The sequence below is a fragment of the Mytilus trossulus genome, chromosome 2 (assembly GCF_036588685.1).
Source record: "Mytilus trossulus isolate FHL-02 chromosome 2, PNRI_Mtr1.1.1.hap1, whole genome shotgun sequence".
Taxonomy (NCBI): Eukaryota; Metazoa; Mollusca; class Bivalvia; order Mytilida; family Mytilidae; genus Mytilus; species Mytilus trossulus.
The window spans coordinates 9,210,999-9,499,356 of NC_086374.1; the positions used below are offsets into that span (position 1 = coordinate 9,210,999).

The following is a 288,358-nucleotide window of genomic DNA, read 5'->3' on the forward strand; positions in this document are numbered from 1 at the left end:
AAACAAACATTTTATTTACAAACTAGATTTGGATGGCATCGACTATTACACATTTGCCCTGCTTTTCTAAAGGTATATCTACCAAATTCATATTTGTTTTTACCACAATGTCAACATTTAAAAAACCTTGTCCTCCATATCGAATCATATTTTACGGCACGTCTCAGAAAAATAGAGTTTTCAGCACAAATATCTGAAGGTACCAATGAAGGGAAATCAGCAACCTCAAACTGATTTCGTGTATTAAAGATCCCAGCAGGAGTCCATACTATTTGGCAAGGCGATATCCTTCTTCAATCTTTTTGTGAATAATGACCATTATTTTTTTTTATCTCCCTTTCCTGGAACCACTAGTGGAATTGGTTTGAGATATATGTTGCATTTTGTTTTTCCTCTGCAATTTTCATTTACTTTTGAGCATACGTTTTCTTCAACCCAAGCAACATCTGTGCTTGTGCCGAGCTTATTTGTTAGAAACATAATGAGGTTCAACACTTATATAAAATATAAAGGAAAAAACGCATCACTTAAGATTCACATAGTAGATCAGGAATGAAAACTGTTTACTTAAACTTTCAAGGAATAAGAAAAAAAGTGATAATTTGTCTATGTTAATTTGTTTCATCATCTTTGGAGCTTTTAATTATTGATAATCCCTGAAATCATATTAGGGAATTTGTACAATACTAATTAAAATTATCAGTGATTATGTAAAATCACTGGTCATTTTCAGGGAATCTGTATAATCACTAATGATTTTAGTGATTCTACATAATCCCTGAAAAAAATCAGGGATTCTTCATAACCCCTGATTATACAAATTCCCTGTAGCATATATATAGAAGACACCTTTTTATTATTTTTTTTGTACATGTATCTGTGTTGTTTGTTTGTTATTGTTTGTTGAGATGGCCCCTTGTTATTTTCACCAATAATCGTAGGTATAAATTGTAATCCTAGGTAAAGACCTAGTTTCCGCAAATGTCCAATGTGAACTATATTCAGAGATCTAATTACAATATTGGTACGATAACCCTTACTTATAAGTTTGTTTAAAGGTTCGATGAGTTTACAAGGATCACATAGTGATTTCCTCGCTTTGAGTACAATATTACCATAAAATTTAGGATGTGAAATACCATTTTTAATAAGCTTTCTACAGGTATAGCCAAATTTACTAATCAAATCTTTGTATCTATGAAAGAATTTAGTAAAAGTTTTAAGTAATTTATGGTATCGAAATCCCTGACACAACAATTTACCAGTGATGCATTGATTACGTTCGTTAAAATCTATGACATCAGAACACACACGGGCAAACCGAACGAGTTGCGATATATAAACACCGTATGATGGATCCAAAGGCACATCGCCGTCTAAAAAAGGAAAATTAACAATAGGAAATGAAAAATCATCTCTTTTGTCGTAAATTTTAGTGTGAAGTTTCCCGTTTGAAATTGAAATGTCTAAATCTAGAAAAGGACAACTGCTGCTGTTTATGTTAGATTTAGTTAAAGTAAGTTCGTTTGGGAAAAATTTCTGAAGTATATTTAGAGAACTCTGGATTTTTCAACGAAAAAATATCATCCAGATAACGGTAGGTATTTTTGAATGTTTCAACCAAATGTAACAATGATGGGTCTTTATACTGAGTTTGGTCATAAACTGAGATTCATAGCAATATAGAAATAAATCTGCTATTAAAGGGGCACAGTTGGTGCCCATAGGAATACCTACTACCTGACGATACACTTTATCGCCGAAACGTACATAAATGTTATCAAGCAGAAAGTTTAAAGCTTCAATCATATCCTCACATTTCCAGTAAGTGTATCTAGCATACTTTCCTTTTTCGTTACAGAAAAAGGCCTTAAACGATTTACAACAAATAAAATTACAATGAGATTTTTCGAAAGACCATTTTATCAAATACAAAAACTTTTTCTTTATAAGATTGTGTGGAAGTGTAGTGTACAGAGTAGAAAAATCATAACTGTCAACAGAATTGTAAGGACCATTGAAAGCATGTATTTTATCTAAAACCTCTAAAGAATTTGAAGAACTAGTCTTCTTTTGAACTTTGACTTGTGTCTACCATTGTTTTTTAAAAACATAAAAATTCAACTTGTCAAACTACTTTAATTGAAAGTTATGTTGTTACATAGTGGTTTTTTTATAAATCAGGTGACATCTTATTTTTCAGTTTATGCGTTGTTTCGCTCGGTAACAACCCTTGTCCATAATATGTCCCCTAACACGATGCAGACTTTGATTTTATATTATGGCTTATCTGAAGAAACACTTCAATTAACAAATGGATTACCAAATATTTCGGTTAAAGCTGGCAAACATATGCGCTAGAAATACCATTTAAATAGAAAAGAATGCTTATATAAGAGAATGATAAAAAGAAATAAAATAAATCAATAATTCGATTAAAGATTCAATGAAACAGATATAGTTTCCATGGTATAAAATCTTACAAAGAATATGCCAATTTTTGTTTTTAAATAATTGACAACAAAAAGTAATGAAAAAAAATCATTTGAAAAACAGAACAATTCTGTCTTTCAGCAAAACATTAATGATATTTATGTAGGCTACATTCAATTTCAATGCCAACATATTATGTCAGTTGCTTACCCGAACGTTAAGAATCAACACTTTGAAGGAGATAGCTGTTAATAGGTACATGTATTACAATTTGTTACTCTGTGTTTGATAGTTTTTATACATTTATAAGCTCATAGAATAATCATTACAAGAGTAAATGTTTCAGGAAATATTTGGATGTCCAAAGGGTCACAGGTTGCGAATTAGCTATATTGAAATATTTTAAAATAATTATGAGTTTGATGACTAAGTCATTTTAAATGTATTGACAAAACCTATTTAATTGTAAAGCCATTTAATGAAATTGCAATGTCCTTTTATATTTTCTCCTTAGCAGAATAAAGACATGAAAATCAACTTTTATCTTTACAATATATTTAGGCTACATTCGAGAGAGTTGGGGAACTTCTTATCATACTCTGAAATAATTTGTTTTCAAAACCTTTTCAGTTCTTAGATTACCTTGAATTGTACTCCATACATAAGGATTATATGTGTTTCAAAGCAATTCAGATTGTTTGTCTATAAATCCCATATGTGCATGGATTGATGAATTCATAATACAAGGTGCATACATAAGGAATAACATTTTTCTGAATACTATTTTCTCGTGAAATCGTGAAATCGAGCTAAAAATACTGAACATTTATATAGTTGCAAGGACCGCATATCAACATTTCTAAATGCTTACCAAATTTTTTTTTAAATAGTAATTATCGAAATTACAATGTTACCTAATACATGACTGTCTATATTTGAATTTCTAGATTAAAGCTGTTTAAATGATATCTGATATCAGTGAAGAAAATGACTTCTTTACAATTTTAATTTCTGAATAACTTTGAAATGACCTAGAAAAATCTTTCACAATTCAAATACAATTTAAATCAAAATGCTGATTAGTGATATATGGCTGATAAATATTGTTAACATTCAAGATGAAACACGCGTTTTGCAAGTATGTACAGATTGTCATCAGGATGTAATAATTGGTATAAGTTGTGTTATGCTGATAATGATGAACGATTTCCAAGTTCAAAGTTCAAGGGCATCAATCCTAAACTGTGTCCTTCAAAAATATCTCAAGTTTTTCATCGAATCTTGGACGCATTTTGAAGATGATAGAATGTTAATCAAGGTTTATGATATAATAGATGCACTATATATGATAAAGAAAAGTACTCATAGCGATTAAATCATTAACAAGACGTGATTAGGAAAAAAAACCACCTTCACTACACAAAAATAATATTATTTACCAAAAAAAATAAATTAAAACAACAGAAAACTTAAAATACTTATATAAATAAAGCCAAAATATAGTATTCTGTAAGTCCAATAATAAATTAATAAATCATATCGGGAAAAAAGATTTTCAGCGACAACTGTATTCCATAGTTGTAATATATTTTATTTTGTATGTCACAGGTAATGATATAGTCAGCACTTAACAATATAGTCGAAAGATATTCAAAAATATATTAACACAAATATTTGATTCCAAGGAAAATTCAAAATGGAAAGTCCAAAATGGCAAAAGCAAAAGCTCACACACATCAAATAAATGGAAGAGGGACGAAAGATACCGGAGGGACAATCAAACTCATAAATCGAAAATAAATTGACAACGTCATGGCTAAAAATAAAAAAAAGACAAACAAACAAACAAACAAACAATAGTACATATGACACAACATAAAAAACTAAAAAATAAGCAACACAAACACTTCCAAAAACTGGAGGTGATCTCAGGTGCTCCGGGAAGGTAAACAGATCCTGCTCCACATGATGCACCCGTCGTGTTGTTCATGGTATAACAAGTCTAGTAAATAGTCTGAATTCGGTAGATCACATTCAGGAAAGGGAAGAGGATTGTAGTTACGACGTAAGGAACATCATCTGTGAAACGATAATTCCATAACGGTCAACAAACTTGTGATGGTGTCCGTAAAATTTACGAAGGGATGATTTTAACTTTACCATTTGAAACTCTAGGTTGAATAGCAGCAACCCTCTATCAAGAAAATCATGATAGAAAATACGTCACGGGAATATCGTATCAATTGGGAGATATACACCCCGTATGCAGGTGCTGCTGGAGTGTTGCTACTTAGAAGTGTAAGGTTCACAATTGGGAAGCTGAAATCATCTCTTTTGTCGTAAAGATGTGGTTTTTTTTACCGACCCTCATATTCAATTCTAGATGTGAGCCGAGATATGAGGCCGACTTAACTGTATATGTAGTATCTTTTATCTCTAGTTCGATGGGATAGATTCGTTAAACATAGTCACCAAATATTGAGTTATTTAGCGAGAGAACATCAACTCAATGCTCTTCAACTTTACTTTATTTGGCCTTTTTAACTTTTTTGGATTCGAGCGTCACTGATGAGTCTTTTGTAGACGAAACGCGCGTCTGGCGTATATACAAAATTAGGTCCTGGTATCTATGATGAATTTATCTATACAGCGGAAAGAAAAGTTAAAGGATATTGCTAACTTCTTATCTTTCTTCCTAAAAAATTCCTGTATGAGGTCAATCTCATTATAATAAAGAAACAAGTCGGCAAGAGAGGAGCTTGTCTTTTAGTATGGAATGTGGAATACTTGGGTAAAGTGTAGAAAAGTCAAATGTTTTAATAATATTGCAAGACGAAAGAGAGCTAGATTGTATGTACTCTTTTAAGATCTTTGGATTTTTTAGTATTCACATCTGATTCATGCTACCTCTAGAATATGCAGTTTCAAAAAAACTTTGAAGCTTGGCTTTGATTGCTGATAAATTAGATGTTTATAATTTAAAAAGATGTTTCGTCGAGCACTTGGAAGACCCAGCAATATACCGTTGTTTGTAAGGACACGTATGTAGTTGAGGTATCCAATACAGTAATGGAAGATCCAGTTCTTCATCTTTGGTTGAAACTCCAAAGGAACATAGCACAGACCTATGATTATCCAGCATTTCCTCTTTGGTAAGTGTCGTGAGAGTATATGGTGAGTTTTCAAGTGAATTGCCAATACCTAATTGAAAACAACTGCAATTGATATCAACTACATTATGAAACTTACGGTCAATCAGAATATCATTTTAAATTTAAATGGATTATACTATTTGATAATATTCTCTGTATACGGATAAAGAAAAGAAAATTCTCGATTTGAAGTTCTTGTTGTCAGTTTCATATGATGCATTAGTGCCATATGTGCAGCAGGATCTGCTTACCCTTCCGGAGCACATAAGATCACACCCAGTGTTTGGCGGAGTTCGTCTTGCTCAGTCTTTAGTTTTCTATGTTGTTTCTTGTTGACATGAATATCAATAATGTGGTCATTTTTATAAATTTCCTGTCAACAAAACTTTGAATATTAGAAAAACTAAGGATTTTCTTATCCAGGCATAGATTACCTTAACCGTATTTGGCACAACTTTTTGGAATTTTGGATCCTCGATGCTCTTCAACTTTGTACTAATATGGCTTTATAAATATTTCGATATGAGCGTCACTAATGAGTCTTATGTAGATGAAACGCGCGTCTGGCATACTAAATTATATTCCGGGTAACTTTGATAACTATTTACTATTATTTGTCTGTTTATCTTTTTCATTTTTAGCTACGGCGTTGTCAGTTTATTTTTAATTATGAGTTTGAATGTTCTTCTGGTACATTTTTGCCCCTCTTGTTCACATTAAATGACAATTTATTTTTATTTTTTCAGATATCATTTTGTTATTTGCGAGCACTGAAAATGCTTGTACAATAGCAATGATTTTGATAAACTGACGATAGTATGTCTAATTACTTATGTAAGAGTAATAATTTTCATTTTAGAGACCACATTGGCCTAATTAACTTCAAGTGTTGTGAATATTGATTTTATCTATAGGTATACTGTCCTGTCTCTTGTCTTCATTAAGTGAACTGACGTAAGTATTTCGGTAGTTGCTTACTCAGCAAATTGGCATTTAGTCTTCGTTGAATTAAAGCATCACACCTCTAGGAAAAGTTCGTCAATTTACTTACAGATATGCTGTTTATGTACTATCACTCAATAAACCCCAATTCAATAAGGTCAAACATATCAGATATCCTAGATAACTTGCGATAAGGAATAAGTCAAAAGGCGAAAAAATGCTTCATATCTTAATTTTCAGAGATACAGACATAGATGGCTGACTTCAAACTATAATCACTGAGAAACGTGATAATATCAATTTCCCCCTTTTTAACTTCCCATTTAGCAACAGGAGCATCACATGACGTGTACATGTCTCAGTTCAGATTCACAAAAGAGATGCGAAAGATGTCAGATAGACATCCAAACTCAAAAGTGAAAATTAAACTGACAACGCCATGGCAATGATGTGCTCCCTATATACACAGTGTTGTTACAGAGCTATTAGGGAGAAGAACTGAAATCGAGATAATTTGTTTACACTCATCATCACTTAAAAGTTGACCGATACGATACTTCAGTCTTTAAACTAACATGTGATATGTTTGCGCTGTAAGATATTTAGTGGTCTGATCTGTAATTTTCCTAATTGTGTCCGACTCCTAATTATGATATTTTGACTAAACACTTATTCGCATGACCACTAATGTATATGAAATACTTTCCAATACGATACACCTGGTCTAGATCCTTTTGGAGCGTATGTGAATCCCTTAATTTTTCTTTCTTACCTTAATTTGTCTTTAATCGATGTCCTAGTATTGATCATTGATAATTATAGGTTAGACAATATTTGGTCATGTTTTATAAAGATTTAAGCCCAAGGCAAAGCCGAGTGTTAAAATATTCTTTAAACATGACCAAGTATTGTCTGACCAATTAAGAACAGATTCACACTTTCGAGTGACCTTACGAAATTAGCCTTTCCCATTGCAATATTCAAACCTTAATGAAAAGTAAATCACAAAAATACTGAACTCCGAGGAAAATTGAAAAAAAGGAAAGTCCCCAATCAAATGGCAAAATCAAAAGTTCAAACACATCAAACGAAAGGATAACAACTGTCATATTCCTGACTTGGTACAGGTATTTTCTTATTTAGAAAATGGTGGATTGATCCGGGTTTTATATCTAGCTAAACCTCTCATTTGTATGAAAGTCGCATCAAATTCCATTATATTGTCAACGTTGCGTAAACAAAACAAACAGACACAATAAGTAAAAATGTAAAAAAATAGGGGTACAGCAGTCAACATTGTGTTATCATTTGCGCGTTCGCACAGGTAGACATAAAATAACTTTGTCGTTCAAAGTATGACGGGATACATAAATACAGAGTCATTTAAAATAGATATCACAAAAAAACAGACTTAAGGTTTATGTACCCTTCTGTAGCTATTTTTGTACGAATTTCTCAAACCTCAATTGTATCAAAACTACAGATATAATGAATAATAAAGATAGGCTATTTAGTACATATTCCAAGGGGAAACTTGATGCAAAGCATCATTTTTTACTGTTTCATTGCATTTGATAGAAAAAGAGGACTTTGTGGCAAATAAATCAGATTTTTTTTAAAGTTCGTATAAAAATGGCTACAAAAGGGTACATAAACCTTAACAGTAAAAGCAATATTATTAAATAAAATAATTTTGTCATTTTAAGTATGACGGGATACATAAGTACAGAGTCACGTCCAATGTATATCACAAAAAACAGACTTTACAGTAAAAGTTAAATTAATAAATAAAATAATTGTGTGGTTCACTTTTTATAATAAACCAACTTTAAAACATAGGTAATCATCATTTCAATGGATGAAATGAAATAGCACTGACATAATTTGCGAGGACCGAATGGATAAATTGTTTTTCTTCTGCTTCAGGTAAAATTTAATACTTTGATAACTTGAGATTTTTCTATTTTAAAAAGCAACACAATGTTATGTAAATTCCCTTTTTGAAATTTGATTTTTTTACATAAATATAAAACTCTCTGTATAACCATTTAAATTCAGACCATCAAATATTAAATGCTTACATTTTATTGATAATTTTTATGTATTGTGTTTCTTCTGAACAAAAAATCCTTTTCTTTACATGTATATATCAGCAGTCTAGCATTATTTTCTTGAAAGAAAAAAAAATCCCTCAAATGCAAGTTATATAATAAATAAATATTATTTTACCTACATACTTACCCCCATTGTTTTTGTTTATTCTATATATTTGTACCATTAAAAAATGTATGAAAATTTGCAAAATTCAAAATGTTTTGTTTTAATCTTTGCTCTTTCGTCTTAATCAGTAGGCTCTTTCCCAGCGAAAATGCCTCAGGGGATTGTACACTTCATTAGTGCAGTTAATAAGAGTTAACTTTCATAATCAACTGACAATGAAAAGTCATTTATGTATAGCATTTCATAGTGCATGGAAAATCATGTACTATGAAAATAAGAAGGGGGAAAACTTTTCAATGGACGAGAAGGGATAAGTATGTTCTAAGCTACAGACACCTGAATTTAATAACTTACTGAAAAGCTATTTTGATTAAAAGCGATTTAGGTGGATTTTTTCTTTAAGTAGATAAATTCATAACTAGCCAATCCATTGTAGAAAAATTGGGTTGGGTTTCTGTTCATCCGATTGAAAGAGAATTAAGTCAGCCGCTTGAATTTTTCAATACCGACTCTTCTGAATATAAAAATCAGTTGGTTGATACAGTAATGCGTTATCGATATACAGATTTATGTTATTCAAAAAAGACTATTAATACATGCTAGTGCCATGATATATGATAACACATAGCTGAGAGGATGATAGAGCAGATTGTTACCCCGAAAATACTGCGACGAAGTTTTCTATGTTGTGTCGTATGTATACTGTTTGTCTGTTTGTCTTATTCATTTTTAGCCATAGCGTTGTCTTTTATTTTCGATTGATGAGTGTGACTGTCCCTCTGGTATCTTTCGTTCTTCTATTATATAACATTGTAAGCAAAATCATGATCTCACTGTATATTTTCGTGATTTAAATATGTGTTCAGGTTTATATCGCTCTAGTGCCGTAGGTATGGTCTTCGATTCATGGACGGTCAAACCAAAGGCTTAAGATTATATTGATGGAGTTTTTCTATTAACAATCCAAACTTTTCTGATTGGGTCTCATCAATGTAACCTCCACTTACGGGTCAATATATTCGTGTATCAACCTCATAAAATGGCTAAAATTGTATATTATTTATGGTACATTTTGGTGATATGTCTCATGGTGTGACTCAGTATTTATGCATATTTTGGCATCTTTGTTGGATAAACTATTTGTATGTTGGTTTGAACTTTTAAGTCAGTTGCGTGCTATGTCTGTCCTCTATGGGTACACAGTTTTAGGCTGCTTTATCCCAATGGCCATCACATTCACCTACCATTCTCCTTAATTTTGTATATACCGATATTTTTTTTCTTTCAAGCTTACAATTAACATAAAAAAAAATTCATACGTATTTAAAAAAAAAATTGTAACGTTTTCACCGAAGGAAAAATCTCAGTTAAACAATGTGGGGGATTTTTTTTCTTAAATCATAATAACAAGTATTCAAATCAACAAAATGTCATAAATTTTATTCATCGCGGAATGATAAAATCTATTTATAATTTGACTTATCGTCCTTTCAAAAGCAATTTACCTGATTGTTTATGGTCTTTACATGAAGGGTCAAGTTGAATGTTGTTGATCACAAATCGGTCGGTATAAAAATAGTTTAGAGATTGTAATATTTATGAGGTAGAAATATGAGTCAAGTTTATGATGGATCTCACAACCCTTCATTTTGATGTCATTTTCTTAAATAAAAAAACATATAGTATGTTTGTCCGGTGCGCAATACTGTCATTACTTCAGCAAAAAAGCTCACAACCAGGAATTTGAACTGCAATTATGTTTAAATACAAACAGTGACCTTAAAAGAATAAACGCATCTAAATGTGAGTTTTAGATTGACACGATTCAATTTATTTGGAGGCTTAATCCAAAAACATGGCAAGATGACGAATCCATCATACGTACAAAAATATGGCTGGATTTATACAATTCCACATAACACACCACTTAATAACTTGATTTTTGAGCTTTTCAAACACAAGATACCCAAAACCTATTATAACATTCTTACGCACCAATGTATGGTAGTATCTGTACCATACCTTTTTCACCATAACACATTATATACATTAAAACGAACTGTACCTCGTTTTACAAGATGGCTAGTTTAAAACCTTTTATTTCCCTACCTCTAGTAACCCTTACAAGAAAACTCAAACGTTCAATAAAATGCAAAACAACTATGATTGAATTAATGCAAATATGATTTGTATTTCTTTATGTGTAAGTTTTGGTTTACTTTAGTATGTTGTATTGATGGGCGTATGTTTCTGATAAGATTTGCCGAATCAAATACTCTATATATTTAAAGGTGTTTCTATCATCACCCAAAGTCTAATTTTTCTCCTATTGTCCGGTCATAACGAATGATTGATTTTTGTAGCAACTAATATGGTATAAATTAAGGTCTACTAACAAATATCTACATTGTGGCAAAGACATCACAGGGCTTAAGATGGGGATATTCGGGGATGCAAAACCTTTAACTGTAGCTGGCTTTTTAAGTGCTATTGTTTCTTCTGTGTTACAATTAATTGGCTTCGCGACCCCTTTTTGGATATATGTAAAAATACAAGGTGTAGCAGTTCATAGTGGTTTATGGCAGGCATGTATTTCGACGACATGTACAAGTGGCTGTGGTATGTTCATTGATAGTGTTAATTATACAATAAATTCAATAAGTGCACTTAAGTAACCATAATACCTACATGTTTATATTTTACTTTTAATATTTATGAACCAATATATAGTGACGAGAATGCAAACTATACTTAAATAACTTCAAACTCATTATTTGAATAAAATGACTTAGCCATGAAAAAAATAATTAAAAGAAAACTAAAAACTTTAAAACAATACGAATACATTCTATAATCAGGATGATCTCTGATGATTTAGAAAGGACCGAAGATTCTGATCCACATGTTTCACCCGTCTTGACAACTGATTGAACAGCATATCTGATAAATGAGTTATTTGATTTAAAAACCATGGGTATGATGTTATTTGTTCACTGTATTCAAACTCAAGACGATTTTGAGCTTTACATTTAGTTAAAAGACTTGTCTATTATTATAGGTATCAAAGGTACCAGGATGACACTTATTGTTTCCCTTTCTCATTTTATTTGATACTTGTGGCATTGACATGTGTCTGATTTATTATATATGTTATGTTGTGATACAGCTAATTGCATGCGTCATGTGAAGTGTTTAAAATCTTTTAAAAAAAAATTGTCCAAAATTATATTTTGATTTTTAATAATGAATTGATTCTATTAATGAAAATGTTATATTTACCCTCATAATAGTTATAATTTGTCTGCGATCGGGGAATATGCAAGTATTATGTTTGTGTAAAATTAATAACCATTTAAGTATCGAGAACTGTCCTTTTCTTAAAATAATAATTATAATAAAAAATCAATTGTCGTATTTGTTTAACATTTTTACTTAAACTTAACCATAACTGTAGAAATGTTTTACTTGGAAAAGTATTGGAGACAGCTGGAAAGATTCAAAGATACCATTTGTGTCAAATAAACAACATTGTACTTGTTGAATCTTTCGTACAAAAAATACAGAAAGGGGAATTTGTTATATGTGTACTCCAGATAAATTTATGTTCGTACTAAGTAAATAATTAATAATTGTTATACTAATTATAATTTATAAACATTAGGAGTATTTGGTTGTCCCAATGCATTGTTATACTAATTATAATTTATAAACATTAGGAGTATTTGGTTGTCCCAATGCATTGTTATACTAATTATAATTTATAAACATTAGGAGTATTTGGTTGTCCCAATGTTATACTAATTATAATTTATAAACATTAGGAGTATTTGGTTGTCCCAATGTTATACTAATTATAATTTATAAACATTAGGAGTATTTGGTTGTCCCAATGCATTGAAAGGAACCCAGGCTTTAGAAACATTAGCGTTTATCATCTTGTTGGCTGCTGTTGTCCTTGTAGCAGTTCAGTTATTTGTGATGAAGGATAAAGATATCATGAAGAAAGCAGGAGCAGTTTGTTGTATTGTAGCAGGTAATGTAAAGAACAAGTATACTTTTCAAACTATACACCTAATCGCTATTTGTCCGCCATTACTTGATATCACACAGGTTCCCGTAATTTTTTTAAAAGAGTTTTTGCAGTTTAATTTTTATCAGATAGAAAATTTCATTGAGTACATATTTTTGCGTTAACCAACAAATATATTCATGCGCCAGGCATATACAGTGACATAAATATACAATTTACGTCTAATAGAGGTAACGACTGTGAAAAAAATATATTCCCTATCTCCTATTTAAAAGAATTATAAGGATTAAACGCCTTTTTAAAGGAATTTATTGGTGTATATACTGGACCATGTCACTCACAAACAAATCATAAAAGTCCGACTTTTATTTTTTTATGAGTGAATTGGTCTAGTTTATACACCAATAAATTCATTTAAAAAGGCCTTTAATCCTATAATAAACTAGAACACACCCGTGATATCGCGGGTCCGTGACTGAATTAAAGTATATAACTATGCGCAAGACTTATTTTTGTATTAGTATTGTCATCTGATAAAGTCATCCCGCCGGTTATAAGATAGTTCTCACAGTTTTCTCTGCTTTCAAATCTTTCTGTTTGAACCCGTCTAACTGGAACTTATCAATTATTGGTAATATTAATTATTTGGAAAACAAAAGGTCATGGCATGGAGTATTTTTTTAATCAACAGCATTGTCCTATATTAGTTATAAATAAAGTTGAATTCTTTGATTTGCTGTTTTCATGACGTCATGCCCGCTAACAAATTAAGTACAGCTCTTTGTAAGAACCAGGCAGGGTACCATATACATGTGATTTATGAGGGTTTCAGATTTTTTCTATAAATGGCCTAGAGGAAGCAGTAACTGAATACTGCTCAAAAAATAAATATGAGTGGGAAAATATGAGTGGTTGCCATGGTAACGGACACTCTATTTTTTGGTTGTGAAGCATAGTAAAATCTTTCTAAAATCAGCTAAATCACTACAATTCGGAGCCTGGTTGGGAAAAGAATCAAGCATTTTTCATTAATTTTCATATGTAACATTGATACAACTAGGTTTTAGCATCATTTTAGTTAAGATTGCATGTAAACCAAATTTGTAGATTTTTTGAAATTTTTTGCCAAAAACTGCATTTTTTCAACTTTTCTGAATTTGAGATTTTTGCGATATTATCATATTTTCTATGGTGTTTTTCAGAAAAGAGCAACTGTGTATAGCATAGTTAGCACTTTAGTTACGAAGTTTGGATACTACTTTACCAAATAAAATAGAAAAAAGCTTGGGACTTTCTTTAGTTTTATCACCATAGCAACCGATTTTTTCCTTAGAAACGGAGTTATTATTTGCAGAATATTGCAGTTTTAGAGCTTAAATGTACTAAATTGTTTCATAACTGATAACAAAATTACATTTAAGCATGACCTTACTCTTAATTACCATCGTTAATAGTTGCTGACTTCAATAGTTACCATGGAAATACATATTAACCATAGCAACATCTATTTTAAAATGTATCAAATTTAGAAATTTAGGTAAATATACATATATTACAAATATAGACGGTGTTAATATTCAAATTGGAATATGACTGCATGCTTTGCTTCACTCACGATCTTGTCTGTTCTTTTCAGAAGGTTTAACAAATGTCATATATAATGAAACATTGGGATAAGAACAAAAGGTTAGGAAAAAAAGGGGGGTAGATTCATTTAAAAAATCAAAAAAAAAATCATACATGTAGATTCTTGAAAAGATGACGTTTGGTCAGAGAGCCTGATTATGAATAGAATCAATTTCATTTTCAGAAATTTCATATACGTGTATAACATCGATATAACTTGGTTTTAGCTTCAGAGCTTAGTTGGTATTGCAGTTCAACCCAGAATTTTAGATTTTGTTAAAAAATACTAAAACACATTCATTTTTTCCGGAATCATAAAGTTTTGTTAAATTATCAAATTTCCTCGTGTGTTTTTTCCGAAAATTGAAAATATGTAAATCATAGCTAGCATTGTAGTAACAAAGTTTGAATACTACCTGACCAAAATAAACAAAACATTGCGTGGGGCTCTCTTAAATTATATCACCATGTTAACGTATTTTCTCCTTGGAGTTATTATTTGTTATTATTTGTTGAATTCTCCAGTATTGGTAATTCAATGTTCTCAATTGTTTCCAAACCATTATAAAAAGACCTGCATTGGAGCATATATAAGCTCTAAACTAGATCAGGATCATGCACAGCTAAGGTGTATACATTAACTACGGTACCTCAGATATACTGCAAAGTTCAAATGTACTCTTAACTGATCCTAGACTTTGAAAGGGGTGCAAATCCACAAAATAAAAATAAAAACAGATGCGTCATGTTACACTTGTCGATTTTGCAAAGAATAATTAAATTTTAATAACTTCTCAATGTCATATCACAAGGGGGGTTAAGTTAATAGATATAAACCCGTCACCAAAGTTCGTAACTGCTCAAAGCATTGTCTGAAAACTGGAATATTCCACCTTTTTAGCTCACCTGGCCCACAGGGCCAAGTGAGCTTTTCAAATCACTTTGCCTCCGGCGTGGTCGTCCGTCGTTGTTAACTTTTACAAAAATCTTCTCTTCTGAAACTATTGGGTCAAATTAAACCAAACTTGGCCACAATCATTATTGGGGTATCTATTAAAATTGAATAATTTGTCCGGTAATCCGGCCAACCAACCAAGATGGCCGCCGTGGCTAAAAATAGAACATAGGGGTAGAATGCAATTTTTGGCGTATAACTCAAAAACCAAAGCATTTACATCAAATCTGACTGGGGTAAAAAAATTTATCAGGTAAAGATCTATCTGCCCTGAAATGAATCGGACAACCCGTTGTTGGGTTGCTGACCCTAAATTGGTAATTTTAATGAAATTTTACTGTTTTTGGTTATTTAGGCAACATTTAGATTTCAACAGTTATAGTAGTTATAGGTGTCTACACAATATGTCAAATTCTAAATCATTACTAATTTATCTATATAAAGATTTTCTTGAGGATTAATTAATATATAGTTGGGATCCTGCTAACATATTTAAGTTAAATTGCACAGGCTAAAATATTTAAGCTAAATTGGGCCAGGCACATACATAGAGAATGTGGCGGGGTTAAAATTAACCCTGCCACTTTCTCTATGAATGTGCCTGTCCTAAATCAGGAGCATATAATTTAGTGGTTGTCGTCTGCTTATGTGTTACATATTTGTTTTTCGTTCACTTTTTGTAAATAAATATGTTTTCTTGTTTGAAGTGATTTACATTGTCATTTCGGGACCTTTCATAGCTGACTATGCGGCATGGGCTTTGTTCAATATTGAAGGCTGTATGATAACCTATAGTTATTGTTTCATTTTGGTCTCTTGTATGTGAAGAGTTGTTTCAATTTGGCAATTATACCACATCTTCTTTTTTATATTAACAGAAATGATCAAAAATAAATACATGAAAGTCGAAAAATATTATATGGCATGTATGACAGAAAAAAGGGCTCCAGAAACGTTTTCCTTAAAGGTCAAATGGTCCCTTTTAAAAAGGAGTAGGTGCGGAAAGGGCCGATTTTGGCCTCAAATTTCAGGTTCATCAAACGAAATTTTTTGGACACTTTTTAAACACTCAAGAGTCTATTTCAATTGATTCGATTAGTTTAAGTGAAAGATTTTAACTGATTTATTCATTAAAAACGCTCTGATTCAAGCTTAAATATGAAAAATCTATCAAATATGCCAAAAAACGTATTCATCCTCAACCTTTATATATGTTATGTATTATCATCAAATACAACTTACATTTCAATATTATGAATGAACACGAATACGGCCACTTTTATTTTAGACGGAAACCGTCTATAGATTAACCAAAATGCTAAAATTTTGAAGATTTCAGTAATTTAGCATAACGTTATGATGCTAGATCGCGATATTTGTGCATTGTATTTTTAAAAACAGCTCATATTTATTTAGAAAAGGCATTTTTCTTTCCAAAATATAGGTAAGGATTAAATTTTCACAATTTCCTAAAACTGCTATATTTTTGGGCCAAAAAGGGGTCTTACTGAACCTACTCCTTTCTTCACTTAACCAGGTCATTTAAGGTAAACTATATATACAGTTCTAAACTCAGTGGCAGATCCAGAACTTTTTGTAAGGGCTGACACTGACATAAAGGGGGGCTGCTCCAGTCACACTTCAGTGATTCCCTATATAATCAACCAAATTTTTCCCACGAAAGGGGGGGGCAGGCCCCCCAGGATCCGTCTATGAAACTGATCTGGTTCTCGGTTTTAACAATTTTTAAAGTATCATACAAAGAAAAGTCACGCAAAACGGGCATAACTCGGGAACAGTCAAATTGACATCAACTAAATTCAAACCTGATCTCTGTTTTGTGGTTATAAGCATTGTGTATATAATGTTTCATAACATTTGGTTGAGGCAAACTAAAATAAGAAATTCCTGACGACTAAAGTACTGACGGACATGGGTGAAACTTATGATATGAGACAAATCTTCACAAGAATCGAATTGAAACAGAAATAAATAACCATGTGTCACCCTACGACCTTTAACAGTAACTGTTGTTATGTTATTTGGCATCTGTCAATCAGTTCATTGATTTTTTTTCCGCATATCAAAGAAAAACAGGCACATGTCTTAATGGCGTCTTCCTCCTATTCACACTTTTTAAAAATCACGATTTCTTCAATAAATGTTTTGATTATTTATAAATTGTTTTTATAACAATCAAGTTTAATTTAAAATTCACCTAAACGAAGTTTGATACACTGTTCATTTACAAACTGGGTTTACTGAGACTACACATCATCTAAAGGGATGGCAAAGCAAGTCGACGAAACATTCCAGCACCCGCGACCAAGCATTTTAAACAAATAAAACTACTGAAACATGAGGAATCTAGGCCTCAACCATTATTCACTATGCAGCATTAATACTCCACCAAGAAGTAACAACAGTAGAGTTTGGCGATGCAGCCACCCACCTTATTCACGTTGAATAGAACTACTCAAGCTAGCGAACAATAAGCCAGCGATAGATTAAAAAACTTTAATAGACTAATATACGGTGAACTTCTGATGTGTGTGCTACAATATTAGTAATGTTTGTTTCATATTATAATGCTTGTGTGACTTTACTTTTGAATTTGTGTTATAAAAGAAATATAAGATATTTTGCTACATTTCTTTATTTCGATTGTTTATGCTATATGGTCACGTTTCTATCTCTTTCACTTATTCATAATTTCCATTCTCAATTTTCTTCCATTTCTTTCATTTTTATATGAATTAAAAATACAAAATTCAAACATATACAAAATGACCTATTTCCTATCCCAAAAAACATTGGCCAATTAAAAGTTGATTAAGGATAATCCTTTGTTTGCATATGTTTTCCTCCTGTTCCCACATGAAATTTTAAATTTTCTTACCAGATTTATAAAAAAGCGGGAATAGGAGGAATGAACCGTCTAAATAATGTTGAATATCTTATTTATTTATGATTATTTTTTTCTATAAAATTCGATTTTTTTGCATTAAATATCTATCTTTACCATAATATGTAAAAATAAAATATATAGCAGCACTCCTTCTAGTCTTTAGTGGCATTATATAGGTCTTTAGTGCACTAATGAGTCCTAAGCAGTGTTTAGACGTACCATTTACTTTTACGATTCTAGACCAAAATAAAATTTGAATTTTGAGATATTAAGAAAAATCCAGGAATACAAATTTTTTAGGAAACCATGCACCAAATTCAGCAGTCCTTCATTATTAACTGTCTCTCCATCTAAAATGTCTATGCCATACTTAGTTATTACAATAACCAAATGACCCTTTCATGAAATCAAGAGATATGAGTTGAAAATACAGAGAAATATGATTGTTTGTTGAAAGAAGTCCATTTACAGGGCTGCAAAACAGATATTATAAAGTACAAAATAGTTTGTATCAAATCTGAACTTTTTTGTTCCCATGGTAACCAAAAGCAGATCAATTGTAAATTAACTATTTAACTGTTGAGTATAAAATTCAAACTCCATTATTTATATGTATCTAATACCTAGAAAACCATGTATTTGATGCTGATTCTGAATTAATTCAGCAATTTCAGACCGGTTGCTAGGGCTTTTTTTGGTTGCTATTGTCTTTCAGCCTCTTAAATTAAAGCTTATATAATTTTTTATCATTTTCAAACAAATCATAAGTTTTATTGTCTGTTAAATTACATTAATATAATAAAAATAGCAAACATTTTGATAATGAACCAGTATTGTGTTTTGACATTTTTATGAATTTTACCAATTTTTGTTGCCATGGTAACAAAAAATTTCAAAAAAACCCAGATGTTTTTTTCCTGTTTTTTATTATTCAATGTATCAACTTTAAGATGCAGTCATAGTTTATAATGAACTTGTCTGCTCAATGTCATTTTTTTTTAATTTAATATATGATATTTAAGCTATTTTCAGAAAATGTCAAAATACGGATTTTTGCACCTTTTTAAATACCATTTAAGCCCTATATCCAAAAAAAATTTCACAACTTCAACATCAAAATATAAACTTCAAATAATGCCTAATAATATGTTGAAATTTTTTTCTTCTTGAAATTGTCATTATCATAAAATTGCTGCAACCAAAAAGTAGACATTTTCCAATTTTCATGTCTGATTTCATCAGAAATTCCTAAAAAAAAATGGCTGCATGTTTCCATAGCAACCGTTCAACAAAATTAAAAAAAAAAGCTTGCAAACTTTATTTCAATCTTAGCTGCCTATTATATAAAAGAATAAAGCAGTTCTGAGACATGACATGAATCACCCCCTGCCTGGATCTTACAAATAGCTGTACTTAAAAACTGTACCTATACGCCATATTTTTAGTATTCGTATTGTTATCTTATAAAGTCTTACTGATTAAAATACTACAATAGGTAACAATTTGACAATTTAGTAGTGTCAACCCTGTGATTATGACCCGTGTATATAGCATATCCTGAATACACCGTTTGGTGGTGCGCCTGCCAAATGCGGAACGTACAGATAAGGTAATAGGTAACAGATGAATATACTATTGGTATCGGACTCGACCCGGAACTTCTTAATTATTGGCAATATTAATTACGTGGAAAACAAAAGGGCCTGGAGTGTTGTAATTTTTAATCTACACCTTTGTACTATATTAGTTATATATAAAGTTGAATTCTTTGATTCGTCGTTTTTACGTGATGACGGCTGACAAATTGGACCTCGTAATTTTAGTATTATAGATAATAATAAATACTGTGAACGTTTTGTGTATATCTAAATATTTTACCTATGTCGAAAGACGCGAAAAGTATCAAATCATAAAAATAAAAACTGTTCTTGTTGCTGCTTTTTTTTTGCACAATAGATGTAATTTGGGTACCGTGACCTTATATACTAGTTCAGTGATAATGGACGTCATACTAAACTCCAAATTATACACAAGAAACTAAATTTAGAAAAAAATACAAGACTAACAAAGGCAAGAGGCTCCTGACTAGGGACAGGCGCAAAAATGCGATGGGGTTAAACATGTTAAGGAGATCTCAACCCTCCCCTTTCCCTCTCTCTCTCTCTCTTTATATATATATATATATATATATATATACAACTCGTCTAAACATCAACCCAACAATGTTAGATCTGTAAATTTGCTTTCGCTAATTTTTGGTTCTTCCCTCGCCGGGATTCGAACCCATGCTACTGTGACAACCCTACAACAGATGTATCCATCGGATCGCCATCAATGATGGTGATACATGGCTGTGTACATAATGTATATACAACTCGTCTAAACATCAACCCAACAAGAACCAAAAATTTGCGAAAGCAAATTTACAGATCTAACATTGTTGGGTTGATGTTTAGACGAGTTGTATATACATTATGTACACAGCCATGTATCACCATCATTGATGGCGATCCGATGGATACATCTGTTGTAGGGTTGTCACTGACTCAGACGTACTTATGAATATAATTATTTTCTGTGACTGTATCTTACATTAATTTGTAGGATCCTTTACTATAGATAATTTAGCTGATCTGTAACAATAACATCTTCATGCCTTATATATCATGTACTGTAGTACGCCGCTAGATTAAAACTGACGTGGAAAGGTAACATATGGCCACCGAAAGCTCTTTTTTTGAGAGCCCAGGTGGTCGTGTGGTCTAGCGGGACGGCTGCAGTGCAGGCGATTTGGTGTCACGATATCACAGTAGCATGGGTTCGAATCCCGGCGAGGGAAGAACCAAAAATTTGCGAAAGCAAATTTACAGATCTAACATTGTTGGGTTGATGTTTAGACGAGTTGTATATACATTATGTACACAGCCATGTATCACCATCATTGATGGCGATCCGATGGATACATCTGTTGTAGGGTTGTCACTGACTCAGACGTACTTATATATATATATATATATATATACATGTATTACATAATTTGTAAACACAAAAGAATGTTGTCTTGGTTTTATCCATGAACCTCGCATTAAAAAAATGAAAGATGAACATTGCATTGGAACAGAAGAATAATAATGCGAATCTTTCATTATATTTTTTTAAGAAAGGAATATGTCGACTCAACACTTTATCCTATTTGTAAAATGAAAATATAAGGAAGTATATATACATTTACATAATTCCTTTTTAATCTTGAACACATGTTTGTTTTATTTTTGCAGGTGTTTTTGCCATCATTGGAGTTATAGTATATGCTACTCAAGAAGGTGTAAAAATAAGTACACTTCATTTTTCGTTTGCTTTTTGTGTCATCGCTGCAGTTGGTGGAATAGTTGCCGGTGTTCTATTAATAATTGGATGATACTGGCTGTTTGATACTGTAATTAGGTCATATAAGTTCATAGAAATTGACGATAAGGTCAAGAAATTACTGGACTAATCAGCATATTTTATTAGTTTGAAACTTGACATCGGAACAAATCGTTCATTAAAGTGTCAATCTTATTAAAAAAAAGGTATTAATTAAATACAGAACTAGATCACTATGCAATATCTATGAGCAAAATCCACACATTACTACTAAACACTAAAGTCAGGGATTTTTTTACCACAAAATAATATAAAAACACCTTACTTCTTTCTTCCATAGATACAGATTGTTTTGCTGTACAATTTTTGTAACATTTTGGGTTTTTTATCAGTAGATTGAAACCATACAAGATATTGTTAATATACACATATGTAAAATAACGGTACTACATTCTGTCGATTGGAATATTTTTGCTGTAAATTACGTCTGTACACCCAATCCATTGGATGTTGGATGTATCTTGATTGATATATTGGTTCCTCGTAAATTGTTTTGGTATAGTTCAGGCTCTTGGTTTCTCAATTGAGCTGTTTCATATTTATTCATGTCTTGAAGGTTCAACGGTTAACTATAATAACTGACATCCACCTCACTTGAACAGTGGAAAGTTGTCTCATTGGCAATTATACCTCATCTCCTTATCTTTATATTATAGGCAAATTCAAAAAGGAAAAGTCCAAAAAACTGACAAAATAATAAAGTCTACTTTATCAACAGACGGAACAAATAGAAATCGTAATTTGTTAATCTATTTACTACTAACTTTTGATCTTGATCTTTGGGTCTTTTAAAGCGGGAGGTTTGGCATGCCACAAAACCAGGTTCAACCAACCGCCTTGTCTTCTGAAAATGTTCTGTACCAAGTCAGAAAAGTGGCCATTGTTATATTATAGTTCGTTTCTGTGTGTGTTACTTTTCAATGTTTTGTATCTATTGTGTTGTAGTTCTCTTATGATTGACGCGTTTCCCTCAGTTTTAGTTTGTAACCCGGATTTGTTTCAAACAGCGGTATACTACTATTTCAAAACTTTGGGCATGCGCTAACTGGAATGGTAGGGTAAAATATTTGACCAACAAAATGGGATTTTTATGATGGATAACGTATATGATATGAACACATACATCGTTAAATAGTCAACTTAAACAACTGAATCGTGATTGATCCTTCGTAAACTAAATAAAACTGACAATTAATTAGACAATTAGACAAAAACATTCAAATAGCCATAGGTCAAGATGAGTGAACACAAAATGGATGCCTCCTTTGATGTAAACATTGAGTCTCAATCTCTGTCCGACATTATATTGACTAGCTCACAGCCAAGTCCATCAATCTCTTCCATAATAACTGGCAGCAATAAACGTGGTAATCCTGATAGCCCAGACTCCCTACCAGCCACACAAAAACAGTCAACTCGTCAAATCCGCAGACGTCATAGTAACTCAATTGGGGATCTGCGAGGAGTAGGCGAAAGAAAAAATCCAACACTTAGGAAAACAGTTGCCGATAAAGTACTTGATGCTCTTAATAGCCCAGAAGTTCTTAACGTTATGATACCTTTATTGTCACAAAAGATCAGTGATACCCTTACACCAATAATTGAGCAAGAGGCCAAAAGATTCGTTGATATATAGATACAACCACTACTAAAACAAATAAAGGAACAAGAAACTGTAATACAAACTCACAAGCAACACATCCTTAAACAGTTCATACAAATATAGCCGGGTGAAATGGCTATTCGACTAAATGTAAATCAAGAAGGAAGATTCGCTCCTTAAACTTTTATTTCAGCAGTCCGGCAAGACCGAACAACAAACTCCAAACTAAATGTAATGTAACATTATTATATGTGGGGGTTTTAAGGACGGCTTTCCTACTGGAAATTGCGCCCTACATGTTCCTAATGTTGTCTTTTGACAAAAAAAAAAAAAAAGAATCTACTTAATGTTTGGTTGGTTTTTTTCTTTTGTTGTGAGTTTTAAATGCACCTAAAGTGTGTCGCTCATTTTTTTCCTTTTAAACAGATGTTGCTTTTGAAATATTCGACTTAAGTTTCGATCAGTTGCCCCAGCCAGTGGTCCCGTGAGAATCGTGTATACACACTATCCCACGGAGGTACTAACCATGGTAGTGTAGGTTAGTTGCAAACTGGAACCAGACATTGACCTGTTCCCTGTCTGATGATCAGTCAGACAGAGGACACGCCACTGTCCAGACCCCGAAATGCAAAAAACTGTTTCATGATATACCCCCCCAAAAATGCCAAATTGTATATATATATATATGTATATATGTTAAATGACTGAATAAATAGTCAACGATTAATCTTACAGGGCGATGGATCATGTAATATGATTCTGTACACTACAAAATATAATATATAACAAGTCAAAAAGGGTACAACATCACCATACAATAACTATAAAATATACAAATATTAGATATTTCGGATAACAGATATCCTTCTTCAATAATAGCACGATGTCAAATGAATCATGTCAATTGAAATTGAGACTATCAAAATCTTGATTTATACAATTTAAGCGAACGCTGGAACAATTTTAAAATTTCCAAACACACCGCAAAGACTACAGAAATATGCCAAAAATAAAAATAGTTATTTACGATGTGAAATGGCACAACTTTAGATTTCCAAAGGATGTGACAGTTGAGATGTAATAACTGCATTGAGGGTAGTCCTCAAACAAAAAAATCAAAATAATCAAAAATGTCCTTACCGATCCAGGATGGTATAAATTAGACAACTGTAGGGCAATTACAACGGAAACTACATATTAAAGCCTTCTAAACGAATAGCAGTCTAATAGTGATTGAAAAAATAAGTTTTGTATAATGAGGTAAAATAATTGAACGTGGCAACGTACTTATACATCATTCCGAATCACTTCGATGACCATTCATGCGTTTGTTAAATGGCTGCTCTGTCTCGCCAACATACTGCATGCAGCATCGACACCGAAGGAGGTATACAACATTCTGGGTTTTGCAAGTTACATTGCAATATAGAACATCGAAGTGACTACACTTGCAAGCCCGACCTACCCGTAAGTCGTCATTTGAGATCACCTGGACACACACAAGCTTATCTCAAAAACCTTACCATCACGATCATAGTCCACAACGAGTGTTGGTCGAAGGTCGACAGAGTCGCTCGGGAAAGATTTTGAATAAGAAAGTTACGGACAGTCTCCCCAGAGGGCATAAATGAAAAAAACATAGAACGAGTCCCTCATTTTCCTGTGACCACCTGTTTCAAACAACGCCGGATTTAGTACTGGCTTTACAGTTCGAAATTATTTTTAAAATAACCGTTTACAGGTGTTCATTGATTCGGAATGATGTATAAGTACGTTGCCACGTTCAATTATTTTACCTCATTATACAAAACTTATTTTTGCAATCACTATTATACTGCTATTCGTTTAGAAGGCTTTAATATGTAGTTTCCGTTGTAATTGCCTTACCGTTGTCTAATCTATACCATCCTGGATCGGTAAGGACATTTTTGATTATTTTGATTTTTTTGTTTGAGGACTGCCCTCAATGCAGTTATTACATCTCAACTGTCACATCCTTTGGAAATCTAAAGTTGTGCCATTTCACATCGTAAATAACTATTTTTATTTTTGGCATATTTCTGTAGTCTTTGTGGTATGTTTGGAAATTTTAAAATTGTTCCAGCGTTCGCTTAAATTGTATAAATCAAGATTTTGATAGTCTCAATTTGAATTGACATGATTCATTTGACATCGTGCTATTATTGAAGAAGGATATCTGTTATCCGAAATATCTAATATTTGTATATTTTATAGTTATTTTATGGTGATGTTGTACCCTTTTTGACTTGTTATATATATGTATATATATATAAAAAGAAAAATATGTTAACTTATATCTATAATAAAATACTGGACTTTATATGCTTCTATATTAATATACTAGGATGATCAAGGATTCCAGTTTGAATTGTACTTGCTTGTTTTTCCAGTAGGTACATAATAGGTACTATTAAAAGTATTCATTAACAATTTTAACAATTTTTATCCTGGGGCAGAAAATTAATTCTCCCTAATATAGGTAGACCCCTATTTTTTTTATTTGAATTATATGTAAAAGGTAAAACAAAATACAGCATTTGATTTTAGTTCAGATAAAAACTAATAAAATCTAAAAAATAAATAAATTTTCTACGTATTGTTGACATAATGTAGTCTTTTGGTACTCAACACATATTCATAAATGGGAGCAAAATTATAACCTTTTAGAAGATTTTTAAGTGAAAAATCAGTAACGTTTGATTTTGTTAGTTTTTCAAATAAAATTTTCCTTTCTAAATTGAATAATTTACAATTTAACATATAATGCTCTACATGATGTTTCAGCTGGTGTACCCCAAGGATCCGTTCTTGGTCCTTTATTGTTTATCATATATATTAACGATATTGCTGAACAGTTAACTTCTTTATGCAGACTATTTGCAGATGACACTTCGTTCAGCTACTCGGGTCATGACGAGAAACTTATACAGTCAGTTGTTAGTCGTGACCTAAGACAGCTGGATGAATGGTCAAGAAAGTGGCTTATGTATTTCAATCCTGAAAAAACAGAAATTATAATGTTCTCAAATAATGAGATAAAAAACCCTAATTTAACAATGAACAACAAAAAAATACCAATTGTGCGATCTCATAAGCATCTAGGGGTTACATTTAGAAGTGACGCAAAATGGAACAACCATGTTGAAAATATATTAAATAGTGTTAAAAAACATCTGAATATACTGCGAAAACTCAAATATCAACTTAGCCGACAAAATTTGGAAAAATTATATCTAGTATTTATTAGACCAATTTTTGAATATGCAACTGAAGTATGGGACAATTGCGGATTTTTTTGTTTGAGGACTGCCCTCAATGCAGTTATTACATCTCAACTGTCACATCCTTTGGAAATCTAAAGTTGTGCCATTTCACATCGTAAATAACTATTTTTAATTTTTGGCATATTTCTGTAGTCTTTGCGGTATGTTTGGAAATTTTAAAATTGTTCCAGCGTTCGCTTAAATTGTATAAATCAAGATTTTGATAGTCTCAATTTGAATTGACATGATTCATTTGACATCGTGCTATTATTGAAGAAGGATATCTGTTATCCGAAATATCTAATATTTGTATATTTTATAGTTATTTTATGGTGATGTTGTACCCTTTTTGACTTGTTATATATATATATATAAAAAGAAAAATATGTTAACTTATATCTATAATAAAATACTGGACTTTATATGCTTCTATATTAATATACTAGGATGATCAAGGATTCTAGTTTGAATTGTACTCGTTGTTTTTCCAGTAGGTACATAATATGTACTTGTGCTGACGCCATTGTTAAACAAGCTACATACACGACAATCTGGTTAAATATTTTACATAATTTCATACCCTGTATATCACGACTACCATGCCAGGGGGTGACCACTGGTTGGCACCGCTAATCTACTTGTCTATATGTTGTGTCGATGACTTATCATGAATTTAATGAGAAAAGGTGTAATAAATTTAGCAGCTTAAATAAGAAAATGAATGTAATGAAAATTAACTATGTAGTGCTACGTAAGTAGTGAATTCTTAATCGAGGTCTAGTTGAAAGTTTAAAGATATATAGGGAAGGTAGCTATTCTGGTGTAATATAGCATGATAAAAAGTCTTTAACTATTTAAAGTATTCATTCACAATTTTAACAATTTTTATCCTGGGGCAGAAAATTAATTCTCCCTAATATAGGTAGACCCCTATTTTTTTTATTTGAATTATATGTAAAAGGTAAAACAAAATACAGCATTTGATTTTAGTTCAGATAAAAACTAATAAAATCTAAAAAATAAATAAATTTGCTACGTATTGTTGACATAATGTAGTCTTTTGGTACTCAACACATAATCATAAATGGGAGCAAAATTATAACCTTTTAGTAGATTTTTAAGTGAAAAATCAGTAACGTTTGATTTTGTTAGTTTTTCAAATAAAATTTTCCTTTCTAAATTGAATAATTTACAATTTAACATATAATGCTCTACATGATGTTTCAGCTGGTGTACCCCAAGGATCCGTTCTTGGTCCTTTATTGTTTATCATATATATTAACGATATTGCTGAACAGTTAACTTCTTTATGCAGAATATTTGCAGATGACACTTCGTTCAGCTACTCGGGTCATGACGAGAAACTTATACAGTCAGTTGTTAGTCGTGACCTAAGACAGCTGGATGAATGGTCAAGAAAGTGGCTTATGTATTTCACTCCTGAAAAAACAGAAATTATAGTGTTCTCAAATAATGAGATAAAAAACCCTAATTTTACAATGAACAACAAAAAAATACCAATTGTGCGATCTCATAAGCATCTAGGGGTTACATTTAGAAGTGACGCAAAATGGAACAACCATGTTGAAAATATATTAAATAGTGTTAAAAAACATCTGAATATACTGCGAAAACTCAAATATCAACTTAGCCGACAAAATTTGGAAAAATTATATCTAGTATTTATTAGACCAATTTTTGAATATGCAACTGAAGTATGGGACAATTGCGGAAAAGGTTATTCAATTAAATTAGAACAGCTACAACTTGAAGCTGCACGAATTGTAACAGGTTTGCCTGTTTACACACACTCTGAGACTGTCTTAAAAGAGGTTGGTTGGGAAACTTTAGAGGAACGAAGAAAGAGAAGAAAACTACAATTATTTTATAAAATTCAGAATAATAATGCCCCTGAATATTTATGTAACCTTGTGTCCCCTAAAATTCAAAGTACAACACAATATCCCTTGCGAAATGGACAAGATATCATTTTACCATTTTGCAGGCTGACACTGACTTCCCAATCCTTTATCCCATCAACAATTAACCTTTGGAATAATTTGAACATATCAGTTCGAAATGTAGACTCGTTATCAAAATTCAAAGTAGAATTAAAAAGCTACGAAATTCGAAATGAGAATCAATCTATTTTAAACCATTATTTATATGGTCCAAGAAAATTGAACATATTATTAACCCAATTTAGATGTCCGGCATCGTTCTTGAATTGTGACTTGTTTTGAGCTAACATTATATCTGATCCAACATGTAAATGTGGTTTGGATATTGAGGACATGCACCATTTTTTCTTTGATTGTCCTTTCTATTTAAATGAAAGGGCTATTCTGTTTAATGGTCTCAGCTGGCTTCCCGAAGGCTGTGATTTGGACTTAACACTACTGGTTTTTGGAAAAGAAACTCTTTCCTATGATCAAAATGTGCAAATTCTTAAACAAGTATTCAATTTTATAAAGAGACCAAAACGATTCCTCGTAGTATAGTATCAACATAGGTAAAACGCACATCATCATCATTATCGTCATCAACCTAATCTCTGTCGTTCTTTCCTCATTCCCTCTACTTTTTTCAGTATAGATAAGTAATATTTATGTTGTTTATATTATATGATGCATGCTCATGTTTAATTTGTATTAGCATATATATTGTATTGTGGAGAAGACTTTATAAGTATGTTTTACTTGTGTCTGATCCTTTTTCGCTTTGAGCAAATAAAATATGTTTAAACTAAACTGTTTGCTGTTTAAACATCACTTCGTTGTTCAAATTTAATCTTGGCAAAAACTACCAATCAACCTGCGGCTTCCAGCAGGCTCTGTGTCACTTGAAAAAAACTTATATCATAGTGTAAATAGAAGGGCCCCGGATTACAAAAAAATGAGCAACTCAATCGATCTGATTGAAGCGTATAACATCAATCAAAATTAATAAAGACAGAAAAAAAATCGACAATCACTGCACATTTTTGCTAATGCGTTTTGTCTACATTCTTTTAGTGATTATTTAATACATATGATGTGGCTCTGTACTTCCAAATCCCGCTTTTGTGGTATTGTTAAATATTTTTGTCTCCTTATCATTCAGTTTTGCTAATATGCTTTGTCTATATGCCTTTTTATGTGTTTTTTTATATATATATGACGTGGCTCTGTACTTTAACATCCCATCATTGTGTTTATGTATTATGAGTATTATTGTCTTTATTTTTGCAAATATGCTTGGTCTATTTGCCATTTTGTGCTTCTGTGTTACATATTTGTTTTTGTTTTTTTAGTGATTAAGATTTGACACAATGTTGACTAATAAAATTGAGAATGGAAAGGGGGAATGTGTCAAAGAGACAACAACCCGACCAAATAAAAAAAAACAACAGAAGGTCACCAACAGGTCTTCAATGTAGCGAGAAATTCCAGCACCCGGAGGCGTCCTTCAGCTGGCCCCTAAACAAATATATACTAGTTCAGTGATAATGAACACCATACTAATTTCCATATTGTACACAAGAAACTAAAATTAAAATAATACAAGACTAACAAAGGCCAGAGGCTCCTGACTTGGGACAGGCGCAAAAATGCGGCGGGGTTAAACATGTCTGTGAGATTTCAACCCTCCCCCTATACCTCTAACAAATGTAGAAAAGTAAACGCATAACAATACGCACATTAAAATTCAGTTCAAGAGAAGTCTGAGTCTGATGTCAGAAGATGTAACCAAAGAAAATAAACAAAATGACAATAATACATACATAACAACAGACTACTAGCAGTTAACTGACATGCCAGCTCCAAACTTCAATTAAACTGACTGAATGATTATGATTTACATTACATTTTTTTTACATTATTACCTATTATATGAAATAAGATGTGGTGTGTTTACCAATGAGACACCTCTCTACAAGAGAACAAAATGACACAGAAATTAACAAATAGAGGTCACAGTACCGCCTTCAAAAATGAGAAAAGCCCGTACCGCAAAGTCAGCTATTAGAGGCCCGAAATGACAATGGAAAACAGTTCAAACGAAAAAACCAACGGCTTTACTTATGTACAAAAAATGGAAAAAAAAACATATATGTAACAGATAAACAAACGAGAACCACTGATTTACTGGCTACTAACTTGGCACAGGCACAATATGCCTTTTTTATACTGGAAAATGCCTGTAGCAACTCAAAAATATGACAGTTGTAATCCATTCTTTTAATGTGTTTGAGTTTTTGATTTTGCCATTTGATTAGTGTCTGTCCTTTTATTTTTTTTGTGATTTTACCTTCTACGCTATACATTGGTTCGGGGTTAAACACATTGCTACAATCAACCCTCTCTATCCCTGTACAGTGGTTTAACATAAAGAACAAACTGTGAGAAAAAGTTTGAAAAGGTTTGACATATCAGATAGACACGAAACACAACGACAAGAAAATAAACAAAAAATAATGTCGATCGTCTAACTGAAGGCTATTCAAATATATGAAAAAGAAGATGTGGTATGATTGCCAATAAGAGAACTCTTTACAAGAGATCAAAATCACACAGAAATTAATAACTATATGTCACCGATCGGCCTTCAACAATGAGCAAAGTCCATACCGCATATTCAGATATAAAAGACCATGAATTGACAATGTAAAGCAATTCAAACGAGAAAACTAACGGGCTTATTTTATTAAGATACTCACTAGATATAGTTTGAAACGACAATCAAAGAGATTACATACTGATTAGGGGGAGTTTTCGTGACAATCATAAATGAAGCAAATTTTAAGATTTAAATTGTATTATGATCAGAAGAAGCAGTGGAATATAAATGCAACTGTAGTATCCCGCTATTCAAAAGTCATAAAAAGAGAGAGAAAACAAATCTGGGTTACAAACTAAAACCGAAGGAAAACAACGGAACCAAAAATAATTGAAAAGCAACAAAAACAAACGCTTACATACATAGAAATGGAAAAGTTGATACGGTATACTACTATTGCCTTTATGATACAACAGTCATATTCATGATTCGGTACAGTAACGTTTAAGAAAAGGTGGTCAGTTGAATTGGTTTTATTTCTAGCCAACCTTCCGCTTATAGCAATGTTTAAAACATCTCAACACCTTGTGACAGGAATAAAGTTCTAAACTCAAGAACAACAGACATAATTGCCAATGAGTAAAGTCTCCACCAGAGACCAAAAGAAATAGAAGTTTACTACCATCGTACGGCCCCGACATGATCAATGTAAAACAATGGACGCAAAAAAACTAAAAACTTGATACAAAAAATCAAAATCAAATCAAATATATTTTATTGTCAATTAAAGACGCCCATTACAGACAGAATAATTACAAGTTAAATTTGGTACAAAAGATTACAAAATGATTACAATTATTTGAATACAATTAAATCAATGATTACAACGAAGAGAAAATAAAAACACACTAATGTTTATGAACAAAACAATGAAAAAAACTGTACACCAACAAACGACAATAACAGGCTCTTGGTTTGGGATATATGCATGCAAAGCGTGCAGTGTTAAACAAACTTGTTGGTGCCATACCTCTCCCCGAACCTTGGACATTTTTGTAACAGTACAAGGTAATAACAAACTATAAAAGTTCAGATGGAAAGGCCTGATACAAGAGCATCTCACAATAAACACACATTAGATTTGGCAGATTGTGTATGCATCCCTACAAAAAATACACTAAGAACAGATGTAAAAATTGTAAAAGATAGTAAATACTACTGTGTTTTTTCCCATTTACTTGAGTGTAAAATCAAAATCAATTTTAAAAATTGACTGTCTGTTGAGTTTCAAGCCAACAAGCGCACCAATTTGGACATTAATTGTCAGTGATTATTTTATTTTATGTGATTCTATTTTTTATATCTGACGATTGTCCTCGTTCTTTTAGTGTGGATAACAAAGGAAAGGAAATTATGAGGGATTTTCTTAAATCTCTTCTTCGGTGATATATATATAGGGGTATATGTTGGATATGTTGAAGTTTTGTTGTGATATTCGAGTGTGTTAGGTAGACATAATGTGTTTTTGCATACAAAAATACCGATAGGCTCCAGAAACTACAACATATTTGTCATGAAGAGAGGATACGGTATACACAGCCTCAGTTTATTTAAAAGGGTAAGAAATTCGTATGCTCATTGCACGTAGATTTTACATGACATTCTGAGTACGTGACCGAATAGCTTTTATTTCTTTCAGAGAAATGTCAAATAAAGCTTCATCTTGTTCGCACTTAACCCTTTTTCCTCAATTCCCCGTAGTCCTCAAATGCATCCTTTATGAACCTTGAGGTCTGCCAGGTGATAATTTGCGAAATTCGACATTTCAACTTTTTCAATAATATATCGTTAAGTTTGTAATAATCTAAGAAGTCAAGTCCGCCACAATAACATGTTGAGCCTTTAGTTGAATGGGATGATTAACAAAAACAAGCGAGAATTTTCGATTTTATATCCTGTTAGCAAAAGCCTTTCATACCCTTCTGTGGTTACAAAAAGTCGTTGCAATTGGTTTGATGAAGGTGTGTGAATTATATAGGTTTTTCAGGTTCATAAATCTTTGGGAAAAAAACAAATCCGGGCTTTAAACTTAAATCGCGGGAAACACATCAACAATTGGCTGCATTTCTGAAAATATAGACGATGCAATTTCCTATAGGAACTCCGTTTTGGACTAAACACTTACTCTGAAGTTTCGTGAAAAAAGTATATCATAATATGGAAAGATATGCGCTATTATGTTATTCAAAGAGAGGGGCAATGGGTTTAACTGTTATGCTGTTATGGGGCAATTCAATTCTTTGTTATCTGTTATTTTGAAAATATATTTGCTGTTAGCTGTTATTGTCTTATTCTTTGTCAGCTGTTATTGGGCAACTTTTTTTTTGTTAGCTGTTATTGTTATAATGTATTTAACTGTTATTCAAAATTGGAAGGTTAGCATTTTTTTGACAGCAAATTTTTGGTAGAAATTGAAGATCATTGGACATTGGGGTCTACCACTACTAATATGTTGGTCCTGTATTTGGAAAAGGATTTCATTAACATATACCCATCACAGAAGTGAGGTCAAGGACAATTCGAGTATATCTTATGATTATCCTTTGTAATAAATTCCTTTTTTTTGGAACATGTATTCAGACATATCTTACTGTTTTGTATGAGGATAATGTTCCTTGTTTCCCGTACGATCATATTAAATCATGGCAGAACAATTCTTAATATGATAAAAAGGGAAATATATGGCCAGGAATATCGGATAAGAATCTAAATTTAGGACTAGGTCCTTACAACTAGTTAACCTTTTATATAATATAGCTCTGTGATTCTTTTCAAAGCAGAACCAAACACATTGTACAATGAAAGTTACATCCATGTACTGGGTTCAAAGCTGCACATAGCTCATTACAAACAAAGATTTATTTCGTCTTCAAGCCATTGTTCCCCCACTAAACTATGTATTCTACTTACTAGTACACTTGGTGCAATCAAAAGCCTGATAAAAAAAATGTTCAAATTGAGCCTTTGAACATAGTGGAATAAGCCATATATCTTGCACGTTAAAGACACCCTTGTAGATTTCGAAAAAGAGTAGGCTAATGCCGCTTCAATGCAGCACTCGCACACGCAAAGTGGAAAAGGATTAATATAAGTTGCAAAACTTGTTTCTCAATCCATTATAAATAAATATGTTTAAACTAATTACTTTAGGAGTGTCAAAATTGGTTTGAGGTACATGATAAATTGCATGCTTATAATTGGTGCTTTTGATTTTTCTATCCTATATACCACTTTACCTCATAGTTTTATTAATAAAAAATCACTCCCCTCATTAAATGGGCATTTAAAAAAGTTAGAATGTGAATACATGATATATATTCAAACTCTTTTATAGGTCATATCTTAGTAGCAACAAACACAAGAACTAAGTCAATTGGACCTACTTTGATACCATAACTGCCCTTGAATTTTTACTATATATCATTTTTTTGTCTCTTTGACATATTCCTCATTTCCATTCTCAATTTGATTACACACTATTTAAATTGCAAGCATGTGTGAGTTTCTATAACTATATAAAAAAAATTGCTGAAAAAAGAATTCTACTAAATATTTTTAAGTTATTGTCTGAAAACTGGAAACTACCACTTTTTTTAATGAACAAAACCCCTTAACTCTCACCTGTAAACTTTATAAAAATTCAAAGGGAGCCCATATCAATAGATATAAACAATTCACCAAAATTCCTTGTAAATTTGTAAAAGGATTTTTGAGATATTACCAGAAAACTAAAAAAACACCATTTTTATTGAATAAAACCCCATTACCCAGAAACTTATAATCTGAAATTTATAAAAAAAACAAAACCGAACGAGATCTCACGTCCATAGAAATAAACAATTTCCCAAGGTTTTATGCAAATTGGTTAAAGTCAGTGTTGGAGTGTCGACATGTTGACGACAGACGGACAACAGTGTTCCATAATACGTCCCTTAAACAAGCGTATACAAATATATTGAGTAAACACATCCTAGATACATAATTTTAAAAACATGTTCATAGAAAATGGAATTCCTTACAAAGGATTATAAGAAATACTAGATTTGTCAAGGACCCGACTTATTTTAATATTTCATTTACTGTTATCTGTTTTTGTCCATTTTAATTCCTTGTTATCTGTTATAAGCCAAATCAATTTGCTGTTCTGCTGTTATTGGGACCCCCCTTGCCCCCCTCTTCAAAGGTCAAATCATAGACAATTTTTTAACATTTATATGCCATTAACTTCATTTTTCACCTCAATAGTATGTTTTTTATACTGGTAGCAGTCCAATGTTATGTCTCTATGAGATGAAACATGTGATTATGTCGGTTAACCAGTATGTCAACAAATCCAAGTATCTTTGAATATTATATATCTCCTCAAACGAGGTGTGGTATGATCATCAGCTGTATTAGCAAAGTGCAACCTATACGAGAAAACAAGAGGACAACAGGAACACCGAAGTGCGACAAAAACAAACGCCAACATACATAGAAAAGAACTATTTGTTAACAACTGCCACATTTCTGACTTGGTGCAGGACATTTTAAGAAACGGCTAACCAAATTTACCATTTTTTTGTTGTTGCAAAAATGACATACGTTGCAGATATACAGCACATACACACGCTAGAAATTTATTACAAACAAATAATATAAAATATATATATATAAGGCGGTTGATAAAATGGTTCTCGCGACACAAAGAAGGAATGAAAGATACCAGAGGGACAGTCAAACTCATAAATCGAAAATAAACTGACAACGCCATGGCTTAAAATGAAAAGGACAAACAGACCAACAATAGTACACACGACACAACATAGAAAATAAATAAACAACACGAACCCCACCAATAACTAGGGGTGATCTCAGGTGCTCCGGAAGGGTAAACAGATCCTGCTCCACATGTGGCACCCGTCGTGTTGCTTATGTTATAACAAATCCGGTAAATAGTCTTAATTTGGTAGGTCACATTCATGAAAGGAAAGGGGATTGCAGTAACGACATAAGGAACATCCGATATCATTTGTGAAACGCAACTTTCCATTTTTAAGTAGCAACATTTCAGCAGGACCTTCATACGGGGTATATATCTCCCAATTGATACGATATTCCCGTGATTGCATTTCCTATCATGATTTTCTTGAAAGAGGGTTGCTACTCACAAGAAAGCTATTAAACCAAGAGTTCCAAATGGTGAAGTTGAAATCATCCCTTCGTAAATTTTACGAACGCTATCACGAGTTGGTTGACCGTTATGGAATAAAAGATGGACGAAAGATACCAAAGGGACAGTCAAACTGATATTAATGTATATGTTAAAACATTGAAAAAACTATAGTTTTGTTTTATCAAATGATTATCACATTCTAGTAAAGATAGTTGAATATTACCAGTGATTTACTTACACCTTTATACAAACAAAAAAAAGGTACAGGAAGGCAATTCTTACTTTTAATTATCAAGTTAATAAATGGTGTCTAAAGTGTACTAGTAATTAAGTCTCCCAAACAAAGTATGGAGACTTATTGTTTTTGCTCAGTTCTTATTATTTTTCTTCTTCTTCTTCTTCTTCTTCTTCTTCTTCTTCTTCTTCTTCTTCTTCTTCTTCTTCTTCTTCTTCTTCTTCTTCTTCTTCTTCTTCTTCTTCTTCTTCTTCTTCTTCTTCTTCTTCTTCTTCTTCTTCTTCTTCTTCTTCTTCTTCTTCTTCTTCTTCTTCTTCTTCTTCTTCTTCTTCTTCTTCTTCTTCTTCTTCTTCTTCTTCTTCTTCTTCTTCTTCTTCTTCTTCTTCTTCTTCTTCTTCTTCTTCTTCTTCTTCTTCTTCTTCTTCTTCTTCTTCTTCTTCTTCTTCTTCTTCTTCTTCTTCTTCTTCTTCTTCTTCTTCTTCTTCTTCTTCTTCTTCTTCTTCTTCTTCTTCTTCTTCTTCTTCTTCTTCTTCTTCTTCTTCTTCTTCTTCCGCCGCTTTAAAAAAATGAACTTGTCCTGTCAGATTGACTTTGGATTTCATAAAATGGTAGACTAATATGTCTAGGTGATCTATCAATCTTTCGTTTGTGCATTGGGGTCTATTAAGGGGTATTTTGGGGGGTAGAAAGCAGGGAGGGTTTTACTATAGAACCCTATGGGATTTTATTTTCAATTGTTTTTAAATGAATATAACTTGAAAACTATAAGTGATAGATACATACAGTCTTCAGAAATGATTATAGGACAATAAAATAAATCACATGAAATATAGGGGGATGCCCTGGGGGTCATCCCCACCCCCTTCAATTTGAGAATGTGCTATTATCTTGTAAACGGTCCAGATCCCCACCCTAAACCATATATATTCTTGTAGGGGACAATAAAACAAATCAAATGAAATAAAAGGGAAGTCCCTGGGGGGTCACCCCACCCCCTCTTGTTGGAAAACTTTTAAACGGTCCAGACCCCCACCCCTTAACCATATATATTCTTGTAGGGGACAATAAAACAAATCAAATGAAATAAAAGGGAAGTCCCTAGGGGGTCACCCCACCCCCTCTTGTTGGAAAACTTTTAAACGGTCCAGATCCCCACCCCTAAACCATATATATTCTTGTAGGGGACAATAAAACAAATCAAATGAAATAAAAGGAAAGTCCCTAGGGGGTCACCCCACCCCCTCTTGTTTGAAAACTTGTAAACGGTCCAGATCCCCACCCCTAAACCATTTTTATATATTCTTGTATGGGACAATGAAACAAATCACATGTAATTAGATGGAAGTTCCTGGGGGTCACCCCTACCCCGTTCAATTTGAGAATGTACTATTATCTTGTAAACAGTCCAGATACCCACCCCTAAACCATATATATTCTTGTAGGGGACAATAAAACTAATCAAATGAAATAAAAGGGAAGTCCCTAGGGGGTCACCCCACCCCCTCTTGTTGGAAAACTTTTAAACGGTCCAGATCCCCACCCCTAAACCATATATATTCTTGTAGGTGACAATAAAACAAATCAAATGAAATAAAAGGAAAGTCCCTAGGGGGTCCCCCACCCCCTCTTGTTCGTAAACTTGTAAACGGTCCAGATCCCCAACCCTAAACCATTTTTATATATTCTTGTATGGGACAATGAAACAAATCACATGTAATTAGATGGAAGTTCCTGGGGGTCACCCCTACCCCGGTCAATTTGAGAATGTACTATTATCTTGTAAACAGTCCAGATACCCACCCCTAAACCATATATATTCTTGTAGGAGACAATAAAACAAATCAAATGAAATAAAAGGGAAGTCCCTAGGGGGTCACCCCACCCCCTCTTGTTTGAAAACTTGTAATTGGTCCAGATCCCCACCCCTAAACCATATATATTCTTGTATGGGACAATGAAACAAATCACATGTAATTAGATGGAAGTTCCTGGGGGTCACCCCTACCCTGTTCAATTTGAATATGTACTATTATCTTGTAAACAGTCCAGATCTCCACCCCTAAACCATATATATTCTTGTAGGGGACAATCAAATAAATCAAATGAAATAAAAGGGAAGTCCCTAGGGGGTCACCCCGACCCCTCTAGGTTGAAAACTTGTAAACGGTCCAGATCCCCACCCCTAAACCATATATATTCTTGTAGGGGACAATAAAACAAATCAAATGAAATAAAAGGGAAGTCCCTAGGGGGTCACCCCAACACCTCTTGTTTGAAAACTTGTAAACGGTCCAGATCCCCACCCCTTAACCATATATATTCTTGTAGGGGACAATAAAACAAATCAAATGAAATAAAAGGGAAGTCCCTAGGGGGTCACCCCACCCCCTCTTGTTGGAAAACTTTTAAACGGTCCAGATCCCCACCCCTAAACCATATATTATCTTGTAGGGGACAATAAAACAAATCAAATGAAATGTAGGTAAAGTCCCTGGGGGTCACCACCACCCCCTCCTGTTTGAAAACTTGTAAATGGTGGAGATCCCTACTCGTAAGCCATATATATTCTTGTATGGGACAAAAAATCAAATCAAATGAACATGGGACCAAATGAATGGGGAGTTATCGGAGCTTTGTTTGGGAAACGTCGTAACATCATCCTGTTACAATTACTTCTTGTTTCCTATGTTTCTACAATCATAGAAGTTCCCGAGAAAGATAAATATTATTTCATGACGACAAATTGTCTAAGATATAAAACAAGAGTTTTAAAAATCCTTAAACTAAACATGAATAAAATTGAGAATGGAAAGGGGGAATGTGTCAAAGAGACAACAACCCGACCCAATAAAAAAACAACAGCAGAAGGTCACCAACAGGTCTTCAATGTAGCGAGAAATTCCCGCACCCGGAGGCGTCCTTCAGCTGGCCCCTAAACAAATATATACTAGTTCAGTGATAATGAACGCCATACTTATTTCCAAATTGTACACAAGAAACTAAAATTTAAATAATACAAGACTAACAAAGGCCAGAGGCTCCTGACTTGGGACAGGCGCAAAAATGCGGCGGGGTTAAACATGTTTGTGAGATCTCAACCCTCCCCCTATACCTCTAACCAATGTAGAAAAGTAAAAGCATAACAATACGCACATTAAAATTCAGTTCAAGAGAAGTCCGAGTCTGATGTCAGAAGATGTAACCAAAGAAAATAAACAAAATGACAATAATACATAAATAACAACAGACTACTAGCAGTTAACTGACATGCCAGCTCCAGACTTCAATTAAACTGACTGAAAGATTATGATTTCATCATATGTACATCAGTCACAATGAAGGCTGCTTAGTGGATCAAAATTGCAGAACATAGAGAAGAACAATAGGGTTCTCTGACAGATACAAATTGTAGGGTGGAATTCCTTCAACAAAAAAGGTAAAAAAAAACCTGCTGCGATATTCTATGGTATGCAGGTTAACCTTTCTTAAGTTCTCATGTCCATTGGATCAGCCGGGTTACGATTTTTTTTGGTCAAAATTGTAACATGTTTGACCACGTCAAAAAATGGAATGTAACATTTGGCTAATAAACTAGTAGAAAATAGTAATACACAGCGATGTAAAAAGTTAGAGGATTATTTTGATTTTTTGCATTTAGAAATCGTTGAACTGTAGCTGGATAATATTTCCATTTGCATTTTATTTCAGAAATACAAAAGTGACTGCAAAAAAAAACACCAATTAACATTGAAAAGGTGAGGCGAACACCAAAATCTACGAATCCCGTTAAATTGTTAGATTCCACTTGTACGACCATTTGAAAATTAAAACATATATTATATTCTGTCGTTCGGGTGTTACTCTAGTATATAAAACCGTTTATACAGATTCTTCGAGATCAGTTTCAGTACAAAAATGCTTTGTCTGGTAGACACAAAAAGTTAGTTCATACTCGTGTATTAGTAACAACGGTAGCAATAGATATCAAATCAGATTCTTTGCTTTCATTAAAAAATATGGATGTTTCATTTGTATTTAACAAGATGAAAATTTATCTTTGTATTTTCTATAAAAGTCTTTAATTTGAACTGAATTCAAACAAAACACTGTAATCACTTCAATCGATCAATAAATCAAATTTTGTTATAATGTAAACGGAATGTATACCTATTTTCTTCCTGTGTCAATCGTAGTTACAATGTTTAAACTCACGTCAGAACCAAGTTTGCATGTCATTCAATGAAAAGTGTGTTCAGTTAAGAAATAATCTACGGCTACCATGAATTCTTTCGATTCTAATAGGACAAATTCGGTAATTTTGTTAAACGTGAAAGCCAACTACATACGATACTGTTTTGGCTGTTCCGTTTTACCCAATTTTGATAATATGAGTAATATTATATAATTCAATGATTTTTTATTTAATCGCATTTTTCACTTATATATTTTCTTTTAATGTAATTTTATTCGTTCTGAGGCGTACAAGAAGCTTTTTCATTTATTTTTGTGTTATTCGGAAACATACTTGTGACGTCACCTTGTTTCATTGCCATGTCAAGACAATAACATCATTTCGCGAAATTTTCGTTTTATGAATTTTAAACCATGAAAAATAAATTGAAATTGACTGATTTGTTTATTTTGCTATAGAAAGAGATAAATATATACTTACGGCTTATTTATGTAATAAACAAGCATGTGTCCAAAGTACATGGATGCCCCATCCGTACTATCAATTTCAAGGTTCAATTGACCGTGAAAATTGGATAAAATCTATAATTTAGCATCACAATTAGAAAGATCATATTATAGAAAACATGTTTACTAAGTTGATTGGACTTCAACTTCATCAAAAACTACCTCGACAAAAAATCTTTAACCTCAATCGGAACAGACGGACGGACGAACATACGGACGGACGAACATATGGGCGGACGAACATACGGACGGACGCAAAGACCAGAAAACATTATGCCCAAAAATGGGTCATAAAAATGAACGAAAACCTAATATGTAACACATTAACAAACGACAACCACTGAATTAAAAGATCCTGACTTGGGACAGGCACATACATACAGAATGTGGCGGGGTAAAACATGTAAGCGGGATCCCAACCCTCCCCCTTATCTGAAACAGTGGTGTAACAATGCATTATAAGAACGAACTATAAAAATGAGTTGAAAAAGGCTCTGCGCATCAGATGGATATAAATAGAAATACATCTTATAAGTTCACAGAGTATACGTGGCCGGGTCCTTGTATCACGAAAATTCCTACGTATTGATCTGAGTGTACTCGCAGCTACTGGCAGCTAGTTCAAAGCTACTAACTTATACAAACAAATCATGCATCTGGGACTTCCTCTTTTTTAAACTGCATAAGTTTTTATATAAATATCAACCAGTTAGTAATCATGCTCCAGGTAACTAAAGGTTTTTGTTGTGTGCATTAGTTTTTATACATACTTTCTAGATAAACAAAAACTGATGTGATATTTTTGTTGCTATACAATGACTTCCTTGTATATAAAACATCCCAAAGATGTCATGTTATATTCTTTTTCATAAACATAAAAGATTGTCCAATTTTCTTTTTACAGCTTTATTTTTCATAAAAAAGGCAACAGTACTTTACCGCTTATCGAAACTTAAAAATCGATTTAGTAAAAAACAAATCCGGGCTACAAACTAATTTGAGGGGAAAGCATCAAATATAAGAGGAGAACAATGACACAAAAGAAACAAAACATTAAAATGAAACACATACATAATCATAATCATAATCATAACATAACAAACACATTTTTTTAAGTAAACGGACAGAAAGTCATTTGACAAAAAGTCACCGGATACAAAAGTCACCGGACAAAAAGTACCAAGCCACTTTAATTGACATTTTGGTTTCTCAACAACTCAGTATTTAATCATTATTGATATTTATTAAATGCAATTTTATTAAAAAGTTGCTTTATCTTTTTTAATAAGGATTTTCTTTCTCTTAGATAAAATAAAGTAAAATCTGAATTGTGACTTTTTTCCGTGACTTTGTTGGTCATTGATAGATGTTATTTATATTTAAGGTGATACCTTAGCTTCTTATTGCCTTTGTACGCCATCGTCGTGAAGGGCAGTAACGAAGATTTTAAGGTAATGTAGTCCTAGCCAAAAGTGTTTCACCTATCGTAAATTCTCTATTTTTTTCAGTTTGTAGTGTGCCGAGATGCCCTGTATTCACATAAAACATATCAGCAAAATGGAAAGAAAAGAATATAAACATTTAGCATAGCAAAATAACACAATTAAGGAATACACAAGTAACAGCCACGTCAAATGGATATATTAAAAAAAGACTAAACAGTAAAATTAATAATTAACAAAGACAAATAAAAGAATATTATAACACATAATTAAGCTAATAACCAATGTCAGTACTTAGCATATATACTTCCAGACCAACGTGCATTATTGATGAAATTCATACTGAATATTTATTAACAAGGTCTTGGTATCTTCCGTTGAATTTATGTAAAAAAAGGAAGAGTCGTTCTTTGCCATATCCCAGGTTCGTCAACTTTCTTCTCAGACACTGGTGACGTTTAACAAAGTTTGAGTAGCAGCTACATGCGTTTGAATACCGAATAAGTTGGGAAATGTATATCTCATATGTAGGTGAAATTGATATATCACTACTAAGGTGGGGAAAATTGATGATTTGAAATTTCAAATTGTTTCGTTTCTCATAGATTCTTGTACTGAGATGACCGCCTATGCCATATTCGGGGTATTAATAAAACAAATGGGGCAGATGAAGCCGTGTCTGTTGTTTCTTTATTTTTTAGTTCTGGAATTTATATAAATAGTGACAACTATACCACCGTATCATTATTTCATACAAAGGTATTGCAGTTTTGTACCTACCCAAATACCATACCAATGTATATTTCTGGATTACAAGGGTATGTCACTAATTGTACTGTACTATACCAATATGAGATACCCCATACCATACCATTGTATCATTCCTACACATATTGGTAAGACAACATTTGTGACATACAGCCATAACATACCAAATTGTCTCATTATAACAAATTACATATGATGCAATCGTACGAGACCATATTTGCCTCAAAAACAGCATCGTATAACTCTTTGGTTATAATGTTTATTTCCATATCTTTAATAGCCATAACAGAATCAACTCAAAGGGTTCAGGAAAATGTTTAACAAATAAAACCAACGATAGACTTAATTTAGATTTACTATGGATGCGTTGTCGATTTGGGTGTACGTGCTAGTTGTGGTTTGCTTTGGTATATTGCGTTGATAGGTGTATGCTACTGATAAGATTTGTCGAATGAAATCATTTGTACATTACAAGGTGTTTTAATTATCAATCAAAACTAAGTTTCACTTCTTATCAAGTTTCCTCGTGTTAAATGACATGACTGTTCTTCGTAGTAACACACGCAGTATAGATTTGTATCTACTACATTGTGGCAGAGAAATCACAGAGATCAAGATGGGGATATCACCTATTACTATAGTTGGCTTCGTAGTTACTATTGTTTCGTTTGTGTTGCAATTAATTGGTTTTGCGACCTCTTATTGGATGTACCGTAAAATGGGAGATGCAGAGTATCATGTTGGTTTATGGCAAATATGTCTTCCAACAAGATATGGAACAACGGAATGTAAACAAATTGAATGTGGTAGAGTTATCGAAGGTACCAGGATTAAAATTTAGTACGCCAGACGCGCGTTTCGTCTACATAAGACTTATCAGTGAAGCTCATATCAAAATATTTATGAAGCAAAACAAGTACAAAGTTAAAGAGCATTGAGGATCTAAAATTCGAAAAAGTTGTACCAAATACGGCTTAGGTAATCTATGCCTGGGATAAGAAAATCCTTAGTTTTTCGATAAATTCAAAGTTTTTTAAACAGAAAATTTATAAAAATGACCACATTAATGATATTCATGTCAACACCGAAGTGTTGACTACTTGGCTGGTGATACCCTCGGAAACGAAACGTCCGCCAGCAGTGGCATCGCCCCAGTGGTGTAAATAGTTATCAAAGGTACCAGGATTATAATTTAGTACGCTAGACGCGCGTTTCTTCTAAATAAGACTCATCAGTGACGCTCATATCAAAATATTTATGAAGCCAAACAAGTACAAAGTTGAAGAGCATTGAGGATCTAAAATTCCAAAAAGTTGTTCCAAATACGGCTAAGGTAATCTGTAAGTTGATGATGTTTGAAAAAAAAACCAGTTTTCAAAGACTGACATGTTTTATTTTTTTTACTTTTTACAATATCTGTGCATCATTATACTATAACAAGAATGTTATGCTGTAACAGATGAGTTATTTGTTACCCAAATCAAAATATTGCATTCTACATGTCCTTTGTTATATGTGTTCATCACTTGTTTATTTGCAATTCGCAATGCTCTTAAACTTTGTACATATTTGGCTTTATAAATATTTTGATATGAGCGTCACTGATGAGTCTTGGGTAGACGAAATGCGCGTCTTGCGTACTCAATTATAATCCTGGTACCTTTGAGAACTTTTTATTCACCGAGTTTTGAATCTTGTTTAAACACCTGTCAAATGTTGAAGACCTTATGTGTCTTTTGTTTTAAGATCTTGGTTTTGTTATGTAGGGCTATTAGCTTTTTTACAATAACTGTAAATCTCCTTTAAATCAATATGATTTGCTGTGATACAATAAATTTTATTAAGTCGTATTTAATTAAATAATTTGAATTCAAGCACATAAGTTAAAGTAAAATCTTTAACTTACATTTTTAGTTACAACCACTACCATAATGTGAATTTGTCATATTTGTAGTCATGCGAGAATTTCTCAGTAAATTAAGATTTAAAATTAATAACACCAATTTATTTTCATTATCGTAGGACAATTTGATTGTACCCGTTTGAAAGGAACCCAGGCGTTAGAAGCTTTAGCATTCATCATCTTGTTGACTGCTGTTGTCCTTGTAGCAGTTCAGTTATTTGTGATGAAGAATAAAGATATCCTGAAGAAGGCAGGAGCAGTATGTTGTATTGTAGCAGGTATTTAAAAAAAAGCATAATTGATAGAAATGAATTTAATTATCAAAGCTATTGTGTGATGTGTTTATGGGGAACAACTTCGAGTAATTATCATAATTTTTATTAAACGCCAATTATACAGCAAACATGTAACGGCATTTAACACAAGTATCTCACTGTCCAATATTTTTTGGGGATTTTAATTCTAAATAAGAGTTTTAAAACCTGTATCTTTTGACTTACTGGTGTTTACCCATCAGTTATATTTTGATCACTGACATCGTCACTAGGAACAAATTATATAAGTGATGGTTAGAAACAACAACTGCTTTAAATACCAAAAACAAACAACCTTAAATTGATAAAAAAAAAATCATTCTGATTTTCTGTCCCTTTCTGCAGGGAGCAAAGGTTTGGAACAAAATATATCACTAATCACGATGAAACGGACCATAACAACACTAGCACAACACATATATGATTTGAAACGAATAGCATAAAAAATAGGTCAAAAATAATCATCGTAATGACATATGGTATATTTGATTAAGACAGATTCCTGCCTTTCAAACAATTTCCTATCTCAAAATATATATGAAATTTAAATGTTTAAATATGTTGTGTCTTTTTAACATTGAATCGAGGTTTGTTGTATTTTGTAGGTGCTTTCGCCCTTATTGGAGTTATAGTATATGCTACTCAGAGTAGTATAGAGACAAGTTATCTTCATTTTTCGTTTGTGTTCTGTATTATTTCTGCGATTGGTGGCATTGTTGCCGGTGTTTTATTAGTAATTAAATAATGATAAGATATATTGATCAATACACTGGTAGTGTTATTAAGGTCAAGGAATTCTATAACTTAAAATTTAAAGAAAATCACTGATTACTTGCAACATTAGTGCTAAAACAACATCTTAACCATAATTAGCATACAACAGTTCGTTCGTTCGAAGTGGTGGTTCATTCCTCCTTTTCCCATTTTTTTTTTCAAATCTGATAAGAAAAGTTAAATTTCATTTGGGAATAGGTTGAAAACTTGTGCAAACAAATTATTTTACTGTATAACCATTGTTTACCAGTGTTTTTGGGGGGTATTGTTTACGTGTGTGAATTCTGTGTTTCTAATTTAAATAAATATGAAAGAAATGAAAACAAATATATTGTAAATTTTTTGATTTTTTTCATAACACAAATTCAACAATCAAGCCAGCATTATAATAATATGAAACAAACAATACAAGTGAACAGCACTAACCATTGCAGCACACAGATAAAAACTTCACTGTATAAAAGTCAATAAAACCTTATTAATCTATTGAAAACGAATAGGGTAGGAAGCTGCATCATCTAATTGTACTCTTGTGACTTCCTGGTTGAGGTCTCTTTCCATAAGCCTTTCTTATCTCTTGTTGATTTCGACATACTTTCGTTTTTTGGACCATTCTCTTTCAATTAGCTGCATACTGGAACATGGCCATTTGGATGATTTGAAGTCCCCAGTGCCTGTTGTGTGTAATGATCTCATCTGTATTTCGAATATCGAATACTCATATGGTCCGTAACAGATACATGGCGCTGTCACCCATTGCTTGAAATGTGTAAAGTTTGAAAAAATAGCTTAGGACAGGAGTAAAAACTACCTTTTCGATACTAGTTTATGATATCTGTTGGTCCTTATGTGTAATATTGTTTTGAGTACAGAAGATTAACACACTGTCATCTGAGCAAGAAAGGGTAACATTTGGTAGAACGTGCTCGAATATCCTCTATGTTAATTTCAATTTTTATGTGTTTGCTGTACATGGAAATCTTGCAAGATGTGAACGTTTGTTTTTTATATCATTTAATATTTCATCAATTTATGTGTTCGGATCACAATTTTTTAGATGTACAAATTCAATGAAATTTTATTTTATATCTACTTAACTTCTTTTAATCTGTTTTATTCTTAGTTTTAGAGCAATTCTTTGAAAAGTAAAAAAAACAATATTCTTAAAGGGACACTAGCTGTCAAATCCATAGCCACCGATTTGACTCAAATTCTTATATGTGATTGATAACAATGTAAAACATTTATCAAAAGTTCAAAAAGTCTAAAATAAACAGTTTACAGAGCATGGGGTAGATTATATGTAGGTTCGTTTCGTGTGTATTTCAGTCCAGACGCCATCTAATTAACGATCGATTTGACCTCAGATGACCATATAAGCAATTTAAACATAAATAAAGATATGAATAGATTAAACCAACACGTGCAATTGGATTTTTATATGTCTGTTTAATTTGATTTTATAGATTTAAAATATATGCTTCTCATTGTTTTATGCCGTATAAGAATGAATTTATATGGATCGAATCAGTAATCAAATGATTAACCGTAGTTTCATTTCATTGTTGACATTCTTTTTCTTAAAATAACCAGAACACGTACAAATTATGCATGCGCTTTCAATCTCTAGCTAGGGGTTACATTGAAGTTCACATGAATACGGATTTAATGAGGTTGAATTTTTCACTTGCAAGTGAAAAAGTCATTATCAATGCTTCTTTGCTTAATTTGACAAAATTTAATCATTTTGGCTGCTAAAAGCGTATTATTATTTCAATATTTCACTTTCATTATTGATTGAACCAAAACAATATTACTTTAAATCTTTTATATATCTCGTAGCTAGTGCCCTTTTAAACAGGGCAAGAAATATGTTTATCTTCTTAAAATAACAGGTAAATCTTAGGTGATTTTTAATTAAACTTCATTGTTTTGATTGCAAATCATTTATCGAAACATCTATTGGATAATGCGTGTTGGAATAGAAGGAATGGTGATTTTTTTAAAGTGGGAATAAGATGAAGACACCTATAAATTGGCTTTAAAATTATAATCCTTCGATGTGACCTGTCACGACTGTCGACGTTCATATAACCATTAATATAATTTGAAATCGTGCAATTATATTTTTCTTGGTTGTTTGATTTCATATTATAGATTAAAAGTATATATTAATCATCGTTTTTACCTGTATAAGATTTTTATTTTATCGAACAATATATATATGGTGGCTGTTACACATTCTTATATCGGTATTTCCCATCTTTTAATAATTTCTTTGACTGTTTTGAAGAGGTTACGTTTGCATGTAGTGGAAATATGCTCTGCTGACAATGATTCTTTGTTGTGATAACGTTGAAACGTAATCTCATGAAACATAAACAAAAATGCATATTTATATCTCACACAACCTTAAGGGCGCCAGCTCTAGATGTTTTCTAACCGGACAGTGAAAATCTCAGTAATCAATCCTTTAACACGGTCAATGTGTACAGCTTGATAGTTTAAAAACGTGAACAAATCAAGGAAAAGTATTTCATACAAATGACAGTCTACCAATTCATATTGAGATTTCTATTAAGACATTGGCACTCACACCACATCTTCCTATATCTATGATATGTTTTTAAAAGTTACATGTTGTAACAAGAACAATACAATTCTCTATATTCATTCCGCATTGTTAGACTTGTTGCTGGGTTAGTTTTAACATTAGCAACACGACGGTTGTCACATATGGTGGAGGATCTGCTAATTCTTCTGGAGCACATGAGATCACTCCAAGTGTTTGGTGGGGTTCGTGTTACTTAGTCTTTTAGTTTTTTTTCATGTTGTGTCTTATGTACTATTGTTTTTCTGTTTGTCTTTTTCTTTATAAAGCATGACGATGTCAGTTTTGTTAGTGTTTTTTTTTATTTATGAGCTTTCATGTATTTGTGAATCATCATTAAAGGGGCCTCGGTGACCGAGTGGTATAAGTAGATACTACTATAATCACTAGACAGTCAACACTGAAGTTGTAAGTTCGAACCCAACCCGTTGACTTATTGACTAAGATTGTCAGTTTTCCTATCGAAGGCATGTGGTTTTCTCCAGGCTCTCCGGCTTCTTCCGCCAATAAACACTGGCCGCCACAAAATAGCCTAAATGCGGTGCTTAAAAATGGCGTTAAAACACCAAAATATTAAATCAAATCGTACTCATTAAATTATAGGTAAAAGTAGTTTCAAGATATTCAAATGTCATCAAGCAGTCAGTTTAGAAGATACAAATAAAAAAAAAAATCAACAGAGTGCACCCACTTCAAATCAATGAATCTATAAATATTAATCTAATCATTACACTAAATTAATTCAAGAGTTGCGTGCAATTCTAATAAAATCTCATAACTCTTCCAACAATTGTAGAATAAAAAAACGTTGAAGTAGATTAAGTATTTATTTGTTATGGGGCCATCTGAAGGACGCCTCCGGGTGCTCGAATTTCTCGCTACATTGAAGACCTGTTGATGACCTTCTGCTGTTTGTTTTTTCTATGGTCGGGTTGTTGTCTCTTTAACACATTCCTCATTTCCATTCTCAATTTTATTTCAAACATTTGATGTAGGATGAGTATTGATTACATTTTAATAGAATTTGAAATAGATAGAATATGATCAAAGTAAAAAAAATCATACTGAAAAATTCACATCATCGTCATCTACAAAAGATGTCAAACACTCCAACTTCTCAGAAGTATGATCTTTTTTGGGCAAACGTTCGCAAAGAATTGTCGGGCGTAAGATGTATATAGACCAAAAAACGATCAAGGTCCCATATGACTAAAACAAAATAGCAATATAGAGTGTCGAAATTATATAGAATAAATATGTCTTGAAATTTGAAATGCATTTTTTCGAAATTTAGAGATAGTTAGAGTTCGAAGGTTTGTTGAGCATTTATGATCATGTATATCCTGTTTCGAGTACAAATTTTATATTTGAGACAATGTTTAGTTGTTCTACTTCCACTGCAACTCTTTCAACTGTTTTGGGCAAACCACAACTTTGAATTTCAAGCGAATGACGTAAAAATCTGCGTAACGGTTTAAATATGACTTCAAAAGTAAAATTGCAAACATGCCTAACTCCAAAGACAATTCAAATCCCGTATCAAACAACAAAATCAAGAGCCCAGATACATCAAACTAATGGAAAACAACTGTCGTGGTATAGACCTTTCGTCATGTAGAAAACTGATGATTAAACCTGGTTTTATAGCTAGCTAAACCTCTCACTTGTATGCAGTCGCACATAATTCCATTTTAGTGAAAAAAATATGATAGCAAAATAAACCGAAATAATAGGTAGGAATTCTAATACAAAATAGGTTTATACAAGTAAAAATTATGTTAAAAGCTTAATCAGTACAAAAACAAACAAATATGTAAACAAAGAAAACGAAACCGAATGACAAGAATACAAAAAATGCACACAAACACATTGGCGGGGTGCATAAGTACTCAGCGCTCCAAGTGGATATAACCAAAATTAATAAACTAAACAGTAAAGTTTGGTAATTTACAAATACAAATAAAAGAATACTTTAAAACGTAATAAAGATTACCTAGAATTTATGCGTCAAGACCATCATGTTTTATGTGTGAAATTGATACAGAGTATTTGGCAAATGGTTTCGGTATTTTCTGTTCAACTTTTATTTTAAAAAGAACAAGACGTGCTTAGGCATTACCATGATTCATCAACTTTCTGCTGAGACATTGGTCACGTTTTTTTTAAAGTCGGGGAGCATGAGAAATCTCTCGGATAACGAATGAGTTGGGAAATGTATATCCCATATGCAGGTGAAGTTTGTATATTGCTTCTTAGGTGGTGGAAATTGACAAATTCAAAATTGAAATATAAAAAATGTCATAGATTTTGGTACTGAATAAAGACCTGTTATGTCAAACTCATAAAAATCTAAAATAAACTGACAACGCCATGACTAAAATTGAAAAAGACAAACAGACAAACAATAGTACACATAACACAACATAGAAAAATAAATAACACGAACCCCACCAAAAACTAGGGGTGATCTCAGGTGCTCCGGAAGGGTAAGCAGATCCTGCTCCACATGTGGCACCCGTCGTGTTGCTTATGTGATAACAAATTCGGTAAATAGTCTTATTCGATAGGTCACATTCATTAAAGGGAAGGGGATTGTAGTTACGACGTAAGAAACATATCCGATATCATTTGTGAAACGGTTATGGACCATAAATGTCAACCAACTCGTGATGGCGTCCGTAAAATTTACAAAGGGATGATTTCAACTTCACCATTTGGAACTCTTGGTTTAATAGCTTTCTTGTGAGCAGCAACCCTCTATCAAGAAAATCATGATAGGAAATGCAAGCACGGGAATATCGTACCAATTTGGAGATAAATACCCCGTATGCAGGTGCTGCTGGAATGTTGCTATTTAGAAATGGAAAGTTCACAATTGGAAAGCTGAAATCGTCTCTTTTGTAGTAAATTTTTGTTTTCAACCGACCATCATTGTCAATTTCTTAACGTGAGTCAAGATATGAAGCCGACTTAACTGTATCTGTAGTATCCTTTATCTCTAGTTCGATGGGATAGATGCGTTCGACAAAGTGACCAAATTTTGATTTATTTAGTGAAAGAACATCATTTATATATGGTGGAGCGGCGAAAGTTAAAAAGTCGCTTAATTAACGATTTTAAATTACCTAAATACCTCATGGAATTTTAAGGTCTTAAATTGTCTATCGATAATTCAGCTTTAGAAAAATGTTTGTCGTAAATATCAAATGAGGTACAAATGACGTCAAAAATAGCCTTTACTGACGTTACACAATTTGCATCGAATACATCACTACTGATTCAGTAGACAAATTTCATACAAACCCGTACTTAAAAATAATTTGTGAACGAAATGGGTAAATACAGTTATTCTTAAACTTCATACAATATAAGGACATTTCCAAATAGTCCTAAAGTAAAGCACAATGCATCTGAAAATGGTTGAAAATAACAAAATTATCGTTTTCACCTACCATTATTTACACGTGCAGTATAGGTGTATTTTAGAGGCACAACAGTAAAGCCGCCTTAAAATGCTTCAATAGAACCGATTTACTTTTTGAAGTTAATTGATGATAAGATAGATATTTGGCGAAATATCTGCTTTTTGTCCCGATTTCAAGTCCGAATATTTGTCACAGATCTACCGACATTGTTGTGGTTTCTATTTATAGTCCCACATTCAGCGATTAAGCGAAGGTCATTTGTAGTTATTTGTAAGCATATTTCTTGTTCATTTTATATTTCCGAAGCCTTGTGATTAATTTATGTTCTTTGGTATTGTTGTTTGTTCGTTTTGGATGAATTTAACTGGGAAAGTGAACATCATTGTAGGGTGTGCTTGATTTGTTTTTTATTCAATCAAACTGGCAATTTAACAGTCTCGTTAAAACTGGTCCCGACAGATGCAAAAAAAAAAGAAGAGTGGATGTTGGTGTTGACAGTCAGGATCCTACTTCGTCAAAATTATCTCCCCATTACGCCAGTTCATTTTCACAATCTTAGAAACGGAAGCCATTGTAGGGATGACGCGATACCAATTTTGCTCTTGGAAACCGATTAATTTATTTACATTGCACCATTACGATCCTTATATGTCGGTTGTATTTTTAAAGACAAATGTATCAACTAGCTAATGAGCATCAGTTAATGATCTTGTCTGCATTTATTCAACTTAAAACTATTGTCTGATCGGTTGTCAGGTGGAATTTTCGAAAATTCATTAACATTTAAAAAAAATCTTATAAAATATTTCGTGGAAGGGCAGACTAGATTTTTTTAGTGTATGAAGACTATAAACTCTAGTTATCACACACAAAAAATTAGAATTTTTCGAAGATATGCATTTTCATCATCCAACTTGAAAGACTGTCGTCAAGTACTTTCAGTAAAAAAATAGCTATTCGAATACACCTTCTCTGTTTTTGTGACTCATTAGATAGGTAATTCACTTGACCCATATATTTCATCTTTTAGTACTGTGATTGTTTTGTGTTATAACGTCAACCTGTAGCTTTAATATATAAAAATGATAGAATCTGAAGCGAGACGATGTATGAAATAGTCTTACTTTGTACGATATCAAGACAAAATACTCAACTCAAACACGCCCTAACATAAAAAGGTGCATTCGATTTTCTCTTTTCGATATAATTGTTACCCATTTTTTGGATTTTTTTCTTCAGTCACATAATGGAAGGGCAGACACGAAAATTACTGAACTTATAGATTGATATGTTTTCCGTCCGTGGTAATTTTTCCCAAAAAATCGGAGGTTATGCATTTTTGTCATCTAACTTGAAAGATATCCATGTTGTCGACTTGATATCTAATTGTTCTGCTTAACTATGAACTAGATAAATTGAAAACTTATGCAAATGGTGTATTTAAAATAAAACATCTCGTAATTGAGAAGAAAATTGCGATTTTGTTTGTTTCTATTAACTTTTAAAAATCTTGTCACTATAGTAAACAATACAGTAAACATTTATCGCCTTCCCTAATAAAGAGCTTCGATTCTTTTGTTCTATTTCAACCTGGTTTCCGACTGTTGACAAATGTATAATCTGCGATTCTGTTGTTGACGAAATTTTTATAACATCAACAGTATCTGGCAGAAAAAGTCTGATAAAGGCTGCAGCAAAGGGACGTGATGATTTTTTCAGTTATTTAAATGAAATCTGCAACAAAATAGCAAGTGAATTACCCGTATTTAGGTATCATAGGTCATGTTATCAAAGCTACACAAGTAAGCAGAACTTAAAAATCAGTATCTTCATGTATATTCTTCAGCTGAAAAAGAAACACCAAAGATAAATTCCGATTTAGTTAAGTGTTTGGTGCCTGAAAAAAAAATTATCACAATACATCAAAGTAGATATAGGAAGGTGTGGTGTGAGTGCCAACACACGCTAAGGGAAGAACAAAAACTTGCTAACAATGATTTGGACTGATTCGGGTGTGGCTATTCTGTGATATGTATTCGGGTTTAGTTTTCTGTAATTAGTTAATACTTCAGTTTCATTAAGTATATCTCTTTCATATTCATTTGTTAAAATTTACTGTTTACAATAGCATTAAGCTTCTATATAATAAGGATGTTCTTATCCCGTGCATAAAAACAATGCCGTATTTGGCAAAACCTTTTTTAACTTTTGATCTTCAGTGCTGTACAACTTTGTAACTTTTTTCACTTTCTATCTTTTATATCTGGGCGTTATGTATTCGGGTTTAGTTTTCTGTAATTAGTTAATACTTCAGTTTCTTTATGTATATCTCTTTCATATTCATTTGATAAAATTTACTGTTTGCAATAGCATGAATTGTTCTATATAATAAGAATGTTCTTATCCCGGGCATAAAAACAATGCCGTATTTGGCGAAACCTTTTCAACTTTTCATCTTCAGTGCTGTACAATTTTGTACTTTTTTCACTTTCGGTCTTTTATATCTGGGCGTCACTGGTGAGTCTTGTGTGGATAAGGCGCGTTTTTGACGTATTGAATTTTAAACCTGATGCATGCTTTTTGTTATCTATTAATCATGTTTTTCTTTGTCTAATATGTTCTCCTATTTATTTGTATTGTAGTCCTGTAATATTATGTTGTCATTTCGGTGTTATATTTAATTTTGCCATTAAAGTGCGAGGTTTGGCATGCCACAAAACCAGGTTCAACCCACCACTTTTATTCCCCTTTAAAAGTGTCCTGTACCAAGTCAGGAAGATGGCCATTTTTATTTTATTGTTCGTTTCTGTGTGTGTTGCATTTTAACGTTGAGTCGTTTGTGTTTTCTCTTATTTTTGAGATATTGAGATAAGACGTGGCGCTGTACTTGTCTATCCCAAATTCATGTATTTTTTTTCTTCATGTTATATTTGTTATTCTCGTGGTGTTTTGTCTGATGCTTGGTCCGTTTCTGTGTGTGTTGCGTTTCGGTGTTGTGTCGTTGTTCTCCTCTTATATTTAATGCGTTTCCCTCGGTTTTAGTTTGTTACCCCGATTTTGTTTTTTGTCCATGTATTTATGAGTTTTGAACAGCGGTATACTACTGTTGCCTTTATTTGAAGATCAAACACCGTCGAGCTAAATTTGAGACAAATTATATATATGCGTCAGTGACATCGTAGCAACACTGATAGTAACGTCTCCAGCATCCTAGACCACTAAACCATCCGAGTTACAAAATATAGTTTTGATGGTATATGTTAAGCCTTACCTTGTTGATTTAATCTGGGATTGTAACACAGTACATGATTCATAGTTGAAAATAGATGATGTACCTTACATATCATCTATTTTGTCAGTCGTAAAGGAAAAAGTAAAATCACAAAAATACTAAATCAGAGGAATATAATGTTTAATTACACCTTATGTATGAATCCGGGGTTTTGATTGGTCGATAGCCAGTGTATTTTTCACCAATTTACTGTTATCAAATGAATATCATTCATTTTTAACGCCGCCGGGGTATTTGCTAAAAGGATATGCCTTTTTTACCCTCTCTGCCGTGGTATTTGCCAAAAAATATTCTATCCGACTGAACGCTTGTAACGTCACGATCATCAATGCGTTTTAGTACATTAACATTCGGTGTAATTAAACAGATATATCATGTTATTGAGGGGTATTTGCGAAAAATACCAGTCTTGATGATGAATTTCCCTCGCCTTACGGCTCGTGAAATTTAACATTCTCTCGACTGGTATTTTTATCTGTTCAAAATACCATGCATACATATATAAATGATCATGCAGGGTTAAACATTAACTTGTAGCATGTTTTACATAAACAATCAAATATAGAAATGACACAAAATCAATGTAGAAAATGTTTTATTTTTATAACGATATCTTCAAAACCTTCTTTCTGTAGATTTAAATATTGAAAATAATTTAAAGTATAGTTGTGTATTATTGGATACTAAGTAGTTGTATACACCTATTGACTGGGTGTGAGAGTTATAGCAAGTTTGTTGTCCCTGAGGTACCACTGAACTATTGCTCGAGGCAAAGCCGAGAGCAATAGTTGGTATGCGAAGGGACAACAAACTTGCTATTTCCCGCACACCCAGTCATAAGATGTTTTATTATACTGAACAACACAGCCATTAAGTATTTTATATATATACCAAATAACTAATTTTCTAAAAGTGTATATATATCATCTGCAAGAAAACAAAAATATCACATAACTTTATATGCACATGATGAACTATACTTTTTTTATAATTCGTTTTGTATTAATAAATATTTCATTAATTTCAATCAAGACTAGAAATACTTGTGTTAAACTTTCTGTGCTTATAACAAATTCTAGCTAAAATACACCAAACGCAAATTCACTTTTAATATACGGAGAGCGAACCCATATTAAGAATAAGGTACTATATTTTAGATCTTTAAAAAATTTCCCGTGAAGATTTTTTTTTCTTTTTTATAATTGCTTCTTATAAGTGAAATTACAATCAACACAAACAGATCCCACCGTTTACAATATTAGCGGGAGTTTGACGTTGCAAAGCATACGTAACCAAGCAGAGTAGTCAATGACATCATTATAGTCCAATGAAAAATAAGCATGAAAAAGTACGGGAAAGATGATTATGAAACTATTCACCGGGGCAATAGTCTTTGAAACTATTGACTGGCAAATGGTTCTTTGGAATGAATTAGCACAACTATTTCATTACTTTTGATATATAAAAAACACACTGAAGTATAATAAATTATATTATCGTTTGCTTACACATTCATATAAGATTTCAGTAACCATTTAACGGGAGATAATTCTTACTTTTAAGAGGAAAACAACGATACAACAGACATGCTTAAATGCAACAAAAAACGAAATTCATTCATGTGTTATTCTAGTATATTAAACTCGTTAAACAGTTTCTTTTTAGAGATCAGTCTTAGTACCAAAATACGTTATCTGGTAGACACAAAAAGTTGTGTAACACCCGTATATTTGAAAAAGTAAGTTAATATTTCAACTCAGATTATTTGCTTTTATTAAAAAAAAATGATGCATTTAAAAAAAATGAAAATTCATCTTTTACATTCCTATAAAAAGTCACTGAAAACCAACAAAAAAAAAAGTGATCATTTCTGTCGGATCAACAGACCAAATATTGTTTTAATGTAAACAGACTGCCTACCTATTGCCTACCTGTGTCAATCTTTGTAACAATATTTGAGCTAACATTTAAACAAAGTTTGTATGTAATTCAATGAAAATTTGTGTTTCCTGTATATATTTTATAACAGCTCTAAAAGAGGGACGAAAGATACCAAAGGGACAGTCAAACTCATAAATCTAAAACAAACTGACAACGCCATGGCTAAAAATGAAAAAGACAAACAGAAAAACAATGTACACATGACACAACATAGAAAACTAAAGAATAAACAACACGAACCCCACCAAAAACTAGGGGTGATCTCAGGTGCTCCGGAAGGGTAAGCAGATCCTGCTCCACATGCGGCACCCGTCGTGTTGCTTATGTGATTACAAATCCGGTAAATAGTCTAATTCGGTAGGTCAAATTCATGAAAGGGAAGGGGATTGTAGTTACGACGTAAGGAACATATCCGATATCAGCTGTGAAATGGTTATTCCATAACGGTCAACCAACTCGTGATGGCGTCCGTAAAATTTACGAAGGGATGATTTCAACTTCACCATTTGGAACTCTTGATTTAATAGCTTCCCTTCAAAGGGATCGCTACATCCAATACAAATACCTACAGTAACGATAAACCGTAACCCTAGTTTCTTATTTGTACACAACTCGCTTAAAATCTATGGATCGTGTTTATACTAGCCAAAATGTTCGGTTTTTTTTTTGAGATTTTGTTTTTGAGTTTTTGATATTCTACTGAAGCAATTTTGCAAACACTTACTGAAGTGTGAAAGACATCATCAATATAAAATGAACGAATCTAAGAAGATGTTTTTCTTTTTGTCTTTTATTATATGTCTTGTGTGAATTCCACTTCATATGAGTAAAAAAAAACAGTATTTTGTCTAAAATGTCATCATATTATTCTTATATACTTGGTATTGAAGTATTTGCACCAATAACTACAATATTACACTGACTATAAAGTAAAGTAACAAAAATACCGAACGAAGAAAATTCGAAACGAAAAATCCCTCAGCAAATGGCAAAATCAAAAGCTCAAACACACCAAACGAATGGATAACAACTGTCATATTTCTGCTTGTTCACACTATACGGACCTAACATATAGGAGTGTGGCCTTACGTAGAAACTGCTCCAACAAAATAATGAGAAGGACAGATTAATAAGATTAACGGTGCCAATTTTCTTGCACCAGATGCGCATTTCGACAATACATGTCTCTTCAGTGATGCTCGTTGCCAAAATATTTGAAATCCAAAGCTTATATAAAAGATGAAGAGCTATAATCCAGAAGGTCCAAAAAGTATAGCCAAATCCGTGAAAGGAATCAGAGCTTTGCACGAGGGAGATACATTCCTAAATTTATAATAATTTCTATTATTTTGTAACAGCAAATTTTAATAACACAAAAAATCCGTATTTTCATGCCAGTACCGAAGTACTGGCTTCTGGGCTGGTGATACCCTCGGGGACTTATAGTCCATTTATAATAATTTCTATTATTTTGTAACAGCAAATACACTCCGTAAATTTTACGGACACCATAACGAATTGGACATTTTACCACGTGTTAAATTGAGGTTTGTCAATCTTTTAATTCCCGATTGTGACTGTTTCGTTGGGTGTGAATTCGCATTGCTATAAGACTTGTCACGGTACTTTTCTATCCCAAATTCATGTATTTAGTTTTGGTGTTACATTTGTCATTCTCATCGGATTTTTTTCAAATGTCTTAAAGTCTTTTCTGTTATATTCACCCCCTTCATTTATTAGATTTTAGTTTGGTTCAACAAAATTTATACGATATATTTGATTTACAGTTTGATTCAGAAGAAACACCGACATAGCAAGATAATATAATTAATTATCTAATCACTACCACAATTTGATATTGATAAGTATTGTAATTTTCATTGTTATTAATAAATGTAATATCAGTATTACAAATCTAGTCTGAAATCAATCCTAATTCTATCTTATTTTTTGGAATTATTTTTAAAAATTCAAATGTAACTTCACTTTGTGTGTTTTTTTAGAATTTCAAATGTGACGTCACTTTGTGCGTTGGCGCTTTCGCTAACTCGGCTATATATATTTATGTCCTGGACTAGGTTGTTTTATGTAATGTATCCGTTTTTATTCTGTAGTTAGCCACCACTTCACTTCATAAAGTATGAATTATTCTAAATAATAAGGATGTTCTTATCCCAGGCAGAAAACCTAGCCCTATGGGCACAACTTTTTTGAACTTTTGGTACTCAGTGCTCTTCAACTTTGTACTTGTTTTAGCCTTCGCACTTTTATCATCTGAGCGTAACTTGTAAGTCTTGGGTGGACGAAACGCACGTCTGGCGTATTAAATTTGAAACCTGGTACCTTTTGTTAGCTATTATTCGTATGTTTCTCTGACCTATATGTTCTCCCATTTATTTCTATTGTGGTCTTGTCATGAAATGTTGTCCTTTTAATGTTATATCAAACATTGACATAAAAGTGGGAGGTTTGGCATGCCAGAAAACCGAGTTTAATTCCTTTTTTTCTTCTTAAAATGTCCTGTACCAAGTTAGGCCATTGTTATATCATAGTTCGTTTCCGTGTATGTTACATTTTACTGTTGTGTGGTTGTTCTCCTCTTATATTTGATGCTATCTTTTCGTATTTTTTTACAATTCTGTCATAAAGTTGAGCTTATAATCGCATAATGATGATTTTTTCTATATAATCCATACAAAAAAATGTCATTTTTTGTCACAACCTGTAGCTTGAGAAAATGCGTATTGACCTATGATTTTTATTATACTATTGAACATATATCAATACATACCAAGGTGTATAGCATGTGTACCAAACACTACAATATTCCACATACCATACCACCGTATCATTCATATATACCTGGTATGGCAGTATTTGTACCTTCTCCAATACCATACCACTGCATATTTCAGTATAACTATATTATGGAGTACTATACCCCATACCGTACCACCGTATCATTCCTATACATACATCAATAACATACCACATACCTTCTCATTATAACACATTACCGGTACATACGATACAATCGTATGGAATCATGTTGCCTTATCAACAACAATGTGTATTGATGGTTTGATTTGGTATATTGCATAAAGAGGCGTATACTAATGATAAGATTTGTCGAATCAAATACTTTATACATTTAAAGGTGTTTTCATTATCAACCAAAACAAAATTTTACTTCTATTATCAAGTTCCTTCATGTTAAATGACTGTTTATTGTAGCAGCAAGCGCAGTATAAATGTGTGCCTGCTTATTTTAATTGTAACATTTCGACAAAGAAAACACAGAAATCAAGATGGGGATATTCGGTGATGCTAAACCTACTACTATAGCTGGCTTCATAGTTGCCATTGTTTCGTTTGTGTTGCAACTTACCAGTTTTGCCACCCCGTATTGGATGCATATCAAAATGGGAAATGTAGATTCTCATTTTGGTTTGTGGCAAATGTGTCTTCCAACAATATCCGGAACAACGGAATGTTCACAAATTGAATGTGGTATGTAAATTGATGTTGATGAATTTTAATTCATGCATTTAAGCAGAGACATATAATAATGTATTATATGTCTCTGATTTAAGTAACAATCTTTCAGCTGCTGTCTTGCTTCTTTTTTTCTTTATTTACTTTTTAAAATATCTGTGAATCAAAATACAAAAAAAAGAATGTACTCAGATGAATTATTTTACCAAAATCAAATCTTGCATTCTCCATATCCGCAGTGACTTCTGTTCATTGCTTTTCTATTTTTTGTGTTTTGCACCTTATGTTGAAGACCTTATGTATTATATTGTTTTTAGATTTTGTTTTTGTTCAGTATGACTATTTTCTACTTTATAATTACTCCATTTAATCTATATGAAATGCTGTAAAAAAAAATACAAATTCATAAGGTCGATTAAATTACTTGAAATCAAGCATAGAAGTTGAAAGTAAGATTTTAACTTATCGGTCGTCCCACTGTCTATATCACTCTGTTCATCTCTTAATATTATTTCGTATCATGTCTTTGTGACGTCAAATACGTTGACCCGGCCTTAATAACTTTGACCCGGAAATATCAGCGACGTCATAATGTTTAAACCGACGTTAATAACTTTGACCCGAACTTATCAAGTCATCTTTTGTGTGCTGGTAAAACAAAGAAAACACTTCTGAAACACCAAAATATAGCCCGATAAATCGATTATCAGATTATCTGCATATTGATATTGTAAAATATCAGCTGCTTGACATGATATGAAGGCTTTTTGATCTCGTTCGCTACGCTCACTCGACAAAAAGCTTCATATCATGTCTCGCAGCTGATATTTTACGATATCAACATGCAGATGACCTGATAATCGGTACTTACACGTAAAACTTTAAAAAAAATACTATAAGGTATATTACCATATGTGTAGTCATGAGATAATTTCTCATTGAACTGAGTTAATATTTAACATTAATAATACCAATTTATATTAATTATCGTAGAAAAATTTGGTTGTCCCAGTTTTAAAGGAACCCAGGCGCTAGAAACTTTAGCATTCATCATCTTGTTGGCTGCTGTTGTCCTTGTAGCAGTTCAGTTATTTATGATGAAGGATAAAGATATACTGAAGAAGGCAGGAGCAGTTTGTTGTATTGTAGCAGGTATTGTATAGAAAAATTATAATAATGGAAATAAAAATAGTTATCATACAATTGATTGGTGTGTTTGTAACGAACAAAAAGTTATTTTCATATTTTTATGTTTAGTCAGCTGAATATTGCAGCAAACATGTAACTACAATTGAACTCATTCATCGCCCTGTCAGAATGTTGGCAATTGTATTTCTAAATGACGTCTGTTTTTGTAAATATTATATTTTTTGCCTTACTGGTGTTTACCCCTCAGCTATTTTGTTTTCTCTTACCTCGTCACTTAGAACAAATTATATAAGTGATGGTAGGAAGAAAACTGTTTTTATACATATAAAAATATCTTTCTAATTTTCACTTTCTTCATTGAGCTAACAAACACTTTAAAACAAAAGATATCGGTAAGCATGATGTAAGGGCATGGAAAATAATAAGAATAACACAACTTATTTATCATTGGTAATTTCGTATAAAAATACATAAATAATAACTGCAGTGATGACATTTTGTTTTTCATTAAGATATATTCGATTAAGAAAGTTTCCTGTCTTACAAACATTTTTTGTTTGTTTCAACATATATGTAAAATTCATAGGTTTATATAGTATGAGGCTATTTTACCTTAAATAAAGTTTTTTATTTTTATTTTGTAGGTGTTTTTGCCCTTATTGGAGTTATAGTGTATGCTACTCAAAACGGTGTAAAGACCAGTAATCTTCATTTCTCGTTTGCGTTCTGTATTATTGCTGCAATTGGTGGCATTGTTTCCGGTGTTTTATTAATAATGGGAGGATAACAAGATATTGCATTACAGCGATATTTATAGACTGAAAGTGTTATCAGGGCAAATGAGCAGTAAATGGATGGAACTTTGAACACTACAACTGATAATAAAATAATAATAATTCTTCATTTCACTTATTACTCGCAAATTGTTCTTTCTGAACATCTTCATTTACTTCAGCATGCTTTATTTACTTAAGCTTAATTAGCATATAACAGTTCGTTTTTTTAAAGGGACATCAGGTGTCAAATTCATATTCACTGATTTGACTCGAATTCTCATATTTGATTTATAACATACTAAAACGTATATCCAAATTACAAAAAGACTGAAATCACAATTTACAACGCATGGGCTCGATAATATGTATCAGATTTTCGTCCGTATTTTGGTATAGACGCCATCTAATCAACCATCCAGATGACCTCCGAAGACTTCCTACGGCCACACAACCCGGTATAAATATAGATATAGAGAACAAACTCGTGCAGTTGGATTTGTTTGGGCAACTGATCGATTTCGTATCATTATTTAAAAATATACGTTATTCATCGTTTTTACCGGTATATGACATTTTTTTATTATCGAATCAGTCATTCAAATGGTTTTACTCCTTTTTCACTTTCAGTGTTGACACTCTATATTTGATAAATGAACACGCTAAATATATGCGTAATCCAACTCCAGCTAAGGGGTTAAATTGGAGGTTACACGAATCCGAATTCGATGAGGTCGAATTACTCACTTGTATGTGAATAATTAATCAGCAATTTTTCTCATCATATTTTGACAAAACTTAACCAAACAAGCTTCTTTTTTGTCTTTATGTTAATTCGTGTATTTGAATTACTGTCTCATTGACATTATGTCTCACATCTTCTTTAGACTTTTGATTATCAACCATGCTGATTCGAAGACTATTTCATTATTGCTTTATCAATACAAAAAAATTAAACGCCGTTATTTACCTCACATCTCGCACAGTCAAACGGATCTTAGCGATGATTTTTTTTCGTCCGCAACCGGAGAAGTGATGGCAATGTTTCTATATTTAAGTGTACTATTATGATCTTTTATGTTATTACGAATCATCATATTGATTTTATTAGAACTGATAGTATTTACCCATATTAAAATGTCATAAATTTGTCAGTTAAGGAAGCAGGCTTGTCATGTTTTGGATTTTTTGTAAGATTGTCGAAATCCTCTGTTTTTTTCCATTTGAAAGCCTTGCAAAAAATGTGCCCGGTGACCCCCATTTTTCTTTAAGTAAATCTTTCACATGTATAATGATAAGCCATCTTTAGATGTCTTATAAAATTTTAATTACTTTTTAACAGTTTTTGAGAACTTCAAGTTGTCAATGATAAAGCTATGAAAAGTCAAGAGAGAATATTTTCCCGCCAAAATTTCATTGGCTAATATCTCGAAAACAAGCACGGTGACCTATATATTTTGTTTGCTTTTTGCATTCCTTTATCAATCTCCTATCAATATAAACTAGTGTTTTGAAAAGTTAATTACTTTGAAACTAAGAAGCGAACTCCCTTAAGGCGGTATGATGTCTTTCGCCATCTACATGGAATTTTTCCATTTTGCATTGGAGCCAGAAAAAAAAACGCACGGTAAACCTATCTTTTAAATTCTTATAATAATCTCAAAACACTTCTTAAAGGTTATCTTTTCGTTTGTTATTTTTACAATTCTATCATTAAGTTTAGCTTCTAAACGCATAATGATGTTTTTTCTGTATAATCCATACAAACAATGTCATTTTGTCACAACCTGTAGCTTGAGAAAATGAGCGCTGACCTATCATTTTTATTATATTTTTGAACGTATATCAATATCTACTACAGTTTGGCAAAGTATGAACAGATTCTATCATTTTTTATTTAGACACCCATACCACCTTAAGCAGATAAAAATCATGGTTCCAAAATTCGGATATCGCATGAACTCAAAAATATTGATGAGAGATCGGGTATGTCTCCTGGTATGCATGCATCCCCGCCATTCCAATCGATGACCATTAATATAGCTGCCCCATCAGGTTTATTCAGAAGTTGCTTGCTTTTCTATTAAAACAAAACTATACAAATCTCATTACTCTTCCAATAATCATAGAATTATCAAAAGAATGGCGAGGTAAATTTACGAACATTTGATGGAAGAATTAGTGACTTCATCGTACATAAGCAATCTCCAATAGACAGAATATCCTCAAGGTCATCCTACTGAAATTTTATACAATAAATGCCAAACACTCATATACAACTAACAAGTAAGAATTTTTGGGGGCAAACGTTCGGTAAAAAGTAAGCGTTCAAAAGATGTGCATAGGCCAAATATTGTCAAAGTCCCATATAACTAAATCCGAATACCGAAATAGTATGTGTAATTTATATAGAATAACTATGCATGTCTCAAAATATGATTTTTTTTTATAAGCTTAGAAACAGCGCGTTCATATCGTCTTCCGAGCCGAGTACAGATAAAATCTATATTTCGGGACAAAGTATAGGTGTTCTATTTAAACTGCAATTATAACAAATGTTTCAAATGAAATGTTTCAGGAAAACCATATTTTTTTTATTTGTAGCGGACGACATATTATTCAGCGTAGCGGTAAAGATACATCATAAAAAGTAAAATAACTAAATGCCGAACTCAAATGAAATATAGCAAAATAAAGAGTTCAAACATATCAAACGAATGAAAACAACTGTATTCCTGATTTGGTACATACATTTTCTCATGACGACATGGTGGATCAAACTTTGTTTTATAGCTAGCTAAACCTCTCACTGGTATGACAGTCGCATAAAATTTCGTTATATTGACAGCAATGTGAGAACAACAAAAAAATGACATAATAGGCAAAAATGTTGAAGCAGCCAATATTGTGTTATATTCTTAATCGTAATAAACACAAACAATTATGTCAACAACCAAAAAAATGGTATATATACAAAGCACAAAAACAAAACTGAATGACAAGAATAAAAAATATTACCACAGCACAACAACACATAGGTGGGATGCATAATACCCATTCACACCAAAAGGATATTACAAAAAATGGACTAAACAGTTAAGGTTGATAGTTATCAAATGTACTTGGCTTATAATTTGATACGCCAGGAGCGCGTTTCGTCCAAATAAGACTCATCAGTGAAGCTCAGATCAAAACAGTTATAAACTAAAAAAAAATTAAAAGTTGAAGACCATTGAGGACAAAAATTTCTAAAAAATAATAAAATTTACAAATACATATAAAAGAACACTGTAACACGTAACTTGGATGATAAACAATGGCAGTACTTAGAATCTATACTTCAAGACCATTATGTATTATTTGTAAAAAAGAAATTGCAAACAAAACGTTTAATAATTTAAATACGTCCGAAGCGCTTTTCTGGATTTACCTTCGTCTGGAAAACTCAAAGCCAGACATTTGAAATCCGAGGATGTATAAGTTCCGAAACCGTTGAAGAGATATTTGACAAAAATACCTAAAATTGAAAGCCAAATTCATCTTAAGTCAACTTTGCCTGAGGGAGTTGAAACCTTAGTTTCTTAATCATTTTAAAATTTATAAACGGACGATTTTAGAAAAGTTAGTTAAATCCTGTCAGTAACGAAGTACTGACTACTAAGCTGATGATACCCTCGTGGACTGATAGTCCACTAGCAGAGGTATCGACCCAGTGATGTAAAAACTTGAAAACAACACGTTTAATCATTTTGATGCGTCCAAGCGCTTTTATGCATTTACCTTCATACGAAATATTTACCAACAAAATCTTGGTATTTTCTGAAGAACTGTTTTAGAAAAAGGACGAAACGTTCTTTGACATACCCTCAAAGTGTGGCATCTTCAAGCTCTTGGAAATTTTAAGAAATGTATATCCAATAAACAGGTGAAGTTGGGATATTACTTCTAAGGTGGAGGAAATTAATAATTTTAAAATTAAGATCGTCTCGTGTATCTTCGATTTTAATACTGAGATGACTGCGTGTGTCAAATTCGAGGTATATGTCTAAAGATGAGGTGGGGAGAGTATCTGATGTTTCATTGTTTCATTAATTTCTAGTTCTGGAGAATATATCAATGGAACCCAATCAGAAACATTTGGATTGGTAATGTCTTTTTTGTTCATTTTTCTGCAGTATTGGTCTGCATGTTTTGCTCCCCATTTCAGACCTTCATCTCCCAATTGATACGATATTCCCGTGCTTGCATTTCCTATCATGATTTTCCTGATAGAGGGTTGCTGCTCACAAGGAAGCCATTAAACCAAGAGCTCCAAGTGGTGAAGTTGAAATCATCCTTTCGTAAATTGTACGGACGCCATCACGAACTGGTTGACTGTTATGGAATAACTGTTTCACAAACGGTATGGGATATGTTCCTTACGTCGTAACTACAATCCCAAGGTTCTCTTTCATGAATGTGACCTACCGAATTAGACTATTTACCGGATTTGTTATCACATAAGCAACACGACGGATGCCACATGTGGAGCAGGATCTGCTTACCCTTCCGGAGCACCTGAGATCACCCCTAGTTTTTGGTGGAGTTCGTGTTGTTTATTCTTTAGTTTTCTATATTGTGTCATGTGTAATATTGTTTGTCTTTTTGTCTTTTTCATTTTTAGCCAAGGCGTTGTCAGTTTGTTTTAGATTTATGAGTTTGATTGTCCCTTTGGTATCTTTCGTCCCTCTTTTTCACCAATTGATCTCATTTTGTTTTAATTATGTAATATTGGATAAAGTATATACTGTCTAAATGCTGATAAGAGTTTGTCGTGATAAGATTGGTAAGTTAGACAGTTTTTATTATAGAAGGATTGCTTGTTCTATATCGATCATATCTCATTTACTTTTGAAGTATATTACTGAAATATGTCTACATAGAGTCAGACCTTTGCTTGAATGGGTCTTTATTGTAGAAACTAACGCAGTAACTTTCAATAACTGCGAATATTTTGATGTGACGAATCTATCAATTATGAGGAGACCAGTCCAGTTTTTTGCTTGAACTTGTGTTTATTGAAGCAACTACTGTGATAAAGACATGGCTTGAGATATGGCCTTTGTCAGTCTTGGATGTTTTTTTTTCTATTTTAGTTTATTTATATGTTTTGGAGCTAAGTGTGACGTTCATTTTCACTGAAGTAGTACACAATTTCATTTAGGGGCCAGCTGAGGACCACCTCGCTGCGTTGAAGTCCAATTGGTGACCATCAGCTGTTGTCTGCTCTATAGTCGGTTTGTTGTCCTGTGGCATATTCCCCATTTCATTCTAAATTTTATTCAGTATTACAGTAACTGCAAGTATTCTGATGTGAAAATCAAAGCCGACGGAAGACCATAATAACGTTCACTAAACTATGAAAAGGCCAGACAATCAATAACAGCCTTCAATTAATATCAAGATGATCCAATTACATTTGGAGCTTATTTAAAGCTTTGAAATATACAGAAGGAATTCAATCCACCGTAATTAAAGACAACAAAAAATAGCAACATAAACCAAGATAAATTCTTGAATGTTCATTCTTTTTTTTTCTGTTACACAACTTTTAAATCCGATCACTGGAAAGGATTGAAGTTACTCGGAAATGTTTTGTTCGTTATGTTGATCCGAATTAAGCAACATTTTAATTTAAAAAATGCATTACATAAAACTAATAATAGTATATACTAGTGTGAAGGAGGTTGTATACACTCTCCTTGCATGTATTGACTGACTTATTTACAAAGCTTGGACTTTTTAATTAATCTTTTTATACAACGATTGTTTAGTTTCTTTTAAAATTCTTGTATCGTGGTACTTGAAATTTATACAGTTCAAATAATTTATCCAAACCTGTCTTTCTGATTTCTGAACCCTTTTAATAATCATTTATAGTAAGTACAGAATTCCATATGATGTATTAAACAAGATAAAAATAAATTGCTGTTAGGCTCATAAAATCATTTTATAATAATTCACTGTTTTATAATAAAGATTCTCCAAATAAGAATATGGGGACAGCATGTATATACAAACTAGTATTTAAGATTGTTCTTATAACCGAATGAACACATTAACGAGTGCATAACAAGATAAAATATAAAAGAAATATTTGTAAAGAAAGTAAAAGCTCATGCACAAAAAATTAACAAGTTGGCAATTCTGATGTCTGGGATTTGTATTTAACAAAGTAATCTATTTATATCTTAAAATGTTCAATAAAATAGGATAGACGGGTTTATAGATATAAGAAGACATGGTATTAGCCTTTATGATAGTTTGAAGGCATTATGAGATAAAATTGCCAATTTGACACGTTTTTATTTAAAATGTTGCATCGAATGTCGTCTCTACCGAAAACGTATTCAGTGTGACCAAAAGGAAATCTAGTTCTTAATACTTGAAAAAAAGTTTTCATTTAGCAAGTTATTTAATTTATGAATATTGTTTTTATTGGAACTTATAATTTTTCGTTGATCATTAATCAAGCTAATCAAGCTAAACATTATTCGTATATAGATATCGCGGCACATTCTGTAGACACCTGTATCTAAGCATTGCACAACTTCATGTTTTTCTCTGACTGTTAATGACGTCTTCAAACTAAATCAAGTGAATGTTGGATGTGTACTGAATGATATATAAGTGTAAGTTGCATGATTTTTTTATTAGTTGTTTTTGAATTTGAACTAGCTGTCATTAATCGTGAATACTTCCAGCATTGTGTCATTTTTGTTGTGGGCATGTATAGATACCAAAACCACGTCCACTCTCTGTTTTTGTTAGATATCTTTCTGCTTTGTTTCAATACGATGAGTTAAACCCTTTTCGACTGATTTTTTTAGGTTGTTCTTATTTTGTAGTTACACAACAATCCAAGGTTAGGGGGGATTTGTCGTCAACAAACTAGTTTAACCCCGCCACATTCTATAAGTGCTTGTCATTATCTCGTATATATGACAATGTTAAACATTTTCTTTGATGAGAAACCAAAAAATGATAAAGTGTTCTAGGGTTAATACATATAACCTTAGTATGAAACGGACATCTGTTTATGTTTCTCTACCTTCATGATAACAAAGTGCAAGGGAACTATTCACAAATCAGATTAAAATATCAATGTCAAATTGTATAATACTTGTTATCATTTACAAGTTTGAAGAAAATAGCCAAAAATGCAAAATATCAGAATGGACTGTTAACCTAAATATTTTGGATAATTAATCAAATTCCCTTGCTTCAGAAACGGTCACGTCTTTTACCTTTGACTCATGGCTGCAAAAATGGGGGTTACACATGCTTTCACAAAAGGTCTACAAGACTTGATCACTGTGATGTTTTAACAAAGCCAGAATACTGCGTTTAACGCCGTACTTACAAGCACCTTTTTGATAACCTGTTGGGAATATGGTAAAAAAATTTAAAATGAATTATCTCCCTTACTACGGTCGTCGCTACCTAAAAAGTATCATGTAAATGGCAAATTGTTTGTGTTTTGTGTTGTTGTTATGTTAACCTTATTCCTCTTTTGTCATGTCTTCCTCTTTTGATGGGATTGGCTTGCTTTTACTAAAACAAACTTAGTAAGACATACTATAATCATATTTCAAATAAATATCAAATATGTACCTATTCCAAATCGACAATGCAACAACTAGCTTTTCAATCAATTAAACAACATCTTGCCGTCTCAAATCTCAGTGATACCATTGAAAATATTTTTCGGTATCGTATTTTCTTCTGAATAGTCTTTTTTAAAATATAAATGTAGAGCAGAGACAATACATTGTATTTTATTCACCGGTAAGTCTCCGAAATGAACAATAAAAAACAATTATGAACTATATCAGTCATTATTTAAATTCATTGTTGAATTAGTCTCAAGAATAAGGAAAGGAAGACAACTCTGCTTTTCTCATCCAAGTGTTCTAGTGGTGGCTTCGGCTGTTGTCTGTTCTATAGTTGGGTTGTTGTCTCTTTGACAATGATTCCCATTTCCATTCTCCATTTTATTTAGTATACAATATAGACAAATTATCAGCTGACATTATATTGGTTTATGAAAATGACACCAATGAATCAATCTAATACTTCTGTCCGTTTTTCGAAGTATACTCATATACCGATCATGACTAGTCTACAGAGAACTGATAAGACACTATATAATTATATACATAGAAAACTGTCAAATACACAATAAAATTGTACTTCATGGACCCCTGTCGACCAGAACTGTGTACACACTGCATTAAGAACCTTGCTAGCCTACGGCACCGAATTCCTAGAGAAGTATAATATTTTTCAAAGAGCAAATATAAAAAAGAAGATGTGGTATGATTGCCAATGAGACAACTCTCCACAAGAGACCAAAATGACACAGAAATTAACAACTATATATAGGTCACCGTACTGCCTTCAACAATGAACAAAGCCCATATCACATAGTCAGCTATAAAAGGCCTCGAAATGACCATTTAAAACAATTCAAACGAGGAAACTAACGGCCTTATTTATATATATAAAAAAAAAGAACGAAAAACAAATATGTAACACATAAACAAACGACACTTGAACCACTAAATTACAGGCTTCTGACTTGCGATTGGCACATACATACACAATGTGGCGGGGTTAAACATGTTAGCGGGATCCTAACCCTCCCCTAACTTGGAATAGTGGTATAACAGTACAATACAAGAACGCACTATAAAAATCCTTTGAAAAAGGCTTAACTCATGGACAAATATACAAGTGGGCGTGGCCGCAGGATACTTGTACATACCAACAACAAAAAGACACTAGGAACAGATCTGAGAGTACTCGCGGTTAACTGACAGCTAGTTCAAAGCCACTAACAACTAATAAAAAAATAATGCATCTAAGACTAAATGTTATTTATCAATCCGTACACATCCAACATCCACGGATTTAGAATGAAGACGTCATAGACAGTCAGAGAGAAACATGACATTGTGCAATGCCAAGATACAAGTATCAGCAGATTGTAAATTCGTGAATGTGTATATGTATATAACATACTAGTAATATTAAATTTGCTTTTAATTTAATGAATCAATTTTTATACCAGTTTCTATTTTGAGTTTCGTTTGACTCGTTTCTTTCCCTCGTCCTGGGATTGGACTTATCAGCGTTTGACCCGTTTCTTTCCCTCATACTGGGACTATCCTTTATCAGATTAGTAATTATAAGCATGTGTATTTTCTGTCGTAGTATTCCAGGTGCATAATACTGTCATCATTATATTATAAGGTATGAGTCTCAATAATATGAGGGTGTTTATGTGATGATACATAAATAGTACATGGGTGCTTCGTAGTTGTTATTCTTGTGTACAGGTTCCTGCCTCTCTCAGATAATTCTCATCTTCTCTGCCATTTTCTCCAGTATTTTTATAGACTGCCTGTTTGACGTCCTGAAGTGTTACATGTATGACATTATTTTTCAGTGGTAGTTCTTTTGCTTCCTGTGTTTCTGATGTTTTTGCAAGGATGTCAACCTCGTCATTGCCAGTTATATTGGCATGTCCTGGTGTTCATGATATAAATACATTAAGTCCTCTTTGTGTAAGAAATGTAAGATGTTGGATGTTTTCTTTTATTTCTCTTATTACAGAAATTTAGCTATTTAGGGCCAAGTTTAGTGTTAGTAGTCCCACAGTGCTTTGACTATCAGAGAAAATTTTGATTTTTTGTATTGCCTTATACATATTTTCTGTAATGCAGTATTCACTGACCATGAAAATCACTATGAGTTCTGCCAGGAGGATGGATCCTCTTTGTGCCACAGGTCTTTGCAGTCTTGCAGCAGGTTTAATATGCTCATGATAGATATTTGCTTCTGCTAGACATGTACAGGGTCCTGGATTCCCTAAGCATGATCCATTCATGATTTTCACACTCCAACATACCCAGACCTAAGTTTAAACTAGAATGGGTTCTTTGGGGCCTCTAACCTGGGGATCAACCTTCTTAAATCTTTTTGGTTTGTCATTTCCCTCTGAACTGCGCAGTGGTTCTCTCCAACATTTTGTCCAAGCACCATAATAACAAACTGCTCGGTGTCCTCGCACTCCCTAGTGTGTGGATGGGGATTGTCCTTGTAAATATTGTTGTAAATATGTTAGTGACACATCTTCATTAATCTAGATAGGGAGTATACATTAATTCCACTGTATCTTCACAGCTATTGAGGGGTGCCCAGTAAAAGACATACATACTGATCATGTTTATAGTTTTATCTAATGAAAAAGTGCTCTTTAGACATTGTCAGCAATAGTCATGATAGTTCTATATAATATTAATGGTTTTTTTTGTCCATACCTTAATATGATTTAATATATGTGATTCAAACAACTCTTCCATAATCTTTCCATAAGTGATTACAATCACTGTGATTACAATTTATATGGTATTTCAACAGTGACAAACTTTGTCATAGACTGTTTTAACATTGTTAAAGATAAGACATATATATATATCTTTATTCTCATAAACCAAAGTACAATGGTACAGAGACATATACAAATAAATTAACATAGTATAAATTTTAAATACAAATGTAAAATAGAGACATAAAGTGATTACCCAGGAGATTCTAGGCATTTAATAATAATTCTTATAAACTTGCACAGATTGTTTAGTTCAGACAGGTTGCTACTATTCATAAGACTTTGAAATTTTAAAATATTTGGTCTGTTTATAAAATGATGCTTTAGTAGCTGTTGTCTACTATCGTTTATTGTCGAGCATTTTAAAATATAATGGAACTCGTCGCCAATGTCACCGGAATTGCACAAAGTACAAATACGATTTTCTCTTTGAATGTTTTGCCATCTACCAATTTTGATAGGAATTTTTGTGTTCAGCGTTTTAAATCTACAAAAAGAAGCAATATTTTTGTCATCTAAAATATCAAAGTAGGTTTCGAAATTTATACTATTTTTGAATAATTTATAATTTAGAGCTTTTGGAGAATTCTGTACAGTAGCATACCATGTCTGTCTGAACTGGTCAGTTAATCTTAATTTAACAGTATCATACAACCAGTTTTTACTTATAAAATATTTAGAGTTCCATATATTTGATAGTCCACAGTTATCAAGCACAGATTTTACATTCTTACACCAAGCTATATTTCCATTATAATTACCAGTAGCAAGATTGTATAGAATAACAGGAAGTTTCTTATTTTCCCCAGTTACAAGCTTTTCCCAATAATTTATAGTACGTAATTTAATAAAAATATCAAGTGGGAATCGGCCAAGTTCCCCATATATCATATAATCAGGCGTGGATTTTTTAAGATTAAGCAGTAATTTACAAAATTTTAGATGAACACGTTCTATAACAGAGGTGTGCAAGATGTTGTTACAGATTACACTCAAATTACCTTTTCATATACATGTATATCATGTCTATATATATCCATCGGATCGCCATCAATGATGGTGATACATGGCTATGTACACAGCCATGTATCACCATCATTGATGGCGATCCGATGGATACATCTGTTGTAGGGTTGTCACTGACTCAGACGTACTTATGAATATAATTATTTTCTGTGACTGTATCTTACATTAATTTGTAGGATCCTTTACTATAGATAATTTAGCTGATCTGTAACAATAACATCTTCATGCCTTATATATCATGTACTGTAGTACGCCGCTAGATTAAAACTGACGTGGAAAGGTAACATATGGCCACCGAAAGCTCTTTTTTTGAGAGCCCAGGTGGTCGTGTGGTCTAGCGGGACGGCTGCAGTGCAGGCGATTTGATGTCACGATATCACAGTAGCATGGGTTCGAATCCCGGCGAGGGAAGAACCAAAAAATTTGCAAAAGCAAATTTACAGATCTAACATTGTTGGGTTGATGTTTAGACGAGATGTATATATATATATATATATATATAAATTGATTTACAACAATGTTCAAATGTATTGCTAATATTTACTGTATGTATGTTTGATGTGTTGTATGACATGTATTAGTTGTAATTCTTGAAAATGATAAATAAAATTAAAAAAAAAAGAAGATATCATACAAACCCTTTTACTTTACCAAATCTGCACAGGGTACCAACCGTAGAACTTCATGTTTACATCAAATCAAATGTAGCTTCATGTAGATAAATTATGTTTTAAAATGACAGTGCTTCATAAGCCTGTAAGGCTAGCTGAAAATACATGTACATGTACCAATGATATGATATTATATTATGTGAATTCAGACTGCACTTTAAAAAAATATTTATTCATTTATTTAACTACATTGTATTACTAAAATTAGCTTAATTCCTGATCGAAAAATGATTTTCTATCTAACCAGATTTCTCCTGCATGACACGAATGGTATGTACATATATACTGTGATCAAATGTATTTAAACAGTCAGAACCGGAATATTAAGGGTTAGTATTTTTATGATGAATTTTTCTTTGATAGTCATGTAGATACTGATTAAAAGCAGGCACAAAGATGTGGGGTAGGCATCAATGAAACAGCAATCCAACAGTATAAAAAACCAAACAACATTCACAAATCAACATATGGTTTTTGGAATAAACTGCAACTTTTCTATGTCAAGGGTTAAATCTACCAATGTATAAAACAGTTATAAAAAATGTAGTAAAATAAAATATATAAATTCATGATATAGATATCTAGAAAAAAAAAAAACATCTATACTCATGATACTTCTCAAAAAAACAAAGTTCAATTGGTAAGATGGCATTAAAAAACAATGAATCAAAGAATTGAACTTATATATACACGTAACTAAATGTAATATAGAACAAGGTGTAATTTACACCATTCCAGGCTCGTTTGTTTTTCATATAATTACTATTACCAATAATAAACTAGTTCTCATTCAAATCTGATACCAATAGTATAATATGTCCCATGTAGTTTCCAGTTGTAGTTGTTCTTTTTAGCTCACCTGGCATAGCCATGTGAGCTTATGCCATCACTTGGCTTCCGTCGTCGTCTATTGTCTGTCGTCGTCGTCGTCTGTCGTCGTAAACTATTTCAAGAATCTTTTCCTCTGAAACTACTAGGCTAAATACTTCTAAAATTTTACTGAAAGTTCCTTAGGGTATCTAGTTTATAAATTGTATCCGAAGTTTTGATCTATCAACAAACATGGTCGCCATTGCTAAAAATAGAACATAGGGGTTAAATGCAGATTTTGGCTTATATCTCAAAAACAAAAATATTTAGAGCAAATCTGACATGGGTTAAAAATGTTCATTAGGTCAAGATCTATCAGCCCTGAAATTTTCAGATGAATCAAACAACCCATTGTTGGGTTGCTGCTACTTAATTGGTAATTTTAAGGAAATTTTGCAGTTTTTGGTCATTATCTTGAATATTATTATAGATAAAAACAAACTGTAAACAGCAAAAATGATCAGCAAAGTAAGATCTACAAATAAGTGAATATGACCAAAATTGTCCATTGACCGAGGTTATTGTTCTTTAATGACAATTTTTTACAATTTGTTCATCATATTTGCTAACTTTAAAAAATCTTCTCTAAAACTACTCAACCAAATTCAACCAAACTTCAACTGAATGATCAGTAGGGTGTATAAAATAAAATAAAATAAAGTTTGTGTTTTATTTTCTATTTCGTCAAAAAACATGGCTGTCATGGCTAAAAATAGAACACAGGCTAAAATGCAGTTTTTGGCTTATATCTCAAAAACTCCAGCATTTAGAGCAAATAAGACAAGAAGTTACAGTGACTTGCCTGTAGGTGTTACTGTAAAAGTTTACCTATAGCTCAACCAGTTTTTAAAAATTGACAACACAATAGGGACATTTAAATTGACCAGTTGGTCTGTTAGATTTAAATCTACCTTGATGCTACCTGTAAAGATTTTTATTCACCTAACCCAAAGTTTCAGCATGCTTTTTCCCTGAACTTTTTCTTACCTAGGATTATTCTATTAAAAATTGATAGGGAAGAAAATAGTTTTTGGTTCTTATTGTTTTAAATCCCTGATATTTATGATTTATCAAATTATTACCTAAAATTCTAAATCAGTAAAAGATTAAATCAAATATGTATTACTATGTTTGAAAATTTAAACTTTATTTACACACTAAATGCTTCTTTAAAATTCGAACCCTTATACATAGTTTTGTCCAGCTGCCAGTGAAACAAGAAATAGCTGTTCAGGTGTTTACAGTTTAAATTTTCAGAGGGATATGTTGTTCATTTCTTCACATGACCCTTCAAGATTCTCATTTTGGATTATTATTTGCAATGTTTGAAATCTTTTTGGTGTCATTGTGCATACAATATTGGATTTATTTCATTTGAATTCACTTCTTAGATTTTTTATGGCAATTTTGCTTCTTAAAATGTGATGTGTTTTTTTCCAAGATGTTATTGTCATGAAGGACATCAAGGAGGAAAAAATTCATTCAAACTGTTCTGTGGGGCTTACATATGATGTTGTACATGTAAAATTCGAAAATAATTTTGGAGTATACCTTGCTGTGTTTTTTCTTTGAAATCTATTATAATATCAGTGGGACTTTTGTGTATAAAATGCTGTGTTCAATCAAGGAAATTCAAATGTTCATAGATGGGATCGATTTAGTTATGTTAAAGATTAAACAAATTCAAAACTGGAATTCAAGTAATAGATATAGTGCGAGTTCATCCAACATGTTTCTGTGGCTTTAAACGTGATTTTAAAAACATTCATTATTAGTTTTGGGATCTATTACAAACTTAAGATGATTTATCATTTAAATGGGGTCTTGGAAATGAAATAAAATGTTGAATTAATGCAGTGGATATAGTCTAATCTAGTGATAAAGTGAAAAATGAAAGTAAAATATAATATTCCTAACGTGAGGAAATGTTTTAAGTGATTCATGTGAAATTGGAAATAGTAATTATAAAATTCTGGATCAAATATTGTTTGATTTGAAAATTTATCATAGGAAAAGAAATAAAATGTTTTCTGTGGATATAGTAAAATCAAGTGATATATAGTAAAAATATAAATACAATATTACAAAATATTTGTAAAGTGAGGACATCTATTTGGAATATAGTAATGGAATTGATAACAAAATAACAAGATTCTGCACCTGTTAAATTAGGTTGTATATCATGGGAAGTTAATCAGAATGTATACTATGGATTTAGAACAAAATCTAGTGAAGTAGTGAAAAATGAATGAAATTGGCAATTATTTAAAATATTTGGAATTCTGGATGAGATGTCAAATATTAGTGTTAAAAAATAAATAAAATTGTTTATTCAAATATGATTTTGATGTTTCATAAAGTGAGTGAAATATTACGACTGGATTATTTAGGGTATAAACACGGCTAGTAGTGGCTATACAAACATTAAGATGAAATGTAGTGCATTTAAGTCTATGCAATTTTAAACAAACTGCAAGAAAATATCATATATGATATAGTCATTCTTGTTTGGCTTGATCACTCCTAATATTTTGAATGACAGTAAAATAAAAATCTCTCGATAGAATAATCCTAGGTAAGAAAAAGTTCAGGAAAAAAGCATGCTGAAACTTTTGGGTTGGTGAATAAATTTTTTTACAGGTAGCATCAAGGTAGATTTAAATCTAACAATACCAACTGGTCAATTTAAATGTCCCTATTGTGTTGACAATTTTAAAAACAGGTTGAGCTATAGGTAAACTTTTACAGTAACACCTATAGGCAAGTCACTGTAAAGTATTTATTAGGTCAAGGTCTACCTGTCCTGAAATTTTCAGCCGAATCTGGTAACTGGTTTTGCAGGTATAATGCCCTGAATTGATTATTTTAAAGAAATTTTGCAGTTTTTGGTTATTATCTTGAATATTATTATAGATACAGATAAACTGTTAGTAGCAAACATGTTAAGCAAAGTAAGATCTACAAATAAGTCAATTTGACCAAAATTGTCAATTGACCCCTTAAGGAGTTATTGCCCTTCAAAGACTTTTTTCACAATTTGTTCATCATGTTGACTTATTTTAAAAAATCTTCTCCTTTGAAGCTGCTGTATCAATTTCAGCCAAACTTAGGCTAAATGAGTTTCAAAGTATCAAGTATAAATTTTATATTTTATTTCCTTGTATGTCAAGAAACATAGCTCCTATGGCTAAAATAGAACATAGGAGAAAATGATTTTTTTTGTTGCTTTTGAAGAAAATAGGACAATTCAAAGAACATTTAAATAAATTGTATAGCCAAAATAATCATTGATGAGATATTTAACCAAAAAAATTAAGGTGAGCGATTCAGGCTCTTGAGAGCCTCTTGTTTATTCTTCCCTCCACTATCATGACTTTCTGGAGTACCACTACTATATATTGTTGAGAAAATCAGGATGGGTTCAAACAAAAAGATTTTGAAAGCAGATGAAATTGTGCACCTTATAATCAGCATGACTTTATTGATTAACAATACGAAGACAAATTCCAACCTAATGTAAGGCACTCAGTCACAGATCTTCACGTGTGTTCTAGTTATACATTAACAAAATCATATATACATAAAAAAAAAAAAAGTTTGGAAGAAGGCCTTCCATTGTGTTCTTGCATACAATTCCTGATGAACCACTTGACCAAAATGCTTTTAAAATTTTGATACATGTATGTTGTTACTAATGAAATAATCGAGATCAAGTTTGATATTATATAAATAACACATAGCTGAGAGGGTGATAGAGCAGATTGGTACCCGAGAAAACATTGTCAACCGCCGCTAAGCCAAGGTTGACAATGTCTTTTTGAGGGGTTCCAATCTGCTCTATCACCCTCTCAGCTATGTGTTATTTAATTTATTATACTGAATGTCCTATCATTATTGGCCTTAACAGATTACTTTTATTTAAAAGTATTTTCTATGACGTTAGGAATTAGAAAAAAACAAAAAAAGTCACGCAAGATGTTTTATTTTATTTATTTTAACAGTCGGTAATAAAATCTGAGTCAAAACGTAGAACTTCAGCATTGTATTTAATTCTTTGATGTAAATTCAATTTATTGTTCTTTGAATTATCAATTTGGTTATCTGATTGGTCTAGACGAGAGGGTAACATTCAAAAAAATTGTCACCCGCTCAGCCATGTGATAGAGTAAATTGAGACCTACGTCATAGCCAATCAAAATATGGCATTTTAACGTGAAGTATAATAATGACATTTATTTTATATCTTCTATTACTAGAGGATGTTTGACTACCCATGAGGGTCTTGCACTGTCTGTCTTTTTATATCTCAATTGATTTCTGTATTTTATTTTTAGATTATGGCCTGTTGTAAACAACATTGAAGAAAACAGACCAGAAAATGATTCCCAAATGGTGGTGTCTGATGATTGTATTTTCAGCCTTTATGATTCAAGTGATATCATTTGGTACAGCAGGAGCTATTGGATTGTACAATATAGAATTTATAGAATACTTCAATGTTGGAGCAGCTGAAGTCTCTTTGGTTGGTTCTATCAACCTTGGTGTTTTCCTGGGAGCAGGTATAGTATGAAAGACCTTTTTAAAGATATAAATGAAACATATATCACCTATTTAAAACTTTACAGGAGGTTTAATCAGTTTCACTTTTTAGTGTATGATCATTCTGATGTACATGTATATAATCAGAAGGACCAGGAGAAGACTTCAACACCTAGGCAATCATATTTTAACCTATTTGACCATGGTCAATGTGAACTTTTGATGTTCTCATATGAAAATGATGAAAAAACTGAAATAAAATTTAACAGAAATGAGCCCTAGGATCTACAGTTTAAAGATGATGTTGATTCAAGTAATCATGTTCACCATGTAAAAAATAGAATGAAAGGGTAAAAACCATAATATGTATAGAAATTGAATGTGTGGCAAAATTTTCTATCTAACTTCCTTTATATTCTTAAAAGACATTGCCCATTAAATGGAGATTTGTTTTACAAACTTTTGTGTTTTTGTCTATTATCTAGTATTTTAAAAAAAATTAGTATTCTACTATTACTTTTGTTAGTTTACTAAATTGACATTTATACTTGTAGGTCCTTTTGTGAGTTTACTGATGAGACACATGAGTTACAGAAGAGTAGCTGTTATTGGTAGTTTACTCAGTACGACTAGTTTGCTGTGTGTACCATTTCTAGATAATATTATTTATCTGTATATTATATATGGATTATTTACAGGTGAGGGCAATGATATTATATATGGAATCTTTACTGGTGAGGGCAATCATACAATGATCACTTCATTTGTGCGTTTCACTATGATGTCATTAGCTTGTCAATATTTACACCTAAACCAATAAGATATTTTATTGTATAGGAATATAATATTTCCCACAGAACGTAACCAAAAGTTAGCGTGCAATAAATTCTAATATTGCACTAGTGCAATAAATCTTCAATATTCATGACGTCATCAACGACAAAATCTTATTTTAAACCATTATTTATTTTCAAATATTATATTGCTATACAATAAAAGGGTTATTGCATGAATATTGGGGAATATTGTCCCTCGTAGAACATATATTGCACTCGCAAGCTCGTGCAATATAAAATTCTACTCGGGATAATATTCCCCAATATTCATGCAATAACCCTATAGTATTCATAGGAAAGAAGATGAATAGCGGAAAGAATATTTTTCATTTAGATGTAACTCATATTTAAGAAATAATTCATGTGGGCTTGAATATATCGTTATTTTACCACGGGTTGGCCCTTTATGACAAATATTTTACCCTGAGCGATGAATTAAAATGGGTAAAATATCGGCATAAAGGGACAACCCGTGGTAAAATCTAGATATATTCAAGCCCCCATGAATTATTTCGATTCTAATAGGACAAATACGGCAATTGTTTTGGATCGAAGCTCTCTAGGTGGAGGCCATTATTTGCCGTTCTTATAAATTAACGCACTTTTAGATTGGCGTAAAAAAACGGAGCAAACAGAAAAAGTGACATGCTCAAACTATTTACAAAACTTATTGAGATAGATTTGGATGAATTTTAATGATAATTAACTTATATGTCGTCTATGTATAAAAAAATGGGCTTATACCACATTTTAGCATCGTTTGTTGACGTTTCCTTGTTGTGATGATTTTCGGTATCAGAAGCGTGTATTTTCCCATAAAATGTTTAAATCATAACGTCATTATTCTATGACGTCGGGTACTTCATTCATAAAAAAACATATGACGTGGGAGTACGATCGGAACAGCCAATGCAATATATTCATATTTTACCACGGGTGTGTACTCAAAGCGTTTGAAGGACGTCATGTTAGAATTTAATATTAATGACAAGTTCTGAAATTAGATAATGCTACAGTTTTTGCAATTTCCTGCTCATAGTTTTATTTGTAAAATAGGGATTATCATTCTTTGAGTAGTAATAAAAATTGTAACATTAAATGAAAGCAATAAAGAATATGCTCCTGTTATCCCATGGAAAATATTATGGCTCTTGATATATCCAATTTTAATTTTTTTTAACAGGTTTAGGATTTGCTATGGTATACCTACCATCAAGTGTGTTAGCAGGCATGTATTTCAATAAACATCGTAGTCTTGCTACTGGTATAGCAACAAGTGGATCTGGCATAGGAGCAGTAGTATTTCCATTATTAGTACATAGTTTGATCCAGTATTATGGCTGGAAGGGGTCAGTTTTTATCCTTGCTGGACTCAGTTTACAATGCATTGTATTTTCTGCTTTATTAATTCCACTGAATAAAAAAACAAACAGAGAAGAACTGAAGTCAGTGCTGATAAACAGCAATATACATGACAAACAAACAAATAATCCTGAAATTGACAACATGATGACCAATGGTAACTGTGAGAATTACAATGGTCACACAAGTATATCAGAGAAAAAAGTTCAGGAAAATGATGAAGTCACAAAATTAATGGAGAATTCTGAGCCTGCAGCTGAAAGTTTAAAGCATTGCTATGTTTTATGTGATTTTTCTTTCTTAATTTTCTTTATAAATAATATACTTTGGAATATGGGAGTAGCAATTTCTTGGATCCTTGCTCCAGAATACTTTGTATCAATGGGATTGACAAAAGGAAATGCAGCTACTATTTTAACATTCGGAGGAGTTGGTTGTTTTATTGGTTGTATAATTGGTGGAGGACTTGGAAACATACAGAGTTTAAGTAGATTGTCTATGTATATATCATGGAATATTGCAGTAGGAATATTGATAATGTTCTTGCCGTTTAAAATATTTCAATCAGTAGAAATTTTGTCATTTATAATGTTTTTAAATGGACTTGGATTTGGAGGAATTTTAGGACTACTAGTCATTTTTACAGTTGACCTGCTGGGTGAAAAAGCTTTGGGTGATGCTTTTGGATATTTAATGCTGAGTAATGGTGTAGGATCTATTATTGGTCCACCGCTTGGAGGTGAGTAAACCTATAGAGCTACAATGAGTCCGTTAATTTTGGGTAGACTATCTACAAGGTTGAAATTTATCCACCATCCAAGAATGGATGCCTAGAAAGATTTTATAAGAAAACTCTTATACATGTAGCATGTATAGTTAACTTAATTTACAGAGCTTATTTTTTCACATTCAGATATGAGTTAACACACAGAGCTTGGTTAGCTCACATATTGACACCCCTAATTTCATGTGTAGTAAAAGGTAAAATATAACAAGACACAAAAAAGGAAACAATTATGACAGTTGTCTTATAATTTCCCAAAATTGAATAAAGTGAACTGTTTGGAAGTTCCGATTGAATAGATTTATAATTGTAATAGGAAAAAAAGTAGCAAATACATGAAGTTTTCTTAAGATATCTTCAAATCTCCAATAATAAAATTCCTCTCCTTAGAAAAGCATAAAACAACAAAAAGGGATGTAAAGTTTGAATGATTAATGTTGTTTATATTTAGTGAAGGCATATTTTACAATTGATTCAAGTCATACATGGACATATGATATTTATATTTTCAGGAGCATTTAAAGACTACCTTGGAACTTACGATCCCACATTTTTCTTTGCTGGTACATTGATTATTGTTGCTGGATTAGTCATGTTCCTCATACCAATAAGAGAGAAGTTTGTACCCAGACCAAGGAGAACTGCAGTAGAAATGACTATAGAAGTTAATCTTAAAACATAACAGATGATAATGATCTCATTGTACCCAGACCAAGGACAAAATGAAGGAGCACTGCAGTAGGACTGACAATAGAAGTCAATCTTAAAACATAACCAAGGATAATGATCTCACTGTACCCTACTTAACTTGATCCAGGTGTTCTGTGAATATTTGTTATTATTTGTTTAATGCAGCTTAGTTAGGTGAAACTAGAATTGTTTACATACAATTCATTTGTTTCCTCTATTTCTCATTTAATGTTTTGAATTTGTGTTCAGCATTTATGACTTTATTTATGGCATTATGAGCATTTATGATTTAAATTATTTTGCATGCCTAACATACAGGCATTATGTTTGTTGGTCTGTGTATGTCTATCTGTCTGTCTGTCCTGCTTCAGATTAAAGTTTTTGGTCAAGGTTGTTTTTGATGATGTACCTTAATATGTTCTCTCCTAGTTTGATGCCAAATTAGACTTTTTATCCCAATTTCACCGTCCACTGAACATAGAACATGATAGTGTGAGTGGGGCATCTGTGTACTGTGAACACACTCTTGTTTTAATTTAAAATAGTTGATATCTTTCTCTCCTCCAAGTTATATATTTCAAAAGTATTTAGAAACTTAAGAAAGTAACTATGATACATATTTTAATGAAATCTTTCTTAATTACAATAATATATTTAAATAGTTTAGTCCAACAAAAATTATTTGACTTGATTCTCAAAAACTATGGAAACTGTGAACAACTTTTTGGAAATGGCAGTTGTCTTGAATATGCTTGGGAATTAAAGGAAATTAACACAGTTGTTAATCATCACCTTCTTTGTTAAGTTTGGATTAGTTCCTACAAATTAATGGACTGCTAGCTTTGTTCAGTCATTGTTCTAGATCAGTTAGAATTATAACATACTGATGTTGACACATTTAGACCATTTTATCTATTGAGGACAATGCTTATCTTTCTCAAGAATTACAATAATTCAACTATCTCTAACTGCGCCATATCAAGTGTCTTTATATACCACTTCCATACCTCAAAATATAGAAAATCGAATCTTACCTAAAAGACTAAATTATGATTTAAAATTTTCCAAACATTGATTTTAATCTCTTTGCTTTATTATGTATTATAAGTTGGTGGCATATGGCTTAGATAGACTAAGCTAGTATTTGTAAACATTGTCTGATTTTGTTTGTGCTCTCACATGTACAATTCTTGGCCGATTTTTATTAAACTTTAATCAAAGGTTTGTATCAGCGATGTCTTCGACAAGTCAGAAAATCATTACCAATAAGTTATTCTAAAAAGAAGATATATCCTTAATGTTATAGCGAACCCTATTGAACCTTTCTATAGATTCACCTGCAAGTTACCTGTCCATTTAAACTTTTGGCAGTTCTATTGTCCCATCTAACAAATACAACAGGTATTGTTCTCTGTAGTTTATTCACTCAGACCTTTAAATTTCTTCTAAGAGAAATATATCACTCATTGATTAATCTACCTCAGTAGAAAATTTATCTGCTAAATTGATAGAAATTACATGTTTCACATAAAAAAAATGCCTGTGCTTTCGTGTTTATTAAACATTTATAATATTTTTTTCAATATGTTCAAAATAAATAATAACTTAATCATAAACAGTTTGTTTTTAAAATAAAAAGTATTGTTCGTATGAAAATTTGCATTTTTTAGTTTTTGTTTAGTTATAGAATACTTTTAAGAAGGCCTTAATATGTAAACATCAACATTTTTAGTTTTTTTTTTATCAATTTGTTTTTGGAAATAGGAATAATGTTAATTTTTTTTAGGAATCAACTTTTATTAATGTTTGAATCAGTGTTTACATTCAACAGATTGAAAATATAATACATTCAAACTCATATACAGTTTTTTATAAATAGTACACATGTTATTTCCATCTAATTTAGCAGATAAATTTTTTACTCAGGTAAATTAATCAATGAGTGATATATTTCTCTTAGAAGAAATTTAAAGGTCCTGGTGAATAAACTATACAGAGAACAATACCTGTTGTATTTGTTAGATGGGACAATAGAACTGCCAAAAGTTTAAATGGACAGGTAACTTGCAGGTGAATCTATAGAAAGGTTCAATAGGGTTTGCTATAATTATATGGAAAATTGCATACTTTATGTTCTCATATGCACAATTCTTGCTTGAATTTTATGAAATTTATATCATAGGTTTTTATCAGTAATGTCTTAAATTCTTGCAGAAATAAGTGCTGATCAAATAATTTAATGAGGTATTCCCCTTGGAAATATTTTTATATTAGAAACCACATTTAATTTGCTCTGAAGCATTCATTTCTCTAAGATAGTTATCAACAGTTTTAAAGAAAACAATTTTTTTTTTAGTTATTGTCTTGATGCTTGGATATATAAATATGTGCAACACAGGGGACATTGGAACTCTGTTGTTTAATTTTTTTTGCTTTTTTATTGGAGAGAGTCTGGTGTAGCCTGTTGAACTGTCCAGTATTATTGGTGATTTATTTTATCCTTTCTATGTATTCTGACAACCTGATTATCTTTGATTGAGATCCTACCTCTATTGTTTTATATTTATAAGAGCATAGTTAAGTAGAATAAACTTGTAATTTGTTAATGAATGAAATTTGTTGGTAAATAATTAAGTTAGTCAATAAGATTTGTCATTTTAACTTATCTTTTAATCATAAACTTTCATCATGTTTTTATACTGGAACTCAAAAGTAAAATAACTAAATTACCGAACACCAAGGAAATTTAAAACAGAAATGGGAAAAGCTCATACACATCAAACAAATGAATAACAACTGTCAGATTTCAAACTTTAGTTTCAACCCTCGGGCAGTTTTGACTGGTTTTTTTTTAAAACTTGCAATAATACTTATATTGTACATTGTTGCATAGTCATCTGAAGAATGCAATTAATTGCATCAGCTCATTTATTTGTGTTGTTAAAGTGGTCATTATTTTTTAAATATTTTTTTTGTGAATCAAATCAGTCAATCAAATTTCTAACCCTTGTTTCACTTGTTATGTTAATAATCTTTTCCTTTTACTAGCTGATCACACATAATTCATGCATAACCTATAGTTCGTGCATAACCTTTATCTAGCTTAGAGGGTTAAAAGACTTTTACATGAATACAGATTTAATGAAGTCCAATTATTCACTTGCAAATGAATAATTCATCAGCAATTGTTCTTTGCTTATTTTCCAAAACTGAACTAAGTTTGTTACTTATAGCAATTTTAACTTCACTAGTTCACTTTGTCCAATTTCATATTTTATTTTGTTCTATATCTCGTAGATAGTACAGACAAGTGCCTATATAAAATGTCAGCCATTATATCAGGCTGAGCTTATGAAAGGTTTAAGTAGAACAAAAAGTTGATCAACAATCTGCCATCAATACCAACTTACAAAATATCAAATAATATTCAGATTTAACAAAACACAAAGATGATGATGATCCTGAATTGGGATAGAATCTTCAACATTTGGCAACAAAAAATACTGAGAATTATCCATCCTGACTTTGGATTGATGCATCAACATGAGTTAACACAAAAACTGATCCTGACTTTGGATATATGTATCAACACAGGGCATCTCAAAAACTGATCCTGACTTGGGATATGTGTATCAAAATAGGCCAAAACAAACACTGATAATGATGCTCCTGGCTTGGGAATGATGCATCAACATAGGGTAACGTAATCATTGATAATGCTCCTGGCTTTGGATTGATGCATCAACATAGGGTAACACAAACACTGATGAGTCCTCGAATTTGTCCTGGCTTGGGAATGATGCATCATTATGGGGCAACGTAATCATTGATAAGGCTCCTGGCTTTGGAATGATGCATCAACATAGGGTAACACAAACACTGATGAGTCCTCGAATTTGTCCTGGCTTGGGAATGATGCATCATCATGGGGCAACGTAATCATTGATAAGGCTCCTGGCTTTGGAATGATGCATCAACATAGGGTAACACAAAAACTGATCCTGACTTGGGATATGTGTATCAAAATAGGCCAAAACAAACACTGATAATGATGCTCCTGGCTTGGGAATGATGCATCAACATAGGGTAACGTAATCATTGATAATGCTCCTGGCTTTGGATTGATGCATCAACATAGGGTAACACAAACACTGATGAGTCCTCGAATTTGTCCTGGCTTGGGAATGATGCATCATCATGGGGCAACGTAATCATTGATAAGGCTCCTGGCTTTGGAATGATGCATCAACATAGGGTAACACAAACACTGATGAGTCTCCTCGAATTCGTCCTGGTTTGGGAATGATGCATCATCATGGGACAACGTAATCATTGATAAGGCTCCTGACTTGTGATAAATTCATCAACATGGGACAACACAAACACTGGTGAGGCGCCTGACTTGGGAGTGATGCATCAACATTGGACAACACAAACACTGGTGAGGCGCCTGACTTGGGAGTGATGCATCAACATGGGACAACACAAACACTGGTGAGGTGCCTGACTTAGGAGTGATGCATCAACATGGGACAACACAAATACTGGTGAGGCGCCTGACTTAGGAGTGATGCATCAACATGGGACAACACAAATACTGGTGAGACGCCTGACTTAGGAGTGATGCATCAACATGGGACAACACAAACACTGGTGAGGCGCCTGACTTATGAGGGATGCATCATCATGGGGAAACACAGACGCTTTTGAGGCGTCTGGTTTGGAAAAGGTAGCAACACAAACACTGATGAGGCTTCTGGTTTTGGAAAGATGTAGCAACACAAACACTGATGAGGCTTCTGGCTTGGGAAAGATGTAGCAACATAGGGAAACACAAACACTGATGAAGCTTCTGGCTTGGGATAGATGTTTCAACACGGGGCAACACAAACACTGATGAGGCTTCTTGCTTGGGAAAGATGTAGCAACATGTAGCAACACAAACACTGATGAGGCTTCTGGCTTGGGAAGATGTAGCAACATGGGGAAACACAAACACTAATGAAGCTTCTGGCTTGGGATAGATTTTTCAACACGGGGCAACACAAACACAGATGAGGCTTCTTGCTTGGGGAAGATGTAGCAACATGTAGCAACACAAAAACTGATGAGGCTTCTGGCTTGGGAAAGATGTAGCAACACGGAGCAACACAAACACTGATGAGACTTCTGGCTTTGGGAAAGATGTAGCAACACGGAGCAACACAAACACTGATGAAGCTTCTGGCTTGGGAAGATGTAGCAACATGGGGAAACACAAACACTGATGAAGCTTCTGGCTTGGGATAGATGTTACAACACGGGGCAACACAAACACTAATGAGACTTCTGGCTTGGGAAAGATGTAGCAACTCGGGGCAACAAAAACACTGATGAGGCTTCTGTCTTGGGAAAGGTTCATCAACACCGGGCAACACAAACAATGATGAGGCTTCTGTCTTGGGAAAGTTTCATCAACACTGGGCAACACAAACAATGATAAGGCTCATGACTTGGTATATAGATGCATCAACACGGGGCAACACAAACAAAGATGAGGCTTCTGTCTTGGGAAAGAATCATCAACCCGGTGCAACAATGATGAGGCTTCTGTCTTGGGAAAGTTTCATCAACACGGGGCAACACAAACAAAGATGAGGCTTCTGTCTTGGGAAAGGTTCATCAACACTGTGCAACACAAACAATGATGAGGCTCATGACTTTGTATATTGATGCATCAACACGGGGCAACACAAACAAAGATGAGGCTTCTGTCTTGGGAAAGGTTCATCAACACTGTGCAACACAAACAATGATGAGGCTCATGACTTGGTATATATGTCACACATTATTTTGGTACTAAATTTTATATTTCAAACTATTTATTTATATTGATTTCTATTATGTACATTTCGTATACAGCATGCATATTTTATTTATTCAATACTAAGGATGATCTCGAAAGTCGCTATGAATTTACATGTCTGAAATATTTGTTTACATCTGAAACATGTAAGATTATACATTTCTATTTATCAATAACCTTTTCAACTCTTAGCTAATGCAAACATCTTACAAGTTCGTTATGCAACTTTTATACGGTCATATCAAATACACACATAATTTAATTCACTGATAGATTGATCACCTATCGTAATTCTCTTTGATAAACGTAATCAATCAGTTATCTAATTTCTGTTGACGAAATGACCATTACAAACTTTGTTATTAGCAACGCTATTTGGTATTTAAGGAAAGATAAATTTATATACTAGGACTCCGTTTGGATATGCCAACGAGAGCACATGAACTGCGTTCGGATTTTCCATCGCATTCATATGCATTGTTTTTGATTTAAATTAACTAAGTTGTAACACTATTATTTCATATTTGGACTTTATTAAATGAATTTGGATTTTACCAATTTGTTTATGTTTACTGTATTGAACTGCCGACTTGTGTGTGAATAAAGAGCTAGTACCCCGCATTGTGGATCGTTCCCAAGTTTTTGATGTCTTTCTAGATAACTATTACCAGAACGGCTTCGGGTGGGATTCCGTCTTTGGGAACGATCCACAATGCGGGGTACTAGCTCTTTATTCACACACAAGTCGGCAGTTCAATACAGTAAACATAAACAAATTGGTAAAATCCAAATTCATTTAATAAAGTCCAAATATGAAATAATAGTGTTACAACTTAGTTAATTTAAATCAAAAACAATGCATATGAATGCGATGGAAAATCCGAACGCAGTTCATGTGCTCTCGTTGGCATATCCAAACGGAGTCCTAGTATATAAATTTATCTTTCCTTAAATACCAAAAAGCGTTGCTAATAACAAAGTTTGTAATGGTCATTTCGTCAACAGAAATTAGATAACTGATTGATTACGTTTATCAAAGAGAATTACGATAGGTGATCAATCTATCAGTGAATTAAATTATGTGTGTATTTGATATGACCGTATAAAAGTTGCATAACGAACTTGTAAGATGTTTGCATTAGCTAAGAGTTGAAAAGGTTATTGATAAATAGAAATGTATAATCTTACATGTTTCAGATGTAAACAAATATTTCAGACATGTAAATTCATAGCGACTTTCGAGATCATCCTTAGTATTGAATAAATAAAATATGCATGCTGTATACGAAATGTACATAATAGAAATCAATATAAATAAATAGTTTGAAATATAAAATTTAGTACCAAAATAATGTGTGACATATAGATGCATCAACACGGGGCAACACAAACAAAGATGAGGCTTCTTTCTTGGGAAAGAATCATCAACCCGGTGCAACAATGATGAGGCTTCTGTCTTGGGAAAGGTTCATCAACACGGGGCAACACAAACAAAGATGAGGCTTCTGTCTTGGGAAAGGTTCATCAACACGGAGCAACACAAACAAAGATGAGGCTTCTGTCTTGGGAAAGGTTCATCAACACTGTGCAACACAAACAATGATGAGGCTCATGACTTGGTATATAGATGCATCAACACGGGGCAACACAAACAACGATTAGGCTTCTGTCTTGGGAAAGGTTCATCAACACTGTGCAACACAAACAATGATGAGGCTCATGACTTGGTATATAGATGCATCAACACGGGGCAACACAAACAAAGATGAGGCTTCTGTCTTGGGAAAGAATCATCAACCCGGTGCAACAATGATGAGGCTCATGACTTGGTGTATATATATGGATTCATCAACATGGACCAACACAAATGCTGATGAGGCTAATGGATTAGGATAATTGATTCTTTAGTTTTCAATGTTGTGTCATGTGTACTATTGTTTGTTTGTTTGTCTCCTTTCATTTTTAGCCAGGCGTTATCAGTTTATTTTCTATTTATGAGTTTGATTGTCCCTCTGGTATTCTTTAGTCCCTCTTTTAAATGAACTTACAAAGAATTCAACGTTTAAGACCCACCCTTTGTTCGTATCAGTCAAAAACACAAATATATTTAACAAAACACAGAGTGGAAGTGGCCCGATACAAAAAAAAATACACTAAGTACAGATCTGGTTGTACTCGCAGTTACTGACAGCACAGTCAATAACAACTACTTGTGATAAAAAAATATATGCATATAATTAAATTATCAATCAGTACACATATTACATCCAATGGATTTAGTGTAAAGACGTCATAAACAGTCAGAGAACAATATATTCCTGTGCAAGGCCAAGAAATAGGTATCGACAGATTTTATAAATATGAAAGTGCATATGTATATAACAATACGATCTAATTCAGTTGTTTTTTGTTGCTGAGTTTCATATTTGTTTATTGATTAGAAAATTCACCAAGCTGTTATTTTTTCGTTTGTATGGTTTTATTTTTGTCATTTTGGGTATGGATATTGATAATTGGTGAAGGCCGCATGTTTACCTTGGTGGAGAACTGTCTCTTAGACCATGATAACACGTCTTAGTTTTAAGGAAAACATAACTGATTTCTTCTCATTGTTAAGCATTGTTTGAAGATGGAGCTGACATATGTTAAAATTTCATGATGTATTAGTTTACTCCTTTGAACTTATTTAGGATCATTCAAATGGGAAGTTTCTTGAATATTTTTTAACATATCACTGTTTGTGATTTTCGTTCTATTTGACCTCATAATTATAACCTAAAATGATCTGTGATTAAGCTTATTTTCAACAAGTCGCATTCATTGATCTATTAAGTCCAATACGGAATACCAACCAAACCCTTGATGTAACTGTGAACTTTAAAAGAAACAGACAATTTATTCCAAATGCAGATAGAAAAAATACAGTAAATGAAAGAAGACAACGACTTACTACTAAACTATTAGACATTGGAAGGGATTTTTTGTTGTTGTTTTGTTTTTGCTTTTTGCTTATCACTCTCAGAAGTTTTGTCCACTTTTTTTTGCTCACCTGGGCCGAAGGGCCAAGTGAGCTTTTCTCATCACTTTGACTCCGTCGTCGTCGTCCGGTCCTCGTCGTCCGTCGTCGTTAACTTTTACAAATTTATTCTCCTCTGAAACTACTGGGCCAAATTAAACCTAACTTGGCCATAATCATCATTGGGGTATCTAGTTTTAAAAATGTGTCCGGTGACCCAGTTAACCAACCAAGATGGCCGCCATTAATAGAACATAGGGGTAAAATGTAGATTTTGGCTTATAAATCTGAAACCAAAGCATTTAGAGCAAATCTGACAAGGGGTTTAAATGTTTATCAAGTCTATATCTATCTGCCCTGAAATTTTAAGATGAATTGGAAAACTGGTTGTTAGGTTACTGTCCCCTAATTGGTAATTTTTGAAGAAATTTTGCCATTTTTTGGTTATTATCTTGAATACTATTAGATAGAGATAAACTGTAAACAACAATAATGTTCAGCAAAGTAAGATCTACAAATAAGTGAACACGACAAAAATGGTCAGTTGACCCCTGTAGCAGTTATTGCTCTTTATAGTCCATTTTTAACAATTTTCATTTATTTTGTAAATTTTTACAAAATTTTTCCTCTGTAACGAATGGGTCAAGTTTTGTCCATTCGTTTTTGATGCGTTTTGTTTTTTGATTTTGCCATGTGATTATGGACTTTCCAAATTGATTTTCCTCTGAGTTCAGTATTTTTGTGATTTTACTTTTTATTATAGATAGAGAAAATTGTAAGTAACAATAATGTTCAGTAAAGTAAGATCTACGAACACATAACCATCACCAAAACACAATTTTGTCATGAATCCATCTATTTCCTTTGTTTAATATGCACATATACCAAGGTGAGCGACACAGGCTCTTAAGAGCCTCTAGTTTAATCAACTCCTTCAATACTGTAACAAGTCCAGCATTTTCGCATGCTGTCATGATACGGCAATCTTCAGTAATTAATTTGGCTATACAACAAAGAGAATTTGTTGTAGTGAACTAAGTGAGAAAATGATTGCTACATTTTGATGAACATTGGACCATTAAATAAGGGTGTTTTTTATATAGTAAAAGGATGAACCTGTATTTTAAGAGAATTTTTCGGTTAAGGAAAAAAAGAACCAACACATCTTCGTATGATGTTTTCATCAAAACAAAATGACTAATTGCTATATGGTTAACCAGATGAATGGTTGTTTCTGTACCAGAGTAAGTGTTGACTGTTATAAGTAACAACTTAGCTGTCCACTCGATTGTATAATCTCATTGACGTCTCCTTTATTCCTGGTCTAATCAACATCAGGACACAAAGACATGTTGACAGGTGATCGTAGAAATTAATATAATTGATTGATTTATCTAAATATGGAAACAATTTCAAACGATTTTACCAAATAAATACGGATTTATTGAATGTCAAGAAACAATTAATCTATTCGCACTTATAAACACGTTATTGTGATCACCCATTAACCCTTCTACGTCAAAGCTGAACGGCTTTATGTGACGTCTGTATTGGTTCCTGATACAAACTAAATGACCAAGGCCGTAATACTGGTATGAATAGAAGCATCTTAGCTGACAGGATCATTACAGTTTATAAAGTTCTAACAATATGATGTGTTCATTGGAAGACATACAAATAACAACTACAAATATTTTTCTTGGATTTGTCTTCTTTTCCAGCTCTATAGCATCGCCAGTAATCAGTAAGTATTTAATTTTAGACCTTTAAAATAGTTTGACATGAATAATCGCGTTTCCATAGTTATATATTACTTACATTAAATATCCAATGTTTTGTTGTATAGGTTTCTGAAGTTCTGTTTTATAGTTTTCGGTAAAATACTATGTGGTATATGACAATAAAATACTTATGTTGTAGACTGTGGTTCCGGTTGGACGTACGGCAATCATTTATCAGGAAAGGGATGTTTGAGGAAATTATCCAGTGACTTCAGTCAAAGAACATGTCTTCTGAATGGTTACCACATCACATTAACACAAGTACCTTGGGGAGAAGTTAGGAGGAGGGATAAGTTCTGTGTCCGAGGTTAGAATGGTTATCATATCAAATACCAGATAAATACAGCTAATTTATGAGAGTGTATACTTATTGCTTATTTTAATGTACAATGTAGTAACAAACTGATCAAACAGATTTTTCAGTCATGTTTTAGTCACCGGTCCTATTATTGGGTAAATGTTACAGTAAATACAAATATTTATATTGTTTTAATTAAAAAAAAATAAGAAGATGTGCGATTGCCCACAAGACAACTCTAAACAAGAGACCAATCGACATACTAGTAGATGCTAACAACTGGTTACCATAGGTCACCGTACGATCTTAGCCAATGAGCAAAACTAAACGCAAAATGACAAATGCAAAACAATTCTAACGATAAAACTAACAGCCTGATTTATGTACAAAAACTGAACGAAATATATATACGATACTAGTATATACGACAAAAAATGATAACCACCGAACTTCATCTAGATATCTGAACATTCAGTTTTATTTATAGACTATTGTTGTTTCTTTTTGTTATTGTCTTATGCTCCTTGTGATCCCATTTAATGGAAATGATATATCTTCTTCTTACATGTATTTTCAAGTTACCCTGCCGTCTAATTACCTTCAGTTGACAAAATTCATGTTTTTCCGTGTACGAGGATATTAAAAGTCCAATGTTTTAAACTGTTCCGTCATATAAGAATTGAAGCCTGATTTGAAAGTGTTAAGCAATATAACTTTACTCATTTTGAATGAAGTTTCTTCTCTCTAAAGTTGTGCAAAGTAATTTGTTGCACACCACATTTTCATTAGTACTTGCTGTTTACAGAGATAATATGACGTTTTTAAACCTTTCAGATGAACATTTAACATATGAAGAGGTTACCACTGAATCCCCTGCTATGATAGATGGTATTAATACTGATGACTTGAAATTTGATGTGAAAGGTGAAATTGAAGACTCAAAACACGGACTCGCCAAAGCCATGGGATGTTGTTTAGATGGCGTGCAACCTTCAGGATAGCTATTTTTCAACCAACAACAATGATCTATTGAAATGAAATAACAACACCCGTTTTGCCTTGATATTTTTCACCGTACATTGTATATAATCAAACCATGCTCAAACAGCACATAGTATGTGAATTCTACAAACCTTTGTATCATTCATGTCTAGTTTGTCCAACTGACTGTCCGCTAGCAGTCTTTTACATTTTACATTTTACATCATGTTTCATATATTTGTAAATATGTCAATTTTTGTTTCTAATTCATTTTTAAACGAAGGTTGATAATAGCCGAATAGTTCTTATAATAAAATGATACAAAATTTATTGTGTCTTTTTTCTCAATTTCATTACAGTTTTGTTATAAATCAGAGCACACACACACACACACACGCTTATTAATGAATACCTCACTGTATGAGAAGTTCAAATTCAATTATCCTTTCTATGTATGCTGCAATGGAAAAAGTATGCAAGTTCAATTTCTAGTTAGTCTACTCAAAGGAGATGCTATTCCACTAAACTTGTGTACAATTTGTCGATAGTAATTACAAAGAATCTATTACCTGCCATTTACTAACTGATTCAACAATTTTTGGATTCGGACTAATGCCATTTTACTGACAGTATGACGTGATGAACTCACACTTAAAAGGTTAACGTTTCAAACCAACATTTTGTAATCTACTTAGAACTTCATCTAATTTATCAAAATGGTCTTCTAAATTTCAACCATAAATTATATATATTAATCCTCTTATTGCTTTGATGCACATAAGGCCGACACTAGTTCTCACCATAACATTCTGTCTTTCCACTGTTCTTCTCCATGTTTCTTTTGGTCTTCCCCTTTTCCTCTTGCCAGTTGGAGTCCATCGCAATGACACCAGATGTTTGCTGGTTCCTTCCATAAAACATGGCCTATCCATTTCCATCTTCTTGTTTTTATTTCATTTCTTATGTCTCTTTGTGTTGTCAGTTTGAATAGTTCCTGATTGGTTATTTTGTGGAGCCAAAAGTACATATTCTTCTCAAGCAGGTATTGTGGAATGCAGCCAGTTTGTTGAAGTAAGTTTGTATAATTCTCCAACAGTTTGAGCCAAAGAGCAGTACAGATTTGACATGTAGATTATAATATCATCTAAATAAATCAAAAGGGCTTTCCATTGCATTCCACGAATACTGATTCAATACATCTTTGAAAAGTTGAAGAAGCATTACATATTCCGAAAGGCATTTAAATGTTCTAAAAATGACCATATTTCGTAATAAATGCATTTTATGTCGATCTTTCGGCGCCATTTTCAAATTGCCAATAACCCGACTGAAAGTCCATGACTGGAAATATGCTAGTGCCGGCTAGACAAGCTAGGAATCGGATATATATCCTTGATAGTAGAATCATCGAGTTTCCTGTAATCTATGCACACCGTCCTTCTTACGAACCAAACAATTATTCATGCTGCGAAAAAGATAAAAAATAGTTTTTATATTCAACAGTGTTTTCTGTGTTAAAAGTTGTCCAATTTGCCAAATGAATTTGGTTCTAGAATTGTGTGTTGAACACATTAAATCAGTATCAATCTGTTTATTTATTTGGTGATGCCACCAGCTGACTGTTTTAACAACGAGACTATTTATCTATATATATCTCAAAAGGAATATATCAGTTAGAACAGTAGAACATTTAGGACAATATCAAATGTACATGACCAGCTTTACGAAAAAAATTTAAACGGGAGAATCTTTTCTTAATCGTATGCCTTTTATTTTTTTAACCAATTATGTAGAAAATCTTTTTTTTTAATCTATAATTGACAACCTGGTGTTGCAGTTGATACTACCTTTCAGTTTTGATCTTCAATATATATTTTTTGGTTTTGCTGTATGTAGACCCCTCAGTTAAATGTGTTTTGTTAAATTATACTTTTTCACTCTTTTTGGTCTTTTGAAAAATGTTGTTTGTGCTGTATTTAGACCCTTTTACAACGAAATTTGTTTTCATGCACACATATAAAAATTGCAGTTTTTATCCAACGCCATCATAGGTTTGAATGTTGATTTCAATTTAGACTGGTTAACATATGTATACATATATACACAGTGTAAACAGCCATGTATCACCATCACTGCTGGTGATCCAATGGATAAATCTGTTGTAGAGTTGTCACTGGCACAGACGTACTTATAAATATAATCATATTCTGTGACTGTATCTTACATTAATTTGTAGGATCCTTTGCTAAAGATTATTTAGCTGATCTGTAAAAATAACATCTCCATGCCTTATATATAATGTACTGTAGTATGACACTAGATTAAAACTGATGTAGAAAGGTAACACCCGGCCACCGAAAGCTTCATTTTGAAGTCAAGGTAGTTGTATGGTCTAGGGCTCCAGATACTGTGCAGGCTATTTGGTGTTACAATATCTCAGTAGCATGGGTTAGAATCCCGGTGAGGGAAGAACAAAAAGATTTGCGAAAGCAAATTTACAGATCTAAAATTGTTAGGTTGATGTTTATATATATAAATCTGTTGTAGGGTTGGCACTGACTCAGACGTACTTATGAATATAATTATTTTCTGTGACTGTATCTTACATTAATTTGTAGGATCCTTTACTATAGATAATTTAGCTGATCTGTAACAATAACATCTTCATGCCTTATATATCATGTACTGTAGTACACCGCTAGATTAAAAACTGACGTGGAAAGGTAACACATGGCCAGCGAAAGCTCTTTTTTAGAGAGCCCAGGTGGTCGTGTGGTCTAGCGGGACGGCTGCAGTGCAGGCGATTTGGTGTCACGATATCACAGTAGCATGGGTTCGAATCCCGGCGAGGGAGGAACCAAAAATTTGCGAAAGCAAATTTACAGATCTAACATTGTTGGGTTGATGTTTAGACGACTTGTATATACATTATGTACACAGTCATGTATCACCATCATTGATGGCGATCCGATGGATACATCTGTTGTAGGGTTGTCACTGACTCAGACGTACTTATGAATATAATTATTTTCTGTGACTGTATCTTACATTAATTTGTAGGATCCTTTACTATAGATAATTTAGCTGATCTGTAACAATAACATCTTCATGCCTTATATATCATGTACTGTAGTACACCGCTAGATTAAAAACTGACGTGGAAAGGTAACACATGGCCAGCGAAAGCTCTTTTTTAGAGAGCCCAGGTGGTCGTGTGGTCTAGCGGGACGGCTGCAGTGCAGGCGATTTGGTGTCACGATATCACAGTAGCATGGGTTCGAATCCCGGCGAGGGAGGAACCAAAAATTTGCGAAAGCAAATTTACAGATCTAACATTGTTGGGTTGATGTTTAGACGACTTGTATATACATTATGTACACAGTCATGTATCACCATCATTGATGGCGATCCGATGGATACATCTGTTGTAGGGTTGTCACTGACTCAGACGTACTTATGAATATAATTATTTTCTGTGACTGTATCTTACATTAATTTGTAGGATCCTTTACTATAGATAATTTAGCTGATCTGTAACAATAACATCTTCATGCCTTATATATTATGTACTGTAGTACACCGCTAGATTAAAACTGACGTGGAAAGGTAACACATGGCCAGCGAAAGCTCTTTTTTTTTCGAATCCCGGCGAGGGAGGAACCAAAAATTTGCGAAAGCAAATTTACAGATCTAACATTGTTGGGTTGATGTTTAGACGAGGTATATATATATATGTATTAATTGTTTTATGTTTAGTACTAAATCTATATTAAGATCCATTTTGTTACATCTTGTGATCAATTTTATTTGGCAATGGCCAATGGCAGTCAGCAGGGTTAAAGAACATCAGTTGTTCGACCTGTTAGTCAAATGGGTTTTGTTTAAAATATACTTTTTCACTATTTTTGTCTTTTGGAAAATGTTGTTTGTACTGTTTTTAGACCCTTCTACAACAAAAGTTGTTTTACATGCATACGTATAAAAATTGCGGTTTTTATCCAACGCATTCATAGGTTTGAATGTAGTTTTCAATTTAGACTCGTTATTATATACACAAACGCCTTAATGGCCGCAGGAGTGACCTCACTAAAAAACCGTATACTCCTGTCACCACCTTCGGGAATTTAGAGTTGTGCCAGTTCACATCGTAAATAACTATTTTATTTGGAATATCTTTGTAGTCTTTTCGCCCAGTTTGGAAATTTTAAAATTGTTCCAGCGTTCGCTTAAAGTGGTATGGGAGTCTAAAATAAAAATGATAGAATTTGTTCATACTTTGCCAAAACGTAGTATTTATTGATACATGTCGAAAAATATAATAAAAATTATAGGTCACCGCGCATTTTCTCAAGCTACAGGACAGGACAAAATGACACATTTTGTATGGATTATACAGGAAAAAACACCATTTTATGATTAGAACCTGAACAAAATGATAGAATTATTAAATACTTCTGGAAAAGATAGCTTTCAGAATATCAAAAGAAAAGATAGGGTCACAGTACGTTTTTTCCAGCTAAAATACAAAATAGAAAAATATCATGTAGAATCCTTCAAAAAATGCACTGTTTTGAATTACCTACCCTTAAAATGATAGTTTAAAAAAAAACTAAAAACAACCAAAAATAGTTAGAATTTGCAAACATATTAATATTTATAAGTAATATTCTTATAAATTGGTTCTTATAAATGAAAATTGACATTAAATATCTGCATTCCTGTATGAAATTTTGCTAACTTGATGGAAAATCTGGACTCTGTTTTTTACAATCCAAGATGGAGGAAGTCACCCATACCACCTTAATTGTATAAATTTCAAGATTTTGATAAGAGTCTTAATTTGAATTGACATGATTCATTTGTTATAGTGCAATTACCAAGGAAGGAAATTTGTTATCCGAAATATCTAACATATTGTTCGTTTTATTGTGTTTTTGGTGATGTTGTACCCTTTAGGACTTGTTATGTAATATATTTCGAAGTGTACTGAATCATGTTTATATGATCCATTGCCCCGTAAGATTTATCATTGACTATTTATTCAGTCATTTTATAGGTCTAGCTGGACGGCTGCAGTGCGGGCGATTTGGTGTCACGATATCACAGTAGCATGGGTTCGAATCCCGGCAAGGGAAGAACCAAAAATTTGCGAAAGCAAATTTACAGATCTAACATTGTTGGGTTGATGTTTAGACGAGTTGTATATACATTATATACACAGCCATGCATCACCATCATTGATGGCGATCCGATGGATACATCTGTTGTAGAGTTGTCACTGACTCAGACGTACTTATAAATATAATTATTTTCTGTGACTGTATCTTACATTAATTTGTAGGATCCTTTACTACAGATAATTTAGCTGATCTGTAAAAATAACATCTTCATGCCTTATATATCATGTACTGTAGTTAGCTGCTAGATTTACACTGACGAGGAAAGGTAACACATGGCCAGCGAAAGCTCTATTTTTGTAGAGCCCAGGTGGTCGTGTGGTCTAGCGGGACGGCTGCAGTGCAGGCGATTTGGTGTCACGATATTACAGTAGCATGGGTTTGAATCCCGGCGAGGGAAGAACCAAAAATTTGCGAAAGCAAATTTACAGATCTAACATTGTTGGGTTGATGTTTAGACGAGTTGTATATATATATATATATATATATCTGCCTGTGAAGAAATACCAGATGTAAGAATATGTATAAAGTGCAGTGAAAATCAGCCTTACAATTTTATAGTAGATCTGACTTGTAACTTCCTCCTCGGGCTTGGCTTGAACCTGTACTGTTTACTTCTAACTTCTTTGACAACACTGCCTAGCATTGCGCAGCGACCTTATCCCCTTCTCTAACTCTAGCTTATAAACCAGATGCTCCGCAGGGCGTAGCTTTATACGACCGCAGAGGTTGAACCCTGAACAGTTGGGGCAAGTATGGACATAACATTCAAGCTGGATTCAGCTCTAAATTTGGATTGTGATTAAATAGTTGACACAGCATAGGTTTCTGACACAGAACGAATGTGTTCTAATGAAATTAATTTTTTTGTTTTCTCTTAGAGCAATTCACTATGCTGTTGAATATTATTCCTCTCAAAAAAATGTTTGAAGAAATTTTCTTTTTATTTATGAAATTTCAAATGAGAAAATTGAACCCATTTTTTTTAATCACATCCCCCTTTCCCTTATTCCAAAACTAATCTCAATTAAAATTTCTAATGGAGTTTGCAACAATTACTACTCATTTAAATACATCATAAAATATTAAGATGTAAAAAAACTGCTTGTTATCACTGAATGGTAAAGATTATTTTAATTTATCAGTTGGTAGTAAAAAGTGAATATACATTGTATATTGTATATATAACAAAGATTTAAGTTGATTCTGGACAAAGAAAGATAACTCCAAATAAAAATAATTCTTACAATTAGATATTTCTTGCTTACTATTCTGGACAAAGAAAGATAACTCTAATTAAAAACAAAATTGCTATTTCACAATATTTTGCAATAAGATATTTCTTGCCATTGCGCAATACTGTGCAATTGAAAAGACTTGCTATTGCACAAAACTTAATATAATAATTTTAGATCCTGATTTGGACTAACTTGAAAACTGGGCCCATAATCAAAAATCTAAGTACATGTTTGGATTCAGCATATCAAAGAACCCCAAGATTTCAATTTTTGTTAAAATCAAACTAAGTTTAATTTTGGACCCTTTGGACTTTAATGTAGACCAATTTGAAAGCAAGTCCAAAAATGAGGAATCTACATACACAGTTAGATTTGGCATATCAAAGAACCCCATTTATTCCAATTTTTGATGAAATCAAACAAAGTTTAATTTTGGACCCCGATTTGGACCAACTTGAAAACTGGGCCGATAATCAAGAATCTAAGTACATTTTTAGATTGAGCATATCAAAGAACCCAACCGATTAATTTTTTGTCAAAATCAAACGAAGTTTAATTTTGGACCCTTTGGACCTTAATGAAGACCAATTTGAAAACGGGACCAAAAGTTAAAAATCTACATACACAGTTAGATTCGGCATATCAAAGAACCCCAATTATTCAATTTTGATGAAATCAAACAAAGTTTAATTTTGGACCTTTTGGGCCCCTTATTCCTAAACTGTTGGGACCAAAACTCCCAAAATCATTACCAACCTTCCTTTTATGGTCATAAACCTTGTGTTTAAATTTCATAGATTTCTATTTACTTATACTAAAGTTATTGTGCGAAAACCAAGAAAATGTTTATTTGGGTCCCTTTTTGGCCCCTAATTCCTAAACTGTTGGGAACTAAACTCCCAAAATCAATACCAACCTTCTTTTTGTGGTCATAAACATTGTGTTTAAATTTCATTATTTTCTATTTACTTAAACTAAAGTTATTGTGCGAAAACCAAGAATAATGCTTATTTGGGCCCTTTTTTGGCCCCTAATTCCTACACTGTTGAAACCAAAACTTCCAAAATCAATCCCAACCTTTCTTTTGTGGTCATAAACCTTGTGTTAAAATTTCATAGATTTCTATTAACTTAAACTAAAGTTATAGTGCGAAAACCAAGAAAATGCTTATTTGGGCCCTTTTTGGCCCCTAATTCCTAAAATGTTGGGACCAAAACTCCCAAAATCAATACCAACCTTCCTTTTGTGGTCATAAACCTTGTGATAAAATTTTATAGATTTATATTCACTTTTACTAAAGTTAGAGTGCGAAAACTAAAAGTATTCGGACGACGACGACGACGCCAACGTGATAGCAATATACGACGAAAATTTTTTCAAAATTTGCGGTCGTATAAAAATAAGCTTTTGTTTCGGGAGGTATTACCTTCTTGTAGGAATTAAACAAGGATATCTGATACAATACATGAAGTATTATTTTCAGTCTTAGACAAGCGTATGAAAACACAACTCTTTCTATGGATAGTCTTGATTTTACAATGTGGTGTGTGATTTTGCTAGCTGTTCAAGGCTTCATAGTGACTTATAGGTGAGGATCATCAATAAAAGCATATTTCATACATCTCTCAGTAAATGACATTTTTGTGATTAAATATTGACCTTACAATTAGCTGGTGTAGAAAAGACTTCACTCTAACATCCCAATTGTAGCTGATGTAGACAATCTTGTATAATAGTTTTTCATTCAAAGGCTCTTAAAGGCTCAAATTTCAGAAAGAAACTTTGACAATATCTCTTTCAGCACAAATCAATTAAAATAGTCAAAGCTCATATATACATGTATACTAAAAAAACAAATTACATTTAAAAACAGAAAACTATGGAATTTTCAGCAGCATTAAAAAAAGGAATATTTGTTTAAAAAGACAAAATAACTCAAAGATGCAATAATTTTTAATATCACAGTTCTCAATTATAAATATTGTTTTAATTCTTATCATCACAAAAAACTGGTAAACTTCTTTTGTTTTAGCATGTACATATAGAAATATTTAAAATTTTGGATTTGATAACACATTCCAATAGTGTACACATAAAGCCTGGCACTAGCAAGAAGTGATGAGACTTTGACGAACTTGGTGAATTTTAACCATTTAAACACAATAACAAACTTAAATTAAAATTAAATTAAACTTATCTTTACATAAATTCTGTTTTATCTCTATTCAGTGAAAATTCATCAAAGTAGGTATCATTGAAATACAGCAATCAAATGAATCAACATATTAACACTTATTTATCAACTTGTAACCAAGGTATTACAACAGAAAATAAACCTAGTCTTTAGAGCCTAGATAAAAGCAAAGATACAAAAAGGAACACAAGTTCCTCATCTCAATTGACTGTTAGCAATTATAAAAAACAAGATACTTAAGTACATTAATTTCCCAGAGAAACATGACAAAATATAAAATAAAACATTGGACAAGAATGACAAAATATACAATAAAACATTGGACGGAATGTATTATAGAATAACAAATGTAAATCAACAAGTATTATAGCATACATCACAGTGGTTTAAAAACTCACTGTAATTATGTACATTTCACTTCTTCACAGTTAAATTAAATAGATTATTTCAAACTTTGTTCTGCAAATTATTTTTAAAAATGTTTGAAATCTAATGATTTGTAAGAAAATTTCCGGTCTGGAAACTAATTTTTAACAGATCAATTATGAAATATAATCAGTTCTCAGTTCTTAGTTCTTAGGATAAGTGAAATTAATCACTAGAGAATTATTGCCAAATAGAATTCACAAAAATAGATGAATTACATTATCAACTTGATTTTTGTAAGAGCTATATTTACCAACTATATTATCAAAATTCAAAATTCTATCATTTAATTTAAGACAAATGCTGTTTTAAAATTTGGGAAAATAAACTGCTTATCAACAGTTAAAAATATACTACCTTGCTCATGCAAGCTTTGACCTTTAATGTTGCTAGTATGAAAAAAGACATTTAAACTTATGCATAAGCACTGTTATTAACATGAACAAATATAACCAGCTTTGAGAGAATCCCTCCATAAAAAATAATGTAGCAATTAATTACACATAAACATATACCATTCTAAAATTTAGTCACATGACATGTCAATGAATATCAATTACACATTCAAAATGGCTTCATGTTTCTCATCATAAGATCCAGTGCCTCTGATAAACAATTTACGTGATTCTTCACCAAGGTTTCCACGGAAAACAAATACAGTTTCATAATGCTCAGAATGCCTGGAAAAAATAAATCATAATAAAGAAACTATTATTCAACAGTTTAACTTCATCATATTCACGGTTAAATTGAGACTATAAATCTATAAAATAAATTTCAAAAATATATGATATAGAAAAATATTCAATTCACTTCTTTGTAAAGAGTCATTCAAAAGGTAATTGCTATAGAAATGTCTGAACTTAGCTTTCTTACTATTTAAAAAAAAAAAATCTTCTACATTCATAAGAATCAAGCATTCATTTGAAATAAATGTGATATTCAGTTTAATATGTGAGAATACAATAACATGGGAGATAATCTAAAATGATTAATTTTGAAATATTGATCTTATTGCCCTTTATAATCTTGTGAGAACATATTGATGTTGAAAGTATATTTAAAAAAGTATTTTAGATATTAATTGAAAGAAAGCTTTGAAGTATGCATAAACAAAATGATAGATGCAGCAATGAGGTGGAATTAAAAATCCTAGGATTGAAGGTATGCTTTATATAACACCTTCTACTTGACTTGATTCTGATTATTTACATTAGTTGGTTAAGATTTATGACCAGATAAACATAATGGATTGTTGTTTGTTTAACATGGCAAACAATTTCATATGAACAATTTAGTTTGATAAAACAAATTGCAATTAAGTCAAAACTTTAAAAGGTGGAGAGCAACAGGTTACATTAAAGTCAAAGTAATCCTGTAACTCCTGCTTTATAAACAATTTATATACCTATATCAAACCAAAGGTTCTTAATGAAACCTTGTGTAATGTGTTCCATTGAGATTAAATACTTTCAAACAATGATTTAACTCTTATTCTAGATCTATAAGTGTCCATGTTCAAAGGTTCAAAATATGTGATAAGAATATCATTAATAAATAAGAACTTTGAGTGTAAATGAATTTCATTTGTGAACAGTTACTGAATGCAAAGTTTTGATAGTTTCTCAAAACAGATTTGCTGTATAATCGTTCTTACTTACTAAAAACAAAAAAAAACGTAAAAATATATATAGTCTGACAAGAAATATACTAACTTGGCAGTGAAGTAGACTTTAAGGAGAGATTTACTGTCTGACACATGGGTAATGTGAGCCTCTAAATATCCTTCTGTTGGTTCAATGGAGAACCTATCAATAGTGCTGCTGTCGATTGTGCTCTCTGTAAAAACAAAAACAAAAACATTGGAAAAGATAACAAGGACAGCACATAGATCTCTGAATATAAACATAATTACACTATTTTTTTTCAATAAAATAAGAACAAATCATTTATTCCAATCTGATTATAATAGTTAAATATTGCTATATATGATCAAATCATCAAATGTTTATTGAAATAAATGAAACACTTAATGAACTAAGACTATCAACTATAAACTCAGAGTAAAACAAACCAAAACATAAAACAATTAATAAAGTCATATTTAGTATACCTTGATAGACTCTCCAGTGACAATGAGAAGCTGTCTTGTTAGATATGGTCAGTTGTAGCTCCCTTCTCTGTCCTACTAAACAGACACCAAAGTCCAGTGATTCTTTTGATAATTCCATCTGAGGTACAGATAGCGTAGCATACAGTGGAAGTTTCTAAAGAAAAACAACATTTCAATGTGAAGCAATTAATCAAACATAAAAAGAAACAACATGATGACAACTCAATAAAATGGGATTAGAAATTGTTATGTTAAAGTACCCTTTGAGCTTTTTAAATTTATTATTTTTATAACTTTATTGTTGTGTTTTGTAATTTAAATTCTGCAGTAAATTATATACACATAAAAAAACTGATGGTTTCTGTAAACCATATTACTATATTTGACTTTTACAAGAAGGCAATAAATCTGACTAAAAATGACATACTTGGTTATTCTTTTTATCAATATAATAAAAGCTTTAGACTATTAAGAAAATATTGTTGCAAAATCAGGTAGCAGAGATGGATGCATAGAATAGTATCTGCCAAAAAAATTAGTTTAGAGTATTAGGAATAACTGTTGCTCCACAGCATATTTATCAAGTTTTTGTTTATGTCAATATGATAAGTTACCTGTGTGGTTCCATTGTTGAACTCTACAACAAGGTCATCTTTAATGTCAATCTTTTTACCATCCTGTTCTCTCAAGGCAATGTTATCATGGTCAGAGTCATTTAGGTATTTTAGTAAGTCTGTGGTTGTCTGAAATGCTATCTTTACCTACAATAATTTTTCAACTCATTACATTTACAGGCTTGTGCAGTCTGGAATGAACATCTTAAAAAAATATACTTTTATGATTGTTTTATAGATTACAACTTACCTATTACAAAATGACATTTATATATAATTTCTTGAAATATAAAGTAAAACAATCAATATTACAGATTTTAAAAGAACAAAACTTTACTAAAATTGAGAAAGGAAATGGGGAATGTGTCAAAGCAACAGCAACCCGACCATAGAGCAGACAACAACCGAAGGCCATCAATTAGTCTTCAATGAAGCGAAAAAATCCCGCAACCCAGAGGCGTCCTTCAGCTGGCCCCTTAAAAAATATGTATACTAAACTACTTACCGGTAGATTATGTTGAGGTTTCAATGTTTGGAATTCTGTAACATATGCTTTAGTTAATTCTTCTCTGTTTGTTGAGGGATCTAAATCGACTAACAAGAATGGAGGTTTTGATATCAGTCTAAAGGCAAGCGGACTCTCTGTATGGTTAGATAATATAGCTCCCATTACTCGGAAACTCTCAGAATGGGTCTACAACAAAAATGTTTATCAATCATATTATACATTTGAGGTACTGAGGATTCATTATTATTCGTTGGATACCAATTTTCGTTAGTTTTGTGGGTACAAGTGAACCACAAATTCATATGTTCAACCAATTACAAATTTTCTATAGGCTTTGTACATAAAAATCAGCAAACCACAAAATCAGATATCCACGAAAATGTAAATTTTCTTCAATCCACAAAAATTGATATGCACGAAAAATAAATGAATCCACAGTAAATGGCTAGAAACACCTTGGTCTATGTGCATATTAAACAAAGGACACAAATGGATTCATGACAAAATTGTATTTTGGTGATGGTGATGTGTTTGAAGTTCTTACTTTACTGAACGATTTTGCTTCTTACAATTATATCTATCATGAACTTTGCCCATTAGTAACAGAGAACTATATTTGGTAAAAATTTACATAAATTTACCAAATTAATGAAAATTGTTAAAAATTGACTATAAAGGGCAATAACTCCTTAAGGGGTCAATTGACCATTTAGGTCATGTTGACTTATTTGTAAATCTAACTTTGCTGAACATTATTACTGTTTACAGTTTATCTCTATCTATAATAATATTCAAGATAATTACCAAAAACAGCAAAATTTCCTCAAAATTACCAATTCAGGGGCAGCAACCCAACAACAGGTTAACCGATTCATCTGAAAATTTCAGGGCAGATAGATCTTGACCTGATAAACATTTTTACCCCATGTCAGATTTCCTCTAAATGCTTTGGTTTTTGAGTTATAATCCAAAAACTGCATTTTACCCCTATGTTCTATTTTTAGCCGTGGCGGCCATCTTGGTTGGATGACCGGGTCACGCCACACATTTTTTAAACTAGATACCCCAATGATGATTGTGGCCAAGTTTGGTTTGATTTGGCCCAGTAGTTTCAGAGGAGAAGATTTTTGTAAAAGCTAACGCCGGACGACGGACGACGGAAGCCGGACGCCGGACGCCAAGTGATGAGAAAAGCTCACTTGGCCCTTTGGGCCAGGTGAGCTAAAAAAGGATAAAAGGGGGGAAATAAACTTCACTTTTTGGTTAAAATAATACACAAATGGAATCTAGAATGGATCTTTAGAACAAATTTATGATGCTTGTAAAAACGTTAACAAACTTACATTTCCTTGACTGTCCAACATTAGATCACTCATAGCAGATCTGTATCTCATGCCTTCCTCGTCCATGCATTCCATACTTAATCTGAAATAAACGATATAAACATTGCCAATCAACAACTAATTCCATATGACATAAGCTATTTTACAATAGTGTAGTTCCAAGTACTTTTATTATACTACTATTTATCACAATTTTTTGGTTCAAATAATGACTTCAATATTTCTTTTATCTTTTGAAACTTATTCATAGTAATACCATATGGTTAAAATATTTATATCATTATTAAATTTTAAATGTAGAAATATATTTTGTTCTGAATTTGCTTTATAAAGGGAGGTAACTCATTTTCATTAGGTTGTACTGTCAACTATATTTTTATTCCTTATTTACCTAGAAAATCCTAAATATAAATCGCTGGAAAATGGAAAAGAAAGAGCTATACACTATTAAAGTATTATATGTATCTGTGAAAGTAAGCTGGTTTACAGTATTTGATTTTTGACTCACAATGCAGGTTTAAGATGAGCAGCCATATCAAGATGGAGAGGATTAACTTCAAATCCCTGTTTTCTTGTTACTTTATTTTCAACATCAGGATTCTACAAATATATACCAATATAAAAACTGAGACAAAAATAATTAGGAGTAGATAAGCACTGCTATACATAACACAAAACATTCATTTCAAACAATCGGAATATAAAAGAAATTATCTAGGTAATTTATAAAAGGATATGTAGGATTGTTAAAAGTATACTTCAAATTAAAAATGTTTCATTTTGTTTAAAATTTTGAATCCAGTATTTTTCTTGAATCTTAATAATTAGCCTCACACTTAATACGATCTCATTTCAAATTTATTTATTTTCTACTTACAAAGATGCTGATTATATCCATATTTTGGTTGGCTTCATAAGATAGTATGAAAGTATTATGTTTATGTCTATAGTAAAGGTAAAGATACTCTATGTTATGATTTCCATATGTACGTCATCTTAATAGATAATTTAGAATTCTTCGTACCTTATCTAAACTCATATGGGCAATGGCATATCCTTCACAGTCCATCTCCTGTGTGACTTCTTCTGTTGGTAGTGGTGTAAACGTGATGTTAACATTGGAGAATCCTCTAGCTGGGATCACCTGTAGTAGAAAATTATAATAATAAATTAATCTTCATATCTGGTGAAAATTACTGAGACCTTTTAAAAGCAACTTAGAAATTGACAAACTGTTTAGACACTTGTCAATTGTTTAAGATTGTGTTCACCTAAATATGTCTGAGTTATTTTTGTAACATCATGTTCTCATCATTAACATATACCCATAATGGCTTATTCATAAATGTGCATTATCTTTACTAAATTCAAATCATACAGCATTTATCATATAATCTTATTTGCAATTAAATTCAGTTTAAAATTATCCACAATTTAACACAATAAATTGGTCTCTATTTACAAAGGGTCTTCTTGAGATATTTTTATTTTTATATTAATTTTCAAAGATTGTTGTAACAGTCAATAACTTCAAACTATGTCCTGAACATGAGTAATTGAAAATTTATATCTGAGATATTGGTATCTGTAGTCCATACAGACTACATTGTGTATGAATGAAACTATCCTTTAATTAGAACGTTGCTTTTCTGCTACAACTGAAGGGACAACACACTAATAAATGTGAACCTACCAGCTGTTTAGCTTTTATGTTGTAAGGTTCTTGAGCTGGTACCCCTTCATGAGCTCTGTAGAACAGGGACACTACTTTAAGTCTGTTTTCTTCCTCCTTGACCTCTAGCTCAACCTCTTCCTCTTCAGAGTCTGAGTCTTCTTCTAGTTCCATGTATGGTTGAGAACGTAGTGAGTATTTGGAGTGACCTCTGCTGACTAACGGTGAAGAATCAGCTGTGTCTGGAATCATATCTGTTGGCATTCTCTTGATAGGTTCAGGAGCTGTATATACAAACACACAACATAAAACTCATATTGTCATTGATATGAAACTCAAGTCAGATTGAAGATTTATTTATACTGAAAATATGCTAAAATTGAAAAGCCATAAAAAAATTAGAATAAACTGAAAATAACTAACCCCACTCCCTATTTAATTCTTCTACATGGTTATGTGTTATAAAATATTTCACTCTCATTTGTTTTTAAATTATAAGTAATTGATGCTTGATTCTAAAGTCATTGCTGATTGGAATAATCCACTTCTAGTACCAGGTACAAGTATTTCATCGAATAGCATCAACCATGCATTAACCCAGGAACCAAGAATTTCCCAAAATGCATCACAATACAGAATTATAATTGTAATTACTACGTACCAGGTACAAGTATTCCATCGAATAGCATCAACCATGCATTAACCAAGGAACCAGGAATTTCCCAAAATGCATCACAATACAGAATTATAATTGTAATTACTACGTACCAGGTACAAGTATTCCATCGAATAGCATCAACCATGCATTTACGCAGGAACCAGGAATTTCCCAAAATGCATCACAATACAGAATTATAATTGTAATTACTACGTACCAGGTACAAGTATTTCATCGAATAGCATCAACCATGCATTTACCCAGGAACCAAGAATTTCCCGAAATGCATCACAATACAGAATTATAATTGTAATTACTTAAAGCTTACTTTGTGCATGTTATAAGTATCTGCACATTGTTGGACCATATGTAGTTCTTTAACATTTCATTTTAAAACATTTGCTGACTCTGAAGAACCCTTTATTTTTCATACAATTAAGGATTAGATTGGTTAAGTTGAGGTTTAAGAAGGGCATACTGGTGGATCTATGGTTAAATTTTAAGTTTGGTTAACGATATGGTATAACTAAAAAGTTGTTATGGGGTTCAGGGTACTATATGGTTTAAATCCCCTGAAGTAAGCTAATATCTTCTACCAGACTTTTCATTCCCGAGTTTTTGCTTCATATTTTTATTATGACATAAGCTTCTTTTTATATCATCTTCATAGATAATTATATGTTGGAAATGAATAAATAAAAACAATCACCTATCTTTGTGATGAGTTTTTTTTTATTAAGGCCAAAAAACATTAAAATTTAATCGGGCAACTTTCTTAATATATAGTACATTAAAACTTTGAAATCAGAGGTTCAACTTTATTTAGTTATCAAGGTAATCATTTTGTATTTTATTATTAGTTATCTTCATGGATTTCTTTTTAAAAGCTTAAATATACAATCATCAAAGTTCACAGATGCAGAAGAAAAAAAATCTCATGTGGCAGTTTTAAAACCAAATTTCTTAATTCTTTTTTTTATGAAATATGTAAATAAAATATTCACAAACTTTCAAAATAGAGCTCTGTATTTAAGCAAATCTAGCTGAAAGAAATTAACAGCATTTATTTTTATTTTCTTGTAGCTGGTAAAATGTATTTAGATAATAACATGAGAGCCATTTTATAATAGAATTGATCTTGTAAAAGTAAGTATGTACAATCTTGACATGAGACGTAAAGAAGAGAATCTAGATTATATAAAAAGAATATTTATCTTGTTGAAATTCTAAATGAAATTTACACTAACAAAGAGGTTTATATAGAATATCAAAGAATAAGGAATGAAAATGATGAATTCCTGAAATACAGGCTTTTATCTGCTTCAGACATGCATGACTAAATGTCTGCCACTAACATCTGATTTGAAAGACTGCCACTAAAATCTGAGTCTAAAGACTGATACTAACATCTGAGGCTAAATGTCTGCCACTAAAATCTGAGACTTAAGACTGACACTGAAATCTGAGGATTAATGTCTGCCACTGAAATCTAATGATTTAATGAACTTCTCTTGTTACAGAAAATCTCACAAATAATTATCCTAAAATGTTATAGTGATTTATATCTCAAATGTGAAAATTAAAGCATCTCTTGAACGTGCTGAAAACATCTCACAGTGAGCCAAATCTGATATCATGCATAAAAGTGGATAATGAAAACACCCTGGTTCCCTTACTGGATAGTCTGATCTAACACTAAATATAATCCAAAAAACTATAAGGTAGTACAGTACTTTCTCAATCATTTTCAGTACTTACTAAAGGAGTAGGTCCGGTAAGGAGCGATTTTGGCCTCAAATTTCAGGTTAATCTTACGAAAGATTGACCACTTTTTAAACACCTAAGTGTCTATTTCATCTGAATCAATTAGTTTAAGTGAAAGATTTTAACTGATTTAGTCATTAAAAACGACCGGATTCAAGCTCAAATATGAAAAATCTACCAAATATGCCTAAAAATGTCACTTTTCAGATGGTTTTTGTCATAAATGAAAGTGGCCGCATCCGTGTTCATCCTCAACCTTTATATATGTTATGTATTATCATAAAATACAACTTACATTTCAATATTAAGGATGAACACGAATGTGGCCACTTTCGTTTCACATGAAAACCATCTAAAATTTAACTAAAATGCTAGAATTGTGAAGATTTCAGTAGTTTAGCATGACTTAATGGTGCTAGTACCCAATAACAGCCCATATTTATGTAGCAGAAGCATTCTACTGTCCAATAAATAACTAAAAGTTTACATTTAAACAATTTTGTAAAACTGCTATATTTTTGGGCCAAAAAGGGGTCTTACTGGACCTACTCCTTATGTAAATGTGAGAATCAAATTTATCATATGAGACACGAATTAAAAGAGAACTATGTAACAAGTCACCTCTGAGCTGAGGTTACCAATATGCAAAATACTGCTATTTATGTTTTCTGTTTGTTAAAATTTCTTTTCAGTTCCAGACTTAACCTATCATGATATCCAACAGGGAACCAGATTGTGTAATGATTTCAGGTAAAGCTTGTGGAGGCATGCAAAAGATGAAATGATTTCTTTGGCAATAATGGTCTTACCCGTTTCCTCTTCACCTGTTATAGATTATTGTAATGTAAATATGCAGTAATAACAGCAATAAACTAAACTACAAAGGATTTGTGCAGGAAACACGTCATCTATCTTTTAATTAACCTTCAGAAATGGTAAAGGTGACTTCAAATCTAAATCAAAGTTCTACATTATAAATGAAGCAAGTTTTTTAGGCTAAGAATGTGCACACGTAAATGTTTATGGGAGTGCATATAAAAGAAATATTACTGATAACTCTTATCATAATTTATACATTCTTCTAAAACATGGTGCTAATTTGTTTTGCTAAAGTTTCACACAAATTTAACTTACCGGTATACTGAAATATATTTTGCATTGTTTTGGGGTGAATGTTCTAGTGTTATATCATATTGAAATTGTTCTACAATTAAATTCAAATAGTGATTTTTCTTTCAACCTACTTTGCCATGGTGGTATAATTTCTGTTCCCTTGGTATCTCTGGGTGGGAAAGCATTACCAAAGGCAACCATCACATCCAATATCTTGTTGTCTTCATCAACAATATTGTAGGTCTCCCAGTCTACTCGGATATCTACAAAATTAAATATTAAACACTGTAGGTCTCCCAGTGTACTCGGATATCAGCAAAATTAGATATAAAACACTATGTCTCCCAGTGTACTCAGATATCTACAAAATTAAATATAAAACACTGTAGGTCTCATAGTCTACTCAGATATCTACAAAATTATATATAAAACACTGTAGGTCTCCCAGTGTACTCGGATATCAGCAAAATTAGATATAAAACACTATGTCTCCCAGTCTACTCAGATATCTACAAAATTAAATATAAAACACTGTATGTCTCCCAGTCTACTCGGATATCTACAAAATTAAATATAAAACACTATATGTCTCCCAGTCTACTTGGATATCTACAAAATTAAATATAAAACACTGTATGTCTCCCAGTCTACTCGGATATCTACAAAATTAAATATAAAACACTGTAGGTCTTCCAGTGTACTCAGATATCTACAAAATTAAATATAAAACACTGTATGTCTCCCAGTCTACTCGGATATCTACAAAATTAGATATAAAACACTGTATGTCTCCCAGTATACTTAGATATCTACAAAATTAAATATAAAACACTGTAGGTCTCATAGTCTACTCAGATATCTACAAAATTATATATAAAACACTGTAGGTCTCCCAGTGTACTCGGATATCAGCAAAATTAGATATAAAACACTATGTCTCCCAGTCTACTCAGATATCTACAAAATTAAATATAAAACACTGTAGGTCTCCCAGTCTACTCAGATATCAGCAAAATTAGATATAAAACACTATGTCTCCCAGTCTACTCAGATATCTACAAAATTAAATATAAAACACTGTAGGTCTCCCAGTGTACTCGGATATCAGCAAAATTAGATATAAAACACTATGTCTCCCAGTCTACTCAGATATCTACAAAATTAAATATAAAACACTGTATGTCTCCCAGTCTACTCGGATATCTACAAAATTAAATATAAAACACTATGTCTCCCAGTCTACTCAGATATCTACAAAATTAAATATAAAACACAGTAGGTCTCCCAGTCTACTCAGATATCTACAAAATTAAATATAAAACACTGTATGTCTCCCAGTCTACTTGGATATCTACAAAATTAAATATAAAACACTGTATGTCTCCCAGTCTACTCGGATATCAGCAAAATTAGATATAAAACACTATGTCTCCCAGTCTACTCAGATATCTACAAAATTAAATATAAAACACTGTATGTCTCCCAGTCTACTCGGATATCTACAAAATTAGATATAAAACACTATGTCTCCCAGTCTACTCAGATATCTACAAAATTAAATATAAAACACTGTATGTCTCCCAGTCTACTTAGATATCTACAAAATTAAATATAAAACACTGTAGGTCTTCCAGTGTACTCGGATATCAGCAAAATTAAATATAAAACACTGTATGTCTCCCAGTGTACTCAGATATCTACAAAATTAAATATAAAACACTGTAGGTCTTCCAGTGTACTCAGATATCTACAAAATTAAATATAAAACACTGTATGTCTCCCAGTATACTTAGATATATACAAAATTAAATATAAAACACTGGGTCATTCACATCCTACTCATATATCTCTAAAATAAAACATCAAGAAACAAGTTCCAATGGTATAATTACACACTGTATGACTCAAAGCCTACTCAGATATCTCGGAAAAGTATTATCAAGACATATGTTTCCAGTTATACTATGATATTTTTAAAACAAACTAGATATCATTGAGATGGAAGCCATCTCTGTGGGCCCCGCTGTCAATAACGTGGGGTAATAGTGATAGTACTATTTCATAGTATAATAGTGATATGACTGCATGATGTGAACTAATTGTTGACTACTCTAAGGAGTCTCATGTGTGATTTCAATCTAAGATTTTAAGTTAAAACTGATAAATATTCTCATCTTACTTTCATAGTATAATAGTGATATGACTGCATGATGTGAACTAATTGTTGACTACTCTAAGGTGACTTCTGGATGTATGGATTGATGTTTGAACAATATGTTTAAAGGTGCTGCCCAATTGATATTTGTCACATATTTTTAGAATTATGCCTTCAATATATTATGACCCACCAAGTATAAAGTATGAAATATTAACAGTTCTCGAGAGGTAGAGCGGACACAATTTGTTAAGAACAACAAACGGATGGACAGACTGACAGACTGACCTTAGACCTAGGATGCATACATTATGACACATTCTCTGGTGTTGGTTTATATATATGTTAAGTTGAAAATGTTTGTCAGGTATAAAGTATGAAATAATAACAGCTGTCCTCTCAAAATATAGTGTGGATCAAATTTGTTAGCGATGGACAGACCAACAGACAGACAGACAGACCTTTGACCTAGGAAGTTGTACATACATCATGACACGCCCTCTGGTGGTGGTTAAAATGGATGTCAAGTATAAACTTTGAAATCATAACGGTTATCTAGATTTGGAGCGGACACAATCCCACAGGACACGGGGTTGTCAACTCTAAACCAAAGTTTTTGACCTTGACCTTTGACCTAGGAAGTTGAACTTACATCATGACACGCCCTCTGGTGGTTGTTAAAATGGATGTCAAGCATAAACTTTGAAATCATAACCGTTATCTAGATTTGGAGCGGACACAATCCCACAGGACATGGGGTTGTCAACTCTAAACCAAAGTTTTTGACCTTGACCTTTGACCTAGGAAGTTGTACATACATCATGACACGCCCTCTGGTGGTTGTTGAAATGGATGTCAAGTATAAACTTTGAAATCATAACGGTTATCTAGATATGGAGCGGACACGATCTTCACCACAGGACAGGGGGTTGTCAACTAAAACCAAATTTTTTGACCTTGACCTTTGACCTAGAAAGTTGTACATACAACATGACACACCCTCTGGTGTTGGTTGATAATCATGTTAAGTATTAAGTATGAAATCATAATGGTTCTCTAGATATGGAGCGGACACGAAAGTGTTACGGACGGACGGACGGACGGACAGACAGACGGACGGACGGAGAGACTGATCACTATAGGGCGACCCGCCTTAGTCGGCGGGGCCCTAATAAAAATATTGCTGGCTTTTAAATCTTCCCTGACAACAATAAGTTGTAATTATTACATGTCTCCAAGAATACAAACCCTAATATATACAGCACTGTATACCCAAGTCCAGGTTATTGAGAAAATGTTCAATGTAAGAGCTTTAGCACAATGTATTAACTCTCACAGTCAAATTGGTTGTCAATAAAAATTATAAAGCAACAAGCTAGACTCAGGATTATACTTGAATATCTGTAAAACTACAAGATTTCCGAGTATTGTCTGTAATTATCAGTTATTTCATTTAGCATTCACCTTAGTTATGTGTTCTGACATATACTTTAGTTTTCAGCTCTTACAAATGAAGATGATGGATAAATATATCAACTTTTAAAAGAACACTACTATTAAAGTGTTTAATTCACTGCATGCACATGTGTGGCATTCTTGTCAGTGTAGTTTGTGAACAAATGTACATGTTTTATGAGAAATGAATAGTTTTTCATGAACTTACCAAAAGGGCTGATATTGTTAATTCTCATAGATCTATTTATAGGTGCTACCCCTGACACATGGGTACCAAATCTGTAATATATAATAGTAATAGGTGCAAGAATTCAATTAGTCAAGACGATACAAGCATTCATAAATGCTGATAGCTGAAATAAACGTTCAGAGACTTTTTTGAATGCTATTTCCAGGATATTTTCATTTTTATGATACAAAGTTTGTAACTTTACCTTAAACAAATTAATGAAAAAGATAAAACAAATACTTTGTCTTCTTTAAAAAAAAAAAAAAAAATATAAGCAAAAATGTTGCATGCAGTATTATAATATATATATGTTTTATACAACTATTAGTGTAGAATTAATGTTCATGCATGTTCACTTTTCGTGCTGTTACATTTCACAGATTTCTATATGACATGGTTATACTAGTTTATTAGATGTCCTAATATCCTTATGCCAGTAATGGTATGAACTTTGCTAATTTTCTCTGAGTCCTCTTTTTATGTCAGTTTATATATGTTAAAAGACAGTATCAAAGTAGACATTATTGAAAGACTACATGTATTACAATTCATTTTGTTTAGAAAAAGACATAAACTGATAAAATCAACAAAGTTGTAAATAAAAACAAAATTTTTTAAAACAAATACAATTAATTCACAACTACATCTTACCTAGTAAAATATCTGTTGAAAAGTATTTAACAATTATATATTTATGTAAGAGTGGTATTTCATCCTATAAATTTACTGAAATATGGCTTTATATTTGAAAACTCCAGAAGGATGATTGATTGTTAGTTGTTTTATGTCCAGTGGCAAACATTTAATGCATGTCCAGGACATGAATCAAAATTAACAATAAATACGATAGGTAGGTCCTGAAATTGAGGCCTTCTTGGATGAAGATTGGGAAAATTTGGACTGCCACTGGAAAATGAGTGTATATCGGATAGGAAATTATGCCTTACAACAGGCCATCTATGGAGTCCTAAAACAGTTATTACAGCAAGGTTTTTTATGGAACAGTGAGCATAGCACTCTCTTCACAAGGCATCAGATTTAATATATCTGTTTACTTATACATCCTACACAGGCAAATTTATGCCCAACTTTGGCAAGGGTTTCATAGACCAAAATGATTATATTTGTATTCCACAGTCACCTTTTCAGTGATGCTTCCCAGATGTAAGGGTTATAGGAAACATCGACCAGTTTGCTGTACAGATATGATTTGTAGCTCTTTAATTGATCAATGTTTTACAACTACTGTAACCTTTTATCATAGTTAACAACAAGAACGTGACCATAGTACACAGGTGCCCTACTTGCATTATCATTTTCTATGTTCAGTGGACTGTGAAATTCAGGTCAAAAATCTAATTTGGCATCTAAATTAAAAAGACAAATCATAAGGCACATGTGCAATAAGTTTCAAGTTGATAGGAACTCAATTTAATCAAAATCTACCTTGACAAAAAACTTTTACCAAAAACTTCAACTTGAAACTCACACTATCATTTTCTATGTTCAAAGGACCATATAATTGGGGTCTAATATATAATTTGACATTTCAATTAAAAAGTTCATATCATAGGAAATATGTGTACTAAATTTCAAGTTGAATGGACTTCAACTTTATCAAAAACTACCTTGACTAAAAACTTTAACCTGAAGCAGGACAGACAGATAGACAGATGGATGAATGCACAGACCAGAACACATTATGCCCCTCTACTATTGTAGTAGGGGCACAAAAAGAATGATTTGATTGAAAATAACTTGTGGTTCTCAACTCCCCCTTTTAAAAATATTTCAAATTCTATTGAAGTTATTAGACTCTTTTAATGATACCTGACAACTGGTTTCTGTTCATGTTTGGCAGCAGTCATTTGGAAGTTCAGTGGACATCCTATGACATTCATACTGACCGGTATATAATTAGTGTCCAAATCTCCAACCTAGAATCATATTATAATATAGACTTAGTTTAACTGTATCAAACTCCTAAAATGTTCTTAGAATTTCCCCTTAATGTACCACATATTCAATCCTAATACAAAATGTGTGAGTATCATTTTAATTCAGCTTACTTTTTATTATATCAAATAATAATTATATTTATCTATAATCAGTGCCATGTTTATAACTGTCCATAACATAAACAATTGGCATGTAATGTTAAAAAAACAAAAAACTCCCTTACACAGATATTTGCATAAGTAAATTGTTATTACAGTGACTTGACTGTTAGTGTTTCTATCCATCAATTGCAATTCATTCAAAATTTTGACCAAATTGCAATTTGTTTTATTAAACCAAATTGTTCAACTGGTCAAAAAATTTGAACCAACTGCTGTAGAAAACCACAGTCAAGTCGTGAAAGTGCAAGGTGATAAAATAAAATAAAATTGAGAATGGAACATACTTACAATCCTATAAGACTTTAACTCCACTTTAATGATGTTATTTCTATATCAGTCTATCAATCTGTATAGTTATATTATAGCCATTACCATACTAAAGGTGAATCGTTTAATTTTTAATTGCTATAAAAATGTCCAAACTAAGCTTTTATATAGTTTTTCTTTTAAAAAGTATTCTATATTCCTAAGAATCACACATTATGTGAATAAAAACATTTCATATTCAGTAAAATATTTGTGAAATTGCAATACGTTTGTAGTAAGGGGAGATAATCTTTTTTGGTTTCAAAAAGTATTCTATATTCCTAAGAATCACACATTATGTGAATAAAAACATTTCATATTCAGTAAAATATTTGTGAAATTGCAATACGTTTGTAGTAAGGGGAGATAATCTTTTTTGGTTTCAAAAAGTCTTTATTCAAAAGAATAGTATTTTAGGTTATCTCCCCAAGGAAACTTATCAATAGCATATTGTTATTTCACACGTATTTTACTGAATATATGATGTATTATTTTAAATGATATATGATTCTTATAAATATAAAATCCTTTTCGAAAGAAAAACTATATAAAAGCTTAGTTTGGACATTTTTATAGCAATCAAAATAAAACAGTTGACCTTTAGTATGGTAATGGCTATAATATAACTATACAGATTGATAGACTGATTTAGTAATACATGTAACATCATCAAAGTGGATTTAAAGTCTTATAGGATTGTAAGTATATTTTATTTTATCACCTTGCACTTTCACATTTTGACTGAACAGTTTGTTCAATATTCTGACCAGTTGAACAATTTGATTTTATGAAACAAATTGCAATTTGGTCAAAATTTTGAATGAGTTGCAATTGGTGGATAGCAACACTAACAGTAATGTTTTGTTACTCTATCATAAAAAGTTTCAAACCTATCAATTTTTAACAAGCCATAAATAATTTAATTTACTGCCCTTAAACTTTTCCAATACTCTATTAATAAGTTATTGATTCTTAGTCTATCAATGAAGTTGATGTTTAAGTTTTTGCACATTTTTTATACAGAAAAGTGATTTTTTCATGTGTTTACCAACTAGCAAAAAATTAACATGCCTATTTTTGTCATAAAATCATAACAAAAGCTGATATATAATAAAATGTGTTTCTAATTCATCAGCTAAAAATACTTTAGGTTTTCAATCCAACATACTAGCAGCAAAATCAGTTTTCACCATTACCTCATCTTATTATTATTTCAATAAAATCAAACTTGTGCAGACTCCCATAGTAATTATATCCATTACCCAATTGTATTCACAGGTAATTGTATCAGACTCCCATAGTAATTATATCCATTACCCAACTGTATTCACAGGTAATTGTATCAGACTCCATTTCCAAAACTTTGACTCCATTAGCCTAAATAAATCAAAAGTACTGAACTCATCCACACTAAACGAAATGTTACCCCCTTTCACCATGTAAATATTGCCAGTATCAGTACTTTTTAAAAGTGTTTCAAGATGCAGTCTGCAATACTGTAGATTTATTATTATTCCTTGGATACCAATTTTTGTGTGGATTTTGTGGGTACAGGTGAATCACAAATTCAAATGTTTAACGACATTACCATTTTTCTATAGGCTTTGTATACAGAAATAGGAAAAACCATGAAAGTTGATACCCACAAATTAAATGAATCCACAGTAGTTGGAAATATTGTACGTTCCCTCAAAAGTAGCCAACACATATATTGACTTTGATTTTTGTTCAATAAATCTTGGAAGCATAGAACATGTGTTATTCTTACTTCTTTCGAGAATTAGTATGGATGAATTTAGTACCTCTGATTACATGTCATAATACTACCCTATACATTACCTTATTTGGATGATAACTGTGGTAATACTGTTAAAAGTAATAATGTCATAAATCCCTTTCTTACTATAATCATAATAAAATCTTTTTATCTATTTACCAGATACTTAAAAATAATAAAATGTTGTTATTTCTATATATAGCTTGCTCTAGCATCCTTTAATTTGCTTTCGATGAGGTCTTCACTGTCATAGAATCATATTTAACAGTTATATCTATTTATCTAGACAAGGACATTCACATTTATATAATTGCTAAATATCAGTTATAATTGTTCAATCCTCAAAAAGGTATGGTCAAAGCTACATATATAATATAATAGGTCCTTAGCAGATTATATATAATGTCAGGTTTTTCTCCTCCATTTATCATCTATATAAAAAGAGAGATGTAGCGTGATTGCCAATGAGACAAGATTGACCTAAAACAACTGACCATAGACCAAAGGACATAGATGTAAATAAGAAAAGGGTCCCACACAACCCTTCAATAATAAGCAAAAAATTATAATATCAATCATTGAAGGCTATTAATATTATTTTGATAATATATACAGAAGGTTTTCTTTTTTTAAAAACTAAAATGCAACCAATGAACTATATTACATTTAGTGTTTGTAATTACCTTGATGTTGATAGTGTCAGTATATGATCCCCACATATCACTATAAGCTGTTATTTCAATCAATTCCTTACTATATGGCTGGAGCTTGCCTGATGCTGGTAGTGCTACAAACGATGCTCCGAGACCTTGTACTAACATGGCCTGGCATAAATCTAAAATGAGATGTATAATAAACAGACAGAGACACAAATGATGCCCCAAGACCTTGTACTATCATGGCCTGGCATAAATTTAAAATTCAAATAAATTATAGTTTATATACATAGACACCAAACAATGGTGACTGTGGACAAAGTTCTACCAACAAATTGGATTTTATCAAACAGATTTTTTGTTTTCTTATACATTTCAAAATCTTTCCTGGCATAAATAAGAAACTTAAAATATAATAATTCAACCCTAACTAACCTGCTCTAGCTTTAGCTGATGTCTTGGCAAGGGGGTCTGCAAGATTTGGTGTTTTGTTTAGCAATGACTTTCTTGTACTGTAAGAAAAAAGAAAATTTATTCAAAGATAATATAACAGTGAAGGCCAGGGCTAATGTTTACCTAATAATTATATGCCATATTTAACACTGCCATGCTCTGAAGTGATATAGTAATTCAAAGTTTTTGACATTATTGACATATATTTCACTTGGAAAATCATAATATGTCATTGCAACAAGTGTAATAATTGATAAAAATATTGTGAAAAGATGAAGACTTCATCAGAGAACATCTTTGTATACACTGTATTTTTTTCATCCTTTCATCTAAAAGTTATGGATGTTAAGGGACTGGATATAGACTCCTTTAATTTTTAACATACCAGGTAGACCTCCAAAGATACAATATTGTAATGCCATGTAACTTGCTGCCTCAGATACGTCAAATACAAATGTAGCTATGTTCTGTCCATAATATTTCAACTTATCATGATTGGCTAGCATAACAATTGCTGAGGCTAAAAAGATGTTCACACATTGAAAATAAGATAGCTGGTATTCTAGTAATACAAATCATATAAGTAGCAAATTACCTTCTATTCGCTTTGTCCTGGGGAGGTGTCGGGGGCTTGGCAATGAAGTAGTCTGCACTAATACTATAATGAGCTGAGATAGCCGACTCATTACTAATATGGAGATATAATTTAGGTGTTGTACCAATCAACACTTCACCAAAGTCTAGCTTCTCTGCAGATCTGCAAAAAATATGTTAAACAATCAATGATGGGCTCTATCATTGTATTGTTTGTAAAAGTTATTCCATAATGGTGATTCAATTGGGCTGATTATATGACTAAAATATCAACAAATCATTAATACATTTCTATCAACAAATTAAATACAAAGAAGAAAAATATGTTTGCTCAAAAACTGTAAAAGAAATGAGTTTATGTCGCTCCCTATTTACAGTGGGTACATTTCTTTTATAGATCAATGGCAGTCAACATGTCACATGACACGGCAGTAGGTGCAGTTAAATGAACCATATTGTCAATAACTGTGTAACACATAAAATATCATTGCATTTTGACTGCTCAAATGGAGATTAACATTAATAACTTTGACTCTGTTGACATTCTGTATGAACTTGGGAGTCCTTAAACATCAAACAAACCTAAATATAGTGGAAGGAGGCATGTTATTTAGTAACTTACTGAGTGTTAGTTCCATCTGTGGACATTCTGTATGAAGCTGATAGTCCTACAAACCTAAATATAGTGGAAGGAGGTATGTTATTTAGTAACTTACTGAGTGTTAGTTCCATCTGTGGACATTCTATATGAAGCTGATAGTCCTACAAACCTAAATATAGTGGAAGGAGGCATGTTATTAAGTAACTTACTGAGTGTTAGTTCCATCTGTGGACATTCTGTATGAAGCTGATAGTCCTTTAACATCAGCAAACAGACCTAGGTATAGTGGAGCTTCGATTCCTTCAACAAAGCATGGTATTCTAAGGTCTGAAAACTCTCCCTAAAATATGAAGAACTTACATTGCACAATACTTTCTAAGACTTTTTATGCAAAATAAACACACATGACAGTTCAACAAGAAATTTGAGATGAAGCTTAAGATCTTCATATGTTCAGCCAATGCTTGATTATTTTATTTTAATCTAAATTGTGTAATAATATCTCTCATGTACATGATTTATAACACAATTGAAGATTTGTAAGGAAATGAGAGCTGTCTTCTTTGTCAAGAAAAAATGGCTGAAAATGTGAGCAAAACTGGTGAAATCATTATGTCCTTATATTTCTTAATTCTGTTTTGTCTGACTGCTGTATGCCAACTAGAATTTGTGTAAAAAAAAATCTGGATCACACTTGACTGAAGTTTTGATACTTACACTCCTATTAGCTCTAAAGTTTACAGTGATGGCCTTCTCTTCCCTTGGATTTATACAACCAGTCATTGGGTCAAGTTCAATCTCACAGTCTTTGGCATGCTCTCCTTCAACCTAAAATAAGTATACCTTTATTAATTACTAAAGATTCTTATAGAAAACAGACATTATCTTAATGCCAAACAAATTTTTCAAGTCAGCAGTTTATAAAATATTTAACTAAAGTCAAACCAAATCTGTTTAAACCGAATTCAATCAATAGTAAAGGGATTGACTTGACATTCATAAAAAAATAAGAAGTAAAGATCCTTTACAATAATTCTAAAATTTAATTTACATTTTTTTCCACACCCAAAGACATAAATGTAAAAGCTAAATGTTTTAAGTGTACTCACCTGACCCCATTTAAACTCTGTAGCAAGAAGTGTTTGGTTAACAAGTACAGCCTGGTACCTAACTGGTACCTGTTTATAAACATCCTCCATACAGATCTCACAAGATGACAAACATACCATAGGGGACTGTACTTCTCCAATGGCAGATATATTACTAAAAATCAAAGCAGAAATGAATTTAAAAAACAAGAAATCTCAACACACTAATTTTTTTTATATATAAATTCATTTCTGATGATTCACACTTCATATTAATATTATCATTCATAAAACTTTAAATAACATGAAGATTCAAATGTGTAGTTTAATGTTACAACAGATGCTTGTGTGTTGGTGATGGTAGTGCATCACAGGGTAATGTTATGCGTCTAGTGTATGAGACTGTCCTTTGGATGTCTTATGCCGCTGGCTAGCAATATTTTTTTGCGAAAAGAAAGCCGAGTGAGTAAGTCTTTCCTGCCAGTACATAGCCTCTATATTATCAAGACTTCAGCAGTAGCCTCCCTGCAGTAGCACACGGTAACTGATTGCAATAAATCAGGCGAATCTGTTGGGGATCTCGGAGCAGCAAGGGCCCCAGAAATGCAGTGTGTAGGCCCACTGGTATGTGGACACACCCTAGCACTCATTAACCTTGCCCCCACTATTGGTAAAATAGTTGGCCAGGAGAGGGTCGCAGCCTGGTTAATGCAACTTTCCTAAGAGAAGAAAACTCTAACATCAAAATCAACAGGTAGATCAGACTCGTAAGCCAAGGAAGGCATCTATCTTTTGGAAGGAAAACCATAAACAAATAACCCTGGTCCACCAGGTTGGAGGTTGAGCTAGGGGGTAATCTCCCCTACTCATAAAACAGCATCTGATTACAGAAACAAGGATTAGAAAAAATTTAACTCGTCTCGTAACATCAGAATACCAGCAGAATTCTGCGCATATGACATGGACTAGTGAAAGCCAGCAGAAAGCTAGTCACATGAAAGGTATCCTGAATGCGAGAACCAAACTTAAATTGGGTTTTTGGAATGTCTGTACCATGTATGAGGCAGGAAAACAAGCCCAAGTGTTAAGAGAAATGAAGGAAAACAAGCTGCACATATTAGGTATAAGTGAATGTAGATGGACAGGGTTTGGCAAAAACTTGACAAATACAGGAGATACGATCATATATTCTGGTAGAAACGATGCCAAACACCAGGGGGGAGTTGCCATCATCCTCAACAAATCATCTTCTAAATCACTCATTGAGTATAATCCAGTCAGTGAAAGAATTATAACAGCAAGACTAAATACAAAACCTATAAAGACATCAATCATCCAAGTCTATTCTCCAACAAATGAAACTGATAAAGAAATTAAGATAGAATTTTATGAAATGCTTCAAGCTGAGATAGAGAAAATCCCCAAAAAAGACCTAACAGTCATCATGGGAGATTGTAATGCTAAAGTAGGGCAAGACAACAGTGGTTTTGAGAGAATAATGGGAAAACATGGCTGTGGGATCATGAACGAAAATGGAGAACATCTAGTAGACTTCTGTGGACTGAACAATCTTGTAAAAGGATGTCCATAAGCTGACTTGGGAATCACCTGGAGGCAGAGACAAAAACCAGATCGACCACATAGCAATTAATGGCAAATGAAGATCCTTACAGGATGTGAGAGTAAGGCGAGGCGCTGAAGTTGGAAGTGACCATCATCTTGTCACAGCAAACATCAAACTCAAAGTAATGAGAGCATCAGAACCTTGCAGGGTACAGAGATTCGAGAATCGCTTTCAACTCTTAGAACAACTAAAAAGTAACAACACTGAAGAAAGTGAAACAGTAGATGAACAATGGCAAGAAGTGGAAGATCTGTTTAAAAAGACCAGTGAAAAAATATTGGGTTTCAAATGCCAAAAGCACAAAGAATGGATCAAACAAGAGACATGGTTGCTGATTGACAACAGGTAAGAGCTAAAGAAAAAGATCTGCATCACTCACTCTGATAGACTAAAAGACAGACTAAGGAGCCAATACTCCAACTGTAACAAGGACGTTAAGAAAGCCACCAGAAAAGATAAAAAAGATTTCATCGAGGGATTGGCTCTAGAGGCTGAAAAAGCTGCGTCTGAGCAAGGAATGGGCGACCTTTACCAAATTACGAAGAAACTTTGTGGTAAAAAAAGAAACACCAACATGCCAGTAAAAGACAAACAGGGTAATCTAATGACATCTGAAAGAGAACAAGAGAATAGATGGAATGAGCACTTCAAAGAAGTATTAAATAGGCCAGAACCAGAAACAACAGCAAACATACCCATAGCAGAGCACGACCTTGAAGTAAATATAGAAATTCCATCAAGATCGGAAATTATCAAAGCAGTAAAGAGTCTTAAAAACAATAAAGCTCCAGGAAACGATAAACTATCAGCAGAACTATTTAAATCAGATCCAACCTTAACAGCAAACATTCTTCATACACCATTCAAAAAGATTTGGCAAAATATCAAGATACCTAAAAACTGGTCAGAATGTAACATCATAAGACTGGCTAAGAAAGGTGATCTCACAAACTGCAATAACTGGAGAGGAATCACCTTATAACCAATCCCAAGCAAAATTTTCACCAAAATCTTAATAGACAGAATTAAAACAGCAATTGATAACAAACTCAGAAAAGAACAGGCAGGCTTTAGAAAAGGAAGGAGTTGCTGTGACCACATATTTGTGCTACGAAACATCATTGAACAGTGCACACAATGGCAGAGACAATTAATAATCAACTTTATAGACTTTGAAAAAGCCTTTGACAGCATACACAGAGAAAGCTTATGGAAGATTTTACGATGCTATGGAATACCAGCAAAAAAAGTACAACTTATCAAAATGTTCTATACAGAATTCAGATGCACTGTGGGAACTTCATCAGACATCAGTTTTCTAGTAAAATCTGGAGTTAGACAAGGCTGTGTTACGTCTTCCCTTCTATTCATTATAGTTGTCGATTGGGTAATGAATACCACCATCAGTAACAACAACAACACAGGCATTAGGTGGACTCTTTTTAACTACCTAGAAGATCTGGACTATGCAGATGATCTGGCCTTATTGTCGCATCTAGAAACACACATGCAGAGCAAAACCACTAAGTTACAAAAGAATGCAAGTTTGATTGGATTAAACATCAACATCAAGAAATCAGAAGTCATGCCTCTTAACACCACAGAGCCTCCTTTAATAGATTTAAATGGGACACCCCTAGACTGCACTTCATCTTTCACCTACTTGGGCAGCATAGTAACATCTGAAGGAGGAGCAGATAAAGAAATAAGAGCCAGAATAGGAAAAGCAAGAACTGCATTTTTAAAACTTAGACACATCTGGAAGACAAGCAACATCAGTAAGAACACCAAAATTAGATTATATAACAGTTGTGTACTAGCAATGCTACTATATGGGGCGGAATGCTGGAGAATGACAGAAAAAGGCATCAACAAGCTCTCCAGTTTTCACAACGGTTGCCTCAGAAAGATCTTAAGGATATTCTGGCCGCGTAAGATTACCAACAAAGACCTCCATGAAACAACAGGATCCAATAACATGGAGACTTTATTGAAACAGAAAAGATGGAGATGGATTAGCCATGTTCTAAGAAGACCAGCAGAGGACTTGACCAGAGTAGCCCTAAGATGGACACCTGAGGGGAAAAGGAAAGCTGGGGTGTAATAGAAAAGAAAGCACAGAACAGAGATGAGTGGAAAGAACTAGTCCTTGCCCTATGTGCCCCCGGGCATAATAAGGACTAGGTAGGTAGATGCTTGACAATGTATATATTATTTTAACATGATTGAAAGTTTCAAAGTTGTTATTTAATGTGTTCTGTGTACATATAGAAGGTAAGCTTTTCTAAAACCATCTGATTTCAGCATTTCAAGTATTTAAAATTCTGCAGATAATCGTGTTAGATCATCTACTCTAGATTGTGTTACCTTTAGTATATCACATTTAAGTTCAATTAAATAGCTTACCATTCATTTCCATCCTCAACAGTCACTTCAAACACTCTCTTGACTGACTTGATAGCTGTTGGAGTGAATTTGATAGACACTTTTGTCTTACCTAATGGTTGAACTTCTCCACTTGATGGTGTAAATGTAAACTCACTTACAGCCTTAAAACAGACAAATATACAATTTGTTAAAATAGAAACAGCTTCCTAATATAATTTTTTGTATCATTTTAAATAGGTAACTTGTAACTATTCAAGAAAGAAAAAGTTTTTTTTAATTGTTGTATGAAGTAATGGAGGCTCGAGAGTACAAAAATGTCAGCAACATTTAAAAAAAAAAGTGTTTTCATAACAAATTTTATCTATTACACTTTTACTTGTTACCTCATGATATGGTACAAAAATCAACCATAAAAATCAGTTCGTTATGTTCCGAAATGACTTTTAAAATGTCAATATCATTGGAAAAGTTCCAAATTATCTCCCTTTGGACAAAAATGTCATTTTTTGGCACTAAAGTTAAAATATCATTTTTAACTCATTGATGACCTATATTTTTTTTTTATATTTTTCAAATAACCTACTGAAACTAAACAATTCTAAAATTTAAGTGATTTCTGTAATCAATTTCTTTTTTTATTTTGATTTACCTATATTTCTTCCTTTTATAGTTCAACAGAAAAAAAAGTACCTTAACAAAAATGCATGCTACATTCAAAGGCAGATTGTGAGCTAAAATGAACAGTGACCCCATGTTTTTATTTCATTTTTCTATTAAGTATAAGATAAAGTTTATTTATGGAAAAAATAGAGAAATCCTATATTTAAATAAAGTTAGAGTGCGAAAACTAAAAGTATCGAACGCTACAGACGTCAACGACGCAAACATGTGACAAATTTTTTTTCAATTTTTGCGGTCGTATTAAAAAATATGGATTTATACCTGCGAGCCCCCTTAAGGGAGTAAGGTAATGAAAACATAAAAATGATGTACAACAAAATGAATATCCCTATTTTAGGTCTTAAAATTATATATTATTGATTCATGCTTCATATTAATATTATCATTCATAAAACTTTACATTACTTGAAGATTTACTAAGTATGCATAGGTTCAAATAAAAATTTTAAATTGGTACCCACCTCTCTATTCTAAAAGTGTTGCCTTTTGTAAAAAGCTTTAATTGAATAGCTTACCATTTATTTAAACCCACCATTAACTCTTAAAACAAGAATCCCATGTGAATTATTACAGCCAATCTTTAATGAACTTACCATTGGGTCGTCAGATGATGAAAACACAGGACTATCTTGTATGCTCCATTTGGTTATAATTTGTGATTTATTCATCAGTGTTATTTCCTTTGTAATACTCTGGCCAAGTCGGATCAGTCCAAAATTAATATCAGGCTCTTCAATTTGCAGTTCTGGTCCCTGAATATTACTTACAAATTAGTTGAATTATAAAAGAATATACATTGTTATAGTTAAATGAATTTTGAGACTAGAAAAATTAAACTTTTAAAAAAATTTCAGTTACAAACAAAACAATAATTCCCTTTTCAGCATTAATATTTAATTGCAGTGTAATAGGAGATTTTACTGCTATTCAAAAGACAATCTGGCTGTTCTACAAATCTTATTTTAACCAGGGTTCTCACTAGGAATTTTCCATGGTGAGTCCTGGGACTAATCATTTTTAGAAATGGTGAGTCCCAAAAGATTTTGATGAGTCCAGGATGCATGTATTTTTTTGTGTCATAATACAATGTACATGTAATATAATAAAATATGACAAAATGTAAAATAATAGAATATGACGAAATACAACTTAAACGATGCGTGTTGGGTTGGTAGTTTTTGTTAAATCAATAAAAATTATGACCTCTTAATAGTTATTGTTCAAAATATATACATGTAAATGACTTCTTTCTGGGTCTATCATATTCTTGATGTGGGGCCACATTGAAAAAACTTTTGGTTTGTCAAAGCCCGAGTTCCATAAAAAAAAAGAAAATAATATGAATGGACTATTTAATAATAAACTCAGTTACAGAATTTGTCTGGTCATTTTTAGTTACCAAAATTTATTAAAATTACCAAAAAAACTATAAATAATTTTACAAATTAACCCCTTTCCCTCTATACCCTTTTCCCAATTAAATTAGTGTAGATTCAATTATATACACCAAGTTTAACTACTTTCATGGCACTACCATATCAGCTGTTTATTTTAAAAGTCTATAAATATCCAGACAGAGTTTTCTGTTACTTAGGTGTTTCCCCAAGTATTTTTCCTGCCTAAAATGATCATGTGACATGTTTGTCAACAAAAGAAAACATTTGGTCAAGGAATTCATTTAATTTCTGGATTATTCTGCTTTTAATTATTTAGTTTGGATTTATATTCACTTCATTTAAGGCAAAGAATGTTTACTTTTCAATTTGAGAAATGTCTCATGATCGCCGTTCATTGGCTTGTTCAACCATGCAGACACTGTAAACTATGTAAATTAAAAATCTATCAGCTGTCAAAAATATTGATCTACGCATCACATCGATGTTTTGACATCGACTTCCAGTTTAGTTTCTTGTCAAAATAACGGCTCAAAACAATGTCATATCATAAATCTTCTAGGCAAAACGATGTTTCTGGGAATCAGGGGATACAATCAGGACGCGTCCCAGGGACTCACAGGTTTTAAAAATGACGCGTCCAGCTCGATTTCCATGCGTCCAGGACGCGTATATGTGTCTTAACGAGAACCCTGTTTAACTAAATATTCCTTTGATTTTTATCAATTTCAAAAATTCTTTGTTATCATGTATTACTATATTTAAATGATCCTGTATAACTGCTCCAGTTAACACGTCAACTTTAAGAATACAGCCTATAATTTATTTAACTCTATTATCATTACCTTGAAATCAGCCTCCACATGAAGATGTAATGGTTCGTCCAGATTCATGACATAACAGTAGAGATTGTCAATGACTTTCCCCGGCTCAGCACCTGTTATACTGATCTCCATATCCATAGCCATTCCTGGATCTGAGTGAGAAAATCATAGATCAAGTACATTGATTGGTTATTACTCTCTAATGACTATATGTTCTGTGTTTTTCATTTGAGTATCTATGTTCTTCAATGTACAGGTGTGGCATCTAGCACAATTTCTTCTCAAATAGGTGTTAGAATTTTTAGAAAGTTAAGAGTTTTTGCATCCTATTGCAAAACAAAATCTACCTTTCAGGCATAAAACAGCAATAAAGCACTGTTCCTTTGCCATTGCTTTTGTCAAGTTTATAGAATGTGTTTTTGGCATGAATGTATACACCATATTCCATCTTTCCCATTTAAAAAAAAGAAAGATTTACAACTATAAGCATATCAATCTTAACTCTTGTTTCTTTTTATTACAATCTATTTTTTAAATCTTATTGTAACCAAAGTATTTTCTGAAGAATTCGAATGACTTTAGTTCTAATCTATAGATTTTGGTGGGGTTTGTGTTGTTTATTCTTTTGTTTTCTATGTTGTGTCATTTGTACTAGTGATTGTCTGTTGGTCTTTTCCATTTTTAGCCATGGCGTTGTCAGTTTGTTTTAGAATTATGAGTTTGACTGTCCATTTGGTATCTTTTGTCCCTCTTCTATAAACAGCAACGGAATTTTAATTATCCCAATGTCTTAAATCCTGTTGCATTGACATTCATATTTAGTTAAGATTTTTGATACAGTTAGTATTAATTTATTCTATGATACAGAAAATGAATAATAAGGATAATAATAAGAAGACAATATTAAAACATCATTCAAACATTTGTAATGACATTGTTACTAAGAATGTATAAAATAAAATAAATAGATTTACGTCCTTACCAAGTTCGCCAAAAGGTGGCTCTACTTCTAGTATATGTTTTTCATTACATGGCTGCCATGTAAAAGTCACAGTTGATCTGCTATGATTGGCCATCTGTAGAACAAAAATCTATCTTTAAAGAATGGTATTGATCTTTATTCTAATTACACAATTTAACTGTATCCTGTGAAATATGAAAATATATTGAATCCTATTCAAATGTTAAAATGAATAACACAGATATATTACCTGTATGGTTATGTAAATGTTTGACCGTATGCTAATAAAAGGAGTTTTACCTAAAAAAAATCATCCATTATGAACACTTGTAAATAAAGAAATAAAAACCTTCCTCTATTTGTTTTTAAAGTTAATTGAGAAAACCTTTTTTCTTAAAGACTTACAGCAAATAGTTTCTTGACCGTAGTTCCGACCAAGTTTTGACCTGGTATATAAATAGCATAGGGATGAAGAACCACGTTCAGTGGAATACTGCTCCCCTTTACTTCTATTTCTAATGCTGTGTAATCTCTACTCTCTTTCACTGAAATTACATAAACAATCCAATACAAACATTCAAGATTCTACCTCTGGAACTTAAATTAAATACATGTGTATTGGTATGACAGGATCTCTTGACATACAAACCTTAAATATCTTTTTGCATGGAGTCAATTATTTTAAAAGCTTACATTTAATATTTAAATCAACAGGCTAAAGAATGAAAATTAATCACACTCCATAAAAAAGAAGAAAAAACAAAAGAGAAAGTTATAGTCTGTATCTTACCATCAGTGTTTAAGATAATTTCTGAAACACTGTCATCTAAGTTTTCGTCATCCCCATGTTCAGAGCTACCTGCCTTTGATGATTTAGCAGATCCACTCTCACTGAAGGGAGGAACTTGTTGTAACTGCATGTGTAATACACTGTGGAACTCATTCACCTGCAAAATTGTGGAAGTTATGATACATTTATTATTTGGCACCAATGGCCCTCCTTACATTTGGAGGTCAACATAATGCCATTTATTACAAAGTGTAAGCATGTTTCCTCAATCTAATACTATGTAGTGTCATGTTTTCAGTTTTAATTTTCAGATTACTTACTATGGGTGAAGCAAATTTGATTTTGAATTCTATTTGTCCAATACTTACTATGGGTGAAGCAAATTTGAATTTGAATTCTATTTGTCCAATACTTACTATGGGTGGAGCAAATGTGATTTTGAACTCTATCTGTCCTGCTGGAGGTAGGGTTCCATTAGGAGGATGTACACTGAAGACAGAATCTACATCTGGTACCCTGTCTATCTTCCTTCCCTCCATCTCCTCAGGCTCAGACATATCAGGTTTATAAATATTCCATTGGAAAGGTAATGACACATTTCTGAAAAAAATAAACCGTTTTGTTTCATTTAAAAAATATGTTGAAACAATTCTAACAATCTGAATTGATCAAAAGCTGATAAAATCAAAAGTTATTTGTCAAAAAGAATATGTTTGATCCATAATTTGAATTTGGCTTGTTATAACTTCTCAGCATTTTTATTGAGACTGAAACACCAATAAGTTGTTAACAAAAACAACACTGAAAATTCTAATGCAACAACTTTTGAAACGTTCATTAAGATTGGATAACGTCACTTTTTTACATGGTATCAATTGACAATTGATGTTATGGGGCGTACAGGGAAGTGCAGACAGCATATGACAGATTTTAATTTCATGTTTTAACGTTGTTTTCTATCAGTTTCATTAGAATGGAGAAATCAATATTGTATTTTTAGCTCCGACAACATCAATTGGCTATTTGATGGTCGCAAATACCCATTTACTGTCTCCGCTTATGTGTTGCCAGTAAAATTAAACCATCAAATCCCCACTTGATACGGTCGGAGCTTAAAATGCAATACAGTTATCTCCTAACTAGCATATTTGTTTATGTTATCATTAACTTTGCATGTATTTCAGTAAGCAGTGACATAACAGAGGATTGATATCAAGGATTTTGCAACGTTGCCTCTGTCAGTATATGTAAATAAAATTTCATTCTATGTAATGAAGAACTTACGTTGGATTTTTAACAATGATGGCCCTATCAGTGTATGTAAATGGATTGAGATCATCGAATCTAATCAGATGTTGGGCAGTATTATCTGTTAGCTCTCCTGGTACTGGATCTGATGTTCCTCTTTCTACTGATACCAACTCAACACCAGCTTTCTGGGACTCTCCTGTAAAAAGGTATAAATTACATAAATTAACAATAAATTTGTATATCAGTGTCTGAAAATAAATCTAAATATAAAAAAATCAGAACTTCAATTAAATCCAAATCAGAAAGTCCATAAATCAAATTGGAAAATCAAAATCTCAACCACATCAAACTAATGGCAATAAGCAATGCTTCTTTCAGTATATACAGCACCCTTATTTTAACACAATAAGGCATCACTGGTCTAAGAAACACTCAAAACATATGCAAAATTTATACGGTGTCCTAAATAGCAAGAGATATATGTCAGTAACTTGTGATATTTGGTATTCTACAACATTTCCCACATTATTTAACCGTATGGTATGAGCTTAAACCAGTTTAAGAATGAGAATGTGTCCCCAGTACATGGATGCCCCATCCGCACAATCATTTTCTAAGTTCAGTTGACCGTGAAAATGGAGGAAAATATCTAATTTGGCATTAAAATTAGAAAGATCATATCATAGGGAACATGTGTACTAAGTTTCAAGTTGATTGGACTTCAACTTCATCAAAAACTACCTCGACCAAAAACTTTAACCTGAAGCAGGACAGACAAACGGACGAAACAGATGGACAGACAGACAGACCAAGGAACAGATGCACAGACCAAAAACATAATGCCCATAAATGGGGCATAAAAAACAAGAATGTGTCCCCAGTACACGGATACCCCATCCACACCATTATTTTCTATGTTCAAATGGACCTTAAAAATGGGGGAAAATCTCTAATTTGGCATTTAAATTAAAAAGATCATACGATAATTAAGTAACATGTGTACTAATTTTCAAGTTGATTGGACTTTATCAAAAACTACCTCCACCAAAATCTTTAACCTGAAGCAGGACAGACCGACAGACAAACGGACGAACAATCGGACTAAAGAACTGACAGATGCACAGACCAGAAAAGATAATGCCCATAAATTGGGCATAAAAAGTGTATGCATTAAAATCAAATTGAAACAAAATGTTCAATTTAATTTCCTTCGTATAACATTTCCCCATCATGTTTTTATTGAAGTAATGAACATATCTATTGTAAAGGAACACTAACTAACCTTGTAACATAAAATGGCTAACATTGCAGTTGTCACAGATTAAAGTCATTTCTTGTGTGAAGCTTCTGACAGACTTAGGACTAAAGATAACCTCAATTACCCCACTCTCTCCCTTCATTAACTCTACAACTGATGGTCTGACATTAAAGGGTGGCATAGCTACTGCACCATTCGTTACAACAGACTGTAAAAACACATTCATAAGTATATAATACATTTGTTACAAATAAACACAATTTCTCCTATTTTTTCTATAAATATATTTAGATTTTGTTTGAATAAAATATAGGCTTAAATACAACAAGAGTGCACACGCTTAAATGTCTCACTTTCTTTACTAATCATTGATATTATGTTGATAGTCCTAAGTATAAAGCTTTATTAAAAACTGTCACATAAACTTAACATTAACCAAGATAACTAAACAAAGACCAATGAACCATGAAAATGAGGTCAAGGTCAGATGAACCATGCCAGGCAGACATGTACAGCTAACAATGCTTTAAAAAGACCAAAACTCAAAAACTTAACTTTGACCACTCAACCATGAAAATGAGGTCAAGGTCAGAAGACATCTGCCAAGACATGTACACCTTACAATCATTCAATACAACAAATATAGTAGACCTATTGCCTCAAGTTTGAGAAAAACAGACCAAAACACAAAAACTAACTATAACCACTGAACCATGAAAATGAGGTCAAGGTTGGATGACACCTGCCAGTTGGACATGTACACCTTACAGTCCTTCCATACACTGAATATACTAGTCCTATTGCTTATAGTATTTGAGATATGGACTTGACCACCAAAACTTAACCTTGTTCAATGATCCATGAAATGAGGTCAAAGTCAAGTGAAAGCTGTCTGACAGGCATGAGGACCTTGCAAGGTACGCACATACCAAATATAATTATCCTGGTACTTATAATAAGAGAGAATTCAACATTACAAAAAATCTGAACTTTTTTTTCAAGTGGTAACTGAACCATGAAAATGAGGTCAAGGACATTTGACATGTGACTGACGGAAACTTCGTAACATGAGGCATCTATATACAAAGTATGAAGCATTCAGGTCTTCCACCTTCTAAAATATAAAGCTTTTAAAAAGTTAGCTAACGCCGCTGCCGTAGCCGCCACCAGATCACTATCCCTATGTCGAGCTTTCTGCAACAAAAGTTGCAGGCTCGACAAAAACTGTTGTGCTGATAATGTCCAAAAACATATTGTGCCCTGTTTTAACAAAAAATTTGTATTTCTCTCCATTGTCAGTCCAAATACCTTGATTGGAGGAAGGTGTTATGGGATAAACTAGTTAATGCAGTAAAAGATCAAAGGACTAATTATCAGTTAAAATACAGGTTAGTTAGGTGAATTTAATTTTGTTGATTACATTTTAATTGATATTTTCCTGTCCATCAAAAAGACATATTTAGAGCATATAAAAGTCCAGTATCACGTGCAAATCTACAAAATAATTACATGGTGTTAGTGCATGAACATATATAATTTGAGGAAAAGTGGGGTTTTCCCTTTCCACATAAATAATAGTGTATGGTGACACCCTTGGGTAAACATGCATTTACAATTCTTCAAACTACCAGCACATCATGCAAGGTAAGTGCAGCAGGTAAAATCATTCCAGTGTGGCAAGACAAAGCATGTTTTTACTGTAGCCCATCATACTATGTGAAAGTGGCAAGACAAAGTATGTTTTTACTGTAGCCCACCATACTATGTGATAGTCTAATCACGACAATCACTTACTGATTTAGAGCTACCAAACTTCTTGTGACCAAAAACCCATGAATTTATTTGCTACAAAAGGATCAAGTTATTGAATGGTTAATCATAGAATAGAACAGCAAAAATGGTAAAGAATTCTACCTCAAATATCTATAAAAACATATTCTCAAGATTATACCAATAATTCAAATGTTACCCTTTGGACAATGAAACTTTTGATGATGTATATAAATTTCCATCAAACCTGAATTTTTCATTTGAATACAGATGTATGAATAAAAATTTATAATAAAAAATCAATAACAAAAAATGAATTGAATGAAGACGGAATCATCCATTGGAATTATAACCAAAATACTTTAACAATGAATTCTTAAAAATGTACCTGAAAATAGATATAAATGACATATATTATATATGTATACATTAAACTTTACAAGTACAACTAAGAAAATGTATTTGCTTTATTCTGTGTAATCTACTAATCTCCTGAACTGTTCATTATATCTGGACTAATAAAATAATGCTGAACTAACCTTGAAATTATGTGCCGGCCATGAGTTTCTGTTCAATACACAAAATCTTCCATTACCACCATGGTTCTTAACAATAAACTGTGCCACATGGTAGCCACCCACTAGACAGTAACCAACATCTAACACCTTTGGTACTGTAAAACAAATAAATCATTTAATACTAGCTGAATTTATTATGAAAGGAACTAAAAGACACATATGTTTTGGCTATAACCCTCTGATCTTTAAAATAGACCCATTTCCTAAGCATAACAGTAAGTTCAACATATTCATTTTTTAAACACTATTTTGTATCTAGGATAGTAATTTATTCAAGTATTTTCAATGTGATATATCTTGAAAACTTTGGACCAAGGACCTCAAACCAAAGGACCCTAGGCCTCTATCACTTATGGTTTTCATTAAGTAATACATTTCACTTATATCAAACACAAAAGGGGAAATAACTCTCATATGGAACATCCTGAGGATATAACAAGCAATTTAGAAAAATAAATTAGTCGGTTTCTTAAACGGTTGCAAAGCCTTAGAGATAACAAGAAAAACAGTTCAGGGAGATAACTCTTATATGGGAAAGTATTCCGTTACACAGAAGTAGAAACAAAAGTGTATAAACTGTTTGATATCATATTACAAATATCTAAGCGACATCTTGCGAAACATCAATACAGCGAACAAAAAAAAATAGGCAAGAGAAAAAAAAAAATAATCAGAAGAAAACCAATGGGTCTTTCCATGGAAAAGTGGAAAGACCTATAAATAAATCTTTCAAATGTATAGAGTTTGTTGTTAACAGTCTGTTATGTCAAAGAAACGTTGCTGATTGTGAGGAGCTACATACTGTATTGTGTAAATGTCTTTTAGTTCATATTGTAACTAATAGTTGATGTACATACATGTAAGCTTTGGAGGTTCTCTTCTTCCTTGAAGTGGCACTAAAATTGGTGCTGATGACTGGGTTTGGATTCTGATCACATCATCATAGTCCTTTAACGAGTCTGGTGCAAACCTTATAGCGTAGTGACAACTCATTCCAGGGGCTACCAAACCATGCTCTCCTGGAAACTGACCTGTAAACATACAAGTAACAAAATCTCTTGGTCACTTATACATGTGATATCATATACAAAAAAATGTGAAGATGTAGGAATTATTGTATTTAATATGATTAATATACTGATATTATATCTGTCATCTCTAATATTTTTGGTTTATTCTATCTTTTCTCTTGTTTAAATCTATTAAAAATACTTATGAGTTATGAAGTATTTTATAATGAAGAGTATGATATGAAAATGGCTCCATGACATTGGAAAATTAATTCCATAATAAAGCAACAAGAGTTATTTGAAACAGTGAAAAAAAGTTATCCTGTTCTTTTAAATTTATAGATAACGTGTATGAATTTCATCCTAGGGTAAAAATAATATTGCAGCAAGGCCTGGTATAACCAATTAAAATCCTTGCTTGGTTTTAATTTGCATACCTTCTATTACAGGTAACTCTAAATAAGAACAAACACATTGAACTTAATAATCACTTGTAAAACAAACTTTATACAGGTTAACTATGACTCACCTAGTCCGACAGAGAAGTAAGAAGTTGTTGGTGGCAATGCTCTACACTGTCTTAACACGGCTGATACATTCTTAAGTTCCAAGGTCAACTGTAAATTTAATATGTCATATAAGAACTTTGCTGTGACCTTAGTTTGTACCCATACACATTTGACATTGAAAAAAAGAAAAATTATTACTTTTAACATTTTCTATTCAGAGAGCAACTTCATGTACTGATAGGTAAAAAAAATATTTGGAATATTCTTGAATCTTGTATTTTTCATAATTTATCTTTTTTCTGGTGAATCCTTTGTGCATGTTGTGCTGAGTGTACTATTATTTAAAGTATAAGAATAATTGCATAATGGCTTCATATTCATACATATATCAGTCTGAAAAAGAACAAATTTTATTTTAGGCTTTAGTCCATTTTTCTACAAATGTTTCACCTTTGTCAAACTTTGTTCATGATTTAATATGTTGCATGAACTCCCTTCCAATAAAATATTTTGTTCAAAAGTAAAGAAAAGGGTTTAAAGACTATTTCAAAAATATTGTGTCCTCGCTACTATTAATTTTTCAGAACATGTTCATACATTTTACCAAATTTTGCTAAAAAAAAGGTTTTAACGAAATTCACCTACATTTATCACATCACAAATACATCACTAATGATGAAATTTACAGATACAACTGCAAAAGATAAAACTTACCATAGCCATTTCTTTTTACTTATCATTACACATTTTATAAACATGTAATGAAAAATTATTCAGTAATATATAATAAATTATAATAGACCAGCTATTTTTTATACATATATATATATATATCCGTAGCAATGTTAAGACTTACTTCATACACTTGTCCAGACTTGTAGTTCGTAAACTTTACAATAGGTGGCGACAACAAGAAGATCAATGATGGCTCCTTTTTCCTTAAATATATTAAATATTGTTATACTTCTTCAACTTTATGAATTCATATAAATTTTATAAATTAACCCTTTCAAGGCGAACAATGCGTTGAGGCATCCCCGTAGCCAGGCCGAACAATGTGTTGAGGCATCCCCGTAGCCAGGCCGAACAATGCTTTCAGGCATAGACAATCACGTGATAATCATATTATTTTTGTCTTATAACTCATTTCACCCCGTAAAGCTATGTTTAACCTATACATATATAGGTTTTCAGGAAGCTTGTATATCACAGTTAAAGAATACCAATTCTGACTGAATTTGATACCTTATATATACTTCAATACAATGAAAGATCAGTAGCGTCAACAAACAAAATAAGCCGCCGCCATTTTGTACAAAAACATGTGATGCGAACATGTGACTTTTTTCGTCGAGAAAAGGTTATTTGGAAGGAAAGTTAAATTTAATTTCATGAATATTTTGATTAACATTATGATACAAATTACGAGAAATGATTTTAACAATTGCACGGAGAATAAAATCAATTAATAATCCGACTTCCGTCGGCGCGGTAATTGGATTTTTCCCACGAGTGCAAAAGGTCGCACTCCTTTTATGGAAGTTCTAAATAAAACAATCCAATCACATTCCTCTCTCACTTGCCGATGTCAAGGACGCAAAATTATAGTAAATATTAGTAAAATGTCGTTTCATGGTCTGTATCGTGTCTGTAACATTCTGAGACATAAAAAAGTCCGATAATTTTGAGAACGAGTTTGAGGGATTTTTGGTGGGAGAAGTAGATCTTTTTGGTCAACGGTATGAAATGCATTGACCTCAAAATGACATCGGTGATGATTTCATGATCACTCCTGAAGTGATGTTGAAAGAGAAGGGGTCAGCGAACTTTCAGACGAAAATAATGACAGCTGACAGATGTAAATAATGCCCCTGATGTCCCCCAACAATGACTGATGGCACCAAGAATTTTATATATTGAAATTTGAAAGAGGTCTTCCCCATTTATCCCAGAAGTAACTGGTCCACAAAACATATGAGACCCAAAGAAGGATATTTTTTCCAGATGTTTCTATCTGACAACCAAATAATTGATAGTTATAATTAGATAAGATAAGACATTTTATTCCAAAGATAGGATATTTTGATTCCAGAGATAAGATATTTTTATTCTAATTATTAAAAGGGCCCATGGAGAGCAAAGTAATATTGCAATGATTTGATAATTAACATAAAACCAGTAATGTTTTTATAAATCATATATAAATATGAATATAATCATCTCAATTTTAAGATGTTAAACCGCAGCCAGATCAGAGCCACACACATATATTAGAGTAAAAAAGCCATAACAATTATGTTTTTATTTTAACAGGCAATTATTCTCATATTCAATATATATGTACATTGACGGAAAATAAAATATAATTGTATGAGCTAAATAAAATTTAGGACAAAAATGTTATATTTTCTGACAATGTACATATATTGTTTTTATCCTAAAATTTATTAATCCCAACACTTGAAGGCTTTATCATGTTTATAGTTATTAAAAATGTAAATATAAGTTATGGTCTCTAATTTTTCAAAGAAATGGATGAAATTATGCAGATAATAAGGTATCTTCACTTCACTGATACACACCAGTGAGGTGAGCAAAGATGGGAGGCTAATAATGATGTATCTTACAAACTCAGAAATTAAAGACCCCCTTAACAGACAAAAATGAGAGACCAACATGTCCCCAAACGATAGGTGACGATTCATGATACCTTACAAAGGGAGGGATGCATTCAAGCAATTCATGCCTTCTAAAACAAAGAAATGGGCCATCAAACTTTGGGTTTTGGTAGTGTCAGACACGGTGTATGTCATATTGTGAAATATACCATGTCAAGACAGATCAAACACATGTAGGTTAACTCTGTTTGCCAGTAGACTTTGGGAAACAAGATAAGGTGTCACATATGCTGGGCTAGGGTAGCTATTAAAGGTACACAGGAAAAAAGGTTTGAAAATATGGTTGTGTTGAATGTGGAAAACCCCTTTGCCTACCCCATTGCTTCACTGTCTCCCACTCAGTCAAAAATTAAACTTCTTAAATTAACAGTTACTTTGTTACAATTTTTAAGTTGAAAGGATATTATATATACATAATTTGTTGAAAAGGTTTTCACAGATAAGTTGTTGAAAGGATATTCATAATTTATATTTGCTGTTACAGTTGACATTTTCATTTAATTTTTTTTTTAATAAGGAACATTAAATTATCTTCATCATTGAACAATACAAAACCAAAGTCAGTGGAAATTCTAGCATCCCATGGAGTCAGGACACTTATAATAAATAATTTTAAAAACAAATCATTGACTTTTTCAAAGTAATTTTATTTTTAAAAGTTCATGATTGTCTTTCAACATTTAATTATGTCTCACTTAATTTATCAACACATTATTAAAATGTTAAATGTACATGGATAAGTTTGTCAGGTCATCTTACATTTAATTAATATTTCCATGCAGTCAGTGGTTTGATACAAAAAAAAACAGAAAAAAATATTTGCACATTAAAAAAAAAGCACATATTAATCTCAAAAGTTTTGATTTTACCAGAAAAAAATATCATTAGATATCTCCATTAAAATATTAAAAATTACACAAAAGATCCCAATAGTCAATTTAGATCAATAGTCATGCAAAAATTCAAAGAAAACATCGGACTAAGAAAGACAACTCCAACTTATCCAGGGACACAACTTCCTATCTGGTGATTGCATTGTACAGGTAAAAAAATGGCCGCCGCGGAATTTGTCAAACCATTTTTATTCGTATTTATTCTGACTAATAAGCTAGAATTTTGACTCTGGAGTTATTTTTTCTATAAAACTATGATAAAGGAACACTCGAAATTGTTAATTACCATTTGTATTGTTAATTTAGAAGATCGGAGGCAAAAATATAAACCGGTCACAAAAAAAAATAGATTTCTCAAATCAAACGTCATTTTCTTTCCACAAAAGGTTAAAAAAAATCAAAAGTAGGTATTGTCATGTAAATTTATTTATATTGCAACACTCCTTTCATACTTAAGTGTAACAATATCAAGTTTGAAACCGATTTAATGAGAAACAACAAAGATACACACGTTTTTATTAAAACGTCATTTTTTCCCCATTCACACGTCAAATTAATTCAGGCCAGGCAAACTGCACGCGGAAATTTGATCAGGTCACACAACGTCGCGGAAAAAAACAATTCAGTAAGGAAAGTGTTAAGAAATAAAATTAAATACCTCAAATTTTTTAATTTTTTTTTCATGATCCAATTGATAATAAATATTAATACTGACACACACTGTATGAATGACTTGATTTGAAAATTTTGCTAAGCTACTTACACTTGTCTACTATCCTGTTGAGGGCTAATAAATAGCAGTCTAATTTACAGATTTTTATGGAAATTAAAACAAATGATAAAATACTCCTGAATATTTATGACAAATCTAATGATATGTACACAATTGAGTAAATACCAATTTTTGTGGATTATGAGGGTAAAGAAAAAACACAAACTTAAAAAGATTACAATCTTCTATAGACTTGTATGCAGACTATGACAAAACCCCAAAATAAAATATCCATGAAAGTACAATTTTTCCTCAACCTGCGATAAATGTTACCCACAAAAACAATGATCCCACAGTAACAGTATTTTCTGTTCAGTAAGTAAGAGTCTACAGACAACATGACAGTTTTACATATTCTTCTTTTTTTTTTACAGCAGTAAAAAGATTCTAGGTTTCATAATTTCATAACTTACTTTTCATCCCCAAGATCTGGTTTAATGCCAACTTGTTTGGAGACAGGGTTATAGCCCTTGATTAAAGTTCTACCACCAGGTGTTGCTGATGGAGGTACAAAGCGAGGATTTCTCTTATAATTGACTTTAGATTGTAACGTAGCCAGATCTTGTCTATCCTGTTCCCTTTGTTCCTCTGACATATATATCTTCCATCCATGCTCTCTTTTTGTCCTTGTCTGAAAAAATATCATTTTATTTTTATTTCATAGGTATATCATTGTTGTTCAACAAATAAAAAATTGCAAAATATGCAATATATGGATTGAATATTTGACATCTGCATATTATCTGACAGATTGTGTATAGTTAAAACATTTATATTAACTATTAATGTCCACTCTAAAATTTACAATCAAAATGATGCAATAGATTTTTAATAGAAAAGAACATATTTAGTTGCAAACTTTTTGACATGATTACTAATAAACTATTGACACAGAGAAAACTGTGGTATATCTTTGTAATAAAGTCATTAACTGATATGTATATAATGTATGTTTATACTCCATAATGTCACAGCTGATATATCCTTAGTGCACATATTTAATATTCAAACATTTATTCACTCACAACTTCTTCCATATCTACCCTGGATGACTCGGGTCCTCCCTCCTGGAAATCCTCAGAAAGGAAGGTTGGTCCTTCTAGGTCTTCCAAGTCAGTCCTCTGTGGAGGAAACGGTGAATGGTCCCTCATCTCAGACATACGTGTATGTTGTTGTGAGGAGACAGTTACTCGAGCATAACTAGGAATCTTTGGAGCTGTAATATATAATGGTACTTTAAACACTGAACAGTCAAACCTTTAATCATGATATCATATTTATTTCATTTTGAATCTTTAGCGTATGTATTTGCTTACGCTTTTTGTAAGTAGTTTGGTCTACTCAACTATAAAAGGTTGCTTTCCAGCCTTTTTCATTTATCGAGATTCATTCACACTGAATACGACATGTAGGTATATTATTGAAACAATTTCCATGTAGCAACATGATACAAATTTATCTAATATTTTGCCTTTTATTTTGTAGATGCATGTTACTGTTCATTGAGGAAGTCATTTTGAACTCTATCAAAATTTATTGTCATATATAACTTAATTAAAACTTGTTTGTGTGCCATCTCAATCCTTCATATATTAGTTGGCTATTTATTTTAGAGAAATTAGAAATGTTTTATATTATTATGAACGAAGTGAAGTAGAATAAAAGAACAAAATATCTAGACAATGCCGTTATAAACATTGTAATAAAATTTACTAATATGTAAGTAGATGTACTACTGATTGTAATGTGTTCTCATTTTGAATATGAATGAAATAATTGCCAATTATTCAAGCATCAATAAATCAGTTTGTGGCACACTTACATGGTGGTGGCGGCACTGCTGACGGCTCATCTGTGGCATAATCTTCAGGTGTCAGTAACTTATTCTTCCTCAATAGATCAGTATCAATGCATGACCTGAAATGTGATCTACCTGTATAAAGAAAGTAAAATCATTTTTATTATTATTTTTCAAGAGAAAACAATCCAGTCAAACAACTGTTTTGAGATCAGTTTGAAGGGTTTCATTGGGACCTAAAAGTTATTTAAAGTTACTAAAGTTACTAAAACAAAATTGAGTTATTTAGTCGTTTAAATTCTATATAGAAAGAGAATGCTAGAACACATTTCATTAAGTGTAATAAAAATTATATTTCAAGCAGGGTCTCCAAAAATTAAAAAAAGCTAAGTTGAAGTGATTTACCCACTATCTAAATTCAGTGTGATTAGGAGGATGTCAAATATGAGAATATATGTCGATTTTGATGATGTTAACTTAGTTGAAAGTTTGTTGTTTGGTTGTTATATCTCATTATAATTTAAGGTCAAGTTACAGTAAATGGGCTATGTCATAGATTTCAGTAAAATTTTGCATACAACTCTGGCTTGATGAACTTCAACTAAAAATCGAAAAAATAATGCATTTATTTCATTAATCATTTAAAATATTACTGATTGAATTCTTACAAAATTGGTGAGTATTTGTATAGAAAGCACATAAAATCGGCATAAAACCTTCTAAAATTTGTCTTTAAATCGCCCAATCTCTGATTCTACTCCATAGATTTTTCTTAAAAAACTATATGTTGTTGAGACATAAATTACCGTTATAATGATGTAAAATAAAGACAGGGTCACCGACTTCGTTTTTACGGTATACATCATTCAATGTTGTGTTCTTTGTGAAAAAATCCTATAAAACGTCGAAATAATCGTAACGTCGCCGTGTTGCAGGCCGTAAAACCTTGATTTTTGACGTTTTTCACTACCAACAAGGTGAGAAATTGATTATTAGAGAACAAACGGAGTCGGTGACCCTATCTTTATTTTGCATCATTATAACTAAATTTTATGTGTCAACAACATACAGTTTTTAAAGAAAAATCTATGGAGTAGAATAAAAGATTTGGGGATTTTAAGACAAATTTTATATGTTTTTTCGCTGATTGTATGTGCTTTCTATACAAATATTCACCCATATCAAAAGAAATCAATCTGCAATATTTCAGATAATAAAAGAGATAAATGCATTATTTTTTCGATTGTCAGTTGTAGCTCACCAAGCCAAGATTGTATGCAAAATTTGAGCAAAATCTGCGACATAGCCCATTTACTGTTCCTTGACCTTAACAACATCTCTTCCTATTCAAACTCAAGATTTCCTGTGTCCATTCTCTATTATTTTTTGACAAGTCAATTTAAATTGAAAGGCAAACTAAAGTCCATGAAAACTTAACTCATTACATATACATTTTATTATAGTATGTGATAAAATGTTGGTATTAGTGAGTCAGTGGTATATATGTTCCTTTTGATATCCTAAGACCAGGATCATACAAAATTACCTGGTGGAAGTCCTAATTCATTATAATTTTCACAACTTTTCGATACTCTGTTTAGTTCTTTTTCATCAGCAGACATTGCTCTAGCCTGGGCCTGCATGATATGTTTCTCAAGCTTTGCTGCTTCATCTAACCTTCTTTGTCTTTCTTCAAACACCTAAGGAATAAAATTCAAAATACGTTAAGAAATTTCTTCTGGATTTTAATAACTGCATGATTGATTTGATGCCTGTATTATGATATTTATCATTAACATTAATGTAACAAATATTTACCATAGATCTTCATGTGGGTACTCCTTTCCTATACCCTCATCTATGTTTTAAAAAAGAAACATTTTCATTGAAAAATATAATAAGATTTATAAAGGATATTTTAAGTTACTGAGAAATCTGATTTATTATATATACATGATGTATGCTACTACATATTTAAGAAAATTGTGACAATTTGTACACCATACCTTCTGTAGTGACTCAACATATCTCTCATGATAAGGATCATCACCACCTTTAGACACATTCAGATTACGAACAGTTTCTGGCCCTATGGCATCCCTGGTATATAAGTCTCTAAATGTCCTGGTCAAAATGTGACGAACATCTTGTGATTTTCCTGTAGAGGGCCTCTGTAGAAACATGGGAGGTTCCTCTCCTCTAGCAGTTAAATTCCCTTGAACTTTCATGCTTGCCATTCTGTTGAAATACAGATAAAACAAGTTTAACTGCAAGCTACTGCTCACTGATGATACCCCTGCCGCAAGTGGATAATATTAATAGTGTAAAAATATGCAAGTGTTCGGTAAACAGGAAGTTGTTGAGTGATGAATCTAAAAACGCATCACACGGTATAGCTGACTTATATAAATCCTGAAACCAAATTTCAGAAATCCTTGTATATTAGTTCCTGAGAAAAATGTGACAAAAATTTTCAACTTGGCTATCATGTGTAAAATCATACAAGTGGTCGGTTAACAGGAAGTTGTCAAGTGATCAATCTGAAAACGCATCACACGGTATAGCTGACTTAGATAAACCCTGAAACAAAATTTCAGAAATCCTTGTATTGTAGTTCCTGAGAAAAATGCGACAAAAAATATTCATGGGACGGACGGACTGACTGACAGAAGGACAGACGGAGGTAAAACAGTATACCCCCCCCCCCTTTTTTAAAGCGGGGGTATAATGAGAATAATTTATTCAAATCTATACTGTAATAACAAATATTATAATTCATAGTTAAGGTCAAGTTTTAACTTAAAACTGGTTTGTATTATGGTATGGACATTGAACATTTTATTATTGTTATTACTCAGCCGTTAGTCGTTCTAGGAGATGATGCAGTCATTACTAATAGAAATGAAGAACCTGTGGTCATCTTTGAGCATTTGTTTAAGTTGCATCTGATTTGAATTAAAAATTTTTATGCATATGGTAATCTTGTGGACTTTATTGCATACCAGTCATACACATACAATATCCTGGCAGACTTTGAATAACAATAAATTAGTCTGGTTTACGTTTGAATCAAATGCAGGACAAGCACGAGTTATAATCGATACCCACACGAAACATTTAAAATAAATAAGGGGAATAATGAAGCATACACATTGACAGAACACAGAAACAAGAAGTAAAACGTCAGAACACAAACACATGAATTAAAAAGGCTGAAAACGTTGCACGAAAACAACTCTTTATCTGACACCACGGATTTGTATAGTTGACTAACTATACAAATCCTTGCTGACACCTTCTTTTATATTATTAAAAACTCTTGAACATTAATGAATTACATGTACATGGAATTTATACTTATTTATATCTTTTATCCTTTTAAATATTTTTCATATGTATATTTTTGTGAAACTGCCTCTTTACAACAGGGAAAAGCGCCAGCAGTTTACTGACACCTGCGTCATCAAATTGTAGTACATGTGAATTTACAAACAACATAATATCAAGGATTTGTATAGTTAGTCTAACTATACAAATCCTTGATAATATGATTGTAGGTGGGTTTCATTGGGGTCTAAGCGTGACGCAGGATTGCTGATTTTTTTGTAAGCGTGACACGTGAAAGTCAAATTATTGTTGCGTGAAAACGGGAAATGAGTTCTTGCGGGAACCGGGAAATGACCAAAAAATGAGAATTGCTTACGTTCATAGTGTAAGCGGGATACAGGAATCAGACAAAACAGTAAGCGGGATCTGGGATCAATCGTAACAGCAATAACAAAATTAAAGTACATGGAGGAAAATACATGGAGGAAGATACACATAGGGCGTAATATGCACCAATGAGAAGAGTTGTGCCATAAGGCCATAAGATTGAGGATTGAGGATCCGGGATTAGAACCCCCCAATGAGACCCCCTTGTAGTAATGTCATGAATGTATATTGGGGAAGGATCAACTTTGGACAGGACATTGACATGATCAACATAAGAACCCCTAAAAGTATCCACTCTAGTTTAATCTCTGATATGGGTAACAGCCAGGGGTCAAATTGCAAAAGTAAAAGGGGGTGAACATGAGTGGGTGCGAACGTGAATGGGTGCGAATGGACCAGGATTCATACTATAGCCATTGGTCTTACACATTACACCATTAATCAACATACACACTGGGATGGAAAATTTAGTTTTTACTGCTTCCAAAACATCTGAAACAACATCTAAAAATCGATGCACTTTAGCGAACAGGCACTTGTTTGCAGTATGCCTGTATGGTGCTTCATTCGTCAGTTAAGTGCCAAAAACGAGGCGAAAGAAGCTTAGGGTTGAGCAAGATAGGAAAGAAAACCTTCGGAAGTAGATACCTCTTGTTTATTTTGGAGAATTAAAACAACTGTCTGAAACAAAAAATAATTCAAATCTTTGTTTTCGCCATCGTTGTCAAGATTGTTTAAAGACTCTAAACAGAAGAGTTCGGAACTTCCATCCATTGGCGATAAGTCTAATAACCAACTAAAGGATTGCCAATAACGTACGGTTATGGATGACTTATTATTTTTATTTTTTACAGATTCTCTAAGTCTATTATAATATGAACTCTTTTGAGGGGTCAATTAATCTTATTTTGATACTAACATCTTCCTTTTTTTTTATATCTATATATCTGTTTTGTAGAGATTAAGATAATAACACAATGTTGACGGCTGTACCCCTATTTTTGACATTTTTACCTATTATTTGTTTGTTTAATTCAGACATTGTTGTCAATATAATGAAGGTTCATGCGACTGTTTCAGTAAAAATCACAATAGAATAACTGAACTTGTCTTCAAAGGGCAATAATTCTTATAAGGGGTCAAATAAAAATTTGGTTATGTTGACTAATTTGTTGGTTTTATTTTGCTGATCATTTGTTTAATATTTATAGGTTCTAGCTTTTTAAAACTTGTGTACACCATACATTGATAAATGATATCAAACAAAGAAAACAACTTTTATAAGCAACAATTGAAAATATCTTATATGTAGACTTTTTTGTAGATATTATTGTTCTGGTCATTTTGAGTGTTAATTTTCCCTCTGGTCTTCAAACTTTTAGGGAATATGTAAAACATTAATATTTCAGACACTATAACTCTATATGGGCTATATTTATTGGTGGATCAATTCCATGCCTTAAATTTTATAACAAATTCCCTATAGAACTTCAAAGAAGTGTTTTGAACCATTGTCTATGAAGTATAAGATATTTCAAAAAGTTAACAATAATGTTTCTCTAATGTTTAAAAAAGGATAATTTTTTTTGTATAAAAAAGCAGATTTTGTTCAGCAAAATAAAATTTACTCAAATAACCAAACTTGATGTCAAACAAGGACGATCAGGGGTAAAGTTGAAGCCATCTCTTCAGACAAGGGTGACAGAAGTATGGTCGATTTTAGTCTTCTTCTGACCAGCTGTAAATCACTGCTAGTGTGCAAGATGTTTAAAAACTCAGCTATGTCCAGTAAATAATGGGGACATTAAATCTGATGCCTAGACTAGTGAGACTGTCAGGCTCTGTGCATACTAAGAACCCCTTTAACAACTTTTAAGGGATCCACAAGTGGCCTGTTTCAAGGCTCAATTTCTGTTCTGATCAATTATACCCTCATTTTCCATTTGCTTTTCATATTTCCTGAACCTTCCAATTGTATGGTCATATTTTCTTGTACTGAACATGCATGAAATATTTGCCACTGGACACCAAGCAAACTATAATGAATGAATCATCAGGCACGATTACAATTTGGTAAGCCTTCTAGAATTGGAAATGTTTGTTTTACATAGCCATAATACTGTCCTCTTTGAGATACTACATGAATGACTTTATATTGGATTTTTACTGGTCATGCATAAGATTGGCATTGAAACTGTTTACATTTCAAGAAACAACAGAGCTCATACTTAGTTTGGTGATGTTAAATTTGCTCAGTCTTTGACTTACAACTCTCAGAACTAGTAGGTCTTATGAGATGTAATGTAATAGAAAGAAGATATCTTGGTTAAAATGTTCCAAGTGCTGTGGACCAAAGCCCAACTAATCATCATTTGGACAGGGATGTCCAACCTTATTTGGTTGTCCTGTCTCTTTTTCAAAATTGATGTGTCAAACTTCTTTGAAAATAGCAGAGAATACCCTTCAGTCTTTTTTTTTTTAAATGATCTTAAGTTAAGAATAGTTAATGTTTGCCTCATCTGCTTTGTAGAGGTAACTAGACTTACCTATAATGGTTTACTTTTACAAATTATGACTTGGATGGAGAGTTGTCTCAATGGCACTAAAACTTCCTGCATCTCTTTCTCCACTTTTTTTTTAGAAATTACCTATATATGGATGCAAGTTCATCACAGAGTGTGATATATTAGCCAGTGATAAAAATCTTACAAAACAGTTGAATTTGAAACAGCTGCCAGTAATTGCACATATTATTCAATATGTCTAGTCATTTTATGCTTGGTTCTGATGCATCCATGTTGAGCCTTTTTTACTGTTTTACTCCATACCAGTATTTTTACAACCAATATAATCTCAGTTAAGACTAAGATTCATTTAGATTAAGACTTCTGTAAACTTGCCATCAGATGTTCAGCTAACATCCCCATTTGTAGCTTGATCCCATGAATAAGAATGGAGAACTTGTTAACTGATTAATTCAATATAGTCATCAGATTGTTTGGCCTATTTTTTGTTAGCAATAGGTTAATACAACATACAACTCAAGATAAGTGTAGAGACATAGAAGGATCCACTTCTTCAAAATAATAAACAAACTTTTGCTAAAAGGGCAAGATGACGCTGGTAGTGAGGTGCAATTGTTTGCTCTGTGCTGAAGGCTTTCATAAGAATGAGACAAAACACATTTTATTTGGACAACAATATATCTTTTTTTTTTTTTCAATAGTGTGTCTCTTTTAACTATTTCCATTCTTGTAACTGGTTGATGAGGTTGTAATGTGAAATTACACCAAATAATCTAGAGAACAGGTCAGCTATGATTTATACTAAAATGACATTTCTTTTTTGGTTTGTAATGAGGGCAAAATAACATTCAAGTTATAAAAATTCAAAGTTTAATTCCAAAATAATATTACACAAGTTCATATGAACAGTACAACTGTATATTGTATAATTTGATTTGTTCTTTTACATAGAAATACAACAAGACTTTCATCACGTTTTTCTCAAAAAAGAAATTTTAAAGATCTTAATATCAAATTATACATTAACTCTGTGTGAACATTTGAATCATTGTATCTTTTAGAAATACTGATTTTTTTGTTTTGTTTTATTTTTTTAACATTTGAAACCATTAATTATCATTGATGACATACAGTAGTGGAGATGGCATATAAAATAGTAATATTGTTAACAAGTATTGTAATATTTTATGAAATCTCATTGCTGAAATCAAGAGCAAAATATGTAACAGAAATCAGGAAAATAAAAACATTACTGAAACCAATAAAATCTGTCACCTATCAAACATTACAATAAATAAAATACAAGTAAAGGAAAAATGTCCTTTGTTCACAATTTAATACAATTCTATAAAAGAAGTGACAGCATTTTACTGAAATAATTTATAAGACTGGTATGACACCAAGCATGAAGTTTGAATGCATCAATGTGTCAGAGAAGAAATACAACAACACATCACACTGATATTCAATGTCTATTTTACACTATTTTGAGACATTTTATTTGCATTTACATTTTATACTTATTTTTTTAAACTGTCAAATTTTACAGAAGTTTACTATAACATGTTAATGCATTGACAATACTAATAAGATGTTCTTTCATGCTAAAACACATAAAAATAAATTTTTAGCTATAAAGAAAATATGGTACAATTATATTACTTATTGATGCCTTGTATGATGTTGCTGTAGGTCTTTAGATAGGTTTTATGGCAGTTGACACCAATCATATATAATATTCCCTATTATGTATATTAATATTCCATAGCATTGATTACAGTGTCACTAAACAAATATCGTCAGGAGATTCGTCTATTTTATAAGGAACAGTTTGTCAAATAAAATCACATATTAGGATGATGTACAAGCCCTGCTGATGAAAACATATTACCATCAGGTTTTAAATTGCAGTAAAAATTGTTTATAAATAAATATCACAAAATGTTTTCCCTAAATTTCATACTCATATATTTTTTAACATTTTTGCATTATCTTTCTTGACCTTTTTAGTCAATGCTTCTTTGTAACTAAAGATATCTCCTTCCCACTTAGTAACAGTTTGTTTCTCACAAATCCAGATTTCTTCCACCACCTGAAATTAACATTAAAAAATAAATAAGTTTTTCTATATCCCAGATTTATACATTTTTATCATGTCCTACACATATTTTGGACGAAAACAATCACACACAAATCAACAAAACATGCAATAACTTGAAAAAAAGTTCTGATTTTCTTTTTTATGTAGACAACTTTTTGTATTGCTCGAAATACAAAAGTTTGAAATTCTATTTTTTCACAAGTCCTAAGATACAAGTTACAAGTAATGACAGACTGTTATAAATCTCACATCCTGCTTATGTTACTTTGGATACAAGTCTGAAGTTGTGACTGACTTTCTATGCTTGTTAGAAGTAATTACCGACTTTGTAAGGTCCTGGAGATAAAAGTTGGAAGTTGTGACAGTCTTTTTAAGTTCCCCAAGATATAAGTCTGTCAGAAGCTACATCTGACTTTTCAAGTATTTGTTATAAAAGTCTGAAGTTATGACTAACTACATGTATTTAAATTACCTGAGATATAAGTCTGAAGTCGTGGCTAACTAGAATTAATCCTCCTTCAAAATCATTGATAGCATCAGCTAATGCATCTATTGTCTCAAGATCTAAATGATTTGTAGGTTCGTCAAGTAACAGTATATGAGGGTTTTGCCATGCCAACCAAGCAAATATGACACGACACCGCTGGCCATCAGATAAATTTTTAATTGGACAAATCTGAAAAAAACAAGGTGTTTAAATTTATGCAACAGAGACCTTTAACAAAAATTAATGAATTTGCCTTAACGATCAAGTATCCGAATGAAAACTTTTAAAAATATATTAGATCCAAAAAAACAAACCAACTCATTGATCTTGACCAAATTTCCTCCGTATTTTTTTTTACCAACTTGTGTTTCAGAGAGTATTCACAAATTTCCTCAGTATTTTTTTTTGCCAACTAGTGTTTGAATGAGTATTGTTAAATTTCAGCAGTATTTTTTTTTGACAACTGGTGTTTGAAAGAGTGTCAAATTTCAACAGTATTTTTTTCTTGCCAACTGGTGTTTCAAAGAGCATTGGCAAATTGCAACAGATTTTTTTTTTGCCAATTGTGTTTCAAAGATAATTGACAAAAGGTCCGGTAAGAGTCCTTTTTGGCCCCAAAATATAGCAGTTTTACAAAATTGTTTAAATGTAATTTTTTAGTTATCTATTGGCTAGTAGAATGGTTCTGCTACATAAATATTGGCTGTTTTTGGCAATACAATGCACATATATTGAGTACTAGCACCATAAAGTCGTGCTAAATTACTGAAATCATCAAAATTCAAGCATTTTAGTTAAATTTTAGACGGTTTCCATGTAAAACGAAAGTGGCCGCATTCGTGTTCATCCAAAATATTAAAATGGAAGTTGTATTTAATGATAATACATAACATATATAAAGATTGAGGATGAACACGGATGCGGCCACTTTCATTTTTGACAAAAACCATCTGAAAAGTGACATTTTTTCGCATATTTGGTAGATTTTTCATATTTTAGCTTGAATCGGATCGTTTTTTAAGACTAAATGAGTTAAAATCTTTAACAACAAATAATTGAAACAAATGAAATAGACACTTAAGTGTTTAAAAAGTGGTCAAAATCTTTCGTCAGATGAAACTGAAATTTGAGGCCAAAATCGGTCCTTACCAGACCTACTCTTTTCGTCAGTACTTTTTTTTGCAAACTGCTGTTTTGAAGAGGATTGGCAAATTTATTTCATCAGTATTTTTAACAAACATAATTAAATTACTGAACATTTCTCTCATACAATATAATATACCTGTTGTGGTCCTGTTAATCCAAACCGTCCAATAATACGTCTCATCTCTTCTTTCTCTTTGACATCTGGGAAGCATCTTGTCATCCATTCTAAAGCAGACTGCTCTAGATCTAAGGCCTCAGCCAAGTGCTAGAACAGAAAAGAGTTTATTCACATGAAATACTGATCTTGAACAGATCTACAAAGTAAATATGTTACGTTGTTTTCACTTTTGCATAATTTCCATTTCTTTAAATTATATGAAATCATTGTTTTAACATTTATCCATAAAAATAAATACAACAGTACTATTAAATTTAACTATTGACTGCAAGATTACATATTTTACCTGATGATATCTGCCTATCTTCAAATGAGAATTTCTCCTGATAATTCCTTCTGTGGGTACCAACTTAAATAAATAAATAATCCCAATTAATATTTAGTTTCAGCAATATCTACAGGCATTAATTTAACTGGTTTACATCTTTTACTGGCTCTCCTTCACTAAAATTCAACTTACAGAATTAAATCAATAAGTTACATTTTTTTAATTTCTTGGCCCATTTATACTTTTTTTGACACAATAAATATTTTTAATAATATATGAGCATTTTTTTTAGGCCCTTCACTAGTCATGCTAGTCTTACTCTCAGATCTGTTCCTAGTGTCTGTTTGCTGTCTGGATGTACAAGTACCGTACTTGTGTGTTTTGTCCATCTGATGAGTTAAGCCTTTTTTAACTGATTTTTATAGTTCGTTCTTATGTTGTACTGTTATACCACTGTCCCAGGTTATGGGGAGGGTTGGGATCCCTCTAACATGTTCAACCCCGCCACATTATTAATGTAAGTGTCTGTCCCAAGTCAGGAGCCTGTCATTCAGTGGTTGTCGTTTGTTTGAGTTACATATTTGTTTTTCGTTAATTTTTTTTATACAAATAAGGTGGTTAGTTTTCTCCTTTGATTTGTTTTACATTGTCACATCGGGGCCTTTTAAAGCTGACTATGCAGTATGGGCTTTGCTCATTGTTGAAGTCTGTATGGTGACATATAGTTGTTAATGTCTGTCATTTTGGTCTTTGTGGACAGTTGCCTCATGGGCAATCATACCACATCCTCTTTATTATTATTATTCAGTTATTATGTAAACTTGTCAACATTTCTGGTTGTCTAGTTTTACTGTTCTGACGGTGCATTTTTTTCCCTGCTGATAAGCTTGCTGCATACAGATACAAGGAAGGTAATAGCTAACATTTAATTTTCAAGCATGTCAAAAAACAAGCCTCACAGTATTGAAATATTCAAGATTTTCTGTAATCATGATGTTACCAGATATGTTTTTGATGATCTTAATAATTCTAAACATTTTTCTGGCATGATCTTGATGTATCAATAAAATTGAGAATGGAAATGGGGAATGTGTCAAAGAGACAACAACCCGACCAAAATAAAAAAAACACAACAGCAGAAGGTCACCAACAGGTCTTCAATGTAGCGAGAAATTCCCGCACCCGGAGGCGTCCTTCAGCTGGCCCCTAAACAAATATATACTAGTTCAGTGATAATGAACGCCATACTAATTTCCAAATTGTACACAAGAAACTAAAATTTAAATAATACAAGACTAACAAAGGCCAGAGGCTCCTGACTTGGGACAGGCGCAAAAATGTGGCAGGGTTAAACATGTTTGTGAGATCTCAACCCTCCCCCTATACCTCTAACCAGTGTAGAAAAGTAAAAGCATAACAATACGCACATTAAAATTCAGTTCAAGAGAAGTCCGAGTCTGATGTCAGAAGATGTAACCAAAGAAAATATTTGTTATTGTTTATATTGATGGCATTATTATATTGAAATTATCTTCAATCAACTGTGATAATCATAAGGGGTGTACAGAAATTAAATGAGTCCTTACCTCTCCAACAACAAGTTTCAGGAGTGTAGACTTGCCAGCACCATTTGGTCCTACTAAAGCCACTCTTGTATCTAAATCAAAGCCAAAGTCAAGGTCCTTATATATATGAGGCTGCAAAAAAACATAAGGTATAAATATTGCAAGTTTGCAAGTTAGCTAACCATTAATTTCTGTGTTATTTGGTCTCTTGTGGAAAGTTGTCTCATTGCCAAACATACCACATCTTTCTTTTATATGTAGGGACCTAATAATTGATTGACGTTTAAAAAACTTCTACAGCATTTTCTGCCAACAAAATAGCAGGATCAAGTAGGAATTGTGAACCATGCAAAACATCATCTCTTTTAATATTTAAGGTGTTTTAAAAGATAAATTTACCTTATCATCTTCATACTTGAAGCTGACATGTTGTATCATTATCACTGGAGGAGGTATTTTACCACATGGAGGAAATGAAAAACATAACACCTGTAAAGAAAATACTGTGTTAAACATCATACTACTAACAAACTTATCAATAACAAATGTATGATGTGTCAGGTATTTACAATCATGTGTCAGGTTTGAATCTGATTAAATAGCCTTTGCTCACAATGAACCAGAAGACTTAATTTCATTGATGATGGAATGGGGTTAATCAGGAAGAGAACATGTTAATGAGATGTGAAAATGAAACTGCTTTTTAACAGGCTCACATACTAACCCAGTTTTTTAAAATGTTAGTTCCTAAAGTAAGTCTACTGAAGACATGGTACCCTAAATTTAAACATTTTTCAGACAAGTTAAAAAGACTATTTTTATGTGAAGGAAATAGTAATAATTTACAAGTATTTGGTGTGACCAGGCCAAAGATAGACCCTACTGCTCCCTAAACTCAAATGAGCAGGCTACCACTAGACATCAGAGGCCACTTAAGCTAAAGAATGATAAAGATACAGTAGTTACATAAGCTACAAATGTTGTCTTACTTTATCTTGAGTAACTCTCTCTGTCAGTCCACTATCAACCATTTTCTTCAGGGTTTTCTCTTTACTCTGGGCTTGTCTGGCTAACTTTGCACTACCATGTCCAAATCTTGCTATATAGTTCTAAAATAGAAATAGTTCATTCTAATTCCCGACTAGACATTTGACTGGTAAGTTCATATAGCCATAAATGATCTACAATGATCTTAACTGTATAAAGTTAGTTGCGAATACTTAAATACTTCATCATCATAGTACGACAAACAGTAGCTTTTAAACTAAACCAGACTAAGATAGTTATAGTTTAATTATTGTCTTATGGCATTGGGATGAAATTCTGAACTTAAGTATGCATGGGCCGACATGAGAATTTCACCTAGGAGTTGATATCATTGCCCATTTACTTCTACATGATAAAACAGCTTCATTCTTTACCTTCATATGTGATATTTGATCCTGTTCCCATTTATATTTTTTCATTTGATTTTCTTCCAATTCCATTCTTGTTTGCATAAAGGTGTCATAGTTACCCTGAAAATAAACAAACATTTCAAGGTTAAAATTCATAATTGCATCAGAAATCAACTCTTTTTTTTTTAAATATTTGTATCGTTCGCTACTTCTCATTCTACAAGTTTGTAATATTTGAACCAAGGTACACCAACATTTTCAAGTTTAAAATTCTGCATGTGTACAATTTTTGTAAAAATGTATGCTAAATTATCTAAGTTTGTAATTCTGCATGTGTATAATATACATCATTGTGTGTTAATTTGCATTTTTGATCGAGTTATGCCTTCCAATTGATATTTTATAGTGTATTAGTCTATGTTGTGATGTTATACATGTATTATTGTTTCAGAAAAGGGAGAAAGTTGGTACCATTAAAAAGTTTCATCCCGCTGCAAATGTTTGCACCTGTCCCAAGTCAGGAATCTGATGTACAGTAGTTGTCGTCTGTTTATATAATTCATAAGTGTTTCTGTTTTTTATATAGATTAGATCGTTGACTTTCCTGTTTGAATGGTTTTACACTACCGGTTCTAATTTTTGGGGCCCTTAATAGCTTGCTGTTTGGTGTGAGCCAAGGCTCTGTGTTGAAGGCCATACCTTGACCTTAATGGTCTATAATTGTTACTTAGATGGAGAGTCGTCTCATAGGCATCCATACCACATCTTCCTATATCTATATATGTAAACCAAAATAACTGAGTTTGTGATTCTGCATGTGTATAGTATACATGTGTGCACCAAAATATCTGCGTTTGTGATTCTGCAAGAAAGTGTTGTTTGAATAAAGGTACACCAAATTATCTAAGTTTGTTATTCTGCATGTGTATAATATATATACAAACTTACACCAAAATATCTTAGTTTGTTATTCTGCATGTGTATTACGTTTGTACAAACTCCATTCAGGAAATCTTGAGAATGCGACACCATTACTAGTATTCTTTTGTAACTAAAATAAATGCAAAGATCATATATCTATATGCGTGTTTCAATAAGTTGACTGTACAAGATAATCAATATTAGCATAAAATGGTATTACATGGTTCACAATTTTCAGTTTACTTATGTTCTACACATCAAAAGAACATTGCAAGTTAAAACAAACTTTATCCATGTTTGAATTAATTGCTAGTATCGCAATGACTTATGCTTGGACTTCCAGTATATTTGTAATTTTAATGAATGGCTCCAATGTTACAAATGTATAACAGGTAGTCAATAAGATTGGTAAAACATCTAAATGGTTAAGTATTCTGGATCCATACTTTGAAGTGTTGCTATATTATAAAATAACACATCGTCATAGAGATTTAAAACAACCCTCAGACTAAAAAAGGTATGGGAAAAAAATTGGGCAGAAATCAGAAACATAATACGCTTCATGAGTTTTGAACATCATGCTGAATTCAACCTGCGAACAGAGAACTCAAGCACTCTAACTCGGCCTTTTATGTCATCATTTTTCTAAGCTTATATTTCCTGAATTTTTTTAATATCCCATTGAACTTAATACTCATGTACATCAAGAGACAACCTCACATGGATGTCTTTATTGATAAATATTATGGATTCAGGAACAGCACTGCAGCATTGGATATCATAGCTAGTTAAATTGTAACTTTCAAGAATACATTTATGAGGTAGAAAGTTGATTGCATTGTTTCATAACATTGTTGTTTAAAGACTTCTTTTACTTAAATTTTGTCAGGGCTATTCCAGAAAAAAATGTATGGGAGGGTTGAAAGGCACTTATTGTCAGCACCCGCCACCCAGACAATTGTAATTGAGACTTATAGTGCATTATAGTGTGAAAAGTTGCTCTGATACCAATCACCGATGGGTTATTAATATAATGTGCCTTCCACTCCCCCCCCTACATTTAACCAGTTTATAATGGACTCTAGTAATGAGCTATATAGCTTACTTGCTGAGTTCATTTTCCAACCATACACAAGCATTAAGATCTAAATGATTTGTAGGTTCATCCAACAGTAACAGTGATGGTCTGATAAACAATGCCCTTGCTAAACTGATCCTCATTCTCCATCCTCCAGAGAAGTCCTTCACTTTCTTGTGCTGCATGTCTTTAGTGAAACCAAGACCATGAAGAATGAAAGCTGCAGCCACAGCAGCTTTGTCAGCATCCATATCATCTAATCTCTCATAGATATCCAGTAATCGGTCATGGGATTCTGAAATAAATAAACATTAAATTCATTGATATCCAGTAATCGGTCATGGGATTCTAAAACAAATAAACATTCAATTCATTGATATCCAGTAATCGGTCATGGGATTCTAAAATAAATAAACATTCAATTCATTGATATCCAGTAATCGGTCATGGGATTCTAAAACAAATAAACATTCAATTCATTGATATCCAGTAATCGGTCATGGGATTCTAAAATAAATAAGCATCATTCAATTCATAAATATCCAGTAATCGGTCATGGGATTCTAAAATAAATGTACATCATTCAATTCATTGATGTCCAGTAATTAAATACTCCAAAAGTCCAAATAAAGAGATGTTATCAAGCAATTGAATACCATTTTAATTGGTTGCTTCGTTTGAAAAAGTTTCATTCATTAGCATAAGGAATTTCCTATGGTGTAAATGACTGAACAAATCTTTCTTTGATCTTGCTTGACTGGCTATTCATAACACAAAATTACACAGGGCTACGTAGATTTTTTACTACTGAACATGTAACTAACCTAGCTGCTATCTAGATCTATTTAGCAGCTAAGCTACCTACAATTTCAGTAGTAAAAAATCTATGTAGCTGCTACAATATTGAACGCAACCCTGGTAAAATGAAACAGTAGTGCAACTATTCACATCACAAAATTAGCAGTCTGGTAGCATGAAACACTTACTGTCATGCTCTTCACAATCATAACACAAAATTAGCAGTCTGTTTGTACAAAATATTAGTTTAAGGCAGAGGGCTCGGTGCATTTTCAACCCCTGCTGACTAGTGTAGGAAATTTCAGAGAAAAAAATTTCAATGTGTTACTGCAAGTTCTGATAGTACTGTAGTTAAATATGATGATGTGAAAATTGCAGCACTTCTACACCATTGACAGAGCTTCTACACCATTGACAGAACTTCTACACCATTGACAGAGCAATGTGATATTTACCTTGATCATCTTTAGTTGCTAGAACTTCTACACCATTGACAGAGCAATGTGATATTTACCTTGATCCTCTTTAGTTGCTAGAACTTCTACACCATTGACAGAGCAATGTGATATTAACCTTAATCGTCTTTAGTTGCTAGAGCTTCTACACCATTGACAGAGCAATGTGATATTTACCTTGATCCTCTTTAGTTGCTAGAACTTCTACACCATTGACAGAGCAATGTGATATTTACCTTGATCCTCTTTAGTTGCTAGAACTTCTACACCATTGACAGAACTTCTACACCATTGACAGAACTTCTACACCATTGACAGAGCAATGTGATATTTACCTTGATCATCTTTAGTTGCTAGAACTTCTACACCATTGACAGAGCAATGTGATATTTACCTTGATCCTCTTTAGTTGCTAGAACTTCTACACCATTGACAGAGCAATGTGATATTAACCTTAATCGTCTTTAGTTGCTAGAACTTCTACACCATTGACAGAACTTCTACACCATTGACAGAGCAATGTGATATTTACCTTGATCATCTTTAGTTGCTAGAACTTCTACACCATTGACAGAACTTCTACACCATTGACAGAGCAATGTGATATTTACCTTGATCATCGTTAGTTGCTAGAACTTCTACACCATTGACAGAGCAATGTGATATTTACCTTGATCCTCTTTAGTTGCTAGAACTTCTACACCATTGACAGAACTTCTACACCATTGACAGAGCAATGTGATATTTACCTTGATCCTCTTTAGTTGCTAGAACTTCTACACCATTGACAGAGCAATGTGATATTTACCTTGATCCTCTTTAGTTGCTAGAACTTCTACACCATTGACAGAACTTCTACACCATTGACAGAGCAATGTGATATTTACCTTGATCATCTTTAGTTGCTAGAACTTCTACACCATTGACAGAGCAATGTGATATTTACCTTGATCATCTTTAGTTGCTAGAACTTCTACACCATTGACAGAGCAATGTGATATTTACCTTGATCATCGTTAGTTGCTAGAACTTCTACACCATTGACAGAGCAATGTGATATTTACCTTGATCCTCTTTAGTTGCTAGAACTTCTACACCATTGACAGAGCAATGTGATATTAACCTTAATCGTCTTTAGTTGTTTAGAACTTCTACACCATTGACAGAGCAATGTGATATTTACCTTGATCCTCTTTAGTTGCTAGAACTTCTACACCATTGACAGAGCAATGTGATATTAACCTTAATCGTCTTTAGTTGCTAGAACTTCTACACCATTGACAGAGCAATGTGATATTTACCTTGATCATCTTTAGTTGCTAGAACTTCTACACCATTGACAGAGCAATGTGATATTTACCTTGATCCTCTTTAGTTGCTAGAGCTTCTACACCATTGACAGAGCAATGTGATATTTACCTTGATCCTCTTTAGTTGCTAGAACTTCTACACCATTGACAGAGCAATGTGATATTAACCTTAATCGTCTTTAGTTGCTAGAACTTCTACACCATTGACAGAGCAATGTGATATTTACCTTGATCCTCTTTAGTTGCTAGAACTTCTACACCATTGACAGAGCAATGTGATATTTACCTTGATCATCTTTAGTTGCTAGAGCTTCTACACCATTGACAGAGCAATGTGATATTTACCTTGATCCTCTTTAGTTGCTAGACATTCTACACCATTGACAGAGCAATGTGATATTAACCTTAATCGTCTTTAGTTGCTAGAACTTCTACACCATTGACAGAGCAATGTGATATTTACCTTGATCCTCTCTAGTTGCTAGAACTTCTACACCATTGACAGAGCAATGTGATATTTACCTTGATCCTCTTTAGTTGCTAGAACTTCTACACCATTGACAGAGCAATGTGATATTTACCTTGATCATCTTTAGTTGCTAGAGCTTCTACACCATTGACAGAGCAATGTGATATTTACCTTGATCCTCTTTAGTTGCTAGAACTTCTACACCATTGACAGAGCAATGTGATATTTACCTTGATCCTCTTTAGTTGCTAGAACTTCTACACCATTGACAGAGCAATGTGATATTTACCTTGATCCTCTTTAGTTGCTAGAACTTCTACACCATTGACAGAGCAATGTGATATTTACCTTGATCCTCTTTAGTTGCTAGAACTTCTACACCATTGACAGAGCAATGTGATATTAACCTTGATCATCTTTAGTTGCTAGAACTTCTACACCATTGACAGAACTTCTACACCATTGACAGAGCAATGTGATATTTACCTTGATCATCTTTAGTTGCTAGAACTTCTACACCATTGACAGAGCAATGTGATATTTACCTTGATCATCTATAGTTGCTAGAACTTCTACACCATTGACAGAGCAATGTGATATTTACCTTGATCATCTTTAGTTGCTAGAACTTCTACACCATTGACAGAGCAATGTGATATTTACCTTGATCCTCTTTAGTTGCTAGAACTTCTACACCATTGACAGAACTTCTACACCATTGACAGAGCTTCTACACCATTGACAGAACTTCTACACCATTGACAGAGCAATGTGATATTTACCTTGATCCTCTTTAGTTGCTAGAACTTCTACACCATTGACAGAGCAATGTGATATTTACCTTGATCCTCTTTAGTTGCTAGAACTTCTACACCATTGACAGAACTTCTACACCATTGACAGAGCAATGTGATATTTACCTTGATCGTCTTTAGTTGCTAGAACTTCTACACCATTGACAGAGCAATGTGATATTTACCTTGATCATCTTTAGTTGCTAGAACTTCGCTTTCATGTTCTAAACGTATTCTCTCTTTATCTACATCACAAACAGCTTGTAATGCTGTTTTTTCACTAGGTGCCATCTCTCTACGCAGGTGAAAGATATCAACATGCTCTGGTATAGGTATTTCACGATTCTCTATGGCTGACAGCAAGGAGGATTTACCTACAATGATTAAATATATTCATTACCAAGCACAATAAAAGTTATTTCAAACTAAGTTACTTTCATTTGTTAGTTTTACAGATTTTAAGCAACATAATAAAATATAAAGTCTTTAACCTGAATAACTTCCATCATAGTCAGAATATAATAAAATATAAACTTTTCTAAATACAGGTTAAACAGTTTCATATATTTGTGCAATGAATGAAAATGAAGGATTGTCCTTATTAGAGATCAGCTTTTGTTCATACATATTTTCTGCCAAATTATCTAACATTATTTTATCTTGAATCAATGATGTTAACAAAAGATAAAGATGTACCAGACCATACGGTCAATATTATATCTTGAAATATAATTACATACCACAACCATTAAGACCTATAAGACCATATCTTCTTCCAACGTTTAACTCAAGTTTGGTATCATCCAGCAATATGACACCATGGAAAGTAATGGATAAGTTATGTATGTGGACATCACGACTGTCAGGATGGGAAGCCAACACTCCTGTACAAGCTCTGTGTTTCGCCAATAATGTCATGGCTTCCAGTTCCTCTTCCATTTCATTTACTATTAAAATAAAAAATAATTAAAATTCACATACAACAAAGCAATAAATGAATAATAAAAATTAATTATCTATTAATAATTATATGTATCTAGATGCAGTCATTTGATCAAATATTCATCTTGAACCTGATGAAAACTATAATCGTATTTATTGTTTAATGCACAACTACAGACATCACAAGCAATGATTCAACTTTTTGCCTACTTTACCTCCCAAAAAAACAGCAAATTTTTTAAAACTAATGCCATGCAATGTGATTCTTCCACGTCCATCAAATTGAAGGAACAACAATTTATTATAAAAATATCAATAAAGGATTTAATCAAACAAGTCATACCTGCATTTCCATTAGCTGTTACTCCGTTTGTATATCCGTTTTCTTCTGCATCTCCATTTAATTCAGCTACACCATTTTCTTTTGAAGGGGTCTTTTTGTTTTTGCCTTTTGCAGCATCTTTTTTCTTTTGATCTCTCTTTTTTTTAGCGTCAGAAGGCATCTTTATGATTTATTTAACTGAAAATATATAAATGGCTGATTAGAAATATACATTAATTCATTAATTTTAGTAAATACAAATTTAGAAAATGTTTACTTAATTGTTTAAAAGTATCCTATGTTAAATCTTGGGAAAATGCTTATAGCCAAAATAGCCAAGGAAAACTAAGAACATATTGTCAGTTTAAAACATCATTTTGTAAAGAAAATTATTTAAATATCTTGAAAAATTTTGATTTGAGAAAAGCTATCACAAAATTCAGGATTTCATCTCATAGACTTAAAATTGAAACTGGGAGATATTCCAAATTAGAAGTTCATCAAAGAATTTGTGATAAATGCGATTTAAATAAAGTGGAAGATGAACTTCATTTTCTTATAGAATGTCCTGTATACTCTAAGGATAGAGACATGTTATTTGATCTGATATTTAAAGAATGTAAAAAATTTTACTCCTTGGATATGATCAATAAATTTATTTGGCTATTAAACTGTGATTCTATTAATATTTTAAAACAACTTGGCTATTTCTTATCAAAACACCTGCCTTGAGTAAACATTTATAATATAACACTGGGATACTGTAAGCAATATTTAAAATGTCTAACTTTTTAAAGCATACTGTTTTGTTGTTCTGCTTTATTGTATTTGTAATTGTTTGCAACTATATATTGTCATGAATGTATATGCACTATGCCCCTTGAGGGTACCTCTTATGGAAAAAGATATTCTATTCTATTCTATTCTATACACATCTGAAACTAAATCAACCAGCACTGTTCTGAAGAAGTCTTCAGCAACATCAAGATTGGAAAATGTTCAAGTGTAATAATTCAACTGTCATATGGGCAACCAATCATAACCTTTCTAAAGTTAAAACCCCCAGTTTACATTTTTTTCCTTTTCAATTTCATCACTAACAGGACTAAAGTTATAAATTGGATCTTCATCGCGGAAGCAACATATACTATCTTATAGCAAGACATGTATAATGTCTATAGTTTTATAAGTTTATTAATCACGAATTAATGACACAGATTTCTCAGAAGTCAGGTCCCCCCTTTTTATCATAAAAAAAAGTCTGAACGATATCATCGCTGTGAATTTGAAATAAAGGTCCCATCTGTATTATCATTATTTTAATCAAAAGACAGAATTGATTATATGATTCAGATATGTGGATGCGAGTTCAAATGTGTTCCTCGTGCTGACGACAGTGAACTGCGAAGTTAAAAGATTCAAATTAAATAACTTCTAAGAAATACGTTACATTCTCACTATCTTAGTCGTTAACTATATGAATTTGTATTTCATAAATTATAACAAAGTTAATATGTTTCATTCATATGTTTTTCTTACCGGTTCGTTGACAGGAGTGCTGGGGAAATTACCAATTCATGGATTCATGCGTCAATGGAGTGACGGAAGCGCGAAAACACATGTTCCGGAAGTGTCGCAACGGTAATTTGCAAATTTATGAATAAATGAAAGAACAAATTTTGTTCGTTTTCGCGTTCAAAATGAGACTTATTGTTTAAATAAGAAACGGGAATTATTAATAAACTTGAAGGTTTATATATAATTGAGTTACTTTAATGTTATTTCGACTCTTATAATTTCATTTAGATTAAAAATTCTAACATTTTTTTATTTCTTTTTTTTCTATTTTGATATTTTCCCTAACATCGTCTGCAAACTAAGTGGCCTCCCTTGAATGGTTTCCGGGGACTATTGGTCCAAAAAAAATTATTGGTAAAAAAAGGGGAATTATGCAGATATTTTCTTCAATATCCAACAGAATAAACAACTAAAGACAAATACATTTAAAACAATTTCATTTGATTAATTATTTACAGCTGTCATTATAATTATTGAGATGAATTGCGAATGAATAGCAAACACAGGCACTTGTCTAAGAAAAAAAACACCTACATGTACATCTGAAAGTAAAGTATGTCCTTTAACATCAGGCGTCACACAGTCAAATTGGGCCATCGTTAGCGTCAAATTGGTTAAATTTTACAGTGATTCATCAAAATATCCTTATCTTGATTCGTCAGAGGCCTCAAATAATTATTGTCACTGTCATTGATGAAAAAAAATTAGTCTAAATCAGTTGATGTTTTTATCGTCTAAAACCATGTTTGTGTACATTTTATCGTCCTACACTAAAAATTACCATAACATTATTTGGCAAGAATGTTAACCTTTATTTGTCATGAAGGTAACCCTATAGACGTATTTACACTTGTATGCAAATGTGTCCGCCATTACGTAAAATCACACAGGTTCCCATAAACTTTGACATCATAATTTATAATATTTGACGTCACAATTTAAAAGTGATTGTTGCTTGACGTCAAAAGGTGATTTGGAGTCGATCTAAGGTCATTCGGAGGCAGGATACAGCTAAATACCAAAAAAGTAAATACGTTTATTACGACCCTCACATCTATGGTATTAAATTGGCGTAAGGTTCATCATAAAAAATTGACCAAAATGTCTGTAATTTTACACCTTTAAATTACTCTGGTACAGACTAACCAGGACAGTTGAAAAAGTTTTAAGGCCTGGCATCCACAGAAATATAAAATTAAAAGCATTTTGTGCTGAGAAAGATAATATCAATTTTAGATTGTTTTTCATTGGCTTAAAAATAAAAACACTTGATTTACCTTTGATACTGTCACCAACTCCGTTAAACATCCTTTAACTTGCCTATTGTTGTGTAGATATTCATGTATCTATTGTCCTTATATTGTTAATCAAGGACAATCAATACAATACAATTGTTACCTGTTAACATGGTTAAGGAGCATCTAAAATATTTAACCCAAATTAAGTTATTTTTATACCTTCCCGGCTTCTGCAGGAATAGAAAAAACGCCCTACAAACAAACAAAAAAAAGATATCATCTTTCTGTAATTGTCTGAAGCAAAAAAGGAATTTACCTGTTTTTAACTAGTCTGGGAAAAGATTATGTATGTTCCTGATGTAGTGGATGCTAGGCCTTAAAACTTTCCCAACTGCATATGTTAGTCTGTGCTCAGAGTAGTTTTTGAGGTGTAAATATTGCTATTTTTTTTATGCATTTGTAATGATGAAACTGAATATATTACAAAAAATGTATATCAATTTTATATGATTTTTTTTTTTAAATGGTTAAGTTTTATGATTATATTTGCTTATGAAGAATAGCTTGTCACAAACATTGTAAATTTGAATTGTTGTGTCATGAGTATCTAAATATCTCATTTTCAAAACAATTCATGCAATATTGGGGCACATATTAAATAGTGTTTTTTTTATAAATGGTAGTGTAAAAAAAAGGAGCAATGTCTTCCACCAAAGATTTTTATTTGAAAAGGTCAATATGTATGGTTACTAATCTAAAGCAATTATTTTGAGGTACCAAAGTTGTAAAGCAATTATAACAATCTGCCTCGATTTACAGATAACAATCAATGTGTTTGTATGGCGGTCATTGGTATGATATCCTCACAGATGTATGTGTACAGTGACTGGATCATCTTCTCAAGTCAGTCATAACAATCTTTATTTATAGATAACAATGAATGTGTTAGTATGGCAGTCACTGATACGATATCCTTGCAAATGTATGTGTACAGTGACTGGATCATCTTCTCAATTCAGTCATAACAATCTTTATTTATAGATAACAATGAATGTGTTAGTATGGCGGTCACTGATACGATATCCTCACAGATGTATGTGTACAGTGACTGGATCATCTTCTCAAGTTAGTCAGCCTCTAAACTATGTAGATGGACAGAGGGTAGATCCTAAGTGTACTCAGACATTTGACCTGAGGGAACCAGCAACAGGTATATATATGTGTACTACATGTCTATATATATAGAAATGAATATCATGGACTATATAATAAGATCAGAGGTAGAATAAAGTGAACATCTAACAGTCTTCAGCAATGAGACAGAACCCATAACCTATAAACATTTTTGAGCATGAAAGTGGCACTTGTTTTTGAAACAGGTCATCTGGCGCTTTCCATTTTCTCAGAAAAACTTACAATCTTTATGGGAGTTATTTCCTAAAATGAAGTGTTTTGACCAATTTAAGGGCTATGGCCTATTATTTCGAAAATTGATATATTTGCTTCTATTCTGTAGCACACACTTCATTTAGAATTGAGAGTAAAGACTGGGGACTCAAGAGTCTGAATGATGCGTTTGATTAGGGTGACATGTCTAGAATAGAGAGTAAAGACTGGAGACTCAATAGTCTGAATGATGTGTTTGAGTAGGGTGACATGTCTAGAATTGAGGGTAAAGACTGGAGACTCAAGAGTCTGAATAATGTGTTTGAGGAGGGTGACATGTCTAGAATAGAGAGTAAAGACTGGAGACTCAAGAGTCTGAATGATGTGTTTGAGTAGGGTGACATGTCTAGAATTGAGAGTAAAGACTGGAGACTCGAGAGTATGAATGATGTGTTGGAGTAGGGTGATATGTCTAGAATTGAGAGTAAAGACTGGAGACTCAAGAGTCTAAATGATGTGTTTGAGTAGGGTGACATGTCAAGAATTGACAGTAAAGACTGGAGACTCAAGAGTCTGAATGATGTGTTTGAGGAGGGTGACATGTCTAGAATTGAGAGTAAAGACTGGAGACTCGAGAGTTTGAATGATGTGTTTGAGGAGGGTGGCATGTCTAGAATTGAGAGTAGAGACTGGAGACTCAAGAGTCTGAATGATGTGTTGGAGTAGGGTGACATGTCTAGAATTGAGAGTAGAGACTGGAGACTCAAGAGTCTGAATGATGTGTTTGAGTAGGGTGACATGTCTAGAATTGAGAGTAAAGACTGGAGACTCAAGAGTCTAAATGATGTGTTTGAGGAGGGTGACATGTCTAGAATTGAGAGTAAAGACTGGAGACTCAAGAGTCTGAATGATGTGTTTGAGGAGGGTGACATGTCTAGAATTGAGAGTAAAGACTGGAGACTCAACAGTCTGAATGATGTGTTTGAGGAGGGTGACATGTCTAGAATTGAGAGTAAAGACTGGAGACTCGAGAGTTTGAATGATGTGTTTGAGTAGGGTGACATGTCTAGAATTGAGAGTAGAGACTGGAGACTCAAGAGTCTGAATGATGTGTTTGAGGAGGGTGACATGTCTAGAATTGAGAGTAAAGACTGGAGACTCAACAGTCTGAATGATGTGTTTGAGGAGGGTGACATGTCTAGAATTGAGAGTAAAGACTGGAGACTCGAGAGTTTGAATGATGTGTTTGAGTAGGGTGACATGTCTAGAATTGAGAGTAAAGACTGGAGACTCAAGAGTCTGAATGATGTGTTGGAGTAGGTTGACATGTCTAGAATTGAGAGTAAAGACTGGAGACTCAAGAGTCTAAATGATGTGTTTGAGGAGGGTGACATGTCTAGAATTGAGAGTAGAGACTGGAGACTCAAGAGTCTGAGTGATGTGTTGGAGTAGGGTGACATGTCTAGAATTGAGAGTAAAGACTGGAGACTCAAGAGTCTGAATGATGTGTTTGAGGAGGGTGACATGTCTAGAATTGAGAGAAAAGACTGGAGACTCGAGAGTCTGAATGATGTGTTTGAGTAGGGTGACATGTCTAGAATTGAGAGTAGAGACTGGAGACTCAAGAGTCTAAATGATGTGTTTGAGGAGGGTGACATGTCTAGAATTGAGAGTAAAGACTGGAGACTCAACAATCTGAATGATGTGTTTGAGTAAAGTGACATGTCTAGAATTGAGAGTAAAGACTGGAGACTCAAGAGTCTGAATGATGTGTTTGAGTAGGGTGACATGTCTAGAATTGAGAGTAAAGACTGGAGACTCAAGAGTCTGAATGATGTGCTTGAGGAGGGTGGCATGTCTAGAATTGAGAGTAAAGACTGGAGACTCAAGAGTCTGAATGATGTGTTGGAGTAGGGTGACATGTCTAGAATTGACAGTAAAGACTGGAGACTCAAGAGTCTGAATGATGCATTTGAGGAGGGTGACATGTCTAGAATTGAGATTAAACACTGGAGACTCAAGAGTCTGAATGATGTGTTGGAGTAGGGTGACATGTCTAGAATTGAGAGTAAAGACTGGAGACTCGAGAGTCTGAATGATGTGTTGGAGTAGGGTGACATGTCTAGAATTGAGAGTAAAGACTGGAGACTCAAGAGTCTGAATGATGTGTTTGAGTAGGGTGACATGTCTAGAATTGAGAGTAAAGACTGGAGACTCGAGAGTCTGAATGATGTGTTGGAGTAGGGTGACATGTCTAGAATTGAGAGTAAAGACTGGAGACTCGAGAGTCTGAATGATGTGTTTGAGGAGGGTGACATGTCTAGAATTGAGAGTAAAGACTGGAGACTCAAGAGTGAATTATGTGTTTGAGAAAGGATGACATGTCTAGAATTGAGAGTACAGACTGGAGACTCGAGAGTCTGAATGATGTGTTGGAGTAGGGTGACATGTCTAGAATTAAGAGTAAAGACTGGAGACTCAAGAGTCTAAATGATGTGTTTGAGGAGGGTGACATGTCTAGAATTGAGAGTAGAGACTGGAGACTCAAGAGTCTGAATGATGTGTTTGAGTAGGGTGACATGTCTAGAATTGAGAGTAAAGACTGGAGACTCAAGAGTCTAAATGATGTGTTTGAGGAGGGTGACATGTCTAGAATTGAGAGTAAAGACTGGAGACTCAAGAGTGAATTTTGTGTTTGAGAAAGGGTGACATGTCTAGAATTGAGAATAAAGACTGGAGACTCGAGAGTATGAATGATGTGTTTGAGTAGGGTGACATGTCTAGAATTGAGAGTAAAGACTGGAGACTCGACAGTCTGAATGATGTGTTGGAGTAGGGTGACATGTCTAGAATTGAGAGTACAGACTGGAGACTCAAGAGTCTGAATGATGTGTTTGAGTAGGGTGACATGTCTAGAATTGAGAGTAAAGACTGGAGACTCGAGAGTCTGAATGATGTGTTGGAGTAGGGTGACATGTCTAGAATTGAGAGTAAAGACTGGAGACTCGAGAGTCTGAATGATGTGTTTGAGTAGGGTGACATGTCTAGAATTGAGAGTAAAGACTAGAGACTCAAGAGTCTGAATGATGTGTTTGAGGAGGGTGACATGTCTAGAATTGAGAGTTAAGACTGGAGACTCAAGAGTCTGAATGATGTGTTGGAGTAGGGTGACATGTCTAGAATTGAGAGTAAAGACTGAGGACTCAACAGTCTAAATGATGTGTTTGAGGAGGGTGACATGTCTAGAATTGAGAGTAAAGACTGGAGACTCAAGAGTGAATTATGTGTTTGAGAAAGGATGACATGTCTAGAATTGAGGGTAAAGACTGGAGACTCGAGAGTCTGAATGATGTGTTGGAGTAGGGTGACATGTCTAGAATTAAGAGTAAAGACTGGAGACTCAAGAGTCTAAATGATGTGTTTGAGGAGGGTGACATGTCTAGAATTGAGAGTAGAGACTGGAGACTCAAGAGTCTGAATGATGTGTTTGAGTAGGGTGACATGTCTAGAATTGAGAGTAAAGACTGGAGACTCAAGAGTCTAAATGATGTGTTTGAGGAGGGTGACATGTCTAGAATTGAGAGTAGAGACTGGAGACTCAAGAGTCTGAGTGATGTGTTGGAGTAGGGTGACATGTCTAGAATTGAGAGTAAAGACTGGAGACTCAAGAGTCTGAATGATGTGTTTGAGGAGGGTGACATGTCTAGAATTGAGAGTAAAGACTGGAGACTCGAGAGTCTGAATGATGTGTTTGAGTAGGGTGACATGTCTAGAATTGAGAGTAGAGACTGGAGACTCAAGAGTCTGAATGATGTGTTTGAGGAGGGTGACATGTCTAGAATTGAGAGTAAAGACTGGAGACTCAACAATCTGAATGATGTGTTTGAGTAAAGTGACATGTCTAGAATTGAGAGTAAAGACTGGAGACTCAAGAGTCTGAATGATGTGTTTGAGTAGGGTGACATGTCTAGAATTGAGAGTAAAGACTGGAGACTCAAGAGTCTGAATGATGTGTTAGAGTAGGGTGACATGTCTAGAATTGAGAGTAAAGACTGGAGACTCAAGAGTCTAAATGATGTGTTTGAGGAGGGTGACATGTCTAGAATTGAGAGTGAAGACTGGAGACTCAACAGTCTGAATGATGTGTTTGAGTAGGGTGACATGTCTAGAATTGAGAGTAAAGACTGGAGACTCAACAGTCTGAATGATGTGTTGGAGTAGGGTGACATGTCTAGAATTGAGAGTAAAGACTGGAGACTCGAGAGTCTGAATGATGTGTTGGAGTAGGGTGACATGTCTAGAATTGAGAGTACAGACTGGAGACTCAAGAGTCTGAATGATGTGTTTGAGTAGGGTGACATGTCTAGAATTGAGAGTAAAGACTGGAGACTCGAGAGTCTGAATGATGTGTTGGAGTAGGGTGACATGTCTAGAATTGAGAGTAAAGACTGGAGACTCGAGAGTCTGAATGATGTGTTGGAGTAGGGTGACATGTCTAGAATTGAGAGTAAAGACTGGAGACTCAAGAGTCTGAATGATGTGTTTGAGGAGGGTGACATGTCTAGAATTGAGAGTTAAGACTGGAGACTCAAGAGTCTGAATGATGTGTTGGAGTAGGGTGACATGTCTAGAATTGAGAGTAAAGACTGAGGACTCAACAGTCTAAATGATGTGTTTGAGGAGGGTGACATGTCTAGAATTGAGAGTAAAGACTGGAGACTCAAGAGTGAATTATGTGTTTGAGAAAGGATGACATGTCTAGAATTGAGAGTAAAGACTGGAGACTCGAGAGTCTGAATGATGTGTTGGAGTAGGGTGACATGTCTAGAATTAAGAGTAAAGACTGGAGACTCAAGAGTCTAAATGATGTGTTTGAGGAGGGTGACATGTCTAGAATTGAGAGTAGAGACTGGAGACTCAAGAGTCTGAATGATGTGTTTGAGTAGGGTGACATGTCTAGAATTGAGAGTAAAGACTGGAGACTCAAGAGTCTAAATGATGTGTTTGAGGAGGGTGACATGTCTAGAATTGAGAGTAAAGACTGGAGACTCAAGAGTGAATTTTGTGTTTGAGAAAGGGTGACATGTCTAGAATTGAGAATAAAGACTGGAGACTCGAGAGTATGAATGATGTGTTTGAGTAGGGTGACATGTCTAGAATTGAGAGTAAAGACTGGAGACTCAAGAGTCTGAATGATGTGTTTGAGGAGGGTGACATGTCTAGAATTGAGAGTAAAGACTGGAGACTCAAGAGTCTGAATGATGTGTTTGAGGAGGGTGACATGTCTAGAATTGAGAGTATAGACTGGAGACTCAACAGTCTGCATGATGTGTTTGAGTAGGGTGACATGTCTAGAATTTGGACAACATCCCTAATGCGCCTTGAAATGAGGAACTCAAAAGTCACGTGTAAAGAAAAAATCTCTGTGTAGTGATATTGGACATGTTTCTATTTTTAGCAAATGACTGAGTTAAATTATTTGTGGTGGTTAGGAGAGAAGAGGAACAAAGAATTAATGTGTAAAAACTATGGAGCTATTGAATGTGTTCAAAGTATAAAATTTTCAAAGAACTTATTGTGTTAAAAAGGGGATATTTTACCACCAGGAGCCGCATCACAAAAGGATGTTGGGGGTTTGCTAATTTACGGAAAAAGTAATCTCACTTCCTTCCCCCAAAATTTAACCACATATGTGAAAATATTACAGCTTCGAAATGAGCTATCATACATATCCAAGTTAACGATATGGACTGAGCTACAGGAAAAAACGTTACCATTACCGCCTATGTAAAAACAATTAAAGATTTTGACCCAAATTAAAAGCTTAATTCCAGACGTTGTCAGACTGATTTATGGATGATTTCACCTTGTACACTACTGAAAATGATGGTTAGTAGTTTTTATTTATACCTAGATATCATAAATTGTTTGAAATAAATATTATTGATACAGATCAGCAAAAACTCAAGGAAATGTTCTCTTTTAAAATGCATTACTGGCACAGGGCTTTTTTTAGGCACAATCATAGATTTGTTTACTTCCAAGAGATCCAAAAGGAATTTGTCATGTTTGTTAACTACATTGAAAAGGCAAGAAATAACTTTTAAATATTATTAAATTGTAAGTAAACATGACACAATATAGTCTTTGTTATGTTATTATCACTCTGGTCTACAGGAATACCTGATAATCAAGGGAGATAACACACTTCATACGAGTAAAGTGAGATACATCATCGAATGTGGTTTTATCCAATGATTTGACCCCTGGTCAGTAGATATGCACAAAAAAACCCAGACAAAACCATATACATGTTTTAAGAAAATCCTGAATTATTATTTTTAATGCACATGAGCAAAACAAAAGATATTGTCATTTTTCAGTGAAAAAGGGGGAAGGTCAAACCTTCTCGAAAACAATATTTCTGCACCTATTCAACTATTAAGTTAGTTAGCTACTACCCATGGTTCTAATACAAAAGGTTTAAATGAAGGTGGCTAAGCCACAAGGGAGAAGCAATTGTCTTTCTTTGTGATTAAACTTTCAAGAATAGATTTTTCTCTCTCAATAATACTTATGTATTTAAATCAAATGATAACACAGCCTGAGTATTTTTTATTGTCTTATTTCAGTTCCAGATCTAGACATATCATTAATTTTCAACCTGAGATGGCAAACTAGAGGTTTTAAAAAGTCCTGAATAACTGGTAAGCATTTTGTTTTATTATTAGGCAAGCTCTAAATTGTTCATTTCTGGTATTTATGCAATTGAAATTACAGTTGGTATGTTAAAAATATGCTAATATGAAAACTGTTGCTATGGTCTTGGTATTAAATGAAAAGGCTTAGTTACAGATCGTTTCGACTCAATATTTCGAGTTAAATCTTGTGGCAACTGTTTCTCACGTAACACTGCAAACTATATTTAGCGCTATTTTTATCTGTCATTATTTAATGACGCCATAATACATCTGATGTCACAATGTTTCCGTTAAGACCTCATGTGGATTTTTCATTGATAAAAGGTTTTCACTGAAATACATGTAAAAACATTTTTTCTCAAATAGAATTATGTGAAAGGACAAGTTTTGAAAATTTGCACTATATTGCACTCTTATTATATGACAAGGATGACTTTCCCAGTAGTTATGAGTGGTTTCAACAGTATTAAATACAAGATTTCCACTAGTAAGAATATTTTTTTTTTTTTTTTTTTTAATAAAACATTCAGTTTTGCATAATTTCTCTGTCAAAATGTACTTTAAGGCACAAGAAAATTTTATAGAAGCTTTAACAGGGTCTGTGTATTGTAATTAAAGGTTATTATCAGAAGTTTTGTCCTTGTTTTGACTAGTGGAGGTAATCTGGAAGAAATTACTTATACATACTCATTGTATTCAAAATAAATGAATATAGCGACAAAAGTGTCATTGCCTTATATTGCTAAAACAACTTTATTTTTTTTCAGAAATGGACAAAAACACAAAGATTTATTCAGAATATTATACCGATGAAGATCACATAGAAATATTTGGAAAAATCAGAAGTATGGATTTCAATATGGGACAACATCCCTAATGTGCCTTGAAATGAGGAACTCAAAAGTCACATGTAAAGAAAAAATATCTGTGTAGTGATATTGGACATGTTTCTATTTTTAGCAAATGACTGAGTTTAATTATTTGTGGTGGTCAGGAAAGTACAGGAACATAGAATTAATGTGTAAAAACTATGGAGCTATTGAATGTGTTCAAAGTATTAAATTTTCAAAGAACTTATTGTGTTAAAAAGGGGATATTTTACCACCAGGAGCCGCATTACAAAAGGATGTTCGGGGTTTGCTAATTTACGGAAAAAGTAATCTCACTTCGTACCCCGAAAATTTAACCACATATGTGAAAATGTTACAGCTTCCAAACGAGCTATCATACATATCAAAGTTAACAATATGGACTGAGCTACAAGAAAAAACGTTACAATTACCGCCTATGTAAAAACAATTAAAGATTTTGACCCAATTGAGAGTAAAGACTGGAGACTCAAGAGTCTGAATGATGTGTTGGAGTAGGGTGACATATCTAGAATTGAGAGTAAAGACTGGAGACTCAAGAGTCTGAATGATGTGTTTGAGGAGGGTGACATGTCTAGAATTGAGAGTAAAGACTGGAGACTCAAGAGTCTGAATGATGTGTTGGAGTAGGGTGACATGTCTAGAATTGACAGTAAAGACTGGAGACTCGAGAGTATGAATGATGTGTTTGAGTAGGGTGACATGTCTAGAATTGAGAGTTAAGACTGGTGACTCAAGAGTCTGAATGATGTGTTTGAGTAGGGTGACATGTCTAGAATTGAGAGTAAAGACTGGAGACTCAAGAGTCTGAATGATGTGCTTGAGGAGGGTGGCATGTCTAGAATTGAGAGTAAGGACTGGAGACTCAAGAGTCTGAATGATGTGTTGGAGTAGGGTGACATGTCTAGAATTGACAGTAAAGACTGGAGACTCAAGAGTCTGAATGATGCATTTGAGGAGGGTGACATGTCTAGAATTGAGATTAAACACTGGAGACTCAAGAGTCTGAATGATGTGTTGGAGTAGGGTGACATGTCTAGAATTGAGAGTAAAGACTGGAGACTCAAGAGTCTGAATGATGTGTTTGAGTAGGGTGACATGTCTAGAATTGAGAGTAGAGACTGGAGACTCAAGAGTCTGAATGATGTGTTTGAGGAGGGTGACGTGTCTAGAATTGAGAGTAAAGACTGGAGACTCAAGAGTCTAAATGATGTGTTTGAGTAGGGTGACATTTCTAGAATTGACAGTAAAGACTGGAGACTCAAGAGTCTAAATGATGTGTTTGAGGAGGGTGACATGTCTAGAATTGAGAGTAAAGACTGGAGACTCAAGAGTCTGAATGATGTGTTTGAGTAGGGTGACATGTCTAGAATTGAGAGTAGAGACTGGAGACTCAAGAGTCTGAATGATGTGTTTGAGGAGGGTGACATGTCTAGAATTGAGAGTAAAGACTGGAGACTCAAGAGTCTAAATGATGTGTTTGAGTAGGGTGACATTTCTAGAATTGACAGTAAAGACTGGAGACTCAAGAGTCTAAATGATGTGTTTGAAGTGGGTGACATGTCTAGAATTGAGAGTAAAGACTGGAGACTCAAGAGTCTGAATGATGTGTTTGAGGAGGGTGACATGTCTAGAATTGAGAGTAAAGACTGGAGACTCAAGAGTCTAAATGATGTGTTTGAGGAGGGTGACATGTCTAGAATTGAGAGTTAAGACTGGAGACTCAAGAGTCTGAATGATGTGCTTGAGTAGGGTGACATGTCTAGAATTGAGAGTTAAGACTGGTGACTCAAGAGTCTGAATGATGTGTTTGAGTAGGGTGACATGTCTAGAGTTGAGAGTTAAGACTGGAGACCCAAGAGTCTGAATGATGTGTTTGAGGAGGGTGACATGTCTTTCTGAGGATGATGTTAACTGTAATGTTCAAAATCTGGCCCAGTATTGGGTCTATTCATTATCATATCACATAAACATGTTCTAGTACATTTATCCATAAGATATTTGAAACTAAATAATAAACACACCAAATAATCATCATCATTCATTGAAGATTTCTTTCAGTTATGAATATTATATGCAGTCTGAAGAACAAGACAAAACTGAAATTGCTTTTGAAGCAAAAAATAAACAAGACCATGCAAAATTAAATGTAATACTTTATAGCTATAAAACAGTGTTTATTTTCTTAAACAAGAAATATTTGTATGATATAACTGTTGAAAGATATTTTGTTTTCCCAGGGAAGTCATTACGGTATGTAGCAAGTTCTAATGAAGAGGATGTGGACACGGCAGTCAGATCAGCAAGGAGAGAATTTAAAGCATGGAAGAAATTCTCAGGATTTGAAAGAGGAAATGTTCTTAAGAAAGCTGCTAATATTATCAGGGTATTTAATATACATTTTAAGATATAAAATATTATGTTATATTTCGCTATAATGGTTCTTTTTAAATGAAAAAAATATATTGTTTTAAAGGGTAAGAGTGTATAACTTCAGAAAGCATTATCTACTTTTTATGACATGGAAAGTTGAAAACATATTTATTACCGGTATGTAGTACATGTATTAAGAAATTAACCGTGAGCGGTATCAAAGGAAGTAAACTTTGATATAAATGTATATATAGATGAGGTCTGAAGAGCTGGCTAGAACAGAAGTTTTAGATACAGGGAAGCCAATCTATGAGGCAAGGATGGATATAGCTGGATGTGCTGATACAATAGATTATTACGGTGGAATGGCTGCTGGTATATCAGGTATGGAAATTCGATCAAGGAATTAGAGAAAGGTATATAAGATATACTCATTAATATTGAAAGGGAATGGCTTCTAGTACATCAGGTATAAAACTATCAAGGAACTAGTTTGCAATTACCATAGAAGCGTGAAACATTTCCCCTCACATAAATTTGATCTTCTTCGAAGGTCATAAAATCAAAGTCAGAATAAAACCTTGCAAACCAGTTTGACTTTTGAAAATCACAAATTTTTAAATCCTGCAAATATAAAAATTTTAAATAATACAAAACAATTGTAATATTTTATTTTATTTTTCTGTGTTCAGCTTTGAAGCAGCTAAATGTTTTCTATTCAATAGGTGAATTTTTACAATTATCCAATGGTAATTTTAATTACACAATGAGAGAGCCTTTGGGTGTGGTCGGTGGAATAGGAGCATGGAACTACCCATTTCAGATGGCCACTTGGAAGTCTAGTCCGGCTCTGGCATGTGGTAACACCTTTGTGTTTAAACCCTCACCTTTTACCCCTCTGACGGCTGTGATGTTGGGTGAAATCTACAAGGAAGCTGGCCTTCCTGATGGATGTTATAATGTTATACAGGTATAAACTGGTTTGTTATTGCTATGCAATCTGTAAGATGTCAACTCAGTGAACAATTACTAATCAAGTACTTGTTGGTTTTATCAAGCGATATGTTGTGGAATATATCTACAACATGTGTTACATGGAAACATATATTATACATTTTGTAGTTTGTTGTTCAATGAATGAAATATAAAATAGAAGATGTGGTATGATTGCCAATGAAAAAAAAACTCCAAAAGAGACCAAAGGACACAGAAATTTACAGCTATAGGTCACCATACAGCCTTCAACAATGAGCAAACCCCATACTGTATAATCAGCTATAAAAGGCCCAAAATTCACAAATGTAAAACAATTCAAAAGAGAAAAAAACGACCTAATAAGTGTACAAAAAAATAATGAAAAACAACAACAATAAACGACAACCACTAAATTACAGGCTAAGACATGTTGAGGTTTAAAGGATAGCCTAGGTATGGTCCATACATTTTCCGAGGCATTTTAAATGTTAACTTAGCACAAGCAAAGAATATGCAAAAGAAAAAATAGACAAACAAAACGTAGACAGAAAGAAATAAAGTGTAAAAATCATCATTTCTAGTTTATCAGAACCGTTGATGGGGATTAAAGGACTTCAGATTGTAGTGATGTTCCTAAAGATGTGAATTATTATTTTGTAGGGTGAGGGTGAAACAGGCGCACTACTAGGTAACCATCCAGATGTTAACAAGATGACCTTTACAGGAAGTGTACCAACAGGAACCAAGGTCATGGAAGCATGTGCAAAAGTAAATCCATACTAAACTAGCTCAAATATATCATCATATTCTGTTTTAGAAATGATGTTAACAGATTACATATTTTTATGGTATATAGTGTTCAGAATTCTCATATTTTGGTAGGATAATACATGGTCATGATGGAGAAGGCACAATTATAAGAAAAATACATTGAATTGAAATGCCATAAGATAGCACTTTTATAATTCTACAGAAAATAAATTAAGGAAACTCATTCGATTTTCTTGCTATATTAGGAAACAGATGAATTTGCAGTTAATGAATGGCTATTATCTATTTTGATTTTATTGAACCATAAAACTAATTTTTGACTCTTCACATTGAATAATTCGCGAAGCGGATTATGTAAAATGTGAAGAGTCAAAAATTAGTTTTATGGTTCAATAAAATCAAAATAAATTATTGCCATTCATTATAAATAAATTTTCATCAATAATAAAGCTCAAAGAACTTTTTATATAATTTATATTAACAATAACAACGTACACACATGTTGGCGTATGAATACACAACGTCAGAGTGGGCGTGTCGCCATAAAAATTGACAACATTGAAAATAAAACTAATGATTTTAACCAATCAGAAGACAGTAAATACACCAAATTTATTTATTACTGTATAAATGCATTTTTTCTCCTTATAAATCAAATGTCTTAACAGCAAAATGCATTGAGTGAGTAAGTAAAGGTAGTACCTTTGGTTAGCTTGATTGCTTGTTGAACCATGAAGTCATTATTAGATAAGTTATACCTTTAAGAGTACAGTAAGACTAGTCTGACATATAACCAATCTATCAGTCTGTAGGATTAGACTACTTGGAAAGGAGGGTAGTATAATTAACCTTATAAAGATTTCACTGTTCAGCTGACAAACATACTAGCCAAAGATATTATTTAACCTACACATTCAATGCATTTTACTGTAAAAAAAAATAATAGGCAGCATGTTTGTACCTTTTTGGAAGAAATCTGTATATAATTGTGCCGAACTGCATTATGCCCTACTTGATATGTGTGAGAAAAAAAATGGTAAATTTATAAAGGATAAAATATGTTATTTAAACTAGTTTCAAAATAAAACTATTTTCTCTTCTAAAAGGACCATGTGGTCTACAGTGCTTAACATTACCTTAAGTTTGGTAACATTTTGTGTCTAAATGGTTTAATTATCAATCCATGTACCGGTATATATTACTACGTGTTTTCCATATTTTCACAGGGAATTAAACATGTAGGCTTAGAACTTGGAGGTAAATCTCCTTGTATTATTTTCAATGACAGTAACTTAGATAATGCAGTATCTGGTGCTATGATGGCCAACTTCTTCACACAAGGACAGGTATGTTTCAGTATACAGTATATTCTGGACTCAAACTTCAGTGAAAGACTTCTGGGTCAATGTATTTTTGAATTTTAAAATAAAAAACTAGGGTTTCAGACCTGTGTTTTTGGTTAAAATACCTTGAAATTAACAAAATCACATTTATTTAAATCAAAGTCAATAAGTTTATCAAATAAGAATATGGGGATCACAGAAATTATTTTCTTGAAAAAGAAAAGAACACTCAAATTCAATACTGCCGTTGATTTTAAAGGACTTTTTTTCTGAAAGTTTTAAACAAACTTAACAACACTTAATCTTTTGATAATTTTATGTTTACCTTTCAAGTTTTTGATGTTGTTGTAAATGAATGAAACTTGGTAAAATATGTTTAAACCAAAAAAGTATTTTTTATAACATGTCAAGAAGGGATGCTCCGAAAAAGGACACCTGATGTACGTAAATAGTCAAACAATATAAACACAATGCATTCAAAAAATATTTGTGAAAAGAATCTGTGGCAAGGACTGATTAGTTTATAAGTGCTATATTTTTATTAATTAGGTGTGCTCTAATGGAACAAGGGTATTTGTACAAAACAGTATCATGGGACCATTTTTAGCAAAAATTGTTGAAAGGACGAAAAACATGAAAATAGGAAATCCAAACCACGAAGATACAAAAGTTGGTGCTACGATCAGTGAAGAACAAGCATTGAAAGTACTAGCATATGTAGATATAGCCAAAAAAGAGGTAATAAGCTATATATACATTCACATATAGTACTAATCTCACAGATAAAGCCACACAAAATTTCTACAGACACTTAGTTATCTATAATCATGTTTGGATACATCTAGGGAGTGTTTCAGTTTCCAACCAAAATAATGCCTTATACTCCAGCATTGATCATAATCACAAAATTTAACTTTTTCACCCTATTTGAATAAAAATATTGAATAGCTTCTGTATACACTGTTAAGTGTTAATCAATGGCTGAGTATTGACCAAGCCTATATCACCCTGTTCAGTTGCTCTGTAATTCTTGTATCATGGTTTTGAGACTAGAGCAGGCATTATCAGCGACATAACAATGTCTGAGGAGAAGTTATGAGTGCCGTCACAATGTTTTAGGAGACATTATCAAGCTTGCTTTATGTCAAGTGTTAAACTGTCTTAGGGAGGTGAAAAGGACCAGCAATAGACCAATAAACAGATAATCAGGTTTTCTTCTTATAGATATCGTAAAATATCAGCTTCTGGACACAATTTGAATCTGCTCTCATTCACTAAAAAGGATAAAATTCTGGCTTAGGCTGATCTTTTATGATATCAATGTGTAGAAAAGCCAATAATCTGTACTTGTTTGAGGAGTTTGCATGATTCTTGGAGAATGGATATCAGTAACTAATATCGCCAAGAGTCGATATCAGTATTAAACTATGTATTAATATTATTTTATAGGGGGCCAGTGTTTTGTGTGGTGGAGAGAGAGTAGTCCCAGATGCCAGTCTGTCAGGAGGATATTACATATCTCCTTGTATCCTAGTTAACTGTGAAGATCATATGACTGTTGTTAAAGATGAAATATTCGGCAGCGTCATGTCAGTCTTGGGATTTGACACAGAGCAGGAAGTCATCAGTCGAGCCAATGATACAGAGTTTGGATTAGCTGCTGGAGTGTTTACAAAGTAAGTTCAATCATCCACATATTCACTATTATCTTTAAATATACTTACTGAAAATCTCAACCAATGTTGTTAGACATCTACTTATTGGAGCTAGCCTATTGTCTATATCATTTTTAGTGATCCTGTTCATTATCTTGAAAATTATTGTAGTTAGACAGAAACTAAATGGCAAAAATGATCTCAGGGACCAGATCTGAAAATTTATCAACATCACCAAATTCTGCAGTGGACTCCTTAATATAGAAGGAGTTATTGCTCTTGAATAATGAAGTTTTTTTTTTTTGCCTATTGTTAAGCATTTGTTGACACATTACTAGACAGAAACTGTTTGAAGATAAATTTATTAGAAAATTAAGATCTACAAATATGTCAACATGAATGAAAAGATCAGTAGACTCCTTATAAGAGTTACTGCACTTGAATGACAATGTTTAATTATTTTTGTGGGGTGTTTTTTTTGGTGGAATCTTTAGTACATAGTTAGAAACTGTGAATGGGAAGAATTATCAGGATGACATTTAAAATTCGACAATAACTCAAAATGGCTATAATAATAAAACAGTAAATTCATATGAGAATGAAGATTTTTTTTATCAGGGCTAAGGGACTTCTTAAATTCACAATAGAATTTGATTATTTAGATTAAGAAAACACTACATATTTTTTAAACTTATTTTGATAAGATTTGTTATTGAAACTGTATTGAAATTATTTCCTTATTTCTTGGCTAGTTGTTCATTCTAGTTTTGTATTTTCCAGTGATTTAAAGAGAGCCCACAGAGTAGCCTCAGAACTAGAAGCTGGATCTTTATATGTCAATAACTACAATGTGTATCCTGTAGGTGTTCCATTTGGTGGATACAAGAAATCAGGACTAGGACGGGAAAATGGGCCTGAGGCCTTGGACTTATTTACACAAGTCAAATCTGTTTATGTAGAAATGGGAGATGTTGAAGCTCCTTTCTAAATAAAATATTTTATAATGATATCAACTTATTATTTTATTCAGATTTGAAAAATAAAAGTCTACTATGAAATGAAAAATATAAGAAATATGGATATACCATACAACAACTTGATTGAGAGGCAGCACTCTACAACACAGATTAAATGATGTCATTTCACAAAATACCAAATGAATAGATGTCAATCTGGTGTAAGTTTTTCAAACCTACACCAATACTAAGATTGCAAAAGGAAACAAGGAATGTGTCAAAGGGAAAACAATCTGACCAAAGAGAAGAAAACAGCTCAAGGCGCCACCAATATGTTTTCGACACAGCAAGAAAATCATGCATCCCGGAGGCAGGTTTCAACTGGCCCCTGAACAAAAATGAGTACTAGTTCAGTATACTGCATTAATGAATTGATTTTCAGTCCCAACATGTGTGGATCTATAGATGATGCAAACAGGCAAAAATAGGCCATTTGTTATGGATGAGGAATGCTGAGGCCTTTTTATATTACCATATTTATTAACCCTTAAAAAATAATTGCAGGGTACACATTTATTTCTTCAAAAGCAAAATGTGACATTTTTAGAAACAAAGAATACTTAAAATTCAGAAAATATTGCAATGTTTTTAGCTCACCTGGCCCGAAGGGCCAAGTGAGCTTTTCTCATCACTTGGCGTCCGGCGTCGTCCGGCGTCGTCGTCCGGCGTCGTCCTGTGTTAACTTTTACAAAAATCTTCTCCTCTGAAACTACAAGGCCAAATTTAACCAAACTTGGCCACAATCATCATTGGGGTATCTAGTTTAAAAATTGTGTCCGGTGACCCCGCCAACTAACCAAGATGGCCGCCATGGCTATAAATAGAACATAGGGGTAAAATGCAGTTTTTGGCTTATAACTCAAAAACCAAAGCAATTAGGGCAAATCTGACATGGGGGTATTATTGTTAATCAGGTTAAGATCTATCTGCTCTGAAATTTTCAGATGAATCTGACATTCCGTTGTTAGGTTGCTGCCCCTGAATTGGTAATTTTAAGGAAATTTTGTTGTTTTTGGTTATTATCTTGAATAGTATTTTAGATAGAGATAAACTGTAAAAAGCAATAATGTTCAGCAAAGTAAGATCTACAAATAATTCAACATGACCAAAATGATCAGTTGACCACTTTAGGAGTTATTGCCCTTTATAGTCAATTTTTAACCATTTTTCGTAAATCTTAGTAATCTTTTAGAAAAATCTTCTCCTCTGAAACTGCTGGACCAAATTATTTGAAACTTGGCCACAATCATCATTGGGGTATCTAGTTTAAAAATTGTGTCCGGTGACCCCGCCAACTAACCAAGATGACCGCCATGGCTATAAATAGAACATAGGGGTAAAATGCAGTTTTTGGCTTATAACTCAAAAACCAAAGCATTTAGAGCAAATCTGACATTGGATAAAATTGTTAATCAGGTGAAGATCTATCTGCCCTGAAATTTTCAGATGAATCGGACAACCTGTTTTTGGGTTGCGGCCCCTGAATTGTTAATTTTAAGGAAATTTTGCTGTTTTTGGTTATTATATTGAATATTATTATAGATATAGGTAAACTGTAAACAGCAATAATGTTCAGCAAGGTCAGAGTTACAAATAAGTCAACATGACCAAAATGGTCAGTTGACCTCTTTAGGAGTTATTGCCCTTTAAAGTCAATTTTTAACCATTTTTCGTAAATTTTATATATCTTTTACTAAAATCTTCTTCTCTGAAACTGCTGTGCCAAATTGATCCAAACTTGGCCACAATCATCTTTGGGGTTTCTTGTTTAAAAAATGTGTCCGGTGACCTGGCCATCAAACCAAGATGGCCGCCACGGCTAAAAATAGAACATGGGGGTAAAATGCAGTTTTTGGCTTATAACTCAAAAAACAAATAATTTAGAGAAAATCTGACATGAAGTAAAATTGTTAATCAGGTAAAGATCTATCTGCCCTGAAATTTTCAGATGAATTGGACAACCTGTTTTTGGGTTGCGGCCCCTGAATTGGTAATTTTAAGGACATTTTGCTGTTTTTGGTTATTATATTGAATATTATTATAGATATAGGTAAACTATAAACAGCAATAATTTTCAGCAAAGTAAGATCTACAAATAAGTCAACATGAACGAAATGGTCAATTGACCCCTGTAGGAGTTATTGAACTTTGTAGTCAATTTTCAATCTGCTTCCTTTGTTTAATATTCACATAGACCAAGGTGAGCGACACAGGCTCTTTAGAGCCTCTAGTTTATTATTGTGAAAGATGCAACAGGGTTATAATCACAATAATTTTAACATGTGTTTTGATTTTTTTTGTATGATTAGACAGGATTTTTCCCAATATCGCAAAAATTAAAATAGTATTTTTGTCTAAAATGACAAAATTGCAATAATTTCTCAATTTACAGTAATTTGTAATCAGTTTTTTTACAATGGACTTTTCTTAACCCTTTTTTTATAGGTTATGTGTTTCTCAAAAACCAAAAGGGTGCTAAGCAAATTAGACTCAGAACTAAGTCCCAAAGTGAGTGGAATCCATCAACATCTTATTTAATCTGATATCAGTACATCATCAGGCCCTTTTCTGTCATATTTGGCTGCATACGATTTTCCATAAGGATTATCTTCTATACCAATATAATGTAAAGTCATGTCTGGATAGCCAGTATTGAAGTCTTTTATTTTGTACCTCACAACGGATCGATACAGTATTCAACACCTGCCAAAAATATGTTTATATTCTCACCATCTTCATAATGGACAAATTAAAACATTAAAAAACATTGACAGTCCCATAAAGCATTGCCAATTAATAACAGTTCTGTAAAGTTTGCGACATACATTTCCTTAAGGTGCACGTGACCCTGATCACTGTGTTGATTATTCGACTTGTGGACATAGCTGCTACCCTTCATCATTAAATCATAAGGTCACCCTTCAGTTTGTATTTGTTCCAATAGATTTAGTGGTTATAATACATTGATATTGGTTTGTCTATTGATACTAAAGACAACTGTTGATTGTACCTCACTTGCTGCTTGCTATATGTTGGTTCAGTTGGCTCAGTGATTATTGAAAAGATTTCTAATGCCAAAAGCAACCTAACTTACCCTGTAGTTTTTGAGAAGGTGAGATTGCTTACTGTGAAAACATGGACTTGAGCTTTTATTGGGTATAAGAGAGGGATATACAGTGGATTGCAACAGATTGCATGCCATGAAGGTTTATAACACTGGATTCCTTGATGAATACTTGACATTCATCTGCAAGCAAATCCTGAATATACAGTGCTAAAAAGCCAGCTAAATGTATTTCCTGTTTATTCAAGAACTTCAACTTTAGCTCAATGTATTTCCTGAATATTCAGAACTTCAATTCCAGCTACATGTAATTTTTTTGAATATTCATAACTTCAATCCCAGCTACAAGTATATGTATATATAAAACTGGAAATCCAAAAGTAAAAAGAAAACAATTTTTACTTTGTATTTTTTGTGTTTATTGTACAAATTAAGGCATGTTCTTATGACAGTACAATTTATGTTTTAAAAACATTATAAATCTTTGCCATGACAAATATACAGATAAATGTCATACTAAAATGATGAGGAGAATGTATGGTATGATTTGACAAATTGCTATACTTTGTATCACAACATTTTCTGACCAACAATGAATAAAATAGACCTTTGTTGTTTCTTATTATTTCTTTTTAAACAGCCTATGACCATATATAACTTCAGTCATAATTTATGTCTGAAATTCTCATAAACTTGCCAAAAGAAAAAGTGTTTTTTTATATTTGATTTGGAAAATTATTAAATTTAATAATATTCAAATTTGACTAGAACTAATTGGAAGTTTAATTTTAAGTAAGGGAATTAGTGAGGTACAGTAGGCAAAATAAAAATCTACAAAAATAACCATAAACAAACATACGTCCATCGAAACACTAAAATAGATCTTATAAACACATAAGACTGGTCTTTGTAATAACTAATTCATATATTCTACATTAAATAAATAAAAAAAACACTGTAGGAGTAATTGGGGTTAAATTACCGCAGTTTTACTGCTCTAAGAATTTATATTAAAATAAAGTCATATTATTCATCCAGACATTGCACACAGTCACTTGCAGCATTCAAGCTAAATAAAAATAATAAAATAAAACTAAACCAAATTTAGTTTTTTGGTCACTTGAATATATGTATGTTCTTTCCACAGATTTTTCATTTATTGCCAATTCTACAGCTATGGAGAAATAAAAAAAAATTAATATAACTAGATATCTGTTATGCTTTAGGATTAGGAACATACAGGCAATGAAAAACAGGAATGTTTAACCGAGTCTAACTATATGAAAGTAACAATGCTGGCAGTACCAAGAAATATATAAATGCATAGGAAAATAATTATTGCGTAGTCGAACAAATCATACTAGACGAATAAAACAAAGCACTATTTATTGCTGATTAAAGCTCAGTAGTTAAAGTTTGTTCAGAGAACTGTCATATCTTATATATAAAACACTGAAGTAGCAACTAAAGATTTCAAAGCGCAAATCATCTGTAAAAATAATATCACCAGAAAAAAATGTTATTGTTTGTAATGAAATGTAAGGTTTCTTAAATTTTCAAGTCTTAACTTTATTCTTATAGTACCCAAAGTAAGTTCTATTACTGGATTCACTGCACCACAGAACAATTTCAGGTTTAAGGATAAAAGAATGATTTTGATATAATTAACAGAATGTGAAGGTTAGCACCAAATGGCATGTTATATTCAGGTTTGATTTTTTTTATTAAAATAAAAAAGAACTCTTATTATTAAATGCATTAACATAATACATTTATCAAACATACAATAAGACAGAAGAGCAATTCATTTTGTGATGAAACATTTAGCAATGATTCTATTTTCAGGGTTTTAGATTGCCATGATTAGTAAAATGCTAGTGATAATTAAAAAGTTACAATACAATGCAGTAAGCTATTATTTGAAATATTGCTATGAGTCTTAGGGAAGAATGAATACTATTGATCTTTTGTTAGACAATCATCTCTTAACTTTTCATTTTTATCTTTCCAATTTCAAAACAAACCTCTGGCAAAAAGTCAATACTCCCAACTTTATATGAATACAAAAGTACCATTTTATTGAAATTATCATTGCCAAAAAAAAATATAAAAGCATAGCATATTTATTTAAGTGGGTTTTTTTCTAAGGAAATATTAGTATGTTTGACATTTGATCAGAGATTTCAACATTATTTCTGTGTTCGTAATGATTTAGGTGCAAAGTATTTTAAAAACAATTTACAAAAATCTTCAAGGATTTCTTATATTTTTTAGGCTGATAACAGCTTTAGACCATCCAACTTTTGAAGCTCTCCATTATTAAAATAGAAAGCTATATAAAAAGATCACTTACAGACCTTTACTGTAGGAAAGGCTTAGTTTAAAATATTTGATTGGTGATGTTATCAATATGAACTCTTTTATACAGTATATTATCTATTTCTTTCAGTATTATTCATCACAAATTATTTTCACAACAAGGAATCACTTACCTACCTATTAGTGAATAAGATATCATTTATTTCCTTGTCTGATTGAAACATTTAATGATTTACAAGATATCAAAAACACAACATACGATTATTTTTTTAGCATGAGATTTCAACCATGTTTCTTTTAAATACCTATGAAACTCAACTTGATAAAATATTACATTTTTCAACTGGCCTATAGTTTTCTGAAACAGATATACATTGATGACATTTATTTTGAAATGATACATGTAAACAGTTGCACCTATCATATGTAAATGACAATGATTTATAACGAAGATGTATAAAACATTAAAAACATATAAAATTGCACAAGATGACTGTGAAATAAATATTTCTTCATTCATGCCACATTCATTCATATCAATAGGTAAAACATTATGTACAAATATAGATCTATCATCGGAAATACATTACAAGAATATGTGAAATAGTCCTTTTCTTTCAACTGTATTTACATGATTACAGTTTTAAAACTTAAAAACACTGATGTGCAATTCTTTGTACATCTTACTTATATCAAGCAAGTACAATGGAATTTAAAAACTTTTATGCCTTGCTTAACAATGAACAGCACCTCAATGTAATTAAAACATCTGTGTGGTTTAAATCAATTAAAATAAAAAGTTTTTATTATACTTTAAAGGGCCCCACTTTAACGTGCTTTGAAAATTATTGTAATTCATTTAAAACTTAAACAAGAGATCACCAACTTTGATAATTTGTGAACTTAAACAAAGACATACTTTAATACCATATAATTATAATCTAATAATCACATAGTATCAAATGGATTATTTCCCTTTAAACAGATCAAAGATTGTTTTTCATCAAGCTATTTGGAGTTTAAAAAAATGACAGTTTTCCACTGTTTCTTTATAAGTTTAAAAATGTTAAATGTTTGAGATTACATTTGAATTAAATGCAATATTCTGTGGCAAGTACCGTCTGAGATTCTCTGACTTCTTTATTATGACTTGACATGTATCTACATTGAACTGATTTCCAATTTTTGACTACTAAAAAAGCGAAAAAAAGCAAAAATTGTTACAGTAATTGTTGTCATTCTAACTGTATAAAGTCTTCTTAAAGCTTTAAGAAAACTCTTATACTTTTCATGTTGCCCTCTACTTCATTGTACCTAGTTTAATACCACTTTGTAGAGTAAATTTTTTCTCCTACCCCCTGTAAAAGGAGAAAATATCAATTCGGTTTTGTGTATAGACCTAGAGAGAAATATGGTGGACATTATACTCTATCTACCCCCTGTTAACTTTAACAAAGAGAGCTATAAGAGCTATATACATTGCTATGTATGTATATTTAATCCCTTGCAAAGGGATATAACTCTTCAGAAAATGTCATTTCCCATTGATGTTGTCATTAGTCCTTCATTCCTTCTTCTTTGACTTCTTCTTACTCCATCAGCCCTCCTGTATGGTTCATTCTTCAAATCTAACAAGTAGAAAATATACATATAAACTGTACAGGCTTTTAAACATTATAAAGAAGTTTACAAAATTTATTAATTGGCTAGTTGTTTAAAGTTCTTTTAAAACTGAGAAACAAACCATAAAAATTATTAAAACATAGATATAAAATCCTTCTTTTTGTTGGAGTTCCTTTTTTAAATATTTTACTTATAATGGTGTACAGGATGGCAGTAGATGAAGGACTATAGGTAACTATGAACATTCTTTGATATCATCATGATCATTATCAAATTAAATATGCTTGTGTTGTTGTTGTTTATTAAGTTTTGTAGAGAGAAGTGCTTTTATGTACTAATTTGTATTGTATATAACAAATGACATGTGATATGTTTTAGACAGCTGTTTTTGAATCTACCATTTGTTGCCTGTGATTGTTTCTTTGTTTTTGTCATTTAGGAAATTTACAGCCCGTAGTCAGAATACTGTGTCTAGGTAGGGTGACAAGTATTCCTACAAACTGTGATCTTGTCAAGAAGCACATTAAAAATTCTGCTTATAATGGTATTGGTCTAGTACAAAGCCGGGTCATAATCATAAATTTGGTTTTGATACACAACTTTGAAATCCTTTGTGATAAGGACTAGAAATATTGTTTTGAAGATTAAATATTGACCTCCACATGAATCTGGATTTCTTCTAATTGTTGTTAGGTTACTGTCTCATGGTTGTGTAACCAACATCTCATTTTTATTACATATATATTTTTATTATTTTCAAAGGAATATTTACTGGTGCATATTTAGTTATACATATGTTTTGTTTACTTCACATGAGAAAACAACAAACCTAGAAGTATATCTTCCAAAGCACCATGATAAACCTCATCTTTGTTTAATAATTTCTTCTCCTTGATGTGTTTTGTTCTGTTCTTTAATTCATTGACAACAGCATCCTAAACAGAAAATATAACCAACATATAAGTTATAGTTACGGAGACAATTAATTACAAGGTTATTATTATTTAAATGATCTGGTTACTGAAAATCAACACTGGGTAATGGGATGGTTTCCTTATAAGTGATTTCATCATTTCACAACATGTTATTGTTTTATGTACAGTTGTAGGTATTTTCCAGATAATACTAAAAAATATAACTGTTTAATTGAATAAAAACAATGTTAAAAAAAAGCAGTTAACAATATAATTTGCCTACAATAATGATAAATTATTTAGAAAATCTTACAAAAATTGGAGAAGAAAGAACATAAAAAAAGGAAAATAGAAAAATAGAAAAATAAAGCAAAAAAAAAAAGGAAAAAGGATAAGCTTTATCAAATGAATGGGATGAACACCATAGCTATTTAAATAAAAGTTATTTTTAGAACATATGATATTTTCAATATTACAAATTCAAGTATTTTTAAAAATAAACATTCATGAAACAAATCGTCATCCCAATAAAAGAGCATATCTATCAATTTAAATAAAACTTGTACTAGAAAATGATAAAATATATGTACAACTGAAATGATAAAATATATGTACAACTAAAATGATAAAATATATGAACAAGTGAAAAGATTAAAAGCCTGACACAACACGAGTACAACATGTGATCTATACCTTTACAGGTACCACTATAATTCCATTCTCCTCTTCATGCTTAAAAAGGAGATAAAATAGGTTTGTGTGACCTCATTACACAATAATATCCAATAATACCTGGGAATTCTTACCATGATAGGGTCAATGCCACTATTTAAGTGGTAGTATGATTGCCTTGACTGCAGGAGGTATTTGGTTTGATCTCCCGCAAGATCAAAGTTAAATACTTGAAAACTGGTATTACTATTTCTGTGCTAAGAATTAATTATAACTATTTAGGAGTAAGAGCAAAGACATGTCAGTCCAAAGTCAGAATACTGTGTCTAGGTAGGGTAACAAGTCTTCCTACGAACTGTTATTTTGTCAAGAAGCACATTAAAAATTCTGCTTATGGTGTTGGTCTAGTACAAAGCCAGGTCACAATCACCACATTAACATGTTCTTGTCCTAAATAAGCAGCAAAATATCCACTTGATATTTTACAACTATCCATCATCATTTTCTTCTTATTCGATACATGTGAAATACATCAGAGAAACCTAGACACTTAAATAAGTTAAGAGCAACCAACTCATTTAATAACAAGATGAGAAATCTGTATCCCTTTAAATGGAAAAACAAAAGACAAAAGTTAACAACTTAATTAAGAACTTTTGAAAGATTCTTCTTTTTGAGATTTTATCTAATGAATCCCGAGATATTTGTATCTTATGAATCCCGAGATATTTGTATCTTATGAATCCTGAGATATTTGTATCTTATGAATCCCGAGATATTTGTATCTTATGAATCCCGAGATATTTGTATCTTATGAATCCTGAGATATTTTGTTACTACATAGTACATGCATCTGATACAGTGTCAACATAACAATGCTGCGTGACTACACATAAATCTGCATCTAATGTATGTTTTAATCAGTGCCACAATACATTCATGTGTCAAGTAAATTCCAGTCTCTCTCTCTCTCTATAACATCAGTCACTGGTTATTTTCTTAATCCAAAAAGGCTTTTTTTCAATTTATATTCACAAAGTTTCTTGATACTGTTTATAAACCTTCTTATTTAAAAAAAAAATCACTTTTTACAAAAGAACTGTCCATTTATACACAGGAGGTACATTATTGTACCATATAAATAGGACTATCATTTTTCTCAAAAAGGGGAGGTAAGTCATAATTGATCATGACCACACAATGCTCCAATTGTAACCCAGGGATTGGGAAACTATTCAAATCACATGCATTCCAGTAGGGAGGGATGTTGTATGTTTAAGCATCCATTTTTCTACTGTAGAAAGTAAAATCCCAATAAGCATTTCATGAAATTGAAGCAACCACAAATATGAAAATTATTTTCTTGTTGAATTTAAACTTACAGGTCGTTTTAAGAGCTGAAGCAAATTAATATGTATAAGCCAACAATATAAACACAATATATTAAATATTTGACACTGCAATCAGCTTATATATCAATCAGCTGTTATAACTGCCAAGTATATCAAATATCAGCAAGTTCATTCCACAATTCTGTTGGCATCATGTAGTTTCTTTGTCATTTTCAAGAACAGTTGATTTATGGTCAATTAGTTTAAAAATATCCCAAAAAAAAACATTATCAGAAAAATAATGCTCTTGAAAATGAAAGAAATATATAATAAGTCTTAAATTTTGATATAAATTCTGAAAAGTAAAATGAGTTAGTAGACATAACAGTTAAGACCACTCTATAATCATATAATATACCGGTGGGTCCAAATGCTTGTAATTCTGCAAAATAATACATTTTATAGATGGTAAATTTTTGGTTTTGAGTTGAAAAGATATTATTTATGCCATGTAACAAGGAAAATACCCTGTTAGTTTCAAGATGAAAGATCTTAAAATTTCAGGCATAAATATCACACTGTAGGTCTACTATCAATTTTGTCCTTTGTTTTTCTTTCTTTTCCATTGTTAATTGATAGAAGAAAACCTAGTGTTCTTAATATATTAGAATTGCTACATTACTAATATGATATTTGTATATATAATTTCTCATTTAGCAATCATACCACAGCTACCTATTCTTATATTCATATATTACTGTTAAATTTGTATTAAAATGTGAGTTTAATGTTATAAGGGAAATAAATAAAATAGATATAAATCATGTTACATAGAAATAAATCAAATATATCAAACATTATTTCAGCAGTCCATAAAATAAAATACTTCTGAAACAAAATATTATCTTGACTTAATGAGTGTAGAATTAAACTAGTTACCTGGACTTGTTTCTTGTCCTTCCGTTTATCTTTATTTGGTGCAGGAGGTTCCAGTGCAGCATGTTCCATCTTCCTTCTTTTATCCAACTCTACTAAAGCTGCCTGTTTATTTAGAAATGGAAGTATTAGTAACTTCAACAACTATCATATCTTGCTTAAATTTTCAATATCACCTTACTGCTGTTATATAAATTAAACTTTTTTGATGCATTGACAAATAAAACTTGGATGTTAGGTGTGGTTACTAGTATTTAACAGAACAAGGATACCTTTAGATTTAGATCTGAACAAAACTCAACTGTGGTATTTTTTTTATTTTTTCATTTCAAGCTTCTAGGCAGCAGTTATTTAGTCTGTCTTACATAAATTATGTTATCTTTTGTAATTAAAATGTGTAAAACCCATCTGTAAAAAATACATATTTGCATTAACAAAAAAAGCCAAGAAACTGTTACTTCGCTTTTTCTCAATAATTTTAAGAACATAAACAATTATATTTTGATGCAACTGAGTAATTTATCTTATAAACTTTAAAGGAAGCATAAATTACCTTAAATGAATTGACAAATCTTACAAACTGTGAGAAGAAAGTGTTTGGAGCCACTGTTCTAGGATTCTCTCCGAAGTATTCTACAACCCGATGGTAGGCATCCTGTAAGTAACAATATAATAAGTGTGAAATAAAACAGAAGGCATCCTGGAAAAACAATATAATTATTGTGATTCTGGAGGTATTTTAAATCATCATCTCTGATCCATATTATTATTTTTGTTTGATTATGAACTGTCTCTTCAGGTTTAATTACAAGAGTTTTTGCTAGACAATTTTATTTTTTCAAGTATCTGTTGGTGAACTTTTAACCCCGCCGCATTTTTGCGCCTGTCCCATGTCAGGAGCCTCTGGCCTTTGTTAGTCTTGTATTATTTCAACTCTTAGTTTCTTGTGTACAATTTGGAGTTTAATATGGCGTTCCTTATCACTGAACTAGTATATATATTTGTTTAGGGGACAGCTGAAGGACACCTCCGGGTGTAGGAATTTCTTGTTGCATTGAAGACCTGTTGGTGACCTTCTGCTGTTGTCTGCTCTATGGTCAGGTTGTTGTCTATTTGGCACATTTCCCATTTCCATTCTCAATTTTACCATGTACAATAAGGGCATTTGTATTAAAAATTGTAATATAATGAAATATTAAATGAACAGTAATATAAAGAAATCTGAAAATATCTTTTGTAAAAATTTAACAAAAAGATGTCACTCTCTATATATAAAAGATGTTTTTCATGTCAATGTTTTTGTGTTATAAGACATTTGAAGAGCTGTTAAAACAGAGATTCTCTCAATTTGAAAATACATCAAACAAATCAAAGGGTGAAATCAAACCTTAGGAAAATTTCTTGGCACTTCACAAATATTAATTTGTTCTCGATAAATCTTATTTCATTATTGGTTTAATGAGTTTACCATGGCTTATCAAAGAGTCTTAGGTGTGTAGATACAGATTGTATGCCATGGAGTTTTAATGGGAGCTATATGCAATGGAGTTGTAATGGGAGCTATATGCCATGGAGTTGAAATGGAAGCTACATGCCATGGAGTTGTAATGGGAGCTATATGCCAGGGAGTTGTAATGTGAGCTTTATGTCATGGAGTTGTAATGGGAGCAATATGTCATGGAGTTGTAATGGGAGCTATATGTCATGGAGTTGTAATGGGAGCTTTACGTCATGGAGTTGTAATGGGAGCTATGTCATAAAGTTGTAATGGGAGCTATATGCCATGGGGTTGTAATGGGAGCTATATGTCATGGAGTTGTAATGGGAGCTATACGTCATGGAGTTGTAATGGGAGCTATACGTCATGGAGTTGTAATGGGAGCTATATGCCATGGAGTTGTAATGGGAGCTATATGCCATGGAGTTGTAATGGGAGCTATATGCCATGGAGTTGTAATGGGAGCTATATGCCATGGAGTTGTAATGGAAGCTATATGCCATGGAGTTGTAATGGGAGCTATATGCCATGGAGTTGTAATGGGAGCTATATGCCATGGAGTTGTAATGGGAGCTATATGTCATGCAGTTGTAATGGAAGCTATATGCCATGGAGTTGTAATGGGAGCTATATGCCATGGAGCTGTAATGGGATCTATATGTCATGGAGTTGTAATGGGAGCTATATGCCAAGGAGTTGTAATGGGAGCTATATGTCATGGAGTTGTAATGGGAGCTATGTCATAAAGTTGTAATGGGAGCTATATGCCATGGGGTTGTAATGGGAGCTATATGTCATGGAGTTGTAATGGGAGCTATACGTCATGGAGTTGTAATGGGAGCTATACGTCATGGAGTTGTAATGGGAGCTATATGCCATGGAGTTGTAATGGGAGCTATATGCCATGGAGTTGTAATGGGAGCTATATGCCATGGAGTTGTAATGGGAGCTATATGTCATGCAGTTGTAATGGAAGCTATATGCCATGGAGTTGTAATGAGAGCTATATGCCATGGAGTTGTAATGGGGGCTATATGCCATGGAGTTGTAATGGGAGCTATATGCCATGGAGTTGTAATGGGAGCTATATGTCATGGAGTTGTAATGGGAGCTATATGTCATGGAGTTGTAATGAAAGCTATATATGTCATGGAGTTGTAATGGGAGCTATATGTCATGGAGTTGTAATGGGAGCTATATGCCATGGAGTTGTAATGGGAGCTATATGCCATTATTGTTGTCATGTCAACCTACCTGTGCTGTTTTCTGATCACTTTGTAATTTTTTTAGTTTTTCTTCAGAATTACTGAGGAAGTCTTTAAGGATGACAGGTAAATCTCGTGAATTCTTCCTGGCATCATATTCCTTCTTTGTCATTTCCATTCCTTTCTCTAATTCATGAATATCAACAATAATATTCTCCATGGAAACTGCAATGGAATCAATAAAAATTATTTATCATTCAATGATCAATAAGACTTTGTTAACTTTGAGAACACATTATAAATTGATTTTAAGTACTGTGAATTCGTTAATATTTGTTGGATACCAATTTTCGTGGATTTAGTGGGAACAGGAGAACATATAATTCAAATGTTCACTAAAATACAAATTTTCTAAAGGAATGTATGCAAACTTTTCCAAACCACAAATTTATATATCCACAAATATGCAAGTTTTCCTCAATCAACAAAAATTGGTACCCACGAAAATAAATGAATCCACAGTATATGATTTTCAACTCTTTAGAGAGTAGCAGCTGTTACAAGTCCTGAGTTAAACATAACCGTGGAAATATTTTTAATATCTAGTTATACTTCAGAAGTCTAATATAAAAGATGTCATCAATCAAAATGCTACACATGTATTTTATGAGCTAGGTCTCTTAGTAAACAATGAAATTACCAGCACTTTTCTGTTAAATTTTCACTTGTAACAAAACAACTTGAGAGAAGTTTAGGAGATAAACAATACTAACCAATGGCTGCTTTTTCTAAAAACCTCAACTCTGACTCAAAGGTGAGTAAGTCTGGGAATCTTTCTTGCACTGTTTTGACTAAATAATGCATCAACGATACATTCTTATCTTTTGATTTTGTGTCCATCAACTGAAAAGAATAAGTATATTATAAGTAGACATTAAACCAAAAGTATTGGTAAAACATTTTACCAAAAAAAAAATAATGTGTCCATAGTACACGGATGTCCCACTCACACTATCATTTTCCATGTTCAGTGGATCCTGCAATTGGAGTCAAACTTTAATTTGGCATTTAATTAAGAAAATCATATCATAAGCAACATAAGTACTAAGTTTCAAGTTGATTGGACTACAACTTCATCAATAACTACCCTGACCATAAACTTAAACCAAAACTTTAACCTGAACTACGCATCATCATTTTCTATGTTCAGCAGACCATGACATTTGGGCCAAACATTAACTTGGCATTTAAATTAGAAAGATCATATCATAAGGAACATGAGTACTAAGTTTCAAGTTAGTTGGACTTCAACTTCATCAATAACTACCTTGACCAAAAACTTTGACCAAAAACTTGAACCAAAACTTTAACAGGAAGCCGGACGAACAGACAAACAAACACACAGACCAGAAAACATAATGCCCCTCTACTATCATGGGCAGAAGTATTAGTTATTTACATGAACAGATGATGTGCAGTGTCAAGCAATATGCATTGTTTACTTCTATTGATGCTAAATTAAAAGTAAACTATAATAAATATAGTTTACTATTTTAGTGAATAAGCAATTTGCATATCTAAATTCTGAAATATTTGTGATGTTGTTTCTAATTCCATAGAATGTGACTGAATAAGTATCACTTTCTTAATCTGACTGCAGCTTTTCATAGGCTGAATTATCTGAAATTATATTGCCATTGAAAAACTCCGACAATGTGACATTAAAAATACAACCTACCATGTCTAAACTTTGAAGTTTGAATCCATAAACTGGACCTCTTTTAGCACTGTTCATATAATTTCCAAAGGCAAGAATTATCTACAACAAACAAACAATTACTGATAAGAGTAAATAGGTATTGATATTAAACAGAACAATTCTCAAAACCTAAATTTCTATATTCAAAGAATTAATTTGACTATTACACAGGTAACTGATACTTCAAATACTAGTATTATACAAATCATTGACATTTAGAAATATTGCCTTACATGCATCCTTGACTGTGACTTTTTTTTTAATTTAAAATTATATATGGTGAATTAACACCAAAAGCAGTAACCCTGCAGCTGGGTAATAGACCAGAACAAAATCTTACAGTAATTGATGGGTGTTGTTTTCTTTATTATTATCTAAAAAAAAATAATAATGATCAGAGAGGTTATAAACACTGTAAGACAAACGAAAAACCAACAAACAAACAAGACAATACTAACCTCTAACATCTTCTTGACTTTCTGTGAACTTCTTATTGACATGGAGGCAGCTATAACAGCATTAACTTGCTGTAATTACAAAAACACAAATCTTAGTTAACAAACAGTTCAAAAACAGACCGGTGAAAAGATTAATCTCCCTTTAAAGTTTGAAAACAAACAAGACCATAAATTCAATTAAAAATGCCTTTCCACATAAAAGATAAATAAACCATTAGGACAGTATTGAAACTGTTCAATATTCCTTCCCATCCACTTGGAAAAAAAGTTGTTTGAAAGCAACATGGAATTAGATCACTTCTTTGTATATGGGTGCAATATCTTGTACATCATGTGTTTATATCAAGTTCTTCTTGTTGTTTATATGATAATGACTATCTTATTAGTTTATCAACCATGGCATTTTCAAATGAATAACAAACATATTATAAAGGTAAATGTATTTTCTTTTTTTTGTTATGGTTTGATCAAACAATTTTGTTATTTGTGTTGTTTTCCTTTTGATATTGTTATTTGTGTTGTTGTCTTTTTGATATTGTTATTTGTGTTGTTGTCTTTTTGATATTGTTATTTGTGTTGTTGTCTTTTTGATATTGTTATTTGTGTTGTAAAATGTAATATCACAAAAATACTGAAATCAAAGGAAAATTCATAAGGGAAAGTCCCTAATCAAATCACAAAATTAAAAGCTCAAAAAAATGGATAACAACTGTTATATTCCTGACTTGGTACAGGCATTTTCTTATGTAGAAAATGGTGGATTAAACCTGGTTTAACCTCTCTCTCACTTGTATGACAGTTGCATCAAATTCCATGTTTTTAAGTCTGGATATAATAAATGGAACAAACATACAAAATGTATCAATAAAACTTACTGGTACTAAATTATGTATGGTATCATAAAAGTTTCCAATAAAACTCATGATGTGTAATTTGGGCGACAATCTCTCCACTTTACAAAGCTGAAATATAAAATAAAACATGTTCTTACTTTAAAACAATTAACTGATTTCAATGTATAAAGCAGCAGGTTTTTACATTTCTGAATACTTAACTACATATTGTAATAAATATTTTAAAATTTTGATAAAAACTTCTAAGTTTTCCATACTTTCATAGATTATTACCTTAATATTAACTTTTAACCAGCCTTTTCCCCATCATTGTCACTACACATATCCATTAGTATTTCATACATGTACAAAAGTGAAACAGAACTATTTTTGTGCAGATTTATTCATAATACCTTAACATTTACAACTAGGTCAAAAGTAGAAATTTCGATGCAAGTTGACAAAATCATCTGGATACATCAAAGTTGAAAATTTATTCATGTTAATGTTTCCTATCCAAAAAATCAATGAAAATTTATTGATTTCTTAAAACTTTCACCCAAATATCAAAATATGTGCTAATTCTAATATCACGAAAAGATCTTAAAGGTAAATGTTCAACAACAAGAACACCTACCTAGTCACTGTTTAAATTTTGATTCATTGAAACTATTACTTTAATTTATTTTTAGAAAATAGCCTATATCTTTAATACCTGAAAGAGGAATCTGTCTTCATCTGTTAACATGTCCAATGGTTTACGATCTTTCTCATACTGCTTAAATGCTTTCACCTAGGGATAATCATAAGTTTACTGTTAGTTTATAATCAGTTATGGGGATTACAAAATTTCTGTAATATAAATTGAAGCATAATTAAACCATTTACACAAATAATTCTTAACTGAGCAGCAATAATAAATTCAGTAATTCAATGAATTTCAATATTATTCAATGTATAAGTAGTGGAAGGATTTTAAACAGATAAATCATGATCTTGAGGGGTATTTGCGAAAAATACCAGTCAAGAGAATGCTAAATTTCGCGAGCCGTAAGGTGAAAGAAATTCATTCTCAAGACTGGTATTTTTCGCAAATACCCCTCAAGAACATGATATATCTGTTCAATTACACCGAAAGTTAATGTTCCAAAACGCATTGATGATCGTGACGTTACAAGCGTCCAGTCGGATAGAGTATTTTTTGGCAAATACCACGGCAGAGAGGGTAAAAAAGCCATATCCTTTTGGCAAATACCACGGCGGCGTTAAATCAAAGCACCAAAGGGTGCTATAGGCAGTTAATCAAAAACCCAAAGGCAAACTTGGCCACGTTCAAATGAATAGTGTAAAGAATTAGTCAAAATATTTATCTCAGGCATTGTTCACAGCTATTTCTAAAGTACCAAATAATGTTTGTACAGTAATGTTCATGTTATGCAATCCTTCCACTTTCAAAAGTTATTTCCAATTTATATTTATAAAGATTCAATGTCTGAGATTATACACATACACTGTCCTATGTTAGAGGAGAGTTTTGTGCCAGTTAAGATGTATAAGCCGTTTTGAACCAAGTGTCTTTGAAGACGGAGATATTTGTCGTTTTGGCATTTTGAACACATACTGGTGTACAAAATAATCACTTTGTTTATATAATTTTTCAGTCAGCTTGTGTAGCAAACAGCTCACATTGAGCTGAAACCATTCCTTTTTCCAGTATTTTCATTTACAATAAATGTTTTTCTCGGCATCAAAACACTTCCGATAAATGTTTAGACAACAAAATTCCATTTTCTATCAATGCCAGTATTTATCTGTTTTTAATAATCCTTGGCGTGTGCCATAAACAGAAGCCACATAGAGTAACTGATAATCCAACACATTTTGATTGTTCAATCAAACTATTATCACTTGTAAATTAGCCTTAAGCATGGATTAAAATCTCCACGTGTTGCGTAATCAGGTTACACCTGATACGTTCGATAATTCTCGGGTTTTTACGACTTAATAATCTCGGGTTTTTACGATCTCAATGAAAAATATTGTAAACAAAATAGTAAAAATGGCGACTGAAAATTCTCATTCATGAAATTTTTTCTGCACGGGAGTTTTTCCTCTTCGACGGGAGGACGGGAGGGGACCCCTGAAAACGGGAGTTTTGTACTCCCGTCGGGATGTTCACATGTATGTATGTATCATCAGAATTCTCCCAATTTTAATTTAAAAGGTACGTAAATTTCGTCTTCTATGTAGTTTGAAATTGCCGCCGACTTATTTCAGCTGATTAATAGACTACTGACGTATGTAATACGTATCGATGACCAACAATATTCCTACGACTTTTGCCATATATGAAATGTAAACGTCTCATCTTTATAGATTTTCGGCCATCAAATATTTCATACAATTGATCTTTGACATCTTAGCCAACAGCACAGGTGATAATAAACTATAGAAGGATTTCTATCGAGCACTACTTCCTATGTGCAACTTCAAAACTTTTGGGAAAATCGACGACCAGTTAACGTTTTTATGGTAATATTTTTTATATTCCAGAATTAAAAGTATGAAAAAAGTGTCCAATTAGTTATAAATAACATGATAGCCAGCCACATAATAAAAGTGGCACATATTGCAGCATTGATTGGGTAGAACATAAATCTATGGTGCTCGCATAAAGCAGCTTAACTGGTTAAAAATGAACGATATTCATTTGATAACAGTAAATTGGTGAAAAATACACTGGCTATCGACCAATCAAAATCCAGGATTCTTACTTAAGGTGTAATTACACTTATAAATTACTTCTTGAAGTCATCTGATTACAAACTTATTTCTGAACAAATAACATACTTCTGTTTTCAGGAAAACAGGACTTATGTTTTAGGCCTTACAATCTTCTTCAATATACAACATGTTAAAATGCAGAAACAAAAGTAATCCAAATAAAATGTCTAATAAAAAGAAATTCATAACTGAAATTTTAACACTTTGTCATCTAAATGAAATATAGAGCATTGATGTTAATGTACAAAGATATAATATATATGTAACTTATATATCAAAATAAACATACCTCTTGGTCATTTGGCAAAATTGTTAAAAGAATTTCAACCATATCTAGTGACAGGGTTTTCAAATCAATACTGAAAAATAGAATTTATTGTTTGATTAAAACATTCCAGTATAATGCATCAAGTTAAAATAAAGAGAAATTTGAAAGATAAGGATAGGAAGTAGATGCCACACTTTCTATTCCAATAAACTTTTCACTGGAATAAGCATACCAGTAATTGGTAGTGTCTTCTTCACAATATCATTAAACGTTTCTTTTACATTTTCCCCCAGTGCCTCCTTGCCATAGATGATTTAAACTAATATTTGGTCTATTGAGATCCCAGTCAAATTGACATTAATTCATAAATATAGTTATTTGTTTTAACATTATTCTAACTTTTATTCTAACTTACTAATTAATAACTTGTCTTTTGTATTAACAATTTTCAAACTTACTAATTAATAGCTCTGGTTATTTCTTCATTGGTTAATTCTATCTTCCTTCTTGTTATTGCTAAAAATAGATGTTTCAAAATCTTTAAATCAGCATTTATGACATTTGAACAACTATCATTATCTAAGCTTTAAAATAAGGCATAGAACATATCAATGGAGCTTCAAAAAGAATTTTTCAAGGTTCTTTAATACATAGCTTATTTTGAAGGACTGTCTTAAACAATTGAGAAGAGTTAAAATACTTACCACAATTTCTTAATCTATTCCCATCTATCAGACTTATACTCTCTGGTTTTCTGGATTTTTTCAACATTTTAGGAGTACCATCGTCAACCAGTCCTGGACCTCCACCCAGACGGAAAATTTCTTCAAATTCATTGAAGTTTATCACCTAAAATACAATCAATAAAAGATAATGTATCTTTAAACAGACTGAATGAGATCATTATTAAAATTCAGCATCAAAGAGATTTTCATAACCATAAAAATTTTTGACCTCATATTTTTCAATAGACTTTTTAGGCACAATTTTTCAATGTCCTTGTTTCCTTCTAGTCTAGTTGTTCATTGTACTTATTTTTTCCATCCAGTATTTGTTTTAAATTTTCTACAATTAACAAAGGGACAAAAGATACCAGAGTTCAATTAACAATGGGGCAAAAGATATCAGAGGAACAGTCAAACTCATAAATCGAAAATAAACTGATAATGCCATGGCTAAAAATGAAAAATACAAACTGACATACAATAGTACACATGACACAACATATAAAACTAAAAAATAAGCAACATGAACCCCACTAAAAACTGGGGGTGATCTCAGATGCTCCAAGAACAGAGTATGACTTACAGTATAAAGTTTCTCATCATCTAGATCTGAGAAGATTGTTCCCTTCACTTGTTGTGGTTTTAATGGAGTCCAGTTCAGTACGGGTAACCTGAACTTGGTCTGTACTTTCTTTTTTATAGTCATTGCTGTAAAACAAAAATAATTACGATATTGAATCATAAAAAGTAAATTCTACAGCCCTTTTTTTATACTTTATAGTTGTTTTAAGAGTCTGTACAACTTTCAACATTATTCATAAAAAAAAAAAATTCATTTTTAATTTAATCAGGGCATCTGTATTACGAAATTTGTTTAGTTTTGCCAATAATCTCTATATCCTATTTCATATGAATGAAAAAAGTCTTTAGAAGAACACATATAAAGACGTCTCTGGATACTTACCACCCATATTTGGAACAGCTCCTCCTGGTGGTGGTGGCGGGGGAGGTATTGCCCCAGGAGCAGGAGGTGGTGGTGGTGGAGGTGGTGGGGGAGCTACTACTGGTGGTGGCGGGGGCGGTAAATCTGGTACAATTCCTGTGGTGATTCCTCCAGCACTTCCTCCTACAACAGATAATAATACATATAAATAATAATAGGAACAAATAATAATCGGAACAAATAGTAAAATTTGTTTTTCAAACTAAACAGAACACTAATTTATATGCCATTTCCCAGAACAAAATTTTTCTAAATTATGAATCTTCATTCTATGTTTCAATTTAAGTTAAAAAGAGATTTACTTTTATTCAATCTTGATTTCATAAAAGTTTTGATGCCAAAACTGGTTATTCTAAAGTGTGCACGTCAGTTTTGATGTAATTTTGAATAGACTGAAAAATTAGTCATTTCTTATAATTCAACTCTAAATTGCATTTTAAACCAGAGTAAATAATGAAAAAACATTGATTTAAAACATAACAGTCACATGACAAAATTATGTCTATGACTATGAGCTGATAGACAACACTGTCAACTAATCAGAAGACATGTTTCATCCAAAATAAAATAAATGACAATGACTGTACCTGTAGTAGCACTTAATTTTAGCTGTTCCATTTCTTTTAGTTTTAGTTCCAGCATACTCTGTCTTTTCTTAGATTCCTCGTCTTTTTCATTTACAATCTGTCTCAACTCATTCACTTCAGATTCATGTCGGGCTAATAGATCCTACAGGGAGAGAAAACATTATTATGCTAATTTAGCTATACAACCAACATGGGGGGGATCTTACTTGCAAAAGTATGTTTACATATACTGGTAATACACACAAGTTTTTATTCAAATCAATTCAAAAGTTTTATAAAAAAATTGAAAAAAGATAGAAAAAAAAATTTGTTGTTCTTTTATCCAATATTTATAAAGAATATGTCAAGAATCTACTACCTTTAATTCTTCTATTTCATTTGTAGCTTCTGATAACTGCTTTTCAAGTTCAACTGTAATCAAATACATTACAATGAAACATATAGCATAGACAACTTGGTTTTAACGTTATTACATTTTCTTAGGTAAAATGTTTATATAAATAGGACAAAGCAATTGGCTAAATTAATTGAAATATTTTCTAAAATTAAAATGTTTAACTAGCAGCATGTTGTCTGCTTTCTTACACACATTTTCATATAATTTTAAAACAGTTGAGCAAAGATTTTTTCCAATTATCTTAGCCAAAATCCTGTCCTCTATTCCTAAATAATTATATCACAGAATGCAACCTGTTAACAAAGTTATTTTGAGCTGAACAACATGACGGGTACCCCTAGTGGAGCAGGATCTGCTTAACTTCAGGAGCACCCCAGTTTTAAATGTTCTATTTAGCCTGTTTTGTTTTCCCTTTTTTTCAGTCATTGTGTTGTAGAACTTTTATATCTTGGTTTTAAACTAAAATTTGGCCATAATAAATAATAGGTTTGTTTGCCCAAACACTACCTACCCAGAAAAAAGCTGCCTACTCAAATTCTTTTATTGTCCTGATTTCAAGAAGCTTTTTTTAATCAAATAGGCATGAAGACTTATAAACATGCATCTGATACTTCAATTTCTTTTTTGGAAAAAAAAGGGCTACCTACCTACCCACTGTCTCAACCTGTGGGTAGGGTTTGGGCAAACCAAAATATTTTTAAGTGTGGCCTTATTCATTCATGTTTTCAGTAGGAAGATTAAGTATTGCTCAATCTTAAGTTCTCTATGTGGTGCTTTGTTGATCATTATTGTGTGTTGGCTTTCCTTTCTGTGTTGAGGTTAATTTAGATCAGTACCATTGTTTTCTTATCCCTATTGGAACAGTCTTATATTCTACAATACAAACCTGTTTTTGCCATTGCTTCATCTTCTAGTTCAAGGAATCTTTCTCTTTCCTATAAATTAAAAATGTATGCTAGTGTTGAAATGATAATAAAAAGATAAATGTTTACAACAATATCCTGTTGATTTATAACCTTTTAGAACTCAGGCAATGTTTATTTCTGAAATGTAACTTGAGCAATTCTCTGTTGAAAACCGGGTTCAACCCACCATTTTGTCTTAAAATGTCCAGTATCAAGTCAGGAATATGATAGTTGTAATATAATCGTTTATTTCTGTGTATGTAGCATTGTCATTTGTTGTTTGCTGCACCTGTTCTGCTTTTTCGTTGTTTTCCTCTTATAGTTGATGTGTTTCCTTTCCATTTTAGTTTGTAACACGGATATGTTTTCTCTCAATCAATTTATGACTTTTGAACAGCAGCATACTACTGTTGCCTTTATTTACTTATTCATTATTGCCATTTTTGAAGGTAATTTCCTTTTCAACATTATCATAAGAATTCTATTTGCTAGGCTTTATCTGGTCAAGTAGTCCAATGAATACAAACCCTTGATAATTCATCTTCTAAATCTTCTGCCCTTTCCAAAGCTTCTGTTTTCATTTCTGAATCTTCTAACAACTGGGCAACATCTATTGTGTTATCTAAATACGCATGAACCTGAACTGAAAGTCGATCACTTTCTGTATGCCGTAATTTCTGTAAATATAATAATCATTTGTCAAGAAATTACACATTGCAGTAAAATTGATGATTGTTTTCGTACTTGTTACGCTTATATAACTTTATCAATCTGTAATATTTAAGAAAGCTTATAAAGATTCAAGAATTTTCTTACTTAAATTCCATGTTCTGTCAAACTTTTCTGGGTTGCATTTTTTCAATGTGTTATTTTTCTTCAATTTGGTACAAATTGTAATAAATATCTTAGCTTGATACAATAATCTTTACAAATATCCAGTTATCAAAATATTTTCTACGTGCATATATAGATGAGTTTTACAATAACATGAGAAGAAACTTTTCTTATGCTTTTGTTGATGTGTACAATCATCTAAATAAAGATATCTTTTATGGTCTTTAACCATTTTTCACAAATACTAAAAATTTCTCATTTTTCCATGTGTGCTTCTTAGATTAAATTCAAGTAGTCAACATTACTTAGAAATAGTCATATAAGCAATATACTAATGACAAAAGGTTATATCTGGTGAGCGTTTTCTGTCAACTTATTGAGGTGTCTGTTTTGTGGTGAGGTCTGTATACATACCCCTAAGTAGTCATCCAGACCAATAGTGGTAAACTCATACTGTAAATGGACCCTGAAATTCATATTTTCTACAGAATGTACAACTATATTCACAAACTGCATACAGGCAACCTGAAAATGAAAATGGTTTACAAATTTTAAAAATATATTTACAGGGTTTTTCAATATATATATATATCTAAAAGAAGCTATAGGACCTCTAAAACATTTTACTAATCTCATCAATGATAACAAAGAATGATATATAATGTTCTGAAATTCTTTTCTGTACCTTATATTGGATACAAAATATTGTCTGTTGTTAATATATCCTAAGTCATGTTTTGAATTTTTCTCAATGGTTTAATTTTGGTATCTCCAAGGTATAATGATTCTGTTTCAATGGGCAAGTATTTTGTTACAACTCTGTGTTTATTTCAAAGATATGGTGCTTCTTTCTAAATGTAGGTATTTTGTTACACAGCTTAGGTCAACAAATCATATTATAAACTGCTTTTCATAACGGACTGACAAATGACAACACTATTTGTTTTAAAATCAACTTACCATGAAATCTATGTGGAATTCATCATAATTTTTGAAATAATCCATGAGGGTTTCAAAACGATGTGCTTCTCCACACACCTGAAAAACATAAAAGTTATTTATAATGTTCCTTATTTATCAGTCAATTACAGTATAAACCTGTTTTAAAAAAACCAACACAATACTAACCACAAAATAAAGACTTTTAACATCCATCTATATTTTGTAAACAAAAACATCTTCACCTGCTGAGGACAAAATGGCTCACAATATCTGTCTTTGGAACAAATTATTTTTTTATTTTGAATTACATCAGTCATGTGACCTTTATCCTAGAATTAAGTGCTTAAATTAATACTTTCCTAAATTAATATTACAAACCATATTAGATGAATTTGATAATAATGTCCAATAAATTTCCTATTATGATTATTAATTCTTATTTTACTGTCTTGTAAACACATTTTATGATGATTGTTTAAGGTAAAATGACGCAACTTCATTTATTATTATTAACAATTCATTCATTTTTTTGATTGCTTCTTACAAAACTAGGTCTTTAATACTACATAGTTAAAAGATTCATCTATTGAACAATAAGACAACACATTTGTTGTTCTGTATCTCAAAGATTTTATATCTAGTAACCCAGTTATTTCATTTCTAGATCTTTCAGAATAATACTGTGAATAACTGTTGAAACAAGTAAAGTTTTGGGGAATTTTGAGCTTTGTGGCCATTCTGAGTAAGTGCTTAGAGAAAAAAATATGACTAACCTGTTTAAAGTTATCAAACGCTGAGAGTATTATCTCATGACTGACCTGTTTAAAGTTATCAAACGCTGAGAGTATTATCTCATGACTGACCTGTTTAAAGTTATCAAACGCTGAGAGTATTATCTCATGACTGACCTGTTTAAAGTTATCAAACGCTGAGAGTATTATCTCATGTCCTCCACTGACTAGACAAACTGCTGCTAATAATTCTAACACTAATGCTTTTGTTCTGAAAAATTAAACATACAAAATGTCTGTAAATGTGTTTCTAAAACAACCAATTTCAATCTTAGAAATTACTTTGATAGAGTTTGAATTAAAATTAAGTAAACATTACAAATAAACTGTCATTTTTTTTATTCCAAAAGCTTAAGAAAGATCTTGTGCATTTTCTGGCCAAACAAAATATCTAATGAAGCCCTACTAAAATAGTGAAATGAATACAGCATGGCTAAAATATTAATCTGAAGATGTTGTGAAGACATGTGATAAGGAAAGATAGAAATTAAATCACTAGAGGAGCGTTACATTGGACTCATGATGGAAGGCACAAGCCTGGAGACAAAAAACAACATGGATAAGTACTGTCAAACTGAAGACTATGAATAACATCTGGGGAACAGTAAAAAAGATGACCAAAGACAGACAGAAATGGCATAACAGGCAGTAAGTAACTAACAATACAATGCTTCAACTAAGGGCTATTCCATAAAAAATACCTAATCCAGTCAAAGCTTCATTTTTCTTTAGGTAAACCAGAATTTTAACTTTTGTTCTTATTAAACCTAATCAATAAAATTGACCCCATCAAGTTTATCAATATTGAGTGAAGTTTTGACCTCCCTGGATATACTTTTTCCTGAATGAACATTTACTGCATCTCATTTAAAGCATTTCAAAGAAGATGTACTTTTGCTAACTCTCACGATTAGTTTAAATGACATTGTTTAAATGTTTGTTTTCAAAGTACTAAAGAGTATTCATGATTTTTTCACTAAATTTATGTAAATTTCATTGTATAATACTTACCGTAAACTTTTATGATTAAGACTGAGGGCTATACAGTTAATGGCATGTTTATGAGCTATGACAAGGTTGAAACCATACTGAAAAAGAAAGTCTGAATTATTTCACAGCAATCAATGAAATAAACATTTTTATGCAACTACCTTTTTATAATAACTGTAAACAAAATGTTGGAAATGTGTATTTTGAAACTTGAACAATTATAACCCTCAACATGCATGACATGCTTATACACCAACTTGCTTAATGGACTTTGCCATTTAATATTAATAAAAGTCTAAATGAACTTAACTTCATTGAAAATGTTCTATCCTCAAGAGTCTATTAATAAGATCCAAAAAATTTGATTCTGAAAAATCTTTTTAATTTGTTGATTCTTTTTCTGAATTAAGACAGGGCATGCACAAGGGCCTTCCCCACCCCCTTGACTGTTGATATTGTTGAACATTTGTATGACAGTATTTACCTGATGGTTCATTATGGCACGTAAACACATGATACAAACATGAACATCATCTCTGGCCTCCCCAAAATTTAATTTGGAATTTTTTATACTTCGGGGAGAACCTATAGTATTTGATCGCTTAAGTCTTCGTGTAGGACTCCGAGACAATCCATCGAGACTAGCACTCTTCTCTTTGTTAAGTAATTGCTCCCTTCTGCAATGATATAATTTCTAATTAATCACAAATTTATACATAAATCAACATGATTAAACTGTTGCAATGTTTTAAAATTCATTAAACTATAAATCCCAAAAACTATTGAACTAAATTTCTGAATTCAACAAGTTATACAAAAGTATATAGATTTCATATGATTGCAAATAAAATAACTATCAATAAATACATAAGAACCCGTTAGGGAGACTTTACCTCATGACAACCTGTGTAAATGATAAATAGTCCACTAAAACATCCAATCCATGGTTTTCTTCACTTAAAAACTCTCGTACCCATCTGTAAAACACAAAATAAAGTTAATGATATTTAATCCACTAAAACATCCAATCCATGGTTCTCTTCACTTAAAAACTCTCGTACCCATCTGTAAAACACAAAATAAAGTTAATGATAAATAATCCACTAAAACATCCAATCCATGGTTCTCTTCACTTAAAAACTCTAGTACCCATCTGTAAAACACAAAATAAAGTTAATGATAAATAATCCACTAAAACATCCAATCCATGGTTCTCTTCACTTAAAAACTCTCGTACCCATCTGTAAAACACAAAATAAAGTAAATGATAAATAGTCCACTAAAACATCCAATCCATGGTTTTCTTCACTTAAAAACTCTCGTACCCATCTGTAAAACACAAAATAAAGTTAATAATATTTAATCCACTAAAACATCCAATCCATGGTTCTCTTCACTTAAAAACTCTCGTACCCATCTGTAAAACACAAAATAAAGTTAATGATAAATAATCCACTAAAACATCCAATCCATGGTTCTCTTCACTTAAAAACTCTCGTACCCATCTGTAAAACACAAAATAAAGTTAATGATAAATAATCCACTAAAACATCCAATCCATGGTTCTCTTCACTTAAAAACTCTCATACCCATCTGTAAAACAAAAAATAAAGTAAATGATAAATAATCCACTAAAACATCCAATCCATGGTTCTCTTCACTTAAAAACTCTCGTACCCATCTGTAAAACACAAAAATATAGTCAATGATAAATAGTCCACTAAAACATCCAATCCATGGTTCTCTTCACTTAAAAACCCTCGTACCAATCTGTTAAACACAAAATAAAGTCAATAATAAATAATCCACTAAAACATCCAATCCATGGTTTTCTTCACTTAAAAACTCTCGTACCCATCTGTAAAACACAAAATAAAGTAAATGATAAATAATCCACTAAAACATCCAATCCATGGTTTTCTTCACTTAAAAACTCTCGTACCCATCTGTAAAACACAAAAATATAGTCAATGATAAATAATCCACTAAAACATCCAATCCATGGTTCTCTTCACTTAAAAACCCTCGTACCCATCTGTAAAACACAAAATAAAGTAAATGATAAATAATCCACTAAAACATCCAATCCATGGTTTTCTTCACTTAAAAACTCTCGTACCCATCTGTAAAACACAAAATAAAGTAAATGATAAATAATCCACTAAAATATCCAATCCATGGTTCTCTTCACTTAAAAACTCTCGTACCCATCTGTAAAACACAAAAAAAAGTAAATGATAAATAATCCACTAAAACATCCAATCCATGGTTCTCTTCACTTAAAAACTCTTGTAGCCATCTGTAAAACACAAAATAAAGTAAATGATAAATAATCCACTAAAACATCCAATCCATGGTTCTCTTCACTTAAAAACTCTCGTACCCATCTGTAAAACACAAAATAAAGTAAATGATAAATAATCCACTAAAACATCCAATCCATGGTTCTCTTCACTTAAAAACTCTCGTACCCATCTGTAAAACACAAAAATATAGTCAATGATAAATAGTCCACTAAAACATCCAATCCATGGTTCTCCTCACTTAAAAACTCTCGTACCCATCTGTAAAACACAAAATAAAGTAAATGATAAATAATCCACTAAAACATCCAATCCATGGTTCTCTTCACTTAAAAACTCTCGTACCCATCTGTAAAACACAAAAATATAGTCAATGATAAATAGTCCACTAAAACATCCAATCCATGGTTCTCCTCACTTAAAAACTCTCGTACCCATCTGTAAAACACAAAATAAAGTAAATGATAAATAGTCCACTAAAACATCCAATCCATGGTTTTCTTCACTTAAAAACTCTCGTACCCATCTGTAAAACACAAAATAAAGTAAATGATAAATAATCCACTAAAACATCCAATCCATGGTTCTCTTCACTTAAAAACTCTCGTACCCATCTGTAAAACACAAAATAAAGTTAATGATAAATAATCCACTAAAACATCCAATCCATGGTTCTCTTCACTTAAAAACTCTCGTACCCATCTGTAAAACACAAAATAAAGTTAATGATAAATAATCCACTAAAACATCCAATCCATGGTTCTCCTCACTTAAAAACTCTCGTACCCATCTGTAAAACACAAAATAAAGTTAATGATAAATAATCCACTAAAACATCCAATCCATGGTTCTCCTCACTTAAAAACCCTTGTACCCATCTGTAAAACACAAAATAAAGTTAATGATAAATAATCCACTAAAACATCCAATCCATGGTTCTCCTCACTTAAAAACTCTCGTACCCATCTGTAAAACACAAAATAAAGTTAATGATAAATAATCCACTAAAACATCCAATCCATGGTTCTCTTCACTTAAAAACTCTCGTACCCATCTGTAAAACACAAAATAAAGTTAATGATATTTAATCCACTAAAACATCCAATCCATGGTTCTCTTCACTTAAAAACCCTCGTACCCATCTGTAAAACACAAAATAAAGTTAATGATAAATAATCCACTAAAACATCCAATCCATGGTTCTCCTCACTTAAAAACCCTCGTACCCATCTGTAAAACACAAAATAAAGTTAATGATAAATAATCCACTAAAACATCCAATCCTTGGTTCTCCTCACTTAAAAACCCTCGTACCCATCTGTAAAACACAAAATAAAGTTAATGATAAATAATCCACTAAAACTTCCAATCCATGGTTCTCTTCACTTAAAAACTCTCGTACCCATCTGTAAAACACAAAATAAAGTTAATGATAAATAATCCACTAAAACATCCAATCCATGGTTCTCTTCACTTAAAAACTCTCGTACCCATCTGTAAAACACAAAATAAAGTAAATGATAAATAATCCACTAAAACATCCAATCCATGGTTCTCTTCACTTAAAAACTCTCGTACCCATCTGTAAAACACAAAAATATAGTTAATGATAAATAATCCACTAAAACATCCAATCCATGGTTCTCTTCACTTAAAAACTCTCGTACCCATCTGTAAAACACAAAATAAAGTAAATGATAAATAATCCACTAAAACATCCAATCCATGGTTCTCTTCACTTAAAAACTCTCGTACCCATCTGTAAAACACAAAAATATAGTCAATGATAAATAGTCCACTAAAACATCCAATCCATGGTTCTCCTCACTTAAAAACCCTCGTACCCATCTGTAAAACACAAAATAAAGTTAATGATAAATAATCCACTAAAACATCCAATCCATGGTTCTCCTCACTTAAAAACCCTTGTACCCATCTGTAAAACACAAAATAAAGTTAATGATAAATAATCCACTAAAACATCCAATCCATGGTTCTCTTCACTTAAAAACTCTCGTACCCATCTGTAAAACACAAAATAAAGTTAATGATAAATAATCCACTAAAACATCCAATCCATGGTTCTCTTCACTTAAAAACCCTCGTACCCATCTGTAAAACACAAAATAAAGTTAATGATAAATAATCCACTAAAACATCCAATCCATGGTTCTCTTCACTTAAAAACTCTCGTACCCATCTGTAAAACACAAAATAAAGTTAATGATAAATAATCCACTAAAACATCCAATCCATGGTTCTCTTCACTTAAAAACTCTCGTACCCATCTGTAAAACACAAAATAAAGTTAATGATAAATAATCCACTAAAACATCCAATCCATGGTTCTCCTCACTTAAAAACTCTCGTACCCATCTGTAAAACACAAAATAAAGTAAATGATAAATAATCCACTAAAACATCCAATCCATGGTTCTCTTCACTTAAAAACTCTCGTACCCATCTGTAAAACACAAAATAAAGTTAATGATAAATAATCCACTAAAACATCCAATCCATGGTTCTCTTCACTTAAAAACTCTCGTACCCATCTGTAAAACACAAAATAAAGTAAATGATAAATAATCCACTAAAACATCCAATCCATGGTTCTCCTCACTTAAAAACTCTTGTACCCATCTGTAAAACACAAAATAAAGTAAATGATAAATAATCCACTAAAACATCCAATCCATGGTTCTCTTCACTTAAAAACTCTCGTACCCATCTGTAAAACACAAAATAAAGTAAATGATAAATAATCCACTAAAACATCCAATCCATGGTTCTCCTCACTTAAAAACTCTCGTACCCATCTGTAAAACACAAAATAAAGTTAATGATAAATAATCCACTAAAACATCCAATCCATGGTTTTCTTCACTTAAAAACTCTCGTACCCATCTGTAAAACACAAAAATATAGTCAATGATAAATAATCCACTAAAACATCCAATCCATGGTTTTCTTCACTTAAAAACTCTAGTACCCATCTGTTAAACACAAAATAAAGTTAATGATAAATAGTCCACTAAAACATCCAATCCATGGTTTTCTTCACTTAAAAACTCTCGTACCCATCTGTAAAACACAAAATAAAGTCAATGATAAATAATCCACTAAAACATCCGATCCATGGTTCTCTTCACTTAAAAACCCTCGTACCCATCTGTAAAACACAAAATAAAGTCAATGATAAATAATCCACTAAAACATCCGATCCATGGTTCTCTTCACTTAAAAACCCTCGTACCCATCTGTAAAACACAAAATAAAGTTAATGATAAATAATCCACTAAAACATCCAATCCATGGTTCTCTTCACTTAAAAACCCTCGTACCCATCTGTAAAACACAAAATAAAGTAAATGATAAATAATCCACTAAAACATCCAATCCATGGTTCTCTTCACTTAAAAACTCTCGTACCCATCTGTAAAACACAAAATAAAGTAAATGATAAATAATCCACTAAAACATCCAATCCATGGTTCTCTTCACTTAAAAACTCTCGTACCCATCTGTAAAACACAAAATAAAGTAAATGATAAATAATCCACTAAAACATCCAATCCATGGTTCTCTTCACTTAAAAACTCTCGTACCCATCTGTAAAACACAAAATAAAGTAAATGATAAATAATCCACTAAAACATCCAATCCATGGTTCTCTTCACTTAAAAACTCTCGTACCCATCTGTAAAACACAAAATAAAGTAAATGATAAATAATCCACTAAAACATCCAATCCATGGTTCTCTTCACTTAAAAACCCTCGTACCCATCTGTAAAACACAAAATAAAGTAAATGATAAATAATCCACTAAAACATCCAATCCATGGTTTTCTTCACTTAAAAACTCTCGTACCCATCTGTAAAACACAAAATAAAGTCAATGATAAATAATCCACTAAAACATCCAATCCATGGTTTTCTTCACTTAAAAACTCTCGTACCCATCTGTAAAACACAAAATAAAGTAAATGATAAATAATCCACTAAAACATCCAATCCATGGTTCTCTTCACTTAAAAACTCTCGTACCCATCTGTAAAACACAAAATAAAGTAAATGATAAATAATCCACTAAAACATCCAATCCATGGTTCTCTTCACTTAAAAACTCTCGTACCCATCTGTAAAACACAAAATAAAGTAAATGATAAATAATCCACTAAAACATCCAATCCATGGTTCTCTTCACTTAAAAACTCTCGTACCCATCTGTAAAACACAAAATAAAGTAAATGATAAATAATCCACTAAAACATCCAATCCATGGTTCTCTTCACTTAAAAACTCTGGTACCCATCTGTTAAACACAAAATAAAGTTAATGATAAATAATCCACTAAAACATCCAATCCATGGTTCTCTTCACTTAAAAACTCTCGTACCCATCTGTAAAACACAAAATAAAGTTAATGATAAATAATCCACTAAAACATCCAATCCATGGTTCTCTTCACTTAAAAACTCTCATACCCATCTGTAAAACAAAAAATAAAGTAAATGATAAATAATCCACTAAAACATCCAATCCATGGTTCTCTTCACTTAAAAACTCTCGTACCCATCTGTAAAACACAAAAATATAGTCAATGATAAATAGTCCACTAAAACATCCAATCCATGGTTCTCTTCACTTAAAAACCCTCGTACCAATCTGTTAAACACAAAATAAAGTCAATAATAAATAATCCACTAAAACATCCAATCCATGGTTTTCTTCACTTAAAAACTCTCGTACCCATCTGTAAAACACAAAATAAAGTAAATGATAAATAATCCACTAAAACATCCAATCCATGGTTTTCTTCACTTAAAAACTCTCGTACCCATCTGTAAAACACAAAAATATAGTCAATGATAAATAATCCACTAAAACATCCAATCCATGGTTCTCTTCACTTAAAAACCCTCGTACCCATCTGTAAAACACAAAATAAAGTAAATGATAAATAATCCACTAAAACATCCAATCCATGGTTTTCTTCACTTAAAAACTCTCGTACCCATCTGTAAAACACAAAATAAAGTAAATGATAAATAATCCACTAAAATATCCAATCCATGGTTCTCTTCACTTAAAAACTCTCGTACCCATCTGTAAAACACAAAAAAAAGTAAATGATAAATAATCCACTAAAACATCCAATCCATGGTTCTCTTCACTTAAAAACTCTTGTAGCCATCTGTAAAACACAAAATAAAGTAAATGATAAATAATCCACTAAAACATCCAATCCATGGTTCTCTTCACTTAAAAACTCTCGTACCCATCTGTAAAACACAAAATAAAGTAAATGATAAATAATCCACTAAAACATCCAATCCATGGTTCTCTTCACTTAAAAACTCTCGTACCCATCTGTAAAACACAAAAATATAGTCAATGATAAATAGTCCACTAAAACATCCAATCCATGGTTCTCCTCACTTAAAAACTCTCGTACCCATCTGTAAAACACAAAATAAAGTAAATGATAAATAATCCACTAAAACATCCAATCCATGGTTCTCTTCACTTAAAAACTCTCGTACCCATCTGTAAAACACAAAAATATAGTCAATGATAAATAGTCCACTAAAACATCCAATCCATGGTTCTCCTCACTTAAAAACTCTCGTACCCATCTGTAAAACACAAAATAAAGTAAATGATAAATAGTCCACTAAAACATCCAATCCATGGTTTTCTTCACTTAAAAACTCTCGTACCCATCTGTAAAACACAAAATAAAGTAAATGATAAATAATCCACTAAAACATCCAATCCATGGTTCTCTTCACTTAAAAACTCTCGTACCCATCTGTAAAACACAAAATAAAGTTAATGATAAATAATCCACTAAAACATCCAATCCATGGTTCTCTTCACTTAAAAACTCTCGTACCCATCTGTAAAACACAAAATAAAGTTAATGATAAATAATCCACTAAAACATCCAATCCATGGTTCTCCTCACTTAAAAACTCTCGTACCCATCTGTAAAACACAAAATAAAGTTAATGATAAATAATCCACTAAAACATCCAATCCATGGTTCTCCTCACTTAAAAACCCTTGTACCCATCTGTAAAACACAAAATAAAGTTAATGATAAATAATCCACTAAAACATCCAATCCATGGTTCTCCTCACTTAAAAACTCTCGTACCCATCTGTAAAACACAAAATAAAGTTAATGATAAATAATCCACTAAAACATCCAATCCATGGTTCTCTTCACTTAAAAACTCTCGTACCCATCTGTAAAACACAAAATAAAGTTAATGATATTTAATCCACTAAAACATCCAATCCATGGTTCTCTTCACTTAAAAACCCTCGTACCCATCTGTAAAACACAAAATAAAGTTAATGATAAATATTCCACTAAAACATCCAATCCATGGTTCTCCTCACTTAAAAACCCTCGTACCCATCTGTAAAACACAAAATAAAGTTAATGATAAATAATCCACTAAAACATCCAATCCTTGGTTCTCCTCACTTAAAAACCCTCGTACCCATCTGTAAAACACAAAATAAAGTTAATGATAAATAATCCACTAAAACTTCCAATCCATGGTTCTCTTCACTTAAAAACTCTCGTACCCATCTGTAAAACACAAAATAAAGTTAATGATAAATAATCCACTAAAACATCCAATCCATGGTTCTCTTCACTTAAAAACTCTCGTACCCATCTGTAAAACACAAAATAAAGTAAATGATAAATAATCCACTAAAACATCCAATCCATGGTTCTCTTCACTTAAAAACTCTCGTACCCATCTGTAAAACACAAAAATATAGTTAATGATAAATAATCCACTAAAACATCCAATCCATGGTTCTCTTCACTTAAAAACTCTCGTACCCATCTGTAAAACACAAAATAAAGTAAATGATAAATAATCCACTAAAACATCCAATCCATGGTTCTCTTCACTTAAAAACTCTCGTACCCATCTGTAAAACACAAAAATATAGTCAATGATAAATAGTCCACTAAAACATCCAATCCATGGTTCTCCTCACTTAAAAACCCTCGTACCCATCTGTAAAACACAAAATAAAGTTAATGATAAATAATCCACTAAAACATCCAATCCATGGTTCTCCTCACTTAAAAACCCTCGTACCCATCTGTAAAACACAAAATAAAGTTAATGATAAATAATCCACTAAAACATCCAATCCATGGTTCTCTTCACTTAAAAACTCTCGTACCCATCTGTAAAACACAAAATAAAGTTAATGATAAATAATCCACTAAAACATCCAATCCATGGTTCTCTTCACTTAAAAACCCTCGTACCCATCTGTAAAACACAAAATAAAGTTAATGATAAATAATCCACTAAAACATCCAATCCATGGTTCTCTTCACTTAAAAACTCTCGTACCCATCTGTAAAACACAAAATAAAGTTAATGATAAATAATCCACTAAAACATCCAATCCATGGTTCTCTTCACTTAAAAACTCTCGTACCCATCTGTAAAACACAAAATAAAGTAAATGATAAATAATCCACTAAAACATCCAATCCATGGTTCTCCTCACTTAAAAACTCTCGTACCCATCTGTAAAACACAAAATAAAGTAAATGATAAATAATCCACTAAAACATCCAATCCATGGTTCTCTTCACTTAAAAACTCTCGTACCCATCTGTAAAACACAAAATAAAGTTAATGATAAATAATCCACTAAAACATCCAATCCATGGTTCTCTTCACTTAAAAACTCTCGTACCCATCTGTAAAACACAAAATAAAGTAAATGATAAATAATCCACTAAAACATCCAATCCATGGTTCTCCTCACTTAAAAACTCTTGTACCCATCTGTAAAACACAAAATAAAGTAAATGATAAATAATCCACTAAAACATCCAATCCATGGTTCTCTTCACTTAAAAACTCTCGTACCCATCTGTAAAACACAAAATAAAGTAAATGATAAATAATCCACTAAAACATCCAATCCATGGTTCTCCTCACTTAAAAACTCTCGTACCCATCTGTAAAACACAAAATAAAGTTAATGATAAATAATCCACTAAAACATCCAATCCATGGTTTTCTTCACTTAAAAACTCTCGTACCCATCTGTAAAACACAAAAATATAGTCAATGATAAATAATCCACTAAAACATCGAATCCATGGTTTTCTTCACTTAAAAACTCTAGTACCCATCTGTTAAACACAAAATAAAGTTAATGATAAATAGTCCACTAAAACATCCAATCCATGGTTTTCTTCACTTAAAAACTCTCGTACCCATCTGTAAAACACAAAATAAAGTCAATGATAAATAATCCACTAAAACATCCGATCCATGGTTCTCTTCACTTAAAAACCCTCGTACCCATCTGTAAAACACAAAATAAAGTCAATGATAAATAATCCACTAAAACATCCGATCCATGGTTCTCTTCACTTAAAAACCCTCGTACCCATCTGTAAAACACAAAATAAAGTTAATGATAAATAATCCACTAAAACATCCAATCCATGGTTCTCTTCACTTAAAAACCCTCGTACCCATCTGTAAAACACAAAATAAAGTAAATGATAAATAATCCACTAAAACATCCAATCCATGGTTCTCTTCACTTAAAAACTCTCGTACCCATCTGTAAAACACAAAATAAAGTAAATGATAAATAATCCACTAAAACATCCAATCCATGGTTCTCTTCACTTAAAAACTCTCGTACCCATCTGTAAAACACAAAATAAAGTAAATGATAAATAATCCACTAAAACATCCAATCCATGGTTCTCTTCACTTAAAAACTCTCGTACCCATCTGTAAAACACAAAATAAAGTAAATGATAAATAATCCACTAAAACATCCAATCCATGGTTCTCTTCACTTAAAAACTCTCGTACCCATCTGTAAAACACAAAATAAAGTAAATGATAAATAATCCACTAAAACATCCAATCCATGGTTCTCTTCACTTAAAAACCCTCGTACCCATCTGTAAAACACAAAATAAAGTAAATGATAAATAATCCACTAAAACATCCAATCCATGGTTTTCTTCACTTAAAAACTCTCGTACCCATCTGTAAAACACAAAATAAAGTCAATGATAAATAATCCACTAAAACATCCAATCCATGGTTTTCTTCACTTAAAAACTCTCGTACCCATCTGTAAAACACAAAATAAAGTAAATGATAAATAATCCACTAAAACATCCAATCCATGGTTCTCTTCACTTAAAAACTCTCGTACCCATCTGTAAAACACAAAATAAAGTAAATGATAAATAATCCACTAAAACATCCAATCCATGGTTCTCTTCACTTAAAAACTCTCGTACCCATCTGTAAAACACAAAATAAAGTAAATGATAAATAATCCACTAAAACATCCAATCCATGGTTCTCTTCACTTAAAAACTCTCGTACCCATCTGTAAAACACAAAATAAAGTAAATGATAAATAATCCACTAAAACATCCAATCCATGGTTCTCTTCACTTAAAAACTCTGGTACCCATCTGTTAAACACAAAATAAAGTTAATGATAAATAATCCACTAAAACATCCAATCCATGGTTCTCTTCACTTAAAAACTCTCGTACCCATCTGTAAAACACAAAATAAAGTTAATGATAAATAATCCACTAAAACATCCAATCCATGGTTCTCTTCACTTAAAAACTCTCGTACCCATCTGTAAAACACAAAATAAAGTTAAGTCATCAATGTTGAAGGTTTTTAACATATGCTAAAAGGGATCAGCTACATTTTGCAAATAAAATAGGTTTATATCTTTAGGATGATTGGCTGATTGATTGTTGGTGTTTTAACGCAACTTTTAAGCGCTATTTTTATGCTATTTTGTGACAACCAGTTTTTATTGGTGGATGAAGCCAAAGTGTGCGGAGAAATACCACAACCTTTGATAGGACACTGACAATCCTAGTCAGTCAAGAAAAGAGTTGAGTACACCCGCACAAACGGGGTTTTAACTCACAACCTCAGAGCTGACTGGCTATTGATTACAGTAGAGGAACTACTTAGACCATTTTGCCACTAAGGCCCCCTCCTTAGGATGACAAAGATCAGCTGATCAGAGTCACTGTTATAGACTGACAGAAGTCATCTGTTCACTGACATTTCCATAGGTTTTATCAGTAAGATGGAAGAAGTCAGCTATGTTTAGGCATTTTGATAGGTTTCAAAAGCAAAATATGAAAAGATTTTTTTTAGACTATGAGGCTGAAGATATTAACAACTGTATGCATTGGATAACATTTTTTGGGGTTTTTTCCTGTTATACTATTCATCCAATAGTTCCCTGTTTCTTCCATTAGTTCTAACATGGAATACTTACTCTATATGATTGGTACGAAGTGATATTTCTAAGTCACGAAGCACCTGTGTGGATGATGAATCCGCTAACATTTTCTTTTTCTGAAAATATAAAATAATAGAACATTAGAATGACATCCAAAATTTTACTCTTAGTATCTCAGGCTGACGGGAACCATCTTTTGATTTCTTAAAGACATCATAGTGCATATTCATTTACAAAACCCAAAATGTACATAATTCAATGGCAAAAATAAATTCAATGTTCCAATTTTTTAACTTTGAACTTGTGAAAAAAATCTCTTTTTAATATAAATAATTCAAATCATCATTATTGAATGCTGACAAGATAAATATGTATGTGTTGTGGGTCTGTTCTTAATTAAATTAGTTTATACACATATGTAAACACTTTGAAATAATATATACATTATAGAAGTAAACATATGACATGTATTTCCCTGAAAATAGCAAGTTCTGATCAAATACTACATTAAATATTTGTTGGTATAATAAATTGTTTATTCTGGCACTTGTAAACAACCCGAGTACAACTATGTGAAACCCAAACTCAATGCAAACCTACAGATAAAACAAGGTGTGTCTCATTTAACATAGATATGCACTGATTATCAGAGGCAAATTTAACTTTTATAATATGTAATTGCATTCTAAATATAACATTTCAAACACATTTAAATGATGATCCTTGATTTATTAAATATACTAATAGCATGTTGAAGAGGTCAAGAAAGGCTAAGTATGTGATGTCAAATGCCTGCAATTCATTGGGAGAATTCACCAGTTGCTCCATCTTAATCTTCCATAAGCAATATTTCACATGCTCTTAAAAATTGGTATTAATCAACAAATCAAAGTTGTAATGGTAACATTAAAAGAGAAGAACAAAATTCATTGTCAAAGGTACAGACAGACAGACCAGACTATAAAACATAATGCTCCATACTTAATTAGTCAGCATTATAAAATATAGTTATTTAACCACAAGATTAAACCTTAGGAAGGCCAACTAAAAGTTAAAAACTTGTTTGTTGTAAAAAATTAATTTAAAAAGTGATTTACACTTCGCTACCCAAATATTTCTTCGTTTCTATTTTTGAATTAATAACAATTAAATTTAATTCCATTAGAGGTAAGCAATATAACTCAGACTGCTTTGACATAAGTTAATTTAAATGATACACATAATTCAGCAGGGAACTTCTAACATTAACAGAAAACAGAACAGTGAACAGTCAGACCAAACTATTACCGATACTTTGCTGCACAACAAACACTGCATCACATGAAGTAAATTAACCAAAGACATGTCATTAATGTAATAAAGCTAAGCACACACATATATTCTTATATAATATTATAACATCAAAATCACAAACTTTTTAGCAGGCAAAAAAATCTTGCCTTAATACATGCATTTTACTGTAATAGTTTAAATGCAAATTAGAATCTGTATGTACCTTTTAGGTTAATATCAAAGAAATATATAGGTCTAACCTGAAGAGATCAAGATTTAAAAATTCTAGTGCATGTTTCATTACGTTTTTTAATTGTATAAGATTGTTTAAAACCTTATAAATTGAATATTTTAGGCATTTCTTTTACCTAGTATGTTGAATTGAAGAGACTATGTTTTCCAATTCACTGTTTTACGAAAATCACTAAATGCAATAAGTTAGATAATGTATTAAACAGACAATAGTAGAACAAATTGGTAGAAAAATGAAAGTGTCATGCAAAATATTATATTTATCCTGAATTTGACAAAAATCTCACAATTTCAATTATGAGAAATATCTTGATGCTTACACTATATATAAAAAGACAAAAAGCTATATTTGTCAATATTACACGTTTGTTTCACATTTATATAACTAGAGGCTCTAAAGAGCCTGTGTCGCTCACCTTGGTCTATGTGCATATTAAACAAAGGACACAAATGGATTCATGACAAAATTGTATTTTGGTGATGGTGATGTGTTTGAAGTTCTTACTTTACTGAACGATTTTGCTTCTTACAATTATATCTATCATGAACTTTGCCCATTAGTAACAGAGAACTATATTTGGTAAAAATTTACATAAATTTACCAAATTAATGAAAATTGTTAAAAATTGACTATAAAGGGCAATAACTCCTTAAGGGGTCAATTGACCATTTAGGTCATGTTGACTTATTTGTAGATCTTACTTTGCTAAACATTATTGCTGTTTACAGTTTATCGCTATCTATAATAGTATTCAAGATAACCAAAAACGGCAAAATTTCTTTAAAAATTACCAATTGGAGGGCAGCAACCCAACAACCAGTTGTCCAATTCATCTGAAAAATTCAGGGCAGATAGATATTGACTTGATTAACAATTTAACTTCTTGTCAGATTTGCTCTAGATGCTTTGGTTTCATAGTTTTAAGCAAAAAACTGCATTTTACCCCATTGTTCTATTTTTAGTTGTGGCGGCCATCTTGGTTGAATGGCCAGGTCATCGGACACATTTTTCAAACTAGATACCCCAAAGATGATTGTGGCCTAGTAGTTTCAGTGGAGATTTTGTAAAATATTACTTAGATTTATGAAAAATGGTTAAAGATTGACTATAAAGGGCAATAACTCCTAAAGGGGTCAACTGACCATTTTGGTCATGTTGACTTATTTGTAGATCTTACTTTGCTGAACATTATTGCTGTTTACAATTTATCTCTATTTATAATAATATTCAAGATAATAACCAAAAACAGCAAAATTTCCTCAAAATTACCAATTCAGGGGCAGCAACCTAACAACCGATTGACCGATTCATCTGAAAATTTCAGGGCAGATAGTTCTTGACCTGATAAACATTTTTATCCCATGTCAGATTTCCTCAAAATGCTTTGGTTTTTGAGTTATAAGCCAAAAACTGCATTTTACCCCTATGTTCTATTTTTAGCGGTGGCGGCCATCTTGGTTGGTTGACCAGGTCACGCCACACATTTTTTAAACTAGATACCCCAAAGATGATTGTGGCCAAGTTTGGATTAATTTGGCCAAGTAGTTTCAGAGGAGAAGATTTTTGTAAAAGATTACTTTAATTTACGAAAAATGGTTAAAAATTGACTATAAAGGGCAATAACTCCTAAACGGGTCAACTGACCATTTTGGTGATGTTGACTTATTTGTAGATCTTACTTAGCTGAACATTATTGCTGTTTACAGTTTATCTCTATCTATAATAATATTCAAGTTTATAACCATAAACAGCAAAATTTCCTCAAAATTACCAATTCGGGGGCAGCAACCCAACAACTGATTGACCGATTCATCTGAAAATTTTAGGGCAGATAGATCTTGACCTGATAAACATTTTTATCCCATGTCAGATTTCCTCAAAATGCTTTGGTTTTTGAGTTATAAGCCAAAAACTGCATTTTACCCCTTTGTTCTATTTTTAGCCGTGGCGGCCATCTTGGTTGGTTGACCAGGTCACGCCACACATTTTTTAAACTAGAAACCCCAAAGATGATTGTGGCCAAGTTTGGATTAATTTGGCCTAGTAGTTTCAGAGGAGAAGATTTTTGTAAAAGATTACTTTAATTAACGAAAAATGGTTAAAAATTGACTATAAAGGGCAATAACTCCTAAACGGGTCAACTGACCATTTTGGTCATGTTGACTTATTTGTAGATCTTACTTTGCTGAACATTATTGCTGTTTACAGTTTATCTCTAACTATAATAATATTCAAGATAATAACCAAAAACAGCAAAATTTCTTCAAAATTACCAATTCAGGGGCAGCAACCCAACAACCGATTGACCGATTCATCTGAAAATTTCAGGGCAGATAGATCTTGACCTGATAAACATATTTACCCCATGTCAGATTTGCTCTAAATGCTTTGGTTTTTGAGTTATAAGCCAAAAACTGCATTTTACCCCTATGTTCTATTTTTAGCCGTGGCGGCCATCTTGGTTGGTTGACCGGGTCACGCCACACATTTTTTAAACTAGATACCCCAATGATGATTGTGGCCAAGTTTGGTTCAATTTGGCCCAGTAGTTTCAGAGGAGAAGATTTTTGTAAAAGTTAACGACGACGGACGCCGGACGCAAAGTGATGGGAAAAGCTCACTTGGCCCTTCGGGCCAGGTGAGCTAAAAATAAAAAGATGTGAGATGAGGAGACTAAATGATGCAGAGCTTCACAACTAAAGGTGACTGTATGTCTCTTCAACAATGAACAATGTCAACCACTTAAGGAGAAGTTTACATGTAATAAAAAGGTCAGCAAAAATATTAAAATTTGTGAGTTCATTATTCCTTTCAAAGAAAACAAACTGTCCACATATTTATTCTTGTTAGTATATAAAATATTGCTGAAAGTAAACTTCCTTGTGTCAGAGGTAGATAACCAGTTTATCTAGATACACTGACCCCAATAAGTTCACATCATTACTAGAATGCACTCTAACAATACTGTTCTCCACATTTAAAACCACCTTAATGAAGTGGTTGTTTAATCCTAACATTTAAGACCACATAAATGAAGTTCTTCTCCATTTATGCCAATATCATAAGGAACCATTGACTACTTTGTGTTTCTAGGGTGCTGTCTCCTTGGCATTTACTCATTTCAATACTTGTTTTACTACTGTAAATTCAGAAATTATATCAATGTTTTTATAATTGCAAAAAAAATGTATCTTTTAACTTATTAATTCTATGTAATCCTGATGATTTCTACCTGTGGAAGAAGATGAACACTGATTTTATCAATGTTCTTAAGAATATTTTTTTGAAATTCTCATACTCATCTCCCTACTTTGTTTTTTCACTGATAATTTACAAGTTTCTACAACATTCCATTCTTGACTATAAAGACATTCTCTTCGACTGTGAGACATTAGTTACTACTACACTGATCATGCCAAAATCAGAAATAAAATTATCTGATACTGCAACTGAAGACACATAAAAGCTAAAAAAATGAACGTACAATATCAATACCACACTGAAGGGGGAAGGCAACCATTCCCACGCAGGCTCCCTGTAACAAAACATATCATGGTATTACTGTGACAGGGTTAGCTTTATCAAATCTCATCAAGTAATAAATATCCTAAGCCCTGTCTTACAAAAAATGTCATGTTTTTTTGGTTGTGTAGGATTCTATATAAAATCTTTCATCCTATGAAAGACTTAATCTGCAAATTAAAGTACAACAAGCACAATGCTGATTATTTCTCATTACAGCCTGATTAAAAACTCTTTTAAATCAACAAAAACACACAAAATGATTCGCTGAAAAGTTATAAAGAGAGATCTGCTCTAAATCTTTTTTGCAATTAATGATAGAATGTATGGTAATAACAGTAATGGATAGCATACATTGAGGAAATGTACATTTTATTACATAACAAATTAATATTGCATGAAATTCACGTTTTCCATATTCTAGTTTCATTAAATTTATGCTATTGCATTCAAGACAAGTACAATTCAATGTCTCGTATCCCTATCCATCAGAGATAATGATCAAATGTGATGCAATTAACAACAAATAATCTACCATTGTAAACTTTGGGGATTACAATGAAACTGACAAATAATCAACCACTTCTCTTATCAATAACATAGTTTTTGTCCATCTGTTAATTTAACTAAAATTAAATGTATAAATAGGGAGATGTGGTGTGAGTGGCAATGAGACACCTTTCAAACCTAGGATTATAACAACTTCAAGTGACCTTCAATAATAAACACAAAGTCCACACAATGTACCAATTACAAAATGTGAAACAATTGAAGAGAGATAACACAATATCATTTATTATTAGTTCTTTCCTTCACGATAGCCTGTCTTTTAGACTAGGATTATAATAATTACAATTTTCACTTTCATAATGACATTCCCCTAAAATCATGTATATCTACTATTTTCATACAATATAAAATCCTATGATTTAATAGACCACAGAGTAATCATAGAACAAGATTCTGGTATTGATTATAGAGATATTCTATCTATTTTCTATTGTCAAAATACAATTACTGTGATCACTTTCAGAAAAAGAAGAATTGTCTACTTTCCCTGGTTGTTAAAATTCGGGTTATTCTGTCAGAATAAGAAATGAATACTATCATAAATATTCTTCATCTAAATTTTTGTCAGGTCAATGAAACAATAGCACACAGTTATCAGTTTCTTTTCAACTTATTTTCTAGAAAACAATCAAACTATATTTGTCTTTTTCCCTGTATTTTCCATTCTATTCAAATTTGTATAGAATTGGCCAATACTTTAAATTGCTTTTCCAAATATTCTTCTCATGGAGTATAAGCTTTGATATTTTCCCATTTTCGTAGTTAAAATTACTCATATTTACTATTGTTAAAAAAAAATCATAAACCAACAGGAGAATTGACTCAAGAATTGATTTGTTTTCTTAGAAACTGATTGAATGACTCAATGTACTAGGAAATTAAAATAAGGAAAGTCCTTAAAAACTGGACAATGATTGTTTTACTATTAAATTGGGCATTTATTTGTCATGTAAATCTATAAATCACCAACAAAAAATACCCAGAACTGAAGATTCAAAATGTCTAACATCCTATTTACTGCAGAATTAGGAAGAAAAGGTGCTGTAGAGATCTAAGGATTAAGTACTACAGACAAGGAAAAATCATGATGTGAAAACCAAATGTTTCCTATCTAAATCATGTCATTCTGCCTAAATATAATCTACAGAACACTTTTATACTGGATTTCAAACAGTTTGGCATTTTTATATCAAACATAAAACTTGGAAAACTGCTTATTTCAGACATTTGTTAAAACTCATACAACATTTTAAAGTTTGATCCAAAACTAAAATTTTCTATTATTTGTTGTTTTCCATTGTTCTAGTGTTTAAAAAAGATTCAGAAAAAATATTTCTTTCAATCATATTCTAGTGATATTTGGGTTTTATCAATAATGCGAAACTACAATTATACACAGCAAAATTTGCATATATATTAAGACTAGTAAATAAAAAAGACTACTTTTCAGAATGAAAAAATAAGAGAATTGTATATAGAAACGTTGAATACTTTATAGGATCATTTCTCTTCCTTCATCAGACAATGTAAATCATTTCATGAATAAATCATTATATACACAGAATTGAAAAAAAAAATCTGCTAAAAGTAGAAAAAAAACATGTAAAACTTTTTGATTTTTCTATTATTTAAGTTCTAAAGAGAAATAAAAAAAAATGTACAAGACTTTCAATCAAAGTTTTATTTGATACAAAATTCTACTATGGAATATGTGAGACAACACTTTCTATTTGATGGTCAAGTTAAAAAGTGAGGAGACAGAGTGATACCATAACGACCTGAAGGAAGTGAGTATTAAAGTCATGCACTTTGTTTCAGTATTTAGAATTGTACCTTGATTGACTGTGATTGCTGAAATAGTCATAAAATCTTTATATATTGTTAGATGGACAAAATAATGTATACTGACCACAGATCTATTTCAGGAAATGACAAGGAAAAATCCCTGTCTAAATAATCTGCCAACTTCCCCGAAATCGTCATTAAGAAAAAAAGCCAATACTTACATAACAAATTGTAAAACTAGGGTTTTGTCACTCATAGAAATGTGGCAAAAACACAGTTTTAAATGCATAAATAAAGACGGACAAAGAAGCTCAAAATATTTGACTTGATTCTGGACATGCTTTGGTGGAGACTTGCTGTAATACAGAAGAGTGGAACTTCTTCAGTGTGTGACAACTTGAGATTGCCCAAGAATCTTAATATTTTGCATATTTCAGGGCTTGTGGAGTAAAGACTACAATTTTGAACTTTGAGAAGTTACCATGGTGCACCTTTGTACGATCAAATATAATATGCCGAGGGCTGAGTGGCCTTAAAACTTTGATTTTTAAGTAAAGGAATTTAAAGAAGTATTTCTGTTTATGGCTTAGAAATTTCAATTTGTTTTTATGTTTTGAGGGTGTGCCTCAGTGGAGATGACAATGTGGTAATGAGGATAAGGTGTTAGTTAAGCTAATCTATGATTGGTGTGTAAGACATGCTCTAGTCAACAACATAATCTTACCCTTGTACTTCTGCTAGCCTTAGGATCCAAATACGTTTTGAGATGGTCCAAGTAAACATTGGGAGGGTCCTTTGCATGAACTCTTTCCTGAAAAAGAAAAAAGTAATAATATAAATTTTAATACTTGTTTATCTGACACAATTACAGTATGTCAGTTAACTGCTAGAGTCTGTTGTTATTTATGTATTATTGTCATTTTGTTTATTTTCTTTGGTTACATCTTCTGACATCAGACTTGGACTTCTCTTGAACTGAATTTTAATATACGTTTACTTTTCTACATTGGTTAGAGGTATAGGGGGAGGGTTGAGATCTCACAAACATGTTTAACCCCGCCGCATTTTTGCGCCTGTCCCAAGTCAGGAGCCTCTGGCCTTTGTTAGTCTTGTATTATTTTAATTTTAGTTTCTCGTGTACAATTTGGAAATTAGTATGGCGTTCATTATCCCTGAACTAGTATATATTAAGTATTTGTTTAGGGGCCAGCTGAAGGACGCCTCCGGGTGCGGGAATTTCTCGCTACATTGAAGACCTGTTGGTGACCTTCTGCAGTTGTTTTTTTATTTGGTCGGGTTGTTGTCTCTTTGACACATTCCCCATTTCCATTCTCAATTTTATCTAACTTAAAAGCAACACTTAATCAAATTTTGCCTTTTACCTTGTTTGTAAATTACAAGAAAATACAAGTTGATCTGACCAGGGGGGAGTCAAATATGTGTATACTGTCATTATCACAGCAACCCATTTTTTTAATTTGTTCCCATAGAATCTTTCCACTAATTAGTACATAAAGTACAGAACAAATGAAAAATAGTAAATAGATGGAGCGTAAAGAACAGTATGAATAAGATTTAGCAGTAATACATGTAATACATTTTCTTTTAAAAATATATGAATTCAAAATTATTATAAAACCAGGGTTCTCGCTAAGGATTTTTGAAGGCGAGTCCAGGGACTTATCATTTTTGGCCATGGTGAGTCCAACAGCAAGAAGAATATATTGTATTGCATATAATGTAATATTTTATCCTCCATGGCCTAACAGATCAATTAAATGACATTAAATTCAGATTACTTTTTAAACTTTTTTAACTGTGTTCAATTTATACAAAATTTTACAATCTTGATGCATCTGTGGACTCACCAGTTTTGAAAATGGTGAGTCCAGACAGATTTTGATGAGTCCAGGACTCATGGACTCGCCTTAGCGAGAACCCTGTAAAACTAAATTTTACTCTGCCAAGTGATGACAAATAACAGGAAAAAAATAGTCAAATAATGAAAACCACAAAAACATGATCAATCATTAATTAGGGTGTATCATAAACAAGACAATAAGATACGTAGGTGTTACATATAATGTCAATAAGATGAGAGTCATTATCCTATTCAAAACCAATAATAGTCTAAAAAGTTCACAAAACCTATAGATTATATTGTTTCTTTAAATGTTAAAGTTATGAGATGATGTGTTTTATTGTGTTGTTGGGTTTCTATATCATTATCTAAATCTTCTTTTTTCTATACAAGTGCCACCCAAAGATCCACACTTCAAACCTATTGATTTCAAACTTATCATTATTTTGTTTACACTGTAATACTGTAAAACTGAGGTCAAAGTTATTCTATTACAACAAAAGTCACATAATTGTTATGAAAATCATTTATTTCTGTAAACTATTTACATTTCATTACTTTGATCAATTACAAGCTAGAGTTCAAATTAGTTTTTATTTTCAAGTAAGAAATGAAGTTAGTTATAAAATCATCTTCACACTAAATAGTAGCCCTGGAGCCCAAGCTTGTAAAATGCTTTCAGGCCTTGAAAAAAACATTTCTACAGGCCAACATAATCTAACTAAAATTTTCCAAAAAATGAGCACCAGATTTAAAAGTTTATTGTGAAGACTCATTTAGTTGATGTGTTTTCTGTTAAAAGTTGCAGTATATCAACAGACTGACTCCTTATTCTGACAGATGAGAAAATATTGTGGACATAAACAGACAAATCCTAATGAAATTCCATGAAATAATCTACAATGCTTTTATTGCTGACCTTCATCTGGACTATGTTGCTAGAAAGTCTCCTAGGATGAATTAAATAGCTCCCTCATAAAGAAGGTCAAGGTAAGAGCTGTCTCTGGGGCTATAGATGAAATAACTGAGCTTTGATGTGATACTAAAAGGTCTATCAAGGCTATACTAAAAGGTCAAGGTTAAAGCTGCCACCAGAGCTACAGATGAAGTAACTGAGCTTTGATACAATACTAAAAGGTCAAGGTTAGAGCTGCCTCCAGGGCTACAGAAGAAGTAACTGAGCTTTGATGTGATACTAAAAATCCAAGGTTAGAGCTGCCGCCAGAGCTACTGATGAAGTAACTGAGCTTTGATACAATACTAAAAGGTCAAGGTTAGTCTTAGAGCTTCCCCAAGTACAGACAAGGCAACTGAGCTTTGATGCAATGAAGACTTCACAGAAACACCATTCCATAGATCATTGCATTTAAAATTATGAACACTGAAAGTCTGAAATGGGTATTTAAGTACATGAAAAGGAATCTCCTGCATGTTAGAATACACAGTTTTGCATCCTTTCAATGTCATAATAGATATGCATTTATTGCAGAGAAATTATTAACTGTTATCTGAACGACAAGCTGAGTGACAACTGCTACACTAAATTCACCTTAAGATTACTGGTTCATTGCTACTGCCAAAATTTCACAGCCTTGAGAACAATTCTTATCACTTCTAACAATTTAATGATGTTGAACAATGAACTTGTGTAATATTTTGTTGTAAGAAAACTTTATATCACTGTTCTAGTACTAATTTATTGCTCAGTCTGACATTCAGTTTACAAAATGTTGGAAAGATTCCTGGCTTCTCATGTAAACTACACCTTATTTCTAGTGCATAAGAACTATCAAATAACAAATCATGTATTTATATGTTGTATTCTAAGATTAAAGATTCATTGATCTTTCCTTTTAATAACATCATTAAAGTATCAAATATCAAATGTCACAGTAACCCATTTTCATAATATTTCATTTTTTTTTAGACAACACTAGAAGTACATGTATTTTTTTCTGCATATAATGTGCAAATCTACAAGATTGTGTTTTCAAATCCATATTTAATGAGGTACTGTTGTTATAAAACTTATCTGAATTTCAGTCGCCAATATAAGAGTGTAAAGAAGAACATTTAAAATCATCATGTATGAAGTACATATTCTACTTAGAATAAAAAGATGGGTTTGCAATTGGTTGTGAAAACAATAGTTTAACACTAGATGTATAACCCAAATTTCCAGGTGTATGTTCAACATGTCAGGTGTATATCCCACATGATCAGGTGTATAATCCAATATGTTCAGGTGTATATTCCACATGTCAAGGTGTATATCCCACATGTCAAGGTGTATATCCCACATGTCAAGGTGTATATCCCACATGTCAAGGTGTATATCCCACATGTCCAGGTGTATATCCCACATGTGCAGGTGTATATCCCACATGTGCAGGTGTATAATCCAATATGTTCAGGTGTATATCCCACATGTGCAGGTGTATAATCCAATATGTTCAGGTGTATATCCCACATGTGCAGGTGTATAATCCAATATGTTCATGTGTATATCCCACATGTGCAGGTGTATAATCCAATATGTTCAGGTGTATATCCCACGTGTTCAGGTGTATAATCCAATATGTTCAGGTGTATATCCCACATGTGCAGGTGTATATCCAATATGTTCAGGTGTATATCCCACATGTGCAGGTGTATATCCCACATGTCAATGTATATATATATATCCCACATGTTCAGGTGTATAATCCAATATGTTCAAGTGTATATCCCACATGTGCAGGTGTATAATCCAATATGTTCAGGTGTATATCCCACATGTGCAGGTGTATAATCCAATATGTTCAGGTGTATATCCCACATGTTCAGGTGTATAATCTAATATGTTCAGGGGTATATCCCACATGTGCAGGTGTATAATCCAATATGTTCAGGTGTATATCCCACATGTACAGGTGTATAATCTAATATGTTCAGGGGTATATCTCTGTATGTCTCCCATAACCAGGTATATATCCCACTTACAATTAGTGAACCCTTTCAGTGGTCATCTTTTGTTAATGATTTTTACCTAAATTTAAGTTTGGTGATGATAGCTGATATTTTAATAGACTGTTTACTTTATTCATAATTAGTGATGGCTGGTTGTAAATTGTTGTCTATCATGAAGACTGTATATTGATCTTCAGATGGTTTTTTTATTCATTTGTTCTTGGAATGTTTTTCACCAGCATAAAAACCATGTCACCTATTCATTCTTTACTTTCGTGTTATCCATAGCTTAGATTAAGATTCAATAATATATGGACAACAAAGCTCTTAAAAAAAATTGATTAGCATCATTTTCTCAAGTCTTGTGTTAGTTCGTTGCTGTTTGTATAATGTCCCAATTTCAGTATTTTGCTATGTTTTCTGGTCAATTTTAGAAATTACATCTCAACTTTCCATTATATATTTTCCATGTTTACATGTAACTGAGCAGGACAAATATGAAAATAAAAGTAATAGGCTGGTAAATTTCAACTTTGAATATTTTACTTAGAGAAAATTACATACATGGGTTTAATCAGAATCTTTTTTTGTATTTAGCATGGTTTAGTAAGAATTGACATCAGTCATTGCCTCCATCAGACAAATGCAATCTCATAAATAGTGAAACCTCTCTACATCAGACAAATGCAATCTCATAAATAGTGAAACCTCTCTACATCAGACAAATGCAATGTCATAAATAAGGAAACCTCCCTCCATCAGACAAATGCAATGTCATAAATAATGAACCTCCCTCCATCAGACAAATGCAATGTCATAAATAATGAAACCTCCCTCCATCAGACAAATGCAATCTCATAAATAGTGAAACCTCCCTCCATCAGACAAATGCAATCTCATAAATAACGAAACCTCCCTCCATCAGACAAATGCAATCTCATAAATAATGAAACCTCCCTCCATCAGACTAATTCAATTACATCTATTTTTACTCAAATCATGTTAAAAACATAAACTGCTGGTCATGATGATTTTCAAAGCATTATAGTAAAAGTGCATATATCATCCACCACTATTTTTATCTTTAGGTCATGGTCTACTAAATGCAGAATGCATAAATAAATACTTATCAATTTCTCAAATAGCAATAAGCGTATCTTCACATTCATTAAAGCATATCTTTAGAAAAAAACTGACTTTCAACTTGAAGCATTTATTTTGATATATCAGTTTTTCTTATACAGATATTTCTTTGTGTCTTACATGTATTTTTAGCATTGCACAACTGAGGCTCTAGATTTCTAGCAGTAAACTCAGAGTCTTTCCTTTGTATTTACTACTGTTACATCACTAAAAAGAGGACCATGCCTGATGAGGTAACATATAAAGAACACTTCTTTTTGCAGATCATTAGAAAAAACGATTGTATAAAAAATGAAAAATTCTTAAAAAATATCACGGAATGTTCGCTATTAAAGTATATATTTCTCAGTGACATTACTATGTCCAGTAAGGGACACTAAATGGGTTTGAATTTTATTTTTAGTTAAAGGTCACAAACAGTCATTATTAAATTCCTGTTGATTTTCTGATAAGGAATGAAATGTTAATGGATAATTTTAAGCAAAGATATATATTATTATTTTTCTTTTAAGATTTAAAAACGGACAACAATGCAAATGTTCTAAAGGTCATGATCATGACCTCTGATATACACATTTGTATCTTTCACATGAAAGTACATGCAAATCTTGGACATAAGTCTAGTGTTTAATGATTGACAAATTTGTCTAGCATGCAAATACATCTCTTTGATCTGGATATGATGTTAAATACCTGTGATATTTATGTAACTATACCATGCATAAGTTAACATAAGTTTGATAAGGTTATAGATATAAAGACTACTGTTGTGTTTAATTAGTATGATCTTTACATGGATGATCTTATCTATATGACATATTACAATTCAAATTGTCATATGCAGTCAGAAAAGTTAATAAAAAAATACGGAATTATAAATATGACTTTAATATTACAATCATATACTGTCATATAAAGTCAGAAAGGTTTATAAAACTTTAATCTTACAATTTAAACTGTCATATATACAGAATTATCAGTATGATTTGAAAAATTGTAAAACATATAGTAAAACAGTCATAAAATTCAGCAAGAAATATTAAATTATAAGCTTCCTATGTATTGTCATATTTAGTCAGACATAGTCAGCATGAAAGTCCATTGAATTATTATAAGTACAATGCAACAATTGTAACATACATTTTAATTGACAATGAAACGAATTTCAGAACAACAACTCCAAGATAGATATTCTGAAATAGTGTTTGCAACTGCTGACATCATGAGACTGTTTTTTAGATAGTGCTTTTTTCTGTCTGTTGCATGGAGATAGCAGAGTTGTATAAATTTGAAGATTTGTCTCATTGGTAAAGGCAGTAAATTTTCCTTAACTTTTTCTGTGCACACTGAATAACGCGTGTAGCGGGTTATTTAACAGTGTGCACCATTTTTTTTTATGTTATTTCAAATAGACAGAAAAAATATTACAGTCATTTCTTATAATTTAATTATAAATTCAATTTAAAACCGTAGAAAACAACGAAAAAACGTAGATGACGTCATGGTCACATAACTAAATTATGTCTATGGGCTCATAACAAAATAATGTCAGCCAATCAGAAGACTTGTTACATCCAAAATTAAATTATTTGCTAATGAACTAAAATAAAAAGCTACTATTTAGACACATTTTGACAAAACCTATTTTACAATGAATACCAGCAGAAAAGATACACAATGTAGTATATTAAAGCTGATCATGAGATGTAACTTTTAACACCTTCAAAATAGTATTCTATAGTTATAACCCTGATAACAGTCCTATAATATTTTTGAAGCTAAACAAATTTTTGACTTTGACTACACCATAGGAAAGTGGTAACAAAAATATGCCCAGACCATGCACCTAGTTTATCATACCAGGTTATTTGGTCCTCTACAAAGATTGAATAGGTCAATGTGCCATTTACACAACCTAACCCTGAGGGTGGAACAAGAGCCTCACTTTCAGATATTATCCTTGATACGTAACCATTTAAGTTTTTACACGCTTTAAGGGTATTGACTTTATTTAAATAAGATTTTATCACTTGTGTTAAGTATGAAAGCTACTTTACCATACTATTTACAACTTAAATGTAAACAAGATAGTAATTTTAATATATTAAACCTAACTTATACATTAAGTTTCTTGTACAATTTCTTTTTCAAGGTTAAGGAAAGCTTCCTTGTAAAGAAATAGTACAAAACAGGTCTAATCACAAACATTATAATTAACATCATTAATTGTACGACTTGTACAACGATTAACAAATCATGAATTCTAGTCCATTACATATGTACTTTTGTACATTCATCAATTTATTTGTCAAGTGATTGAATATTTTTTTGTCCTCATTCATGTAACTTATTTCCTTCTCAAGTGGTATTTTCCTATCACTGCTTAATCATGGCCAATAGTCTGAATAGATCAAATAAAGTTAAAACCCAAGAATTTTTCTCAGTACTATTCTTGTGTACATGTATTTACTAAATTTTATAAATATTTGATAATCACAAAGTGTTTGGAATATTTAACTTAAGCTTTAAGGATTTAGACCTACATTTTCCCTACAAATCTAGACATTTAGGAAGTTAAGTTTAGTAGTTACAAAAACGTGTATACAAACTCAATTTCTAAAAAAATAAATACCAAATCACTTTGATAATAGGAAAACGTTTTTCTTTATGAAAAATATGCATTAATATTTAGTGATTTTTTAAATGCTGACTGCTTTTCACAATGACTGTATCAATGGACAACACACAATATACTGTGGAAGAAAAATCAGTGTAACCATCTGATATTGACAAACTGTCCAGGGATAAATGGGCTATCAAACAACCAGCTGTGATTCTCACTGAATAATACCCATATCAATCTCTCATTTTATAATCATAAATGGTCATTTGCATATAATTAATGAGGATTAAGCAAAATAATAGAACTTGGAAATAGGTACAGGTGTTGTCCACTTTATTACTCTGATTAGAACTTTAAGAGAGCAAAATAAGTATCAATAAAATGCTTTGCTGAGCGCAGCCAAATACGACAGCACAGGTCAAAACCCTGAACAGTTGGGGCTAGTTTGGACACAATATAACTATTCAAACTTGATACTGTCTAAATTTGGATTGTGATAATATTTTGACATAATATAGGTTTCGTTGTGACACAAAAATAAATGTGGTCAAAGATCTTTACAATCTATTGTGCAATTGAAGATTTCTTCATGAAACTTTCAGAAAATTTTGAAGATAAAATGTGAATGAATTTGGAACCGTGTAGTATAATTTTTGAGAGATACTGTAACACAAATTATTGCCTGGAAACTACAACCAGATGCTCCGCAGGGCGCAGCTTTATACGACCGCAGAGGTTGAACCCTGAACGGTTGGGGCAAGTATGGACACAACATTCAAGCTGGATTCAGCTCTAAATTTGGATTATGATTAACTAGTTGACACAGCATAGGTTTCTGACACAGAATGAATGTGGTCTAATGAACTTAAAAATTTGTTTTGCCTTTGAGCAATTCACTATGCTGTTGAATATTAATCCTCTCAAAAAAATGTTTGGAGAAATTTTCTTTTTATTTATGAAATCTGAAATGAAAAAAATTGACCCCCCAATTTTTTTTCACATCTCCCTTTCCCTTATTTCAAAACTGATCTCAATTCAAATTTCTAATGAAGTTTGCAATAATAACTACTCATTTAAATACATCATAAAATATTAAAATGTAAAAAAAGTGCTTGTTATCACTGAATGGTAAAGATTGTTTTAATCTATCAGTTGGTAGTAAAAGTGAATATACATTGTATATTGTATAAGACAATGATTTAAGTTGATCAACTACTATTCTGGACAAAGAAAGATAACTCCAATTGAAATCCAATTGGAATTTCTTGCTATTGCACAATATTGTGCAATTAGATATTTCTTGCTATTGCACAATATTGTGCAATTAGATATTTCTTGCTATTGTGCAATTGAAAATATTTGCTATTGCACAATACTGTGCAATTGAAGATTTCTTGCTATTGCTGAATACTGTGCAATTGAAAATTTCTTGCTATTGCACAATACTTAATATAATAATTTTGGATCCTGATTTGGATCAACTTGAAAACTGGGCCCATAATCAAAAATCTAAGTACATGTTTAGATTCAGCATATCAAAGAGGCCCAAGAATTAATTTTTTGTTAAAATCAAACTTAGTTTAATTTTGGACCCTTTGGACTTTAATGTAGACCAATTATAAAACGGGACTAAAAATTAAGAATCTACATACACAGTTAGATTTGGCATATCAAAGAACCCCAATTGGTCCGAGAACACAATTAATTCGTAGTGCATTTCTTTTAGAACATAAATGAAAATAAAAAAAATCCCACCTGCGCTTTCTTAAAGAAACTTTAACAGTGTGTTGTACTACTTTTGGGACAAATTATATCAAATTTATAGAAAACTTCATCGCCTCTAACTCAAAATATGGACAATTTTATGTTTAGGGCGTCTTGAAATCTTTTGACAGCTTCCGAAGTGCTCATTTTCAACCTTTTTCAGCTGGACCAAATCACTACTTTCCTTTAAAATTCTGGACCCAAATTTTTTTACAGTGTAATTTCATCCCCCTCCTTGCAATTTGAGGCATTGAACATGGAAAAATAAATTTGGAAGGGGTATAAAAATTAATGGCAAGTAACCCACTGTCAACACTAGGGACTATATTTGTGAACAACGAAAATCCAGGGACGACAATGGTGGTCTCGGACCAATTATTCAATTTTTGATGAAATCATACAAAGTTTAATTTTGGACCCCGATTTGGACCAACTTGAAAACTGGACCTATAATAAAAAATATGAGTACATTTTTAGATTCAGCATATCAAAGAACCACAAGGATTCAATTTTTGTTAAAATCAAACTAAGTTTAATTTTGGACCCTTTGGACCTTAATGTAGACCAATTTGAAACGGGACCAAAAATTAAGAATCTACATACACAGTTAGATTTGGCTTATCAAAGAACCCCAATTATTCAATTTTTGATGAAATCAAACAAAGTTTAATTTTGGACCCTTTGGGCCCTTTATTCCTAAACTGTTGGGACCAAAACTCCCAATATCAATACCAACCTTCCTTTTATGGTCATAAACCTTGTGTTTTAATTTCATAGATTTCTATTTACTTATACTAAAGTTATGGTGTGAAAACCAAGAAAAATGCTTATTTGGGTCCCTTTTTGGCCCATTATTCCTAAACTGTTGGAACCAAAACTCCCAAAATCAATCCCAACCCTTTCTTTTGTGGTCATAAACCTTGTGTCAAAATTTCATAGATTTATTTTTACTTAAACTAAAGTTATAGTGCGAAAACCAAGAAAATGCTTATTTGGGCCCTTTTTGGCCCCTAATTCCTTATATGTTGGGACCAAAACTCCCAAATCAATCCCAACCTTCCTTTTGTGGTCATAAACCTTGTGTTAAAATTTCATAGATTTCTATTCACTTTTACTAAAGTTAGAGTGCGAAAACTAAAAGTATTCGGACGACGACGCCAACATGATAGCATGATAGCAATATACGACGAAATTTTTTTCAAATTTTGCGGTCGTATAAAAATGTTTGTTTTTTGGCCCCTTATTCATAAACTGTTGATACCTTTGTGATTTTGAACCATCAATTACAAGAGAGATCCACACAGAAGTTTTATTTATGCAGTCGCCTATAACATACATAACAACACTAACCTGATCACAAATTAGGTCCCATTTTTTATCATCATCATATCCTTTGAGTAGTTTAGCTTTGTCTGGAGGCAAGTCCATAGAGGCCTAAAATATATAACATTTGATATGTAATGGTAATATTTCATATAGATTACTGTTATACATGTAGCCAATGTACATGCACAACCTGTACAATAAAAATGTATAAACATATCCCGAAAACAAGAACTTATATAGAACAGTCATGTGTTTAAGCAATAGCATTACACTAAATAACAAACTGTTAAAAAAGTACATGAAGTAAATTAGACGCTCTATAAAGCCTGAATTTCTTACTTTAATATTTTAATGGAAATACCTAGTATACGCTACATTCATGAGCATTAAATAAATGTAGATGTTGACATTTTGAACTGTTGGATTTTTCTTATATCTACATGTATATATCAGGGAACAAATACAATATACCCCCTATATGTTATATTTCAGCCATGGGTGCCATGTTGGTTGTTTTTCAAGGAACAAAAAACACAAATTTAAACTATTTACTTTTTAAAAGGATGATTCAGTTTAAATTAGGTTGAAATAAGTTAAATGGCTTCAGAGGAATTTAATCTTCTTTTTTAAAATTAACAACAACATTTATGGAGTAGAACATTGAAATAGTTGAAGTTATGGCAATACTTCATTGTACTTGGGAAATGTGGGCTAAAAATGATTGCAATATATACTGCAGTACTAACAAGTAAATTTCCCATACTTCAGATTTTTTTCATATACTGTACTTAATTAAGTGTTTTAACTTAATTAATTATGTGTGGGAAACAGGAAATAAAATATTCTCTCAATATGAGTGTAAATACTTATGAGTTATGACTAAGGAATGACCTTAGAGTAGAGTTATACATGTACATGTATAGGAATGTTTTATTTACATACTAAAGGGAACAGTTCATTTTAACACAAAAGCTTCCTTTTGCGCTAAGAATCAATGAAAAATTACAGAATATTTAATTCATTTTCCATTCCATATACATGATATAAATCATTTCATTTTATGCGTCACAAAAACGTTTTAATAAATTAGAATGACAAAAGTTATGTATCACACTATAAATGTTAGGGCATTTCCACAGGTAAATCAACATCTGTTCAGGTAATTCCAAACTTACTCAGATCGTAAATGTTGTCATATAAATCATTATCTATTTAAAGCAATATTACTGATGCTGAGGTGAAAAATGGCCTTTTAATTCATTGTAATGTAGGCGGAACCATTGATTTTATTTACTATATACAAAGTACTAAGGTACAAATATATTGTTTGACTGTAATATAATTTTGATCAAACTTCAAATGTACATGTAGTTCTATAACTGCAGGGTTTTAATGTATTTGAACTTTTTACTCTTCTAGTTATCAAAGTAGGACACTTTGGAATACATGGAATACAGTCACATAACAATGTATGTAGACACATAAACTCTTTGAGAGGGCATATTTATCCACCGAAGACATATGTTTTGTATTGTTTATCTGAAGCCAGCTGGTCAGATCCTTACACTTCTCATGTCTATAATTAGTTCATATCATTCCATATCAATCAGAACCCATCAGTGAGTAAACTACGCTAATTACAAGATAGCTATAATAACCCTAGGTGACTCACGCTGACTTTTTTATTAATGAAAAGTATGTAGTTGTAATTAGGTCAGTGATACTATATAGTACTATTGTGATTACTGACACTCCAAAGAGCATGCAAAATAAAGTTATGTAACTGTGAACTCATCTTCCTTCCTTCTGTAGTATATTCTATGTACATGTATATGTGTATAAACATGTATTTATGATATTAATGACTTCTTCAAAGAATTGTTGATGGACACATCTGCTCTCATTTACAAGTCTTTAAGACACAAATTTGACTTGCATGTCTAAAATACACTTAATAGAACTGCCGGGACAACTTTAGAAACCAATCTGATACCAGTTGAAACCTCACAATTTTATAGCCAATCCAATATCAGTTGGAACCTAACAGCATTATAACCAATCTAATACCAGACTGGGAAGTTTAAATTAAGACCTCACAACTTTATAAAAAGAAAATTGAGAACCATTCATACAATCATTTACAATGTAGAAAGAATAAAACAAAGACATACACTGTACCAATGACCTTAAGTTAAAATTGGAAATATATGTGTGACACTGAAACTGATTTTTCTTAAATAAAACTAGGGTTGGATTTGAATTAACTGAAAAAGTATTATTCTTCTTACAAAAACTTCTGTATGGTCATTTGAGCCAATAATAATAGTTATATTATTTTTGCATCAGACAGCTGAACCATTTAATTTATTGTTGTTAAATCTGTTTCCCCTGGGTATGAATGACCAAAGCAATAATCAATTCATTTACAAACAGAATCAATTTGGACTGAAATAGTTCATGGAAATTAAGAAGATTCAATGTGAACATTTTTGATTGATGTGTTATGAAAATTGGACAATGTAAAGAGAACATCATGACCTAAAACAATAGTTCATGGCTATAGAACCTGCACACATTGAATATACAATACATATATATGTACCTACATGTATACATCAGTATTAAAAGACATTACATTTCTTGTTCATTAAACCCAACTTTTAAAAGTATTCTGTAAGAATGATGCAGACAAAGGTTTAAAACGATCCTGTCCGTGAAGATTCTTTGATTTGGGTTGAAAACTAACAACATGGGTACTCCTAGATACAGCAATGACAAATTCAACTTCATTTTGTACTTGCTAGCCGCCAAGGAGAACCCAAAATAATTATCATCTGGATCAAGAAATTAAATAGGAGGTGCAAAAGTGCATACTATTTAAAATTCTGTGAAATTTTCATAAAATTCTATTATTTTGCTTCAGAAAGCAGGGAGTTAACTAAAAGTAGTATAAGGCCACTGATCTGTTAAATACCTGGCATGATAAACATATACATTAGTATAATACATGTATAGTTTTCTATTAATATAGACAAGTTTTCACTTAGACAGAAAAATGCATATGGTAGCTTGTTACCTGCCTGACTCTAACCATATCTCTCTTAGACCCTTTGATCTGTTTTATTGTCAATCAATATTTCAAAGTACATCTTGAAAATTTAATTCAACTGTGACATGTTTAAAATGTACTTTCAGCAATTCTGCTTGCTTGACTACCAGAATTAAGTTCAGTTTTGTTGACATTCTATTTAAACAAGTTAGCTATATATATATATATGAATTGACATTACTGAAAGCCAAAATAATAATAAAATCATGAATTCAACTTTAATTGTTGTCTTCCGTTGTCTTTGCAACATGAAGACTCAATTGGAGATGTGGAATAAATGTCAGCCACTGAAACAGGACTAAATCAAGATTCCATTTCTTAAATTTATTTGTATCTCAGTTAAATAATGAATAAATGGGGAATGTGCATGGGACATAGATGATGTCTCTTCTTCCACATAACATTATAAAGGGACATAAGTTAATTCAACTAAGGGGGGGTCAATGACTGACCTAAGAGGGGGCCACTTTATTTACGCACTAATGATTCCCTATATAATCAAACAATTTTTCCCACAAAAGAGGGGGGTGGGGGGCGCCCTCCAGGGCCCCTGGATCTGCAAATGTACGTTGTAATAGTAACACTATCCAAATTCAAGCTTTGTCTGTATTTTGTGGTAATAATAACCTTGTGTACAAGTTTCAATACATTTAGTTTAGACACAATTAATTTAGAAATTCAGCAATATCGGACTAAAATTTCATTAATGAATTGAAATCCTGTTGAAACATTAATTTTCGTTGGGTTAAAATTTCATAGTTTTGTCTCGACAATAATCTACATGACATGTATGTAAGATTTCATCTGGATTTAATGTTGTGGTTTGCAGTAAAGGAAGTGATAAAATCATATTGAATGTGATAGTTAGATTCTCCATGTTCTATAAACATACGTTGTATAAAATTGAGAATGGAAATTGGGAATGTGTCAAAGAGACAACAACCTGACCAAATAAAAAACAACAACAGAAGGTCACCAACAGGTCCAAGTTCAGTTGTATGTACACTTTTGGTATTGAGCTGAATTTTTGTCCTCCAATGACCTTCTGACATCACAGTATGATCACGTTTTAATTGTAATGTCAAATTTTATAGAAACTTTTGAGATTTTTTTTGTTTTTGCAGACAAATTCGTATACATTTTTGTACATGTACAAGTGTAAATACACGTATCACTATTCCCGGCTAACCTGAGAATCTGTCCCGCTTGAACTATTGACATCATAGAACAATCACTTTTCCATTGTGGTACCCGGGCATCATAACGTCAAAATTTTATGGGAACCTGTGTGATGTCCAGTAATGACAGACAAATAGCAATAAGGTGTATATTTGTATTGCTTGTAGAGAATATTTTTCCAGGCCCAACAGAATTTTCACATGCCTGGGCTGGTGCACTTGAGCCTGCGGTTGAGTGGGAGACTGATATCCCCATTCAATGAACCCCAAGGAATAGGAACCTCATAGATACAGATTGCTGGTTCAATACCCTGTATGATATAAACTGACTATAAACTGTGACTTAATTATATATCAATCCTTACCAAGACTTTAGTGAACCTTCGCTCCAACTCCATTGAGTCAGGCATGGGTAGACGAATAGGCATGGCTGTATTCCTGAGATCGTGGTGTCCTTTATATTCATGGGTACTTTCTGAATTTCCCATAGTTTGTAAACTATCTTCTACACAAACCCGTCCGGAATCCGGAGGGTCATCTTTGCCTTGTTGACAGAGTTCTGCTTGAACAAAAATGGCTCAAAATCATGAGTAACATAAATAACGATAAGTAAGCACAGGTTACATGTAAGTGTGTTTTAATTCCCTATGATGCCATTAATGTATTGTTTTGCCATAATCTTTTTATATTGTCATAAAGTTCTAAACAATCAACTTCATTCTTTGACAGGAAGGGAGCAGCATTATTAGATCATCGTGATATCTCGCGAGAATTTGCATCTGTATCACAAGTCTGCGTCATCCAGATGTTTCGAGGGACAATCTCAAAGTAATTAAATATCAAAGGCGTCTGTGTTGGGATGTAAGAATGGAAAGATTTTAAAGATTTTTAAGACTTTATTATGATTATTACTTTTTTACTCTTCAAATCAACCAATAACATGCATTTATGTCAAACGATAAAATTCTCAGAGATCCTCCTAAAAAGGTACCCGATTTTTTCTCTAATGTTAGTAGTGAATTGTTTTGGAGTGACTTTAAGATCATTAACCATGATTTAACAGTCATATTATTATATATCTGAAAAAAGGCATGAAAACATTAAATATTCCAAATTCGTGACGAATGTCAAAATATCTATAGTCTTTGCAGGTTAACAGCCGATATTATTCATTCATTCTTTCAAATTTTTTTTTAACTATTGTCCAGTATTGACTCGAAATATTATGACGTCAAACTTCAGTCTTTTTCATGAACTTATATACGATATCATTTTTTTTTTATAAATATATAAATTTCAAGATAGGTACCATAGATGATTTATTTTTCTATTCAATTTGTGTTTGACTGATGTCATCGGCGGATCCTGCCCCCCCCCCTTTTACGTTGGAAAAAATTTGTTGATTATATAGGGAATCACTGAAGCATGACTGGAGCCCCCCTCCCCAACCCCCCACCCCCCTTAGGAAAAGTTCTGGATCCGCCACTTGATGTACCCATATTTTGACTATTTTAATTATTGTGTCTATCAATTTGGTTCACACATCAATGTAAATAAAACGGAATTTGATGAGACTGTCAGCAAAGTGAGAGGGTTAGCGCTATAAAACCAGGTTTAATCCATCATTTTCTACATTTGAAAATGCCTGTACCAAGTCAGGAATATGAGATTAATGCTTGTCCATGCGTTTTTGATGCGTTTTGTTATTTGATTTTGCCATGTGATTATGGACTTTTCAAATTGATTTTCCTCTAAGTTCAGTATTTTTGTGATTTTACTTTTTTTTTTATACTAGCTGTATTTGTCACACGAAATACACCATTAATCCAAAGAGCACAATAAAAAATTTGACAATTACACAAACATAGCCTACTTAATTAAGCGAACAACATTCATTTACCGCTCACATTTATAGTACTAACATTGCTGACTATGTCTGAATCATTCCCGAAACAGTTCGGTGAAATATTTTACCAATAAATTTATCTATACAAATAGACTTTTTATATTAATAAAAAAAAATCTAACGGCGGAGGTATGAAATCAAGCGCCAATTCCACAATACTACAGCATGGGGTCCGCTGGAGACATTGACCGCATACGTCATTTATCATGGAATTGATTGTTGTAAAAGCGAGACCGTTGGCTTTAAAACTTGTTTCAATCCGCCACATTCTGATGAAAGTTTCAAATCAGGACTACGTCAGTCGATAATTTGAGGCTAATGTTTTGATACGTCCAATACGTGGGACGTCTTTATATTATTTAGCTAAAATCACTTGAAACACAAGAGTTGATATGGCTAATTTCAACCCTTTTTATGGAAAATACAATTAAGCTTTTCATATGATTCAACATTATTCCTCCACAGGTAAATTAATATATCAATGATATATCATGTCAACATAGGAACAATTACTATATGGCTGTTGAGAACTTCAACCGACAGTGGTATCGACCCTGTGTCGGGTTGTAAAAACACATAAATAATACCAGGATTTTAATGTCGTGCTGGTTCTACGTGTACAGATGCGCATTTCGTCTAAGACTGACTAGTAACACACAAATGAAAGCAGTTGAAATGTCAAATCAACCCGAAGAGCACTGGAAACCTGAAATTCCAAAATTAGTAGCAAATATGGAAATCTCTAAAAACAAGTTGAACCCCGCATGTCTTAAGTCAGGAATCTCTGGCCTTTATTAATCTTGTGTGTAATTTTAGTTTCTTGCGTATACTTCGGACTTTAGTATGACGTCCATAATCACTGAACAAGTATAATTTTTTGTTTAGGGGCAGCTGAAGCACGCCTCCGGGTGCGGGAGTTTCTCGCTGCACTGAGACCCATTGGTTGCATTCGACTGTTGTCTGCTCTTTGGTAGGGTTGTTGTCTCTTTAACACATCCCCCATTTCCATACTCAATTTTATGACAAGGCAACTTATTCCTGGAAGTAGGAATCATTTAATGTTTCAAATAGTTCAACATCATGTACAGGGAATTTACCCCTAAAACAAGACCGTACCAATGACATGCCAAGTTAACACAAAAGAGTTCTTACAACTGGGTATGTTACGCCTATATGAATTGACGTAGAAATGCAAGCGTTGGCACGGTTTTAAATCCTATCACTATTCCAATACAAATCAGGACTGTGACAGACTTTTCTATACAAAAAAAAACTGACACCGAGAGGATTTCTATTTCTAAAAGATTTATAGAAAGATCTTTTCTATGAAATGTTGAAACCACCACACTTGTTACTTCATACTCTACGAAAAGGGGGGGGGGGGGGGGCAAACCAAAGAACCCCAACAACTCAAGCCAGTTCTTTGGTTTAATCAAATACGACTCATCCCGTCAATACACAGACGAAAAAAAAATAAGCAATTTACTCAACACGCTATTTACAGAGGATCATCATATCAATGAACTTGCATGTCAACACAGGAGTATACTCATTACATGGCAGCTAAAAACTTTGTGGGGACGAACGTTAAACTAACAGAGGCACCGACCAATGATGTTATAAACGCACAAAAGACACCAGACTTACAGTTTGGTTCTTCAGTCGCGCTTTTTATCTACAGTAACGCTCAAATAAAAGCTGATGCAAATTAGAGAAACAACTGAACACCTTATATGGCCCCCAAAACAGTGCCAAATATGGTTTATATAAAAAAAAAAAAGAAGATGTGGTATGATTGCCAATTAGACAACTATCCACAAAAGACCAAAATGACACAGACATTAACAACTATAGGTCACCGTACGGCCTTCAACAATGAGCAAAGCCCATAGGCTCATAGTCAGTTATAAAAGGCCCCGATAAGACAATGTAAAACAATTCAAACGAGAAAACTAACGGCCTTATTTATGTAAAAAAATGAACGAAAACAAATATGTAACACATAAACAGGCCCCTGACTTGGGACAGGCATATACATAAATAATGTGACGGGGGTTAAACATGTAAGCGGGATCCCAACCCTCCCCCTAACCTGGGACAGTGGCATAACAGTACAACATAAGAACGAACTATAAAAATCAGCTGAAAGGGCTTAACTCATTAGATGGACAAACATACAAGTAGACGTTTAGGCCATATGTCCCAGGAAGTAGAAAACATTTAATGTTTTGAATAGTTCAACATAACAGAAACAGAAATACTACCATCGGAACTGACTGTTTGCACGGCATTATAATCTGTTTCATTCCACTACTCTCTACGGAAACATTTCAAGTCATGACTTTGTAGAAATTCATATCCCCAACTGTTCTCACGAGGTTGGTTTAACGATCTTATTGTGGTTGCCAAGGATGGACTTATCACTGACTGTCGTTATGTCACAAACTGTAAAGTTTATATGGCAATAAAACTTTGAATTTGAAAATAAATAAATTTGAATTTGAATTTATATACCAGAGCGTTTTTATCGATGTAGATAGAGATCCTTTATAGACGGAGTCAGTTAACATTTTCTTACGTCAAACACGCAAAGAATGACTATGGTTGTTAAATTTGCTAGATGCTTTTTGTGCTTCTTTGATAATATTTTTTTGTTTTGATATTGTGACACAGTCATGACTGCTCTATCCATATTTTGACAATTTTACCTAAATGCAAGTACCAAGTCAGGAATATGAAAGTTATTGTCCATTCGTTTGATGTGTTTTATCATTTGATTTTGCCATTTGATTAGGGAAAGTAAAGTCACAAAAATACTGAACTTAAAGGAAAATGCAATCGGAAAGTCCATATTCACATGGCAAAATCAAATAACAAAACACATCAAAAACGAATGGACAAGAACTGTCATATTCCTGACTTTCCGTTTTGAATTTTCCTCGGAGTTTAGTATTTTTGTAATTTTACTTTTTACAGCATGTCTGTATTCGGACGGTTTTAGAGATTAACATAAAGAACACATTTTCTTATTAAGAATATTATTCCAGATATATGTAATTTGTTTTCACCTGATTCTTGTGATATTTTCTTACCAGTTGGAGTTTTTCTGTTATATTTCTCGTCGTCTTCGCTTTTCTGAGAAGATAATATTTCGTCTTCACTAGTCGCTAATGGAGACAGAGATTCGTCTGTTGTTCCCGGAAGTAATAACTCATCTTCAGAACTTGCAGCAATCGGACAGTTTGTTGATAATTGTTCATCTAAATATATATATTAATGTAGCATTAATGAATGGGTGTTTTACTATAACGGCCCTGTTATATGTCCAAGGTTTGTAATACTGGCCGAGGAAGTCTGTAATGGCCCGAGGCATCGCCGATGGCCATTACAGACATCCGAGGCCATTATTAATGACCGAGGACATATAACAGGGCCATTATTATAAGGACACCCATTTCTTAATACATTTCTTAACCAACTGAACAAAAGTGTATGTGTTGCTGTCAACTTGATGTACTCTCTACTCTTTCAATGACAGTTAAGTTTGAAAAAAATAATTGTACTTCACCATAATAAAGCTTTTAATATACCAAAGATACTAAGTTGACAGAAGTTTTATGTTGAAAAACAGGATGAACAGTAATCCCTATATATGGTTCCTCTAATGTTGGTTGCTGGTCACTTAATTAAATGAAATACATGTTGCTTTTTTTACAATTTGAACAAGAACAAATGAAGAAAAATCCATTAAAATAATAGTTGCTGTTTCATTTTATTTCATCATAATACTGTGAATATACCTAACACTAAGTTATACTACCGATTTATTAGTTGATTGTAGACACCTGCATCATTTTCATTAATGTTCAGATGAATACAAACTGGGCTTTACAGAGACAAACTGGGCTTTACAGAGACAATCTGGGCGTTAATACAGTGCTATTACAGAAAAACAGTGTTAATATTAAAGTAATGTAATTAGTTGGTTAAGAAATAACATATCTAGATATGCAGACACTACGACTCATATGTTTGTTGACGTCGAATAAAAAAAAATAGCAAAAAGGAGGTTGGCTCAGATTCAGAAAAAAATGTGGTTTGGTAGTTTGATTTGTGTTTGTAGGAACTGTTAGTGAGCAGATTAATTCTTTAACTCGGCGTGTCGATCTATTTCAAAGCAAGGTATAGTAATATCTCAGCAACATGATATAAAGAAAGGAAACAGCAAGATACTATTTACTACTTTATTTCTATAACGTTAGAAGTACGTTACGGCCGTGCGTGTGCCTGTTCCCTGTCTGTGTTTGGTAACGTCAACTCTGACTCATTGTCCCACATAACAAAAATGGGATGCAAGGTCTCGTCCTATCTTAATATTTATGACCCTGTTTAGTAGTCAAAATAATATTCTAATGCAATTATTTTGTAACAATTGTTCTGATTGGATGACAGCAAGCGTAAAATTCTCTATCTCCTTGTCTGTAACTAGGGAAGCCGACATTTTGAATTTCGGAATGTATTGACATGCTATTTCTACAATAATAAACAAAAACACTCACTTGTTGCGCCTAAAAATCTCCTTTTTATCAAATTTTATTACATTTTGAAGCGGCACAGAAGCCATAAAACGCCCGGTGTTTATGTTTGACGCCGGAAGCATAACTATGACGTCACCTAGTGTAGGGACCAAAGAAGATAACATTTTTTCGCGGAATTTTCTTTAATGAAGATTTTACACTGAAATAATGATTAAAATTTAATAATGAACTTGTTTTGCATTAGAATAGAGATAACTGTATTGTATTTGAAGCTTTGCGGACGTCCATCGGTAGTTTTACTGTCGCAAATACCCGTTTACCTGTCTCCGCTCCGCGTCGCCAGGTAAACTAAATTTGCGACAGTAAAACTACCGATGGACGTCCTTAAAGCTTCAAATACAATACAGTTATCTCTTAAATGACGTCTTGAAGGATATTATACTGTTTGGCTTTGACGCCTTTATAAAGCAAAACATATAAAAGTCAATACGTCAGATATATTTGGACTACCTGTTTAGATACTTCCGAGATAATATAGTAAATAATCAACACTGTTCAAAAGTCATAAATCGATTTAGAGAAAACAAATATAAGTTACAAACTAAAACCGAGGGAAGCACATGCACTATTAGTAGAGGAAAACAACGGAACAAGAAAAACTCTGAAGTGAAAAAGAAACAAACGCCAATGTAGCATACATAAAGGACATACAGAAACGCAACACAACTCTCTCCAGGAAAAATATACATTATCGATTATTAACATGTTGTAAGGACTATCCGACAAAAGAGCAAAAAGAAAAAAAGAAAAAAAAAAGGCCGATTAGAACCTAAATAAAATGTAATCCTAACTATTATGCAGGTACAACCTTTATCTCGTTCATCTATACTTGCTGGCGCAACGTTAATGTCAGCCACCAAAGTGTTTAAAACTATGTAAAGCTGTTAATCGCATAATCATAAGAGTTGTGTCTTCTTGTAATCGTCAACATATTGAAGTAAAGAAATACTATATGTAGGTGAAGATTTTTCGAACATTCGTAGACTCCAAATAATGTGACATAAATTCAGATTACAATACAGTTTTATATGTAATCCAGTTTGATTGGACAACCTCTGCCATCAATCCAGGTTGACCGTCCGAGACACGGACACCCAAATAAAACCGACCGTTAATATAATTGCCATCTTCATCTCTCCATCTCTAGTTAACTGTCGTTAAGTATATATACGTTTTGGACCGTCTCAAATATCCGGTCATAACTCCAATGTCAACTGTTTCAAGTGCAAAACTAAACTTTTAACTCCTTGTTTCAATTAATTATCACTCCATCACGAAGTACATGTACATGTATGTGTATATCTGTAAGTAGAAACTTATTATCTATTTACATGTATCCGTCTCATAATTATTTGCAAGAATTGCCAGTAAAGGAAATACTAAACATTTACATATACCCATACCTTCTTCATCTTCGTCAGAACCAGGGGGCGTCGTCTGTTCCTGAATAACATCCATTTTATTTACAGGTTAAAAAAGTTCATATAAACAGTGTTGTTGTTATAAAGTATTCAGGAAGGAAGTACAACGTACAAGTCTTTTCACTTTATTATAATAAGTTATTTACAACTTACCTACTGACGGATAAAGTCAAGACTTATTGGTTAAATATCGAGTAAAAATCATTCACCCAAGGTATCAAGGATGCAAATAAAGATAATATCTTGCATTTGTAAAAGTATGTTCGTTTCCTAGCTACAAAGTTTCAGTTGGGTCTTTTTGTTAATATGATTTAAAACACATATTACAAATAAACATAACAAAGGAAGAGAAACGAAATGTAACCCATTGGGGTGATGCCACGCCTTTTGAATGTTGGATATAGGTGTAACAAAAGAGAGGAAGTGTGATATATGTGTCAAATAAAAGGAGTGTATGGGATATAGGGGGTTAAATAGGAGGAGGATATTAGATATAGCTGATGTAAAGGGGGATATAAGAAAAAAAGGGGGAGTGACAAAATAACAAAAAAGCGGAATTTTAGAAATCAAAATATTTAGATATAAGTAGTAGAAAGCTGTTACCTGAGATCACCCCTAGTTTTTGGTGGGGTTCGTGTTGTTTATTCTTTAGTTTTCTATGTTGTGTCATGTGTACTATTGTTTTTCTGTTTGTCTTTTTCATTTTTAGCCATGGCGTTGTCAGTTTGTTTTAGATTTATTAGTTTGACTGTCCCTTTGGTATCTTTCTTCCCTCTTTTATAATGCTTATACTCTGCCTATATTTGTTTTTTATTGTTCAATATGGGGAAATTGCTATGAGGATGGATATAAAAAAATCTCTTAAAATGCAGAAAAGAGCTGCAAGGATTATACTTGATGCACCAATACTAACACCTAGTATAAATTTATTTAAAGAGCTAAAGTGGTTGAATTTCAAATCTAGAATTTCATATCATAAACTTATTCTTGTTCATAAATTTCTAAACGATAAAACACCTGATTACTTAAAGGAACTCTGTTGTCCAATTGTTAACATACATAGTAGACATCCAAGGTCATCTGCAAATAATAATTTAGCTGTTGTACGACCGAACACAAATCCAATGAAGAAATCTTTTGCATATAGCTCACCTCTTCTTGCTTGGGTATGAAGTGTGTGTATTTGTGTGATTGTTTATGTGTTTGTGTTATAGTTTATTCGAATGAAACGAAGGATATATAACTTTATTTCCAATATATTTTGTCTAAACTATGACGACAGATCATGATAACTAGTCATGCCAAATGAAATCAAAAAATATTATTGCATTCAAGAGCAATTATTCATACCAGAAGTGAAGAAAAAGATACACAATATAAATAAAGCTAAAGATAACAATGACCACTGCCCTTTCCTCGATCTTGATATCTATATCATAAACGGGAAGCTTAATACAAAAATTTATGATAAAAGGGATGATTTTTCATTTCCTATTGTTAATTATCCATTTTTAGATGGTGACGTTCCCTTGTCACCATCTTATGGTGTTTATATATCTCAACTTGTACGATTCGCTCGTGTATGTAACAACGTATTAGATTTTAGCGAGAGAAATTTATGTATTACTGAAAAATTATTACACCAGGGTTTTCGATATCACAAACTGGTCAAAACATTTACTAAATTTTATCACCGGTATAAGGAAATAATTCGTAAATATAACTCAACATGCAGACATCTTATACGTTCAGGTATTTCACATCCAATTTTTTTATGGAAATATTCTTTATAAAGCACAAAAATGTCAGTATTCTCCTCAGAAACTAACAAAACCTTTAAATAGACTTATTAAAAGGGGATATAGTTACGATACTGTTGTCAGGTCATTAAAGATTGCATATTTTGGCTTTAACATTGATTCACTGATAGGGTCTTTGCATCGGAATTAAACACATTTATTTCTAAAAAACAGTTGTTGGCATGACACGGGTTATGTTCTTCTCATATATTTTATGATAGTATGATACTAAACCCCTAACGGGAGGGATTGTACCTGATATTCATATGATGAAGACATAATCTTTCAATCAGTTTAATTGAGGTCTGGAGCTGGCATGTCAGTTAACTGCTAGTAGTCTGTTGTTATTTATGTATTATTGTCATTTTATTTATTTTCTTTTGTTACATCTTTTGACATCGGACTCGGACTTCTCTTGAACTGAATTTTAATGTGCGTATTGTTATTCTTTTACTTTTCTACATTGGCTAGAGGTATAGGGGGAGGGTTGAGATCTCATAAAAATGTTAAACCCCGCCGCAATTTTGCGCCTGTCCCAAGTCAGGAGCCTCTGGCCTTTGTTAGTCTTGTATGATTTTAAATTTTAGTTTCTTGTGTATAATTCGGAGTTAAGTATGACGTTCATTATCACTGTAAGTATTATGCATAGTTTTAGGGGCCAGCTGAAGAACACCTACGGGTGCGGGAATTCTCGCTACATTGAAGACCCATTGGTTGCCTTCGGCTGTTGTTTGCTCTATGGTCGGGTGGTTGTCGCTTTGACATATTCACCATTTCCTTTCTCAATTTTATTTACAATTGCTTGAAATCGAAAGAAATAGGTACTTTCTCGATTTCCCGCGCAGTATTTTATTATGTATTTACATAGTTACATACGCGAAACCATTGCACCAAGGTATTTAATAACTAAAACAAATCAGCAGGACTGTGTTTCAGAAGAATTAATTCTTAAAATTACCTCACATGTCACGAATGGTTCTTACTCGCCGTATATAAACATCCCCTTTGGCCATGTTATAACTGGGGATCTAAACATAATTCAATATGAATAACTCCGAAAGGTGATATCCTGGTATCCCTTTGATAAATATTTACATCAATGGGTCAATGCCACTGCCGATGGACGTTTCGTCCCCGGGGGTATAACCAGTTCAGTAGTCAGTCAATAGATTTATATATGAAGACTATTGTAGTACCTATGAACAACTATTAATTAAATCAAAATTACCAAGCTTAGAAATTAGAAGAATTAGAATGATAGCAATAGAGGTATATAAAATTATTAATAAACAATGTCCATTATATCTACATGAACTTATTGAAATTAAAAAATGTAATTACTCTTTTTAGAAATAACAACATAGCAGATGTTCCCAGGGTAAGGACAACTACCCATGGGCTACACTCATTTAGATATGCAGGAGCCAAACTCTGGAACGAACTGCCAAATAAAATGCGGGAAGAAATGCCATTGGGTCAGTTCAAGAGTTTGGTTGGTAATTGGGAGGGCAGTTCGTGTCAGTGTTCCTCCTGCAGATCTTGATGAGCTGTAGATCAGTTTATTTATTTATCTTGTATACTCTGGCTTTTAAATTATTTGGCATAATTTTTTTTTTTTTTTTTGTGTTCTTAATGCTTGAATTACTTTTAGTGCTTTATAATAGCTTTGCATGAATGTTAATAGATTTTAATTTTATGTTTGCTTATATGCTTTAATTGTGCTTATTAATTGCTGTGCTTGATAACATTATTTATTTCGCTTGATGTGCTTCATGTTTTATGTGTTGTATGTATTGTGCTTGTCTTATATGTATGTCGGAAAAAAGCTCTACAGAGCTTATGTTGTATTGTTATATGTATAACCGACTTTAAATAAGTCTTTTATTTTTTATTTTATGTCAGCACTTCGGTTTTGACATGAATATCAATTATATGGTCATTTTAATAAATTTCCTGTTTCCCAAATTATGAATTTTTCGAAATACTGAGAATTTTCTTTATGCAGGCATAGATTACCTTTGCCATATTCGGCACAACTTTTTGAAATTTTTGGTCCTCAATGCTCTTCTTATTTGTACTTTGGCTTTATAACTTTTTTTTATCTGAACGTCACTGATGAGTCTTATGTAGACGAAACGCGCGTTTGGCGTATTAAATTATAAGCCTGGTACTTTTGGTAATTATTCTCAAAGTGATAAGTTCAGAGAACTAAAGCACATCAATTGGAATAATAACTTCAAAATAACTGTGGATTCGATTATTGACTACGCCAGAACATGGTATAAATGAAAAGAAGTTGAATTGGACATTTTGTCAGAATGGGTAAAAACAATCAGGTCTCTGATAAAACGTTGAATTCCTAATTTAAAAAAAAACTACGTGAATGGTCGACCGTTTTCAAAAAAGCTGTGAAATATCTATCATCTCTTCACGATAAATATGTTGTTATTCCTGCGGACAAAACTTCAAGTAATATTGTCTTTGCATGTAAATAGTAACTACTACGAGTGTCTAGTAAAGAATTTCACATATAAACCATATTATCTAACAATGATGAACTTTTGGTGAATCATAAGTCCTTCATGGCTTCAAAGAAAATTACACTAAACAGCAATTTTGAGATGATTTACCTTGTTTGCATTAGATACATAAGCTTTACAAAATTCCATACAAATAACGATGTATTGGCTAACTTGCTCATCTGCATGTTCTTGAAAGGATTAGTCCATTAGATGACAGAATTTAGAGGATTTACCTTGTATGCATTGCTTTACAAAATTCCGTACAAATAACGGGACACAGGCTAGCCGGGCCATCTGCATGTTCTTGAAAGGAATAGTCTATCAAATTGACAAAAGTTCTGCCCGCAATTAAAGGGGGTCTTCTAAAATACTTTGAAACTGTTAACTCGCGTAGTGGTATCAGCTATATATATGTGGATTCAGACACTTGTCAAAACAAGAAAATCAAAGAAACCAGATCATTTAATTTCACATTCAGATATTATATTGATGTCATTCTTTTCTTTAACAATTCAAATTATTCTAATTTGGGTTTCATTGATATATACTTCAGAATTAGAAATTAAAGAACCAACATACACGGCTACTACCGCCTCTCGTTCTTGTTATAAAAAAAGGGCCATCGGAAAATACAAATACCTTGTTGAGGAATACTCCGTATCAAATTATCACAAATATTTACATGGTTCTGAAGTATAGATTATAGGAACTGACGTTGTTTATCCGTAATAACGGATTATACATCTGTAATCCTATATATTCTTTGACATCATTTACAAATGTTGAAATTTTGCAAATCTTTCATTTGGTATTTACATCAAAGAAAACGAAGAGAATTAACCGTCATTATACTTGATACCAAATCTTCACAAAAATCCGTATAAAGAACGATACGTAGTTGGATCATCAAGATGATCGACTAAACAGTTGCAACTTCTAAAGTGTTCACTGCTATTCTTTCTACAGTAAAATATGGCCTTAAAAAATATCGTAGTGAGATATATTCAAGCAGTGGTGTCAATCAGATGTAAATTCTCAAAAATTCAAAAGATCTACTGCTAAATCTCAGACCACAATCTCTGCAATTTTGCAGCAATATTAACCCCTTTGATTTTTCCACGTATTACACTACTATTCCCTATGCTAAAGTGAAAAACCTTCTCATTAAACAGAGCTTTTTATTTAAAAATGGTAACCGTAGATACAAATTTCTTGTTTTAGGTTATAACAGTTATTAATTTGTGAAGAACCCCTATATGATTCTATAAACAAAATACAGTGAAGAAGATTCAATCGAAATGCTCGACTTTTTAATCGACAATATATTTGAATATTGATATTTCAAAAAGCTGTCGGTATTCCAAAGGGTACTAAATTTGCACCCCTTCTGGCCGAATTGCTTTTGTACTCACATGAAGCAGAATTCACACAGAGCCTTCTAAAAGACAAAACTTGCAAAGTCATATAATTTAACTATCAGATATATTGATGATGTCCTATCACTGAATAACCCATATTTCAGTCAGTACTTGCATCTCATATATTCCATTGAATATGATTTAAGGATACTACTAATACAAGAAGGCCTGCTCAATACCTTTATATTTTCCTAAATATGTACACAGATGGACGACTTTTGCAATAAAATCTGTGAATTACGGAATGATTTCAACTTCCCAATTATCAATTTCCCATTTCTCAGCAGTACCATACCCTCTTCTATGTCGTATGGTGTTTACAAATCTCAATTGATACTTTATACTTGTGCATGTTCACACGATACTGACTTCATATACAGGAGTGTACTCCGTACATAAAAAAATGCAAAACGATGTGTCTGGGTCTACACTGACTTATGAAATTGTGCTGTATTTTTATCACGCAGTGTTGTCATTTTACAGATATTTTTTATCATTGTAATGAAGCGAGAGGTTTTGCTAGCTATTTAAACAGGTTCAACCCACCATTCTTTCTTAAAATGTCCTGTACCAAGTCAAGAATATGACAGTTGTTATCAAATAGGTTTTTTCTATGCATGTTGGCGTTTGTTTTCGTTACACTTTAGTGTTCTTGATGTTTCTTTGTTTTCTTATAGTTGATGTGTTTTCCTCGGTTTTAGTTTGTAACCCGGATTTGTTTTCTCTAAATCAATTTGTGTCGTTTGAATACCGGAATACTACTGTTGCCTTTACTCGTCATCTTAAAAAAAATACGTGTCATAGTGTCTATCAGCCTGTACTATTTAGTCCTTTTATACTTATATCTTTTATGGCGTGGCTCAGTCCTTATACATCCCGCCACTATATCATTGTGCTATTGTAATTTTTTGTATTATTGTCTTTCTTTTTTGCTGATCTTATTTTACTATATTCCATTTTCTTTTCTTTGTTGACATATTTGTTTGCTTTTGCTCAATGATGACTGATGTGCCCCTATTTTGGTATTTTGACATGTTTTGTCTGTTTGTAATGCTTCAAATTGTTGTTAATATATCTGAACCTGCTATTTGGCTGGGAGAGGTTTCTCTAGCTATCTAAACATATTAAATGCACCGCTTTCTACATAAGAAAATGCCCGTATCTAGTCAGGAATATGACAGAGCTTTTGGTTCTGCCTTTTGATAAGAGATTTTCCGTTTTGAATATTTTCTTTGAGTTCGGTATTTTTTTTATTTTACCTTTAATGTATTTAGTTTTAGATTTGAATATGTAAAACACATTTATAAAAAGTAATTTATATATATCTTTGGCTTTCCAACTCGTTGCACCCTTTTCAGAGTTAATTTCGAAAAAAAAGACATTTTTTTAAATTTATTTCTGCACAAAGATCTGTGGGCATTGCTCAAATTCGTGTCTGTCTGCACTTAGTATGGGGAGCTGTTGTTTTCTTGTAGTTTTTTTTTCTTTTCTTTCTTTTTCCTTTTCATAATATGACAGATTCCATTGACGTGTAACAGATATCTTTTTTGTACTAATTTGCATATTACTGAAATTCAACTTTCTCTCTGAAAAATCAACACAAACCAATTATGGTTACCATTAATTTTCTTTTTGTTAACACGTTTATTTTGAAAAGATAATCCAGGAAGGTTCCCAACTAAAATTTTAAGGCAGGTTTTTGTTCCCTTTGTCAAAGTTTTGATTTCCCTACACAATCTTTACAATGTTGATGTTTAACCATATATCTCACAGTTAGTATATACATGTAACATTAACTTTATAAACTGAATTGTGAATCTAAATTCAGCCATCTCCGTGACTGAAAACAGTTATATCTTAGGAAATTGGAAGAGGTGAATTTCTATCACATTCTTTCGATTCGAAGAGTTTTCCTGGTTCCATAGGATCGAGTTCTGTGTTGGACTTCAAGTCTTTAAACATGTCTATGAAGCCATCGAAACCTCCAAGTTTGCCCTGTTTATCCTACAATATAAATATTAATTGTTCAATCAAAAACTGCAAATGATTATCAATAAGAAACACAACAGGATAAGAATTCAAACTATCATATATTGAACTTTAACTTATACATTTCAATGTTTATATAATAAAGAAAAATACTTATACTATAAAGCGTAAACGTAATCTTTACATTTAGCAATAAAAAGGAAATCAGCTGATTGAGTATAACGGAAATTGTTTCTTTTAAAATTGTAACACGATGATGACTGCTGTGCCAATATTTTGACTATTTTATTTATTATGCTTAGAACACGCATCATTGTAAATACAACGAAATTTGAGGAGACTGTCGTACAAAGTGAGAGGTTTAGTGTTATAAAACCAGGTTTAATCCAATATTTTCTTCATTTGAAAATGCCTGTACCAAGTCAGGAATATGACAGTTCTTGTCCATTCTTTTTTTTTTATGTGTTTTGTCATTTGATTTTACCATGTGATTATGGACTTTCCGATTTGATTCTCCTCTGAGTTCAGTATTTTTGTGATTTTACTTTTAATACCATCTTCTCATTCCTTATCTCATGTCCTTATAAACTTGTTTATTCAAGTCTGACGGTCTGTGATGTCTACGTAACAACTTTTATACAGTCGTTTAGCAAAACTACAATTCCGAAAGCTATATACTAAAAACAACCAAACCCACAAATTATTATCTCCGTCATAATAACCATTTTGATTTTCAAATCCACAACTTATAATCTGTGACTGTAAATTTATTTATGGCTTGACCCCACCGAACGGTATCTTACTTTGTTCATAATACTAATCATCATGAACATTGCCGTCGGAACGCTAATATACGATCATACTACAATCCGGACAGCCAACTCTGAATGACCACCAATATATAATTTCTGATTATACTTACAATCCGGACAGCCAACTCTGAATGACCACCAATATATAATTTCTGATTATACTTACAATCCGGACAGCCAACTCTGAATGACCACCAATATATAATTTCTGATTAGCTACATCCATTGTGTCAATGGTTCCATCAAATACAAACTTGTCGCCATTTATAATGATACCAGTTTGGTTCATCGTAATGGGGTCACTATCAGAGAATGCACCTGGCACTTGTCCTTCTTTATTTCTAAAGAATTCAACCTGAAACATCACCAAAAATATACTTCTTGCAATGCCAAGTTCGATCATCCTAAATGAAAGTACATGCACATGTGCGTCAAGTACAAAAAATGATAAACAAAATTCCAATCCGGTGATTATTTAACCAAAAAAAAATTAAGAATATTTTACTCTTAATTATGTCCATGCAAATCAAAAACGATACTGCCGTCTTCCCATTAATGAAATCCCGTTTTTATAAGGCTAAAGCAACCTATCAGCAGGTCATGCCCATGAGTTAAATCTGTAGAGTTCAAACAGTATTCCAAAGCTTGTGTTTCAGTCTACTCATTTTTTTTGAAGGTGGCTTAGAAAAGGCTTTACAACCAAAGATATTTTTTAAGTAAAATTGAAGTTATGTTTCGAAGGTTTTCTGGACAATATCACGTTTCATAAAGTATGTGTCACATATTTCGAAGGGAATACGTTTCATGTATTACAATATATCATAACTTTAATCCCTCGTTTATGTGACTTGTAAAAAATATGCCTTGTTTTCGGATATTTGTTCCTTACGAAAAACACGACGGGCTTCATCATTGATGCAGAAAAAAACTACATTTACGAGGTTACCCATACCTTTGTAATGGGGTTGATGGGTATTTTTTAAAATCTTAATCATATACCTAACATTTATTTCATAAATGATAATAACAATAAATAATATATGTAAATCATATGATCATATACTTAACGGTAACGGTAAATACATGTTTATTTGATATGAATAAACCCTGTATGTGTTTATTTCGATGAATATTTTTGCTTCAATAATTATGGTGCTTTTTTACAATTGTGTGAAAGTTGGATAAGCAGAATCTTACTGTGATCCATGTTCCGTTATTAACTTCTTTATCAGTTTTGACATGAGCCCCTCTAGAAAATCCTCCACCATATATAGTTGGATTGAATATAAAGTAATGAAGGATCCCTTCATATATGTACAACCCTTCATAATCTAAAGGTGCATCATCGTCTCGATACTCGCTTTCAGAGTAGTACAACAAGCTATTCGCTTTAGTTGTTTTGAAAGATAACTGAAAGTTAGAGCTACAAACAGAAACAAATATAGTATTTATATCAAAGAGGTTTAATTGGACTTGCATCTTTGTTAGAAAGGTTTTCGGTGGCTGCTCATTGAATTTTGACGTTTGCTTAATGATTGAGGTTACTAAAGTAACTCTATTTTTTTACTTATTTTTGGTGATCCTTAAACATTTTCTGGCAGCTCCAAAACATATTCCTTTGTCTTTCTATTTCGTTTATTTGTATACTTTAACATTGTACAAGAACATGTCTTCTTAATATAATATAATGCAGACCAAAATGACACAGACATTAACAACTATAGGTCACCGTACGGCTTTCAACAATGAGCAAAGCCCATTCCGCATAGTCAGCTATAAAAGGCCCCTATAAGACAATGTAAAACAATTCAAACGAGAAAACTAACAGCCCTATTTATATATAAACAAAAATGAACGAAAAACAAATATTTAGCACATGAACAAACGACAACAACTGAATTACAGGCTCCTGACTTGGGATAGACACATACATGTATATATATATACAACATTTTGGAAGCCCACCGACGATATCATGTTTTTCGTATTTTAAGAATGGGGTTTTAACGGAATTGCTTAGATATTTTTTAATATTTTTTTAACTTTTGTAGACTCGGAAAGATTTAGATATTGAAACATTGTACACCTAGTATGTACAATTGTCAAACACTGTATTTTATCCTAGATGCCTCAGTGATTTTTGTTGTTTGCTGTTTCACTGACTGATACCCAGCATGTTCTCGCATACAAATATGATAATATTACCTTTCAGTAAAATCGATGCCAGAACTTTCATAAGTGAGATACTGATTTTGAGGCTCCTCAAGTTTGTAACATCTACAGTGTACTTTTACTACCAATAAACACTGAAAAAAACATCTATAGTGTACTTTTACTACCAATAAACACTGAAAAAAACATCTATAGTGTACTTTTACTACCAATAAACACTGAAAAAAACATCTATAGTGTACTTTTACTACCAATAAACACTGAAAAAAAACATCTATAGTGTACTCTTACTACCAATAAACACTGAAAAAAAACATCTATAGTGTACTTTTACTACCAATAAACACTGAAAAAACATCTATAGTGTACTTTTACTACCAATAAACACTGAAAAAAACCCATCTACAGTGTACTTTTACTACCAATAAACACTGAAAAAAACATCTACAGTGTACTTTTACTACCAATAAACACTGAAAAAATATCATTATGATTATGAAGATTGGAAGAGTAAAAACTTTCATTTTACTTATTACATCATTATCCTTCCATACAAGTTCTGAATATTATCTTGATATGAATAAATTATTGACAAATTAGTGTTTAACATCACTTTTCACACAATTGTGCCGTTTCGTGGTGTCCAGATTTTATTGGTGGAGGAACTCAGAGTACACAGTGACAGACAAAACCAACGACTTTCGGTAGGAAAACTGACACACCTCGTCTATTCAGATTGACATCGAGTACACATGTCATGCGGGATTTGAAATGAATAAAAAGAACTATTGGGGTTTTAGTGAAAGAAACAGTCCAAACACTAAATCTTGACTTTAGATCTGTTTAGTAATATATATCACAATTGTTTCATGTTAACAATAAGAAATTGATTCGGACACAATCAACTCAGCTTCGGTTACTGAAAGGACAGTAAAACATGCCATTATAGGAATGTTTTTTTTTTCAATTTTTTTTTCTGTTGGGTTGCTGTCTCCTTATCGTGTATCCCACATCAGGTTGTTTAAAAAAAAAACTCAACTTATTTGTGTTTGTATCTTCAAATTCCGATAAAAATGATAACTTTTCTCTGTTAGCATAATATTATGAAATACAAATAGTGCGTAAAAGCGCAACACATTGTTATTAAATACAACATATATAGTTTATGGAAAAGGGTACTATATGGGAAAGATCTACTTTTGACAGAAAATGATAGGCCTATATATACTTTTAAAGAAATCCATAATTTCCAGCAGACTGACAATAATTTTCCATTTAGGTCTCCAATGAAATTTTAACGGGAAATGTGTGAAAAAAATGATAAAAAGATGTTTTAAATGTGTAACATTACAATAAAGTGTACTAAGTTCTTAGACTTACCAGAACAGACACAAGAAATATGTAAGACTCCATTTTGACGATGCTCGAACAGGTTGTTTACCTATTTTATGTATTTTGGAAGCTGCGATATATCAGTCAGTGATGATAAAGTAATTGTTTCAGCTGTTAAATCTAAAGATAACTCGACTGTATACAAATTGCGTAGTTCAATGGTATATAACTGAATAAACTTTCTCAAAGTATGTGTGGAAAGATTAGAGTTTTGTCAAAATTCATTCCTAAGGTCATCCCGAGTTCAACACCAGTTTTGGTTGGGATAGTTTTTTATGATTTTGTTTTAGTTTCACCGAAGTACTCTGCGATCATAGTTTTAAACGTTCGTCTCGGATATGGACTTGTCTAGCTTATTTTTTCTTTATAACTGTTTATAATTTTATTTTCACAATTTCCATGGCAAAATTATTTGTTCTTTTAAATATGTTCATATTTTTATTTTTATAATTCCAATGATATATTTTTATAATTCCCATTGGCAAAATTATCCAGTAAAATAATTTACATATATCAATAGTTTTATAAAATTGCTAATGTCTTGGTGTCGGGCAATATTCGCTATATGGCATGAAATCTTGTCCTGATTTTATAGTTTGTTTTCATGTTGCATGCTGTTACATCACTGTCGCTCGCAAAAATATATAACCCTGTCGTAATCTGTACATGTATCTGCATATATTTGTTGCTGTATATCATATTTATTTTTTGTTTATTGTTTTGTACTTAAATAAAACCGTTAGTTATTAAAAGTGAATTGTTTTATATTTGCCAATTATGGGCCTCTTATTGTTTGATATGCGGAATGGGATTTGCTCATTGTTGAGGGGTTGTGGTGCCTTATAGTTGCACAAATTTACATCATTTGGTCACGGTTATAGATTTGTCTCATTGTCGACCATACCACATCTTCTTAGTTTCATAGTTTCACCCATAATGTTATAGGTAGTCTTCGTGTTACTCAGTTGATTTGTATAGTGTTGTTAACATTTTTAAGAGGGTATCCATGGAAAAACAGGCAGTGGATGGCACATGACATATTTTGTTTTCAAAATTTTTTCATCTATTTCATATCACAAATTCATTCTTTCCCAAAGTTAAATTTTGTTTTTTTATTAACTGCAACAAATAAAGAGAGAAAAAAAATAGAAAGCACTGAAAATTCATTGAAAAGGGGAGATAAGTTTTCATTTTGTACAAAATTTTGTTGCATTGTTAGTGAACTTTAAAATCATTTTCTGAGCCATCCACTGTTGATTCAAAAATATCTTTGACATATATATCCTTTGTATGATATAAACATTGCATTGGAACCAAAAATTCAGTGGGGAAAAAATTATGTTGTGCCACCCATATCATAGGATTTGCCTGATATTTACTTGGACAGCCTCTTAACTGCTATCTTTAACAATCTCATCACGGTTTTTGTATATCGAGTATATTTGTTTTTTCATTACCCAAGACTGCTGTATATGTGTCTTGTGTCAAACGAATGGACGACAGCAACTGTCATATTCCTGACTTGGTACAGGCATTTTCAAATGTAGAAAATGGTGGATTGAACCTAGTTTTATAGCGACGCTAAACCTCTCGCTTGTATGACAGTCGCAGCAAATTCCATCATATTTACAACGATGCGTGAACAAAACAGACATAAAAGGTAAAATTGTCAAAATATGGGTATAGCAGTCATCACTTTATCACAATCTCAAAACAAACAAATATTTAACAAAGAAGCACAAAAAGCATCTATCAAATTTAACAACCCTATTCATTGCTTCATCTCGTCCACTTCTTGAATATGACAATAACAAATTAAACATATAACAAGATTTGTACTTAGATATAGGAAGATGTGGTATGAGTGCCAATGATCCAAGTAAGAATTTATAAAAGTAAATCATTAAAAGTCAATGTACGGCCTTCAACACGAAGCCTGGGCCTCATGCCTAGTGCCATATTTGGAGCAGGATCTGTTTACCAACGTGAATCACATTCACATTTCGTTCGGCTGGAACACGTTTATGGAATTATCTTCGTCCGGATAACTCAAAACCAATCATTTTAGAAGAGAAATTCTCCGAGAGCTTCAGTGCAATTTCTTATTCGTATATTGTAATATAAACCAGAAGCTATGATTAAATCACGACAATGCGTAGGTATTGGCCAATGCATAGAATGCAAACTCCGGCAGTTTTACCACATCGAGGGACATTATTTTTACTTATTTCAGTCAGTTTTACCACATCGAGGGACATTATTTTTGCTTATTTAAGTCAGTTTTACCACATCGAGGGGGGGGGGGGGCACAGGACGTTTGCGCTTTTTTACCTGTAAATCGATAGGACATTTGCGCTTCAAACACTATGGACATTTGCGCTTTAAATTTTGATTCACCCGTATTAAATTGACCGGACATTTGCGCCTTTACCTAATCACGGCCGACACTCGGCTAACCGAGAGATAGGTCGGTTAATCTATATTGAGTATGCGGCTATATCGGTAGTGGGTCTGTTAATCGGGTTGGCTAAAGTCTGTTAAGAGTAAAACTCACAATTTAATGTTAAACTCTGTTAAGTATACAGATTTTTTGGCACATTATAAGAATCACATCAAAAAAAGAAAAGTGTCTGATATCTATCATAGAACATTTTCCACCATTAAAACAAATGCATAGCCTGCGCAATTTTAAGTAAAACGAAAAGGCGTCGTGCAAGTATGTGGTTTTTATGCTTGTTCACATATCAATATTTTAGATTAAAGACCAAAAACCATTTTTAGATATGATTTAAAGGACACAAAGTAGTACTTTGGTTCTAAAAGATCAATTATCATTGATAAATATTTCATAATTGTTATATAAGTTGAGTTATACCACATTTTAATGAATATTATAGGAAAACAGTCTGTTAATGGGTTGGACAATTTAAATCGTGTCAGTTAAGAGTTATTTAGCCACGACAATAGTCTTACTACCTTGAGTTTATATTTTCACATTGAAAACAATTATATGTACTTATGACGAAAAATTTATAATACGGTGCAACAGTTTCCTTATAAAAAGAGCACTTTTATTATAAAAAAAATTCTTTGCATTTCATTAAAAGGGTGTGTCACTTCAAATTAGCGTTATATGGACTGATTGGCCGCTCAAATTTGCATGAATTTATTATTTACGCCAAGTTATCAATCAGCCTAATTTTTTTGTCTGTTCAAAGTCTGTAACATCTATGAATCTGTCATGTGTTGCAATTCAGCTAGTTAAATTCCATGCGTTTTCTTTGGAATACTAAGGCTTTTCTACCTTAGGAATAGATTACCATATGCCGGCGTCACACATTGACGGATAGACCAGCGTGCACTTAACGTACAGAGAAAACTGACAAAGTCGGTACATACGTTAGTTGCACGCCATAGGAACGCTTAGCAATCGTTCAAAGCGCGTTGCATAAGTTTGAAGTACGTCGAAATACAAAGGTAAAATTGAGAAAGGAAATGGGGAATGTGTCAACGCGACAACAACCCGACAAAAGAACAGGCAACAGACAAAGGCCACCAATGGGTCATCAATGTAGAAAGAAACTCCCGCACCCGTAGGCGTCCTTCAGCTGGCCCCTTAAAAAATATGCATTTATATATACTAGTACAGTGATAATGGACGTCATTATAAACTCCGAATTATACACAAGAAACTAAAATTAAAAATCATATAAGACTCACAAAGGCCAGAGGCTCCTGACTTGGGACAGGCGCAAAATTGCGGAGGGGATAAACATATTTATGAGATATCAACCATCCCCCGATACCTCTAGCCACTGAAGGAAAGTAAATACGCTTGATGAACGCTACAACCCGAGGATATTTTTATGCAGCATAAAAAACATACAACATACGCCAACATACGTTTCTTGAACGACGGATAAACGTTTAGCCTTGGGTACGCTTCTAGTACGCCCAATTCACGCTTAAAGCATATTGGCAGCGTAAATGATTTTTAACACGCCAGAGCTATACGCTGATGTGTGACGCCGGTATTAGTTGTATTTCCTCAATGCTTTTCAACTTTGTTTTTTGCCTTTTAAACATTTTTTTACCGTCACTGATGAGTTTTTCGAAGCCGAAACGCGTGTCTGGCGTAAACATAAGGCGCAAATATCAAATTTCAATCCTGTTATCTATGAGGAGTTTATTTCCGGTATGTATTTTCTTTTATACCGAGTCATCATTCTCATTTTCTGCCGCCTAAGGAAATGTCTGTACCAAGTTCTTAACCGTGGTTCTAAACAAGAAATAGACATTAGTATTTTTTTTATAGTAGTGTTGGGTGCTGATTTAATGGGTAACAACAAGACAATTTTATATTCCTGTAAATCACAATAAGTGCATATTATTAATTTTATTTTTCGAGTAATGTTGTATTCCAATGATATCGTAAGTCATTTAGCCGACTCGCAGTCCGCAAACGTGCTTGTTTTTCTATCGAGTGACCTTCAAGGTGGTGTAGAGAAAGGTTGATGTTGAAAGGTTTGTCTATATTTGTTTGCATTATAAACATATTTCAGTTCATTTGATAAAAAAAATCAAAACATTAAGAAGTTTATCTCTGATTTATGTACTTGTTAACTATGTAAATGACAAATTGGTGCCATTCATATCAATGAAACAGAATCCACATGATATATGCGACCATTCTTTGATGAAATTAATATTACTCTGATTTCACACTTTTTAAAATCATTTTTATCAATTTTCAGATTCCATTGTCTAAACTTATGTTTCATTGTTCATGTGTCGTTTCCATTTATTATAGCCACTAATATTGGGCCTATCTCTTGATTCAGATAACACTCCATATAACAATTAAAATTATACTTGTAATGTCATTCATAACTCTTAACAGACCAATTAACAGACCGAGTTTTATACATCCGACCCATTAACAGACCATATTTTTATTAAAAATTGATTTATGTCACCAAAATACAGTTTTTCGTGTAGATTTTTCACATATTGATGTTAATATGGTAAACAAACATAATGCCAGTCTTTTTTCGGTGTTCAAAAGATTGCATGCAAGTAAACTCAAACAACTTGTCATTTTTGTGTACATTTTGTGTGTGTAAAATGTGTATAAATTTACTGATGAGTAACTCGCCTTTTCATTTTATAGATCGTTTATTGAAGCTAGAAAAAAAATAATTACACCACTGGATTCAGTACTCCAAATCATTTTGTCAGACATGAATAGTTTTTCTGATATAAATATAATTAAAAAGTTACACAATGAAACATGCAGACCTTGAACTGATTTTCACGATAACACCTGATTAACAGACTTTAGCCAACCCGATTAACAGACCCACCGCCGATATAGCCGCATACTCAATATAGATTAACCGACCTATCTCTCGGTTAGCAGAGTGTCGGCCGTGCTAATATGTGGTATACCTGTAATTTTAGTGAGAAGTAAGCATTACATAAATAAATTTCAACTTATATTTGGCATTAGTTAGTTCACATTAACAAAGTCTTAGACATAAAGTTTAAAGTTATAAAAACTTTTAATTTATTAAAGGTAAAACGTGTAGAATCTATATGTCATGATAGATTTTCATATCGTTTTGATAAAACTCCCAAAAGTGAAGACCTTTCATGGAATTGTACCGTGAAAAAGTGTAATGCTAGAATTAAAACGGACAATGAGAATACTTCTAGTTTAAGTCAATAAAATGAACATATTCACTCACAAACGGACAGAACATTTAATTGTTGCCCAAATTTTTTATACCAGCTTTATACCAGACTGAGTCATGGATTTAAAAATGGGACCTATATTCCCCCTTGTATTTATTGTGTTGACTGTGAAGTCTGAGGAAATTACAATCCTGCCGGACTTAACCGCGGAAAAAAGGAGGGAAGTCATAACAACCAAATATTGCAAAAGCGCAAATGTCATATGTAAAAAGCGCAAATTTCCTTTTAAAAAAAGTGCAAATGTCCTATGTTTTGAAGCGCAAGTGTCCAAATAAAAAAGCGCAAATGTCCCGATCGGGACATTAGTTTTACGTATTTCACTCAGTTATACTATTATAATATAGTGTTTGCCAATAAAGATGCATTTATTCATAAGGATGATATTATTTTATTTAAATTTGATAGCTGATATAGGTACAAATACATTCAAAAGCAGATGTGGTATGATTGCCAACAAAACAACTATGGGATCCAATAACGGAATATGCAAATATGCTCTTTTTGGTGTATATACTAAATTTAGTCCTGGTATCTATGATGAGCCTTTATTTACAACCACTGGTTGTCACTGCTGGTGGAGATTTATTTCCCCGAGGGTATCAGTAGTATGAAAAGGCCGATTCTGCCGCAATCGCATTTTCAAGGGGAAATCCTGCATAGGACCCCCAGCCCCGACGGCCAAATGCAAACGGATGGCATCCCTATTGAGCATAGGGTAAATACAAGAATATGACTTTCGTACACAATGGATTCGTCGACATTCCCAAAGATGGAGATGACGACTTCATCGGCGAAGATACCTTCCAGGAAAAGGTGCAGGACCAGAATCAGGAAGCCATCAAATGGAAGGATTTACCTATTGGGATGATCTATAAGATCTTGGAGGTAATTGAAGTGGAAGGTAAGTATGGCAAAAGCAGGATTCTCACTCTGAAAGACAGACAAGGAGAAACCGCCAGAGTATGGGCTTGCCCCACGCTTAACAAAGAGAAGGGTCCTTTGCAAGGAGCTTTCGTTCGGAGCACCGGATTTAAGCTGAGCAAGAAATCTAATCAGCAGTACCTCTCATACGATCTGGTGAGGAAGTGAAAAAAAAAAAAAAAAAAAAAAAAAAAAAAAAATCTTTGGGACGTAAAATTTCTCAATCCAAAGAGGATTGGGAAATTTTTTTTTTGGTCACTTGGCACTTTGATCTGGAGGGTTCGGGAATGAGCGGGGAGTGAGGCGTAGCCGAGCGATGCGCGATTGGAAGAATCCTCCCTACGGCGCATGCGCATTCATTTCTTCACTAAATGGGGTAGAAGGCCGGCGTAGATGATCCTTCTCGTCGTAGTAGTTCTTCAGGCAGATCGCAGGAGCACCGTCTTCACCCGCCAGCAGGGATTTGTAGGTTTTGGCTAATCGCACAGTATCTCGATGCTTCTTTTTCTTCTTGACGACTCGGCGCGAGATCAAGGACAGGACCAAGGTACCTGTGGTACAGAGGCAGGCTAGGGATCCGATGGGGATGGATGCCACAGCACCCACACCAGTCAGGGCAGACCCTATGGTGCCACTAGTCAGCAGGAGACTGCCGACGGAGCACCCACCCAGGGCAATGGAGATGACCTTATCAACACGGTTGTAGATCTTCAAGATATGCTTATATTTCAGGATTTCTGCTGTGAGCTCTTCTTCCAAGGATTCCACACAACTAGCATCCACTTGATCGGTCATTTATTTATAGGAGCATACCGAGGAGGGGAATATTTTTGAAGGGGCTGTTAGCACCTAAGATTAGACCGGCTCCGTCGTGGAATTGCCGACCACGCTTCAAGTAAAGTCCATCACCATAGGTGATCCGGGCGTTTGAGGGTTTGAGGTAGAGACCGTTGCCACTAGGTTTCACTGTGCAAACGCATCCACCACGTTTCAGGTACAATCCAGACCCTAAGGCCTTGTTGACGGCTACACCACCCAGACCACTTAAGGCTCCAACACCCAAGGCGGGTAGAATGGTTTTTGCTAACATGGGAAGTGCCCTCATTGCCAGCCCCGCCAGCATGGGTAGGAAGCCACCCACCTTCTGCATGTTTTCCTTCAATTGGGTCGCACTCAACTCTAGGACCATGCCACTAGTACCCTTCTGTAGGAGCTTGGTAATCTTTTGAACCTGGCGGGTGGTGAGCCACATCTTGTGTTCGCCTTGCAGGTTTGCATGGGACAAACGAATGGACACCGGACAACCTTTTTTGGCAGCCCCTTGTAGTTTATTAGCTTGACCTTTTGTCAAGTTCAAACTATGTTCAAGATAAGTCATTTATTTATACCTCACGAAGATGAAAGCGGATGGTGAGATGTTCACCCCTGAAATCGATGGGCCTACCGTCTTGATCGGTGAGATACGTTTGCATGCGATTGATGGTTCGCAAGGTTACCGGCAAGTATACTAGATTCTTTGGGGTTTGAATGATCTTCATACCAGGACCGTCTGCGGGAAAGAAGCTGTAGATGGTAGACTGCTGTGTACCATTCACATAACTTCCATGGATGATATCACTATTCACTAGAATGCTGTTGATGCTGATGATATTTACAATGTGTTCCCCTTCCGTATAGCCGTTTGTGATCATATCGAACGTGTAAATCTGCCGCTCGAATCCCAGGACGGTGTTGATGCTATTGACAACGTTGAAGTCTACTTGATAGTGTCTGGCGAGGGTCAGCGTTGCTCTTAGGGTTGCCCGGTTGGCATCGATGATGATCTTCGTTTTGTGTTTGTTGAGCCGTAGCCGCCGCTGGATCTCATTGTTGATGTCTTCGATGTCATAGGAACCTGTGCTTAGTGTGATGGGAAACCAGTTGGCACCATTGTCGGGGGAGTAGCGGAAGGAATTGTTACCTGTATGAATGTTGGGGATGGAGTTATAGGTTTCCAGGTTTACCAATGCCATCTCATAGGCCTTGGATTCCTTGAGTTGTAGTGGGGGGTTGAACCGGGTAAGGATTTGGCTATCGTTTCCAGAGACGATGAAGGAAAACCCATGCTTGGGGTCGGTGTTATTAGCAATTTGCTGCAACAATGTGTTATCCATTTATTTAGGGTAGACCATTGTTACATATTTTTGCTTCCACTCTTCGATACCGTCATACTGCTCCTTGAGTTGTTTACCAGCCTTCACTACGATCGCATAGACTTCGGCGGGGCGACTGGCAAAGAGGAGTTGTAGGTGAATTTTATCCATATACTTTTTAGTACACAACGTTCATCTTCTGACCATCAGATTCAAATTGTAGGATTCTATCTGAAATGACAAGTGCAAACGCTTCGGTGTTGGCTGGAACATTACGGGCGAATTCTGCTCGGATCTGAATGTCCACCGTGGATTCTTTGAGACGCTCAGACTGATGACTCACATCAATCACAAACAAGGGGTACAAGTCGATGAAATCGGAGGGATTGATACCACCATTACTGAGGAGAGTGTCCATGTTATGGAATTTCTTTCTGAAGTCTGAGGCCTCTTTGAACACTCTGGCGATCCTATTTTCGTTGAAAGCTGCATTATAGTCGACTGCTGGATAACGTTCAGCGTTGAGGGTGACATTGATATTTCGCAATCGACAGTGATCGAACACGGCAGCATTATGGGTTTGATCACCACTTCTGTTGGTTTGAAAGGCAACAACGATATATCTAGGCTTTTCGCGACCACTCTTGGCAGCTAGACGCCAGTTAAACTGTGAGGCTTGGGGAACGGCTATGGAATCACACTGTCTCATGCGAAATCCACAGTGGATTTTGGATTTACTTTGGATGGTTTTGTAAAGTTGCATCTTATTTTCGTCTGAGGGGGTGACGTGAGGAACAAACCACGATAGTTTACTCAGGACGATTTTTGCCACATCGTTGACGGCAGCTGCTCTCAGAATGGCATTAGCATTTGAATCGCGAACGAGTGAGAGTTCGTGCCTCAACCCGTACACTATTTTGTTGTAATCATCTGCGAATCCAAAAATATGTTTTAGGGGGATGGCAAACGAAAACGATCCTTTGTTGGTGGGCTTGGTGATAATGTATCCATGACGGGCTGCAAATCCAGTGTTTTCAGCCTCAGCATCGGCGGAAGAATCCTTATACCACAGTTGGTTGAGACCCTGCGATTTGGAGAAGTCGTCGGGGTAGGTTAACATTCCAAGCATAGTGGTGGCGATGCCGGGGTCGTTAATATGTTCGATCTGCTGACCGGAAAGCCTGTAACTGATGCTCTTGAAGAGATACATGATACCATTATGGGTGAGCGACACAAGATCGCCATCGGCATATGCTGTGTCATCATTTTTGAGAAGTCGACCTTCTACCACGAGATAACTCTCGGCGGGGTGTAGGAACAAATCCTGGGTTTCGATGTTGATTCGGATTTCAGCACCGGGATTGTTCAGCTGGGCACCGGCTTGTGGTTCGTATTCTCGAACCTGATATTCCTGGAGACTTTCGTCGAAGGTCAACCCTTCGGTGATTGTAAGAATGTTAGACATAATGTATTTATTTATAGCGTTGGACGAAGTCGTGGATGGTTTTGATACCAGAGCCGGAGATTAGATTGTTTAACCGAACTTGCTCTGGCTTCTTGCGTTGAACACTAGGCTGTTGAGGGGTTTTGATACGTTTCCTGGGGCGGGTCACTTTATCAACCACATGGTCGACGGCTTTGGAAGCACCCTTTTCAACACCTTTCAAGGCTGCATTGGTGGCAGCATTCATGGCCTTACTTCCTAGGGTTTGGGCGGCAGAGGAAGTAAACATGCGTCCAGCCAAACTGGCGATTGTGTCAAACAGTCCTTTACCACCGTAGGCGTACTTTCGAGCGTAACCTTTCTTGATTTGCAACATTTATTTATAGGATGCTACGATGCAGTGCCTTATATTCCTCGATGCTGATATGTCTACCCCTTTTCATAGCATCGATAATCGACACAATTTCGTTGCGCACACCATTGTTTCCTGCTCGGTATGCTGCAGCACACAGTTCCAAGCGATCGAGAAGCTGCTTGAAGTTGGAAGGAAGAAACACGGTTTGCAGCCCACTGCCAAACTTATCCTTCTTGTAGATGTGGGATACGATTTCCTTCCACTTGTAACTCTTATTCGCCTTCGGGGTTCTCGAGAGGGTGGAATTGCCTTGATACATGGCACCGGAACTTTTCAGGATCTCTGCATAGTCGTAAAGGTCGTCGGGCTCAAACGATTCTGGTTTCTTATTCACCATGAGTTCCCAGAGGCCAAGGGTTCCTTTGTACCTCACACCATCCACGAAAATATCATCATCGTCAAAAGTAACTGGTGAGCTTCCGATGAAGAGACCATCGTTTTCAGATCGCAATCCAAAGGTGTGGTCGGCGGAAGGAGTCATACTGAGCTGCAAATATTGCTGTGCTCGAGGTCCGAGGACGGTGTCTGTAGGTGGTGCGATGGGTAGTGGATCAGCAAACTCGGGCGGTGGAGGAGGGAGGGCTGGCACTGCTGCAGGTAAATCTTCGATTGTTTTGGTGATTTTTGAAGCTGCTTCCCGCTGAGCCTCAACCACAGGCTTGAACACCCTGGAAAGGTCTCGGCTGAGTCCAATCTTGTCGAGACGATGTTGCATGTTGCTGGCTTGAATGCTCCGCTTAGTTTCATGCAACTCCTTTGCGAGCGCCTCACGCTGCTTAGGGTCGGTAATCTTGATAAACGTCATTTATTTATAGGAGCGAACGCTGTCGAACGCCCTATAGCGATGGTTCGAACGCCCTATAGCGATGGTTCGAACGCTCTATAGCGATGGTTCGAACGCCCTATAGCGATGGTTCGAACGCCCTATAGCGATGGTTCGAACGCCCTATAGCGATGGTTCGAACGCCCTATAGCGATGGTTCGAACGTCCTATAGCGATGGTTCGAACGTCCATACGCGATAAATTGCACATGAAGGTATTACACAGCTGATACGGATCCCTTTTCTTCGAAAGATTCAAGTGTCTTAGGCAAAGGTCTTTACGCGGTTGGCATGGGTGTGTGCACTGGCGGCCTCGAATCGTCTTGGCAGGGCATTGGGGTTGTGGGGGACGCTGCACCTTACCATACAGACGGTCAGAGTTCCATGCGTCGAAATCACCTCTACTGCTATCGATCGGGCGGATGATCGTGCGACCGCATTTCCAACACATACTTGTCATATCGACCGAGTCCCACTCGTGCTTGCATTCAGGGGGTGGTCGTGAGGGCTTGGGAGCATTCTCAAACTCCCGATCCAAGTCCCGTTGATTCTCCAGGAAAAATTCCTGAAAGTGATCCATTTTTTATTTTATACCTCATAGAACTCTTCTAATTTGCATCGGTATTTCCCTGCTGACTTGGGGCTTGTAAGATCGATGGTTACAAATCCATAGGGTTGGGACCAGCAATGCTTACACAGAGCGTCAAATTGTTCCTTGGTAAGATCGTTGCAGTGATCGCGCCGAATATGGTCGAGATTCTTTGCGTCCTGCTGGAAGAGGCAGAGGAAGTTTGCATTTTCTCGGATCGATTGTCGGGGTAGTTTGAAGTAGTTCTGACACAGGTAGAAACAATCGACGTTGTTGTGGCGACCGCGCACGTAGTAGTCTTCACACGTGTTCTGTTTGCTCAGCATCAAGTCGTCGAACACCATGAGGTTTTTTCGGCTGGGATCAAGTTCCCGGGGGTCTGGTACATCGCTCCCTTGCTCGAAGAAAAAAGTGTCGATACCACTCGGGTGTCGTGGTGGTGGTAAGGCGTCGACCACATCGATCAACGAGTAGGGTGAATTGCTCTTACACTGTAGGAGGTCTCGAATATCTTCCTTAGGGAAGCCTTTTCCCAGCGCTTGCTGCAACAGCTGGTAGATGGGCTGGTGAAGCGATTTTCCGAAGACGTACAATCGATCGTAGTCGAGCCATCCATCGCGCAGGAGTAGGTTGTTCAACAGCGTTGTCTTACCACAGTCCGACTTCCCAATGATCAACCCTCTGATCGACCGCTGCGGTAGGAGGTAGTGATTGCTCCTCTTGGGGGCGTTGGCACTGTAGGAAATGTCTTCAACGTTCATTTATTTAAATAAAATAACGATGATCTTCTGCGTAAAATGTCGTAGGAAGACGGACACAGTTAACCCTGGTGAAACAATTACCAGCAACGGGCGACGGAGGAAGGTTGGCAACTGCAAGGTGTGCGGTGCTAAGAAGTCTCAGTTTGCTGCTACAACCGGTGCAGGGTTCATGAACAAACTAATCAACCGATTACCTATGGAAATGCATCTCCCCGGACACAACTTTACCGGACCAGGGACTAAACTTAGCAAGCGACTACTCCCCGATGGCACCCCAAAGGCTTGGTCCAAACCCATTAATCGAGTGGACCAAGCTGCATATCACCACGATCTTTGTTATGCCCAGCACAAGGATACAACCGCACGCAACTCCATCTGTGACAAAGCTATGCTAGCCTCGCTTAACACCATTCCCAACCCTACCACTCGCGAACGCATGGACCGCAGCATCGTCGGACCCATCATCGGTACCAAAGCTCGATTCGGTCTGGGTATTAAAAAAAAAAAAAGTTCGCTGGACCGATGATTTAGCTGAGGAGTTGCACAAACCAGTTCGACGTAAGTTTCAGAAACGCCGTGTGGTAGTGGGTGGTGTGGATGAGACCTGGGCGGCCGACCTTGTTGATATGAGTGCCTTTTCTAGGGACAACAAGGGAAATAAGTTCATCCTGAGCATCATCGATGTCTTCTCCAAATATGGCTGGTTGATACCACTCAAAAACAAGAAGGGGGTGACGGTGCGGGATGCCTTTCAAGGGGTGTTCAAGGAGCGTGTGCCCAAGAAGCTTTGGACAGACAAAGGCACTGAGTTTTACAACAAGGATGTAAAGCAGCTGCTTCAAAGGCATGATATTGAGCTCTACTCCACCGAAAATGAGGAGAAATCGAGTGTGGTTGAGCGCTGGAATCGCACCATGAAAGAGAAAATGTTCAAATATTTCTCGGCCAACTCTACACGTACCTATATCGATGTCCTGGACGATCTTGTTCACCAGTACAATACCACCAAGCACCGATCCATCAAGATGACCCCTGTCGCCGCAAGTCACAAGGAGCATGAAAACAAGGTGTATTGGAACCTTTACGGCAGCATACCTCCCATGAAACCACCACGATTTCGTGCTGGCGACAAAGTCCGAATCACCAAGAAGAAAGGTACATTCGAGAAGGGATACACACCCCGCTGGACCGAGGAAGTATTCACCATTTCCCTAGTGTTAAACACTCAGCCGCCCACTTATCGCCTCAAGGATTTCAGCGGCGAGGAAATTCAGGGATCCTTCTATGAGTCCGAACTTCAAAAGACTGATCAGGACGTCTACCGCATAGAGAAGATCCTCCGCAGGCGAACCAAGAACGGAATTAATGAGGTGTTTGTGAAGTGGAAGGGTTATCCTAAGAATTTTAACTCGTGGGTCCCGCAATCAGATCTACAATAATCCTCAACAACCTTTCCGGTCTCAACCTTGAGACTGGAAAGATTTGGAAAACTAAGCATGCTTTAATTCGACAAAAACCCTCAATGCATCCAAATCCGACTGTAAACGATCGTAAAGGGCTTTGGTGATGGGTTCGTTGTCATTTCGTGGGAGTGGGAGATTCAGCACGTGAAACTTTTGCATGTCCAAGTCTGTTTTCATCTGACCACCGTTGGTTGAGACGCATTCTGACTTGTCGACTTTACCATTTTCTACGGCCATCAGCTTTTTGGTGAGTTCTTTGCTCGATGATTCAAAGTCCCTTTCCAGTCGCTTGATGGTCATCTGAATCTGTTTGCACACCGATTCTAGCTCGTCGAGATCTTTCATACCATCTTTCAACTGTTGGGTCACCCACCGTTTTGTCACGGCATCTGAGCTATCCTTGGGATGTCCTAGGCTAGTAATCCGATTGTCGTTCATATCCAAATCCTGCAGCATTCGCCAAAGGGATGCGCGCTTTCTTGCATGAGATCCAAACTTATCCATTTATTTATAGAGTGAGAAGATTGTATCTTCCAGCGATTTTCCAGTCGCCAGCAATTTCAACACGAATAGGCAAAAGTGACCACACACCACCGAGCCTCGCTGCTGTAATTCATCGGTGCTATATCGAATTTCAGGCTTTAAGTAGTTCACCATCTCGTCAGGCGGTGGCAATCCATAGGAGTCAAAGTAATACTTTGCCGGCCCACGTTTATACCAGCAGGTCCAGTGCGTGCCGGGGCCATCGCGATCGTCGTGATTCAGGATGCCGCATTCGATGGGGTGTGGGGTGGGTGGTAGGGCATCGCGCATGAATACGCCTCTGAATCGAGGGATTCTTAGGGTTGTGGTAGCTTCCTCCAGCTCTAGATTCGAGAGAGGCTTGTGAGGGAGGAGGATGTCGTGCACGCGAATGATGCTCATTTATCTAGGTATGGGTCAAGTGCGGGATGGGCATCCGCACCCGTCAGAGCCTGCTAAGTGTCCTCACCCGTGAGTGATTCGATAGTGGCCGTGCGAGAGGGTGCTGATGCCGTCGGGGAGGATGTGACGCTTATCATCTTTGGCGGAGAGAGCGATTTTGTTGATCTCCTGCGCGTAGATCTGATGGAGATGGCTCCGGAGGATATTCATCGGTCGATGGATCTCTTGCTGGGTGTCCAGGCATCGCTTGTAGTCCTCGAAGGCGATGCTGCGCTTGATGACGCTCTTCGTGACTCCCTTCGCCTTCTTGATGGCCTTACCGTCATCCATCCTGAAGGCGTATAGCTTCGCCCGGAGCCCCACGAAATCGGTCATGGTCTTACCGCCGCACTCGTCCTTGAACATCCCGAGGACCTTCTTATTCTTGCCGGTGGGGATGCCAGAGGGATGCTCAGGAGGATAGTTGGAAGTGTCGAATTTAGCCTCAACGTGCGGGGTGATATCCTGGTAGAAATCGTCGGTCTGGATCTCATAGGCCAAGCTGTCGGTGTCGGTGAAGAGCAGCCGGGCCTTACTGCCGTAGGTCTTCCTCACGAATCCGTAGTGGAAGTCGTACATCAGGAGCTTCGAGATATCTAAGATGCAGGCTCCAAGGTAGATCGGCTTATCAAACTTCAGCTTGGTCTTCTTCATGTGGACGGCTGCTAGATTCTCGGTGAAGACGACGCGGCGATCGAAGTTGGGCTTGGCCACGAGCTTCAGGGCCTGCTTCTCGGTGGTGACCAGCCTGACGTCGACGCGCTTCCGAATATTCTCCATGGTTTTGCCAAAGACGGAGTTGACCATCAGCTTGAAGAAGTCTTTTTCGGAGTCGGTCTTGGCTTTGGCGCGAAAAGCAGTATTCAGATCTATGTAGTGCTTGAGCCATGGGGATTGCTTGAACCTGATGATCCGACGGCATTTGGTAAGCTTCATACCCATCTCCAAATACATCTTGAGATTTCGATAGTGGAGCGTATATTTTTCACGCTTACCCAGGTGAGGCACTAGCTTGCGCACTTTACCGATCTCCACGTTCTCAGGCGCGAGAGGGTAGTCATTGTGGGCGTCGTGAAGCTCTTCGGGATATTCGAGATCGCACTCTACCATGGCGCCATATTCGTGATCGTCGGGATAGCTCAGGATCTCGTCGATCTCCTCCGGCTCCACCCACTCAAAGTCCCCCGTGGGAAGAGGCTGCGCCATCGCCCACCCGTAAAGATTATTGGCATCGAGGTAGGTGAGATACTTGATGGGCTGGGAGCTATCGTAGCTCTCCATGTAGGGGTTGTTGGCCTTACCTTGACGATGAGAGATCATAGCCACCCCTCCCCTGGTCGCCTGCTCAAACATCATCAGCATATCTGGATCGGAAAGAAGCTCCAATCTTTGCCCAGTGGTTTTGAGGGCGGCATCGTAGGACAATCCGGGGGATGTGAAATAATGGGCGGGATCGAGTCCATAGTTGGCCATGCAGATATCCCTGAAATTCTCGAAGATGTCGGTCAGCAGTAGCACGTCAGTTTCGAGATAGAGGTCGTGATAATCGCGTAGGGTCTTGCACTCGAAGGTCTCCCAGACTCTCTGCGCGTGTGCGTAATCCTTATCACTGATATGCTCTCCGGAGAGCGTGCTGAAGAAGGCTTCTTTAGGTGGGAGCTGAGTCTCTTCCAGCTTGGCTGGTCCATCCATATAATCGTAGGGAAATACCCCCTTCCGAATCATCAGCTCGTGGCGATCGCCGAATCTCGTCTTCACGGTCGCGAATTGGACGGGGGTGAGATTCTTAGCTAGGGTATCCAGGCTGTTGAGCATAAACCTGCACGAGTCGATGAACCTCATCTCCAGATCACCCACCTGCTTGGAGAAGCTGATGTACTTCTCGTCGGTATTGGGGATGCAGTTGATCTTACCCTCGGTGTGGCCAAGCTCCTTGACGAAGATGTGGGCGTCGTACCCGCTCAAATTATGGAAAAGGATGGGGACGTGCTTCGGAAGCTGGAAATCCAAATTGCACTGGTTGTGCGCTGCGCCGCGATATTTCCCGGTGAGATGGTCGTGGTCCCGGACCTTATCCTCTCCCAATTCGTCTCCGCAAATGTGGCAGTGCGTGCTTTCTGCGAAGCTCACCTTATCGTCGTCAGTCAGCTCCATGGGCTTAT

At 33.0% G+C, this 288,358-nt stretch overlaps 12 protein-coding genes across 16 annotated transcripts in view; 5 read left to right on the top strand and 7 right to left on the bottom strand.

Moving 5' to 3' along the window:
* Positions 1 to 11,137: 11,137 nt before the first annotated feature.
* Positions 11,138 to 21,877, top strand: LOC134704884 (uncharacterized). The gene is made up of 3 exons (XM_063563667.1): positions 11,138 to 11,366; positions 12,619 to 12,780; positions 21,545 to 21,877. The coding sequence occupies exons 1-3, from the start codon at positions 11,183 to 11,185 to the stop codon at positions 21,682 to 21,684; spliced, it is 486 nt and encodes a 161-aa protein (XP_063419737.1). The 5' UTR covers positions 11,138 to 11,182; the 3' UTR covers positions 21,685 to 21,877.
* A 39,080-nt stretch (positions 21,878 to 60,957) lies between these two features.
* LOC134704885 (uncharacterized) lies at positions 60,958 to 63,231 on the top strand. Its single transcript, XM_063563668.1, has 3 exons — positions 60,958 to 61,246; positions 62,225 to 62,383; positions 63,025 to 63,231. The coding sequence occupies exons 1-3, from the start codon at positions 61,045 to 61,047 to the stop codon at positions 63,165 to 63,167; spliced, it is 504 nt and encodes a 167-aa protein (XP_063419738.1). The 5' UTR covers positions 60,958 to 61,044; the 3' UTR covers positions 63,168 to 63,231.
* A 9,092-nt stretch (positions 63,232 to 72,323) lies between these two features.
* Positions 72,324 to 84,394, top strand: LOC134706445 (monocarboxylate transporter 14-like). 2 transcript variants are annotated; one of them, XM_063565392.1, is made up of 6 exons: positions 72,324 to 72,447; positions 75,530 to 75,611; positions 80,487 to 80,711; positions 81,246 to 81,389; positions 82,711 to 83,628; positions 84,186 to 84,394. In XM_063565392.1, the coding sequence occupies exons 3-6, from the start codon at positions 80,531 to 80,533 to the stop codon at positions 84,353 to 84,355; spliced, it is 1,413 nt and encodes a 470-aa protein (XP_063421462.1). In that variant the 5' UTR covers positions 72,324 to 72,447; positions 75,530 to 75,611; positions 80,487 to 80,530; the 3' UTR covers positions 84,356 to 84,394. The 2 variants fall into 2 exon arrangements, with proteins under 2 accessions (XP_063421462.1, XP_063421463.1); XM_063565393.1 differs by lacking the exon at positions 75,530 to 75,611.
* Positions 84,395 to 94,708: 10,314 nt separating this feature from the next.
* On the top strand, positions 94,709 to 96,575 carry LOC134704887 (uncharacterized). Its single transcript, XM_063563669.1, has 3 exons — positions 94,709 to 94,968; positions 95,145 to 95,312; positions 96,138 to 96,575. The coding sequence occupies exons 1-3, from the start codon at positions 94,875 to 94,877 to the stop codon at positions 96,302 to 96,304; spliced, it is 429 nt and encodes a 142-aa protein (XP_063419739.1). The 5' UTR covers positions 94,709 to 94,874; the 3' UTR covers positions 96,305 to 96,575.
* Positions 96,576 to 104,640: 8,065 nt separating this feature from the next.
* On the bottom strand, positions 104,641 to 152,190 carry LOC134706446 (deleted in lung and esophageal cancer protein 1-like). 3 transcript variants are annotated; one of them, XM_063565394.1, is made up of 39 exons: positions 152,080 to 152,190; positions 149,724 to 149,955; positions 149,264 to 149,417; positions 147,742 to 147,852; positions 146,945 to 147,135; positions 146,333 to 146,550; positions 142,433 to 142,514; positions 141,597 to 141,684; positions 140,915 to 141,088; positions 140,019 to 140,152; positions 139,504 to 139,554; positions 137,734 to 137,917; positions 136,485 to 136,647; positions 135,617 to 135,800; positions 135,201 to 135,357; positions 134,816 to 134,955; positions 134,432 to 134,525; positions 133,471 to 133,601; positions 131,825 to 131,983; positions 130,569 to 130,711; positions 126,560 to 126,713; positions 126,168 to 126,278; positions 125,660 to 125,790; positions 124,851 to 125,012; positions 124,238 to 124,314; positions 123,830 to 123,981; positions 120,774 to 120,880; positions 118,923 to 118,993; positions 115,236 to 115,367; positions 114,801 to 114,815; positions 111,591 to 111,853; positions 110,922 to 111,041; positions 110,406 to 110,497; positions 109,898 to 109,979; positions 108,552 to 108,740; positions 108,047 to 108,193; positions 107,433 to 107,586; positions 107,035 to 107,158; positions 104,641 to 105,999 (listed from the first exon to the last, which is right to left on the bottom strand). In XM_063565394.1, the coding sequence occupies exons 2-39, from the start codon at positions 149,952 to 149,954 to the stop codon at positions 105,876 to 105,878; spliced, it is 5,196 nt and encodes a 1,731-aa protein (XP_063421464.1). In that variant the 5' UTR covers position 149,955; positions 152,080 to 152,190; the 3' UTR covers positions 104,641 to 105,875. The 3 variants fall into 3 exon arrangements, with proteins under 3 accessions (XP_063421464.1, XP_063421465.1, XP_063421466.1); XM_063565395.1 differs by lacking the exon at positions 114,801 to 114,815 and having other exon boundaries at positions 152,080 to 152,146; XM_063565396.1 differs by lacking the exons at positions 139,504 to 139,554; positions 152,080 to 152,190.
* Positions 152,191 to 154,809: 2,619 nt separating this feature from the next.
* LOC134706448 (ATP-binding cassette sub-family F member 2-like) lies at positions 154,810 to 169,856 on the bottom strand. The gene is made up of 14 exons (XM_063565397.1): positions 169,727 to 169,856; positions 168,209 to 168,385; positions 167,664 to 167,870; positions 167,109 to 167,297; positions 163,125 to 163,392; positions 162,047 to 162,149; positions 161,123 to 161,218; positions 160,691 to 160,810; positions 160,101 to 160,190; positions 159,723 to 159,833; positions 158,155 to 158,217; positions 157,827 to 157,955; positions 156,530 to 156,733; positions 154,810 to 156,048 (listed from the first exon to the last, which is right to left on the bottom strand). Exons 2-14 carry the CDS (start codon positions 168,366 to 168,368, stop codon positions 155,920 to 155,922), a joined length of 1,869 nt encoding a protein of 622 aa, XP_063421467.1. The 5' UTR covers positions 168,369 to 168,385; positions 169,727 to 169,856; the 3' UTR covers positions 154,810 to 155,919.
* A 203-nt stretch (positions 169,857 to 170,059) lies between these two features.
* On the top strand, positions 170,060 to 188,083 carry LOC134706449 (4-trimethylaminobutyraldehyde dehydrogenase-like). The gene is made up of 10 exons (XM_063565398.1): positions 170,060 to 170,119; positions 172,045 to 172,213; positions 182,200 to 182,345; positions 182,587 to 182,716; positions 183,058 to 183,302; positions 183,968 to 184,075; positions 185,305 to 185,424; positions 185,971 to 186,159; positions 186,871 to 187,097; positions 187,857 to 188,083. Exons 2-10 carry the CDS (start codon positions 172,051 to 172,053, stop codon positions 188,062 to 188,064), a joined length of 1,536 nt encoding a protein of 511 aa, XP_063421468.1. The 5' UTR covers positions 170,060 to 170,119; positions 172,045 to 172,050; the 3' UTR covers positions 188,065 to 188,083.
* Positions 188,084 to 191,551: 3,468 nt separating this feature from the next.
* On the bottom strand, positions 191,552 to 258,932 carry LOC134706450 (formin-like protein). Of its 2 annotated transcripts, XM_063565400.1 has the most exons (33): positions 258,811 to 258,932; positions 255,902 to 256,069; positions 251,269 to 251,462; positions 246,641 to 246,724; positions 235,675 to 235,761; positions 234,999 to 235,016; positions 227,585 to 227,664; positions 215,824 to 215,907; positions 215,415 to 215,607; positions 214,952 to 215,028; positions 214,058 to 214,151; positions 213,168 to 213,245; positions 212,622 to 212,732; positions 211,901 to 212,050; positions 211,355 to 211,403; positions 210,430 to 210,482; positions 210,072 to 210,213; positions 209,446 to 209,607; positions 209,065 to 209,189; positions 208,461 to 208,605; positions 208,215 to 208,272; positions 207,778 to 207,847; positions 205,420 to 205,497; positions 204,747 to 204,833; positions 203,872 to 203,940; positions 203,393 to 203,473; positions 202,428 to 202,557; positions 201,704 to 201,879; positions 199,505 to 199,606; positions 198,955 to 199,056; positions 196,706 to 196,744; positions 195,928 to 196,033; positions 191,552 to 195,103 (listed from the first exon to the last, which is right to left on the bottom strand). In XM_063565400.1, the coding sequence occupies exons 1-33, from the start codon at positions 258,863 to 258,865 to the stop codon at positions 195,000 to 195,002; spliced, it is 3,351 nt and encodes a 1,116-aa protein (XP_063421470.1). In that variant the 5' UTR covers positions 258,866 to 258,932; the 3' UTR covers positions 191,552 to 194,999. The 2 variants fall into 2 exon arrangements, with proteins under 2 accessions (XP_063421470.1, XP_063421471.1); XM_063565401.1 differs by lacking the exon at positions 234,999 to 235,016.
* Positions 258,933 to 265,977: 7,045 nt separating this feature from the next.
* LOC134704888 (uncharacterized) lies at positions 265,978 to 271,132 on the bottom strand. The gene is made up of 5 exons (XM_063563670.1): positions 270,921 to 271,132; positions 269,574 to 269,674; positions 268,566 to 268,791; positions 267,535 to 267,723; positions 265,978 to 266,571 (listed from the first exon to the last, which is right to left on the bottom strand). The coding sequence occupies exons 1-5, from the start codon at positions 270,951 to 270,953 to the stop codon at positions 266,425 to 266,427; spliced, it is 696 nt and encodes a 231-aa protein (XP_063419740.1). The 5' UTR covers positions 270,954 to 271,132; the 3' UTR covers positions 265,978 to 266,424.
* An 8,785-nt stretch (positions 271,133 to 279,917) lies between these two features.
* On the bottom strand, positions 279,918 to 281,204 carry LOC134704822 (uncharacterized). Its single transcript, XM_063563604.1, has one exon. The coding sequence runs from the start codon at positions 281,202 to 281,204 to the stop codon at positions 279,918 to 279,920; it is 1,287 nt and encodes a 428-aa protein (XP_063419674.1).
* Positions 281,205 to 281,563: 359 nt separating this feature from the next.
* On the bottom strand, positions 281,564 to 282,313 carry LOC134704823 (uncharacterized). Its single transcript, XM_063563605.1, has one exon. The coding sequence runs from the start codon at positions 282,311 to 282,313 to the stop codon at positions 281,564 to 281,566; it is 750 nt and encodes a 249-aa protein (XP_063419675.1).
* A 3,907-nt stretch (positions 282,314 to 286,220) lies between these two features.
* LOC134704824 (uncharacterized) overlaps positions 286,221 to 288,358 on the bottom strand; it is a 4,107-nt gene continuing 1,969 nt past the window's right edge. The window contains exon 1 of the mRNA XM_063563606.1: positions 286,221 to 288,358. This exon is cut by the window's right edge and continues 1,969 nt beyond it. Coding sequence (XP_063419676.1) covers positions 286,221 to 288,358 — 2,138 coding nt within the window.

Bases quoted from the DNA above. Each gene is read 5' to 3' on its own strand.
- LOC134706446 (XM_063565394.1), bottom strand. From the start codon at position 149,954: ATGGCAAGCATGAAAGTTCAAGGGAATTTAACTGCTAGAGGAGAGGAA. The intron at 126,714-130,568 runs GTAAGCTATTTA...TTTGATTTTTAG, and splicing joins GTTGAGGATGGAAATGAATG to TAATATATCTGCCATTGGAG. The intron at 124,315-124,850 runs GTAATTTGCTAC...TTTTTCTTACAG, and splicing joins CAGGACAAAGCGAATAGAAG to TACAAGAAAGTCATTGCTAA.
- LOC134704885 (XM_063563668.1), top strand. From the start codon at position 61,045: ATGGGGATATTCGGTGATGCTAAACCTACTACTATAGCTGGCTTCATA. The intron at 61,247-62,224 runs GTATGTAAATTG...TAATTATCGTAG, and splicing joins ATGTTCACAAATTGAATGTG to AAAAATTTGGTTGTCCCAGT. The intron at 62,384-63,024 runs GTATTGTATAGA...TTTATTTTGTAG, and splicing joins AGTTTGTTGTATTGTAGCAG to GTGTTTTTGCCCTTATTGGA.
- LOC134704823 (XM_063563605.1), bottom strand. From the start codon at position 282,313: ATGCAACATCGTCTCGACAAGATTGGACTCAGCCGAGACCTTTCCAGG.
- LOC134706450 (XM_063565400.1), bottom strand. From the start codon at position 258,865: ATGGATGTTATTCAGGAACAGACGACGCCCCCTGGTTCTGACGAAGAT. The intron at 215,608-215,823 runs GTAAAGTCTCCC...ATATCATTGCAG, and splicing joins TTTACACAGGTTGTCATGAG to AAGGGAGCAATTACTTAACA. The intron at 204,834-205,419 runs GTATTAAAGATA...TTTATATTTCAG, and splicing joins AAGACAGATTCCTCTTTCAG to CTTTGTAAAGTGGAGAGATT.
- LOC134704822 (XM_063563604.1), bottom strand. From the start codon at position 281,204: ATGTCTAACATTCTTACAATCACCGAAGGGTTGACCTTCGACGAAAGT.
- LOC134704887 (XM_063563669.1), top strand. From the start codon at position 94,875: ATGATGTGTTCATTGGAAGACATACAAATAACAACTACAAATATTTTT. The intron at 94,969-95,144 runs GTAAGTATTTAA...CTTATGTTGTAG, and splicing joins TATAGCATCGCCAGTAATCA to ACTGTGGTTCCGGTTGGACG. The intron at 95,313-96,137 runs GTTAGAATGGTT...TAAACCTTTCAG, and splicing joins GGATAAGTTCTGTGTCCGAG to ATGAACATTTAACATATGAA.
- LOC134706449 (XM_063565398.1), top strand. From the start codon at position 172,051: ATGAATGTGTTAGTATGGCGGTCACTGATACGATATCCTCACAGATGT. The intron at 184,076-185,304 runs GTAAATCCATAC...ATATTTTCACAG, and splicing joins TCATGGAAGCATGTGCAAAA to GGAATTAAACATGTAGGCTT. The intron at 185,425-185,970 runs GTATGTTTCAGT...TTTATTAATTAG, and splicing joins ACTTCTTCACACAAGGACAG to GTGTGCTCTAATGGAACAAG.
- LOC134704884 (XM_063563667.1), top strand. From the start codon at position 11,183: ATGGGGATATTCGGGGATGCAAAACCTTTAACTGTAGCTGGCTTTTTA. The intron at 11,367-12,618 runs GTATGTTCATTG...TATAAACATTAG, and splicing joins GACATGTACAAGTGGCTGTG to GAGTATTTGGTTGTCCCAAT. The intron at 12,781-21,544 runs GTAATGTAAAGA...TTATTTTTGCAG, and splicing joins AGTTTGTTGTATTGTAGCAG to GTGTTTTTGCCATCATTGGA.
- LOC134706445 (XM_063565392.1), top strand. From the start codon at position 80,531: ATGATTCCCAAATGGTGGTGTCTGATGATTGTATTTTCAGCCTTTATG. The intron at 80,712-81,245 runs GTATAGTATGAA...TTATACTTGTAG, and splicing joins TGGTGTTTTCCTGGGAGCAG to GTCCTTTTGTGAGTTTACTG. The intron at 83,629-84,185 runs GTGAGTAAACCT...TTATATTTTCAG, and splicing joins TATTGGTCCACCGCTTGGAG to GAGCATTTAAAGACTACCTT.
- LOC134706448 (XM_063565397.1), bottom strand. From the start codon at position 168,368: ATGCCTTCTGACGCTAAAAAAAAGAGAGATCAAAAGAAAAAAGATGCT. The intron at 160,811-161,122 runs GTAAAGAATGAA...TTTCTATTTTAG, and splicing joins ATCAAATATCACATATGAAG to AACTATATAGCAAGATTTGG. The intron at 160,191-160,690 runs GTAAGACAACAT...TTTTCTTTACAG, and splicing joins AGAGAGTTACTCAAGATAAA to GTGTTATGTTTTTCATTTCC.
- LOC134704888 (XM_063563670.1), bottom strand. From the start codon at position 270,953: ATGGAGTCTTACATATTTCTTGTGTCTGTTCTG. The intron at 267,724-268,565 runs GTAAGATTCTGC...GTGATGTTTCAG, and splicing joins ATAACGGAACATGGATCACA to GTTGAATTCTTTAGAAATAA. The intron at 266,572-267,534 runs GTAAGTATAATC...TTTATATTGTAG, and splicing joins CAGAGTTGGCTGTCCGGATT to GATAAACAGGGCAAACTTGG.